General features: G+C 41.6%; 3 protein-coding genes and 3 long non-coding RNA genes across 17 annotated transcripts; 4 read left to right on the forward strand and 2 right to left on the reverse strand.

The window, feature by feature from the left end:
- Positions 1-104085: 104085 nt before the first annotated feature.
- On the reverse strand, positions 104086-174390 carry WNT7A (Wnt family member 7A). Of its 2 annotated transcripts, none has more exons than XM_068695100.1 (4): positions 174298-174390; positions 139185-139411; positions 127977-128248; positions 104086-108505 (listed from the first exon to the last, which is right to left on the reverse strand). In XM_068695100.1, the coding sequence occupies exons 2-4, from the start codon at positions 139279-139281 to the stop codon at positions 108026-108028; spliced, it is 849 nt and encodes a 282-aa protein (XP_068551201.1). In that variant the 5' UTR covers positions 139282-139411; positions 174298-174390; the 3' UTR covers positions 104086-108025. The 2 variants fall into 2 exon arrangements, with proteins under 2 accessions (XP_068551201.1, XP_068551200.1); XM_068695099.1 differs by lacking the exon at positions 174298-174390 and adding an exon at positions 140288-141991.
- On the forward strand, positions 146144-164359 carry LOC137862760 (uncharacterized). 3 transcript variants are annotated; one of them, XR_011100508.1, is made up of 6 exons: positions 146144-146317; positions 158423-158532; positions 160030-160221; positions 161406-161611; positions 162397-163369; positions 164220-164359. It is a non-coding gene; the product is annotated as an uncharacterized lncRNA (long non-coding RNA). The 3 variants fall into 3 exon arrangements; XR_011100507.1 differs by lacking the exon at positions 146144-146317 and adding an exon at positions 156068-157149 and having other exon boundaries at positions 157460-158532; XR_011100509.1 differs by lacking the exon at positions 146144-146317 and adding an exon at positions 156068-157149 and having other exon boundaries at positions 157460-158532; positions 162602-163369.
- Positions 174391-174453: 63 nt separating the features above from the next.
- Positions 174454-191485, forward strand: LOC137862759 (uncharacterized). 2 transcript variants are annotated; one of them, XR_011100505.1, is made up of 7 exons: positions 174454-175210; positions 176012-176063; positions 176984-177058; positions 187951-188065; positions 188192-188272; positions 189020-189445; positions 189995-191485. It is a non-coding gene; the product is annotated as an uncharacterized lncRNA (long non-coding RNA). The 2 variants fall into 2 exon arrangements; XR_011100506.1 differs by lacking the exons at positions 187951-188065; positions 188192-188272.
- Positions 191486-191561: 76 nt separating this feature from the next.
- LOC137862757 (uncharacterized) lies at positions 191562-229726 on the forward strand. 3 transcript variants are annotated; one of them, XR_011100504.1, is made up of 9 exons: positions 191562-192050; positions 192538-192665; positions 199485-199598; positions 201597-203040; positions 203342-203452; positions 206667-206754; positions 213808-213904; positions 215359-215536; positions 228082-229726. It is a non-coding gene; the product is annotated as an uncharacterized lncRNA (long non-coding RNA). The 3 variants fall into 3 exon arrangements; XR_011100502.1 differs by lacking the exons at positions 215359-215536; positions 228082-229726 and having other exon boundaries at positions 191565-192050; positions 212166-214348; XR_011100503.1 differs by lacking the exons at positions 215359-215536; positions 228082-229726 and having other exon boundaries at positions 191565-192050; positions 213808-214348.
- PTPDC1 (protein tyrosine phosphatase domain containing 1) lies at positions 192809-217083 on the reverse strand. Of its 6 annotated transcripts, none has more exons than XM_068695095.1 (10): positions 216975-217083; positions 203750-203842; positions 200838-201009; positions 199915-199995; positions 199571-199689; positions 198651-198788; positions 196834-198041; positions 195908-196093; positions 194376-194486; positions 192809-193704 (listed from the first exon to the last, which is right to left on the reverse strand). In XM_068695095.1, the coding sequence occupies exons 2-10, from the start codon at positions 203832-203834 to the stop codon at positions 193588-193590; spliced, it is 2217 nt and encodes a 738-aa protein (XP_068551196.1). In that variant the 5' UTR covers positions 203835-203842; positions 216975-217083; the 3' UTR covers positions 192809-193587. The 6 variants fall into 6 exon arrangements, with proteins under 6 accessions (XP_068551196.1, XP_068551198.1, XP_068551197.1 ...); XM_068695097.1 differs by lacking the exon at positions 216975-217083 and adding an exon at positions 216665-216951; XM_068695096.1 differs by lacking the exon at positions 216975-217083 and adding an exon at positions 216375-216951.
- Positions 229727-230684: 958 nt separating the features above from the next.
- On the forward strand, positions 230685-234571 carry BARX1 (BARX homeobox 1). The gene is made up of 4 exons (XM_068695101.1): positions 230685-231465; positions 233117-233405; positions 233522-233606; positions 233934-234571. Exons 1-4 carry the CDS (start codon positions 231261-231263, stop codon positions 234096-234098), a joined length of 744 nt encoding a protein of 247 aa, XP_068551202.1. The 5' UTR covers positions 230685-231260; the 3' UTR covers positions 234099-234571.
- The last annotated feature ends 44855 nt before the right edge of the window (positions 234572-279426 follow it).

Here is a 279426-nt window from a genome sequence, read left to right on the forward strand (position 1 = left end):
ATGATAATCACGGAATGCTCCAGCTGCTCTGGGTTCTTATGAAATCTTTTGTGGCTTGGGCAACATTGAGATCACTTGTATATAACTACAATCTTTCAAGTCCTACCTGACCCTGTGGTTGGAGTTAATGCAAGAGTCATTAAAAGTCACCATTGTTCAACTTTCTCTCTCCCACCACACTGCTGAGTATATTTCTGTCTCTCTGGAGGAATTAGCCTTGACTGTTATTGTTTTAAAATATTCTTTTGTTCATTTTTTTGCAACAATAATTATTAGGAACTCTTTTACTGTTTCAGTGCCTGTCATGCGTTGCTCCAGTAAATAACTTTAAAAAATCAAATATTGATTTATATGTTTGGCTTCTCTTTGTTCTATACAAGAGCAATGATTTCACTTAACTATTATGATGGATAAAACTTCAGAGATAATTAAATACATTAAATCCCTTAGGGAAGACTTACTTCAGGTCTGAAATATTCAGACTTAAAAGCATTTTGAAAGTGTTAAACACACTATGATTTCAATATTGTGACTTTGGAAAGGAGAAAAACACACACACACACACACACACACACACACACACCTAAAACTCAAAAGAATATATATTCAATACAAATAATTGTTAAAAGTATCTTCCTGTATTCTAACAAAAATAAATAAATACATCACTATAACAAGGCTATTTCTTCAACTAACTATATATTTTATATCACCCTTTAATATAACCACACTAGTGTATAAGACATCTGACCTGAGAGACTTTTTAAAATTATATACAACTGTGGCCAGGGGCTAAGACTCTTGTTCATTCATACCATTGGCGCTGACAGATCAACGCTGCTGTGCAAGGACGAGTAAAGGTTATCAGTGTGTCTTTTTTTCCCTTTGCTTGAAACTAGCTTTTCCCTTTTCTAATACTTAATAGTTAACATGGGCAAGAACAGAAGAAATATTTAGAACTGTCACTTTATTGGAACATACCAAGTTAGTACTTCTACATTTGTTATATATTAAGGATTATTCCTGTGGATGCAGTATATTAGTTACTTGAGTGGATATCTCGCTTCTTTTGCATTTTTTTCTGGACAGACTTGGGTCTTGCTTGTCATATTATGTCACTTGTCACCTGTTTGTCACCTGACCTCACCATGAGATATTGAACCAAGCAGTCCCTACTAGGAAACTGCAAGGAAATCATTGACTGAAATGACTTCCACTGTAAATTATATTCAAATCAAAATATGACTTTTCTAAGTTTCTTTTTATGTGAAAATACATTTCTTACAACTTTTGTTGTAAAGCTGAGGTTGACAAGAGACAAAGCATAAAATTGCCCCAAAAGCACAAGTTCTACATGCATATAAAATATCAACATTTTACATCAACATCTAAGTCATTCTTGAAAATTGTTATATAGCAGAACTGAAATAATGATGGTAGGAGTGTGTCCAGGCATGAGCAGAGCAGGACTTCCCTGAGTCAGGCATCAGTGCCATGCAGTAATTACGTGTCCTGAGGCCCCCTGTAGGATTAGAGTCCATCACACCAGAGGCATATCAAGCAGTGACTGACTTTTTGCTCAATCTCTCCTGTCTGTATTAATCACACAGCCATAGATGTCTAAGGTGTATATCTAGAAAGCCCAGTTCTGCCTTCAGGCTGGAAGAGTAACGACATAACAGCTTACTGTCATGTGTTTGTGAGGACAAACTTTGGACATGAGTTTTTCATGTCGGATACAATTTAAAAATTACTATACAATTTAAAAATTACTATATTTTTGTATCTGTACAGATATAAGGGACATCAAGGCTGAGGGGTGTTACACTGGTCCTTAATTTTTTTGTCTAAGATATAATTGTGAACAGAAAGAACAGACCGTAAAAATAATAATTAAAAAAAAAAAAAGTTATCCAAGATTTTTTTTTTAATGAAGAAAGAGATGTTCATGCTAACTATATTGATCCAGAAGGATCCCACATATTTTATCTTGCTTTTTGACAACAGATCTTGACAAGTATTGGTCTAGTACAACCATTAACCATTTTAAAGCAACGCTTCAAATCACTGTTTGCTTAGTTGTAGTTATGGTACAGCGTCATACAGTGCCAGCAGCCGAGGTAATCTTTACAGAGAGGATGTCAGCAACCCTAGCCAGCAGGGTAAGACATTATGATTCTGTAAAAAGATTATGTGAACTAGAACATTTATTAGCTCGAGAATGAATCCAGCTGATGACAATGTGGGAGACTTGGCATCTCTGTTTTGTCTGCTTCATGAACAAAATTCTGTATTTGTAAGTTTAATGAAAAAAAATAATATTAAAAAGGGTTAATTCTTAACTCATTTCTCTTTCACAGACAATAAATATTTTCTGTAAGTCATAAATAACACATTTTAATAAACTGAGACTTTGATTACTTCATGTGGTCCGACTTGCATTGTAATTTTGCAGACACTGTTTGACACAGTTCCAACATTCAGCTTCTGTTGCACGTATTAAAAGATCTACATATTTTAGACATGTACAGGTCTTCATGGTCTACTGGTGAAACAATGTTATTACTGAAAATATATTTGACCTTCTAGCAAAATAATTGACTTTTAACGGAAAGTGATTTTATTTAAGAAAAAAAAACTTCATTGTTTTCATGATTTACCTTTAATTTATGTTCCCATGCTATACAATCATTTTTCTCAAACTGCACTAATTTTATAGTTCAAACAAGGCTTCCATTTCACCCCTGAGCCAGGATCCCTGATTTTTCTTTCAACTGGGAGTGCACAAGCCAAATTTTTGGAATCGGTTCAAGGTCAAATTCAGTTCCTTTGAGTTTTGTCTTGAATTTGAACTTCAAGAAGGAATGAAAAAATGTGTAACTTTTTCATAGTGACAAATGCTAGCTAATATGTTGATGGTGGTGTGAAAAGAGCAAGAAGACTAATGCTGGTATTTGCTCCATTCCTGGAAAGGAAAAGATGGTAGCAGTTACTTTTAACTGTTCCTAGAGCCTAACAACTAATTCATATAGCATCTAGTTTGTCCTCCTTTAATTTGCTTTTCTTGATACTAGTCACTAGAACAAACATTTTGTACAGAACATTTTTAATGTTATCATGTGTGTCTCCCTCTCCCCAGAAAAAAAATTGAGGGATTAATGTATTTATGATGAGTTCAGCAGGTGTGTGTTGAATTACTTGAAATTTTGATTTAGTTTAGATCGGAAAAATGTGTCTTACAGGCTTGAAAAAGTAGTTATGATTTAATTAGGAGTACAAGAAATATGGACTATAAGCTGTTACATTTAAGTAAACTATTCTACAGGGTTAAAAATGTGCAGTATGGTTCAGAGTGACTTAAAAGTTTGGCAGGGGGTTGCAGTCTCTTTACACTCAGTCTGATCGGTGAGGGTCAGAAATGACTGTACTCTGACCCTTGCTCACCTAAATGAATCAGTGCTTTCCATCTACTTCCTTACCAAACATATTTGCATAGCATGAACCAGTATCAGAAGCCATATCAGTGAATCTTTTGCTAGTAATTCAGAACAGAGAGGCGTATTGTGATAGATTTTTCACAAATATAGGAGATTTCATAGGAGAAATATTAATGTATTCACTTACTTTAGGTTGACCTTTTATTATCCAGTGTAAATATACAAAAATTACAGAAGACAACTATTTACTAAACTTCACTATCTGCAGTAAGGTGGTTGGGCAGCCCTAAGCACTAGATGCGACCTTGTTGCATGCTTCAGCAGTAAGAGCAGAAAGCCTTCTTCCAGAAAGTCTGAATTCTCTGTTCACAACAAAATAGCTTTACCCCATAACTCTGATATTTCATTATCTTTAAAAACAAAGACATTTTTTAAAAATGGTGATATTAAAAAAGTCTGCTTTTCTGTCATTGTAGGTTCCGTGTGGCATTGGACAGCTTTCACTTGAGTGACCTGCTCTCCCTCCCTTAAAAAAAAAAAACTTGTATTGCTATATGAAGTGAGGAGCCCTACCCACTTCATTTTCTGCAACACATCTGTTAGAAGCTTCAGCCAAAGAGGCAAGTGTGGCTGTTCAGAACCCGTACGATACACAGTTGTGCCACTGTTTGGCATGCTGAAGTTCTGAAGTTCTGCAAGGGTCCTAGCTAAAAAAAAAAAAAAAAAAAAAAAAAAAAAAAAAAAACACCTCCAGTGCTGCTGAGACTGTAGCCATGCTTTCCTGTCTGTGGAATTCCTTTGTTCAGATCTGACAGTTCATCTTTAATCCTGATTATTTATGGTTTACCTGATTCTGGCTGAGCTGAGTTCAGGTCTGAGCAATTTTCCAAGGTCTTTGTACATGATAAACACTTCACTAAACTTGCTACCAATGCCTTTGATCAATGTTCTTGTATAAAACTAATTATTCCAATCAAAACAGCCTACTGATGTAGTTTTTAGCTCTCTTTTGAACTGTTGGACTCAAGGATAGCGTATATATTCTAACTGTGAATGATAATAGTATTTATTGTTCCTTATTTATTGCTTTTACTGAATGGTCTGTAGTAATTTGAGGTTTTTCTATTAACTTATCAGATGTATTATTCACTTGTGCAGTGTCAATGAAATAGCTCCTGCACAGCAATATAAAGAGATACCAAGACTGCTGAGGAATTTCCTATGGGAAAGGGACAGGCCACTTGTAAAGTCACATACAGAACAGCAGACAGAGTGCCAGAATCACTTGGATGAGGTTGCAGGAGTTGCAATAAAGTGGTCTCAGATAACTTCAGGAAAGAAGGGTGTTTGAAGGAAAGATGTGAATAGTTTGAAACTGGGGAGGTTGTCTCTAGGATAAGTAGAAGGATAGAAAAGGTAAAGACAAGGAGGAGGAGACAGGAAAAGAAAGGCTACAGGGAGAAGGTAACATTAGGGGAAATGTTAGATTAGAGGGAAGATGAGCAGAAAGGAAGGCAGAGAGCAGAGCCCTGAATGCGGTGGTGGAGGGGTTAGCATTTGGGCAGATATAAATTGGCAGAGGAACTGATGAGTTATACCATCAAATATTTGAAAAATGCATTTCATACGAAGACCAAAAGAAATCTAGGAGAGCATTCACAGGGAAGAGTCATACGGTCATAGAAACAGAAATGATTTTTAACTTCTTTCACAACATCTTGTGCAATAACTGGCCTAAGATGTCCTGAAATTCTAAGTTACAGCTGGCAATTCCCTTGAATCCACTATTTCATTGATGCAATGTGAGTGAGGACTGTAAGAAACTGGAGAGAGAACTTTTCCAGAAATAGGCCTGACAAGTGCCTTTTGTAGATCAGCCTTCCAGGGTAAGGTGAGTCAGGACAAGATGAGTCAGCTCAGTAGTCAGAATGAGCTATGAGCAAAGCTGCTTCTCAAGCAGTTGATCTGTATTTGAATCTGAGCTTGTAAAACCTTGAGCCACAAATCTTCTGAGGCTGGAAGAATAACCATGTACTTTTTCAGCCTGCTGAGTAGAAGGTGGTTTTATATCATGTTTGTTTATTTTTATGAACAGCTTGGTTATTTTATTTTATTTTATTTTACTAATTCCATTTTATTTTACTGATTGCACTGGAGCCAGAAATCCAAATATTGAAGATGTACTCCAACGTTTGAATAGATAATATTGCTATGTGATATTTTTACTCATTTGCTTCCACATTTTTATTTAGTAAAAAATAATAATTATAGAAATTATAAATACATTACATTTTGTTGTGTTAAAAATCTGTAAAGTCTGCCTTTATATAGCTTGTGTAAACCTAATTACAAGAAACTTCCAATTTTACAATAGAAAATAAGTAGTTAAGGTATTTGGGCCTATCATGCCACAGTTTGATTTCTTCTGTTGTCCAAACTGTAGCATTGTCTTTTGGTTGTTTATACAGGTTTCAGTGGTGCAAAATTTTCACTGCAAAATGTACACAAACCATGGCTGGACTGATGAAATTATTTAGTGTTTGCACATGACTATGTCCATGTCAACAAGAGGAGTCACATATGAGTCTCTCCCTCTTTTTTTTTTTTTTTTTTCCAATGCAATCAAAAGTTGTTTTAGATTTATACAAAATGTGTAATTAGATTTCTTATATTTGGAGATAACCTTCCACTTAGACCTATCAGTAAACAAAATGACCTGCTAGAGAGGGTTTTCATTGAATTGTTCTGCTGGCTGTTTTGTTTCTTTTCAGTAAATTCATAAGGCAAATCTGACTGGGAAAGCATGCAAAGGGCATCACTGGAAACTTCCCTATGGGATGGAAGCCAAATGTAGTGGAATGCAGTGGTTCATGGATTTGGCAGTAAAGACTGACAAGTGCACCCAGGCATGCAGTTTGTGTACACTCTTTGGAGAGTGCCAAATTGCCACACTCGGTACAATCCAACTGCAAATTTTATGAGATTGCAGCTGAGCCTTTAATATCTACTTCTTCACAGATTTATTTATTTATTTTATTTTTTTTCAAGAAGTATATAGAACCCTATTACAAAATACTACCAGACTTGTTTCCTCTTGCTATTGCAAAATGTTCATGAAAAAGGAAAATAAATAAATAAATAAATAGTGCTCTCATCTGTACTTCATCCAGATACAGGCACTTCATTACTGTTCAGATCTATGTTTTCATTACTTTTCCTGTGTACCCAATGAATTCATCTGATCTGTCATCATATATTTCACTGTGATGATTTCTCTACGAGCTTAGCTGCTTTACTTAGTATTCTGTGTAAATTGCCATCCTTTTCCTTCTCGAATTGCCTCTCCCTTCATGGACCATAGAAGATGGCTTTTAGGTATTTCATTTAAGTCAGGTGGGCTGAATATGGGCCTGACACCCACCCAGTAAACCTATGGGTGCTGTCTATTTCTCTTATTCTGGTAGCCCTTACACCAGAATAAAGTCTCCTTTTGAATTCAATAAAATCACGATTTATTAATCCATGTACAAATGAGAATAGGAACTGGTCTGCAAATGTTGAATTATTCACTGTATGTCTCCAGCAGGGCTTTATAAGATACCCAGTATCTTTGATCTATGACATCATTAGTTGTGAAAGCCAAGTGGAGACATTCTACAATTGAAATGTAAATTCCCAGATATGACCTGAAACATAAATTCCAGTAATATTCCTCCTCCAGGTGATCTCTTATTACATATAAAACCCAGTTTAACAAATGGTTACCACCCCCCACTGCTGTCAGCACTGTGAAATTTGAAAGCAACGATGCAAAAGTAATTGCTGGTGCATTGTGCTTAGTTATAGCAGCAGTGAATGATTTCCAGAAGTTGGTTATTCTTGGATGAATGATTTTCGTAGCTCTAGTACATCCAGAATTGCTGAAGTATAACTTAGTTTTGCTGCTATGATAAACAACTAACCAAAAGTTACACCTCAGTGATACATCAGTCTGTGGTGGTGAATCTCATTTCACACATTGCAGCAGATATGTTCTCTGATGTTTTTTGACATTGACGTTTTATTCCTGCATGGTGTACATATTCATCAGACCACATGGTCTGGAAGAGGGAAGGCCAAAATGAAATTTAATACCTTTAAATCTGATGCAAATTCTTCAAAGAGGTTTCCAAAAAAAGAATGTACATGTATTGCCAGGAGAAAATGGTTGCAGAAGTAATGCTCCTTTTTGATAGTAGAACATGCAAAAAGCAAACAACACCAAATTCATTCTTCATGGCAGCCAACTAACTTCAGTGGACTTTTCAGAAGACTGAAATTAGTCCTAAACATTAAAGCTAATGTAGCTACCAACGCATCTGTCTGTTAGCTGGTCAGCAGGGTTACTAACCCTAGAAAAATCTCACACTTAGTTTCTCACACTAAGATGACCAGGAAGTAGTGGTTCATCCAGAAAACTCAATCAACCTCTTTTAGATTTGACAAATTAGCTGAATCTTTTGTGTTCTAAGCCACCCTCAGAAATGAAGACCAATTCTCAATGTTCATCCCTAAATTCTGAAGTAAATGTGAGAATTATTAAAGAAGATTAACTGAGTAGAAGCCAAAATTTTTATTCCCAGAAGAATTTGGGAATGGATTTTCATAGAGGTTTGGTAACTAGAGACTGTGAATGGCACATGTGGCCTGCTCACCAGCAGGCAGCATTCCTTAGTGCTTTCTGAAGCTCCCATGGAAATAGGAGCTCTTGAAGGGCATGGATGCAGAAAGGTGCTGCCACTTAACAGATGATTCAGTAAGAGTGCAACCTTCACAGAAGGTGGATGAGGCAGGTGCACAGTGCCTGTTGAAGTCACCTGAGATACTAGGAAATACCTAGCATAGTCACTGAGGTGTCTTAATGGTTGTGTAAACCCACAGCACTCGGTTTTATGCTTGTTGGAAGTCAATGGGATTTGGCTCTCAGAATCTCAGCTTGTGGGTTGGTAGTTTGTTTTTTGGTTGGTTGGTTTCTGTGGCTTTTATTTTTTTTAAAGCATTTTACTGGATTTTTTAAAACATAGTCCAGGGCGCATTGTTATCCATTAAGTTAGGAACCTGCCAAGACCAGATTCTAATGTGATTACTTAGACAAAAGTATCATTGAAGTTCTGGAGTTTTGCCCAAATTAGGACTTCAGTGTCCAGCCCTTGGTCTTTTCTGTCATCAGCAGTCATAATGAGGTTATTTGTTAGTGTTCTCAGCTAAATAGGATCTAACAACAAATCATCCCACTTGCTTGACAGAACAAAATATGTTTTCATGTTAAATATGTTCTTCAAAATTACAAGCACTGTTTACACCCAGGAAATTGCTTCATTTGTAGCAATTTCCTTTTCTTTAATTCCATTTCCAATTCCCATTATGAAACTCCCAGGCATGTAGTATGGCCCAATAAATAGGTGGAGTAGGACCAGAAAGGAGGAAATACCTGCCCTTTTGTACATTTTACTCCCATTTAGCAGAGGAAAGTAAAAGAAACATATACAGAAATCCCGAATGTAGGCAGTTAATATAATTAGCAGTAAGATTAACATTTGATTAACACCGTTTTTTTGACTTATCCCTATCTCCTCTCACAACCAGATAGGAGGGGAATATTGCAGCTGATAAACTCATAGGCCTTCTAATGTGAAAATTCCAGTGCAAATTATGAAATGACGCCTCTCCCCTCAGCTACAAACAGGGAAATATCACTCTACTCAGGTTTCGGATGGAGAAGAAGCTGTGTGGCAGCAAACTTTTCTCTAAGGCGTGTGCCCAGCCAGTAACACAGCTGCGAGTGAATGCAAGCCAGCTGGATCCCACCCCATGTTTTATTCCATTTACATACTTCCTACTTTAGGATAGAAAATGTCCCCAGCAGTGGGAGGCAGTTCTGTGTGTAAGGCCAGCAGGGCCCTGTGGTTACCCAGACCTGTCTGTGGCAAGGCGCTGCCACAGCTGGCTCTGCCCCCTACCCCGGGACGCCAGGGCACCTCCAGGGTGCTTCCCTTCCGCTGCCACTGGGATGATGCTTTTGGCAACCTGCATGTTCCCAGACCCAGGGTAGGAGGTTGTCTGTTTAAAAACTAGGTAGGAGCATTGCCTTTGCTTTGTTTAGAGTATGATCACATGAGCACGAGTATTATTAGCACAAGTATCAACAGCAACTGAAAAGGTGGTAACAAAGAGCATTGCTGGGCAGGGAGGAGCAGCGTGTTTAACACAGAGACAGGCACTGGCATGGAAGTGCAAGAGCCAGAACAAACACAAGAAAAAAGAAGTTGATATATATTTTTCTTCCTTGATAACAGAACTGGTTTAGCAGATTAAGGAATCAGAATGCTAGGAATTACTCTCCTGAAGAGAGAAGTTCAATTGAGTTGCATGATAGCCCACCTCTCCATACTCTCTAGCCCTGTTTCTGCAGCTGTCCTTTAGTACTAAATTCCAGCTTCCCTCCTCTTTAGGAAAGACTCTTGTTTCTATTGAGAAATGTCTTCTGGTAAAATGTCGCTGGGAGTTTCATGTCCATATTTATAACAGGGTGTGTAGCTCTTTAGCTTCCTACAAATAGAGTGAGATATGATTGCAAATCCGAATGTGCTAAAGGAATGGGAACTTTTTTTTCACAGCCATATCATCTTCAATGTGTTTCCTTCTCAGCCTTCTTCATCTGCCCATCAGCTTCCCCACAGCCCCCATTGCAATCAAGAGGGTGTTTTCCCTTTGAGATCTCTTAGCAAATGTTATTACTATTATGTGAGCTCTGAGGTGAGTACTTACTCTTAAGCCCTGATGCAAACAGTACAGCTTTGTTCAGCCTCATAAATTTGGCTCAGTGCTTGCAATTAAGAGATAGCTAATGAAATTGGAAAAAAGGAAGAAAAAAAACATGGTTACCCTCAATGAGATTCTCACAGCAGAGCACTGAGTTCAGAAATGACATTCCAACTTAGTGTTTTCCATCAATTTTTCTGTAAATAGAACTGACTAAATCCAGCTCCTGCAAATAGAAAATTCAAGTGTTCGTTTATTCTTCCTGCTCTTGTAATTCACATAGTCAAATGTCAAATCCTAAGATTTTTGTAGGAGGTTGACTTTAAATGCCAGTTTCTGTAGCTAATTGTATACAAAGAACTGTAGTGACATTCTGGCTTCACTTGTTCTCCCTGGTGCTCTACAAGTCCTGCTTCTCCTGGCATTGTTGCTGGCAAAGAGATTGATGAGGCCAATTTCAAGCTACTACTTGCTAAGGTTTTCTTACTCTCTATTCTCCAATCTCTTTATGAGCTAAAGAACTTGGAAAGCATTAGCAAAATACTACCACAAAAGTACTAATCACCATTAATGTAGGGGGAAAATATATATGCTGAAGACTTATAGTCCATCTCCCATGCTTAAGAAGATATCCATCTGTCCTGTATGTGTTCTGGGTGGCACATTTTTCTTTTTTCTTTTTTTTTTTTTTTGGTAAAAAAAAATGCCCAAAGTACATATTTTGCATCATATTCAATGCTTTATATACTTATTTTGCTCTGTTTCCAAAAACAAACAAAACAAACACATAAGCATTTTCACTTTGAAGATTCCAAAGACTTCTGTTTGTGCTACAAAATTTACTAGAGTTTTAGTATTTGAAATGTTGACCTTGCATTGTTAAAGTCAGAGAGATGATGCTTATTAGGGTCAAATACCTAGGCTGTCCACCAGAATATTTATCTTTTAATACAAGGAACTAATGCAACCATGAGTATATCTGGCAAACTGGCATACATGACCAAATACTTCTATGCTCATGTACAGTTGTGTTGCCTGAGTATGACTTTCAGCACAAGTTTCTTGCAAAGCTGGATTTGTACCTTTGATTAAATAGCTAGAGACCTTTGCCATTCTTCTGCTGTACCCCAGTTCAGGAGTTGTCAATAAGAAACTTGCTGGGAAATGAGCCATCAGCAAGTGAAAAGAGTAAGGCAGCTCTTCAGTAGAATAAAAAAGATCATTCTGGGGCACTTACAAGGTGTTTATAAGCAAATTTGGAGAGGTTACCTAGTTTGTAAAATGTCCCTTGGCCATTGAAAATAAATTAATAATAAATACAGTTATTAATGGATTTTTCCAAAAACATATTACTGAATCACTAAGTAACATGTAATCAAGAGCCAAAAATATATTTCAAGTGCCATGATTAATTATCAGACATCCTAATCGTATTTTGTTAGAATCGAACTTGAAAACTTTCACAGCCAAACTCTATGTCTGCAGCTGTGGTAATCCTATCCAGGACTTCATTGGTGTCAGTCTTGTATTTCAGTAAAAACATTTATAGTCTTGGATACTAAGGCTTTGCATAAATGAGCTTGTCTAATTAATCTCATGATCGAACTGACTTTTAGAAACTGAGGTATGTCATTTATCTATTTTATATAGGTTACATGCTTAAAGTAATGAGACTTTCTTAAAGCATTTCAAACATACTACAGATGGTAATGTATGTTACCAGTATATCTTGGGAGCCAGAGCAAAGAGCTAAAACATTACGTGGTGTTCTGACTCAGGTGCAGTTCTGCATTGTATTGTGTAAGAATACTACATGACACAATACTGTTCAGGTGCAGTATCGTGTAAGGAAGGAGAGTGTCCAGTTACATTCTGTATTCTCTTATCATCAGCTCACCTTTGTCCCTTGTTGTATTTTATTCTGTGGTTTATGCCCTGCTATGGGTTATATGCAAGTGACAGTAAAATTATAGATTTGAAAGCATCTTTTTTTTTGTTTGAAAACACCATGCGTATTAATTCCTGCCTTTTCCAAAAATAATAGTCTCACTCAAATGCAAAGCATTCACTGTTAATATCAGATCTGGTACATTTACAGATGCCACAATTTTATCAGTCTAAATTCAGATTAATCTAAATTCAGATTCCAGACTGATCTAGAAAAACATAATAATGAAAAACAATTTTCAATATGCTCATGTAACACGTGGTCTTTTTTATCACGAAAATATAGTATGCAAGCAATCTTGTAGGGCTTTGAAGCCAATAGTGAGTAGTCTTGAGCTAAGCATCAGTTTTAAAACAAAATATTTTTTAATATTTATCATGAGAAACCTGAAGCTCTCATTTCAAGTGAAGGTTGACTGTAATGAAGCCACTGGAAATTATATAGGCAGAGAAAACTATTTCTCTGTGCATCACATTTTTTTGTTCTCCTTTCAATTGTTTTACTTATTTTTTGCAATTATGAGAAAACATTTCTGTCTGCCTCCTTAAATGAAAGCCAAGAGGATGTAAATAACACATCTGAAGAGGCCTGAGGCCATGGGGATTTGGTGGATTTTTGGCACAGGTGCTGCTGGGTGCAGGTGGAAATCAGTACTTCTTCACTGCCTCAGCTGTGTTTCAAAACGAGGGTTTTCAGGGTTGGGCAAGTATCTCCAGTGCTTGGGGCAGGCTCAACCCAGCAGCTGATGTCTTCCTGTGGTGAATAACCAGACTTCATTTTGGTGGTGGTGGAACAAACAATGTCCTACAGGTTGTTTTCTGTCTGAGCCCTGCCTTTCAGAGAAAGGGTTTGACTGTCAGATACTCTTTTGAGTTAGAAATAGTTGCCAAATCCTGCAGTCTAGTCCATCCTTATTTACCCATACCTGTGGTTAAAGTCAACTGTTAACTAAATCTGAACTCTTATACCTCAGCCTGTTGAGAGTGAAACTAAAGCGGAGGTATTGGATTATTCAGTATTATAGTTTTTGTTGTTGTTGTTTTTCTTCAGTTTTGCTATGTATCTGTAGTTTTGAAAAGCTCTCTGCTCTGGTTACATTGAAAGCTCAGATTATGCAACATACAACTCTCGTCCTTTAAAAGAAAAACCAATAATTGTGAGAGTCATGGTCAGCTAATGGTTATGGTTAAGTCATTTCACTCTGTGTGTGAAGGGAGAGAGGTCTCTGTGATGAGCCTTTTCTTATGCTTGTGGTCTTTTGCCATGTAATGATGCTTGGAAATAGCTCACATGAAGACTGAAGTGCTGTTCTTTGCTTCTTTGCTTTGTGGTTATGGAGACCTGCATAGCTTCTGAACTGATATAGTCAGAAAAGAGTTAATTTTCAATGAGATCTGGCTTTTTTGAGATTTTATCTGTTGTTTTGAAGGTCTCTTCCTGGATAATGATGCCTCTTTTTCCTGGTTTCTGTATATGTACTGTTCTTAGTGTCTGGGAGTTATAAATCCGTGTATGTCCTGTGTGTATTTGGGGATTTCTATTTAGTTGGCTTTGTTTCTTTGTTTTTCTCTTCTGTAAAGTGTAGTTCTTTGCCCATGCAAAGGTGACTGTTAGGATTAAGCAATTTCATAGCGTTAGAGGGTATTTCAGATCTTTTTTTCCTGCTCCTGTGCTTTTTCTTCTTAAGGACAGTTTGAGTTTCCTTCCCTGTACTGTGCCTTTTCTTGGCTCCCACCTTTCTTTAAGGTATTATTTACTATTGAGAGCAGGCAAGGCAGCAAATGAAATAGCTGTGCCTTGTTCCTTATTTAAAAAAAAAAAAAAAAAAAAAAAAAAAAACACTTTTGCCTGCTTGCTGTCTTTTTTGTGATCCAGCAGCCTCTTCTTTGATGTAATAAGATTTGTCCTCTTCTTTGAACCAACGGGTCTGCATGCAACTTTTTTACAATATTGATGTTAAACAACCAAGAAGCAATTAAGTTTGGTAGCCCTACCATGGTATATTATCTGTGCTTTGATGTGTCAGTGCTGCCCATGATAAATGTATGTTCTATTTTTTTCTAAATAACAAAGCTGATGTGTATTGGCACTCATGCTTAGTTTTTGTGCTTTGGTGTTAATAGCAGATTGTGAAGCCAGTGACTGCATCAGGTGTTGTTCTGCATCAGTTACTCCTGAAGAAGTTTATTAGCCTTTGCATACCACTTCAGTAGATGTTTAAGGTCGTACAGACTTCTTATAGTCATTCCTAAAACTTCCCAAGTAGGTATCTGTACTCTTTTTTAATCTGGTTCTTTTATACAATACGTGAACTTGTGAAAAACTTATTTTAAAGTGACTTTCAGTGGAAAACAACGCCAGATAAAAGTCATTTCTGTGAAGAGAGGTTAATTTTTAAGGATTCCTAACAGGCCTGAAAATAGATTTGAGTGCAATCCAGTGAAACCTGCACAAATCCTCTATTGACTCAGGATAGGCTTTAATTTGACTGCAGATTTCTATATAGTACCACAGAGAAGTATAATTTGCTCCAACTTTTCTCATGTTGTAATTTTTTACTAGTCAGACTAGTTGTTCTACCTGGTTAACTTCTGGCACATATTTCATGAGCAATGTAGAAGGTCCTTATTGCTGTTCTAAAAATACAATGTATTCAACGATCTTAATCCAAAAATGCAAGACACTACAGGTCTTTTTTCATTACTGGATTGTGGTAGGTATTGCTGAATCTAGTTCAAACAATTACTGTTCAATTTCATGGCTGCAGGCTATGTAATAACCTGGAAATATTGTTTTCACTCTGATCAGTCACGTGAGAAATATCTATTTACTGTTGCATACCCTTAAGCATCTTATTCATCCATATATACTTTCTGACAGTTGTATGCTTTCACCACTGTATTATGGAAGGAGTTAAGCCATGGCTCATTATTTTGTTAGGCGGCACCTTGTAATGTTCAGTTGAAGATGCACCCAAAGACAAACTCTGAGACTGATCAGCTAGGTCATAACATTTGACCTCGTATGTGGCAACTGGGGGAGTTGTGTTGGTTTATGTCATCTTCAAAATTTGATGGGATTTTCTGGTACTGTTTTCAAATAACTTCATAAGGAATAGGAGAAAGTGGTGAAAGGAAAAATTATTAGACCCAAAAATAGACTTTTATTTTTGGTCTAAATTTATATTCTGACTTCTTTTGTTTGTTTTTAAAGCCTCCACCTTATGGGCATGGAAAGTGCAGCATAAGCTTATCCACAGGTGAAAATCAGTGCCTTTTTTGGAGATGACAGCTGCATGCTAAAGTCTATAGTAGTGGGCTTTAAAAAGAACAGTTAGGCAAAGTGTGGTCGAGGAAGTATTAATATAAGTCAAAAAGCAAGAAAGGGAAGAAGTCTCCTAAAAGAATTTTTAAGGCTCCCATAGTTCTTTGCAGAACATATGAGAAATTCTTGATGAAATCTCTTTATCTTAGATTAGCTCTACTATTTCTAATTATATATAGATAGTACAAAATATGACATAAAGACAAAAAAAAAAGTCTGAGAGGGGATAGGCAGGCTGAAAGAGGAAAGAGTTCAGATTTTGTCTGTTAATCTCAAAGCCTAATCCTGCTGTGAAAATGCACCATTTTGTGCAAAGGAAACAATCCTAGTAGTGCCTGCTGCTAAGTTAGCTTTCCTGCTTTGAGAAAAGAAGGTCATAACTTGTGGCAATGAGAAGGATCTCTTTGTAGATCACAGGAAGTAGAGGATTATCTTCATTAAGGTCAAGAAGTAGACTGTCCTATTATGTTTTTACTTTGGAGGTGTGGATGTAGAATTCAAATAATGTTAATGAATCATGTAAGAAAAAATCATTTTAAGAGCTCAGGAAGATTAAAACTACATTAACACCTATTGAATACCTATGTTCAGTGACTGTATCGAGTGACACAGTGTCATTGTGGTGTTGAATGTTAAACTGTGAGGTTGAAGACCCAGTGCTGTTTCAAAATCTATCATGAACTAGTAGTAAGGTAACTACAGATAAATCTTTCCATGGGTCTGTGCTTTATAGATTTGCTTACCTGTAAATGGGGTAGTGATGCTTAATTCTCTTTTAAAACTGTTTTAAAATCTGTGATCGTGGATGTAGAGCAGTCTCCAAACTGTTACTTTTTTCTTTTTTTATGTCTTTATTAAATGTGCAACTTCTTGGAAGTGCTTTCTCTCTGGTGGTATTGTGTGTTGACCTACTGCTGCTTTGATTCAATTCAGGTAATCTGCAATCTTCTGACACTGAGCTAATGAGGGCTGACCTGTTCTTTAACCTTTGCTTGATGCCATTGATGACTGGTCATGACTTAATTGCCTGGTCACTGACTTAACTGCACAGTCACAAACTCAACTCTAAGCTGCATTCATCAGGAGAAATGGCACTTTTCCAAAAAAGAACTTCCACAAAATACCAGGAAATGTTGAATATTTCTGTGTGTGTATTATATATATATAAAATGTGTATATATATTTATTTCTATCTGAGAGCTTGTATGAAAGTTTAACACAGAGGAAACTTTATGTATGTACCAGCTGAACATACATGTATGTACTCAAATGAGCTACTATTCTTGCAGAGAGCGTGTAATAAAGGAAGAGAGCAGATAGACTCCAGAGTAGATCTTCATAACTAGTGGTTTTCTCTTTAAATATGAACTGTGAAAATTGGCTGTAGCACTCCCTATGATTATAGCTTTGCCTACTACAAATTTCACTAACACTTGGTTGGGAGAGAAATAGCAATTACGCAACATGCAGGTGCCCTGATAGCACTTAAAGGTGTGTTGATGAAGTAAACAGCCCTGCAGGATCAATTTTCCCATATTTCAAAGCAGAGTATGTATTCTCTAAATCTGCTGATGCTGAAAGATGCATCTCTTCACATGTCCATATCTCAGCGCCGAACAACTACAGAGAATACCAGCAAACGAGTGACCTTGTTATATTTCTTGGAGACTGTGCTGTAATGTGTCATGCAAAGGTAAACAAACACCACAGCTTGCTATAAAAATGCTCCATGCTCATCATTAGTGCAAGGATTTAGACTGATGATAAGACGAATATGAAGAATTCTCATTTGTGTTTTATCTGTGGATCTACATTGAAACTGCTATAAAAGAGAGATTACAGCATGGGAATAGGGGAAGGTAATTATATTCTCTATGCTGCTTCTACATCACTTTTTCAATAAATACAGAATGCAGAACCACTTCAGGTCCAGCTTGTGCAATTTGAATATTACTCTATGATGTGCTTATATGAAATTATTGCATAATGAAGTATCCCCTCCCTACGGAAGACTGATCTCTGAGTTACTGTATGTGACCCCAAAAGAGCAGAGAAGCTACCTTCTGTTGTTCTCCCTCTATCACCTGAGACATCCTGATTGTTCTCTGTAGTGCAGACTTTATTGTTTCACATCTAGCATCTCAGACAAGTTGCTATCTTATGCCAATCTAGATCTTTATGGATCTCTTTTGCTCTGTGGCTATGTCTGTAAGCATATCCACTTCCTGATTATACCATTATCTTCCTCCTCTTTGGTGTTGAAAACGGTTCAGTTTTGCAGACTGTAATCAGACGTAAGAAGTAACAAAGCTGAAGTTCTACTGTGAACAGCACCAACTGAATCCCTAAGGGATGCTTCAACACAAAGACCAATACTAGATTTTGATAGTTTTGAGTTATTGAAAGCAATTTATGATTTTACATCAAAATTGTTAAATATTTCAGCAAAGTGTTGTAATTCTTGTTCTGAAGTAACTTTTTTCTTTAATGAAATATTTAAACCACCCAAATAGAGATCTTTTATCTCAAGTGCACTTCAACTCATTTACCACCCATTCTTTCAACCAGAAAAATGAAAATAAAGTTATTGGTAAAATGAGCAGTAAAATGGGGGTGTCCTATGAACAATGTGTGCATGAAGATGGTGTTGTGCACTTAGTGAGTCCTTCTGATATACTGTGCTGGTTTCTGAATTTAAATTGAATTTAGAACACCTGAACATGGTTTCAAGACAACCAAGTACATCGGTAGACAGAAGAGGGCACTCCTCAGGAGGCCTTCTCTAAGAGACAGTGAACAAAAGGAGTTGTCAAGGCTGGGAGTCTGGCAAAGGGGTAGCTTTTACCAAAAGTGGACGGGAGAACTGGGGAAGTTATGGGGCAAGGCAAGCCTGGGCCTGCGCAAGTAAGACAAGGAGCCCTGTTCCAGTTCAGAGGTGTAGATGAAGGACTTCTCTCAACTGGAATAGCTTTGAGAAGATGATGTGGGTGCATTCAGAAAGAAATGGTTAACTGTATTTACTCAGAAAAATCACAAGCTTGCTTTTTTTTTTCTTCTTGTGTGTGTGGAGGTTGGAAAGCATTTCTTTTATTACTGACATTTGTTATGTGAAAAACTACTGAGCTTGTGGCTGAGCTCCACTTGAGTTTCCACTTATGGTTATTGAAGAACATAAGCAAACAACAATGCAAAACTGTTGACAATCCATTAAGGATAATTCATAAGGTGATTGTAATATGATGATTCTAGTTTGTAGCTTGCTTTTTCACTTTTTTTGTTTGCCTCTCAGGAGGAAATACAATAGTGTAGCTGTGTGACGTCTGGGTTAGCCGTAGCTCATGCCCAGCTAGCTCCAAGTACAAGTCATTCTTCACAGGCCCGTGACTTCTGCATCATCAGACCAACATACCTGAAAATGTGCCCTGCAACAATGGCGTTTGAGCTCCCAACTGGTTTCTGGGGGATGTGAGGAGAGGGCAATCTCATTTTATAGTGGGACCAGGAAACCCCAACAAGGTTGTTATTTTTAGGTCACCTGTATTGCAAATCTGGTGCAGAAAGTAATTGTTTGAAGTATTATAAATAAATAAATAAATGGTACTATTTAGGGAATTGATTGTGGGTTGGTTGGTTGTTTTGTTTGTATTTTGACCTCTTCCTCCCCCTCCAACCTCTGTATACAGTATTAGTAGTTATGAAAATTTGGAGTTGCTTTGTGTTTGGTACTGCTTTTCCTTAAAGGAGGATGCTCAGTCTACTCCCTTCTCAAGCCTGATCAAGCCTTTTATTTGATCCCATATAGCCCAGGTTTTTAGTTTATAGAATTAAGAATAAAGGATTCATATGCCATTTAAGATGCAGGTTCTGTCTCCTTCAGAAGTGTTTGGCATTTACACTTCTTATTTAAACATGTTAAAGCGCTTCCATTATTAAATTCTGCTTGAGGGAACCAATGAGGGAGAAGAAATTTGGCATAAATCCCAGTGCAATTTGGAGGTGAAGGACTGAGGATGCTCACTATCCTATTGAATGACAGTAATTAAAATTAATGAAAAATCACTGCATAACACCCACCACTTGACATATTTCCTCAGGTGTTTTTTGCAAAAATCTGAGAGACCCGTGGCTTGGGTCTTTGAAGTTCTCCCACCCCTCCTCCATTTCACCTTTACTTTCATATTTATAGATAGGTAATTGAACAAATATTCTGAGGAAAAAGTTTATTGCTTAAGACTCTTTCATCTTAAGTAACTTAAGTTTTATTCTGAGATGACTATAAAATTGCAGTTTTGCATGGATAGAAGAATCAGAATTTGAGGTGTAGACCTATTCTTCTCTAGTCTTGTAGAGACTCTGTGCTCCTGGGGATCAGTTGTGTGCACCCCAGGAGAGTTGGTCAAGGAGTGGATACAGCAGCCCTAATTGGGTTTTGGGTGTGGAGGAGAGGGGAAGAAAAAAAGATAATAGAAATATCTTCATACTTCTGGGGCAAGGGAGATGATGAAGAGAGAAACAATGGGACAAGAAACAGGCAGAGAAACAAAACAGGCAGAGAAACAAACATGTTTTTCAGCAGAAACAAAGTCATTTCTGGCTGTCTTAACTACAGCCATTCTGCAAAAGCCCACCAGAGCTGCAGGTGAAGAAAAGTCTCTGCAGACTCCTGTTCCTCACAAGCTTGACCTGGGGGCAATGGAGGTTTCCTAGGCAGAACAAAAACAGGCTCCTATTATCCTTCAAATAGAAGAATCTGTTGACATGATGATTATCTTAAGGTGGCATTATCTGTGGATGAATCCTTATGTAATTATTTCTTTATTTGTTTAACAAAATATTTCTTTAATGAAACAATTTCAGATGTTGACCAAGTTGCTCAGAGACAGCAACCAGAAGTGGAAAGTTCATCCCAGTGCACCCCAATCAAAGAGCTGATTTTGCTGGGGTTTTTTTGTGTGTTTTTTTTTTTTTTTTTTCTTGTGTGTGTGTTAGATGCATATATCTGGTTTCTTTTTGTTGTGCATACTTTTTTCCTTGTTTCATTGACCAAGAATGACTTACTCTGAGGACCTTTCTCTCATCTGTAGCAAAGATGAGTTTGGTGATACACCTGTGACATTTCTGTCAATTCTAATGGTTACAAACCCTTGGATAAGGTATCTGTGCTGGTTTAGGAGTTTGGCATGGAAGGAAATTTCAGCTAGGTTTATCAAAATGTAGATAAGAAGAATCTTCTTATTTCCACCTCACAGTACCATTTGTCTATGGGTATGGATTCCCTTCAGGATGAAGAAAACTTCCTGACTTTTTTTTCCAATACAAATACAAGAAAATTCTGATCTATTTGTACTTTTTCTATTCTTGCTGGGTAAAAATAAACATCCATTTATTAGGCGTTTACCTCAAAGTTTTCAGTGACTCAAAGAGACACTAAAACATTTTCTTGAATTAGCAAAGCACGTAATATACCAAATCTTGATACTTTGCACTCACAGTGTTCATTGAACAGTCCAAGTCTTTACCCTAAGGAAAGAGAAAGAGGTTTCTGTCCTTGATGGTACTTATTGTGAGTTATTCTTTGGGTTTTGTCATTTTGAAAATAAGCAATTGAGAAAACTCACTCAGCAAGCAGTAAAAACAGCAACAAATGTTTACCCTTTGGGATATGTACTCTGGAGAGAACTCCCCACCCAAAATGTGCAGACACTTCAAGGTCTATGTGTACAAGTTTAACTTGACTTGGAGTGCAGGCAGTCAGCCAATTAAGAATTTTTTTTTGATTTTTTTTTTTCCATCTAGCAGGTTAATAAGTTATCCATGAAACTACAGAAACATCAGAACTGGAGTTTAGTAAATCTGTTATTAAATCTCTAAAATAAACACTGAGAACTAGAGAAAAATTGCTATACAAAAGATTTGAGTAGTATTATGATTTCCCTCTTCCTTACCCTTTGAACATACATGTATTGCTTAATCTATTGTGAGACTGTAGTTTCTGTCCTGAAGAAGGATATGCATGTGGGTACCTTTGTGTTCTACTATCTATTTTCTTTCTAACAGCAGTGAGTTGCCTTTCTGCCTTTATTAGTCCTCAGTGTTTATTAATAACCAGAATTTGGGGCAAGACTTCTATGTTACTTTCATTACAATGAAACCTGGTTATAGTGAAGTTGATAGGAACTCTGTCACTGGGTTGATGAAGCCAGGCTTTTAGCTTTGCAATGCATGTTTTCTTCTAATATGCAATGGAAAAAGTGATTCAAGCATACTCCCTTCAGCTTTTTCCCTAGCAATATTTGAGTTCCAGGTCAGCTCCTTTGTACCTTTTCTGTGATGATTTTACGATCTGAATTAGAGCAGGTTGAATAAGAACGTTGTCCAGCAGTCACTCATGTTTTTGCAAATATACACGTGGACTTCGTGTAACTTATTGGGCCATGTTATCCTCACTTGAGAGTTTTTGGACAATGGTTAGTTGTTGATGTGGACATCGACTAATGAAATATTGTTTTTCTGGAAGACGATAGCAGAAAGTGTCAAATCTATGACAGCAGTATGAACACGCCCATAGTCTGTAAACACTTCTAGATAGGGACTCCTAGATTTCATGGAATTGAATAAACCATAGTCTAAGACACATGAATCTGCTTTTTTCAGGGCGTATGTATGACTGCCTGATAAACACTTCCAGGAAAAAGTGTAAACAACTTGCGTTCCCAGAGCTATTCAGTAGAAAGTTTGGTTTTTCTTTAGTTCTGGAATTAAATTTTAAGGCTGCCGTTCTTGCTTGTTAGATTTTGTTTCTTCCTGTCTTGTCTTTTAGCTTTTATGACCATTTATTTATAGGTTTGTTTCTTCCAGGCGGTTAAATTGATCTTTAATTTTATTTCATGACCACAGAGGAAAACAGCACAAGCTTGAGCAAGTTTGGAGGCAGTCAGGTATTGTGTGCACTTTCCTGAGGCTAAACAGACCTTTACTTTAGTGTCTTGGCTGTTGAAGTGTGCTTTTCTAAGGGAGAGGATGTTGAAGGAAATCTAGGGGATTTGTTCTTTTATTAGTTTAAATGAGAATAAAGACATGTTGGTCACTCAACTGTGTGTGTCCATTGCAGAGTCCATATGTGCTTGGTTACTGATCTCAGTTGAGTCAGCCTCAGAGTATACAAGTGGGTGTGGGAAGACCAGGAAAAAAAAATAATAATAACAAACACCTCTTGGTGGCAGAACAAGCTATCACTGTGTCAGGGCTCTGACCTCCAAGATTTGTTTTGGGATTGGAATATAGGTCCTGACATAAAATATATCTGTAACTAAGGCCTTGTTGTTACCTAAAATGTGGTTTTACTCTAAAGAGCAGTGGATTATAGTGATGGTGTTAGAGAGCATTGTGCAGTTTCAAGCTGTTGAAGAGGAAAATGAGGCTGACAAGCACCTGAACAATGATTGTTCCTAATGCAATGGGATTTGCCTTTACTTGCCAGGCAGCTGTTTCACAGATGCAGAGATGCAACATTATTTTGGTTTTGCTAGTGATCCCAATACTTTGGTGAATGGGATTTGCCACTTTGTTCCTATGCCTTGAGCAACTGTCAAGTTTTCAAAAGGAAATTGCTGTACTACAGTTTTAATTTCCACCTTTTAAATAGTTTTTCATCTTCATTTTCTTTGCTTTCATGGAATGGAGCACATCATTACTTTTAAAATACACGACAGTTTCTTCACAGACAAGAAGGGTAAGACACTCGGCAATGTGACAAGTCCCTCCATCAGGTTGCTTGATGATTTGAAAAGTTCCACACCAGATGGCTACATTATGTAGCTGAGTCCAGAGTCCTAGTACTTGACTTTGTAATTTAGTGTTCATAGAAGGTATGTATATTTTATATGTGAGAGGATACTCCTTTATACTGCATTACGGAGTTCAGTCTCTGTTGAAGGCTGATATTGCAGTGCTAGATTTTTTTTCTTCCCCTCCCCCCCCCCCCCCCTTTTTTTTTTAAATGCTAGAATATATAGGCACTTCTTGGGTGCTTCTATTGGAAGTTATTTTTCTGTGTGTTCAGTAAATTCTCCGCAACCACAGTGACTTTCAGGAATTGTGCTCTTTGTCAAATGTCAGTAGACTATGATTATAGCCTCCACTGCATGTTACCAGAGATAGGAAAAATAAAATATGCTTATTTCCCGTGCTGGAATGTCTTGTGGAGTTAATATTGTGTATGACTTGGGCTAGAATCATAGGGTCTCCTGTCGCTTGTCTATTCTGCTGTTCTTTCTGTGGAGTCTTCTGGGAAAAGTTTATCACTTCAGGACATCCTGAATCGTGGCATGTGACCCAAGTATGGAGCTGTTCACCAAAGCTTGCAACACTAATATAGGAAATGCATTAAAAAAAAAAAAATGCTAGAAGACCAATTTAAAACAACTGAAAATGGCAATATTTCCCTACACAGCAGATAGTGATCTTCTGCCCAAAGCAATAGTGTAGACAAGGAGCACTGACTCTTTTTTAAAAGGCAAAGAGAAATTCATGGACACTGAGAACAAGGCAGGGATGTCTCCTTAACAGCCTTAATACAAGAGTCTTACACAAAAGTTGTGGGTGTCAGGGATGTGCAAGGGGAATGGCCTGCTGCGTGAAGTGGCTGGGCTTGCACTAGTAACATGTGTGAATAATATCAAGTGAAACCTAGTATCAGTCAGACCCACCGGGCATTTCATGCCTTCTACTAGAGGTTCTGTACCTCAAGTCTGAATTTCTGTGGTCTTTGCCTGCCAGAGACTGAAACTGTGAGCAACAAGCACTGCGATATTACTTACGTGGAATCATTAAGGTGGGAAAAGACCTCCAAGATCATCTGTTCCAACCATCCCCCCACCAATATCACCCATTAAACCATGTCCCTAAATATCATGTCCCTACATGTTATAGATCAGCCAAGCAAATGGCTAAGCAGGACTTCTGTATAGGCCTGGACACCAGATGTTAACAAAAGACAAACAGGGAGTCAACTTTAGATTCTTATAAGCTATAATAGAACATCCCCTAATTCTCCAGCTTTGATAGAAATAAAACTCCACAGCTTTTCTAGCAGAGCACGTTGTTGCTGCTTTGTCATCTTCATGGATTGTGGTGTTTTTTGTTTGGTTGTTTTTTTGTTTGTTTGTTTGGTTGGTTGGTTTTATTTCAAATTTGAAAAGTTTTTGAGAATGACCATAATGGCATTAAGATCTCCACCATAGTATGTGACAAGCACCCCTTTTCTCTTGTCATGCCAGTGGGAAAAATATAAAGGGAGACTTCTACATATGAACTGATTCCAATGAAATGATTGAATGCAAAAATTTGGGATTTAATATCAGTTTTATTCAGCATTTTGTTTGTTTGTTTTGTTTTTGCGTGTTTCTTTTTTTCTCTCCAGGTTGAGTGCAATAATAAAGCATGGAATACGTTACATAAAATTTTACAGGATTTATATTGCTCAGGTTAGAGAAATAGACCTTACATAGTATTGACTTTTTCTTTGTTTCTTTCTTATCAAGTTTCAAGCATTTTTGAGGGTTTGGCAAGAGTCCCTAATCCCTGAAGCTCTAAATGATTTATCACCTCCCTGTACACGCATTGAAACAACCGTGTGCCAGCTGCATTGCGTGCTCTGCTGTGGCATTCCTGCTCCTCACTCCAAAAACATATGTGCACAGGCAGAGGCACACCAAGGGCTGTGCAGCCAGGTCACTTATCTCTGGGAAGTTTACTGTTCTAAAAACTGTGGGTTTAGATGCACATTTCCACATTCAGGAAACCTATTTGTACAGCAGGGATAGATGTCTCGCTTCAAAGTCATTCTAAGATTACTGCAAGTGTTTGTTAGCTGTATGCGGTGTCTGTGGGTGCTGTTGGGTACATACCCAGCATAACACTACTCTGCTGCCTCCGGATGAGATGGCTGCAGAGCATTTCCTTCCAGCCTCTCTGTCTGGACTTTCTGGTGGTTTATTTAACCAGTAGTAGCTCTTGGTCATTTCTGTATCATCACCAATTTAAAACAATGGGGAAAACACATAACAAAGCAATGTTTTTTTTTTTTTTATAATAAATCAAGTTTTTCAGGATTTTTTTTCTCTCATCTTTTCTGGACTGTCTTTTATCAGGCAGCTCTTCAATACAGGTTCTGCCCCAAGTCAAAGTCCTGGCTCAGTATTTCCTGGCCATGCCTAAACCTATTACATGTTCACAGAGTCTTTCTGCAAACAAATTAATTTCACCTTATGTAGAAATCCTAGAACCTTCATTTTTTTCTTCACTTTTTTCCTGCCTATCTCCAGAGGATGTTAAAACAAGTCTGTCTGAGGGCTTTTCAGGGCACGGTGTATAGAAGTGGCAGGTGCGCCTTTAGATGCAATAGGAGCAAAAGTGGTTTGAAAAAATAGGACAGGAAAAGTGAATTGTTGTGGTGGAAAAGTTATTTGTTTTACTTGTGCAAGGGGATTCAACTAAAACTGCCGTCATCCAGATGAAATCCTTGTCCCTTCCCCTACTCCTCTTTTTGGAGGATACTTCAGAAAATGTTATGTAAAAGGTGTTTTTCTGTTACCTCTCCATATTGAAATGGTGAGAAGTTTTCTTCCATGCCTCTTCTGCAGGCTTTACCAATGTATGTCAGCATGCTATTGCTTACCAGCTTTGGAAAAGTTTCTTGCTCTCAGAATCTAGTATATCAAATATTAAAAAGGGCTGCATCTTTGGCTTTTTAGTCTCACCTATTACATAGCTCATCTCCTCTTCTGCCCTCAAAAATACCTGTCTGTACAGTACAACAGCCTTCCCCCCTTCCTTTTTTATTTTCTTACTGCTGAATTCTGACCATACACCCAAGTCTGCTTAAGACAACTAGTATGGAATTGGTCCAAAAAAGAGACAGATATAACCAGCAAAAAATTTATTGGCACGAGGGGATCTGGTTTAAAAATAAAAATGAAGATTCCTCTAGCACTGGTAGTTAACTCCAGGGTTTTATCAGCTGTATTAATTTTCTACTCTGCTAGAACTGTGAAGAGATCAAAAGTTTAATGACCAGTGGGGCCTGAATTGTAATGCATTATCTTGCTTCTCTTAAAAATATTGCAAAACCAGAAAATGTTTTTAACGTTACATGATGTGCCATTAGTCAAAATGCAGCCCTTAATAAACTTGCACTCTGCAGGATTGAGTGGTGGTGGCAAAGGAAACATTACACTGCTTATGTCAATGCACCCCCAGACTAAAAGCTTGCAAGAAATCCTGGAGCTGATGACATTAGGATCTCTGCCAGATTCATTTTAGTTTCTGCTCCTAGGTTTCTTACATTCATGTACATAGTTTCATCTTTTGGATGTTATAAGCCTTCTTAGAATAAGGAAGAGAAAACAAAAAAACAAAAAAACAAAAAAAAGAATTTTATGTTAAGGGTTCCATGGCATGTTGTTGGTACATAGCTGGACTACCTGGTTGAAAACAGAGTTTAAATAGTTTGAATGGATGCATCTAAGTTGGTTTTGTACTGGGAGCATTTCTTTTGTGATGTCGTACATTCCTGGGTCCGTGATCAAGATGTTCTTTTCAAAGATAGTGAAAGAAAGACACCTACCTATACCTAACAGTTCAGACCAAGACTGGCACTTTCTGTGAGGGTGACACTGTCTATATTGCATCCTCTGGGACATCAGAAGCCTAACACTGCAGCATGGTGACCAAAATTGTTGGATCTCTTCCTTGCTCTGTCAATCATATGCTCTAAAGAGAACTTTAATGTCTCTGCATGTCAGTTAATTCTCCTCTGCCTTCCCTTAAGATGACTTCCTGTGACAGGGAAATGGAGCACATAAACTCTCATAGCTATCACTTCCAAAAGAGACTATAAGTTAGCTCTTTGGGACAGAGACTGGGCCTTAGGTTGTCTTGTGCAATGCTGCGTGAGTTTATGTACTTGATGAATTTTTAATAAGTAGAAGAGCAGTTTGTGGGAAGGATGTATACTACAGCTAATGCTGCACTTTGCCTATTTTTAGGAAAACACTTGCTCATTTACAGCTGTAGCAATCAGGGACAAATATTCTCCATCAATGCACAAATTTAAAAAATGTTAATGTGTTGGTCTTGATTCTGATGTCATCTGGGCAGGTGCTGTTCTGAAATAGCTCGATTGAAGTTAGAGTAAATCTGATCAAAGATGACATCAAAAGCAGTACAATCTATAAAGCCATTTTGTCTGCATGTAGAACAGATTGGTTTGCAGGAAAAGAAGAGAGCAGTATTGAATTACGTTAAATTGTTGTCAGTATGTTAGCAGTATAACCAAACCTCACTTCTGGGTTTTCTAAAGTGACGAGGGGAGGGAAATGGATTGCATTTCTAACAAGAAGTGTTGGGTTTGAAATTGTTGCTGGAGACTTTTTCTACAGCAAGGTCTGATATATTTCTGAGATTCTTGATGGGTAAAAAATCAGAATTTGGTTATGAGTGTGATTGCTGGTGATAGTCTTCACAGCTGACTCACACTGCAGCTGACACACTAAGGGATGCTGGTGCATTTTGAGTGCGGGGAGACAAAATTACTGATCTTAGGGGTAAGAGCACGGATTTTGCATTCTCAGGATATGCAAAATAACTATCCCTGGAGCAATGCATGATAAGAGTGAATATGACAACCTTTTCCTGTTGTATTTGCTTGCTCTGTACCTACACCCACTCTTGCATAATTACGCACTTTACATATTAGTCCTTCTCACTCTTTTGACCATCCGCATGAACTGAGTGGATCTCCAAGTCGAGGAGATTCTGCAGAACTGCGGATTTAGAGCACAGTGAGATCAGAACGCACAATACTACAACGCTTCAGGCAATGGTTATCCGTGTGCTTTTCACTACTAAAAATCAGTCTTTCCTGTTTTGTGTTAAGGATTGGTATTGGTTAAACAGTGAGGAGGAGAAAAGTCAGCAATGCAGAGCAGCGTTAGAACTGAGGCAAGGGAATGCTCACACTGCATGTTGCCATCTAGTGGAGCTGGTGAAGTTTCAGTGTGCCTGCTAATACGTTGCAGCCCCTTAAGGTTTGATTTAAAGGCTGATTTCAAGTATGCGGGATTTTTTGTTGTTGTTGTTGTTTTTCCCCATCTGTTCAGTGTAATGCCAACTGACTTCAGTTCTAAAGCAAAAACTGAAATAAAATAGAGACATCTTGGTTGTGCATTTGTTAACTTGTATTTTAATTTTCAGCACGCTCATTATATTATTTCTTTAAATATCACTTGTCTCTGAAGTAAGGATAAGTAGCTTTGGGGGGGGGGGGGGGAGCTCTGTGGGGAGATATTTTTGTCTCAAGCTTTCCAATATGTAAATGTACTCTCTCAAACATACTAAAATAGCACGAGTACATATGCTTTCAGTACAGACTTCAGTAGGAATCAGGAACATGTATAAGTATCTGCATTAGTATCCTTATTGCCTTTGAGTAAGAAAGCTTGAATGCTCTGGCTTTGACTTTTATTCCTTCACACAGGTAGAGATTAATTTCCCAGGCTGGAAGATGCTGGGGCTGAGAACTGTTTGGAAGCTGGGCTTAAAAATAAATAAATAAATAAATAAATAATAAAGAATCTGAGTGGAATTTCCACATCATTTCTATGCTTTATTGTCATCAAAAAAAAAAAAAAAAAAGATAAGAGATAAAATTGAGAATGATATATTGCTGTTATTTCATGTTTCTTCTGGTTAGTTTGTTCATATTTAAGAAAGCCTGTTTTGTAACAAAGGTGTGGTAATTCTTAGGATGAGTCTCTGCTCAAGGCAAGTATAGGAAATTCATTTAAACATTTTCAACTAGAAGACTTAGTATTTCAGATCCAATTTCCCTGGTCCTGTCTACAACATGAGAAAGAGAGGGGCAGGCAGTGACTGTTACTTTTTTCTTCCACTCTTGCAGAAAGAGAGCAACTATGGACAGAATGAAGATGTAGCTTTGGGCTGGGCTTTCATCCTGTAATGGGAATGGATACACTTTAGGGATTTTTATTTCATATAAATATAATAGGAATTATTATTTCATATATGCTATATGTTTTCTGTGTTCAGAGACTTATGACAACATCGAGATGACCATATACATTTGAGGACAGTCTTTGGACAAGCTTATGTGGCAAGGAACACTTTTAAATAAGATAGTGACAGTAATTCATCATAAAATAAGCCCTGTTCAAAAGTGTATTTTAAAATAAAATTTTTGAGCACAGCATGCTCAAAAGAGTTTGCTTATTGAAGATGAACTCTCTGTAGAACAAGGCAAATCCAGTAAGTACTGGATGTGCCTGAAGTTAACACAGAGTAAATATTAAAAAGAATTAAAATGTAAAGCCAAGGTGGGTGAAAAGGTGCTGTCATCTATAGCAATCACACATTTAAGGTCTGTTCCTTCTCCCTATGATGCTTGTAACAGAACATTCATTAACATTTCAAGGCTAGTTTTGAATTCTTTAAGTACTTCTGTTCTGATACTGCTCTTGAGACATCATGGGTTTTACATAAGCATTGCAACTTCCAGTCCACTTGGTGTTTGGAACAACTTGGTTGTACTGTGAGAAGGCCCCATGCCAGGTCCTTTGTTCCAAATGAATGATCTAAATCATTTAACGTTTCTAAAACATGCCTAGAAATCAATAGAGGAGATTAGAAAATTAAATCTATTCAAGTTCAATGTAGATCCGTAACAGCTGAAAAAGTGTTAAAGTGTGCTGAGTCAAACCTGGTGATGAAGGCTCAGAGCAAACCTTAGGAAAAACAGAGTAGGAGCCAGAGCCCGTGCCAGCATGAACCTGTTTTGTTCTGAGTTAGCTGAAGAATGCAGACTAACACCAGCTAACAGCTGAGGAGAAAGTCTTGGCTTTCCAGTATGAGAGAGCAGTGTTCAATTTATTAAGCTATAAACCCCACATCAACCAAATTTTCACCTCCTTGTGGGAAAATAAACAAAAATCTCTCTTGAACTTCTAGCTCTCGGGTAACTCTAGATTTAATCTTTTTACTCTCTATCCATTCCTGCAACATAAATTGCTTGTACAAGAAGAACAGAAAGAATAGTATTTAGAAGAAGAAGAAGAAAAAAAAAAAAAAAAAAAAAAAAAAACACAGAAAGCATGCTCTCCAAGCAGAAACTGGGAGGTATTACCAAAGAGAGAGAATTTGATGACCATATGAATTAACTTACTTTCCTGAACAACAGTGTCAAAAACAAGCCATTCCTATAAATGGAGACCATTGTAAATGGACTGCATGAACCAAGGTAAATCTGTTAGTAAAGACAGAGTTGAAGAAGTGAGGAGCTTCTCTCAATAGGTTGGAACTGCATCCTCAAAGGAAAAATCCAACTTGGTTTCCACATCTGAGCTCCAGTTTCTAAGGCTGAGCTGGAGATGACGTAGAGGTAGGAACAGGTAGAGGAGAGGAAGGGTAGGGTTTTTTTTTTTTTTGTTATTTTTAAACTTGTCAAGTCTTTCAACTTGGATATGACTTAATCAAAATCAATACTTATTATATTGCAGCTAAAGATCGTCAAACTATCACACTTCCTGTCCCCTAAAAGAATCTCTGAATGGGAGTTTGAACCGAGATGCGGACTTAAAATGAAGACAAGTGGATGCTCAGTTGGGGCTTTTATTGAGGAAGTTCTCAGGACCAATTCTGCAGAGCTCTTCTGCTCTAATGCTTTCAGCTTGAACCCTTGTCTTCTACATTCTAGTCGAACGTGCAGCAGTAGAGATGTCCTCAGAGCAGAAGGTATTCTGCCAAGAACCGCTATGCTCTTTGAGAGGAAAGAATTGGGGGTAGAGTGGGAGCCTATACTGGGTACTTCCTGACTGTTTTGTCTTATTAGTATTCTGAAAGTTTATCTTTTTATCTATTTTAGATCAAAGAGAAGATATGAAAACACTCTAGATTTTTTTCCACTGTTTTGTTATTTTATTCCTCTTTTTTTCCTCCTTCCCCTTCAGTTACTGTGTGGTCATCCTTGACGGGCTTTTAATGTTTTGCCAGATTCTCTGGGAGATGCAGAGACCATCCTTGTAATGGATGTATGATGTAATTATATTTCAGCATCCTCTAAATTGGTCCCTTCTACCACCACAATGCTCATATGTACACGCAGTTAAAAATTTTGCATTGTGCATACGTCCTTAACAAGGATGTGGCCGTAAGCTATCAGAGGGGGCCAAGGGAGACAGTAGCACAAAGCTTTTGATAGTCAGAGCTGACTGGTGAACGATGAATGTTTCTCACTGGTCTTGTTAAATAATTTCTCTAAGGTAGTAATTAAATCTTCTTGCTTTCCTCATTCTACTACAGTACTAAATGACCAGAAATAATAATCGGGGGGGGGGGGGCGGGGATAGAAAGCCCTTCAGGACTTCAAGAGTTGTCCTTTTAACCTGCACTTTCAACACCTAGCTTTAGTAAGGCTTTGGTGCAACAAAGGCTGATGACTGATCCTTCTGCTGTCGCACTGTGTGGTGCTGATCCCCGCCTACCCGTCAGCAAGCTACTGCTTATTTAAAAGCAAAAAAGCTTTACGAACTTGTTTGTTTTTGAAACTAGAAACATGTTCTTTCGACTCTCAGTTTACAAACTGCAGCTCAGCATTAGTCACGGAGCTAAAGGGGGGGTACGTGGAGTACTTGACACTACAAATTGCAAGAAAGAACTGAAAGCTTGATTTCTATTGGAAGTGTTACTGCATTTTCCTCATCTGAACTTGCAGAGGTTTTTATGCTGTGATTGGCTGGAAATCAGGAGTCAGGGTCATACACTTACCTTGGATTTCATGCTCTCTAGTAGCATTTTGTGTTGATGTATGTTCTTGAATCACGATGTTTGTATTCGCAGAGCTCAGTCAGTGTTCTGGGCTTAGACTGTCTCCTTTGTGTTTGCATCAATTTACAGTTCATAACTTGCCCTTGTTTAGAAATAGTCTTTAGAATGTACACATGCGCTGTTCACCCAGAAGCAAAAGTCCAAATAGGTTATTTTGAACTAACAAGGCATTTTATTTATTTATTTATTTATTGAGAATATATTATCTTCCCTGAGAAGTAGCATTACTGTAAGGAAGCAAAAAACAGCTTGTATGGGGCTTGATACTGCTTACAGTTACTGAGGAGCTGGATACAAGCTCATTTGAAAGCCGCTCTGGCTCTTATTGAATGTAAATGTTTGCCTGTAACAGGGTTAGTTAAAACTCCTAAAGTCCCCAGTTAACTTAATGGTGTAATCTGTGTGCCTAAATGAACTCATGAAGGCCTCTGGTAATTTCCCTTGGATGAAGACCATTGAAGACCCAGCTCTTCGTGGTGGCTTTTAGGAAATAGTCTAAATGTTTGATAATGATGATTTATTTATTTTGCCTAATACTTCATTCTGCAAGTGAATCTTTCAAGCAAAAACTGTAAAACAAAATGTGTGTTTTGGGATAGAGCAAAAGACAAGACTACTTAAGCTGAAGGAAATGCAGGTTTTTTAATGTCTTAAAAAAAAAAAAATCCTGCAGTAGCAATTATGGAATGAACCACGGGAACATGACTCCAGGCAGAGTGACAATAGATAAAGGAAGCCAGATGGCTTTTAGTTTGATCAGGCCCAAGCAGGATTGTGAGAAGTCTTTCTGCAAGAGCAGCAAGCCAGAGTGTGTGGTGCTGGGTCTCCTTTCAGTCCCGAGGCTGTGACCACACAAGTAAGTTGCAAACACCCACATTTTGAGCAGGGAAGAGCACTGTCACCTACAGACACCCCAGTTACCTGCACCATCAGTTACTCAAAATTGTGCTGCATGGATTTGTTTTCTTTTCAAAGCAGCTCCCTGTATTTTGATCATACAGAATTACAGGTGATTTAAAGCCTAGGTTGGCTTTAAATAAATAAATAGCCTAGCTATTTGGATATACTACAGCTCAAAGAAATACAGGACTTTAAAAATACTGATATGTCACTGCTGCATATTTCTATGCTACCCTTCACTTTTTTGTGATAGCTTAACAGAAAAAGACTCTTCCTGATGCGAATTTTTCAGTGATTAAAACAAAACAAAAAGTCCCAAGAATTGTCTCTTAATTAAAGGGACTATAAATCAAAGTATGGAAGTAACTTTCTGCATCTCAGCCTTCTGCATTAGTTCTTTGATCTTCACATGCAGATGTTCAGCCCAATGCTACAGCTGAGTCCAGCACCGGCCAACCCCTGAGCCGATGTCACCAGCTGCAGGTCGGCCCAGTACCCCATGCCCTCTGCCCCAAGCAGCATCAACCTCTTGCAGCAGCGAAGGCTGCCCCGTTGTGACCTGACAGTGGGCTTGAGCATGATCTGAGCTCACAGGATTGGGGTTCTTTGTGATTTCCGTGACTTCTTACTCCGCTTGAGCTGGGTTTATCTCATCAGGTGCAACACACTCTGATCTTAGGCCAGGGAGGCTGCTCTTATGCTGCAGTGGCATCCCTAGCCTGAAAAGGACTAAGGCATTTTAATCAAATAGTTCCTCCTGCCCCAAGTGCTTATTGTTGCCTATAAAAAAAAAAAAAATAGAAGCAGGGTAGTGCTGAACATATGTGTTATGTTCTGTACTGCAGCAAAGTAAATAAATGATGCTTATGGTGTAAGCAGGTAATAACATCTCCCAGGCAGAAATGTTCCTGTGTTAATCATGTTTGACTTCTCTAACTCACTTGTTTCTCCCAACCAAAAAGCAGGTTGATGAAATTGTGACAAATGGTTGCACACTTCATGAAATAAAAATTATATTCCATCTTTTTTCCGTAGTTGCCTGCGCCAAGAACACTTGGAATGAATTGTATGGCCATGTTTGTAGGCTTCCTCAGCCTGAACTTTTTAATGGAATTCCTCTTAAACTCATCTCTAATATGTGTCTTGTTCCTGCTCCTTTCCTTTGCACAGTATAATGGATTCTTTAAGCTTTGAAAGTGAGTTGTTGTGGCCTAAAGTAACAAATCAGTTTTGGAATGCATGCTGTCTGTTGTAAATGATTTGGGGGTAATAAATTTTCTGGTACAAAGCAATAGGCAGCGTTTTCATAATGTTGAACAGTTTAGACTTGTCTTGCAGGGAACAATGTCGCTAGAGCAGTGCGCTGGTTCCAACTATTTGTTATTACAAAAGACATTTTTTTTTTCCTTAAGGTAGAATCCTCATCAAATTTCATGCTTTGCTGTAACTTGTTTTATTTCATATGTTACACAAATAAAAATATGTGAGCACAGTTGTGTATCTGTTCCATCTTTTAATACAGTCTTTTTTTAGGCTGCTTAGGAAAGCTTGTACATGTTATCTTTTATACTAAAGGCCCATTGAAGTGAATCTGATTGCTTTCAGAACTTTTGATTTACTACATTTGAACCTTAAAATCTGAAAATTAAGACAACTGTGCAGAGCTCTGTTACCTTAAATTTAACTTGATTTTTTTGGGGGGAGTCTCTAGGTTCTCTCCTTGATACACATGCAGATAGCAGTTTCTAGAGCTTTCCCTCCTAAGGACAAATGGGACAAATTTTGGGTGCTCCAGAAAGCTCCCAAGTTAGAATTGGATTTTAGTAAAACCAGATGTGAAATAACTATCAGCAGAAACAAACTCTTCCACTTTTCCTTTCCAGTATCTGACTCATGGGTACTGGGTGTTACGCAAGCTATGCGAAGCCTAGTGTCTTTATCGGTCTATCGTTCTAATGATTGCAGTGCAAGGAAAAAAAAAAGACTTCCTCCATATCCAGCAGTGAGTAATTTTCCTTTACTGACTCTCCCTTCACACCTCCTTGCTTGCTGCAATGCTGTAGGGTACTAGACTAGAGAGATACTGTCAAAGTACCTTCTGATTGCAAACAAGACAAGGAGTTTCAAGGTCTTCTGTGTTAGGTGCTTGCATCGTGAGTCCCAGTGTTATTCTCACTTGCTTGGACTTTACTCATTTTACTCACTTACTTTGGACTTACTTTTGGACTTTATTTTACCTCCTGTATCAAAAACCTTAACGGGGTGATTCCAAAAGTGAAAACTGATAACTAAACCAAATCATTGGTTTAGTTAGCAAGCAATGGTCTGTATTTGTTTAACAATTGTTTAGCAGGTGTTTACAAAGCCACTACATTATTTTGGGAGAAAATACTATTATCAGCTGCTTTTTGCTCTAGGTTGAAACAAACTTCTAAGCTGAAAGGGAAACGAAAGGTTGCTGTGAAGAGGCTGGTATCAGTAAATACTCTCTGGATGATAGCTGCAGGAAGCAAAAGGAGGCAAGGAGCAATATCTGGCTGAGTGCAATGAGTCAACTCTTTCTTCCTGAGAGCACTGGGGAAAAAAACTGTGACTGTACCTTAGTCTAATATTACAGTATTGCTATCGAGACATTGAACATCCTGACTGCTCTTACTTCTGAGCAGGAAAAACTGATGATGTGTTGATATATTGGGATGGTGGAGTACTTGCTCCTCTAACAAGAAATACCAGCAGTGCTAAAAAGACAGTGTAGCAGCGTCTATAGATGCTAGAAATCCAGGTGCTTTCAAAGAGTCAAGCAACAAACTCCGGGCTATTCCTGCTGAGGAAAGTGATGTAGTATTCTGTTTCTTAACCCCTCCCCAGCTTTGGGACAGGCAGGAAGTTCTGGAGTTGCACCAAGACTTTGTCATTCAGTTTGCATGTACTTAGTATAAAAGAAACCATAGACCTGCTAGATGGAGCACATCACATAAAGAAATATGTGATTTATGCATTTAAATAAATGAATGTTTGTGTCAGCCAACAAATGTGGCTTCAAGGAAAATAACACCTAGGTATAAGTTCTGTATGACATAACAAGCTTTGTTAATCAGGTATAGAGTAGGAAATACCTGTTTGTTGTGGGTAAGGTGTTCCATGATTATAAGGGAACTGGGAGGAATTTGTGCATTTGAGATGCATCTGCTTAAATGTGACCTCTGGCTGTAAGCTAGGAAATAATCATTGAGTAAATGTGTTTCTAAGGAGATCTTACTAGGCTTGACCTATGCTACTTCATTTTTTTTTTTTGTTACTCTAGAAAGAAAAGAAACACTGAGAAATGTTTGACACGCAGGACAGCGTGTTGCTGAGAGCCAGCTGAACTGAGACAGTCTCTAACTGTGAAAGTAGCTTACAGTTTGTTGGCAGTTGCATTAAATTCCCCATAATAAAAAAAAAATAAAAATAAAGAAAATATGGCTATGGTGACATATTTTACTGTACATGAAGTTGAAATTTGTATGGGAAACTTACGGGCAAATGGAATAGCGAGAGCTCTGTCTGTTGTGGTTGCAGTTACGCAACTGATGTCTTCTATCTGGTGATAGCTGTGTGTACCAGTATTGTGTTTGGTTAGCCAGACAACAGTGATGGTGCAGACATGTTGAAGACTGACAGTAACAGCACTTCAGCTGGGAAAGCTTTCTGAATGGTCACTGCAATCTGTAGCACATGCAGTATCTGGGGCGGCCTTCCCATGAGTCAAGAGGGTCACTGAAAAGGTAGGCAGTAGGTCTTGGTTAGTCACAGGAGAGGTGGTATTTGTTTCTGTTTGAGAACAGGGCTGAGCTCACCAGCACAATGTGTTGGCTGCTCTCTGCAGTTGGTCTGAGGCCAGCTCTCAGGAGAGAGAGACCCAGCCAGAGTTTGCCATTTAAGGGTTGCCTAACCAGGCTCTTAGTTGAGGATGAAGAAGAAGAGCTGTCTTTGTAGGGCTGGGAAAGCCCAGGAATATCTTCATAAAAAGGGTGTAACAGTCCTCTCATTGTCTAGAGTACTTCCCTGTGTGTACTTTTCTGTGGTCTGGCATGAGGATACCAGAGTGACCGCTTACCTGAGTGATCTTTCCCTTTCTCTGTGATTACTTCTGTTTTTGGCATGTTATTCTTAGGAGTGAAAATAAGTGTCCATGAGGGCAGAAGCAGTCAGTCTGAACAGGAGGGGTCTGGCTGCTGTATGGTGCAGGTGAGATTGTATTGCACCAGACCAAGCTATGGGAGGTGGGAGGCAAAACCCACCCAGCTGTCTCTTCCTCACCTGCTGTCCTTTCTTCTTCCCTTTCTCTCCACATGTTTGGTCCCAAAAGGTGTTATTCCAGGCATGGGACCCTTGCTTCGTATTTCTAAGATGCAAGTATGCCGTGGTATGAAGGGAGAAGGGATGCTACCTAGCATTAACATTACAGGTGACTACGTTTGCAAGGGATCAGATTAGCTGTTGGAACTGTCTCTCCCTAGGCCCATATTTCTGTGTCCTTTAGTCATTTTCCTTTCTTAGAAACCAGGAGCTCTATGGCCACTCAGGAAATTAACTTACTTATTGATCTTTCTGAGAGCTTAGGGATGTAATTCTGTCTTTATTACATCAGATTTTAGAAGATATTTTTGAACAGTGGCAAAAGCAGAAAAGTTGCAGGGGGAAAAAAAAAAAAGCTCTCTTTTGGGAAAACAAACAAACAACAAAAAACAGCAGCAATTTCTTGCATCTCTGACCCAGGTCTGTGCAGATAATCGAATCAGTATGCATACATAAGAAGAAAGAAATAAATTTAGGAACTTGTATATTATAACAAAGCTGATAGTAGAATCAATTTACAAGTCTGAATTTTTCCATGTCTTACCTCACAAGAAGAAGTATAGGGTTTATTGTGCTGTTTTCATTTCTGCAGAATATTTTCAAAGCTACTAACGTTTATCATTCACCTTTGTAGCTTAAAACTTGAGTTGGAAGCTCATGAGGTATTCCATGAAATTGCTTGAGGTGTTCACTTAACCACCTGCACTAATTTTCATACAGCAACAGTCTTATCCTCCTTTCCCAAGAACAACAATGGGATGTGTGACTTCCACAAACAGCACCAGCAAAAATCGACACTGAATCTGCAATGATCAAATCTAAAACAATTAAGCTATATCAATTGGGTTACAACATGAGAAAAAATGAGTAGTGGTGATATGTTCTTTGCAATTTATGCTCTTAACTTTTTTTTTCCAAATTTCCAGTATCATGTAGTGAGAATTTCTAATGCTTAAAGCATTAGAAATGCTTAAACATTCAATAAATGTATATATATACAGTGTGTGTATATGTAGTGTGTACATATATATATATATATATATATATATATATACAGTATAAATGCTTAAAACATTCCTACATACTTCAGAAACATGATTTTGCTGAGACAAATTTCTTAGGATGCTATTAAAAGTAGTTATTTCTAAATTAAGCTAGATTTGATGGGTTAATAAATGAAAGAAGCAGTGACTGAGTGCTTGACTTGGATTTCCAACTGATTTCTAGGTAAACCTGGGTAATCAGTTAATCAGATTAAAAGATCAAGACAATCAAAACTGTATTTTCTTGAGGATTTTTTTTTTTCCAGAACTTACCCTTGGTTTCTTACAATACCTTCTCAATACAGGAAGTGAAATGAGGCCTGGCTCAAGAAGAGGTAATACCACAAAAATTTTCATCACGCACAGTTAAAACTCACTTTGGCACAACAGAAAACATTGATGAGGCTCACAAGAGATGAAAGTCCAAGATGCAGTGGTGGTGATGAGTTTTTTTCCTTGTTAAAGCATCGGCAGATATGTGTATTGCATTCCCAAAAGGCAAAGGATTCCAACCTTATTATAATGTAGCTTCAATTTGAAGCTGTCAGATCTCAAAAGTGAGAAAAAGCAGAAGACAGTCTGTCACTCTGACATTTCTGTTTCCACATTTTCCTTATCACTGAGTAAAGAATGTATTTTTTTCATTTACACCTACCTGTAACTTCATGTAGCAAAACCAACCTTTCATGCATTAAAAAGGAGTAGAGGTGTCACGCTAATGATATGTTCCTTTTTCTGTCTTTTGAAGGGCAATTTAAATTGTCTTCCTGAAGCATGGCTTGCATTAGTGATGCTCAAATGTATGCATATAAGTACTGTAAATGGACACAGTGTAGGAGTGAAGGTATTTCTTTCCTCAAGGTTTAGCAGTGATTTTTTTTGTCTTATTGAAATACAAATTACCATGTCTGTTTAAATTTGAAGTGTGGGGTGTTCTTATTAGCACCTCTAGCCTGAAGTCTTTTCATATTCAAATGACTTAAGTGTTACAAGGATTACACATTAGTTGCATTTTAAAAGAATGGGCTGAAGGGCTTGTTTCAGCTGTTCATTGTTCATTTGAGAATATAGTAAGTGTGTTTATTTTTTAAACCATATTTCATATTCTGATGTCTTGGTAGAGAAACAGAAAATGCAGGTAAAATTTAGGCCTTGTGTTAACTTAGATTATCCTATATTTTGATCTTTCCTTTATTTTCATATTGGCTAAATATTTAAAGAATAATTGAGCAGGAATGGCTGACTACTTCATTTAAGGATTTTTTTTTTTTTGCTTTTTATTGATATATCTGCTTGGCTTTAGAAAAAAGGCCATCTGTAAATAGATATTTGATGCCTGAGTGGCATCTTTATAGATTTTTGTAAGTGTATGTTCACATACTAAATAAGTTTTTGTCTTCTCAAAATACACACAGTGCAGCTTTAGAAGAGTGTTAAGAACTGCACTCCGCATGTGATTCTGGAGTCCATCAGCAGTGCTTGGACTAACTATATGATTAAATGCTTTCAAGAAAGCTTTCAAATGTGCAATAGCTCCATGCATTATTTTGATATGTAGTCTACAGTTCAGAAAATGTTGTGGCTACAGAAGCCACTAAAAATGTCAAATTACTTAAAATTTTTGGATGAAGTAAATATCATGACCCTATGATTTAAGGATCTTTGAATACCAGAGCCTTTTCAGTGGTTTTAGGATTTAGAGCATACAGAGAGCAACAGTGCAACTTGTTAGCTGCAGAAAACTTTTCATACTGACATGAAGATCAGCGTGCCTGTAACATGGGACCAGCTTTCATACTCTCATATAATTACCGAGCTATTTTGTGAATCGGCAAAGTAACTAAACTTCTTGTGAAGACTTTAGGTGGCCAAACAAAGTCCTGTCAACACCATGTTCCACTCCCATTCCATTGCTTAATCTTTCTGACATCACTGAAAAGGTTTCCCAGAGGCATGCTTTACAATGCAGAGAGCTTCCATTTGTATCTTTTTCCCACCTAAACTTATTTATCATTCACTCATCTTTAATCTTCATACTTTAAAAATATTTAGAGATGTTTTTGAGGAATCACTCTTCTTGCATTAGTTCTGAACTAGTTGTCCTCCCAGAACTTTTGAAAAAGCAGCTATCTTGCTAGTAGCATTCATTATAAAAGAGCCAAAGAGAATTAGGTAGATTAGAAATTTCTTCAAACGCAGTTATTTCCTTTTTGCATGCAAGGTGCTGGGCTTTATTTCCCCCCACAAACAGAGCAATTTTAGGGTGACTGAGGTAGGAGGTGGTGTTCTGTTGTTTTCCTGCAAATATTACTCAAAGTACTCTTGGGAATGAATTTGGCTTAGTGGATTGTTTCTTTGCCAATGCTTGAAGTAATTCACCAAATACCTTTCAAGAAACCATAAAACATAATTCTACCATAATGTCTCTGAGCCAAGATGGAAAATAGAGATATAAACCTTTGAAAATAAGCATGTTCTATTGCCATTTTCACATTGAATAGGCTCTTATTCGTTCTTTTCCTTTGGAAGGATGTTTATCATTCATGGTGACATCCCCACCGATGACTTTTTGCTGCTCCTGTCAGCCTTATCGGCTCATGCAGGTAGCTCCAATAGCTGATGTGTTTCTCAGCCCACAGCCCTGCGTGGTTAGTGCTGCTTGGGTCCTCTTGCATCAGGCCAGTGGGATAAGGAGCAGGAGAAGGCTGGGGAGGAAGGCCCTTTAGTGAAAGAAACCCAGATAAAAGGCAATTCCTACTGTCAGCCTTATGCTGCAGTCTCACTCTTGTTCCAAGGCTGTATTTGTGTCCATCGTAAGATGTGATGTACCCTACCACATGACAACAGGCACTGTCTGCACTACTCATCAGACCCAGCATCCCGCTTGTTGAACATGTGGGAGGGCTGCATCATTTGTCACCTGTATAGTAAAACATAGTTTTGTACAGTGGAGTTGCTTGTAACACAGAAAATCTGAGATAATAAAGATATAATAGTATTTTTCTAACAGCCAGGTGCTGTCTTGGGAAGACTAGGAGAAGAGATAAAAGAGCTGGTAGATAAACTCATGGATGGTGAGTCTGCTTTGGGTGGTTTAAACAGGACAATGTAGATAAGACTTTTGACATGGGTCATCTCCAAAATGTGAGTTGCCGTAAATGAGAATCTACTAGATAACAATCCTAAGCTAATTATTTTGTTCCCGGTACATCCCCTCCCTGAACTACTTAACATTTGCTCCTGGCAACTTTTGCAGCTGGAATATTGTGCTAAAGGACACATCTTTGCTTTGTCTACTGATGGCACTGGGTTAACTGAGAAAATAGATTTGTAGCAGAAATACGATGCTTTTCTAAGTCACTGGGGGAAAAAAAAAAAATCCAACAAATGTTATTTTGGGAACATTTATGGGGTTTAAGCACAGGAAAAAAAAAAAAAAACTGTCTTTATCACTTTGCCAAGTGCACGTGCTTTAACATCACAAAATTTGTGGTAGTTGGAGTTTTCACATGTATAAACATCTTGCTTCTTAAAGATGGGTGTTTGCCAGCTTGTACAGAATACTGGAAGAAAGGGGGAAAAAACTCTAACTGGCAATGGAGAGTGTGTGGCAACAGGAAAAACTCATCCTTAGCTGGCTTGCTGTCACAGTGCACTGCTTAGAGAGCAAGAGCGCTGGCTGCACTTGTCTGTGTCTTTGTATGAAGTAGCTGGTGTCAAAATGACTTCTTATGTGATATCACCTAGATCTCCTATTTAATGTGTTTTGAAAACCTTCCTTTTCTTCCTACCTTTTATGTTATGTGGTAGTCTTATCCAAAGATTCCCTGGTGATAAAGTTATTGTTAGCTGGGTGCTGCAGAAGCAGAAAATGAGACAGGGGGCATTGTGATTTGGGACCAGCGATTTCAAGTAATGTGTCTGGGCTTTGTTCTCTGTGAGATCTCTCAAAGAAGCTACAGGATTTACAGGACCGTCATGTCAAATCACAAAAAAAGATTTTCTTGGGGTGTGAGATCCTAGCCCATCTTCTGATTTTTTCCAGGAATGGAGAAGAGCAAGTTTTGGAGAGGGAAAGCAAGGGTAAATTAAAAGGAGAAAAAGTTACCTCCCAATATTGGTTTAAAAAACAAGCCTTGGGTTCAAACCTTGGGCAGAGGTTCAAGTCAGTTCTTTATCTAAATCAGCTCACCTAACCCTGGTTATCAACGTTCTCCTTGTAGGCACGAGTTAGTACATAGCCAATCTTCCTGGTTAAGACATACCAAGGAACTTGCCTCAGCTAGTTACAGTAGTTGAAAAAAATTATTTATTTAGACTTCACTGATGCTTTTCACTGAAGGTTTTTGTTTGGTTTTGTGTTGTTTGTTTGTTTTGTTTTGTTTTGTTTTTTTCCCCTCAAACATACATCTTACAGTTTTTGGGCTTTTTAAGTCTGTTTTGGACTCCTGAGGCTTTCCATTTTCTTAGCTTGCCAGCAGGACTCCCACAGCTTTTGTCTATTGCAATACATATTCTGCAAAAAAAGCATGTGCCTTGAGTGTTTCGGTGACCTTGCATTTTATTTGCAGACTGTGGTTAACTCTTATTTGTATAATTCATGCGAAGTACTAAAAAGGGTGCTGTAGATTTTTTTTTTTCTTACTACAGCACCCTGCCCTGAAAAAACAATAGAAGTAAAATGAAGCATTTATAGGAGGAAAAAAAAAAAAAAAAAAAAAAAGCCATCTGTCCAAACACTGCTTGATTTTTTTGTCCAAAGGCTATTTTACTGAATTTGGTGGTGAGTGTTTGTCTGTGCACCTGTGGTTGCACACAAGGACACTTTTTCTTCCTTAGATAAATATTTGTACGGGAGATACTTGCACTTAATACTGCTTATTTTCATTTTATTTTAGTGAAAATATTAATATTAAAACAGAGTAGGACAGAAATACAATGCAGCTCATCTACACATAGCAGGTCCATCTGCTTCAAGATTAACATGTTTCACTGATTAGTCACTTCAGAGCTTCCCTAACCTAGAGGAGCCTGTAGCTGTAGGCTACTGGCAGCCTTACTGTGGAACAGGGCTGGCCTCAGGGGACCTAGGAAATAGCAAGTGTTTTACCTCCTCCCTTTCTGGGGCAGTCAGGCATGCAGCAGCCCTTCCTCTAAACCCTTGTTCAGTACATTTGCTGCACGTGAACCACTCGTTGGGTTTGAATGAGATGGAGTTCTTAGAGGTGGAATATATTGCAGTGCAATGTTTTGATGTCACAGAACTCTGCAAATGTCACCTGCCAGGTCATCCAAAACTGGGGCTGAAGTGTCAGGCTTGCCACTTTGGCTTGTTGCTTGGGCACCTCGTGCTGCTAGGACAACACTAGGGTTTGCTCCTGGGCCTTGCTGTACTCCAGCAGTACTGCAGTGGGAAGGTATTGTGATTGAACACGCGTAGCCTTACCCAACCCTGAATAGGGGGCTGCCCCTTGCTGGTCATTCCTTCAGTCCTGTGGTGCTCTAGAAAATGGGAAATAAGTCCTTTATCCCTTTCTGTTGTGACTACGGGAATCTTACTGGATGTCTTCTAAGGATAAAGGACATCCTTAACAAATGAATTGCAGATGGAGTTTGTTCTGCTTTTTTATGAAGGGTGATTTAACAAAGTGAAATCTGGATAAAATTCAGTTCAGTGGTTTAAAAGTGAATTGCAGACCTAAAAGAAAAACTGTGCTGGAATAAACTTTAAATTCTTTGTTTGTTTGTTTTGTTGAACAATGCTGTGCTTCATTTGTAACTTATCTATGGCCTATCAGAAGAGAGGTGAATCTTCTTGCGCTGCTTTGCTTTATGAATATGGTGATTCTGCAGAATTATTATATGCTTTGCAAATAATTTAAGTCCTTTTTATAGTAGTGCAGTGTTCATTCTTGGAAATGAACAACAAATAGCACACCTAACAATATAATACCTATGCTGGGAATAAAGCAACCTCTGTAACACCATAAAGTATCAATGCTTAACGATTATTTCTTTTACGTTCCATGAATTTCTATTTTTTGGTGCTGCCCAAGACTATATCCATTTTTTTCCAGATTACCTAATTACCAAATTACCTGTTCCTGTATAGTAGTCTGCTTTTAAGCAATTCTTAATCTTTCCTTTTCTTATGCTGTCATCTCTGAGTGCTCTTTCTGCAATGATTAGAAACCTTCTTTACCCTTTAAGAATGGTATACGGTCACAAACAATATATTCAGATGAAAGGGAAATACTTGACCAGCATGTCTTAGCAGCTCTTTGATCTCCTTGTGGAAGGCTGGTGCATCTTCCAGCCACTCTTTTCAGAAGGTGAACAAGTGAAACATTGTTTTGTTGGGGGCAGAGAGGTCTGCATACTTCACATAGAAAGGAAAACACTGACCACCCTCTATAGGCTGCACTAGAAGGAAAATTTAGAAATTAAGGTGGGGTGGGGAGTGTAAGATAATCAAGCTGCTGTTAATTAATTGCCCAGCCAGTCCTGGGGGCTGGTGTTGGGGGTGTAAGAGAGGCATTTGTGTGTGTGCAATATATTTATTAGTTTCACAAAGAAAAACATTGTTTTTCTTGAACTAAACTGTCAGAGAACAGGACATTCAGGGTGCAATTTGAGAGATCTACCAACAGCAAAATGATGGAAGGGCTTCAGTTTGAGGTGGTAATCTTCTCACAAAGATAGCACATTTTTAAAATGAAGCTTCAGTTTTTAGGAAAATAACTGAAAAATATTGTTTGCATTTACAGCAGAAGCTCTTCATGTCCAGCCTGCCCAAAAGACAAATACCTATTAGTTCAGATTATTCTGAATTCATGCTTTGATAGTTTGTGTATTAAGTGATTCCAAAGTATTTTATGAACACTTGTTGTTGTTTTTTTGTTGTTGTTGTTTGTTTGTTTAAGGTGCTTGATAGGACAAGAAGGACGTGGGCATTGTTCCACTTGACAGTTGAGTCAGCACTAGGATCTGGGGGCTTGTCAAAGCCTTCAAATTATTGGACTTAGAATTTAAGCCTGAGTAGTGTGGTCAAGGTCATAGAGAAAGCTCATGATAAGTTGACAGTAGCCTATGAATCCTGATTCAAGGATTCTCATCTAAAATGCCAGTTTATGCTGCTTTGAGAGAGCCATGTAATTATCATACTTGAAATTGCAGCTGGTCAAATGCATGAACCAAGCAGACCTGTCAAAAACATTCTGCAGGCAATTTGCCAACACCCATTTCCATAGTCTCTGATAATATGGGAAAAAAATGTTTCCATGCCCTGTACAAACCAAGCTGCAAGCTTCTCAGTCTTGACTTTTGTTTGTTCTTGCCAAAGGATGGAGGCAAGCAGAGTTCTTGGATGTGTTTTGTTTTTCCCTAAACCCGCCATGCCTATATGACAGAGGCTGTCTAACTTCCATACATTTTGAGGTGCTGGTTATGCTGATAGTGAGCAAATAATAATTTTAGCATAATGAATACATGCTGATAGACAGATAAATCTTTTTCTTGGATTTTTGCATACTTAAGAATCTGGCCCCACTCCCATTCCATTGAGAGCAGATGAGATGCCTGTAAGATTAGTCCCATATTAACGACTACAGAACATTATGTCATATAGATGTATAACAAAAGATTGTGTCATAGAGATTCTTTAAAAAAAAAAAAAAATGGTTAACTTCCTAAGGCAGTGTTTAAAAACCTGTTGGTTCAGCAGATCTTGCACTAGCATAAACACTTTTTTTTCTGCTCTTTAAAACGTTTGCATTACTGAAATGCTGATTGATTTCTGCTATGCTATTGTCCAACATAAGACCTTCTGAAAATAGTGTGATATTGTTTTCCCTCTGCTTCTTTTGAAGTAGTTACAAAATGTAGAGATGAAACAAGATATTGTAAAATGCAATTTAGATAGATTCTCCCTGATCCGGGGTAATGAAAGGGATGCTGTTTATGGTCTCAAGAGAAATAGAAAAGTTTGGGCAGTATGCATGACACAGTTTGTAAGCTATATCCAGAGCATCAAATACCCAAAAGCCAGTCAAGAATGACTCAGCCTACTGATGGTTATTCCAGGTCAAAACACAACAGATACCTAAAGTGCTTTTGTATAAATGTGTATGTTAGCACTGTATGTGCACATAAGCACACGAAGGAAAAGATTGTTTTCTAGAACAGTTCAATGTATAGTTATATCTAAGATTACAACTCATGGTGGATGTCTTCAGAATATTGCTATCGTGTTACTCTCTCCATCAGTCATATCATTTTTGCAACTACTTTGAAAATAAAGATCTACCAATTAAAATGACAAATAGGGAGGTAAACAGGTCTTAAGGGAAGTTGTTGTACTTCTGATCAGTGAGAGCCACCACCATTAAGTTTGAGATCCACTGTGCTGCTCTAGAACCAGTTTCTGCTGCATTGGTTCTGACTGCAAACTCATCCAGCATGAAACTACAGCCAACAAGAGACCTGGAAGTATAAGGACCCTTCTCTTTTATTTAAAATATCGCATCCATGACCTAAGCATCAAGCAGTAAACATGAGAGACTTTTGAGAGACTTTTACTGCTTGCAAAACCTTTAGGCAACTATTAAAGGCACTCCAGAAGGTGTCTTGAAATATTAAGCCATTTAATTTTGGTAATTTACTCTCTCAAATCAAATTCTGTTTTACCTCATTTATTGTGGAAATAATCAGGGATTTCTTCCTTAGAATCATCCAAAAAGCTGCTAGCAACTGCCAGTTATCTCTTGCAAAGTTCACATTAGCAACAAATAATTGAATTTCATATCTTTAACCACATAATTGCAACAAAAAGGCCAAAAAAAAAAAAAAAAAAAAAACACCAAACAACAACCTACCTTAAGAGGTGGGGGAGGGCAAAGAAGGATGCATAATTGAAGAGACAATCCCTGTCTCGCACATGTAGTGACAAGCTTCACGTGACTTTTATTGCAATAATTACTGTATCCTGCTGATCAGGAATAATTATCATTACCATGGCAACTTCATACAGAAAGAGTGATTGGGGGTGGGACGGGGTAGAACAGTTCCTTCAGAGCAGTATTCAACATGCTCATTTGGTGTGGTTTTGTGTGTGTCTTGAAATATTAACATTCATCCTCCTGTTTTTATGGGGGATGCTGCAGCAGCATACAAACTCAACTGTTGTGTACGTACTTGCACTTTAAAGCTGGTCATCTGTTCATTTTGAGTTCAGACGCACAGAGTCCAAAGAGTCTAGATTGAAAGAATTGCATCCTCTTTGTGCATGTGCTGCCCTTCGTCTTGTTGAGGCAAACAAAATGAAATTCTCTGCATGTTGCTCATTAAGATGGGGAGACTTAGCTGAATTTTTGCTTGCTGTGCATCCATACTAGATCCTTTTTTAATGACATACATGTACATTTATTTCTGTATTTGGCCAGTGTTGTTCTCTTGAAACCTTCTGTCCTCATTCAGTGCATGTTGATTTTTCGTTTTTTTATAGCAGCATTTCACCTGTGCAGAGATAATAATGTTCCTAAAGCACTTTTCAGGCTATTTTCACTTTAAAAATAATAATATGAAGAATGTCAGGTGACCTGGACACTTGTGATCCGTTTTTCAAATATCAGTCTTTAATTTTATTCTTTATTATATGAAACATGTAACAGCCATTTAATTGTTTAAATGGACAATGAAAACAATTCATAAAGTGAAGATTATGCAGTATGAGTTCAAAAAGAGAACTTATGGCATTCCAGAACAACGATATATCTTCACTGAAGATTCCAGACTCCTGATTTCAAGAGTTAAGACAACACAGACCCAATGTTTTGGAAAAACTAGAAGAAGATTTAAGATACACGGCCAGTTTGCAACACAAGTCTTTCCAGTCCTGAGGGTATAGGCAGTTGGAATAGTTCACTGTGGGTACTGTCAAAATAACTAACTACTTGTAGGGAAGGACTGAGATGAAGACATTGTTTGGCATTCTGAAATTTTGAATTTCACTACCTTGTCTGCATGTGTACCTGGTGTCTGACGTTTTCGTAGTGACACCAGATTGCATCATGGAGTGATTTGTTGGTGGGAGCAAAGGAACTTTTTCTCTCCCACTCTGAGAGAGACTTTTCCATTTTTGTACTGAGATATACCTTTTCTCAGTACCAAATTAAATTGGGTCAATTATGATGCCGTGGATGTTAAGTGAAGGCTATGTCTCCACCTTGTAGGTGGGTGATGGATAGTATCATCTTGCTAATCTGCAGAAGTGGACCGGGTGTAGATAGCTCTTGTTAAGTTGGCTTGTCACTGATGCTATAGCTAAAGGAGTGACAGCGCCGTCCTTCAGAGCTTCTGAGTCCTGTCCCAAAGCACCTAGGTGTGTGGGTAGAGTGAACTTCTGGCACCACAGGAGTTGCTTTACTTTGTTTGCTTGTCTTTCTTTTTCTTTTGTGCCTTGTTTCTTCGCTCTCTCAATCCTTTAAAGAAAGATGTGGTGTGAGGTGCGTGTCTACCCTGAGAGATCAAGTGTATCCTGTTTCAGGACAGAATTTCATAGCCTGTCTCAGGAAAAAACAAAACAGAGTAATGTAACTCATGGCTTCACCAGCTGATAAGTGAAAGGAATGTTTTAGGATTTTTCTGAAGCAGAAAAGTAAATCTACGGTGAGAACAGGCTGGGTGTCAGCAGTCCTTATTATTATGCTGTCATGGATGTGACTCGAAGCTCCCACACCTCAGGTGCTTGGAAGGCAGAGTATTTTTACTCTGCCCACTGGAACATTCTGTTGGGTATTGACTTTTGGCTTCGTATCAAATTAAAGCATCAGTGTGCACATGGCCGAGCGCTCTCCTTCTGCTTCCTCTTGTTCCTTGGCAGTGCGTATAACTACTGGAGAAGAGGCTCAATATACAGCATTCTTATGCTGCTTGCATCCTTTTGATATCCATCTCTCTCTGCTTGTTTAAGAATATGTTCTCTTTTCCCACAAACAAAAGGGCCTGAATTAGTGAGCAAGCTGAGTGCTGGGCAGAGGATGCAAGGACTGCAAGGGATGTCCCCGTGAGCAGGAATGCAGTAAATTTCAGATAAAAGTGAAGGCACAGCTCCTGTATTCACCTTTTCTCATCTTTTTTTTTTTTTTTTTCTTCCTTTTTCCCCCATATGCTCTTTTCCTTCCCTTGGTCCTGTAGAAGCCACATTAGAATTATGGCAGTTCACAGCCCCAGGGAGTGAAGTTCACTGAACAGACAGCAGCAGCCCTTTGGCACCTCACACTCACGATCTTTTACTACTGCTCTTAGCAGCCCATCTCCCCTTGCTCTGCTTCAAAAGATTTGTTTGCAAATGTTGGGGTCTGACAGACACTCAGGATTCGAGCTTCTGTTTCTCTTTTTTTTTGGCACTCAGTTCCATGGCCAAGAAATGACTGGTGTGACTGATTCAAAATTATACTGCTCTCAATCCTTATTGAAATCTTTCATCTCCCTGTCACTTACTTCTCGTTATACTGCCTCTAGGTTTGTGTGTGGCCTCCAAAGCACTTTTAAAGTAGTAGTCCTAATCTGTAAATCGGATTTTTATTTATTTATATTTTTTGGAGTGGAACTGCCAAATGAGGCCCTTGGTGTGCTACAGCAGGCAGCAAGATGCAGTGTGCAGCTTGGTGTCCTCTGCAAGCCATCAGTGGCACGGCTGGGCTTGTAGCACCCTCCTGCTGCTCAGAAATACTGCTCGCAGCTTGGAGGTGCCCACGTAGGAGCACAGATGCCCTGACTGGGCAGCAGGGGCCTGAGCATCCTGGTGGCAGCATGGTGGCTGCTCTTTTTGGTTAGTTGATTGTGCCAAATCTAAAACTCAACTGCTCTTTTTGTCCTCAGTTTAAATAGTAAAACAGTTCTCAGACTGTGTTGTGGTAGAGGCCCTTTTAAATGAAAAGCGAGTTTGTCTCAGGCTTTGAAATCTGGCAAAATGCATTTCATCACATAAATCAAAATCAGTTGTTCTTCTAGAAGCTGTTTTCCTGTCAAAAGGTAAACATGGAACTACTAGGGAAGGCAAGATGAGCAGGAGGGTTGTTTTCTTCATGTTAAGGGTCTTAACAGTGTATGAAACGCTGTCCTGTAGAACTTGATATGCTCTGAACATGAAGCCCATAGAGCAAAAGTGCCTTTTTCAGCTTTAATAATACTGGGGTTCTTATGTATAAGGCTGTCTCTCTCCATACATAAAATTGCTTATGAGGACAAAGATAGGATCATTTATGTTCTCTACTAGATACAGGAACTTCTACTTTTTAACACATCAAGTTTGATGTGAAAGAACTTATGCTCACGATAGCTGAAAGGCTGCTCCAGTGATGTACTATCACGCCAGGCTGTAGCAGCTTCTATGGCAAGTAAGGTTACTTGGTTACATTTGGATGGCTTTGAGGTGAGTTTTATAACACAAACAGAAGTCGTAGGCTGCAGGCAGAGATAAACGGGTGGAGTGCAGGGCCTGGGGGGTATAAGAGGTCAGGATACATGATCAGAATGGGTCCTTCTGTTTCTAGCAGCTTCTAGTTTTAGCTACTGTGTCCTGACAAATCAGTAATAATTTTGCTTATAGTTTTTCTAAGTAATGCACTTACGGGCTGATAAGTTTTCAATTGAAGCAATCTTGGTTACTGCACTTTGTCTTGGTTTTCCACTTGTTATTCTAACTACTGGACACTACAATGACAGCAAGAAATGCTTGGAGAGTGTGACCGAATATCACATAATTAAGCAATTTGACATTGGAATGCAGAAAACAAAATGTAACAGTAAAAGACTGGTCTAGATTTCATCTGCTCAAAGTAATAATAAAGACATCAGCAGGGAAATCAGTCATGCACATATATTATTTGTGTGCACTTAAGTTGGACAGATAGGATAATGGATGTGGTATACACCAGATGTTACATTTCCTGAAAATAGATATGTTAAAGGAGCTCACAAGTGGTTGTCAATGCCCCTTTCATTACCCCATCAGTCTAAATTTATCCAGTTGAAATAAACATCTTAGTTAGTCTGAACTTGGGCTTCACCTTTAAATTTTCTGTGCAACTTTTGCATATACAAGATAACAGTTGTTAAACTTCTACATGCTACAGTATATAGTTTCTCAAACCCTCCTGAAACAGGTTAAAAAGATAACATCTTTCTTGATGCCACAGTTTAAAACAAGAACAAGCACCAAATAGGCACACCAGTGGTTAAAGCACAGCGAAGGACCACACTTTCGTAATAATTCTATCTTGTGCATTGAAACACGCAGAAATAATGTTCTAACTGCGTGCACAACTAGTTTGTAGGTGGAGTTGTCAGCGCCCAGAAATGGTTGTTACAAGTCACTTATGGAAATTCCTACCATGAATGTACACATAGCTGTAGCAGATCTCCATAGGGTGTTTTTTGTTGTTTTCTGTGGAGCTTGCACTGAGAACTTTCACGATATCTTTGATGTATTATAATAAATCTCCTGCTGTTTGTTTTTTGTTGTTGTTGTTTTGTTTGTTTCAGTTGTGAGTTTGGGGTTTGTTTTTTGGCTTTTGTTTTTTTTTTTTGGTCTTATTTTTTGTTGGTTTTGTCCTGTGTTTTGGTTTGGTTTGTTCTTTTTTTTAGGTACCTTTGTTTTGTAAATCCAGTGCAGGCTTTTCAGTGAAGCCGAAATGGGCTTTAGCACTGGCTGGCACGGTACATCATGTCATGTCCTGTTCAGGAGAATAGACCTTCCCATCCCAGGCAGCTGTGGCTGCGTCTGGTTGTGACGTCGTGTACAGTCATCACAGAACATAATGGGACATCAGTATGTTTGTTTCTCTGGCTGTTTATGTAGTACTAGTTCATACTCAGACAAATTTCCTTTTTGCTAGAAGGAAGCTTAAAAGGGAGGTGTCTTCAGAAAGGACCAAGTTGGAGAGTAATTCAATGTTCAGATAAGTCCCATTTTTAGGAAATATTTCTCTCTCAGAATCCCATTAATAATGAACTTGAGTGTTTTATCCTGTAGAATATCATTGTTCTGGCTGTTGAGATGCTTCTTTATGAAGCTATACAGCCCTTTACTGAAGCTTTGCACACACACACAAAAAAAAAATAAATAAATTGTTTTTAGAAAAAACAGAATCACGGAATTGTCTAGGTTGGAAGAGACCTCAAGATCATCGAGTCCAATATCTTAAAAAGAAAGCTAATGAATTCTACTGAAAGCACAGGTAATCTCAAAACTAAAAAGCATGTTGTAATGTAAGAGATAGTTACAGAGGTAGGAGTTTTTCACACACACAAAAAAAAAAAAAAAGGTAAACAAGGAATAACAAAGTGCACTTTCAGTATCACACAAAATGTCAGCTCAGCAACCCACTGTGTAAAGCACTAGAAGCACACACTAGCATTTACACAGTTATTTATGGAAAAAGATGCATCTTAAAGTAGGTAGTTGCTTCCGTATGTAACATTGTGTGGAAGTGAATTTTGAGAATTCACAATTGAACTTATTTCCTACAGTGACTATTGCCCTGCTGACAGTAGTGGTACCATATTAATTTCAGTGAACTCACAGTTCAACCTCTAATGTAAAAACCCTTCCACTCAACAGGAATTTGTGTTCCTGTTGACCATTGTTTTCAACACCAGGAATACTTTATTAAAAATGCTAGCAAAGAGGGGCAATGAGCTTCAGTTATTTGACCTTCTGAGCAATCGTCTTCTCATTTTAACATTTCATCTGATAAAGAATTGCCTGCTGTTGACATCAGATTGATAAAGGATGCAGTACTTTGACACTATTTCCATGTGTTTGATGTCTAAATGACATTCAGCTCTGGTCCAAGGAAAAAGATGCCTTGGGCCCTGAATAGTATTGATGCTGGTATTATCAGAGTCTGGGGATGCTGAGAAGTATATCGCTGGACTATGGAATAGGAAGTGAATAAAGGAGGACTCTGGAAAGGAGGTACATGTGAGCTGGATGGGGTCTTTGGAGTGTGTGGAATGCACTCATCAGCAGTTATTTTTGTGCCAATATGTTAGATAAGTGTTACTGTTTACATACCAATTTGCTCTGTTATTTAATAATTTCTGTAGTAACCAGGGCAATGGTTCCATCACGTGATATGCTCATTACCCCAACGATACAAATCTTCATAAAAGAACTTCATTTCATCAGGTTACGTAGATGCTTGGAGAATTTACAGCATTTCTTAGGCAGACGATAGGCCCTGTAAATGAACAAGAACAACTCAGGCTTGAGACTTGGTCAGAACCCCTGTGGGAGGTACTAAAAAGTCTTCCCACTGACTAGACTGGCTTTGGATCTGATTTTAAGGTCTGCTTAACAAAACCAAGCTCTTTATTCATTTATTTTTTGCTGCTTCCATTCATATGTATCTGTACAGAAGCACCTGGGCAAGATACAGCTCTGCATCATAAAGGCAGAACAGTAGAGATGAAGATTTTTCTTTGAAATCATTGTGAAGACCATGGTACAGGATGAGGGGAAAGAGAGAGTGACTTCTGAACTTTCATTTCTCATGGTATATTTTCTTGGAATAAAAGCCCTCCCATACCAGTAAAAGTGATCTCTGGTTACTCACCTTTGAAGCCTGTGAAAATCATGGTATCTACTCTGATTGTACAGAGGAATAGTGGCTTCCAGAGATACACCTTGAATCTCAGTTCAGGTTCCAGAGAGTGCTGGAGATTTTTAATTGTTTAATTTCTACAGTAAAATAAATAAATAAATAAGAATCTCACTGTTCAGGTTGTTTTAGAAGGGGGAATTAGAGCTAAAACATGACAGGAGAGCAGAACATTTGGCTTGAGGAGTATTAATAAAGATCAGCGTCTGCAGTTTGAATAAAACAGTCTGTGCAAGTTAGGGTGAGAAGCAGTGCAGTTGGAATAGTTTATATGTCAGGAGATTGAATTTGTCTTAATTCCATCTGTCAATAAATGGTGGACACAGAACTGTCAGGCTAGGCAGCAATGGCTTACCAAGAGAGACTGCTCTGCAGCACTGCTGGGTCTCTCACTCACGATTCTATAAGTTGTATGTGAAAGGGAAATGCAAAATATTGGGCTCAGTGCAAGAATCTGTTAGTGAAAACCTAAATCTTGATATTAAAGGGTTTTATTACATTATTCTGTGCTTGTATTTGGATTTTGTGCTCTAGCTTTTATGTGCTGTGTGACCTAGCTAAGAGTGTGTGCTGTGGCAGCTATAGCTATGTTTGCAGATTCTTGCTGAATAATTTGCTGACATACCATAGATAAAAATCTCCCAGACAGTTAAAACTTGATTTCAGTGTATCAAAGCAAATTAGCCAACTACTTATATTAAAGAGATAAGCTACTTAATAGGTCTAAAGTTTTGTGTTTGTTTTTTTTTTTTTTTTTTTTTCCACCTTTTTGGTAGGGGTGATAATTCTGGAAGTCAAAAGCTTTCATATAACCAGTGGAAGAACTTCATAACAATTGAAAGCAAAGACTTTGTGTAGCATTTACAGTGCACAGCATGACTGCGTGCTGAAACTGCTGCAGCGGACTGCCTCACATGCATGTGCAACCTACACTACTATGGGTCATTTTGATGGCAATATAGAAAACATGCTGTCCAAGGGAAAGGTAGGAAAGAGGAACATAAAAGCTAAAATCAAGAGGTTCAGGATGCTAAATTCTATGCAATCTGTGAAGAAATATGTCTTCAGAGCAAAAGAGAATGGGGAAGCAGCTCTATAATTACCCCAATCAGATAGTATGCCAACAAAAAAGGAACAATTAGTGATGTTTCCCAGTCAATAGATATTTCTCCTTAACTGAGTGATCTATTGCAGAGATATGTAATTAGGACTATGTAATGATAGGTTTGGTAACTCTATCCCTGTCAAAAAGGGAAGAAAATCCATCCTATTGATAATTGCAGGTTTCTCTGTGTCTCACTTCTTTCCATCCTCTTTTCTCCCCCACCAGATTCTTTAAACAAGTTTGGCTTTTGGTTCACCATATTTTAGTATGAGTCATTGCTTGCATTTATAGATGGTACTCAGTGAGTTAACCCTCCAAAACAGAGAAGGAGTTAACTGTATAATTCAGAAAAAAAAAATCCTACCTCATAAGATGCGAGTGAGTGGAAGCTGCAAAAAAAAAGAAAAAAAAAAAAAAACTTAGTTGTGTTTGGTGTCTTTTTTTTTTTTCTTGGGGGGGGGAGGGGGAAGTACAAGAATTACTTTTTGGGACCTAGATGGTACTGTAGGAAATAGAAACAGTGTGGTCTGATGGAAGAAATACTTCATCCTAGCTGTTTGCCTTGTTCTGTATGTCACTGTATGCTGAATGTCACTAGGAAATAGTACAAGGTTTGAGATTAAGTTCTCTTGCTGATATAAAGAAAACATCTTCTCTAATCTTTTGCTATCTTAGCAAATGCTTTGGTTAAATAAAGATGTAATACTGCCAATGAAATATTCCTTCTGCAAAAATATAAAAAGCTTTTCGAGCAGAAGGACTCTGGTCCCAGTTGATGCATAGCCAAAGACTACATGATTTGCATGTAAACTGATGACATGATGGCAGATATTTCATTGCTTAGAAAAAATCCTGACTGGCAGATGACATTGAACATACAAGAAGTGTCTTGAAGCCTGCTGTAAATAAATGTGCACAGGAAGAACTCTATACGTGATATTTTTTTAGAGTCTAGATGTTGTAAGAGCTGACAACTTAAGCAACTGAATGCCTGAATTCTTAAATGTTTGAATAAAAGTGGTGCAGATTTCTCTAGTTGTCAACTTCAGTGAAGTTGTGTGTTATACCTAGGACTCTGTCTACAATAGGATTTTAAAATTAAAGCACCAGAGTAAAAACACAGGAAGAGGATGGTGCTAATTCCTGGGTAAAGACCTTAACTGACTTTCCCAGGAATAATAACCATTTTGCTATGCCCTGGTGACAGGGATGAGCTGCATGGCTCCTTGAGGATCAGCAGGATGCTCTGTTGAAAAAATTAAGAAAACTGTCTTCTAACTGTAAATATACTTTTGAAAAAGAAGTTACAGAGCCTGGTAATAACTATTATTCTTTCAGATGAAATTGCTCCTGCTACAAGTTGTACTTGATAGACATCAGTTATACGTAGGCAGGTTTACTGCTTGCTTATGTTGGAGTTCTTGGCACCTCTTTTTATGCTGTCCATGGAAGACAGGCCTGAAATGTACCAGCTTCATACCTGAATTCACCCCACGCTGATAGTGTGCAACAGATGAAGCATGGTAACTGCAGCATGCTTTTTAGTGATGCTTCTGTAGGCACGTTATACGCAACCCACATCAAAACATGCACACAAACAACACCACAACAACAAAAACAATTTTTGGTGGCAATTTGTTTTAGTAGTTTGAAAAAAATAAAACGACAACTATTGCAATATCCTGACTTCATTCATTTTCTGCTTCATAGCTGAGACTCGCATACAGCCCAGGTTCCATGACCTGGAACATAGGAGGTGCTCCCAGCTGTGTACATGCTGCTCTGTATCATGTTAATGGTGATGGTGGTCTACTGCTCCAACATGGTCCACTCTGCTACTGGAGAAACAACGTCTGTTGACTTCTCTTGGTATTCATGGAAAAAGGTGTCAGAGGAAGCCATTGGTAATGCATGTGTATCAGTGCTACAAATCACCTGAGTTGTGCCGCATATTCTTCAGCACCATCTACTGGTGCTGTTTTTTGAATATTAATAAATATTTGAACACTTTTGTGAGAGCAACTTGTCTGCCTATATCTAAAACCTTAGGCTGCATCTGCAGTTTTCCTAAGCAAGATCAGGTTAGCAAAACTAAAACCTGTGCTTGTTACATTACAAGCTAGAAATGTGACTTGAAAGGAAAGAAGACCCTGCATTTGTATTGCTCTTGCCAGTGAATTTCTTCCTATTCCAGAAATAACATCTCATTTTCACTTTGAGGCAGACATGAGGCCAACTATAAATAAGTAAAATCCTCAAACAATGTCAGATTTCAAGCAAAAGTCAATTTTCACCTTTGCAGGTCCACAGGCAACTGGTAATGCAAGGGACCTCAGGAGGCCCTGTATGCTACTCTCTTCTTTCAGAATACAATTAATCTTCAGCGCTTTTCAGCCTGACTGTGAGGTCTCGAACAAAACAAGCAAAGAGTTTCATGTAAGTCCTACTGTGATTAGGAGCTGAAGCCAGCCGTTTGTTGTAACACGTACAAGCTCTGCCAGGCTGCTGGTTGGTAGGTTTGCCTGCTGGGTGTCATAGCTGCATTACACGTTACTGCTACTTCCATAAAAGTCCAGCTCTAGCACTGATTGCAACACATGCTGGGGATTCAGCAATCCTCATTGTATTTATTCACTGTCTCATTCATCTTGTATCTGTTTTGCAATCTTTTTACTAAAAAATAACAGTTGACATTACATTTCTGCACATAGAAAACAGTTGTGAGAGTTGCAGGTTGATATATCTAAAAGAGATTATTGGCCAGGACAGTTATGACTTGTTCCCCCCCCACCCCCCTTAACACATTCTGATAATGCTATATATTGAAAGCAAATAAATATTTTCACTTTTCTAATCTGCCATTGACTCGGGTTTATCTCAATATGTTCTTTTAACTACAAGTGTCATCTGTCAACACATCAAGGGCTTTTTTGTTTGTTTGTTTGTGCTTACATAACAAGCTAATAAGTGAGGGTTTTTTCTAATGCTAATATAGGAGAACTTGTTAAACAAGGTGCAGAATTACACTGGCATTAAAACAAATATCAACTCTTCAAAAATTTTAAGAACAAGACTTCCAGCTATGACCTAAGTCTTTCCTGAAAAGATTGATTACCAATTAAACAACTTTACAGTGGCTTCCAAAATAAATTATGTAAAGTTAACAATTTGTATTCAAGTTATACGAAGTGGCAGAGAAGCATAGGGGTTTCTATTCACATATTAGTTTGCATTTTGACTCTTAGTTTACCTCTGCATTAGCAATCAGACTATTGTAAGTTTGAAGCCAGTAGCTGCCAGCTGTTTTCAGGAGGGGCATTAGACCTCCTGTTACATGACCCAGGAGCTAGGATTTCCCTTGGCAGGGGCTGCATTCCCAGAGAAGTACCCGGTTGTGTTGGGCATCTTCAAAATGTGATTTCAGATATACATAGCAATGGAGATGCAACTGAACTCACTAATGTCCAGCAGCATGGTGATTTTAGCTGCCTGAAAGCAGTTTAGGACTTCCTAAATTTGTTCAAATAAGCAAGCATCATCTTTCAGAAAATTACCTACAGAATTCAATATAGATAATTAGAAGACAGATCATATAAACAGCATAATAGTGTACCTTTCATCCCATAATCTTTGTCCCTCCTGTGCTCATAGATAACTGACTAAATACAACCATAACTGGCTAAAATCTTTTCAGAGAAAACCAGGATCTTTGTTCCTAGGGCTATTTCTTCCTTTTTTTTCTCTTGTCACCAAAAAGAACTAAGCCAAGAATAATATTCTTATGAATTCCCAAACTTCTTGCTATGAATGTAATTCCTTCCATTACTACAAAAATAACAATCTATACTTGCTCTCCTACTGTCAGCAGTAAAGCTCACCTCTGAAGCACTGCAGCCTGCAGAGATAAAATTTTGCCATCTTGCTCCACAATCCATACTTTGTTTCTCCAAACAGGCATTGGCTTACTTGAAGAAGCTGTTTTTTCAAGTGTGTTCAGTGAAGATGTTGCATTTTCAAGTGTGTTTGCTTTGCTTTTATTTTTTTCCATGTAAATTATTTGTGACCTAAGAAAAACAACCAAACTAGTAGTCTTGTAGTAGCTTGCAGCTGCAGTTCCACCTAATGACATCTCGATCTTTCCTTTGCCATGCGTATCCATGTGTTTAAGTTCTATAAAAACTGTTCCGTTCTGTCCTCTGACTTTGAGATTCCAGTTGGTAGGTTAATTCCAGTGGTTCTTCTTGACGGGAGGGTCTTGCATTGATTGCATCTCCTAGCAGAGATTCGGCTTGACACTGAAATTCTGGGAGTAACATTTGGCAATGCATGCAGCATGAAAGGGAGTGGAAAGATCCAGCAGAATTCAAAGAAAGAATAAAGCGGTTGCAACTCCTTCAAGTTCAGATTGGTCTGTCAGCTTCTGCTTGCTGTTTACTGTATGTTCTCTCTTCTTTTCCTATTTTGCTTTGTTTTTGATATAAAATCTGCACTACATGCAGAAAATAATGCAGAGGTATTTATAGAGAAGATGCATTGATAAGAAGCTGATCAACAGTTGATGTCATCATTTCCTTCAGCTCTTACTTAAGCTTTACAAGTACACTACTCCAAATAAAACATGCTGTGGTGAAGTTCTCTCTGACGTACCATCATAATGTTCGGTTGACTGTAACACAATGTGGAAATCATGAGAAAATCTGCAGGACAACATATAATCTTGGAGTTCTGGGGAAATGCTTTTTAACACCCAGTTGAAGGAATGTTTGTCATCTGTTTTACATGTGAAGAAACCAGAAGAAACTGAGTTAATATAAATGTTGTTCTTTCAAGTGGAGCACATGCACTAAATCTTGCCCTAACATGACAAGGAACAGCATCTTCCAACTGAAGTGGACATTGCTACATGTAGCCCAGCTGAGTTCAGTGTGTGCTGTAAGGTATTCTTGTTCATTGAAAGTTTCTAGGGAGAAATAGAAAAATGCTAACTTTACAGATTGAGAACTAATACAAAGCAATGCTAAAAGCCTCCAGGGAGCATCTATCAAAGCCTGTAACCTTGCTGGCTTTTTACTGTTTAGTGTTTTCTGCTATTGCTTTATGTAGGGTCTTCCACTTCCAATTTTTTTTTTCTCTTTTTTTTTTTTTTCCCTTTACTGTCTACATCCCAAGACAACTTCTACAAGGACCCTGATCCTTTTGTGGTTAGAACTCATCTTTGCGCGTGTGTGTGTATCACCAGTGTGTAGAAACAGATAGATGGAACAGCTTGCAATGGGGTGAGCTGTAGAGAAAGCTACTGAGATGAAAGAAGGGTTACCAGACTGCACAGTTCGGACTTTTTTGTAGTGTTAACATGCCCTTAAGTTCAGTTGGCACATCTGTTAGTCTTCCAGTATTGTTCTAGTAAGTTCCTATGCACAACATTGAGGAACAAGTGATGCATGGTTTTGGTTTTTTGTTCATTTCAGGTTTTACTATATTATTATTATTATTTATTTTTTAGGATTTATATTTAACTGAGTATTGGATTTTTGTTGTTATTTTCTGTGAGCTTTCTGGAAAAGTCAATGCTGCTACTTCAGGTGGTGAATTGTAGGAAATGGAGAAATATATGAGACAGCTTTGGTCTTGGTCTGGTAGGGTTCACTTCCAGATGACCCCGCCACAGTCGGAGCCAGCCAAGTGGAAGTGGTCACATACAGAGGGCTGTTGCTGCACAGTGTGGCTGGAGTACCAGCGTTATCAGAGGCCTCTGCCGAGACTGGGCATGCTGGCAGCCCTTGAGCTTTAACGAGCACTGCCTGCCAACTGGGTTACCTGCCCAGAGTTGTAGAACACCACTTCACTTAAGTTGGAAAACCCTGTGTACAGACCGTGTCAGATTAAGGTCATGTCTGAGTACTTTATGGGACTTGAGATACTGTGAGACCTACATGAGAAATAGTGGCCTGTGATCTGTCTGCTTTGGGGGAAGGAGTATGCAGTACCACTGCCTTCGAGGCACTCCAGGCTACTGAAGTTTGTAGGTCATAACCTTTGCTGTGCAGTGGGCATTACCTATTTGTAACCCATACTAGGGTCAGGAAGTAAAATCTAATCATTTGGTAGGCACCAACTTTCTCACTGGAGTCAGAAGATGGGTTAGAGTGAGTTATGACTGTTTTCAGTAATAGAAATCTCCACCCCTTCCACAGAGGGAAAAAATAAGACAACTGCTCTTGCACTTGCCACCCCAATATTTCTTAAAGGAGAAAGCAATTACTGTGAAGTGAATGGAATCTTAGGCTCTCTTCCCCCCGCCTGTGTGCAACTATAACCAAAATAACTGCAAGTAAAATAATTAGCTGCTGGTGTACTGGAGGTTGTTGGGTGCCAACTCCAAAGTTCTGCCAGAGCCAATGCCAAACTTTTTGTTTATTTATTTTCTTTTTTTTTTTTTTTATAAAGAAATATTTGTGTGAATTTTAAACTGAGCCTCTGAAACAATTAAGTAGAGCTGAACAAGTTCATAAAACAAAGACTAATGACAAGTCCCCCACGCTGCTTGGCTGTGTGCCCCCATTGATTGACTCGTAGAATGTTACAGGTGTTAAGTTGGTATTTTTCATTAGTTGCGATGAAATATGAGAATCTCTTACCATACCCTCTGTTCAGTTCTGCCTTATTCTTGTAAGCAAAGCTACTCAGTCATTACAAGAAATCATTATTTATTTGTGAGTAGGAAAGAATCGAGGTTACTCCACAAATTCTAGTCCTCCCATAGTAGCTGAATTCCTTTCACCATTCACCTTTTCACTATATATTAAGTTTTCTTAACCATAGAGGAAAGGCTAAATGTGTAAATAATGCCCTTGTAGGCAAAGGGGAAATACCAGGTTTGTTTACAACAAAAGTTTTTCCTTAATTACTTTTCACTCTGTTTTTCTTCCATGTGTGAATCAACTGTAGATTGTATTCAAGTACCAGTTAAAAGATTCGGTTTTAGCAAAGCATGTTCTAGTGTCCACCTTAAATTTTATTTAGAATAACTTGAAACAATGCTGTGGATATAACCCTGAAGGCAACTACATGTGAAGTCATTTATCACCAAAAAAAATGTGAGGAATGCTGAAAATAAAGTTAACGTTCATAGTCATATTTTCATTTTTTAACCTGTAGTGCTAGAAGGCATTTTTCTTCATTCTCTAAGCATTTTCCTTCCTTTTCATTCTTTTTGTTTGATACCAAAACTCTTCTTGTATCAAAAAATAAAATAGATTTTATTTCTCAAAAAGTAAGAAGTGTGTAAATGTAAGAATAAAACCATCTATCTTCCCCTTTCCCCTCACCTGCCCCTAGCCAGAGGTTTTGTTGCTGCCTTGTGACACATCAAAAGTAAGCTTGTCCGCAAAAATTGTCAGAGCACAGCCTGCTCCTGTTACTTGTCACGGCATAAATGCAGATTGGGCTGTGTGTCTGCAGTTGCAGTAGTCCAACGCAGAGAGGTGATGGGACAGTAACATGCCTTTAGTCTACATACATGATAGCAGTTCTGCTTTGCAGCTGGCAGCTAGCTCAGCAGTCTGTAGGGTTTGTGCTATTCTTTCTATTAGCTCAAAAAATGGGAGAGCCCCTGCAGGGCAAAGAGGGTATTTTTTGTTGGTGGTAGGTTTTTTTGTTTTGTTTTATTTCAATTTTTTTGTTGTTGTTTGCTTTAATGTGATTCTGCTTACAAGAATTGCTGCTGTTAAGTGGCTAGTTGTTAATATTCACTTACTCTCTGAGTGTGTGCACATGTCTAGTTGTGCATCCTAGCTTATCAACAAGACTCTTCCTTTCCTTTTAATCTCCTAAATCCACTCCAAGATGGATGGAGGAGAAGTACATTCTAGTCTGCTTGGTGTATATATAGTTGCCAAGTATGTTCTGAACCGTGTATAAATAGCACGAGTGTAAGTAAAATCAGTGGTAGGAGGAGGCGTAATATCAAGCTGAGTGGAACATGAAGGACAAGGAGCATGGGGGGGGGGGGGGGGGGGGCGGGCACTGAAACCTTGTGAAACTGCAGTGACTTGATTTGGAATGAGTATGAGCAGTAACCACAGGCACCAAGCTGCTTTTTAGGAGCAGTGGCTCTTCCAGGTGGACATGCAGTGTTAAAGTGAAGCTTGCCGTGTGCTCTCCTTGCTGCGAGGCTGGCGCAGAAAAACACTGCAGCCTGGGGCTGTGTTGCAGTGGCTGAAGAATAGAAAATTGGTTGTGCAGCCATGAAGGCAGAATTACAAATCAGAAAGCCTCAGGACTGAGATTCCGTAGGAGCAGAGTTTAATTACAACAAGCTCTCTCAAGCATTACTACACAACTTGTAGTGATACGCACAATATTAATATATGCTAAGAGGCTGCTATACAAGTTGTTCTACCATTTGGCAATACAATTTTAGAAACCTTTTTTACTGACTGAGCTCTCTCTTCAGGAGCCAGCTGAGGAGAACTTCATGTGGCTCAGAGGGCTTGCTGAGCCACCTGTGATGGCATCTTGTCTGTGACTACGGCTTTTAATCTTTATGATAATAGAGCTTGTTAACAAGAGACACTGAAAAACTGTTCAGTTGTTTCAGGATTACTAGGTATGTCTGAAGAGTGCAAAGCAGTAGCTGAAAAACTGGTGGCTTATAGAAAGCTTGAACTGACTGTGTTCCAAGTCAAACACAATAAGCAGTAAACCCGATGGAATGTGAAAGAAAATTCATACCTTGGTGAACCATAAACAGAATCACTGATGATAAAATTTAATCAAAACGTAACATTGCCTTCGGGATTCAGATCCAGTGTCTTTTGATGATTAGCAGGATTATCAAATGTAGATGCACTGTTGAATACCATAATGTTGTAATGTTGCACTCTATGGAACATCAATGCCAGAAATAATTTAACACCTGCACATAAATCATTTTGCAATTATCTTTTGGGAATTATTTTATCTTAATCTTTTTATTTTGTTCCAAATAAAATTAGAGAGGAACACTGAAAGATGACACTAGGTGAAACAGAGGAAGGATAGGAGCACTGTCAGGTTATATAAACTAAGCTAAATGTCTGTTTTCCATTATTTAATTTTTAGATTGACATGCAGCTTTGGCTAAGGATTGTGAAACAGAATTGGTTTGTGTGTATGTGAATAGAGTTAATTAAATTAAACTTTTAGCAACAGCAATATTGAAAATCTATGTTCTGCACACTTTAGCATTAAGAAGAGGGATATTAAGGTTGGAAAACCTTGAGCCTGTTGATCCTCCTTTCCCTAAAGCAAAACAGCCATTTAATTTTGGGACTTAGAAAATTATCAGACAGAAGTTACAAAAAACTATTCTCTGATCAGGGAACAGAAAAGAGACAAACTTAATTCTTCATAACACTAAGAGGAGCTGGGAGTATAAACCCCCATGCAATAAGAGAAGGATCACCGCCCCGGGTAACCTTTCAAAGCGGTGCTGAGTGAGGCATTGATGTTAATGGAAACTGTGTGGCTAAATCCCCTACCCAGTGCTTTGAAAGCCTAACCCCCCAATTTAAGAAGCATATAATGATGGACCATGTTTATAGAACTATATAGGATAGAAATAAATTATTACATTTCAGTGAACTTTTTTTTTTGAGTAGCTTTGTTTCAGCAGCATTTTGAAAGCTAATTCTTCTAACCTTATCGCAAATAACTATCCATTTTCTACTCTGAATAATCATTTTGTAGTAAAATCTATAAGTGCTTAATAATCACATTAATGGTAAGAAAGTAAACTGCAAAATTGGCGGTATAGGTAGATTTCATTTTATATTATGCCACAAAAGCGACAAAATGCCTCACCTGGAAAGTGTCAATAAATAGCAGGCCAAACCTTGCCCAACATATTTTCATGCAGGCTTGTACCACAACATTAAATGCCAGCAACCAGCTTTTATATTGATTACAAATTCCCTGTAATGTTCTGCACCTATATTTCATAGCAAGTGCTTCTCTTTAGTGCAGGAGGGAGCGTACAGGCTGCACAAGTGTACCTGATCACCTTCCTGTTTGTGAGCAGGAGGTAAAACTTGAGTGAATTTAATTACACTTGGTGACTAGCATACTTCTAAAAGAAAAAAATTAGATTTCTCTAGTCTATCTACTATTATATATAGCCTATTTAATAATTTTCAAACTTTGCCATTCCAGGCAAAGTTAAATTAGCTGTGTAATTTAATTTTTAATAAAAATTAGCTGTGTAAATTGTGAAAACTGTGAGCTCTCACAATTAAATTAAATATAAAGGCTATTCTCAGAAGTCTGGAGAAATATTAAAGTCCTCTTTTCTTTTCTTTTCTTTTTTTTTTTTTGGTAGCTGTACGGCACTTATGGCAATTTCAGCACTACATAACGTCATTTCTTCTCGAGGGCCTGCCGGTGTCCTGTGCTGGATATGTGCTGAAGTATTCAGCATGTTTATGTTCATCAGCTCAGTTCTGTGCAGGTTTTAGCTGCTTTCCTTTGGAACAATTGCTTTCAACTTGTATTGAGATACAAAAGTTAATGCTTCTGTGTCTTCAGACTTAGAGAAGGGTTTTGATGTTTTAAAACTGACTTCTTCAGCTGGTCTACTGAATATCATTTTATCTCCCACAAATGTTGTTTTGCTTGCTCTTTTAAGTAGCTAGTCAATGTATTATGCGATGAAACACAAAAATTCAACAAAAAAAAAAATCAAAAGCAGGGGAGAATAAATAAATAAATAAAAAGTATCCCTTAAAAATAAAATAAATTAATAAATAAATAAAACCAACAATAATTAAATTACATGATAATAAAGTAAAAATTGCCAGAGCAGACTGAACAACAGATAATCAGCCTGTTAGTTGCTTCACAGTGATCCTCTCTACATCCCTTAGAGGAAGGGAAGACTGCAGATTAAGGACTCTAATGAGTGCTTCTCCTGAACACTGGACAACTTCAAGGGTTAGATCCCTTGGCTGTCATCCTCTTGAGGTTTTAACCTCTTTCTTTCTTTCTTTCTTTCTTTCTTTCTTTCTTTCTTTCTTTCTTTCTTTCTTTCTTTCTTTCTTTCTTTCTTTCTTTCTTTCTTTCTTTCTTTCTTTCTTTTTAATAGTTATGGGTGTTCTATGTCATCTTAGAAAATCATCAGGATAATTTGTAGAGAAGGTATTGATCTCAAGCCTCATGGAGCTTGAAGTATGTTTTCTTCTGCAAGTGCCGTCCTTAAGTTCTCTGACAAGGAAATACACAAGTATGGAAGATAGTGGTTTAAAACATGAGTTGTGCAACAGTCTACAGGTCGTTCCCAAGTTAAGGTAGTGCGTTGGCCTTTGGTCATTCTCAGAACTGCATGCATGTGGTCTGTGTTGTACTCTGGCTTTTCCAGCCTGCTGAACTATTACTCTTCAGTTACAGATTTTAAAATTAAGTGTGTAATGTCAGCCTAACACTTACTAACATAGCTTATGCAAATGTCTCATCAGTGGTGGAAAGATTATGCTGTATTCCATATAAACTAAGAGCAGAGAAAAGCCTTTTTAATTTGAAATGGACATTAAACTAAAGAACACTGCTGAATATGCCCTATACCAGAGTTCTTCACAGCATTGGTTACGGTATTACTTCACATTTTTCTATATCTCTTTAGGATTTTATTTCGTAGAATCATAGAATCATTAAGGTTGGAAAAGACCTTCAAAGATCATCTGGTCCAACCATATTTCTTTGTTACTGGATTTCTAGCATAGGTTCATTGTCAGGATTTTGTTTCCCTGCTATCACTTAACATTTTCAATAAACTTTAGAGGCACTGCAGCATGGAAAATTTGTGATTTAAGTTTGAAGGAGTCTGCCTGACCTCTGAAACATCTTTGAACAGTACTTGAGGGAGCCAGCAAAGGGAGTTAAGAATAGAACTGGAATTCCCTGAATTCCTCTCATTTGCCACTTCCTCAGGTTAGTCGTTTTCAATGTACATTTTCTGCAAGTGTTTGCTTGACTTCTGTTTTAAGTACACTAAGTAGGGCTCTGACAAGGAGTTCTGGCAATTTTGCGTTGCAGCATAAGGCTATGCCAACCCCACCATACCAGTGCCCAGTCCTCTACCCCTTCAGTTCACAATGACTTGGCTTGCTTGAATGGATGACATAGTAAACCTAGTTTTAAAATGCCAGAAGAAACTGTAACATTTGAGGCAGTAATACTTGTTCTGTTAATTATGGCATGTCAATAGGCAGTTTTGATGACTGGGTGGTAACAAATAACTAAGGGGTTCTCTGGCAGTTTGAATACAGAATTGTAGACTTGATTCAAGTTTCCTGTTGTTCAGACACTTCTCATGATGACTTGCAGCTAGAACCATGTGTGCTCCACCCTCTGGAAGGAAATTAAAAGGTGGCACAGTAGAGGGGGAAGAAAGAAAAAAAAAAAAGACACGCAGAACTCTTATTTCTTTACTGTAAAGTGAAAATTTAAGATTTAAAGCAAATTTTGAAAATTATCTAATTACTGGTCTGTAAAGTAGTCGCAGTGCACAGCTGAATTATGAAATCCTCTATAAGTGATGATGTAGTTCCATTTAGCCATTGAAGGTGGTATTTGCATTTTTATTAACTTGGGATTTTTTTTTTTTTGTAGGTTATTAGAACAAAGTAAATTATACAGAAAGCCCATTTAAAACTGTGACTACATTGCTTCTGCTTTTATGCAGTTTTTGAAAGAAGTTCTAGTTAAATAATGTCTAAATTAGTTGCCAGGGCTCCAGACAAATAAGTAATTTTCTTTGGTTTGGGCTAGTATGTGCCTGTATTATTGTTCAATTATTTTTCCTATTAATTAGCAGGCATACTCAAATTGAAATAATATTATAAAAAAATAAATTTGGGTTGTGTCTTGCGAGATTTCAGCAGCCATTTAGACTTAGTTATCAGTTTTAGAGCTTGGTTGATAGTGGTAGGATCTTCACGTACTCTGAGAGGTTTCAGATGCTTTGAAGTTTATTTGAAATGCTAAGTTGTCCCTTTAAAACTTTTAATGGAAATGGTATTCCTGTTGCTGGTGATCTACAGTGTCTTTGATTGAAATCAGCAGATAGAGACACTGGGACTGCCATTTAGGAGGTTTGCTATTCAAAGCTGGATATATCAGAGTGCTTCCAATTGCTGCAGTACTTTTGACACTAATATTAAAGATCAGAGTTGGGGGAAGTTTCTCAGCACTTAGATTTCATTGACTATGATATACAAAGCATTTGATAGAAGGAAACGAAGGCATAGGAGGATCTATTGGAACTGTTCTTGGAGAATACTTGCTGAACAGAAGCATTCAGGAAGAGAAGTCACCAGCCAAATCAAAAGCAGAACTCTGTATTTATGTGTGTGCATGTGTGTGTGTCCATGTGATGCCTTTCTATTCAGCCAGCTGTTTGTGGTCAATTTGCATACCTCAGGTATATAAAATGCAACAGTTTGTTCTTGCTCCACTTTCTGCAATGTGACAGAAGGCATCAGGGCTCCTCTTGAAATACCAGCCCTTCAGAGTGATGTGCTTGGGCACCTCTGGAGTGTGTTTATACTGATTTGGCAAGTATGTGAGGCAGCAGTGAGGCAGTGAAGAGCTCTACGAAGAGCTAACAAGTTGTACAGAGGGGAGATGGGGTGACCTTACCTCATAGTTCATCTGTGTACCACACTGAACACTGAGTTGTCTTTTCAGACTTCCTAGAAAACAGTATGACTTTTTTTTCAGAAACCTGCTGGGGGTCTACCAGGTCGCGGAGACTTGTTTTGTGGCCAGTACTCTGCCTCCTGAGACAAGCATCCAAAAACAAAGAAGCTATGGATACCACTATCCGCACTATGGCTTCTCATTTGCATTCTGTTTGAGGAAAGTGAGTACACTGAGAGCCACAGACAGATATAGACAGTAAATATAATTTATTAAATTCTCAAATCATTAAAATTAAAGACATTTTTAGTTTCCAACTTAAGGAAGTAAAGTAAATGTAAGGAAGTAAAGTAATGTAAGTAAAATGTGTGTAAAACATCTTTGTGTTTATTCTAGAGTGAAGTGTTGCCTCACTTGACTCCATAAAAATGCACTCCTTGAAACAGAAAGCTAAACTGAACTGGTTTCATTTATTGCATCTGTGACAGTGTATTGCATTTCTCTCTCTCTTCCTCTGTCTCTTTCTTTTTTCTTAGGAGAAAATAGAAGGAAAAGTCTTGATTACAGGTTAAATAGCGTGTATCCTCCAACTGTTGCACCAAATTGTTTCTTATGTGCTTAATGCACTTACTTTGAATCCAAAGCCTGAAGGTTTAACTTCGGATGCCTTGAAATGAAAGCACACTTCTATGATGAAGAAGGCATTTGCCTTCAGGTTGGGAAAAACTTAAGCTAACGTCATCTCGGTGTGATTAGAGCTCATGTGTACTACTGACCTAGGGGCATGCATCAACAGGCAAGAGTCAGCAAAGACAATAAATTCATTCTCTTGCTTTGGAGAATGTAGTTATAACAAGGTGAAAATCCCTCCAACAAGAGTATGTATGTGCATAGTAAAGGTCATAATTATTAAGAACCCAAAGGATAAAAAAAATGGGAGTGCCATTGAAGTACTTATAGTATTTAGAGTGTGTGCATTGATATAAAAATAAATTATTTTGAATAAACACAAAATTAAAGGTCAGTCCAAGGAGTAAGGCTCTTTTTAAGGATATTATATGGTGTTTATAGGCAGAGTTTGGACTTTGAGTAACTGGGATAAGTCTGGAGAACCTGGTTTTTTAAACTGCAAAACCTAGATCCTTGTGTCTATTCTTAAAGTACAGGGCATGCCTGTCAGTGCAGACTTCATCAGTTTTCCAAAGAAGGACCATCTTTTGTTTTGTGGTTGTGTGGTGGTTACACCTTGGCTGTCTACCTGGCCAGGCTAACTAGCAAAGTAACAACATTGTGCTATCTTCACAGTAGACCTGAATCATTATTTTCCTAGTTACGCTATCATACTGAAAACACATCTTTGTACAACCTGGATATACTTTCCTGATCTTTTCCCTTTTCCTCCTTCCCACACTTCTCAGTAGTTTTTTGCAGGCATCAGACAAGCTGGAGGGGGATGAGAAGGCATCTGCTCTCTGCTGGTGGGGTGAAGGCCATTTGTTGACCTCAAACATTGAGTGTACTAGCTACAACAACTAGCAAGGTCTCAGAAATACTGCCCTTCCTACAGAAACTTGCATTCATTTTCCTGTGTCATAGGTAGGCGTAAGTTGGCTGATTTCCTTTCTGTGTGCGTAAGATGCCTGTAGTTCTCCGTCAGGAATGATGCAGTGACACACATTTGTTTCCGCAGGGAAGTTTCAAAAGGGTTTTGCTAGCAGCCAAGTAACAGGGAAAATTTAAGGGTTCAGGGGGGCAAAGGAAGAGCCTGGTGCTCCAGTGAAGTTGAGGCTCCTGCATGCTCCCAATGCCCGCTCAAAAGCCAGTGCAGAGCTCGTGTAACCCATAGCAGTGTTGTCTTCTCTCAGCAGCCAGCGCAGGGCCTGGTGGGAGGTGTCAGCGGGTTCAGCGGGACCTTTTCTCTCTGTAACGCAGGCTTCTCCTGCTTTCGCAAATTTGGCAATTAACAGGCCTCACGTCTGCAAGGCCCCAGGCTGCCTCTCTTGGCAGCGCTCTCGCCCATCGGTTACTTGAAGGGAGCCCCACGTCTCCCAGCTTGTCTCCTGCAAGCTGCCTCCAACCAGGAACCGCGAGGTTCGTCCCTGGCCAAACAGCATTTAATCTCTTCAGGCTCTTTTGAGGGTGTGGTGTGATATGAACTCCTTAAGTCATTATACCAAATGCTTTTAGAGTATGTTTTAGGATTGAGAAGTGCTATTCAGAAAGAATGCAATTATCTTTGTTGCAACTAAGGAATGACTGCATGTTCCGTGTATAAGTACACTGACAGATCCGCATAATGCCTTCAACACATGTATGCCTTTATGCTCAGCGTTTGAACCTGGCCTTTTTACTTCAGGTGACTCTATAAATGAGAACATACATTTTCTAAATTCTAAAACCTCTAAAACACAATTTAAGTATCTCGTGTCACCAACTTTTCAAATAAGAGAAAACATCTTTTTGATCTGTTGTTTAGAAGCTCAGATGGCTTTCTTACCAGAAAAATAATGGAGATTTAAAAGTTCTTAAGAAATTAAGGCAGTGATATACATCCCTACCTTTCAATAAATTGGAATATGCCAGCCTCCAAGTACATTTGTGCAAAGCCAATAAAGATGATAGTCCAATGGGTTTTATTGTAAAATGAATACCTCCACAGTTTGTTCTTTGTGTATGGAAAACCAACAGCAGAGCTGTAAGAGTGGCAGCCTGTATAGTGAAGGAGTGATGGCTCAGCAGAGAAAATCACAAGATGCAACAAATGAGAGCAATGATATTGATCCTTTCTAATCTAGTCTTAAAATTTCCCAAACAAGTGACCGTTTGAGGCCTGAAACCCTTTTAAACTATTGTATAGGGTGCTGTAGCAATATTGCCTTAGTGAATTTCCACTTAAAATGTCTTCATACACTTCATTTCTTAGAGCATTGGTAAGATACTGTGCTGTGTTTTGGTCCCAGCTAGCTGTCCTTATTAGCATAACCTTATTAGCACTGCTGGCCATGAACTAACCGTGAGTCAGGTGAGAGGCCAGCCTGACAGCCCCTTCCTCGGCAGGCTCCCCTGCATGCATCAGCAGAAACAGAGGTGGGAACGACTGAGGCACTGAGGCACCTCTGTGGAGAAGCCACCTGAAGTCTGGTTGGTCCGGTGCCCCCCCAGGCCCTGAGCTTTGCTGCACAGCATCAGTCTGTGGGCACGGGGGTCTCCAGGGACCTCACCAAGCTGTTTTCAAAGGGGAACCAGGAATGCCAACTGGGTACCTACAGATACTTTCCCTGGGTTAAAGTTGAGATTATCCACACACACTTGCACTTGTGGATTGCCTGGTTAGTGTTTACAAAGACTTAAATGAGCTGAAGGAAAACGCAACAGTAGCTGTGCAGTCCCCCAGTCAGTGGTAGTCTTGGGTTTAATTTCCTTGGCCAGTAGATAAATATATGGCACTCTGGACACTTTTGCCATACAAGGTGTCTCATCTGTCTTTGTCTTGCTTAGCACGGCCATATGCTGCGCCCTGTTCCCTCGTGTGCTACACCAGAAAGTGTTGCTTTTTACATCTCTAGATCAGTGCTGTGTATGTAGTTAGCTGGGAGAGCATCTGCCAAGCTACAGAGCTCTTCAAATGTCAGCTGGCTTCTTATCTAGCTCGGCTTTGGACATGCTTGCTCCCAGGATATATTAGTTTTTAAAGTCAGATTTTTGCCATCTGTTTGAGGTTCTATCCTTTGGAATTCCTGAACATTTTCCAAAAATGTCAACCCCACCCCAGTCAGACCTATCTTATAGGCTCCTTGCTCCATAAGGGGTTGCTAAGCCCTGTCAGGAGTGGATTTTGTTTTTTCTGCATTTTGTATGAGACTACTCCTGTGATAGCCAGTTCCACAAGACAGTAGTTTCTTGGACCTTCTAACCGATGTAGCTAGGCTTGTTGTCACTGCACATATTTAATTCTGTAGATAGAGCAATCATTTTCTAGGAGGTGCAATAGCCTAAGATCATATTAAATGCCCGTCTTTGAAAGATGCCTAACCTCTTGCTAAAGGAGACCATCTCAAATGGTCTGGCATACTGGTGTAGAGCTCTTTCAGAAATTCCTCACGTCCATAACTTACCTAAGAGTCCCCAGCACACTCCCTATTATTTTTCCTTTAGTTTCACTGCTGCTTGGAGCTCCCTTGCCCTGGAGCTGTTGCTGCCCCTGTGTGATGCAGCAGTGTGCTGCAGCACAGGCTGCCCCTGCTGAAGGGCCACAGTTCCTGGAAGTGACTCTGGTGCAGGGCTCAGAAATAATGAATGTCTGTCTACAGACCGTAATGTCTACACAAAAATAAACCCCATAAATATGGACGCTTTCTATCACCCTTAACTAGTGCAAGTGCATTAGATCAAGCCTGAGATGCAAACCCCCTTGAAACAAAGTGACATCTTGTGTGTTTCTTCAGGGTTTTTATTTGAGTACAGGGAAGATTAATAGCATGCCTCTGTGTCTGTCTCTGAGGGTTAGGATCCGTCAATGAGCTGAAGGAATAAATGGTAGAGCTGTGGACAGAAAGTGCGTTTTGGTGGCCTATTCCTGCTTCTACTCAGATAGCCCCATGTGCTCGGACATGGGACTGTCGTTGATGATTCTGCCAACCTTTGACATTGTGTTTCTTGTCATGGAGAGAATTATGCTCTGCCCCCATCCTAGCCAAATACAAAAAATTGCCAGCAGGTGGCATGCAAAGGGTGCTATTTCTGATGGCTTTTTGCTTTGGTGGGGTTTTCCCTTAAAAGTAAAATAAAATAGAAATGGGAGCTCAAAAGATGGTAACGTGAAAATGTCCACTGCTGAAGCATTGATAAGAAGAACAGACCCTCCTTACTTCTCCCTCTGAAGAAGTGTTACAAAACACATTCCCATTTGAGGAACCCATTGCAGAGCACTGGAGCCAGCGTCTCTCTGCCTGGAGGAGCTGGAGATGCAGCGTGCTGTCAGGGTGCTGGCCCTTGCCTTTCGGTGCTGTGCTATTGACAGCAGCGCTCAACTTCTGCATGACGGCTGGCAAGAATGACAGAAAATACAAGGCACTTTGTTTTGCGGTGCCACTCTGAATTTTTCTGTGACAACAGGTCAACAGGCTGGCCTACTGCCATTGGGAAAACTAGGTTTGGATGAAAGAAATAGTATTTTTTGTTTGTAGCCTTATTACAAATGTCTGGGTTTAAGAAACTTCTGCTTCTCCCACATTAACGCTCTAGACAAATCTTGAACTACCTTTGTGGCAGGCCCTAACAAACGCTGTCACTTTGACCTAATCCACTTTTCTGCACAGCTGTGCTAAAGTCACCTTTAGTTTTATCACATTTTAATGCAAACAAGGCCGGAAGGGTGCTTGTTTGGATTGAAGAAGCTGTGACAATTCATCTGAATGGGAACTTCAGTAACTGGGAAGAAAAATGTGACAGGGAGCTTTATCACTGCATTGTACACAACAATCTGAAAATTATTGCTTCTTTAGGGGCCTATTCTCTCCTTGAGGCCTAGCACAGTCTATGCTAAGCAGCTAGACAGAACTGTGAATAGTTTGCCAGTCCTAAAGACAGATTTTAATTCTATTGTTTGTGGGTATCCCTGACTTTCCTAAGAGGATTCAAAGACTGCAGAACAAGGCAGCCAACATAAGACTTTGGCTGATCTTTAAAATTCAAATAGAAAATAACTCTTTCCTCAGCACTCCAAAACTGGTCAGACTCCAATGATGTTTGCTTTCAAAATTTGTTGAGTTTATTCAAAACTAAGTGAACTTGCAAAATGTGCTTTGATAAGTTGGTTTTAAAAAGTCTGCTTAAACACGAATTTCCTATAACAGTGTGAATAAAGTGGGCAGGAAAGATATTTATTTTTAAAATGTGGAAATTAGCATAGTAAGAGGAGCATTTTAGAAATTATATGTATGAACATTTACCAAATATGGGCAAATATTTATACAGGCACAAGTCATGTTTGTACAATTTTTTTTTATACTTCAGTTAAATTCCAGGGGAAACAGGACAAGTGTTTTATCTCAGACTTGGGTAAAGCTACTGCAAACTGCATATTCAGAGTATTTGCAGAACAAAATTGAATGAATCCTCCTTGAGACTACAGAGTAAAACCTTAGGTAGAGGGGGAAATAGAGGATTCGATCTCCTAGGAGACAGCAAACTGCAGCTCAGTGGGATCAGCACAGGGCTGCCTGCCTGCCTGACTCTGCTGTCTCATGGCTGTGAGTTGAATTGGCAAAGTGTGCAATGGGAAGAGCCTGCTGCCTCCTACAGCAGCAAAAAGCCTCTCCAGGAACCTGCACACCTGCCTGGCTGCTGGAAAATATCAAGTGAAACTCATTCAGGAGCTGGACATCTTCCGTTCAGGGTGAAATCTTACCCAGATACGAAAATAGCACTTTGGCACAAATATTAGCAATATACTTGTACTTACCTACTGCTAACCTCTTGCAGCTGGAACAAATTCAGGAAGAGTGCAGACAAATATATGCATAGTTGAAAAAAGCCTTCCTCTTAATTCAAACACAAACAGTTAAACACGGATCCAAGGACCAAGCCACCCATCGTCCCCTGACAACTTGGCACCTGCTGTGGCAAAGAGCACTGACGGATAAGATTTGTGCACAGCCTGCTCCCTCTTTCCCTTTGTTGATAAGACTGCAAACCATGGTGAATAATGACAGCATGAAAAATCAAAAGTCGTATGGGAAATTCTCCTGTCAAACAGAAAGGATGTCAGCTGCCCAAGTCACTTTTGGTGACCATACCTGCTTGAGAACAAATAGCTGTTAGATTCAGTCTCTTTAACCTGCGGTGTGTGCAGTGGCTGGAAAATATTTCATTGCGAAAAGTGTCTTTTATGTCTTCTTTCTTTTGAAGGGAATATATATTTTGAGCTTTTATAGTCCTAAATAATAACAGCAATTTAGAGCAGAGTAAATCCCTGGTTATTTTGGGAAGCCATGTGTTCTCTGGAACACACAAGACAGTGAGTTGGTACCAAAGACCTTGGAGGAAGCTCTCATTAGGAACAACAGTGAAACCCAAGAGCTGTTTTTCTGACAGAAACCTGTGCCTTTTATCACCTGGACCTGAGGAGGCAGCTGGATGTTGCCGGAGAGGCCGCTAAAGCAAGAGCAGCTGCAGAAGGCATGGGCAGCCCGGCTGGTGGTGGACAGCTCCTCGGCGGGCCTGCGGACAGATCCTGTCCCCTACCCAGCAGCGCCTCAGGAGGGGCCAAGATCACCACGCTGCCACCCAAGCTCTGGCCAGCACCTCAGCTGGAGCAAATCTGATTAGTTTTATCAGTATCTAGCCAGTTTCTTCACACAGCAGTATTGGGGCACAGCTTTGTGTTAGAAACGGGCTGCTTCTGCCTAGGTCCTTTGAATTTTACCAAAGGAATATGCACTCCTGCAGAGGTTGGCTCTTTTCTCCAGGGCGTTGTATGCACCTCAGCCCTACCCACTATCTACATTAAACTACAGAACCTTCCTCACTATATGGGAAATGCAATTATAATTATCTTTAATTGTTATGACTTCTCTGCCAAGACTTGTCCACAGTGTTGCAATTGCTGCACCATAAATACCTTTCAGTTCTTTTTTTTGCATCTTCTTACCCCTTTCCCCAATACTTGCTCATCACCTTTCTGAAACAGCACAACAGCACATCCTTAACTTTCCACATCTTAAAATAAAATAAAATAAAATAAAATAAAATAAAATAAAATAAAATAAAATAAAATAAAATAAAATAAAATAAAATAAAATAAAATCTTAAAGTATCCACTAATTATTGCAGGTTAGCCTGGGTATTTACAGAGTGGCAAAATGTGAAGGGGAGTTTAGGGGCAGGTAAGGCTATAGAATTGGGCAAGGTCTCATCCAAAAACAAAACAAAGACTAAAAAACCTACAATACTACAAGACACTTCTATTTCCTTATACAGGAATTTCCTTATACAGGAATTTCAAGTTGATCTCACCTTAACACTGCTATCCATTTATAATTGGGCACTTTCCAGGGAAGGAAAAAAAGTGATCTTTCCCTTCCTCCTTCCATACCCACCTGCCTCATACTGATAGTAATTATACGAGGTAAGTTAGTAAATTCTTAAGCTGAGGTCTGCTCCTGTGCTCAGTGCGACTCTAATGGATCTGGTTATACCCACATACTCTCACACTACTCTACGCTCAAACCACTGTCACAGACTCCAGTGCAAGATAATTAACCACAAAGTGAGTTATATGTCCCAAGCTGAAAACATAATGAAAATCAAGGTCAATTACCCTCTTGTAGGAGACTAGGAAAAATCTTCTGTATGGGCCTCCATATTAGCCTTCCAATTCTCTTCAAAACTGCAGTTTTTAATGTTTAGCAGGATTATACCCTTAAAAAGGAAGTTTTAAGTCTTTTGGTTTAAGAAGTAACAAATGGTATTTATACTGATTTTTACTCTGCTGTGGTCTGTTGTTGTTTTGTTTTTAACAGGTGGAGTCTGGAGACTCCAGAAAGAATAAAATTATTTTTCTAATTCATTATTGACATGTTACAGAAATTGGGACTTATTCCTGGGATTATAGAGATTTAGAGGTAATTTCTGGCAAACCTCAACAATTTATGGGTATCAGCTTTGAAGGATTAGATCTTTGGGCAGTGCCAGAGCTGCTCTTCCAGAAAGTCTTTCTTTGATTACTTGGAAGTAAAGCCTGCAGGTTTTGGCCAAAACCAGGAGGATAATAAAAGTCACATTTAATGACATTTGAGATCAGGGGTAGATCAGATAGAAGGAGCATCTGTACGTGTTGCATCAATGAGGAAATTCCATTTAATTAGGGATCATGATCTTTTTATTTGTGTTTTGTTAGGGGTGATGTTTTAGATTTCATAGAATGCATTTCATGGCATTGTCATTATGGAAAAAAAATAGCTTCTGTCTACACAATTGTGATCTAATATATATAAACATTATTTTTCAAATTGCTAGTCTTATCTATAGATCAGGTTATCACATTCATAAAGATAAGTGATAGGGTCTGAAACTCTCACTGGAATACCAGAAACAATTCTGCCGCTTGGGGTCAGGGAAAATTATTTTTTGTTTAGAGGCCAAAATACTCTTGCAGTCCTGTGCTCTGTGCAATTACAAACTGGTGTCCAGGAAACTCATCTTCCAAGGGTGGAAGAAGAATATCATTAGTTCTTGTCAGAAAGGACTGTGTTGGGCACTGCCGTTTTTAAAAAGAAAAATTCCAATGTGGAAAGATAGGTGACCTGGGGGATCACAGCAGCACTGGTTCTTGAAACACATCTGCAGTTTTACCATAAAACAATTCTTTCATCATCCTGCTGCTGGGACTGAGGCCAGCTGAGACCTGGTTAACTTTTGTGAAGCTCAGTGTGGGGCATTTGCAGTGTCTGTTTTGTGCTGGCTAGTGTATGAAATTCTGACAAAACGCACTTTTCTGAGAAATTGGCAATATTGCATTATACCCGTTGTGTCTGCATACTGTCACTTGCCGAAGATATTTTAGTTTGGATTGCAGAGCTTGCTACTTGTGCCTGTTGTTGCATTTTCAATGTTATTCCTTTCCAGCAGATGAAGAGCATTAGCAGTTTTTGGCTCATGGTTATACTTCTCTTACTCTTACAGTATTGCTCTACTCTGAGTTTCATCCCCTGCTTTTTTCACCCCTCACAGCCTGCTTCCCTAGTTCTGCTTTATTCCCAGCATCTCCTTCCTGCGCTTCTATGCTGTTAGGAGTAAGCGAGTTTGCTTTGCCAGTGGCTTCCTTTCCTCTGTCCAAGGTAGGCTCCCTTAACTTTCCTAGCTTCAGCCTAGACAGTCCCACCTCCCAGGAATCCAGTTCATGTCCCGCACTCGAAATCTGCACCATTGCTACCGTTAACTTTGCTCCATCAGGATCCGACATTACAGCCTTACTGTGCTGGCCTGTTTGTTAAACCCTTACCCTTCACTGTTTGAATTTCCTTACCTGTTTCATATTCTCCAGATCTCCAAAAGGTATCAAGGATTCTGTCTTTTCTCACCCACTTTCACACTGTTCATAGTTTAAACCTCCCCTGCTCCCATCTCATTTTCACAGCACTGTATACTTTTCTCTGTCATTGTAATGCAATTTACCTCTCACTTCACTTGCTTTGAAGTGCTTCTATTACATCCCAGTTTTCTCCAGTGCTTCAGACTCAAGTTAGCAATGTAAAAACTGAAGTGATCAACAAAAATAATCTTTTCACTCCAGCATCGTGTTGCTTCCCATCAGCAACCTGACTGTTTCTTGAGAAAGCCCCTCTGCACCTGTCTGCTGGAAAATGTTACATGTGCAAACAGCACAACTCTGTACAAGTTTATCTCCTTTCTTCTGCAGAGATGTCTATAATAAAAAGATGATTTGAAGATGGCTAGGCAGGTAGCTAGCTATTTTCAGTATTAATTGTGAATGTGGTATAAACATGTCTCCAACTCTTCAATTCAATCCTTCTATGTGCTTCCACCTGATTTTCAGATTTTAAGCTTTCCTGAGAGGAAACTATGGCCACATATATTTAGAAAAATGGGGCTGTTGGTTGTATACATAAAAGCCTAATTCTATGGAGCCTTATTGTGTGTAATGTTGTACAATATATGCAGGTGGAAATAGAAGTTTTGGTCTGCTTTCCCTTCAGCTTTAGTTCAGTTTGGTGCCACTGCATTTGTTTGTCAGCTGTAAGATCCTGTAGCAAATGAAACATTCCCTACTCATGCAGTAGTTTTCTCTCTGGAGAGTAAGGAAATAAACTTTGTTTTTCATTTTGCTGTGGGACTGTAGATGTTCTCTGCTCATCTCTTGTGTAACTGCACAGTTCAGGGAAGCAAGAGAGTATTTTGAGGAGAAATGAAACTGAATGTACATATTGCCTTTTTTCCGTATTTTGACTTTTACAGATGGAAGTATGAAGCTGTTGTAGTTAGGGTGATCCTGGATATTATTATTGATAAATACTGTCCTGGGACCAGCCCTGACACATTGCTAAATAGTAATCATGTGGGTTTTGGAAATGTCTCTGCAGAATTAAATCTTAAGGATTTGAGAAACCATACATCATCTCTTTACTGAACTGGCCTGGTATTCTTGTGGGAAACTTTCTATTAATGGACAGTGTTCTGTTGCTATTACGTAGCTCTGATGCTCTTATGTACTCACTCTCTTCTGCTCTGGATGCTTATGTTGAAAATAAGCAGTGTGCTTTTCCCATAGTTTGTAAATGTAGTTCTGTGTAGTACTCCTTACGAACACCTCATTGACTCATGGCCTAGAATCCAAAACCAAAAAATTTTTCCATTTGATAAATAATGTAATTTAAAAAAAAAAAAAAAAAAAAAGCAAGTTAGCGGGATAAATACAAATGTTCATGTGATTTTCCTTTTTAGTATGGTGAACCACCTTCCTGTTAGTTGGATGTAACTACACCATAGCTGAAGTGACCCATGATACAGCATGCTGCCATGTTCAGAGGTTTACTGAGCCTTTTAGTAGATATGCAACAGTTCAGTCTCAGAAGGCGTTCATCTGTTCTTCAATTATCTGTTGACTTTGTTTTTTTTTAAGTACAGTTGCCATACATATGCTTCCTTTAAACTTTTCTAAAGGAAAAACAAAATTTTCATGGATATCATGGAAGTTAATTTGAAATTTTAAGTGAATTCAGATGTTTTGATGTTGATGTCAAGGTTCATTAAATGTCTCCAAGTATTAAGAAACAGGAATGAAGTTGTTTTGCTCAAGAAATCATATCTTAAGAGGAGCCATATTGTATTTGTTGTGTCCATTGCAATAAGTGAATAGACCTGCATTTCAGACAAAATATTATTCTGAGCTATTTTTCAATATAAAATATAGAAAAAAAAAAAAGTATTCTGATAAGCATTGTACTAAAAGGGGCATGATAATCTGGATTTCTGGTGTCCTTCTTGGGCTGAATTACTATAGGTATACTGTCCATCCTATGATGCCAAGTGAATCTTGTTGTATGAACCTGTTGTTACTTGGGTTTGTCCCTTTTGTTTTTAGCTTTTGAAAGCTCAAAGTAAAGCAGTACCTGAGGGTGGGGGATCTTGTTTGGGGCTTGTTGGCTGGTTTCTTTATTTATGGATTTTCCAGGGATCTGTCTGTCTCTGTGCTGCACACTTGTGTGGTAGCTGCGTAGCATAACTGGAGATTAATATTCTGGAAACCACAACTTATGATAGCTGCGATCGCACAAGTATCAGCTGACAATACTGTGTCACATTTTATTTCAAAGAAGTAGCGGTAACAATGGCTTATAGTAATAACAGTAATGCTCCTTTCCCTGGGGGAAAGGCAGAGAATGCTATCTTGCCACATGATCTCATTTCTTTTAAGCTTTGCACTAACCGCTGACATATCGCATAAATGCCTCCTTTATTACCTGCCAGTGATTGTCTTCTGTATTGGGAATAGCCTCCGGAACCCACGTCCACATGCCAGCAAAGTGCTTCGCTTACTCCATGTGAATTTGTCTCTGTCTGGCGCTCCGTGAGGCCCCTTTATACACCTGAGCATCCTGACTACCTCTGGTAGCCTAAATTACATTGCCTATGAAAGGGCTTTGTTCAGGTGCCTCGGTGGAACTGGGACTGGGAGTTGGCACAAGCTGGGGCTATGTTTCTGTATTTGCCAAGTGAGTAATTTGCCATTTTAGTTAGGGGTTGGGTTTTTTAAGTGGTGTCCAGCTAGTAATGTAGTCTGGCCACACATCTCTGCAAGCATTCTGGTTCTTATCATTTCGGTTGCTTTTAAACAAAAGCAGCATTCAGTCATATCACTCCCCTTATCAGCTTGCTAGCAGATAAGATAGTTATTTTTCAAATTGCCTCTCTCTTCAGTTTTAAATAGACCTATATAGATACTTTTCAATCATTTTGGTCTGCAGATACTTTTTTCAAATAAATAGAAATATATGTTCCATTTTATGTGGCTATTTATCCAAACTCCATTTCCATTCAGACAAAGCACATTCTGTCTTTCATTACATCATGCTTTAACCTGTTCTGTTCAGCCTTGCTTAAATTAAATGCAGGGGAGAAAGTAGCCTGCCAGTCAGTGACCATTTTCCTTCAGTGGTGAATTTTAGTCTTCTGCATGCACATCTACTTGGGCTAGAATGTCACTGGTAGAACGGGCAGAGGGTACCATTTTCCTTCAGGTCGTTTTTCCTTTATTTCTCTGCGGTTTACTGTTTTGAAAGGGCTGGTAATTATTAGGTACTCTAAGCACAGCAAAGGACTAAGCTCTTCAATAATTTTGTGCTTTGCAGATAAGTATTTTTTCTGATGGTAATAAATATAGCAATGGTAATGGCATGTTGTTGTGCCTGTTAGCTGTTCCTGTTTGCTGTGCAGCTTGCTCCCCAGCATCAGCCCTCCAGACCTCTAAAGTCTTACAGGTCCTTCCCTCTGTTCCTGCTCTTCCAGCCAAGCCTGAATGCAGATTTGCTGGAGTCCATTAGCACAGCTTTCCACGTGACTGGGAGATAAGTTGGTTGTTCACCGCTGTCTTGGTTTTGATTGCCTTGGGGCTTCTGCTGACATTGCCTCTGGCTTGCATTCCACCTGTGTGGGACCTCCTGGATCCCCACTCGTGGTTCCCTCTAACGCCGCTCAGCCCCTGGGTCACAGAGCTGGCAGGTACCTGATTCACACACAGCTTCTCACAGCTTTGCCCACAGAGCAGTGCAAACATTTCCAAATGTCACTTTATTTTTTCTTGCCAAAAACGCTTTGTAACTAACAAATTGCATCTTTGCAAACCAATGTCAAAATATTCTTTTAGCAGGGCTGGGGATCTGCAGCCTTTGGGCTATAATTTTGTATGAGCTATTTGGGTTTCAGATGGCAAACCACACAGCCTTACCAGTGAGGTACCATTAACAATGAATTGCTTGAATGCTACTTTTAAATATTTGGGGACAAAACTTTCAAGGGCTTATTTTTCCCCTCAATATTACATCCGTTTTAACTCCCTCTGTATAGTCTCTTCCTGATGAAATTAGGACCAAAGATGCACTTGTATGCTATACTTTCAACTGCATAAATATCTACTTCACTTCTGTTGCCACTGCTCAAGCTGTCTAAACAACGGCTGTGAATGATGGTAACAACTAACATGGAATAGCCCTGGGAAAGTATAATAATGCAAACTTAGAATGGGGGCGAGGGAAATTGTCTTATTTTCTTTTCTTCAGAAACATGAACTTACTTCCCACATTTGTTTGCTTTAGTTTGCTGATTTGCCAGGTGCACGGATCCAGTAGGCCAGGGCGTACCCAAGACATTTGCCTGGATGGTTTTCTTTCCTTTTACATTGCTCTTCAGATCCTGTTGCATAAATTAACACGTCATTTTCCCACATTTGGCAATGTATGGTTAGTGGTTTAAAGTTGTTTCATTCTCTCTTGTGCTTATGTTTAATCAACAGTGTACAGCATTGGGTAGGAAGCTGGTCTCAAGCATGGAGAGTTTCATCAGAGTCACTGAGCTATCTCGTTCTGTTGTGTATGAAACAATCACTGCTTCCTACTGCCTGCTCATCACTGGGATGGTAGGGAGTTCTTACACCTGCAATGTGTACTCATTTGGTACTTTCAAAAATTTTTATATAAAACGTGTGTTTGCTGTTGGTAATCTCGGTTTTACACTCACCATCTAGTAGCTTTTTTTATTTTTTCTGATCTCTGTGAAGAGTAAATATCACAAAATATCCCCGCAATATAGGGATTGTTCTGCCTTCATTCCATGCAGAAGTAGAGGTGAGCATGTATCATTAAGAATGCTACCACTGAAAGGAGCATCAGCATAGCCAGCTGTAGTGAGGAAGTTTTGGTTCAATGATTAAAGAGAAGAGCTGAGAGTCAGGATTCTTGACTGACAGTTTTGTTTTTGGAGAAGAGACTGAAGCTGTCTGATTTAGCTAAAATTCTGCAAATTTGCACTTAAGGGGTGGCTGGTTCTTATGCAGCTGATTTTTATCATTTCAGTCGTTACTGTTACTTTGCATTTATAAATACGGTTGGCTGATGTAAGTATTGTCAGCATCAAAATTTTAAATGATTGCAAAGTGGTTGTCCCTTCGCTGAGGACTGCATTCCTTCCCTGAGCTTCACGAGTGCCTTTGGTTGGCTTGCAGTGGAGGATGAAGAGCTAGAAGATTAGAGTGTCTGTCCCTTGTGCTTTCAAAACGAATTTTCATTCAGTAGTGGCTAAAGCTGGTGGACAGATGGCTTCAAAAAGCCCTTTAACTAATACGTGTTGCCAGCCCTACATCCCCTCTTCTGTTAAACATTTCATTCATTATGCAGTTTCAAGAAACAGTGAGAGCCAACTCTTTCTGCCAGTGTCACCCCTGCACGTAACTCCCCCTTCTCTCCAAAGAGCTGTCAAGAGGCATTTTTCTTCGAAAGGGTGGCAATCTAAGTCTTGCTACAATCAGCTTCTGCAGAGGAAGGGCCTGCATTCAGCCAGAGCTCTAGCGTTTGCTGAGATGGAATTAAAAAGAGAAGAAATGAGAGGAGAGAAAATCTCAAAGGGTGTCAGAGGGCTCAAACAGCTTCGTTAGGTAGCATGTGTTGTATGGACTATGTTTTACAGATCCAGCTCAGTAAGCACAAAGAGAGAGCCTCAGATGCTGTGTGTAGGTTACCAACAAGGGAAAAGAGAAATGAAAATAACACTGCAGCTTTTCCATTCTACAGGAGCTTCTTAATGGCTTTGAGTAATTAGAGACTGCAGAGCAAAAGTGGCTATTTTTCATTCCAAGTCCCATTTTAATTCAGCTCAAAGTCACCTGTTGGTAGACGAGAAGAGGAGAAACAACCAACTGCTGGTTCTGCCTCTGTTAAGTGTCAGAATTGCTTCCCTTAAAAATGCAAGGAATGAGAGCTCCTCTGGGGACGGCGCTCTCAGCCTCAGCAAACAGCTCGGCTGCTGGGCGGCGGGCACGGCGGTGCCTGGGGCAGAGCACGCCGTGCTCCAGCACGCTGCCTCGCCGGGTGCTGAGCTCTGGGCCATCCAAGGCTGTTCCAGGTGCTCTGAATAGCTTGAGTGTGCTTGCACCTTGTTTCACTAGAATTTAAGGTATTCAAAAAAACTTCTATTGAGGATGTGCTAATTTTAGACAGTACCAAAAGGTTTTTCCGGTCCTTCAGCTCTCAGTAACCATGTATTCAAGACAAAAGGCTGGGATGTGGAAGGATGGTTTATGGCTCTGTTCTCCTAGCACGCAGCCCCATGAAGGCTCAGTTTCTTGGGGGAGAGCCACCACGTACACCAAGACTGTCTGCTCTTACCCATAGGGAGAGAAAAATTCTGGGTTTTACCCCAAAAAGGAGTGAAAAACATATTTCCTTTCATATGTTTCTTCTTTCCTGTATGCATACACATCTAATATTGGTGTGCTTTGGACTTCCTTGATAACATGATGGCCCTGCTACCTTTATTCTAAAGGGAATGGAAGCAGTGAGGGAGGGAAGGAAAAACAGAATCTGAATTCTGATATTCTCTGTGTGTATCTGTTTGTTGTTGATCTTCCTGTGAAGTATAAAACATTTTAGAGTTACTTCAGCCATTCAAAGTAAACGGGAATAGAGACAGGAAGAGGAAATGCATTTATTATTTCAAAACACATCTCAAGCTCCTTTAAATTCAAGGAATTTAAAGCATTCAAGTTTTCTGGCTGCCTCGTATGAGGAGAAAGGACAGGAATTTTTCCCCAATCATAATAAGATTTCCTTAAGTTGCAAGAATCTTTTTTAAGTGTTTACAAATACAAGTCAGTTAACTGCTCACTTGAAAAGCTCTAAATGGTCTGGTATTGCTACTGCACAGATTGTGAATACATGTGAAAAGTAGTTTAGCAGATTAATTGTGACTCCATTCATGACTTGCAATTACCTTCACTAAAATCTTGATACATGGGGCTTTGCAGGCAGAATGCATATGTTTTCAGTGGGACTTCTGTGTTTTACATGGTGTGAAGGCTTCTGCTCTTCTAGAAATCAGTCTTTGAGCACCAAATTCATGCTTCTGTACATTTCATGGAATTTAGAATTTAAATCTAAGGCTTCCTTTCACACATCACTCATTTTAGAGGAGGTAAAGTATATGCATTATTTACTGGCAAAATCAGTTTATCTGTCTTACACCAGTTAATAACTTGGGACATTCTGATTCTTCACTGTAATGTGCATTTGCTCCAGTTTTGTTACCAAATCCCTGTAACACAAAATGAAGGGAAGTGCTTTTAGTGACAACTCGACGGAAGTTTGCTTAAGTCAAAGTAAATACCTTTTTGATCCCTTTTTGATACCTTATTCTGTGCTTTACACATAAACAATCTTAATTTTTGGTTTGGTTATATAGGCAGTAGTTGTCTTCTTATCCCAGCTTCTTTCCACTAGAGGAGCAGCAAAGTTACAGATGCAGTTTCCAGATATGAAATCTGGTCAAATAAAACATTTCTGAAACATGCCTCCTTTTATGGGTGATGTACAAATGAGAGATAGCTCAGTGCTGTGGAAATTCTCACAAGCTGGCAGGGGTACATTTCATCTAAGAATTCTGAAAAAAAGCTTGCAGGCTCCAAGATAGCATGGAGTGTAAACTCTCCAAGCTAGCTGTGATAAAAAGATGCTGCCAAAAGTTACATAGTGAAAGACTGAATAAAATTCATCCACTTGTTAAAAAAAAAAAAAAAAAAAAAAAAAAAAAAACACCTTACAGGAGCAAGAAGATGAGCTGGTGGTGTTCTGGATCTGTAGCAGTTGTATGAGTTAGACCTGTTTAGCATAGCTGTCCACATAACCCCACTAGCTTTAATTGTCTTTTTGTTTCAATGAACATAGACCAAATATGACCAACCTCTTCTCTTGAACAACAGAATAAACCTTGATTAGTGTTTGTGTACTCAAGGAAATAAATATGTCAACTATCCAAACAACCTTTTCATCATGAAGAAGTGCAACCCTGTCCAGAAGTGTTCTGCACAAGCAAATTGTGAACACCACCACCACTAACAAAGCTGGAATACAGTAGCATGCTTTGAACAGCTCAGCCACCAAAAAGACTGCTGCTCCATCCTCTGAGTAGGGAAACTACATAATCTGGGGGGAGAATATGGGGGACAGAAATGCTGGGAGAGAAAGTTCAGAGGGAAACCAGAAAGGAGAACCTGAGAGTCTGTGAGGGACCCCAACATCCTGCATCATGATTTAGGACAATCTTTCCAACAAAAAGAAAAGTGAGAGAACCCTGAGATAACCCCACAACCCAAGACTGCACTCAGCATAGCTGGTGCAACTGCACTGACTTGCCAGACCCCCTTCCTGGACCTCATTGCCTCTCCCATGGAAAAGGGGAGTAGTGTAATTCATAAAATTGTGTACATCTGGGATTAGAGTGTTTTGGTATCCATTTAGTCTCCAAACTGTAATGCAGTCTTAAACCATGACAGGACTCAAGTGACAAGCCAGCAGAATGCTTCCATGGAGACTGTGGGTAGCACCTTGAAAATATCTCAGATGCTATTGTGATTTGACTGTTACTGATTGCTGATGTTAAAGATTTCATGGAAATGAATAATGACGTGTTGTGGGGAAAACTTGAAGATATTTAGGGAATTTTTAAAGGGTGAAAACCCATGAATTTCTACAAAGACTATCCTGTTTCATCATAATTTGTAAATTTTTTCATTTGTTTTTGTCTGATGGAACTCAAAATTTTCAGCAAAATGTGTAAAGTCAGAAAAGATCCATTCTTCCTGTTACCAACACTCTTCTGAATTGTAAGCTAGTGTGAGTCTAGGTGGAAGCTGCAAGATGGGGAACAAGCAGGAGGAGGTTTCTGTTATTGAAATGTGTATGGCCATTGAGATCAAAAGAGGTTTTGAATGGTTTCACAAGTGACAGAGTGAATAGGGAGTGATTTGGCAAAGGAGCCATCAGAAGGGTCAGTGCAAAGGACCCAGTCATTCCATGTTCCTGGACTAAATCAGAGCAAAGGAAAGACAATGAAATGCAAGAAAAGACCTAAGTGTTTAAATGATGGAAGATAATCTGTTCTGAGCCAAATCCTGCATTCCAAAACACCCAGCCTGAATCTGAATTATCTTTAGTTCACAACAGCATTAGTCAAGGACTTCATACATGTTCATATGCAGGATAATATCAAGGACAGCTTCAGAATTTTGGCTCAACTGGCTCAACTCAGTTTCAGGACAGATGAAAATTGTGAAATGGCTATGTGCTAACTTGGTCTACAAAAATTGGGTTGGGGAGTTCAAAGAGTTTCTTGTGCTGTTCTAATATTTTGGATGTTTTTCTCAAACTCACAAGCACAGAAGGAGTTAAATGAAAGTGCTTCAGCTCCTCTGTGGAACTATATCAAATATGTGGGTCTACATCACACCAGAGCACAGTCCAGATCACTGCAACTCTGGCACATCAGTATGAACGACCATAATTAAGAAGTCTAGTACGAATTTCTTGCCAGCAGGTACTGAGATATATTTAGGTAAACACAAAGGTGTTGCAAAACGAAATTGCTGAACTTGCTGTTGCTGCAGTCATGGTTCTTCACTGCTCAGACTTGACCTTACCCTTTATAGAGAATACTGACAATTTTCCAATGCAGGTGCATTTCACTGAGTAGGGGGGGGGAATTGTTTGTTTGTTTTCAGGGAGTGAAAAATTCTTTCTGCTAAAGAATTCTGTAACCTGAACAAGTAGTCTGATGGGAGTCAGCTGATCATGCTTACAAGGTATTTGTCTCCACTCTTCCTGCATGGATGTACAGATCTTCATGTTACTTGCTTCACAGCTATGTTTTCATTTATAAAGTGAAACACCCACCTTGTAAATCCTATTTGTAATGCTTTATAGCTCAGAGTATGAGACAATATGTTCTAAATCATGAAATAATAGGCCCACCACAAAAATGCAAACCTCAGTAGTATAATTATCCTGTAATGACATTTAACTGTGTGAATTCAGCTTCCCTGTATAATACATGCCTTAGTGACTGAGGTTGTAATTTTAGTTTTTAATACTGTGTGTTTTGTGAGGATCTTTTTTTTTTTTGGGGGGGGGGGGTGGGGGGGAGGAGGAGGTATTTACTGTTCTTGCATCATTAAATGTAGCAGAACGTCACTTGAGTGCATTCCTCAGTTGGTCAAACTTCTCTGAAACTTCGGTCTACCTAATTGAGCTGAAACATTCATATTTTAATAAGCAATTGTAAGAATGGACTACAGAGTTATTTCAAATAACCCACAGAAGGAATAAATGTGTTTTCTCTCCTACATTGGTATGAATACTACTCTTGAAGGAAGAAAATTATCTCATAACATACAAATCTACTAGGAGAAAGTCCTCAGTGTAATACATTAATGTAAATTATAATAGTTACTGGGGTATAATTTAAGGTACAATGCACTTGTTAACGTTCAGTCATTCAGTAATCCTACCTGTCTTTGACTTCTTTAGTTAATGTATTTAATCGCCAAAGCAATAGCTGAAAAAGGAGGGAATCAATTTAACTTAATTACCTCAAAGTATTATCCTACTAATACCTCAGGCAATCCAAGAAGGTACCTGCCATGCTAAGACTACTATGGAAAGGGAATGGGGCGAGCCTAGAAACAGCTCAGGATGTTTGGGCCTTCAAGAAGGTGGAGAAGGGAAGCAGCATGCAAGGGAGAAGGAGCTGTTGGGGTCTGCCAGGAATGATGAATGCCAAGGCAGGGGCCTGTGACTCAGGGATTGCTTCAGAGCAGTACACAGTGGCAATATTGCTTGCAGGTGCTCCAAATACAAAGGTCAGTGGTATTTCCTGCAGCACACAACTGAGCAGCCAGCAGTGTGCTCTCCCTCTCTTTGTTGTGGTCTGGAAGTTGAGTGACTCAGCAGCGAGCAGTTCAGAGGACCTTCTGATGTCCTGCCTGTCACCTTTAGCATCTGGAAGAAAAGGGGAAGCGAGCTGGGTAACTCAGCCACTGGGGAGGGTTCCTGTATTTGTTCCTGCATTCCTCTAACTGTCACAGCTCTGCACTTCCCTGCTGTCATGTAGCCTGAAGGTAGCCTTAACCCCTCCTAGGTCTTACTGCACCCAAGTACCCTGTTTACTGGCAGCATGATCTTACCTGGCATGTTTGAAAGCAGAATGCTTTCCTTAACTATATTGGTATAAAAAAAAAAATCTTTCCCAAGAGAATGACTTGTTTAAGATTGCTCATGTTGTGATGTGGGTGTGTTGCCATGTGGGTTTAAATATTGTAAATATTGTGTAAGTATTGTAAATATGTAGGTAAGGTGCTGGCTATTTTAGTAATAATAAGACGTATCATTTGCATGACCATAAATCTCAGTGGAGGGATGAAGAGGTATTTGGGTGCTCAGCCTTACTGTGAAATAGTGGAGTTGTAGTATTTCTTTGCTTGAGACATACAGGAACGATTACACATGTTGCAGAAATTATCTTAGTTGATTGTCTCATTTGAACACGTATGAAATGCTAATCTATGAAACGACCCAGTCCCCATTCATCACTTCAAACTGCATAAATCCGGCTCATAACCTTCAACAAGATGCAAGTCAGACAGAACAGAATTTCAGAAGTCGTGTCCCTGGAAAACCAAAGACAAATCTTGGTAACAAAACCAAGACAGATAAGAATAACCTTCTAATAATTGATGTTCTTGAGCAAACTAGCAAGGAATTAGATGAGTAAGCAGTTGTGTAGCTGAGTCAATAATGACTTTTTGTTTAAGTAACTATATCACCTTTTAGGAGGTCTAATATAGTTTTGGCATGTCATTGACTCATAGATACAGCATATTGAAAACAAAGAACAGATTTTACCAGTTATCTGTTTATCCAGAATCTTTACTGGATTGAATTTGCCTGGTTCGGTATGGTCAGGCAGTGAATGGTGAGATGGTACAAGGGAGAATGAAGAAATAAGGGGAGAGGAAGTGGTATAAGAAATACAACAGTAATGGAGAGGAGAATAGAAAGGAATGGATAAGAATCCCAGTTGTAAATGCAATCTGTTTGCATGGATTGCTGCTACCCATTAATTTTGTTCTCAGCTTTGTTCTCAGCTTTTCAAAGGGAGAAATTTATTCTTTGTGGCTTATTTGCTTATTAGATTCTTCTATGTGTATATATAAACAAAGTAAACAATCTAGAACTTGGTTATCTGAGGAGTGAGAAGCTGCCTGCACCTTCTTTTCTTTCAGCAGCAGTTCTATGCTATGTTAACTGAACGGTAAGAGAACAACCTTGTTTAAGGAAAAAAAAAAAAGAAAAAAAAAGTTTGGGACCCAGATGTTTCTCCATACTCTTCCATTTTGAGATATCTCTCATTCTGTAGTATGTGCTTAAACAAATTGCTGATGTCCTGAAACACTGTTGTAATCCAACAACTGTGCATACATTTGATGTAAGTGCTGCATTTATCCCTACTTACTGCAGGTCCTCCTGTGCTATATCTCAGAAGAATGCTAGCTTTCTGAGATCTAGTGCCATGGATTGGACTCTGATGTCAAATAGCTTTTCTGTAATGAAGATGATACCACTCTTAGCATACAAGCTAATAGCCATACAACATTCAGGACTAAATTTACTATGGGTGCACACCACCACCAGTGGTTAAAAAAAAAAATAAATCTATTTTCCACTGAAATTTCTGTGTAGATTTTAGATTGTTATAGGTGATACTAGCTATAGATATGATATAACCATATGACATCAACTTTAAGAGGTACTGAATATCTTGTTCTGGTATTGAATGTCTTCTGGAGAGCAGAAAAATCTGTATGGTTCTTTTAACTTCTGCTTTTGGTTGAAATCAATCCTCTCTCTCAGGTGACTAAAAGCCCAAGAAAAGAGCGTGTTGTGGTCAGAAATACACTTTGTGGACACTACTGGTTTTGCTCATCAGAGTTTCATTTTTAAGCATATATCCAAGAAAAGGTGACTGGAATGTCAATGACAACAAGAATTCTCAGGGATTTACCTCTTTATTAGGTTTCACATCTAGGGCTGAAGCAGGAGCAGTGTTGCCTGTGGTGTCTGACTTGCTCCATTAGTCACTACTCTTTTGCTGGGACAGAGCGGAGCTGGAGAAATTATTATTTGATTTTCTTGTGAAAACAAGGTTTTGCTGATTAAGGTCTGCTAGGATAATAGGAAATAGGCTTTGGGGGCATAGGACAGAAGAACACTGTGTCTGTAAGTGTGCTTGGGGTATATTTGGTTCTGCAACTTGTTAGCATCCACCAGTGGGGCCTGTCTCTCTTTCCAGCAACCTAAACTCTGCATCTTCATTTGTTTCTTATTTTATTTGATTAGATGAATATAAATAGGATCGCTCTTTTATTCAGTAAGAATGAAACTGATATTCCTCAGCAGAGGGATGTATATGGCTTTAGGAGTGGAAGAGCTACCAAAGGACCTCCCCAAGTCATTCCAGTAAGGTTAGGAGTTCTTGCTCCTTGTTGGCTCTCTCACTGCTTCTCGATTCTCAGGCTGTCTGTTTGATGTGCAGCTAAAATGCCAACCACCACCACCCTGTGGAAGGTCTCAGGGAGGCTTCCCCACCACCAGGCATTCATTCTTCCTATCCAACACAGAAGTAGCACATGCGTGGTGCTCTCCTGACACATCACTCGTTACAGCTCCTTGAGGCAGGTTCCTAATGGCATTACCACAGAGAGCTGCTGCATGCTCTGCTACCGCAGCAAGGAGCAGCTAGCACAGCCATGCTAACGATCAATAGCAATGAGCTTTCAAGGGTTTCTCAATGTCAGGCATGAACTTTGAAATGCATTTGTATGTGTGTGAAAAAGCTGAATTCTCGCTACACAATGCAACACTGCTTAACGCCTCCGAAATACAGCTCGTCATACTGATACAAAAGGAGCTGGGTTTCGGGGATTTTCTTTGTGACAGAGCTGTGTCTTTTGCTCTTTAAGACAAAAATTTTGACCCCAGTCCTATGCTGTTGGTGGTGGCCTTTTTTTTATGCAGCAGTGCCACTGGATGAGACCAAAATTTATTTGGTGATTCTGCCCACAAATCCTTTTGGAGAATTTGAAAGTGATAGCAGCAGTCATTGGTACAGCGGTATATCTATTGTGAAAGTGTTTTGCCAAAGTACCTGTTCATTGGGTATTTTGTCGGTGCTAATCTCTCCATCGCAGCTGGTATTTCAGAGCACTTGTAATGCACAGCCTGGCTAAAACACAAGCTCGGTGCAGAAAGCTGCTCACAAGAGTGAGCTTGTTGGCTAGAGTTCCCTGAGAGAAACTCCAAGGTGCCTTTGTAATGTAACCCTATTAATGATAGAAACTGAGTCAAAGGAAAGTATTGCAAGCCACCGAGGTTAACCAATATGCCACTTAAATATAACTGTAGTTTGTGTTATCTGTAACTGAAGAAGGTCATGGAATCTGTCGTTTGCAGTGGGAGTTTGCGGTGCCAACAAATTAGCATCAGAAGCTCTGGCTTGGCATACAGAGCAGGGCAACAACTGCAGCCTCCGAAAAATTCTCAGGAGAGCTGCGAATAGAGAGGAACAAGCTCCCTCGAGCTTGTGATCTTACTGTCAGTAGTTACAACAGCCCAGCTCTTGTTGCCAACCTCAATGTGCTGAGAAGCTGTCAGCTGAGCCGTAGGAAGCCAGTGGCAGAGATGGCACCGCCGAGCCGGCAGTGGGAAAGCAAACGTGGTACACACCTGGGTGGAGGAGCTCTGGGAGCCAGCAGGCATCTCAGTGCTGCTCTGCACTGTGAGGGCTTGGAGGAGGGCATCAGTGGGGCGAGCCCAGAAGTAGACGGGCTTCTGAGAGGGTAGCAAAAAAAGACAATTTGCTTTGAGAGTAATGAATTAAAGTGCTTTTGCCCTGTCTTAACAAGACTGGCTAAGAGGGAGCAAAAAGGGAGAAGGCAATGTCTCCCTCTTCTTCCCCTCCCCCTTGCAAAATCCTACATGCCCTTTTGGCAGAGATCCATCATTCACTTAATGTGTCCTGCTGAAATCAATTCGTGTGTCAGGATTTGGAGAGCTAGGCCAAAATTTGTTTGCTGATCCCATTCACGGATCACTCGAGGATTCATAAAGGTTAGCAAAAAAAAAAAAAAAATCCAATTCATTCAATTTAGTGTGTGATGTGATGCATTACAAAATGGCAGATTCCAATAGAAAGGAGGAAATGTCCATTTGTCCGAACCAACCAGCACGAAGTCCCCCAGCAGCTCCAAGCACATGCAGTTCCATGGGAGGGGATTTGCCTCCTTTGGCAACTGAAAAAAAAAAACCACCCTCTTTATAGGGAAAAGCTGTGCCCAGCTCAGCGGGGGCTTGGGGCTCAGCCCACAGCTCCAGAGGACCTGCACAGTGTTGGGGCTGGATTGGGAGTGTGAGAGGGAGCAAGGCACAGCAAGAGCAGTGCCCTCAGCCGCCAGGCCAGGCTGGCACCCTGAGACAAAGGCAGCTTCGTCTCCACGCTGTCTGTGGGTGAGTGAGTGCTTGTGTCTCTGGATTTCTCCTGGGCTGTGCATGAAGGACAACTCCCACTGCATGTCCCACCAGAGCAGGGGAGGGTTGGTCCTCCAGCTACGTGTCTTTGTGTCTTAGACAACAAATTATGGAATGACTTCTGGCTTAGGATTCTGTGGAGTCTGTCTGAAGTGACACATTCAACTAACTCAGCATAAAACTCACCTTCTGTGTCATGAAATTTGAGGGGGTATGTGGGGTGAAGAGAGAAACAAAAACTCTGTCCAAGTGCCCACAAGTGTCTGCTCATGAGAGGTGCTCTGGGTACAGGTATGAGCTGACTTGGCAGCAGCCAGCGTGCTGAGAGGCTTCGCTTTCTGCTGTTGCAACAGATACAAGTAGGACCTTGCTTCTTAAAATTATTTTTAATTAAAACACAATTAAATGCATTAAATAGAAAGCAGTTTTCTGTAATCTCATGTTTCAATAAAAAGGTTTGCTAGAAATGTCAGCCAGCAGAGTGCTCAGGAATGTGTATGCTCAACCACCACCCTTCTTGCTTTTGTAGGTTCGGGCAGCCGCAGCTTTGTACAGCGTGCTGGGCTGGGAGATTTGGGCTGTACTTGCTCTGGTGGAAGCTCTCACCAACCACACTAACCTACTTGCAGGCTGATGAGCTGTTTTATAGCCTCCCTGTATGTAGTTCGTCTGGTAAATAGTGTGGGGCATGATGTCACGCTTGCTTAAAGCAATTTGTTGAGTTGTAAATATCCCTGATCAATTCCTGTGACTGAATCCTGTGACCTTGGGTGTGATCCACGACAGTGCTGACTTTAATGTATTTTCTAGCCTTAGCAGAAGTACTTTTAGCTGCCCTTTCCCATTAACTTCCCATCTCACTAATAAAATACTAAGAGAATTATATTCACCACTTCTGCCAAATTTAACCGGAAACGATTCTGACTCAGGAGTATGAAATGCTGCACGCTGACAGGTTGGGTCTCCTGCTGGGACTGGCAGCCACCTCCTCAGTCCCATCTTAAAGCCAAACGTACCCTACAGTCCAAGATCACTTGGCCACAGTTCCAAACTTAAATTTAAGGGACTTTCTAGTTATACACAAGACAGCCCAGGGAATGAGCCCCTGTATGTGGCTTGGTTTTGTTGTGAGACTCCGGCTGTAAAGCTTCCTTCTTTGAGCCCTGAGTATGTTCCTGCCCTCCCCTGGACTTGCATGTAAGCACTTCTGAAAATGTTTGGTATTTGTTTCCATTTCATCGTCTCCTGAAGGAGGAAAAATACTTTACTGAGTGATTTTATAGATCTTTGGAGGGGATGATTGAGACGGGACAAAGCAACTACCTGACAGGAAGGATATTTGCACTTAGGATTTTCCTCCTAATATTTTAAATAATTCCAGTGATACAGGCCCACATCCTATTAAACAAATTGTTTTTACGTTGTAGATCCTGGGTCATACACCTGGGTAGAGCAACTGATTTGGCCATGTTTCTGTGACTCAAGGCTGCTGAGCCCTAACAGTATTGCAGTGTTGTGTTCTCGGACGTGGTATTTCAAGTAAGGGCAAGAGCTTGAAGAGCAGAATGTCATCTGCCAGAAAGTCTTTCTGTAGTGACATGAGAAATAACTACATGTCAGGTTTTACTTCTAGACATGTAATAGGGTGCAGGTACAGTCAGCATCAGATGCAGGCTTTTAGGAGTCTCGATCTCTGCAGTCCCCACGGAGATTTTACACTTCCAGTTCTCTGTTCTGGGATTTAACTGGCTTGCTCACTCCAGCAAAAATCCTCACTGCTTTGCAACATCATGCTGAAAAATCTGTGTTGTAACATTGTCTTACATCTTTCCCTGTACTGCTGATGTAGCTTCAGCATCTCTAAGTCTCCCAGCAGTTTAATTTCAACTGTCTTGGTACTGTAGCTTTCAGCAGATGCATCAGGCTCATTTTTGTGCTGTGAACCTGGAGGGCAGAAGTGCAGCTCTTAGTCTGTGCCGGGTGAGGTGGGTGGCGAGGAAGCACAAGGAATGGCCAACAAAGTTGTTGGAAAGTTTGTTCGCTAGAATCCGAACTTCAGACAAATAGTACATGCTGGCTGTAATATAAATTCAATCAATATTCAGTTAAAAAATAAATAGAAAGCTTTTTAGATTGGTGATGTAAGGGAATGTTGGTTCAAGGAAGTAATTACATATTATGTAGAAAAAGTCAATTTAAGTTCTCAATAATTTACTTAAGTGATTTACTTGACTGATGTGTTGTCTTGACCCAATAGGGCAGAGTAGCAGACACTAAGTTATGGCACAGTTCCAGCAAAAGCAGCCGTTGTTACTGTCCTACATAAATCATTAGCTACTGTCTCATTCCAGGTGTACACAGGTGCTATTTAAAAAAAAAAAAAAAAGTGATAAATTTTATGTTTGTAAACATAACTCTGTCAAAACTAATCCTGTTTCTGGCAGATGAAGATGTTATCCATACCTCTTGGTAAGGCAATATGCATTTTCAGGAAATAAAGCTCCTAGGGTGTAATTAGCTCCAAATGGCAGTCCGCGGGGTCGCAGGGATACGTGCTGTGTTCAGCTGGGTAGCTGTGAAGGAACCTGCCTTCACTGCCAGTCTGGCACATGGCCGTGGGGGACAGCTGACGAGGCGGCTGGGTGCGTGTGCCACCCGCCGAGCACAGTGGCGCCAGGTCGAGCTGGCGCATCCGCCTCCACCTCTCACTCCAGGCTGCCATCAGACACTGGTGGCTTTTTAAGGATGCTCTTTGGATTCTTCCCAGATTGCATACAGTACGTGTGGAAGACAGGGATTTCAATTTGTAGTCATGACAACGATGCTGGCGAATATTGCCTTCCTCTTTGCTTGCCGTACCTGTGATACACAGGGACCTTTTGTGCTGTGTTCTTTCTATAAGTTGAGAGAGAACTTTAGTCTTTGAAATGATTAAACCCTCAATGAGTCACTTTGGGTAGATGAGTTTGGGTAGCTGAAGCTGGTGTTGAACGTCAGCAGGCCTAAAAGAAGAGCCCTGAGTCCCATGCTCCTTCCAGATGGATGCAAGATCAGCTGAAACCTGAACTTAACCTGCTGTTCAGCTACATTAGGATGTCTGCCTGCATTCCTGTGCAAAGCTGGGGAAGTATTGGGAAAGTATGGTGAGACTGTGCTGAAAAGCTTTAAGTTACCCATTAATCCCCTGTTGTACCCCTGCTTTCCTTTCATGTACTTGGTTTCCTGGGCACTTGCAGCAGCAGTGCTAGGGCATGCCTCCTCCCAGCTCAGAGAAGCATGCTCAGACATGGGTATCAGGTGGGGCTTCCCCCAGCTCCCAGTTTCTGAACACAGTTTTCAACTGCCACTTCTGAAGCTCTGACTGTATTGCAAACTTAAAAAAAAAAAAAAAAAAAAAAAAAAAAAAAAAAAGCATTGAAAAGCATCGGAAAAAGCTAAAAATTTTCTTCAAAAAAATTTGAAGAAATTTCTTTTTACAAAAAAATCTTGGAATATAATTCAGCTAGTGCTAATTCAGCATCAGTGCTAATGTCTGTGTTCCCCCTTCAGTTTCTATGCAATGAAGGCTATCAGCTGTAGCACAAATACCTCTGGAAGAAACAGAAAGCTCAGGATTGAGAAGGAGAAACAGACATATGGTAGTTGGATAAGGGGTGGTAAGCAACAAAATACAGGTGCGTTCTTCCTTTAAAAATGTGATTTTGCATTCATAATATGAAAATGCCTTTTAAAACATAACCAAACTGGGGCCTATAACACCCAGTAAGTCACTACAGGGTGGTGGACTGTAGCTGCTTAGAATATAGCAAAAATGTCTACTGAGGGTTTTCCACATACATTCTTCCAGTAATCAGTAGCTTAAAAATTCTTGAGCTCGGTTATGTAACTAGATCATTAGATTAACGTTCGGGACCTATTTACTGTGACAGAAAAACAATACCCCTATGATCTACCATGAGCTGGTTTTAGATTTCTAACTCCAACAGAAAGTGTGGTTGATAAACTTGCAGTTAAAATAACGTGATATCCCTGAAATAATAGTAGTATTTTGTGCTCTACAGATGAGAATAGATGTTTAATTTAGTTCTCATGGAATTAATCTGAATTTCAGTCCTTTCAGATCTTCGTTCTCTTCGTACAGCCTATAAATACAACAGACATTGCTTATGTCATTAGTCTCCTAATGTTATAAACATTTAATGAAGTTAAATTTGAAGTACAACACATTGTAAAATCGATCTGATCTTGCTGGGGAGACAAAGGGAAGAAAATTGAGTCATTTGGAAAACAAATTAAGAATTATATTCACTTAACTTTGAGGTGGATGAAAAATTATGATCAAGACAGATAGACCCTTTCTATTTCTAAAGAAAGCCGGGACTGGAACCAGAAGAAGCCTCTCACTGTGTTAGCTGCCATACTACATATATTAACAGCACTGTCAGCGGCAGGCAGCCTGACATGAATCACTTGGGAGATGACAAGCAGTGCTTTCCTAGAAATCAGAGGAATTTCACTCTCAACATTGCAGCTCAGATTCATCTTTCACAAAGCAGCAACTTAGGAGCTGGAGATTGCAGTGCTTTTAGCGATACATCTTCACTACAGCATCCATTGGTAACTTCTCATGGGGACCTTCACCTGCTCCCGGTGTTGCTCCCATTTCCTCAGGCACGGCCTTCACTGCTTGGCTCTCAAGCATGCTGTTGTGTCCTTTGGCTGGAGGACAAAGCTATTCCTCCCAGAAATGCCAGCAAATGCTTTCCTGTAATTGGCTTTCTAAGGAATATGTTGGAGCGTAAGCTGCTCTCACCTCCTTCCGAAACAGGAGCTAGGGACTTTACTGGCAGCCCAGCCAGTTTCCTAGCAAGGTTTAGCAGCACCTAGCATCTCCTAAAATGCTAAGCGGGAAGAAAAGCAATAAATAAGAATAAATAAAACCCTATTAGCAAAGGATTACTGTGTAAAAATCCAAGATAATGAACAGGAAAAGTGAAGGGGTAACGGACACGTTAAAATGCTGTGGACAACAAGCTGCTCAGAGGAAAGTGTATTTGTTCTTTCTTTTTAAAACTCACTATTTATTTTCTCTTTTCTTCAGGCTTAATGTCTCACTAATGAATTCCAGGGGGATTTTTGAATCATGGTGATATCATGGGTTAAACTCCTCTCTACTTTTTGAATGTAAATTCTTCTTGACATTCTTACTTATTGCAGAGCATTGACTTCTTTCCTACAACAAAACCAAACGCTATTTGGTTTTGCATAGTTAACATTTCGCTAATGGGTAGCCAAGATTCTCTCAGCAGCTCAACAACATTTTCTAAAGCACGCTGGCGTTGTTGTAGCAACTGGTGGCTGATCTGTGAATAAAGCAGATGTCATTGTGGTAGGATAAAGAGAGAATAATCTATCACCCAGCCACTACCACTCCTGCCCAAACAAGTCATCAAAATGACAACTCTGATGTGTAGTCATCAGTTAAGGTCTGCGTATCACCTTAACTCATCTTCTTGCAATATAAACCATCATTATGTTATAAATGTTGGGAATTTCTCAGCCCTTCACTGTTGCCTTTCCCATGAAGAAGGCTCAGCGAGGATGTGCTGAGGCACTGATGGTTTGCCAGCTTCCTTTTAGGCTTTGATTGATTTTGCATTTTCATCCAAGCTGGTCTGGCCTAAATAAACACAATATACATTCTGGGAAGTTTTTCTCTTTACTGCTTCATTTGAATTCAGTTCATGTGGCTTGCAACTAAAGATGGGCAAGCATCAAAATATTCTGACTGGTACCCAAGCTGAGTACAAAAGGAGAGACAGAAACAGATAAATTACTGTTCTAACTTCTCAGAAAGGCTTTAATCCATTTATTTATTTTTTAGCTTCTATTCTCAGTCTCACAATTTGTACTTAGCAAGCACAACTCATTGACCCGAGTGAGTCACCTCACGTCCCCCTTCTTCGGTGACGGAAAACACCATGCAGTAGCACTTCCCTGTTAAATGTTTTCCATTGGAATATTTGTTAACTTTTTTTTTTTTGTTTTCAATGATGAAGCATCACAGAAACTATTCCCTGCTTTATGGAGCCCACAGCTGTTGCAGTGAGTTTCAGCTTGCCAGAAGCTATTTGTACTGCTCTCCACATCTTCTGGCTTAAAAAGCCTGCTCTCCACTAGCTGCTTTGCCACACATCTTTGTTAATCATTTGACTTAAGGAGACAAAACATAAGACCAGGTTTCTCTGATTTCCCTGGTGTATGACTCATACTTAATGTGAAGGCTATATTAATTACTGTGTGCTTAACATTTAATGAGGCTGAGAAGAGGAAGGAGTCTCCTCGCTTCAGCTATATACAACGTGCAGTGAGCCTACTACCTGCAGTGAATACTGTTCTAAAACACTAAAATCTGGGCATACATTTTATAAATGAAGGCAAATCAGACATTGCTCGAGTTCCCCAAAACAGCATGGCAAAAGCTGAGAAATCTGGGCCATGGTCCTAATTCTTTCACAGACTTCCTTTTTGCCCACCAGCCAACCCTCTTGTGCTTTGTGTCCTGACTTCCTGTCTGTTTATGAGGATAATAGCAGCTGACTGAGGCCAGGCTTAGGCTTAGTGCAGAATATTTGTACAACTTCACACCACAGCATTACTGAAGGCCAAAAGGAATTATCCTGATTATTTTTTTTAAGATATGCATAAACAACATTTGTGGTGATAAATTATACACCTTCAGTTGTGTGTGATGGCATTATGGTCAAACACTACTGCCTGTACTGCATCTTCTCCGTCCTTGTCTGTTGACTTCTAGTTAATAGCCTCTGTAGTTTAAAATAGTTCTGATCAAACTGAAATAATTTCTAATGCAGCTAGATATGGACAGTTGCGTAGCCCATAGTATGTATTTCTGTGGGCCCACTTATAAAAGAAAAATTTCTAGGAAATAAATTAAGCACAAGAAGTAGCTCACAAAAATTTCCCTTTGCTGACTCAAGGGAATAGATGTTTGGTTTTTGCTTGAGCCAAATGCAATTGCACGATGAGCTGTGTGACAACTAGGCAGCCTGAGCTTGTGCTAAAATCTACCCATTCAGCTAAGCCGGCTTTCCCTGGTAGACTCAGTAAAGAGCCTTCCATGCACTGATGTTTTCTGGGATTTTCCTTCCTATGTGCTTCTTCTGTTTTCCAAAGTTTTCCTGGGCTACACCCTATCTGTAATAGGCCATTGGTTTCTTTATCATTCAAGTTGATTTCATTTATTCTGTAGGTACTACAGGGCCAAAACTAAGCATCAGCTCTGGTGCAATTCCTGTGCAGTCCCATTTAAATTGATGGATTTGCCTGACAGAGAACAAAACTTAGCACTCCCTTCACAGGTTTTGCTACAATTCATTATAAAACTTTAGCCAATTACAGAACACTTGTTCTGGTCCACTCTTCAACTTTCTTTTAAATAACCGCCAGTGTAGGTTTATCAGTAATTCTTATACGGTGAATTAGGGGGACGTGGTATATTGGATGTGGAGTAATTCTAGATTTCTTTTCTTGGTATGAAAAATTAGAGGTGCATTGTGAGAGGATGAATGATTTTGGTGCTGAGCATACTGCTTCTCTATTGTATTGTAGCTCACGTGCAGACAGAAAATCATGATACACAAGCCACCAGTGACTGGGAGTGGATCAGAGAGATTATAAACACTATGGAGAGCTAAAACTCCAAGTATTGGGAGAGAATAAAGTAACAGGCACGTAAGTGCTGCAGGCAAGCATGCTAGTGAAAAGCAAAAACTGAAACACTGCAGTAACAGAAAGTTGTGTGTAACACAGTGTTCCCAAGGAAAAACTGCCGTGAGTTCTTAAAAACTACAAGTGGGCAGGGTTTTATATGCTGCTAGTTTGGGGCTTGTGACATGCTGCTAGTGAGTTGTTTGTATCAACAGCCACAAAACTAACTGTAGATCTGGTATGATATATACAACTTATTTTTTGGTACACGGAAAGGATACAAGCTAGCACTGGAAATACAAAAACTAAGGTTATTAGAACTAAGAGAATTTGGCTATGTGCTAATGATCACAGGTAACTGGTACAGTTTTGACACCATTCTCTTCACCTCATTTTTGTTTTTTTGTGCATGCAATCCTGGAAACATTTCCGCAAATTAAATACAATCTCATCTTGTCCCAGGGATCTGAAATCCAATTACAAGGCAGGAATACTCCCTAACAAGAGTTTGATACAGCAACTTCTTTGACAAAAATACAAGATCAAGGCCAGGAATTATGTGAACCTGAGAGAACCAGTAGTAAATATATTGGCTATGCTTAAAAGTGTGATTTCTCTGGAAGTTGATTCTGGCCACCCAGTTGCAAATTACAGTATATGCTATTAATGAATCTATGAATATGTAACAACAAAAGGGAAAAATCAGTTCTTCCCTAAAACTCCAAAGCACCAAAAGAAGCCTTTAAGGTTTTACAGCATCATCTTAGAACAAGGCGAGAGATTCACCAAGTTCTGGTATCCCTCTTCAAACACCTGGAGTCCTTGAAATCCAAGTACACATTTAAACTTAATCATATTATTGTTTGTTTCCAGAAGAATGATTAAAGAATAAGATGCCTGCCTTTGAGGAATTCTTGGTATGATTTTGACTAGAAGAACATAAATTAGGTTAGTCAGCTAGGTCACGTTTCATGGTGAGAGCTATTCAAGATAACCATGAATTGGTTAATAACTATGAATAACCGTTTTGGAATAAGATGAACTTCATTGTCTGCCGTACTGTGTGATAAAATTGCTGTACCTGGTTCAATCTGGGACATTAAAGCACTGACCCAGGTGGTACCCCAGCTGGTTGACAGCAGCAGTACATCACTTTTAGCCACCCCTGACTCTGCAGGTAAACCACTGAGTCTGCAGTTTAGTCCCACCAACAAGAGCTGGAGGGCTTGTTGTCCAGTTGGGCTTCTTGGGGTTACAAGCTGGGGGTAAGGGACTGTATTAGTAAATACTCTTATTGTGGATATTCACAGTGCATCGTTCCTGATACCTATAATAATGATAAATGTAAAAATGGTGTAAAAAAATACTTATGTGGAATCTTCATGTGAATATGTTCACCCTGATTGCCATCTCTGATGGTTCTGTATTCAACTAATTGCTGTTAAAGTGTGGTCAGTTGTGTAATCCACAAGGTAATTCATTAACTGCTTTGCATAATATGATGATTGTCCATTATTTTCCTTTTCTGAGTAACTATGTACCCTTACAATAACTTAACCAAATGAGTCACTTAAGAATACATTTGAAGGATGATTTTCATTTAATGATCACTTTTGAAAGACATATCTCCATTAGGTTTGTGCATACATGGCAAAGAAAACTTAATCATTGACTGTTTTGGGTAGATACTTCAAGTATTCAAGCTAATTGCATTCAAGTTAGTTCTCCTTTAAAAAAAGGCCAAAAGGTAAAATCCTTAAAACTTGCTTAGAAATCCCAGTGTGGAGCTGTATCATTTCCATGAATCAGGGTTTGAATAAGGAAGTGAGATTTCGTAAATAAGTTTCCCAACTTGTAGTTATGTTTGTTCTCTTACTCTTCCTACTCCTCTTACTCTTCCTGCTTCTTGAATGTATGTTTCATTTAAAAGCCTCTGCTAGGTTATTAATGTGACCGGCAATCCAGCACTTCCCTTGGTTAGCGGAGATGAAAAGATATATTTTCTTTTGAGAGCTGTATTGTTCTGCAGTTGTGTGCATTTCAGTCCCATTGTGTGGTTCTTCACCAAGTCAAAACAGAGCTCTTCTATCCCTGAGGACAAAGAACAAACTGTTGTTGGGGGGTGGAATATCTACAAAATCATAAATCTTTCTCCCTCTCCTGTTTATTCTTCATGCCATCCAAGCACGTTTAGGGAATAGCCAATTAACTCCAGACTCATGGCAGGTTCTTATGGGCCATATTCCTCTTATCTAAGAGGATGCAACCAAATTTCCAAATACTTTCTAGTTGAATGCAGCATCTGTTTTTCCTTGCTCTTTAATTTATAGGTAAATAATAGATAATTTATTGTTATCCTAAAGTGATATCTCAATTATCAATAAAATTGAAATTTTTTCTAAGTAATGCACAGATCACCAGCAGTATTGTAAAATATTAGGCAATTGTGTACCAAATTAATTTTACCACACATCCAGTTCTTTATTATATGAGTAAAACTGTTTAAAGATATTCGTCCTTCAAGAATTGGCCATTGCACATCATTGCATATTGAAATATATGGGAAGCAGAAATTGTACAGATGGGTTTCCTATAGTAAAACATGCTGTGAAAGTAATAATTTGTAAAATAACTATAATCAGTGAAGAAAACACACTTTTGATGATGATATTATATCCACTAATTTAAAAAAAAAAAATCCAAACTGAGGGGGAGGGATTCCAAAGTCAAACGTTAGAACTGAGCTTTTTAACCATAACACAGTGTTGTAATTAACATCCATACTGTATGTACTTCATTACATTTTATGTCCTGTCATTTCTCAATGCGTGGTATTTAGAAGAACTAAAAGCAGTGACTCAATTCCAAGAAAAAAATTGCTTTTATATTGCTTTATATTGACAAGTCATACCTTTGAATGTAAGTTATGTTAATAATTTTTTTTGATATCTCATGCTGGTGTCTGAATTACATAAAAATTATATGATGTGTTAAGTGGCAGGTCTGCAAAGAAACTGTATATTTAATCCTAATTATGCAGGATCAGGTACTGCTTGGGCTTGTGTTCTTACATGAACATATGCAAGAAGCGAGTCTGAAAAAATGCAGCACATTCAGGCAGCTTCCAAAAGGTCAGGCTATCAGGCTGAAACTTTGCAGCATCTCTTGTAGTACTTCTGGATGCCTTTTTCTCAGAAAGTTTGCTGACAGTTTTCTCTACTTTCGCAGCCTTAGGTAGGAGTTTTGCCTCAGAAAGACGATTGGACCTAAGATATATCTATATTGCCTACTGCTTCTAATGCTTGCTCTTATCTAGAGGAGTCAGTGAATGCACTGCGTGCTGGCTACTGGTTTGTTTTCTTTACCGATGCCTCTGTAAAGGCATGAGGTCCTGTCATGGGGAAATGGAAGAATCTGGTCTGTCCCTGTTAGAACATACAGTATCATCTGTAGCTCCGCGTCATCTTTCTCACCCAATGAAAGATGATGTTAAACTTGGATTATTTTTTTTTATCAGCCAAAAAAGAATCTAGCAGGAGGAACAGAATGAATCCAAAACCAGAAAAAACATTTGCCCCTCAAATATCCGGAGAAATTAGCAGTGATGAAAAAGGAAATACTGTAAAGGGAACACAAGAAGATTTAACTGGGCTCTGAAAAACAAATGAGCAGCCTACATTTGTCTACTGTTTTTGTTTTTGTTTTTTGATTGTGGGTTGTTGGTGGGTTTTGGGGGGATTTTTGAGCTCTGGCCTTTTAAGAATAATGTAAATGCCAAAAAGAGCTGGACAAAAAGTAAGCGTTGTATCCTATCTATGAGAATCAGACGTGTATCATGCTAGTTGTTACAGTCATAGTCTACAGTCTTCAGTGATTAAAATCAAATTTGACAGTAACACAATATAGAGGTTTAACTGACAGCACACACAGCACATTTGCTAGTCATAATGCCAGAGTTTAATGACTGATGCATGTGGGAAGCTAATTTGGATTTTTTTCCTGAATGGGATAAATGAGCATCCAGTTAATGCCAATCATGAATTCAAGCCATGTGACAAGATTGATGCTACATACCCTGTTCTTGTTTTGCATATTCTGCAAAATGAACTGCAGGAAAAGAGCCAGTTTGTACACACATCCGGAGAGAAAGTTCAATCTGCTTTCTGACACATCCACCAATTGCAGCTGAATGTATCCAGCTTGCTGCTGTTGTGTCCACAAACTAATTACCCTTTCTCTGTTAAATAGCCTAAGAATTACAAATTGTATGCCTGTTTTGAGAAAAAGTACAGGTTGAACAAGCAGACGAAGTATAAATAAAATATTTATATAAAAATAGTCTCTTACAAAATATACTCTCTTATCCTATGGTTGATTTTCCAAAAGATGGAAGTTTGTCTGGAGTTTCTTATTTTTAGACATATTTCAAACAAGATTTTATTAATGCTTCTTTCTTTAATTGAAGAAAAAAAATGGTAAAGATTTGCATCCCCTACCACTTGACTTTTGTTCCAGACAACTAGCAGCAAACAGGAAAAATAAAAAATAAAAACGAAAAAAAAACAGTGTGTTTGTGTATGTACATATATATAAAGATGTCAGCTTTTGCACTTAAACATCTAGTACTGTAGAACACATCCTGCAAGTCCAACTAGTAGAAATATCCTAGTTAAGAATAATATATACAACTCCAGTTTTTCCTTGCTGTTTCTACAAAATTATTCCACAAAGAAAGCAAGCTATCTACTTTAATTGCAGAATAGTTCAAAAAATGTTGGTAGAGTTCTTTTTAATTAAATAAATTAATATTAGTTTTATCTGAATAAATTGTTAAATATTGCTATTGTTATGCCCAAGTGTCCCAAATCCCTGTGCTAAATCTGCAGCACACACACACACAAAATGCAGATAAAGCAGTGTCTACAGAACATGTCAACAGTTCTACTCGCTGTAGCAAGTGGTATGAAGTGAAAAGATGGGCAAGACCGGCAGAAGCTTTTCAGAAGTGTAGAAGCCTAAATCTGTGTCATCTGCACACTCACATGGGCGCTTCACGATGGGGCACTGTCCGTCCCATCCTGTGCAAAGCCCATGGCTGAGGACTTTTCCCCTACCCCACCCTGCTCCTTATACACACAAGTTTTCGACCATCTTTTTTTTTTCCAAACTGAGTTCATTGTCATGCTCAGAGATTTTTCTCTGGTGTCTCTTCCCAAGGCAGTCAATGCTTCTTGCTTCAGAGGTGCAGATTAACTGAATGATCTCTTCTCTCTGTTTTGTGTGTCAGGGGGTTGGGGGGCGGGGAGGGGGGTGTTTTTTGTTTCTTGGCTGACTTTCTTAAGAGTCTGAAACGTGTATCCATATAAGCAATGAAACATGAGAAGAAAAGACAGGGATCCATTCATCAGCATTTCTTCTGGGAGAGCAGATCTTTGCTACGGTCTCGTGTAGGTACATTGAGCACATGTGCAAATGTACTCGCAGCCAGGGACACAGCCAGCCTGCCCAGCCACGTACTCATTTACAGGTATATACTTCTGTTCTTTCACTGCATGTGTTGCATTTAACATAGCAGCACCAATGAAATTTGCAGTTGCACTGCCACACTCTCGAGTACTGGTGCGTGTTGTAACCTCGCCCACAACACATCAGGTCGCAGCCATTGGACTGCTGGGCTGTCTTGTTGCACATCCTCCCCTGTGTTCCCACGCTGCCGGTGACGGGGTCTTCTTCACAATAATTGGGAGATTTTTCTATGTACACTAAATCTGTATCCATGGGTTTGCGATAAGAAAGTGGCTTCTTTATTTTGAGGAAGGTCGGACGTTTGTTGCGACTTGCCCTCACTGGTTCGACCTGAACTGCTTCGTTGTATTTGTCCTTAAGGATGTAGCCCAGCTCCCGGAACTTAGGCAGGGTTGTCCAGCATGTCTTAGTGGTACAGGATCCCGAGACCCCATGGCACTTGCACTCTAACTTCATGTTTTCTTCCAGAATCTGGATTTGGAAGAACAAAGAATGATGCATTAATAAAAACTAAACACTTAAAAAATAAAAAGAGGTTTATCTGATACATATTGAATAACAGCTACAGAGAGGGTTGCTCTCCAGCATTAGCTGTCACCAGGCACGGGCCAGGTTCCCACCAGAGCTATGGGCTTTGCTTGCCTGGTGATGCTGTTGTCCCAGGTAGCAAATGCTTACGGGTGTCAGCTAAGTTCTGCCTCCAAAGTTTGCACTTTGAGTTAAACAGGGAATGTGAGTGCCTAATTTCACAGACTGTAGACCAAGTGTAAATTGGGATCCTCATTAACCACAGCTTTTCTTCACCTTGCCTTGTACAGTGCTTCAGATTCATCTGTTTTCCAATTTTTGGCATGTGGCAGTGAAATGAGGAACTGGCAGAAAATCACACCTTTACTGTAGCAGCTTTACACAAAATGCCACATGCAGAATGCTTTGAAAGTTCAATAATAGATAATAGAACTTGATTTTTGTAAATAGGTATTCCAAAATAAATTGAATTTCTGTTCTTGGACCTGAAAATGGCGTAAGCTGGTGTAAGATGTGAACAAGCAGATAAACTCTATCCTCCTCTTGGTGTCATGTTAATCAGCAGCGTAGAGCAGACTATTATTTAGTTATGCAATCATCTGTTCTAAATGTTGCAAGTTAATGCTGCAGTTTGGAAATCTAAGTATTATTTCAGTACACCCCAGCCTTACATTCCTTGCCATGCATATACAGTATACCACAATCTTTCCATTTTTTCCTAAAGCATTTTGCTCTCCTCTCTCACATGGGTAATGGAGCATACAAAATACCTGGGCTACTCTGCCAAAAAATGGCTTTGTCTTAGAGCATAAGGAGTATGAGTAAAGAGGAGGAATTGCTTTCATGTTTTGTCATCAATTATGGTTAAAAAATTTCCACCTCCTTAGTACCACAAAAGCTTCTCAATCACATCATCTTGGCTCCACCCTGTCTCACGTTCTCTTCTTTGTAGGGTCCCCTTATATTTAAGGCTGAGTTGTCACTGCTTTCCTTTTGATGATAACGAGCTTCATATTCCCTTCAGCCTTCACATCCCTTGAAACTTCAGCCTCTCCTGCTCTTTCTTTACCAGCCCCAGTCCTTGCCAACTAATACTGGAGACCAACTTAGTCCCTGCTGTCTGACCCAAGCACTAGAGCTGACCTCACTTAGCAGCTACAGTGTTAATGCTAGAAAAATTGCTAATTGATAGAATAATTCCAGCAATTAATTTCTCACTGGTGTTGGCTTGAAAAGATAATAATAATTCTTCTGATTACATTCTGCCTAGCCTGGTAGATAGCAGCAGTGGGAAGCCCAGCTGGGGGATTATCTGGGTTCAGGGAGTGGCCACATCATTTTTCCCCTGAGAATCCTTAGCTGATCTGTGCAACCCCAAACCTGGGCAGCCTGGAAGGCTGGAGGGAGGTCAGCAATGTGGAAATTTGGATTAACCCTTTTCTGTAACGCCCCACTTTTGTTTTTGGACATTAGCAAAGCTTACCATGCAGACACCGGCTGCTGCTGAACAGGACAGCCTGCCCTGAAGGAGTTGGGTCCAGCTCAAAGGCTAGACACGTGCTGGGACTTCAGGTCTAAAATCTCAGCATAAGAGACTGAGTGGCTAGGAGTCAGAGTACCTCTGAGCTTATGTGGCCAGCAAATCGTATGCAGCACACTAACACTGGTGAACACAACTCCATCCTACTTGTGGAAGCCTTAAAACAGGCAATGTAGAGGCTGCATGTAGTAGCTTATTACTGTCACACCTTTTGGTCTTGAGGCTGTTCACATGTCATCTAGGCACAATAATTGCTATTGCCTAACTTTAGGGTAGTTCATACCTGTTTTTTTATTCACTGTTCCTTCTCTGCCATTTTTAAATGAAAAACTGGATTTCAAAAGCATTTAAATGACTTTGGTTTTATTTTAGTCCATTGCTGATGTGTCAGTACATGTGGTCTGAAGACGAGATTAAAACCCCTAGAAAGTATAGGTCCAAGGTTTTGACAGGTGTGAACTTAGCCTATATTACGTCACGTTTTGTGCTACTGTTTTAAAATTAAATTTTCAGGCAAACTATCCATCCAGTGACTTTCCAAAAACTGAAATGTGAGAAACTTTGATATTCAGATCTACATATTAACTTTCAGTTCTGCTCAAACTTTGGCTTACATTTTGCATTATCTTGTTATCTTGAGTTTCTCTCTCAGCCACTGCATACTTCTTTTATTGCTCACTCATTCATAAGGTAGTACTCTTAGAAGATAAATGAGGAGACAGAAAAGGAGTTATAGCACAGAAACCGGAAAAATAACATAAATTCTTTTAGCCTCATTTGTACTTTTTTAAAAGCTCTCTTTTTTTAATTTGAAACTAGCCAGGGATACATTTCTCAGCCTTAATTCAATCACTGCTCTCATTCAAGTGGCTGGCCTTATATCTGGTACGATGTTCAAACTTGCAACAAAATATTTCTAACATCAGGAACCGCCAGATTGACTTGAAACATTAATACAAAATACATCATGACTTAGTGTCATCTATCCAGGTAGGGCTTTTCTCTGAAGTGTAAATAGCCTAAATTGCCTTTTGGTTTATTTCATTAACATCCCGTTTACAGACAGCGATCTCTAAGACAAGGAATATTTTCCCCCAGAAAGAGCTGAGCAAGTGGCTAGAGCAGTTCAGCAATGGTGCGTGTCATGTACTTGCCTCCTGCTCTGGGTGACATGATGCCAACCCAGACAAGAATCTGGATTTCTGGCCTCGCTCAGCTAAGGCCAGGCACGAGCAGTTAGGGTAAAAACATCTGGCTTTGCCTGAAGATGAGACATTTGACCAATATTAGTTAAGTCCAAGTATTAGGGGTACTTTTTAGATGACCAGAAACATTTGAAAGTGTGGGCAGAGGATGGACAGATAGATGAGAAAGATTTTTCTTTAAATGCTGTGCTACATTTATTGTTCTCTTTCTCTCTCCCTCAATTTCTCTCTCTCTTTAGGATAGTGCTTTTTAAGATGTTCTGGCTAACTTTGTATTTTCTCTTGCCCTACTGGAGTTGCATTTCTATTGCACTGTGCTAAAATCACTCCAACACATCTGCCTAGTTTGGGCTCACACTTTTTACATTAGATTAAAACTTTATATATGTTATAGACTGATTTTCCTAAAATGTAAGAGCTTGAAGAGCACAAAATGTAAAATCTAGATCCGCCGTTTCTTACCAAAAGACCGTATCCTGCTCCATTAGCCATAGAGAGTAAATCTATATGCACCATTGAATGCTCTGAACCAGATTAGATGCTAACAAAGAGCTGGAATTCGTTTAACTTTGTCCACTTTTTCTTTGAGTTCCTACAGTAAACTGTCGGTACTTGTTTCTCTGTGTCTCCTTTGCCATTAGCCTCTGGGAAATAGTTTGTGTGAAGAGAACTTGCTCTGGCTCTCTCTATTGATGTTATCTTCAGATATAGTACCTTTGGGCAGTGCCATAAGGAACATAACATGTTTTTTCTTTGCCTTTAGTTTTGCAGAAAATGTGTAGGGTGCATCACGTGAGGGTGGCAAGCTGTAGCCCTGGAGAGCCCTTTGAGCAGCCTGCAAGCTGCACAGGCTCAGGTGCCAAATGCAGAGGTTGTTTGCATGGTCAAAAAGTCCTCTGCTAATGGTCAGGGAAAACACAACCATTGGCTAAAAGCTGTGAATTTTTCATTACAAAGAACAAGGCGGGACTTGGAGAGTGGTCACAACATTTCTGTGGGCTGGAGAGGCCATTGAGGAGAGGCAAGCCTGCACCATTCAACTTGTGGCAGAAGAGGATTTATGATTTCTATTACTTTCAAGAAGGCAATTGTAACTATTAGACAAAGCTCCTCAAACTTCAGGAAAAATGTTAGATGGCTGCTTGGTTTTCTTTTGCAAAAGGATTCACTTCGTAAAAATATTATTTTAAGCTAATGTAATAAAGACTAATTCTTTCTAATTAAAATAAATAGGAAATTACACTGCCACCTGTTTTATTCAAGTGTGACAGTAATCTCAAAATGATACTACCTTTTAAATAACTTGTGGGACTCTCTTATACCAGAACTCTGAAACTAAATAGGAAAATAGCAATAATACTTGGTGCCTTTTGACTTGAAAACAAAAATTAGCATGAGAGAGCATAAAAGAGGAAATGATGCCATTTAAAGACAAACCCCACGAAACCTTGTAATGTAAGAAACAGCATACTGAAAAAGTACCAAAATGCAAATCTGAAGTTAGGAAAGACATATCTAAACAGAAAAGGTTATTTCCCATCAGTGGATGTCTGCTAACAATATTAATAGAGCTGTTGTAAAAAGTGTTTTGTAGAAATATAACACATTTTGCATTGATATCCTATGGCAAACTAATTGTGGATGAGTCTGGAACTGCTTGTGTCCCATATTAAGCATGACTCAGTCCAGCTAATCTTTCATATTTCAGTTGAATGTATTATGAAGCCCTTATTAAGCACAGTTAAATGATGTTCCTTCTTCACATTTTTTCATTAGTAAAACTGTGCAAAAAGCAATATTTGAAGTCGAAGTCAGCATCAAACAAATTTGTTATGCTGAGCAGTGCGAGTCCTGACTATCTCAGAAATTCTACTGCCACTGGCAGGTTAAACCATTTTTACCATTACAAAAAAATCTGTGTTTCAAATAAAAAATGGCTGGGAAATCACCATAGCATATGACCTATACCAATCAAATCACAATTGTGTTTTCCTACAAACAGATGTCTGAAGAAGATCATGCAAGATATTGGTCTGAGGACTAATTGCAAAGATAGACAAGAGAATACTGATAAATGACAGAATGCTAGAAACATCCCAGGTTGCACAGAGTACAAACATTTACCTTCAGTAATAGATATCCAAAATTTAACTAATTGGAATTCTGATTCCAAGTCTCTAAAAAAATGTAGAGTTCATGAAATTTGTTTTCTCATTAGTTTAACTTTTGTGCCATATTTCTGACTTTTCTTTATGCTGCCACAAAGCAGGAGGTTTCTTACAATTCTTTATAAGTTTCATAATTATCATTATTATTTCTACCTTGGAATATTAGTTGTCCTTTATTTCAGCTTTATAAAGAACCTGACCATATGCAGCAACTATTTTCCAAGTGCAACTTCTATTTTCACAATATACCAAATGAGTAAAGAAAAAATAGTTGTTCAGTACAGTCACGCTGTTCATGTACTATCCTCAGCACATGTAAACTAATTTTCTTCTGTTTCCCTTGGTAAGTCACATTACTCAATTTAAAGGGCAGAAGACCAAATACACTTTGGGGACCAAAAAATAAGCAGCAGTAGAAGAACAAATCTTACAGGATGCTTTCAGAATTGTTAGTCTGAAGAACATTTGGACATGGGATAGGAAGGGGACCACAGTTTTTTAACAAAAAGATTTAATGAGACAGATTCTCATACTATATAATAATGCTCTTCTCAAGTTAAACCACAAGGCATAGCTCTTGCATTTTTTCAAACTGTAGGAACTTCTATGTGTAATAAAACAAGGTGTCATAGTCCTTCAGCTTTCTGCCACTGAGGGGTTCTAGGAGAAAACCTTATATCCCATTGTAGCTGCTCCCAGGATAAACTTCTGCCAAAACCATCTCAGCTTTGCAAATGTAACTAGGAAGGGGGATTTCATGTATGCAGCTCAGAGTATCTTGCTTGCTCATTCCTCAATATTTTTCTCAGACACTTCTGCAAACCTAATCATGGCCACCTGAAAGTCAAATAAGGTTCTTCAGTTTTTATTTATCTTCATCAATATACTGCTTGCAGAGGTAGCAGGCACGATGTGGCAACACCTGATGTTAATAGCTCAGCAAAATCTGATATGGACTTGAAAGGAATGATACACAAAGAAATCTACACTGCCACGTCAGACAGTCCCTCCTCAGAGCAGATCTCATGCCAGGTATTCTCTTCTCCCTCACCCCCTCCCTTTTGTGTCGTATCTGATAACAGCTACAAGCTCGTAGTCTGTGGGATTCCTTGCCTTTTTACATCTCTCATGAACAGATTCCTGTTTTCCCCAGAGAGAAAGTACCTGCACCCTTGTCTCTCTCTATGGTCATCAAAATGTAAAACGAAACCATTAATTCATGAGCTGGAACCGTGAGCTTCAGGTTGAGTTTCACATGCTCTTAAGGGATATGGTTTGTGACAAAGTTTTCTGTGTATCTGTGTAAGACAAAACTGTCTTCCCCACCTTTCCTTCTGTTAGCAGGAAATACTGTTATAAAAGTTTTTCTCAACTATGAATTACCAAACTAATGCTTAGATAAGATTTTATACCAGGAAATGGACTTAAAATATTATGTTCCTCCTGCACTATTGGAAAATAAGTTGTGAGATTGGGGGTTCATAGTGTGGGATTTTTTGTTTTCTGAGTTGCTAATGACAAACACTCTTTACTTGAAAGCTGGCTTGAGAGTTTACTGGGTGGTTACTGCTCTGGTGCCCTGGTGCATCTGTCTGCAAGACTGGTCTGACTTGCGTTTTTTTTCTGTAGATTTTTCTATTTAAAAGCAAGGCAAATATTTTAACAGAAAAAAAAAAAAAAAAAAAAAAAAAAAAAAAAAAATAATTTGAAAACATAACTGTCAATATGTTTGATAAAATACTTGCTTTTTTTAAAAAATAACTCTTGGGAGACCCATTATCATGTAGATTAGACTGGATCGATGTAGGGCCAAGTGAGTGTCATCATGTAGGAAGTTTAAAAATCAGTCAAAAAATAGATTAAAAATAGTTCTGAAAAAAATATATATTTTTTTTTTAATATGCTTTCACCTACAATTATTGGAATATAGTTGAATTGTCTTAGGGTCATTCAACAAGTTAATCTATATTTCCTATTTGCATAAGTGAAAGTATGACTTCCTAGTTCCAGACTGAAATAGGATTGTGAGATTAAGCGAAAACTTATCTAGGATCAGTATTTGCTGCTGTCCAAGCAAAACTGACACTGTGGATACAATAGATTATAGCTCGTGAAATATTGAATAGTCATGTCTAGTCTATCTGGGTACTTTGTAGAATGAAGCTAAAATAGACTGGAAAAGGGGATGATGGTGTTACAGAATTACAGATAGAGTTGTTGGTTGTGTTATCTAATTCACCTCCTTATCACTACATGAGTTGTCTATAGTACGTATCTTCCTCTCCAAAAAGATATTGGGCAGTATGTTCATGCCAAAAGTGAATAAAAATGATGATCGAGGTGTTTTGAAAATGAAGCAACAACATGATGTTCACTGACACTAAGATGATTTACAAAGAAAATGAGACAGCAGTTTTTCTGGATTTGGGCATGTTATCAACACAAAATTTACTCTTATATCATATCTACCTTCCTTACATTCTGGTCACAAATTAAGAATCACTCCAAAATACTGTTGCTTCTGAAACAAGGCCTCTCTGAAGCAGTGATCTGTGCAGTATTGTATCACGTATTATAAAGATGATGAATGTCCATTGTTAAGAACGCCATTTTCCCTAATTCTACTTCAGGCTAGGAGCTCAGTGTATGGATCAGAGACTAATGAGGTGAATGAAAGCTTGACAGTGATACCTGCAGGCCTGGACCTCTTCAAAGTCATTATAGTTCTCCTAGTATCCTATATCTTATGAGTCTGGCTTTAGTTTTGATTTTGGGATGGTGATCTTCATCCATATTCTGTTCTTCAATGAATCAAGCTGTCATTAAAATGCAGGATGAGGTGCTTTAAAAAAAATACATTGCGCATAGCGTTTATATTTTAGCATGCTAGTTCTGAAGTAATTTGGAGGTATTCCCAGGTAAGGTGAACTAAAACTTATTTGCACTTCACAGTTTGAGAACACAATGGGTTAAAGTCTTGAGGGTTATTCAAGTTCTGTTACAGCCTTGCTCTGCTAGGCAGGGATGTCAATGCTGTCTTTTGCTTTGGGCTGTCTCATGGAGCCTGAGTCATACTTCACTGCTGTGGTAAAAAGGTAGGGAAAACAGGAAATGACACAACTCAAATCCATCCTTGTCATAGTTAATGTACACAGTGAAGGATGGTACAGAGTTGACTCATTCCCACTAAACTTCACCTTCCATGTAATTCTCCAAACTGGTAGTGAAATGCTCAAATGAAGTGGTGCTGGCATTGTATAGTAAAGAATTGGGAGCAACCAGGTAGAGCATTTTGACAAATGCTTGAGCTGTCGAGAGAAAAGTTTCCAAAGTGTGATAGAAACCAAAAGAACAGCCTTACTTGTTCCAGACAACTCATCAGAAAACACCTCTTGTCCTAAACTAATAAAGCCAGGTGCTGGCAAGAGCACTAGTTGCAAAATAATATCACTTCATATCGCTTCCAAACATTTTAACCAATAGCCACACACAGTTAATTATAGGTTCATTTAGTTACATACCACACCATGAGAGTTAACCCTTAGGTACTCAGCAAATAATACTATGCAATATTTCTCGTGCTTCAAAACATAAATTTCAGTTCTCTAAGACAGCATTTTTAGTAAACGGTAGATGTTTTTACTTTCCTTCAAGCTTTTCAGGTGATTTCAAAGTACTTCTACAGTAATGTCTCAGTACCATCTTTATAAAAAAGTATTTCCTAGCTTAACTTCTTCAGGAACTCCTTCAGACTCCCCCAAAAAGAAGCACCAGTTACCTTCATGTTTGGTTCACAGGAAGACATCTCTGTGTCGAAATATTCACATGATAATAAAATATCATGTTTTTGGTTATGACAAGAATTGGGATATTCTTGTGGGAGTCATTTTTCCATAACGACAGCTTTCAAATTAAGTTATATACATAAGAGTTTTCCCCCTCCAGTTGCAGTTGGGACAATAGATCCGCGGTTCCATGTTTTCAAATAGCTTCCACTTATCAGAGATAAGATCCTACCAGCAGAGCCTATCTCTGTAGCCTAGCAGCTGCCAAGATTAGCATGCCCCAAGAACAGGCCAAGAATTTTAACACAGAGCTTCTGGCCTGTTGTCAATGAACATTTCCTCCAATACCAAAGAATGTGAAATTTCCTAATTTTACATATAAAGCCCAGTGCAGTCTAAGCAAACCTCCTTGGCTTTGTGTCTTGCCTACCTGGCATATTAGATTTTCTTCTTTTCATTCTAACAGGTAGTTTAGCAATAGCTGAAGCTTTCATTTTACAAGTGAGCAATCACGTATTAAAAGAAATTCACATTTAGGGTGTGTCATATTGATGGATGTAATTCCCCTCAGCCAGCTCACTCTCCAGGCATAGCTGTTGCTCTTTGTTAAGAAATCTGTCTGTTTACTATTTATAGATGAGTTAAGGAGAAATATCCAATTACATTAATAGTTCCTCTTAATAAGCCACTTATGTTATATTAATTGAGCCTTAATATCAAGACTGATGTTTTTACAAAGGGTTAATCAGTTGTAGGTCTTGTAGGTCTTTAGTTCAGAAGGTCATAGGATGCCTGTAACAACAGCTTGTAAGCACCAGCTTCACTCGTTCATAAACCCATCAATAACAAACCATGCATGTCTGTAGCACATTTAATGTGTTAATCAGATATTAATTTTGTTCCTCCCTCTAAGGGAACCTTAATATAAAGTATAACTCCATTAAATAGAATTCAAAAAATCTTAATGCTATGCTAGTCTTTAGTAGAGTTATTTGGATCTGTAATGTTGTGGAAAACATTTTAAGATTACACCTTCTAGCCTAAATTTGCTGCAACCACAGCAAGGCAAACTTCTTGGACCAATTTCAGAGAAAATGATGCTTAAGTGCTCACTTGGTGTCTGTCTCCCACTTGCTTCTCATGTCCCATTGGTAACAGCTGAACCTTTTTAGTAATTTCAACCAAATATGACAAAGGGTAGAAATTGTGAAGTAACTTCTGTGAAAACAAAAGATCACAGGGAGGAGACAGATCCTATAAATGTGGCAGTGTGAATGCTCATGTTGTTAGACCTCAGGCAATTCACAAAGAGTTTGCCATCAGCAATAACGCATGCTTTTGTAGGAGGGCATCCCCACTGTTGCATTGTTTATGTTTTTGTTTGCTTGTTTAATCTTTTCTTTTTTTAACTGAGGTCTTGATCCAAGCCTTTTGGACACATATTTTTGACTTCTTATTGAACTTCTTTATTTATATATTAACTGTTGTACCATCTCAATAGATAATATTTTCATGGCTGCGGGACTTATATACCCAAAGGTATAACAGAATGTTATGACTCAATTAAAAACTCATGTTTGAGTAGTCTTGTAAGAGCATACATAGTTGTACTCATAACTGTGTGTGGTCTTATATTTAGTATAAGATCTAGTATGCTTAAGGCAAGGCTAGTTTCCCTAGTAGGCCACCAGCTGACACTACAAAGAGAACCTACAACTGGAGCACTAGCAATAAATTTTGGCTTAGATGTTACTTCAAGTTTGCAAATACTGATGCTTTCCTTCTGTCTGTCCCAGGGGAGCAAATGCAGTCCATTAGGTGCAGCTCACTTTGAAGTACCAGAAGGCTCAGGGTCATTTCGATAACCGGTTCTAATGCAAATGAATACTAGTGCCTTTTGGCACTAATTGACCATGCAGAGCCAAGCATCCTCTCTGCAATTACCTGAAACCCTCATCCTTTAATAGATCCATGCTACACTCTTCCAGTACCAAAACAGGTTTTGTTTGTGTCCTTGGACTAAAAGGTTGTTCTTTATTTAATCGATTATTTAATTGTTTACTTCAAAATACCTGGAAGTTCTTTCCATTAAAGCAAAAGTCTGTTCCATTTGTACAGCAAACGCTAGCAATTATTGCTTTCGGTGATTGTTTCAGGGCTTTGTAACTTCAGAGTTTTCTGTCACCAAGTGTCTAATATAACATTTGGACCAAACCTTGGTTTAACTTCCATCTTTACCAAAACCTGTCCTATGCATTGTTCCAAGTGTCTTTACTTAGCCCAGCTATGTGAGTTTATGTTACTGACTCAGCACTGCAAGGCTCTTGGAAATGTTCCTGCAGATACTTTCAGCTCGTACTCTAGAGGTATGGGTTGTTAAGTACAGAAGACTCCAGCTTCTGTCCCCATTGACGCAGCAGGGTCACAGAAATGCAACCACATAAAGCTAGAGCTGTGTAGTGTGAATGGGGATGCTTTGTCAGAGATGCAATGAATGAGACTGCATTGTGCAAGTTCTCCAGCATAATTCAGTGTAAACTTTGTGTAGCAGAAACACTGTTTGCTTGTGTATGAAGATTGTTCTTAGTGAATAGCCTTGCTGGGCCTTTAGTGTCTTCCTAACTTGGCCAGTGACTGTTTTCTGTGGTTTTAAATGTCTAAAATATGCAGACAGAAGTGTCCAGCTTTATGCAAGTAAATCAGTCTTAGGTTTGGAAAATTAAATTTGAAGTGTGACAGATGTCATCTGGTGAATACAGGAGCAGCAGAACTGTGCTCATCAGCTATTTCTGAAAATTTGTCAACAACTTAATCCTACATCTAGTCATTAATTTTTTAAAAAAATGGGTTCTGATTGAATTTCTCAGTAAAACATTGAAAAATACAAGTTAAATAATACAGGGAAAAAAAGCCGTGTTCACGGGTCAGACTTCAGGCCAACAGATGCTGTGTTTTCTCTTTGTCGTGACTTTTATTACATGATCAGCGTAAATTTTACAATACTCAAACACAGCAAGTATTTGCTTTAAAGTTATTACTCTTTGACAACTGCATTTGTTTCAAATTAGTATGTTTGTTAAGAAATGAGGGCTTTGTTCTGCAATGTGATAGACTGAAGGCTTTACCAAAGGTCTCAACCAAAGGTGCTGCAAACAGTGCGAGTCTTTCAGGGAGACCCAAATAACTTATACAGCAACTGTTTTGTCTAGATGATGTTCCTTCCTGAGTTCTGAATGACAGGTGTATGCACAGTAGGAAATGTTGCTAACTGTCCAAAGTGAAAGACTGAATTACCTTAGAAAATGTCCAAAAATGTGGGCCCCGTTCAGTGGCTTTGCTGAGCAAATTAATCATTAGAGCAAACATCTAATTATTTCAGTTCTAAAAGGTGGATGACACTAAATTTGGAATTTGAGATCTTTGTTATTTATTAACAGACCCTGGCCCTCAGTCCCAGCTATCTTTGTCAGCAGCATGAAGGATTGTCAGCTCTGGTAATCATATACATGAAATGCGTGTTTTGCTTATAATGTCAGAATCCTCTAAAATTGCAACTGCAAGTAAGTGATAGCATTTATCATTCCCTAATCTTCAGCGTAAATCAGGAATTCAGTTTTCAACCACATAAGATATAAGAGGGAGTTAAAAGCCAAAATACAAGTAGGACCATGTATCACAATTTCTGATTAGCTGAAAGTGGAGGACAAGTGGAATGAAAATTCCTTCTTGCGGATTACAGTTCTTGTGCAGTCCAATTCCCTCTCATAATTTAGACTAACATTAATGTTCCCTTTATCTTTACTCTGGGTTGTTGAGAAGATGCAGAGCTTGTCTCTCAAGTTTGGTCTTGTTTTAAGACTATTATCTAAAAAACACAGGAAAGCCATAAAATAGAACTTTGATCCTTTCAAATACAAACAAAATACTGTAAGAGTGCACAGATGTGTATTTTTTTTTTCACACCCAGCAAAATTGCCCAGCAGCATCTTGTCGCGCCCTGCAAACACCCAGTAGGGATTCAATTTTTGTAATCATTCAACTCTGTCCTGTGCTCCCACCAACCTCAATGGGAGTTTTCCCATTCAGGGAGCTGGACTTCCTCCAAATTCAGTGTTTGGCCTTTCTGGAAATCCCACTCCCCCCAACAAAGGCATGGTGAAGAAGCTGCCAGGAAAGACTTTGCTGCAGCTAACTTGCCTTTTTGAATTGCACCAAACCCCTGCTGCGGTGCCAGGCCTTGGGGTTGGGGTGCTCACAGAGTAGGAAGGTCCTTTGAGCAAGAGGGCAGTGACACACAGGAGCAGCCATAGGGTGGGACGGGACTGGGCAACCTCAGATAATGTGCTCTGTAAGTGGACAGTGCTTCCCTTTGCCTGTACCTTACAACCATGCTAGTTTGCAATGTTTTGCAGGCTTTTTTACTAACTGCTTCCATTCATGGCCATATGTACAGGCCACGTGTGCAAACCTTCTCCTAAGCCTTCTCCTTCTGGTCTATCTGGGCAAAATGTTGTATTGCTTAATTAAGCTAGCTACTAGGACCTTCTAAACAGACACTTTTGAAGCACCTAACATCAGATTTTCTCGACGTTGTGTGACATTTTAGCAGTGGAGCAGCATTTTGTGGTTGCTGTTGTTAAGACTGCTATTGCTTTGTGAGTAGTAGTGCTGTGTGTTGCATTGGCTGAAGATTATTTTTGCTGGTGATTTTGGCATCATCTCTGTTACTGACTGTTCTCTTTATTTGTGCCATTGCTCTGCCCCATTATCCCCCATCAAGCTCCATGTTAAGGTGTCTAGCAGCCTCATCTATCAGAGGACTAAACACAGCTGTAGCTGAAGTGTGTCAGACGTACCACTGCCAGTAACAACAGTGGGCATCTACCCACTGACAGTCTGAGCTCCCCCTCTGCCTAAGGGAGCCTAATTCTGGACTTTTCTTCAGGCAAGAAACCTTGAAAAGTGCTCAAGCAGTTGTACGTTGCAGGTGCAGCACCGTGCTAAGTGTTGTGTTTGTTGCTGCTATGTACTCAACACACCTGTTGATGCTGGAGATCCACTGAGAGAGCAGTAAGGGGAGCTGTATGTAAATAACAAGCTCTTACATGGGCATCACAACCAGCCCTGGGTGTCTTTCATTCTCCAGGATCCAAACTTGTAACTAGACAAGGAAAGTTATTCCTGAAAAACGCTTTCCAACTTCTAGCCACTCTAAATCAGGAATGTACGACAGCTGCAATCATTTCAGTAGAGGCTAGTATCCAAATATAAGGAGGAAAATCATTCATCAGTTTTGCATTTAAAGAGCATCTCTCGCATTAAAAAGTAGAAGCTTCTGAATACAAAAATCAGTAACATTTCTATGGCTGTGCCAAAACAAAAAGCGAAAAAGAGTTGGAAAATAATAAGCGTGATTGCAAGGGCACTGTTAGGTTCTGGGCGTCAAGAAACGTGGCTGTGCTGCTGATGCTATAATATCACTTGATTGCTGGTGCCAGGAGTATCAGGGCAGCCTCACCCAGTTCTGTTCTGCTCAAAGCTGGTCTCCTAGACTCTCTGGAGTCTATGGTAATTTTCAGCAGCTCCAGACACAGTCGAGCTTTATTCTGATGTGTATGTGCCATTAGAGACAATCTTTCTGATGGAGTTGTGAGGCAGCTGAATACAGAAGTGCATGGTTTTGGTTACTATCAGCCTGTTGTGCTGCGTGCAGAAATCTCTTGGGGCCAAATTCAGCTGGTGTATGGATGTGGGTAGGAATCATTTGGCTCTACTGTGGGACTGTGTCCTCCTGGCATACTGACCGTGCCCTGCTAGCACTGACTAGCCAGGCATTAAGCATCCCTGGTTGTCTTCTGGGAACAGAGTTCCCACCTAGAGCTACCGGGCTGCCGAGGTGCCCCCAGGAGGGTGGAGCCAGCCCTGGGCACAGCCCAGAGCCCCAGGCTGCCCTCCCTCACTGCTGGACCCAGTCCTGGGCACCAGCAGGAGCAGGGCCATGTTTTCATGCACATCGAGGCTTAACTCAGGCAGAACTAATAAACCCCCAGAATTTCACTCCTATACTCAGGAAAATGATAAAATGCTTGGTAGCCTCTTTTATTAGCCTGTTTTCTAGTGTGCCAGTGCTTACAGTCTTTCAAATGTTTCATCTGCAAGAGCTTGTGTTCTGCTCTGCTTCTTGTCGTCAGGCTAATAGGTTAGTTAAAGGAAAACGTATCCTGAAGCAGAAATAGCTGTCTCCTCTAGAGGACAGTTAAATTCTTGCAGTGGCGTGGTGATCTCACACTATGCAAGCAGGGAAGTCCTGTGGCAGCAATCTCCTTCTGAGGTCAGGGATGCTAGCAAGAAAAAGGCTGAGCATCAGAAAAGTAGGCTTTACAGAATGGCTTGGTAAAACTCCTGAACTCCATGTTTTCCAAGTGCCCGTGTTTCACCTCAACATTATTGTAGCCTTCCCTAAAGGATAAAATACTAAACACTTCAGATTGTTATGACCATTGCTTGCTCCACTTTAGAAACACCTTCTGGTTTCTGGTAGTTTTGCTTGGTATTTGCAGCAGCCCTATTAGGCATGTTTGGCACTCCTACAAGCCCTCGAGCTGAACAGGAAAGCTGAAATGCTACAGATTCAGAGGGTGAAGATGCATTGCAAAGTTAGTGCACCTATGTATGCCTCCAAAGAGAGATGCTGAATAAAAATCCACCTTGATGTGCTCTTGAATTGCAAAAGCCTTCTAATGCAGCCTGTGCCCATGATTTATAACAATGACTCATAATATTGCATTATACTTAATATGATGTAACGCTGATGCAAGATGCCATTCGTGGAATTTCAATGTCACAGAGGAAAAGAGAGGAGAGAGCAATCTGGTCATGTACCTTGCCGTGCTGTCAAAATGAAAAGTATCCAGCCAAAATAGGTAGAGCCTTTCAGTACCTGCTTTGCTATTTTAACAGAATAACTGGAAGAATAACATTTTTATTTCCTGGAGCATAAATATCTCTCAGACATACGTTATTGTGTTACTTACAGTAATTTAATTAACTTTGTACTTGAGAAGACAAATTTGCTAACAGACAACTCAGTCTTGTAATTATAGCCCCTCACATGGAAGTTTGCAGGGCAAATCAGGATTATGCCTTTAAATTAATTCAAGCTTTATCTCTCTTTTCTGACCCAGCTATTATGAATTCTCCTCCTGTTCTCCCTGTACTGCTTGCTTCTTCCTGCAGTGAATCAGCATTTCAGGAAATACTAATTCAAAGAGGAAAGACACCCTAGACTCCATTTCTGGAGGTCAGAAATAGCAGCTCTCCAGTAGGTTTGACAAATGATGTGAGGCTTCTTGGGCTGCTTGCGGCCAGTTCTGTAGGGTGTATGCAACCCCTGCTTTGAACTCTGCCCCTTCCCCTCCCAATGGCTGGGGAAGTCCGAAATCATGCGCATGTGCTACAAAACAGAGCCCAGGTGGCTTGGGGAGAGCAGCTGGCCCTAGACGGGGAGAAATGGAGAGCTAGAGCCCCGTCTGGTTTATAACAGTAAGGAAAACTGTTACCTGCCTCACCCCAGCAGTGGAGGCACCACGGGTGCTCATTCTGCAGGAGCCTTTGGCACCTCTGGCCCTAGTCTGGCTGCGGGAGCTGCTGGGGGTGCTGACACTGCTCATGCTGAGCCAGGTGGGAGCCCAGCTCGCTGCCTCCTGAGCGTGTGCACCAGCACATTTTCAGCATTACTCCAGAAGGCTTTCAGGAAAGGGAAAAGCCACATGTTTGGTTTTTTGTTTGATTGGTTTGGTTTGGTTTGGTTTTTGTCGTTTGTTTGTTTGTTTGTTTGTTTTAATCCACCAATGGCCACTAAAATCCTCCAGGCTTGACATGGCTAATTTTCATTTAACTTCTCAGAGCTGGCAGATGCTCGTGCTGTTGCTCTGCCAGGGTCAGGTATTCAGTAGGTTCAGAGAGACAGTTGTTGACACCATGGACAGCAGAGGTAAAATAAGACTATTAAAGTGGAAAGTCTTGAATTGAGACCTCCAAAAAGTCTGGATCGCTTTTCCTGGTGTCTCTTTGCTGGTTTACACCATGAAGTCCTTCCCATGCCCAGTTTCCCTGGCAAGACCATCTCCTACTGCAGAGTAAAGTCTGTCATCTCTTGCTCACCAAGATGGGACAGATGAATTGACTGGTGTTTACTACATACCAACATGTGTTTGATTCACCAGGGTGCATCCTGAATTACCTGCATCTAGAGTCATTCTAAAAAGTACCTTTTCACAGGTCAGCCGTGAGCACCTGGGGGACTGGGGCACAGCACGGGGTGTTGTTTCACATTTCAAGACCAAAGAAGCAGAAGGGGCAGACTTTTGAACAAAGTAGCGGTGCCTACAGGTGAAGATAACAAATCAATGAGAACTGAACATCCAGTTTATTTTTGGAAGCCCGGTAGGTGCCAGTCTGTCTCCTAGGTGCATAAATATCATCAAAAACCTAGCCATGGGCAAGTAAAACTAGACAAGAATTTATAGCCCAGAGGAAAGCCACCAAGAATAGATTGTGCAGAGGCTGATAAGATCCATATTGCTCCAAAAGGGAGAGTACCACCTCAAAACAAGACAGTCTTTGTTGTGAAAGGGTTAGGTTGTGAGACCCAGCTTGCCAAATATCTGTAATGGCCTCCCTCTGCCAATTGTCTGTAAATAGTATGATCTTTCACATGAGAGCGAAGCCTGAAAGGAATCTCTCTAGCAAAAACATCATTTATTCATTCTCTGCAGGTTGGTGGAGTAACATGCCTCTTCTCAGTCATGTTACTCTTTCTTTGTTCAAACAAAGATCAGTAATTTTTCTCTGTAAGGGATGCAGGAAGAAGCGTAGAAATATCTCTAGATCAGAACAGTTCCTGAGCCTGCTGGAGAAATGGCAGATCGCCAGAGATAGCACAGCCACTGTTCTCCCAGATAACAATGCGCAGAGCTGAATCTTCCAGGCATATTCTTTTAGGACAGCAAATTGTGCACATCTAGGTGAGAAACACAAGGAGCTCACGTCCTCCGGGGAGGCTGCTGAATGCTCTGCCTTCCCACCAGCCACCTCCAGGGCCTCCTCCCTACTCCATACCTGGGAGATAATGGAGCCAAAGATACAATGAACTACTAAAATAAACTTCTTTTTTTTTGTCTATATCTTTGAGCGTCACATTTGAAATAATTTTCCAAGACAGAAGCTACTTCCATCTGTATTTGCAGTCCTCATAGGCTGGTGTGTCATTTCTTGGGAATGTTTTGCTGACGTCACCTACCAAATAAAAGCAGACCTTTCAGGAAAGTAGCTCTCCCACAAAGGTGAAACTCCTATGCTGTTATTCATTCCTGTGGATTTGTACTTGTCTAGCAGAGCAGACTGTGGGCCTTGATGTCCTACCAGGCTCTTCAGTATGCGCCTTTGTGCTACCAGAAGCCAAGTAATAAAGTCAGTGAGTCTGAGATAATTTGATTCACAAATATTAAAGGTCAGTCCCTGAGTTATGCTCAGAGTTCAGTGCTAATTCTGCTACGGTTTTGAAGTACCATGTTTGCACCAGAGAGCAAGACCTGGGCAGTTGGGATACTGGGCAGTCTAAAATCCATAATCTGACCTATAAAACTCCTACTGCGGCATGAAACAAAAAAAGAAAAGGTTAGTCTTTTTTTGGGTTGGAAATGGCTTTTCTCCAATACCATCTGCTTGGCTGCAGCACATGTACCTAAGTGGAGATGTCTCAGAGCCTACAGGTAATTACCACAACAAAAATAGTATCCACAAATTAATGGCTCTTCCTAACTTCCTTCTCCCGTTTGCTTCTAAGTCACACTAACATAATGCCGCAATGAGGATTAATGCACAGGGCTGCGAACAGTGGCAAAGGCAGAATGGAGAGCTAGGAGAGCAGGAGGAAGTGCGCTCACTGGGGAGATGCCATCAGCAAAGGGTGACTCCCATGCTCGCAGCTCAAGGCCGTGCTGGACGGGGATGCAGCCGTGGCCTAGCTGCTCTGGGTGGGGCAAGGCAGAGCCGCCAGCCCTGGCACTGCCACGAGGTGTGCAGCACAGGCCAGCCTGCATGCCTCAGAGCAGCACCCCGACCATCAGCAAGCCTCTGACCAGAAAGCCGGTACAGTTGGTTCCCAGAGCCACCAGGAAATGTGTGTGCTGGAGGCTGCTGAACCCGTCTTCCCCAGCAGTAGCTGCTCGCAGCTACCTGCTTCCAGGCATGGGAAGGGGCAGGAATGCTTCCGTGCGAAGCGATCAGCCCCGTGCCTAACACTGAGTCAGTCTGCAGTCGGCTTGCTAAAGTATTTTTCTCCTTGTAGAGGTAGTCCTCACACAAAGAACGAGGTTTAAACAGTTGGGTTGAAAATGATCCCTTTTCAAATGAGTGAGAAGTTCATGTCTGAACCTGACGGGAATCCCACTCACCCACACGGTAGCAGGCAAGTGTTTTGTCATCAGAACCATTTCACTTTCCAGATAAAATGTTTGTTTGCTTTTTCTTTTTACAATCGCAAAGAGTAACATTTAGACAAATATTTGATGGATAGATGGCCCAACAAGCGTGTATAACTTCCAAAGGTGCCTACTGCCTATGGTACCGTGCGGACGTCGGCGCTGGCGCAGGGCATGGGGTCCGGCCCGGTGCCAGGCCACAGGCGGCCGCGGCAGGGAGCGGGGCACTTACCTTCCGCCCGGCCTCGTTGTTGTGCAGGTTCATGAGCGTCCGCGCATTCTGCTTAATCTCCCGGGCATCCACAAAGACTTTGGCGAACCCTATCCCATATCTGATGTCAGCAGAGCAGCCTCCCCATTTCCATCCTTCCTCCTTGTGGTACTGTCCTTGTTTTTCTTTGTCACAACCGCAGTCGCTCAGGTTTCCCTGTGTGCAGGCAGCCGTGATCGCATGGGCTACTCCAGCAGCAATGATGGCATACGTGAACGCCGCTTCTCTGCTACCTGAAATTAAAACAGTGCTGTAAATGCATGGTGCGGCATGGTGACATGAGTCAGAAAAAGGCAGGCAAGTTCCTGCAGCGCAAACATCAGAAGGCTATTATTAGAAGTGCTGTAAATCTGCAAGCATAAGCAGGTCTCTACTCTTCTAAGTATTGATTTTTGTGGATGTTCACTGTCTGGAATGATAGCTCTCCATGAGGCAGTAGGAGATAAAATATTATTTAGACAACTTCATGTATATATTTCCAAATGGTATTAGAAGTAGTCAAACTAAACTATCCATAACAAAGGAGAGGTGGCAAATGCTTTAGGTCAAGGAGAATGAATGAACGAATGAACAAAAGAGAGAGAGAAAGAGAGAAAAAGAGAGAGAAAGAGAGAAGGAGAGAAAGAAGGAAGGAAGGAAGGAAGGAAGGAAGGAAGGAAGGAAGGAAGGAAGGAAGGAAGGAAGGAAGGAAGGAAGGAAGGAAGGAAGGAAGGAAGGAAGGAAGGAAGGAAGGAAGGAAGGAAGGAAAGAAAAAGAGAGAAAGAGAGAAAGAGAGAAAGAGAGAAAGAGAGAAAGAGAAAGAGAGAAAGAGAGAAAGAGAGAAAGAGAGAAAGAGAGAAAGAGAGAAAGAGAGAAAGAGAGAAAGAGAGAAAGAAAGAAAGAAAATAGGTGGAGCTGGGGGGTGAAATTGCTAAAACAACCAGTTTCCACCTTTTTCAAAATCAGCTCAGAAATATGACTTTGTTTAGAAATTTAATTTTACACTAATATTGTTTTTACAGGAAAATATTTTTCGAAATATTTTTCTGAAAATACTTTAGCTCAACTGAAGCATGTTTTTCAAGTCGTATATGACACTGTTTTCAACACTGACGTTTGCACAGACTCAAGGAAATAGCTTTTTTTTTATCTCAGAATTTTTCCAAGTATGGGAAAATAATAGACTTGACTTTTTGTAAGTATCATGCCGAAATCCAGGTGAAGTTACAGCCTCACCAGAGGGCCATGAGGAAGTGGTTAAGCCAGTATTATTCTGTGCAATACAGCTATAAAGGCAGGTATGCATTTGTTTGGGGGAGGAGGGATTCTCACTTTAAGTCTATGATTTAATTGATTTTCTTGAAGCTTTCGTGCATTCTGGTGTGTGGACTTCCCACGTGTGGAGCCTATGGGATCTGTGAGGCCTTTGGAAGCTGTTCTGCTCAGAGAGGGTCCATTCAAAACACACCAAGGTTTGCAAAGGTTGCTAATGGATATCTCACAGCCCATTGAAAATTGCCAGATGTCACAGGCTAAGAATCTGCCCCTACTCTTATTTCTCCAATGGCTATCAATACAGTCAGGATCAGCCTCTTATTAGGACAGGGCAAAGGGAAGATCAGCTTCCCTTCTCCAAACACCTGCCAGTTGAGTTCTGGCAGACTTCAACTGCTGGCAGTAGTGTGCTATCCGTGCACGAGCACATTTCTGCTGTTTATTGGAATTCACCAAAAATAATCACTCAGAAAAGAAATCTTACAACCACTTCATTATCGGCCACATACCTTTCATATATATGAAATTCTGAATTTCTGTACTTGTCATTAAGGTTCTTTTAATGAAAAATATTCACTTTCTTATGGCAAGGAAGTAAAATGGAAAAGAAATGACACTCAAAATCTGTTAAGAGGCAACTTTGTGCCCTTTTATTGGCAGAGGTAATATTCCCATTTACACCGCTATGCGCTGTGCTTATAATGGAACTTGTAGTCAAGAACTAGATGCTCTCAAAGGATTTCTTGATTTCCCTTGTCAAAAATCAGTCATAAAATGCTGAATTGTTGTGACTGTGGACTTTGTATATGAGGCTTTATAGAACTAGGGGGTTATATGAAAATCTGCATGTGGGATAGAAATCACTGGCTTTAAGTGTATTCAAGTAGTACTCTGCGTGCCCCTGTGCCAGCTGCATGGGGAGACCAGAGGCAGCCCAGAGTGAATCCACAGGGACCAGATAGGGCATTTTAGTCGTCCTTCTCCAACTTATCCTCAACTACATCCTCACTATTTTAAGTACAGCACTATGAAAAATGCCCTAATAAACAGGGGAGGGTGCAATAAGTAGTCCCAATTTCTCCATTCAGAGGGTTCCTCCCTGAAGAGTCAATGCTTTATGCCAGGTTTCTGTCTCATGAAGTAGCAAGAGTGGGACAGTACCAAAAAAAAAAAAAAAAAAAAAAAAAAAAAAAAAAAAGTTTTAAGTAGAAATTTGCATTTGGTTCAGTTTTTCTTTCAGATGGATGATTTCTAATCTAGCACAAGTTGTTTTCAAGATAGAGAGTAAAAAAACACCGGGAGACTATTTTAAGTCTCTACATTGTAAATACAAAGCTGCTGTTTTTTTATTAGAGGGAAGCAAAATGCAATATAGAGGATATAAAAACAGCACAGTCAGGAACAGAATCCATTGTCAAGCTTGATCTTAAAATATTTTCACAAGTTACTTTATAAATTGGTCTTGCTTGAGGAAAAAGTGCGGCAGCTTTTCCAAACTAGAAGTTAGTAGATTGCAAAGTAAACAAAGCAAGAGTCTGGAGGAGTCGAGCCAGGTGGGAAGCACCTTGGCACTTGTGCAGTATTGATAAAGTGGCACAGGCTTGTCACGTCTGCATTAAGCTATCTGCTTTCCATAAATGATTCACCTTTTTAAGCTTCTGTAGCTCACGCAAGTGTCAGCACGTAAGGTAGGGGTAGGCATAGTTCATTATGAACATCTTTTGTGGCGCCGTTTTAGATACCAAAACAGTATAAGATTTTTTAACAAAATGGGGAAAACATGAAAACATGTGTTTTCCTGCCACTTTTAGATTACAAATACGACTGCTGTTCTGATTTCAGCAGGCAGCTGAAGTACCTGAAGGATTAAAAATTATTTTAAAAAATAATTTAGAAAGTAAATAATAATTCCAAAATGCATATAACAACAGATCTGTTTGTCTTTGTGGAGGATCGGTACACACCATGATCCTAGATGCTGATTCAATGTAAGTGCTTTGTGGAGGCTTTTCCAGCCAGCACCATACAAGGGTGCACCTAAAACCACTTGTGATGGGTAAAACTGTCAGAAGGAAGCAGGATGGCTGCCTGGGATGTAAAGGAGCTGTGGAGGAAGGTGAGAGGTGGCTACACCTGTGTGAGAACTGTGATGTGTACTTCCCCTGGTATTTGATGGAGGTGCAACTCATTTACAGGTGCCCCTTCCATTGCACTGCTGGCTGCAGGGTGAACCCTGCTGATACTCCCCAAGTGCTGGGCAGTATCACACCTCTAGCGTCAGCCTTGCAGCAGCTGATGAAAAGACAGAGAAAGTAAAGAGGAACAAGGGGATCCCCAAACCCATCTGTGAGAGCTGTGCCTTCAGCTCCTAAACAACATGGCCTTTCCGTAGTCTGGACTGAGCAGAGGCTGAGCACAGCCCTGAGCTGAACTCCAAGCATTAGAGACATCGGAACAGGAGCTGGCAGGCTCTCAAAGCCTGCTCCCTTTATTTACAAGGCTGGGGATCCAACAGGGCTTTCCAGCCACGGCAGCGTGCCCAGGTATAAGCACTGGGCTAGCAGAAGTGATGTTCAAGCTCGGTGCAGATGCGTTGGGGCTGGCAGGGCAGTGGCACCCCTGCTCCCAAGCCACCAGTGCCACCTTCAGCACTTGGCTGGGCCGTAGGGTGTGGGCACTGACAACTGCCTGGCTCTGCTCCTCCATCCAGACCAGTCCAAACAAGTGCTTCAGTGCTGGACGAACACAAAGGCTTTTCTTGGCGGGTCAGACACAAATATCTCCCTGCTCTTTCTATTTTTTCTGGACTTACATAATGTATGCATTGTGTCCATGGGAAAAAAAAAAAAAAAATGCCCACTCCCCCATGGAGCAGTGCATTGCAGCTCTGTTTGCTTTGATGGTGGGTAGCTTGGCATCCCTGACTTCCTGCAGCTCTGCAACTCCATTCTTCCCATGCAAATTGCCCTTCACAGCACTGAGTCCTGTCTTTAGCCCCTGCACTGGGTAGCACAAGGCAATCCCAAGTGCTCTCACTGAGATCTGCACTGTCAGCCACCACCACGGGGTGTCAGAGGGCAAGGGTGAAGATTATCACAAGTGAGTGAAAACATAAATATTACCAGCACAGGTGGCTCCCCTGTCACTGAACATAACTATATGGAACTCATACATAGCTTGGAGCATTAATCCTGCAAGCAATCACGTGAACATCTTTGCTCTTGTGTTTAAGTGTTGGCAGGATTGGGCTTTGGCTGGTCAGCAAGCACCTGTGTACTGGCTGCAAGGAGGGCTCTGCATCCTGGTATTAATTCAGCCACCTTACATTTTTTACATTTAATCTGAAAATGTCAACAATTTATTAAAAACTTTGTTCGTGCTGATTACAAATGAGAACTTGGATTTAAGAAGAAGCAAAATAACTTGGTGGAGCATCAGAAACAGGGTGTAAGCCTGCAAGATACAGAGCAGATTTGATTTCAGGAAGGCAACAAGTGCTCAGCCATTTGGTACCTCTCAGGATCTAAGCATGTTGCTAAACAGCTTGGCCCCTCTCATAAATTGACTGAGCTGTGAAATGAAAAAGACAAATTTCTATTTATCTCACCTGAAAACCTGGGTTATATTTTCTGCTATTTAAAGCCAAAGGGTCAAAGAGGGAGTTATCTGCAGTGACATGAGCTGAAATATGATTGTGAAAATATAAAGATGGAAAATACAACGTACCTTGCCAATTATGTGCCACAGCTAGCATTACTTCACATCCCTCTGTAGAGGTCATAACTCATACCTAGTTAGAACGAAGAACAGAACTCTTCCTCTGCCTACTTTGGGGTGTGCCGTCTCCTTTCTTGGTAGACTATGTATGGTCTTGAAGTTGTTTTATAATTTGGAGTCTGTTTTTTTTTGGTTTGGTTGGTTAGTTGGTTTTTGTTTTGTTTTGTTTTGTAATTTTTCTTTAACCTAGCATGTGTGATTAATAAAAATGGTTGCTTAAAAAAGCATTGAAATATCCCCCTTCCATTTTTCTCCCCCCTCCTGTAGTGACTCAGAGCTTTGAGGGGTTCGTCCTGTCTTGAAACAAAAACGACTGTTCCCTATAAAACATGGAAGTACCTTCTCTGAAACAATTAGCACCCATACATTAAATTAGTAGAGTTGCTCTAAAAACATTTGAGACTTTGAGGGTCACTGTTGTCATCACCACAGGACATTCTTAAACAGAAAGCAGCCCATATATAGTGACTTTTTTTTTTAAATACCCTCTTTAAGCTTGTAAAGTTACTACTCAATGTATATACACTGCAAAAAAAATCACAGCAAGTATTCTGGAGCTCAAACGATTGTTTCCCTTTTTCAGATGGCTTTGATCCCTCCATGCCAGTGCGTTGCTTCGGAAAAGCCCACGTACTGACCCTGCAGTAGGAGAGAGCTCTTCTATCTCTCTAGTGAAATGTAATCTTTTTGTTTCTCTGAAACATGTACTCACAAGACACATCTGAAGGCAGGTATGAAAACCTTCTGATGGGAATTCCAACTACAGTGACCTTGGGGCAATGTTTTATCTTACTGTGACAGTCCCTGCTTAGAAAGATTGACTTTTTGGCATAGAGCAGCATGCTGGGGTTTGGATGTTCAGGCCATATTTCAGCCTAGCCTCTATTTTGCCTGCAAATAACTGTTCTTGTGCAAGATATTTACATTGAAAAGTGGTTGTAAGAGTTGGAAACTTAGCACAGAAATGCAAATCCTTGCCCTATTTGAGTAGATAACAAGACTCCTGTTAATTACAGCAGTATTTCTTTTCTGTATATCTCAGGGTTTTCTTAATGCTGATCAGAATTTATCGCTCTCTCTTTTAGATATTGGCCACGCTGCATAGTGCAGCACCACTTAGAGCATGTGCAATATGAAAACGACAAGCATATTCATGTTGGTTTGCCTGTGGTTATTTCCCTGGTCTGCTATTTTGTAATTCAGAGAGAATCAGACTGTTTAAAACCTGACAAAAGAGACTACACCAGTACTTAAAATCAAAAAGCTCTAGACAGTGATTGAACATGGAAACCCTTTTTGAACACACCTGTACTGGGATCTTTTCAAAAGTTTTTTGTCTTTATAACAATAACAAAATTAGATTTTACAGTGTTATGTATCTGTTAGCTAGGCCAGACCAGGCTACACAGGAGAACGAGCTAGAACTCGTTCTCTATGCACATGAGCAAAGGAGATGCTTCCCAGCTGGTAGCTACTGAGCAAGCCTGTTAGAGGCTGCCTTGTGGGATGGTTGTAATTTGTTTCAGTAAGTGAGAGTGGAAACGTCCCCTCTTCCTTCACGCTTATTTTAATATAGGGAAAGTAAGTCACTGTTGAATTTGGACCAGTGAGCAGTGCAGAGCTAAATTTGGAGCATATAAGGGAAAGTTAACAAGCTCTTCAGTTCTAAGGTGTACATCTGGATACATCTGCAGTGATCCCTGAGTCCAGGCAAGTGCACAGCACTGGGCTGTCTGCTGCACTCAGAATTTTTAAGGGCAGTTTGTTCACATGGATTCTTCTTCTGCTTTCAGCTTTACTGGCATGAGTAATGTCAGATGGGTGGAGGTATTAAGGGGGTTATACTGAAAAGCTGTTGATGTAAAAGAAACCAAGAAGTGATGGATTTTAGAAAGACCTGGATGAATACTTGGCTGAAACCAGTTTTGCTGTAATGTTCTTCAGGGACCACTACATGTCTTCATAGCCCTCAGATGATCGGCTGTATCATCATCAAATCGGCTGTATGCCCTTCATCCTTTCCCATGCAGGGTCCATGACAGCTTCTGCAAGGCTGCACTGCCTTTCTTCTCAGAGATCTGCACTGAAATGAGTTTCCACTTCACTGTATCTCTTTGTAGAGATGCAGTCAAATAGTTTGTATTATTTCTACTTGGAATTTTTTCCTATGAGTCTCATTGAATAGTGGCAGTGAAGCTCCATTGTGACAAAAAGACAGCTCTGTATTTTTGCCCTCTAGATGCCATGAAAAGTATGGGCATCCTGAAGTAATTATTTGAGATAATTATGCCCTGCTAGTACCTTGGCTTATCACTGCCACAGCCGGTGAAGTTCCTGCTGACCACCTGGCTGCACGCTGCAGGATGCGCTTTGCCATAGCACCTGCTCTTTCTGTGGTCCACCAGAGCCCAGATCTGATGGTCTGATTCTGTCAAAGGCTTCTCTGGTTGCTCAGATATTCAGGCTAGAAACACAAGGGGTGGGGGGGGTTCTTTGGCCTATCTTGCTTCAAAATCTGGGGTTTTGATTGCGGCTGGCTTTGGGAACAGAAGTGCTGACCACCGTAACAAATGTGTCTGGTTTTAAAAGTGTCCATAATTGCCATGTTGCGTCATCTCCATGGTTATTTTAAAAAATCTCTTTGTGACTTTACATTATTAATAAGGTTTCTACAGAATTGTCTAGAAAAAAAAAAATCCTTGTGTTAATCTTGTTTGCAGTTTTATAATTTCTGCTGTAACTGGACCAAGCCTAGAGTAAACTGACGTCATTTTTACTGTTACTTCTCTTCATGTTATTGGCACTACTGTCACCAGCTGTCACGATAAGATATCCACAGCATATTAGTAGGGAAGAATCTCTCTTTTGAAGGACAAACCAGATAAAATGACACAAGAACCAGTGTATATGCTGTGCACTAGTTGGAAGCAGGCTACAATGAGTTGGGACACTCAGTCTGTGATCACAAATCGGCTGTATGAAGCATGGATGAGTTTAAATGATTGCAAGTTCTACAACTACATTATCACTGGGAGACAGATTAAATGTAAATTTGTTAAAATACGTACCCACACGTGCTACCGAGAAGAAAAGGAAAATTTTGTTTGATGCTTTCCTTCTACAGACTTCAAAGTGTTTCCCCAAGGCTAGAAGCCCTATTGCCATGTTAAAAAAAAAAAAAAAAAGGGAAAAGAGAAAAAGAGAGGAGGAAAGGAGAGTGACAGGGTCCTTCAACCCTGTGTCAGCAAAGCCACTGGGAGAAATTAGGCCTTCTGAATCACCCCACAGTGTCAATGAGAGAATTTAAATAATTTGGGTGCATTTGCACAACATTCATAAACTAGATCACCCAGTAAAAAAGCAATGAAACCTGTTTTCAAAGAGACTTAGCTTGGTGTGCCATCAAAATCATGGGCTGGGAAATAGTTCCCAAGAATATGTGGTATCCAGGGTAACTTATTTGTATGGGCTAACACACGCAAATCCTATTAGCATAAGAGTTACTTAAGCACATCCTCCCAAATTGATATTAGAATTTGCCAGTTGCACGCGCTCAGCAGCGCAGCGGCAAGGCGAGCCGCATTACTGTCATTCTGAAGTCATCCCCTAATCATAGAGCAAGCACAGCAGTGCTGCTTGAGTCCGAGCACCGCCGCCTAACAGGAAAAGAGGAATGAGGTCATGTAGCCCCCGACTCCATCGCCCGTGGCCAGACAAAGGTGCCCTGCAAGCTTCCAAGGGATCACTGTAAGGATGCGACTGAGCAGGAAATATAAGCAGCCTCTGAAGACTATAAAAGTAGTAATGCACTGCTGTTTGAATAGTATATTGCAGTACACGCTGTGTCAGAGGACTGAGAAGCTAGATCTGTTGCTATTAATTAAAAAAAAATGGCGGGGGTACAGTATCTTTACCCTAATGATGACCCAGTTTGTTCTTCTGCAAACTAAACATCAAACACATCTGATAGGGTATACAGCTCTTCCTGCCACAACCTGTTTAGGGTAAGGGATATTGGCCTGATCTCCTGTTTCTGGACACCACATTTGTATTCTGGCTTTGTGGCATGCGGGTGTTACCTTTTTAACCAGATGCAAGTACTAGTCCCTGTTCTGTGAACGGTAACCCAGAGCACACCTCTACATAGAGATCATAGGGGAGGAGAGGGAAATCAAGGAAAGGTGCTTTTTCCTAACAGCCACAGAAAGACGAGCTGTGTCAGATATTCTAGGTCTCTGTACATGCCGATAGACAAGAAGCAGAGGAACAAGGAGACAACCTGAACCAAGCAGTTACACTGTAGTATTTCATGACAATTGAGGGCCTGAGTATTTTTATCCTTGAGACACCGTTGCATATCTTACATGCATGTAGGATATACTATTGCTGATCTCAGAACCTGTGTGATTTTTTGAAGGTTATTTTTAAATGTAAATGCCAAAGCTGTTTAAATTTGAAGTTTTTGGTTATTCTTTGAACAACTTTTATAATTTGGATGATATTCAACACTTGATTCTGCTCTGAAACCAGCGATGAATTTGCGCTATCCATCTTAGCATCGTAATGGGTAGATAGAACGTATTAAGAGTTATCACCTCAAAGACAGATCAAAGTCTACTTCCTTTAATATTGACTTTCTTTAAAAGGACCTAAATATAACCCACTAGCTAAATAATTCAATTTTGGGAGGGGTAGAGGAACTGAGTGCATGTTTATACAACAGACCACAATAACTCTGCACTTTTATGATTTGTTGGAGAAGAAATCCTTCTCACATTTTGTGCTTAAGGAAATGTTACTCTTAGGCTAAATGAGCCCAAACCTGTCACCCATCCAAATGGACTCTTCACTGACATAAGTGGCAAACACTTGCATGGATCGCTGACAGGAACAGCCCAGATCAAGGAATAGAAACAATGAGCTAATCTGAGTACAGGGTCCATTTTCAGATGTTTCACAATGTCGCACAGTGTGGTTTTCACGTACCCTACTTGACTTACTGTGCTTGATTATCAAAGGTGTTGAAAGACCTGTTACTCACACTGGACTTTAAAATTTGGTTGGTTTGTTCTCTTTCTGCTCCTTAAATACCTCAAGTTATTGTAAAATACACATATCAACATGCACACGTGATAAAATGATGTTCAGTTAATGCCAAGCATTCTTGGGCTTTCCCAAGCAGAGTGGCAACACCGTCTCTCTCCGTGAGAATGTGAGGAATGGGGTACTAGGGCCAGGTCCTGCCATTTGTCCACACACAAGTAAATGGCACCTGGAAGCCAGTCCAGTCCAGAGGGTTTCCCCATGAGCTGGAAGCCAGTCATAGCTGTTGTTTGGGGTTCTCATGAAACACCCATGTTTTTTATCACACTGAGCATTGTTTGACTGATTTTGTGGTTTTCCTATCTACCTTCCAGATGGGGAGGAGGCAGAGAGACCTGAAGGCTGGAAAGCACAGGTCCCAGCTTCACCTCCTGGACATGGAACAGCGTACTGTGAGTGATCAGCTTTCAACTACGGCTCTAAAAATTGTTATGCAGCTCTTTGGAAAACTCTTTTCCTTTCTCTTTAAGTGCTGTGGAATCAACAAACATTGAGTAAGCTCCACTACTGTGTGTTCCGCAGTCCAAGGGCATGAGAGTTTCAACCTCAGTTCCATTTCCTCAAATGTGTTCATCATTACTGATGCCAGCTTAGTTAAGAATTTCAATATACTTTGTACTGCAAAAAATGGAAGCTGGAAATGGAATCTTCTGACTGTTAGTTGGAACAATCTCTTTGTAAATGCCCTGACATCTCAACCTGCAGCGCACCCATTCTTCCTGGTGGGAGAGGGGTCACTACAACAGCTACTGCAGAGCAACTGTTCTGTGTGGTGGGTGACTGCTGGACCTCCATCCTAACAGGTACAACCATCGGGCAGTATCACTGGTATGTTTCTACACCCAGACGTGTAATTCAAACCCCGCTCAGCATTCAGTCTCTGAGCGCTGCCTTTAACCTTGTTCACATCTTTAAGTACGCAGACACAGGCGGCGTGCACAAACTGCCCCTTCCCAGCGCCCCGTGGCCCCCGTGCGCCCCTTTTCAGTGTCATGCAGGTGAGAGCTGGCAGTAGCTAGCAGAGAGGCAACGTACCCACTTTCAGCTCCTTCCCGAAGACGGTCCTCTCTCCCAGGGCTGAGCAGTTCCAGCGCCCGTTGCGAAACTGGAACTGGCACTCGTTGATGCCCATCTGGGACCCTTCCCCGATGACGATAATCGCGTCGGGCCTGCTCTGGCAGATCGCCCGCTGCCGGGGGGCAAGCCCCGGGATCTTGTTACAGATGATGCTGGCTCCCAGGGCCACCACCGAGGAAAATCCCCTGCAACGACAAGAGACCAAAGGTGGCCGGGGGGAGGCTCGGCACGGAGGCAGATGCGGCAGCACCCCGCTGGGACGGCTCCGGCAGGTGCCCCCGGCGAGCAGCCGCCTTTTCCCCCCTGCCTTTTCCCTCTCCCTGTCTCTCCCTCCGCAGCCCGAGCAGAGATAAGGAGCACGTGGGCTCCTGCCAAAACGGGACCCAACTTCCTCATTCGTCAATGAAAGCGCAGGCAACAGCGGTGCGTGCCCGGGCACGGGCAGCGGGCAGGGGGGGCTTCGCCTCCCGTCCAGCAGACGGAGCGAGGGCAAGAGTCCGAGCCCCCCGCCCCTGGCCGCGCCGCTTGCCCCGCAGCCGAGCGCACCTGGCCCGGCCCGGAGATGCTGCGGGACCTGAGGGGGACCCGAGGGGACCCGCTGTGTCCCCTCGGTGGCCCAGGGGCATTGGGGGGGGGGAGCTCGGAGGTCGCCAGCGGCAGGTGGCTGCGTGAGCCGGCCGGGACGAGAGCGGCCGCGGTACCCCGAGCCGGGCACGGAGAAGGGGCTACGGACAGCCCCGGGTGTCCCCCCCAATTGCCGGGTGTACCCCCAAAGCCCGGGTGTCCCCCTGCCCCCAGGTGTCCCCCCCGCCGGGGCCACGCATCGCCGGGGCCGCCTTGCCCCGCGGAGGCTGCGCCCCCAAGGGTCGGTGAGGCGCGGGGGCTCTACCTGTCTCTTAAAAAATAATCGTGATCACCAGCATCGGGTGGTTTTTTTTTTTTGAGACTTCCCGAGTTAAATAGTAACACGTCTGGGCAGGTTGGGCTGAGAGCGAGAGAGAGCGCAATTGTTATAAAAGGAGAAAAAAAAAAAAAAAAAAAGAGAAAAAAAAGTTACTTACCCGATCTTGATATACACAATCCCCAGGCTCAGGAAGATGTGGAAAATCCAGCGCCTTGTTTTCCTGTTCATATTCCCAGCTTGCCGTGGCTCAGCCCAACATGCGAAATGATGCCCGGGGTGCGCTCCGGGTGCCGCCGGGTCAAGGCAGCGCGGCCGAGCGGGGCAGCCCCCGCCGCAGCCCCCGCCGCCCGCCGCCGCCGCTGCGCGCTGGGGACCCCCCGGGGGCGCTCACCATGGCCCTGGGCCGGGGCTCTCCGCACCGCCCGTCCGCCGGCTCTGCCCCTCTCGCCTGCTCTTTTTCCCTCTAGCCGGATTTGTATGCCTGTCACACGTAGCGCTTTATTGCCGGCGATGTATGGGGCTGCGGGATCCTCCCGAGCGCCGGCGGCTCCGGGCGCTCCCCCCAGGTTCAATGTTAACTATCTCCCTCGCTCGCTCTCCTTTTTTTTTTTTTTTTTTTTTTTTTTTCCTCCCTTTCTCTCTTCTTCAGCTACTTGGGCGTGTTCTCCAAAGGAGGGAGTTGTCCAGCCGGGGGGGAAGAAAGGCGGGGGAGGTGGGAAGCAGGGTAACAAGAAATGGCAAACGGATCACCTGCCGGCGAGGAGGCTCACAGCGATCCCCCCCGGGCGGAGAGCTCGGCTCCTCCTGCGGGCACGGCCCGGGGGCAAGCGGCGGGGACCCCGCGGGGTGGCGGCGGGGGGCGCCCCCGGGGCTGCACCGACGGGGCGCCCGGCTGGCCCCGGGGTGCCGGGCGGCATGGGGCCGCCGTGCCGGGACCGGGACCGGCACCGGGACCGGCACCGGGGCCGGGACCAGCACCGCTGCTGCGCGCCGGCCGGCACCGGGAGGGGACCGAAGTTGAACGGCGCGGCTGTCGCCTGCTCCCGGGGCTGCGCAGCACCTGGGGCCGGTTTTATGCGTTCGCTCCGGCCCCGACGCTCCTCCCCTGGCTCTGCCTCCCCGCATGCAACGTGCCGCTTCTCTCCCGGGCTTTGCCCAGCCGAGAGCAGCCGGCGGAGCGGGGCGAGCCCCCGGCAACCGCAGCATCCCCGGCGGCGGCGGGGGCACGGAAAATCCCCCGCGCTGCCGGCGCTCCCCTGGAGCGCCTTCCCCACTTATTTTGCCACCGGTTCTGCCGCGGCCAGGAATGGGGCCGTGGAGCCCCGAGGGGCGGAGCGGGGAACGGGCCGGGACCAGGTGGCTGCGGGACGCGGCCGGCTCCGGCCCCACGGGAGGCACAAGGCGGGGGGGGCAGCGGGGGCGGTCGAGAGGAGTATCCCCGCTCCGCGTTGCGGGAATTTGCGCGGATACGATGACTATTTTATTATCCACTTGAAATATTTCAAACAGGGAGGTTACCTAAATGATAACAGGGGTGTGGTGCTGGAATTGTTCTGCTGATAGTGTTTTGCTGAAAACAAAACAAAAAGAAAACAATAAAACGTGCCCGGGATCCGCGCCGGAGAGCCGATCTGAAGCCCCCCGGGTCGAGCGGCGGCCCCGGTGCGCCCCAAACCGGGGGGATAAAGCGGGGGCGGCCGCCGGGATGCGCAGAGGGGCAGAGGGGTCCTGGCGACCCTGTCGCGGGTGAGAATAGGGGCAGGGAGGGGGAATCTCCCCTACCTCCCCGTCCTTGTCCCCCCGTGCCCCTCTCCCCTCGTCTCCCTGTGCCTCCCGGCACACCGGCTGCCCTCCCATCACCTTTACGCCCCGCAGCCCCCGCCCTGGGGAGGGGGCTGCCGGCCCGGGGCCGCCTGCGGAAAGCGGAACGCGGTGGGGCCGGGGCGGGGGGGCTGGAGTCAGAGCCCCCCTGGGGGCGGCGGAGGGCGCCCGGCCGCGGGCAGGTGGGGCCAGGAGCCCGGCGACACCCGCAGAGACTTTGTCGCGGCGACACCTGGCGGGCACGGCGCGGAGCGGCAGCCGCGGCCCCGGCACCTGCGGGCGGCCCCCGGGGCTCCGCGGCCTCCGGGGAGCGAGGGGCGGCCCCGGGCGCACAGGTTGCCGAGGGTTTCGGGCAGCCGCGGGGATGTCTGAATGGGAAATAAATCCCAGGCTTAGGGCACAGCCTCTTGGGGTGGGAGGGAACCCCCCCCGAAAAAGAGGTGAGAGGGAGGCAGGAAGGCGTTATTCCAAGTTGCATCTGTCTATCTATCATCTCCTCAGCTCAGCGAGGAACACGCTGTGTTGAGACCAAAAGTGAGCCCAGCCCTGAGATCGTGCTGGGACAGGCACCAGGCGCTGCGCACCGGCACAGGCATCGCGGCAGCTGTGCGTGTGGGGAAGCAGCCGAACAGGTGGGTCGTAGCCAGAGACTGTCAGGGAACGGCAGCAAATCCCCACCGAGATGTTCGTCGGGCTCTTTGAGGTGTCCAGGCCAGCAGTTCAGGCACAGAGGGATCGCACAGCATGAGGCAGCAAGGTAACACACGTTTGTTCTCAGTTCTGTAAGGGAACATTGATGTGCTCCATGCACTGTCCCCCTTGCACACCAAGCTGATGTTTTCCAGGTGGCCTTATCACTCCTGTCGGTCACAAAAGCGCATATTTCGCCCGTGCAGATGTGAGAATGAAGGTCTGCACTTTTTGCTCGGTACAATGATGCCCTCATCCACCACTCGGGCTCCTAAGAGTTAGGGTAAAGCAAAGCAAAATGCTGCAAGTGGGCCATGGAGCTGCTGCTGAAGAGGCATCAGTGGCAGATTGGAGGAGGGTGGAAGAGGAGGTGGATAGGCACAGGAGCTGCATTTTCTGCTGATTTTAGTGCAATTGGTCACATTGTTTCAATAGCCCTTGAGCAGAAATGGGCACAAACAGGCTCAGGAGTCCCATTCTGAATCAAAACCTGCTCTCCAAAGAACAAATCCACTCCCCAAGTTAGCCTGTGAACGCCAAAAATACCGGGATATCATTTTAAATGTGCCTCAGAATTTCAGCCCACGTTCCCTGATATAGTGATCTGTCACACCAAGCATTGCTTGTGAGCTCCCTAGGCTGCAGTTGTGCTTTTTCTGTATTTCTGGTGCTGCAGCTATGGTCGTTTTGTCTGACCCGACTTCAACAAGTTGGCTGTTTAACACAGGATAGGGTAGGTCAAGGCTAAGTAAATTGTTGTCTTAAGGTTCAATAAAAGCAGAAAACGGCAAAGCCTCCTCAAAAAAAAAAAAAAAAATGAAGATAAATAATTTACTGAACTAATCAATGACTTTCTCTTACTCTGTTCCTAAAAAAATTGTGACCTAGATATGTGTGAGCGTGTGTGTGCGTGTGCACATGCGCATGTGCAGCATACATAAAATAACATTCCAGTGCAGATTACAGGTAGGTAGTTTGTCTTGTTTGGCAAAGTTTCTAAAACATTTTGATTACCATTTAAAATGTTTGTAGACCTTAAATGGTCCTTGCAACCATGTGGTTTTTATGGTGGTCCACAGTAACTAATATTTACCTACCACCTGTTTTACAGTCCATACGTACCCAGCTTTCTTTTTTGTCCTTCTATTTACTACTTTTTAATTTCTGCACAAGAAAACCAGAGTGAGGCGTTACAATAGATTATTCTATTTCCCTTAACAGCATAGCAGAGTTACAGGATGTTTGGTAAATTGACACAACAATTAGAAATTCATGACAGAAAAGTAGGAATCAGGAAATTGCCTTCGGAAATTAAAATGAACTTGGAACCATGGTCTTCAAGGGGTTAAAAAGAAATCCCAGCACTCCCAACCTACAAGAAGCTGTCTGCAGGTGAAAATCCAGCTCTTAGCAGTATCCCACCAGCACTGTGTCTGGGACTGAACCCGGACAGTCGGAACCAGCCTGCTCCTTTTGTAACGTAAGGCAGCAATAACCAGCATTTCTGTTAGCGGTGAGGATCCCCCAGGTTTTATCATTTGGTGCTCTGACAAATGGGTAGAAGTCAGGGTTTTCCCTGCTTTTTTAAGCCAACGTAACCAGGGCTGTGTGGTGCTCTTGTAGGGATTTAGAAACGGACTTTCTTACAGTGCCCGATGTTCTCCTTTTGATAATGCAGTCCTTTTATCCAGCACTTAAAAGGACTCTGCGGTCTCAAAACCTAGACAGTTGTTGCAAGTCCACAAAGCCAAAGTAGCTGCCAACACCATCAGACGGTGGCGGACCCGTTCCAAATGCATTTGACTCTACAAGGGAGGGAGCTGAATGCATCTGGGAGGCTCAGACCCACCACCCCCGGGGATCCTCCTGGTGCAGCAGCCTCCGGAGCAGGTACGGGGCAGCCTGGGGGGCCAGGGGCAGCCTGGGGGGCCAGGGGCAGCTCTTGCAGAGACTCAGGGAGTTGAGAGCCAGGCGGGGGGCTCTGCAGGCCTGAAATCACCACGTCCTGAATGCACGCAGGGCAGAGACCAGGCAGCCCGGCTTACTGCCCAGCCAAGCAGGCGCCGTGCTGCACCCACCCAGAAGAGGGGAAACTGGGAGAGCATTTTGTCCCAGGCCATGCAGAAGTAGGGCTGGTGTGCAGCAGTTTCTGTCACACGTCCGCCCTGAGCGATGGGGCCTGCCTGCCTCTCATGAGATGCTTGCTGCTATGAGGAAACATACCCTGAAGGAGAGCAAATAGTTTTATTCTAGATATGATCTGTTCACTCTCACCTTTTACTACCCAATTCTTTATTTAGCAGCAGCAACTTTCTTCTGAACAAAGGCCAGGCCCAAGCTACACCCTTGAACCATCCATCACTTGTTGCCACAATGGTGTTTCTATTGTTAATTGTTTGTCAGGGTTGCTTTTTGGGGTTAGGCAGTGCAATGATTTAGTAGGCTAGCTAATCAGCTCTGAAAATATATTCTCAAAATAAATTATATTTTAGAAAGAACAAGAAGCTCCAAAAGCCTGTAGGTCTCGATGCAATCCTTCTGGACTTTTGGACTGCGCTCACAAGGCCAGAGCTGGACCCTGTGGTTTCCTCCAGCTGAATGGATTCACGGCTGCTCCTGCTCTCTGCACCAAGCAAGGTGAGTGAAGCTATGGGGGGAAGTTTGCACAGTGCCCGTCTGCTCGGTGTGTGGCTCTGGTCAAGGTTAGTAATGTCTCATTTTTCATAAACATAAAGAAACACAAGAAAAATATCCACGTAAAACAAAAAAGAAAGGTTGTCTGTCTTTTTTTTTTTCTTTAAGATGGCCTCTGATAACATGAATTCACAAGGGAGAATGTGGTTAAAAGCCCATTTTGTAACTAGATCCTAGATGCACATACCATCAATACTCCAACTCTGGCTCCCTTTTATCAGGCTAATCATAGCTGCACAGTTTTGTTGTCAAAACAGCTCTGTAAAAGTCAGGCTAGAGAGTCCTTTCAGTAGCAGAAATGTGAGCTTAATATATCAACGCTCCCTGTATTACAAATCTTCTAACTCCTAAAAGGGCGCTTGAAAATACAAAAATAAATATAAATAACATTCACAAAGGCATTTTATTTCCTGGGTCCTTCTTCACCTGCTCCCCAATATGTCGTATCACTGGCAACTTCTCCGTTTGCAGATGCATTTGCAGGCCTGCCAGACGAGCACTAAGCAGCCTGCTGCAGAGTTTTGCTCCGAGAGCAGCCAGTGACGTAGGAGCTGCGGCAGGTCAGGGCGCAGGAAGGGCGAGAGCTGCCCTCGCTGCCGGGCTGGGTTTCCAGGATGGGTCTCGGCTGGCCGGGAGCGCTCGTGGCAGCACAGGGGCGACACGTGCCCTGCGATCGGTCACCCCCCATGGGCTTGGTGATGCAAAACTGGGTCTGGTGAGCTCAGGGCAGGGCGCTCAAGGGGGTTTGCAGCCTGTGGGAGGGAAACCCCAATCCCCAGACCCATGGGCAGGGGGCTCCAGGTGGAGCCAGGCTGGTGGTGACCTCAGGGGTTAATGTGAGCCAGCAGTGGTTCGGGCAGGCAGGTGTACCTGGGAGCTAATTACCTGCGGCTTCCACAGACAGTAACTGACTGCTCAGAGCTTTAGAGGAGCTGGAGCTGGCAGGAGCTGGTTCATTAGAAACTGCTGGAAGTTTTTAGGGGTAAGGAAAACATTGATGTGTTTATGTTTCTGTGATTTAAGAGTCTACCAGCTTGGAAGATGCACTTTTTTACAGTGACAGTGTAGAGCTGTGTCTGTGTGCAGGCACTCATCGCTGTAGTCTGTGTGGTGTCTGCTGGTTTTTAGAGCTGGATGTGGCTGAAGGAGCTCTAAAACTAAGGTTTGGAAGCCCAGGTTTTCTCAGAGCTTAGGTTTGCTTGAACTCTTGAATCCAGCTATGCAGAAAAGAATACATTAAAGGCAAAGTAATACCTTGGTGAAGCTGCTCTAAGCTTGAACTGCTGACTTGCACCCAGCTATGTTTGGGGAGAAAGCTGTCTTCAGGTTTTGGGACTTAGTCAAGGATATTTCCTCAGGTAAAGACGTGATGCTCACCTTGTTGAGTGTTTAATAAAAAATAGTTTAAAAAAAAAAAAAAAGGTAGAACTCAAGGGCTGTTTATCCACTGTTATGAAACTTTCTCAAAGTTGTTCGTTTGTTTGTTTGTTTTCCCCCTGCACAGTCTCGAGGACTGGGTAACTGTTGCTGCACCTTGGGGGCTTTCCTCTGCCCCTCAGGTGTGTGTGCACACCTCAGGCCTGGTGGGGGCTGCTTCCCAAAGCAGATCGGTCTTCAGGCTGCATGCCGCCATGGGCTGTGGCTCCCTGGGACCATCCTGACAGCTTGGAGTTTGGACCCTGCAGTTGTTGCACATACCAGAGAAGGAGCTAATGATTAATGCACGTGAAGTAAGCTGCTCTCGAACAGTAATCTGAAATGGCAGGAGCAGGATTGGAGAAGCAGGCATGTCGTGTCAGTTGCTTTGAGCTAAGTACATGAATCCCCCTGGTCTGTGTGTCCTGTGGTCAAATGATGTGGAAGTGCCACTGGGTGCCAGTTGCACCACCACTTGGGCACCTCCAGTTCTACAACAGCGCGTTTTTCCTCTTTAGATCTCTTGTTCCCTGACAGGTATAAACACGGCTACTTGTGTAGAGGGATGATACTCATCCAGATGTTTTTGTTGTTATTTTTTTTCTTTCCTGCCTAGTTTCTCTAGGAGATTTTCCTGATTCTACCCTCATATCAAATGTAGTGGGGTGTCTGTTGCATTTGGAAAAAAAAAATAATACTCCCTGTTTGTCAGAATGTGCACTTAGGCAAATATCATTTTTGTCTTTTTTTTTAAGGAAAAAATTACATTTCCTTTATATATTTATTAATGGACACAGATGTGAAATGAACTGGCAGAGCAGATTATCTGTTGCCAAAGGAAAGTCTTAACCACCATGGATGTGATCCAGCAAATGTGACAGTCCTCCAGAGAGCTACAGATGATGCTAAGGAAGAGGAGAACTTGACAGCTTTGGAAATACCAGGTCTACAGAGAGGTGGAGTAGCAATAGCACACATTGAGGGATAAGAGATGTGTTGTAAAACTGGATGTCAAACACGCATCTTGGTTAGCCATAGCCAGCCAGTGCTGAATATGTGAGTCCTGCTGGTATATCTTCAGGTAACAAAACCTGCTGGATGCTAGTGATTTGCCACAGACTATGCTGAGCTCTGACAACTGTTCACAGTGCTGGGGCAATGAGCTGAGGGTGAGACGGAGCTGTACCTGATGCCAGTCACTGCAAAAAGTAAGGCAGGCTTTTTGTTGGACAGAGTGCCTGTGTGCACAGTGATGTGCAAAGCAGATAGCACGTGTGGCTGGGTGGAGAGCAGCAGCGTGGACAACAAGGGTGTTGTCTATTCCCTGAATGTGCGCAGGGCGGAGTCACAAAAATTGTGTATGGGAAGGGGTAACAAATAGCATGAGGAAATCATGTGGAGATCAGGGGAAGCAAACTCATGTTCATGGCAGGAAGGAGAGAAAGGGTGGAGAAAATGGAATGATGGAATGATGGAGAGGAAGGCACAGAAAGACACAGGTCTACTTTTTGTTCTGATGAAGGCTGACCTTGGATGCATCTGTAAATTTGACAATCAGCAGAAGAAATCTTGAAGCTATCACTGCTAGCAATGAGTCTAATATTACTAAAATTATAGCTTTAATTAAAATAATAGAACTGAATACCTGTCTCCTCCAGAAGGAAGTTCCCTTTCCCCCTCCTATTCAAAGGTTTGAAATGCTTTTTTACAAGGCTGATGTCAAGATGTCACTAGAAATGTGGGAGGGCATGGTGATATCATGGTGTGAGAGACAGTTATGGGCAAGGCACATAAACTTTATGAAATATATTGTAACTTTTCTCCCTTCCGTTTTAGCCATTGCCTAAACTGTAACCATAAAACTGTTCTTAAAATAGCACTGCAGGTTTAAAAAAAAAAAAAAAAAAAAAAAGGAAAAGTACTGAATTAGACTTATTTATTTATTTTCAGCCAACTTGTTCAAACAGCCTTTGTTAATAGGAGAGCTTCAGGGGGATTCTGTGGATCCTACGAAAGGGAATTGTATTGTGGCTACTGGGGCTCTTACTAATAATTTTCTATCCCCTTGCAAAGTCAGGAACTTCTTCCTATCTACCTATGCACAGAAATTTATGTCTGCAAGACAAAATAGGTTTGCATTCAACATTTACTCTAAATAGTGTAAACAAGATTTGCTGATCTGCCTAAAAGCATGTTCATGGAAGATGCTTGAATAGGCTGGGTCATGCTCTGGGAATGTTGCCTGCACAGACATTTCAAGCATTTCTGTGGAGCAGAGGCCTGCTAATGCCTTCACGATGGTCCACTCAGTCTTCCAGTTGTTCCCAAGCAGTAACTGTGCAGTAAATAAAGGTATAAAATATGTAGTTGTAAACTGTTGAGTGTCTAATGATAGCAAAGACAACTGATTGAGTCTTGACGTGTTTGATACGGTTGAGAAGCTGTAACATGGAGATGAATCAGTGCTAGGCCACAAGACTTAGGGACTGGTTGAAACTCTCTGACTGGGTTCTGGTACTTCTGCCTTCACTGGTTTCAGCCAAGCTTGCTGCCTTAAGCCAGGTGAACAGCCATGGCACAGGAAGCTAATGCTTCTTTGTGAGCTTAGAGGGTGGCATAGCAATGCTGCCTTGTCCTCCTGTGCTGCCACACAGATGTCGCTGTCTGAGACCAGAGCCAGAGGTGGGGCTGTCTCTCTAACAGCCAGGTGAGGACACTCATCTGCTTGAGTTAGTAGTTCTAGTGCCAATCTACCAAAATTGCTAAATTTTCTGATAATCTCCATGTGCTGATCTGATGCCTCCATATAGACACAGAGGATAACTGAATACTTGGTGTCTGCTCTCTGAGCTGGAAATGACCCCCAGACATATCCTTAACTCGTGGATCAGGTTAAAATAGCTTTCCACCTGTGTTCTCGTTGGTCTGGTTCAAGTGTGTGCTCTTGTCAGTGAGGGTGTTTGCTGTGCTCCTTGCCAAGTGAAGGCCTGGAAAGGGCAACAACTTTCACTGATGTGTTCCTGGGAAGCATTCAGGGAGATATGGCTGGGGTGTGTAAGTGCATGTAAACTCCATGGGCAGCTCAGCAGTATGCTGAGCTCTTGTGAAATGCCTTTCACATGGACCAGACAGTAAGGGCCATTTGACAGGTGTCAGCATTGTGCTTGAACTGAGCAGGGGCTGCAGACTGAAGTGACCTTAGGAAGGTTTATGTTTTTGATAAAGGATATGTGATAGGATGAGATTGCAACACTCCACAAGTCAGGGCTTCCTGATAGGTCCATACCTATCTATTCAATAGGATGGCATTCTGCAGTGTCATCTACAAATGCAGAACATGGATTTCATCCCAAAAAAACATTATCGAGTAGAAGATGAGTGTGGAAGATAAAGGAGTAAAAAAGGAACCATGTTGGTCAGTACGGCAGGCAGCTGCTGGCAAGTAGGACACTGCAGCATTAAGAAGTGTAGGAGAAGAGCAAAGTGCTTCTGCAAGTATTCATAGGGAGTCCTAAGCAGAAATTCAGCACCCAGAAAGAAGGATGCTTCCTTGGAAATAAGATGGTGAGGCATAAAGACCAATGCAGCAGACCATCCTTACAACAGCTTTTTATTTGAAAAGTAAAGACAAGTGACTTATGCTTGATGCGAAGTAGATTGATCGCATGACATGGATGGGAAAGGATGAGGCAATGTCAAAATGCCAGTGAGGAGACCAAGTCTGCTGCAGAATACTGGTGTGAGCAAAGCAAGAGTGAAACTGGCGGTCTAACCAAGGTATGACGTGGTGACAGTTCAGCCAGGTGGATAATTGTCACTTCTCAGTATTCTATGCAGGAAGTCTTCAAGAGAATTAAACCTCATGTGGAGTTGGAGGCTGTAATTTGTTGTGGGGTGTCATGTTGTCAGCAATGCAAGAAGGTGGGGATGGATGGAGGCATGGCTACGAGCCTCATTTCAGCCAGGAAGAACCTGAGTTACATGTAGGTCTAAATAAGAGATGACCTCTGAGATGGATACTTCTTACTGTAATTATTTCATAACTCTTATTTAAGAGGGGACAAGTCTGAAGCTGAGCAGTGAACCAGAAGTTATCTCTGTGGAGGCAGTCATTGACTTTGTGTATGGAGTTTTTTGTTTGTTTGTTTGATTGTTTGTTTGTTTGTTTTTCCCCCCATGTGAAAGAGATACCTTAAAGGAGGCTGTAGAGAGGTGGGGGTTGGTCTGTTCTCCCACGTGCCTGGTGACAGGACGAGGGGGAATGGGCTTAAGTTGTGCCAGCGGAGTTTTAGGTTAGATGTTAGGAAGAGCTTCTTTACCGAAAGGGTTGTTAGACATTGGAACAGGCTGCCCAGGGAGGTGGTGGAGTCACCATCCCTGGAGGTCTTTAAAAGACGTTTAGATGTAGAGCTTAGGGATATGGTTTAGTGGGGACTGTTAGTGTTAGGTCAGAGGTTGGACTCGATGATCTTGAGGTCTCTTCCAACCTAGAAATTCTGTGAGACCAGGATCTGTTCAAGCCTGGTGAGAAAGACCCCTTAGCAAGTGTCCAGAATCCAGAAGAATGCAGAACAAGACCTCAAGAGCTTGATCAACAGTAAATGAAGAGGGATAAAGATGAAGTGTGTGAGTAAGAAGATGTGACAGATGTTAGCCAGAGAAGTTTGGGTAAGACGTGAGGGGCAGGAGCTTCTGAAGGAACATCAGGATAGTATGAACAGCAGTAAGCTATGAGATGGAGTGGTGTCCAGAAGAGCGAGAAGAAAATCAAGGATTCTGGGGTGCATTTTAAGGAAAGGATGTGCTAAAGGATACTAGTGAGGAGGAAAATAAAGAATATCATGTTAAATGAAAATGGTTAAGGCTAATTAAAATAGAAAGGGTGAAAGAAAGTGACAGTGCCCTGTTTTAAGGGAGGACAGACCAGTGCTCTACCACAGAGACAAGGAAAATACGTCACTTAGAGAGAACAGGGGAGCAAGGAAAAGCAAGTGGTTGACAAGTCAGAATTTGCATCAGTGAGAGCTGCAGATGTACTTCTTCAGACTCAGGTGGATCTTACAGCTGCTTAGTTGGGAAGGGGACAATAAGGAGAGGCAGAAAGAATGAATTTGTTGTGTTAATAGCTTTGGGGGGAAAAAAGGAAGAAAATAAAAATTGAAATGAGTAGTCAGTAGGCCAAACTCTGGGTAGGTAGTCTAGACTGGAGTGGAATGAAGCTTGAAAGAAAAGCAGCAATTTCCAAATTGAGAAGAGGACAGGGAGGAGAAGTCTGCAAACAGAAGAGGAAAAAAACTAATTGAATGGTCTGGTTGAGCAGTGATCAGAGCGGGAATCTGCAAAGTGGAGAGGTGAGGAAGAGCAGTAGTAGGTGAAAAACAGCAGATTAACCATTTCAGAGTGACTGAAAGAATCAAGTGAGGTCTGCAGGCCAGTTTGGAGGCCCAAGCAGGCAGAATTGGCAGTATAGGAAACTGGTTGGGTCATTGAGTCAGAACCTGACACCACCAAGAGTGGATGCGGGCATTGGGGACAAGGAGAAAGCTTTGGCTTGAGAATGGAGGATGAGGAGAGGCTGGGCACAGAGTAGAAGAGGCAAATAAGGAAAGAGAAAGTGCTTGTAAGCAGTGGGGAGAGGAGGGACCCCCAAAAAAAACTTGTTCCTGATCCAGGGAGCTTGGAAAAAGGAAGATGCTCAGGAGAGGAAGGGAGCACAGGTGAGGTCCTGAGAGCTGCGGGTGGCTGGGGTGAGCCCAGAAATGGCCAGGAGGGGAAAGAAATTCAGTGGAGGCAAGGGGTGGATATAGCTGGGTGGGAAGGACAGGACACCAGGAGGACAGGGACTCGATCCAGGGTTGTCAAAGGAAGGGATGAGGGGCATGGTGGGAAGAGGATAGGCTTGGCACGGAAAATGGAAGAGCATAAGGAAGATAACGGGGCCAGATGCTGCTATGAACAAAGGGTGAGGTCAGAGCAATGGCCGAGTGGCAGACAGACACATGTACAAAAACAGAAAACAAGAGGCAGCTCCTGCCTGTGGCTTCTAGGTACAGTGTTTGGCTGCCTGCAGTCAAAAGTGATTGATTACAGTTAGATGTGTGCTATTTCAGCCCTCTGACTTCAGATGCTGTAATCTAGGCCCACGATGTGCTTATCCTCGGTGTGGATAACAATTCGAGCATAGGGATGATTTTGGGGGAGACATGTCAGAGAGCTTGTCCCCAAACTGCGTTTGTAATCCTGCCACTCCTCTCATCAATCATCAGGCTAATATAAAACTGGCAGCGTGCTTCCTGTTAGAGTGTTGTGAATTTTCAAAGGCAAAGTGCACTATTGTTTAATAGCCAATTATTCACTGGCATTGATAAACAGGCTCTGCTTGTGATTACTGCAGCAATTACTCACTCTCCTAATTTAGACATGAGGAAAAATTAATTCAAGCTTCCAGTTGATCATTTATATCTTTGGCTTCTGTAATAGACATCACAGAGCGCTGAAAACAACTCCACCATAAAGGAAACCGATCTGGTCAAATTGATAACATGTTTGACTCTGGTTCTGTCGCTGAGAGGCATGACCAAGTCCAAGCTGAAGGGCTGTGGCTAAAGAGGTTTTTTTTTAGGCTTTGGGGGATATAAAAATATGAAAACCTTTCTGTGAAACCTTAAATTAAAAACAGAGGGGAGGGATGTTCCAGTGGTCAGGAGGGAACTCCACGTACAGCTAAACAAGCAAATAAACCAGTAGGATGTTTAAGTAACTTGACCTCACCTTCCCTCTAGACCACCCTTCGAGTGCTGACAGACCTGTCTCCAAACAACAGGCATCCAAGACCTTCGGGGAAGGCTTGTGGGGAGAAATGAAGGGATGCTGGCTGCCTAGTTGAGAAGGAAGTACATAAAGCTGCTGATAGTTTTAGCGATGGTGAATTGCAAGCATAGTGTTTGCTCTTTCTCATAATCCAGGAGCAGCGAGATGGAAAGGCATCCATGTAAAGCTGGGACAAGGAAATGCCTTTATTTATTTTAGCATTATTACAGTTACTTCACAAATTGGCTTTCTGTTGCAAAGGGCACAAGAACTTTGTGGTAATGGCAAGTTCGAGCCCTCAACATCTGGGAGAGAGGGAGCAGTGCCAGGAAGCACCCTCTCCAGGCTCTGTGTCCCCCTCGGCAGAGCACTTTTGCTTTCCAGGGCTGTCTCAAGCTTGCTGCTGGCAGGCGGTCAGCTGGGCTGGGAGGAGAGCAGGAAGAGCAGTGCTTCGGCTCACCCCACTGTGAACTGGTCGGGTGTTCCTCGGCAGCACGGGCTGCCTGCGAGGAGAAGCCTCTCCTGGGCCCAGAGAGGAGTGTGCACAGACAGCAGCCTGGCATCCTTCATGGACTCCCTGCCTTTTTGTTTTCCAAATTTTGCTTTATTTACCCAAGTGCCCAGGTGGGGAGCACAGCACAGCCAAGGCAAGGCTTGGGCAGCTCCTGGTCCTGAAGCAGACAGAAGGGAGATAATGGTAGAAAAAAGCAAACAGCAGCAAAGCTTTGTCTCCCCTAGGGCTCTGACCAACACTGAGGTAGCCAGCAGTATTTAGCAAAGGTATCAGAGTGCCAAGGCAAGCCTGTTAACACAAATTTAACTATTCTTTCTAGTGGGAGAAAGAACAAGGCCTTTATGTTGTCCTCCTGTGGTGTGGTGAGTGCTTGACCAGCAGCAGACCGGTGTTGGGACTGGGCACTGGGCAGCGTTCCTGCCTGGCCCTGCTCCCACACCTCAGCCCTGCAGTGACCGTGTGTCTGGTGGGGTCGTGTCCTGCCTCCCTCTGTGCTGCTGCCTCTCTTTGGGATGCTTCTGAGCTCCTCAGAGCACTGCGGGTGCTGTTGGTGGGAGCTGCTTGCCACAAACGCTGTGCCCGCACGTCGCTGTAATGCTGGTACAGCCATGGGCAACGCACCCAATACATGGGTGAGTGCTGCAGCCCTGTGGTGGGGGGCTCTGGGGCTTGCCCTGGGTGCAGGGCAATGGCAAAGCTCTGATGGATGCACCACAGCTGGGCTGAGCAGGGGCAAGAAAATAAAACTATAGTTCGGAGCTCCTCTTATCTGAGACTGTCATGCACACTCAGGAACTGTGTAATCCAGTTGCCCTGCTTCGCCAAAAGCTAAGTACTTTCTAAAGTTTATTTCCTGCCTTTATAGCAACTGTCTGTCCCTTTATTTATTTGCACTGAAAGCTACTGGCATGCTAAAAATAATTTTGGGAGCAATTATTGTTGCAGATTGTATAACAATCGCAGGCTGAAGTTGGAGTGGTTGGGAAGTGAGGGATGCATCTTTGGCCAATCTCTTCTTACGAACTTCCATAATTCTTATTTTTATGGTCTGTGCTAAAGCATTTTCTGTTCCTCGCAGCTGAGAAGAGCTGACGGCTTGCATTGTTGTTACCTTGAAAGGGCAGTTATCACAGCTAATCCACCCTCCAAGGTTTTTCCTCAGGATAATTATTGTTTCAGTGATTCATCTTGCAGACCCTGCCCTTCCTTATTCGCGCAAAATATCCTACTGCCTGCAATATTTCTGGGTCAGGCTCGTGCCACACATGTGACTTCCTCTTGGGCATGCAGACAAGAAGCGATGGATTTAAAGGTCAGCTCCGCTGGGCTGGCCAGCCTCGGTGCGCTGTGTCGCCCACAGGACACCGCCGGGCAGCAGGGCAGGGCCGCCCCGGGCTGCTGCTGTGCTGGAAAACCTCCCTGCTCCTGTCTTTGGTGGAAAGCATTATCACCAGCACATCCTGGCATGTAATTTGCCTCATTTGTTATCGTCTAGCATTGGCTTAGTGCTTATGGTGCATTTCTGAGGTACTTGAAGAGGGCTGTGGTTTCTCGAGGAAACATAACTCATGGGGGGACAGGGGCGGGAGAATCCTGAAAGGTTTTGGCACAAATTGAATCAGTTCGTACTGAACGTGAACATAAACCTGTGCAGGCTTTGACATGAGTTCTGCATGGCCCAGAGGCTGCGAGGAAGGGAATATGCCCGACGGGCAGGATTACCACTCGCAGGGCCTGGGCTTGGCTGCCCCTGCTTGCTGGGGGAGCTGCTTTACATCCCACTTGGGCACAGACCACTTCGCTGGGTAGCGGGCAGGCATCGCTAACAGGAGCTGTCCGATCTCGGCTTCCTTCGCAGGGCACAGAAGCGGTGCCTGAGGGGATGGTGCCAGCAGGGCCAGGCGGTGGCAGGGAGGGATGGAGTCTGCACAGCCATCGCCCTCCTGTGCACCCCTGGCTGCTCTGAGCTGTGCCCCTGCCCACCTGCTTTCACCCACCCTCATCCTGTGAATCCTGAGGGGATTCCCTGCCACATGTGGCCTTGTTGTTTTAAGGCTCCATTTAATCCTGTCCTTGTAACTTTCCTTATTTCTTTTTTTTTTTCCTCCGCATTAAAACTCTTTGCTTTTCTTCTTTCATTTCTTTCTTTCTTTTTTTAATTAGGCAGTGCGTTCTAATATCCCTGTATCATTAGACTCTAGCAGTAAAACGCTTGTACCGTGCACCCTTCCTGCACAGGTGGAGCACGACAGCTGCCTCCAAACACGGGTGTGCAGCTTTTGGTATCAAGAAGTGACAAGCAGCACGCCCAGTGACGCCCACAGAGTGAAAACCTGTGCAAGCAGCAGTCAACCGATTGGTAACGTGCTCCCAGCGAGTCCAGCTAGCTGTCCTACCGCAACTGCCAGCCCATAAACCATGGGAGGTGTAACACTCCCCCCGTAACACTCCCCCCCTCCACGGTGTTGTGTGAGGTGCTGTGTCTAGTGCAGTGACTCCCTACTGCTGAGTTTGTGGGATCATGCAGAATAAATGGGATAGGGGTGGTTCCTCATAACTGTTACTATTTTCAATCCCAAATTCTTTTGTACGCGATGGCTGTCTTACTGCCCTTAATTCTATGGTATACCGTTACAAATGTAACCTCTTCATCTTTTTTTCCAGTGGGGGAAAAAAAAGTGAAATACTAGTGATTTTTATCCTCACATTTCCTTTAAGAAAAAAAAAAAGTTAACATAAACAGTGACCAAAATGATTTGTTTTGAAAATTCCCCCACAAGCCTATGCTTACAGTTTCTCTGAATGCTTCAGAGCAATGGTTCAAAGAATTGAGGCTTTCGTGGCAGAACAGGCTCAATCTGGTACTCTTTACCAATCTGGTAATCCTTACTTGACAGCAAAAGCTGTTAAATGCTTTGAATCAGTTTCAGTGTATCTAAACACCTTTTTTTGGCACAAACAGTCCTGGAGCAGCATTTCAGAGAGCAGTTCCTGGGCAGCAGTGCTTCTTTCAATGCCCAAACTATCAAAGCTGGGTTGTACAGCATTAAAAAGAAACCATTCACCCTGTACAGGTACATCTCGTATTGATCTGTTTAGCCTTTTAAAAAAATATTATTTATTTACGACTACACAATGCAAACAGCCAGTGTTATGGCCAGTGAAAAACTGCTGGGGAGGGGGCTGGGGGCAGTTCTGTGGCAGGTGGGACGGGGATGTTGCTGAGCCTCACTGGTGCATTGAGAGCAAAAGTTTCTGCTTTTGTCTGTGGTCTCAAGCAAATATATTGAATATTTTGGTTTGAATATGCAATAAATATACACAGCTAGTGATTTTCAAACTTACTGTGCTATTGATTCTATTTTCATTAACTCTTGCATGCAGGGCCATTGTCATGCTCGTTTCACACAAGAATGCCCACGTCACCGGATCTCTGCAGCATCTTAAATGTGATTTCATGGTTTTCAGCCAGGGAAGAAGAATCATCTTCAGCATACCCAACTTAAATATCAGATGGTGTCAGGCTGGCCACCAGCTGATTATACACACATGCTAATGAGGCACATGGCAGCAGAGAAAATAGCATTTTGCTTGGGTACTTGCCTCATGGCAGCAGTTTTCAAAATGCTCAGTTGGAATTAACTGATCTTTGATGACACTCACAAGGGCTAATATTACCAGAAGCTACAGATAAGTTTTATTTAGAGATGAAATGCAGCACTTTGAAAGATTTTGTGTGCAACTGTTGCAGGAGTTCAGAACACAAAACCATAATTCTTTTTTTAAAGCTTTGGCCATCAGCAGAAATGTGGAAACAAATCACCTCTGGAAAAATGGCATTTGTGTGTTGTGCTCTCAGGCTAAAAATAGAGTTGTGCCTGGATTATCCTTCCATCATGAAATAGCAAATGTAGCACTCCCTTACCAGCCCTAAAATAAATAAATAAATAAATAAAATTACATACAAGATGATGATGCAAAACCTTATCTTGTTGGCATATCTCATCAGGCCAGCAGTGAAGGTAGAGAAAGAGCATTATTTTTAGTCTTTAACCCATCTTCCCTGACCATGTACCAGATTTGAGGAAAATGTTAGCTACCTATAAATACTGCAAATATGCTTACTGAGCCTATAGTAAGATCTAAATCCCTGATCATCCTTAAGAGGGAAACTCTCTTATACATGGCAGTCATTAAATATTACTGAGTAGGATGCCATCTAAAGGGCACGTTATTTTTCCATGTGTACACTTTAAACACTCTTGAGCTTGCGGAGAATCAAATTTTTCAGTCCTATGGAATGACATTTTGTTTTTTAACTTTTTTTTTCTTTTTTTTTTACTGTAGGAAAAATATCTGTCATGGCTTATCTATCAGGCAATGAATGTGTTTGGGGTGGAAAGTTGAGGTCTGTTGCTTGTACTGATGGCACAGTTACAGCCTGGAATGTGCAAGAGGTGAGAAAATCCATAAACTTCATTTCTGAGGGAAAAGAAAAATATGTGAACTTAAGGCCCAAATCTGCCCTACCGTATTTATGCCCTCTGGTTCTTGTGTTGTTTTTTTGTTGTTGTTTTTTAGTTTTACAGACTCCTACTCCACTTTGTAAATGACTGTTGTGCTCTATCGGCTGAAAGCTAACCTGCTCAGTATTTCGCATGCTGAACCCTTTCCAACTCAGACATAGTAAACTCTGCTTGAAACACAGATGGCGGAGTTGTTGTATGGAAGTATGCAAAGGTACCCATCATTCAGGTTTTCTATGTTTTCATATAATTACAAATTATCTTGTGCAGAAATCTCCAGCTATTTGGGTTGCTGATCACTTTTTTTAAAAGCATAGTTTTAACCACTGCAGGAAAAAAAAAAAAAAGGCACATCAAGGACCTACACATATTTTATTGCTTCTTGATCTGTCTGAAAATAATGAAAGGAATAAAGAAATGTGGCAATTCTAAGACAATTCACTTCTGCTATTGAAGTCTCTTTGCAACTGAGAGGTCTAGTAGTCATCTACCCAATCCACACAATTTGTACTGAATCTAAGAGTAGCTTTTGATTATTTTCTGTTGCTGATTTTGATGGAGGGAACTTTGGATTGTAGAGGGACTATGCAATGATCAACCACATACTGCTGTTCATTACCAGATTTGCTGATTAGCACTTCAGACGTTTTTTATTTTTATTTTTGGAAGTTAGTTCCTGAGCACTGTTGTCTAGGCTAGTTGCCCTAAAACTTGTAAATATTACTCAAGAGCAGCTTATTTTTGATTACTGTCTCATATAAATGCAGTCTTAAAATGCCTGGGACATCCTTCTGTGAGTCGGCATTGAAACAAATTGGCAAAGGTAGAAAACTTTGTGTACAGCTGTGCAATATGCAGATCCAGAAATGGGTTATGGATTTCATGGGACCATGGAGCTACTCCAAAACACGAAGGTAAAGGAATGTAAGGAAGATTGGTGAAGGAATTCTGGTTTCTGTGTTTTAAGAGAAGTTGACTGGAAAACTGCATTGCCCTGACCTGAAGTACCACAATCTGCAGTCACTGAATGAGATCTGAAGGGCAAGCAATACAACGGATATTTTTACTTTAACAAGGTAATCTTTGGAAGGAACTACTTGGCTGTGTTTCAGAAATGCAGAAACACAATGGAGCATGCTGAGTCACGGTAATCCAGAGGGGATGTAGGTCCAACCAGAGAAAATGCAAATGAGAAAACAAGTAGTGTTTGTTTGGTGGTGGTTGTTTTTGGTTTTGGTTTTGTGTTGTTTTGTTTTTTGTTTTTTTTTTTGTTTTTTTTTTTTTAAAGAAAATCTTCATTGCACACCTGAGGAGTAATTTTTGAAGCGTTACTGGGAATTTCACATAGCCTAATTCACTTTGATGTGAACAAACAATACTGTAATAATTAACTCTGTTACTAACGGGCACCTTACTGTTTGTGACCAGGGTGAGCAGAGGCGGTCAGGCTCCTTGCAGGCAGTACCACATCCGAAAGCCATCACAGCCCCGGCACAGGCTCACAACAGCTACTTGCAGAGCCTGGCAGGGGCAATCTGGGCAACAGCTCGCTGCTTTTCCACATCGCCGCTTTCACGCTGCTCAACTACTCACTCAGTAAACAAGGAGCTTTTCCTATCTGTGAGTAATTAAAATATATATATACTAATGTTTATTAATCTCTTATTATCTAAATAACTTGATTTTGCATAATAATGAGCTAGCTGTTCACCTCCTTTCAATCACTAGTAAAAACATGCTTGGGCTCAATGTGAAATCCTGTGCAGAGATTAAGGGAAGGATTGCCATGCACTTGAGCTGAATCAAACATGCCTGTTCCTGTCAAAGGATACCTTTCCAGAGCCTGTTGCTGGCAATTCATTCACGTAAAGCATGCCCACAACAGAGCTTTACACACTTGATGGCAAATTGTTGTTGTGACAGTTAGCTGAAACTTTTTAATCACATCCTAATGCGATTCTTCAATCGATGCGTTTGCATCCTTCAGGTACTTGTATACTCTAGTTAATTTCACACGCTATTTATTTATTCATTCCTTATTCTCATGCCTAGTGCTCCAACTGTTTAAACTACCTTTTTTCCCCCATTGTGCTGATTAGTTTTGACCTACCTCTTTCACTTCTCTATATGAATTAGCTTGAGACTATTGTATCAGCACAGCATCTGAAAGTACAGAAGTGATGGCCTGGAGCAGAGAACAGTAGAAACACTGTTTTGATCACTGCCACCACCACTGGAACAGAAAGAGATTAGTCAGACGTGTTGACTTTCCTTATGTGCTCTGCAGTGGTAGAGTTAACTGCTGGCTCTCCTATGCTATTCACGGCAACTGCATTTAACTTGAAACACTAATGGAAAATGGAAGTACATTGCATTTGTTCAAAATGTGAAGAGCTGAGGAAAAACTGTTCTGTGCATTTGTTTCAGCAGCTATGCATCACCTCTTTCATTACCACATATATTTTACAGCAATTTAGGCAGTGTATGCCAGCTGATGAAGTAATAATCAGGATCATATTACATCAACCTCTAAAAAACAGCTTCACTTTTTTTTTTTTTTTTTTTTTTTAGGTCAAAAAAGTCAAGTGTCAGGGAAAAACTTTGTGCTCAGTTTGGTTTAAAGATACATTTTAGTTTTATACACTGGGTCCTAACAGCATCAAACATGGCTTAAACGGGTAGAATGTTAGTCAACAGTACCAGCTCTTTGACATTCCTACAAATTTTGTAGGAGTTGGGAAGTTCAGACTCTACCTTGCTTTCTTATCCCTCCTCTTTACCCTCCTCCCCTCTCCTCACTTTAGGCAGCTTCTGCAGGAGGAACCACTTGTGCACTGAAGAGTCCAGATGTGAATCAGGCTTCGTGTGACAGAATTTCAGGATGCCAGGATCGATTTACCACTGTCTCACCTAGCAGTCTGTGGGTAGCTGTTGGGACTACTGCGATGACAGATACATCTCTAAGGACACCTTATTAAAGGGAGCAGGACGTATACGGCCATGTATGAAGGTAAGGATAAATCACTGTATGCACAGAGTATTGAACCCCCTCACAGAACTGGGACTTGGAATTGCAGATTTGATCCTTCTCTCTGCTCTGGTTTATAATCAGCTATGTAATACATAATTTTATAGTAATCAGCTTAACAACATTTATACAAAAGTTCTTATGTCCAATCAGTTTTTTTTTCCAGTAACATTCTCCTATTTCAGTCACCAAAATACAGTCCTTAGCAGCACTATGACTTGCAGTAGCTTTGTTTTAAGGATGCTTTTATACAACAGCCTGAAATAGAATAGTTTAGTTTTCCAGTGCATATAAACCTTCTTCACATAGTGGTTTTAAGTGTTTGAAACAAACTAGTAGGAAACAAAAAAAAAATCAAATTCCAGTAACTCCATACATGCAATAAGAACAAATCTGATTTCTTGTGTTGCAACAAACCATGCACTGCTATCTGATGCTTCCAATAATTCCTATCACAGCTCATCTTCCCAGAATGATTTCATAAAATATACAACAGCATGTTAGATGAAATCTGCTTTCTTGACTAAATCCAGCTGTCTCATCTGCTGGACTCAAAGCTTAGCAGGGGTCTGAAAGCCAAGCCAGGCACCGATGCTTCTGGAGTTGAAAAACTTTGTTTAGGAAACTCAGGTGAATGTTCCCACTGAAGTTCAGTTGAACCTGACACTTGTCTGTTTTAATTGGTACATTTGAGACTTTCTTCCTCTTCCTTCTTTTTTTTCTTGCACGTATCACATATTCTATACCGACTGCTTTGTAAAACCAAGAGATGTTGCACCAGCTGTCTGTACCTGTTGAGGAGTCCAGTCTGCTGGTTACCAAAAGAGACAGCAAGAGCAGCCTTTTGGAAGAAGGATGGCATGGCATTTCAAATCACCACCGTATCGGATTTGGAAATCCAGCAGTGTAAATATAAATAACATGGAAATTCTGTGTGTGTGTTCCTAACATCTCTTCATATGCATTTGACAGCAAGAGGTTTTTCTTTGCATCTGCTCCCTCTGGTTGGAAGGACGCTGGACACAAAAGCACAAAGGGGAACTAATGGTTAAGAACGCAAAACCCTCTGCCAACCAGAGTCCAGCACAGAACACCTCTTGAGCTATGGTAAAACTATTGTATGTACCTATGGTGGAGCTCTATTATCTTCTGCATAGCATAAAGCATACAAATGACAAACAGCAATTCCTGTGACATTATTTTAATCAGGTGTCTGCCACAATCCTAGATCTGAGTAAGGCAGCACAGTGGAGACCATTTTTAATGCATAAAGCTAATAGGCTGTGAGCGTGGCACCAAGTGCTCAGAGTCCCATTTAGAAACATGAACGTTTGGCTAGTCCTGTTTTCTCTTACAGAAAAATCTCAGCAGGTCTCAGGTTTCATACTATCAGGAAGATTTGAAAGCACACGTTCCTGCATGGAAGGGCACAGAACAGAAATAATTCTCCTGGGATGTGGATCAGCACTGAAGCAGTATTCTATTTTCAGAGCTCTACTGGAATGTTTCCAAGACCACCATGACACAACTACTTCAGTATGGGTGGTAAACATGTCTCTACTGCAAACTTTTCTGCACTGTTTGCTGTGCATTCTTTAACCATGGTTGCTGTAGTGGAAGGATTCTCTCTGCTGCCACCTCATCCTTGGACCCCTCTCTGAATATACACATGGAAAAAAGCAAACAATGTGCTTTGCTGAACAGATGCCATTTACTAGGTGGAGCCTGCGGATAGTCAAGGTAAGAAATAATCTGATCGTTATATGAGTGCTAAACCACAGCATAATTACTTTCTGCTTTGAGCCTTGTCGCTTAATCACACTGCTTCCAATTACAAGGAAGTAAATGCCTGTACCTGTCATGGGTAAGGCAGTCACTAGTGGAAAGATGGAACTGGGTTAGCACCCTTAGATAAAAAACTAATTATCCAGTATTGATATTTTTTTAAATGAACTGAGCATTACTGCCTTCCTCCATGGAGACACGATCAAGGCTGCTTACAGTGTTGTGTAAGAGGGACTATATGGATATGACAGAACAGATACTGCAGTATCTCTCTCCAGCATCTGCTTATCACAATATATTGTGAAAGCACACAGACATTAATCCCAAAATTCAGGTACTTTTGCTTAAGTAGCACTTGGGACCCTGTGAACAGAGGTTCTGCTTTTAACACTTTATGATCAAAGCCATATTTTATTTTTAAAGTTGAGATTATTTTATTTCAGTCAAACTAATAAATTCAAAGCTACATCTACTTTCTGTTTTCCAAAGTATACTGTTAGAGACACAGCAGCACTGACAGCTAGTAATATCACATGGACAGAACTCTGGACATCAAGCCTCAAACATGCATACTACACTGAACTGAACAATTTTTTCTAGCTACTGCTTTTCATCTAGGACCCAAATTGTAGTTCTCTCACAACACAGGTCTTATAGATGAGGCAGGTACAATGGGAGCATCGCCACTGCAGTTGCTAACACTGATTCATTAAGTCTTACCAAAATACACCTTATAGTTACCTATAAAATGTTACGTGTGCTAAAGCTCTTAAGGCATTTTGTAATGCTAAAAGTAATTTTTCAGGGTATCTCCCCAAATCATATCCGTTGACACCTTACCAACTGTTATTTACACAAGAAACGAGGTGTTTAAGAGCAGTAGAGACCACCGTCCAGAAAGTCCAGACTTAGGAGCAGCAATTAAAACTTAAGCTCAGAAACCAGCTCCAGAGCAAGTAAGTTCCTGCATGTTCATCAGTATTGTTGTAAGGATGCTCCCCTTCCCCAGCAGTGACGTCCTGTATATACCAAACCTCTTTATGAAAAATCACAGTTAATGATGGCTTTTTATTTAACTTTAATCACAGTTAAAACTTTTTTTTTAACATAGTCTTGATTTTATTTTATTATGGGTACTATTTTCCTGTAAAATTCAGTTCTTTAATTTGGAGAAATTAAAGTCCGTTCACTGTAAGAGTTACTTAAATTGCTTTATTAAGTAAATCAAATGTGTACAAGTAAATTCATACCGAATGTTCAATACAAGCATACTTAACATATGATATCTAGGATCCCGTCTTATTGTCAGAAGTTTAAATACTGCCTGATGTGGGCCTAATATATCAATGCTGTAAGATGTCCAACACTTAACATAGCTTCCACATCCTACAGTACAGGGTGTCTAGATGAAACCCTACCAGAATCATCGCAGCACTACAGTGTAATTACATTTAAAAAAAGCTATCAACTACTTCTTAACGTACAATCCCATAATGGCAGTGCAATCATTCACTCACTGAAAATTTCTCTCTTGTAGGACTGGAAGTAATCCATGTCTAAGAGCATGTTTTATCAGGAGTGCCTGTACCTGCTTAGAAACCACCAGCTTTCAAGGGAGTGGTGAGCCAATCCTTGGAAACTTCAGTTTTTCAACTTAAAATCCACAAAGTCAGAGGAAAGTTGCCTGTTCGTAAGTACCCAGTACTAGTACTTCTACTCTCTGTTAAGAAGCGTGTAACACCTCTGTCCTAATTGTAAGGGAATTAGATCTTGCTCTTGGAGTTTTCTTCCAAACACGGCCTTTTCTTTGCAGGCTATCACAACCCTAATGCTGCTAAAATGGTATCCTGAAATGCAGCATTTCCCCATACGGAATTCCAGCTAGCAGTACTATGCTTGAGTTCGGTACCAACTATGCTGACACACCAGTTTCAGTAAACCTCAATATGCTTAGAGGTCACTTCTCTTCACATGCCAAAGCTGCAGAGGTTAGGATGGAGCCAAAATGGTCCTGGTGTTATAATAAAGCCCTAAGAAAGGCAGCAGGTTGTATAGTTACCTCCTTGTGAGCAAAATCCCTGCCCTAAAACTATGCAACCTACTACCTCTTCCTAGGAGCCCAATGCTTCCTTTTTGCAGTTCTTCTTACGTAGCAGCTCTTTGGGAAGCCACCTTAGCTTACCAGCTGCTTTTGGCCTCCTGCATTTTTAGGCCAGGGCATGTCCTGTAAGTCTGCACTGTTCACTAAGTGCACCAGTTCACCGCTCCTGGCTTAAATACTCTTGAACGGCTCCATTTTCTCTCTTACTATGCTAGATTTTCAGTCCCAAAAAGCATTTTCATGCTTTTTTCTTTTGTTGTTGCTGGAGCAAGATACTAGCTGCTCACTCTGCTGCAGAAGCAGCTAGACTTGAGTACACCTAAGACTTAAGGGGAAAAAAGAACACAGTAAGCTTTAAATCTCTTTTATAAAAACATAACTACCTCAGAGAAAATTTACAATTCTGGATCTTGGGCGCCCAAACTTCATAGCTTTACACTCCCAAACAGTTCAGGGGTGAGTTTTGGCCATTCAACACTTGAATCTTTGTATTGCATTGTTTAAGTCTCACTTGCTAGAAGAGCTAGAGAAAAATAAGCAGACATATTAATAAAAGCATAACTATAAGTTTTCCTTCCAACATCTACTAAACAAGTGAAGTAGTGGAATTTTAATGCATTACAGGAATTTGGGTCTCAAAACAGTTTAAGTCACAGTATACATGCCTGAGCCACCAGAACTTTTAGATTAAACACCAAACTGTTTTAGAATAATTTCTAGTCTGTGGGGTATTCCACTCCATAGCTAGTAACAGATACATTTTCAATATCCAGTCAGCACTGTGCCACTCACCTTTGAAGAAACGTCACAGCAGTCGAATACCATTTAGGGTTTGCACCATCCACACCAATTGTTAATCAGTGACAGAATTTACAGGATTAATTTCATACTTTATAACCCGGAACTTATCTAACAAAACTGTATTTACTCACTCGACGTGGAAATGAATGACTGCAAAGGACCGAAGTTTGTTTTACTCCTCAGGGAAGGCAATAGATTGTATAGTTATCTCCTGAACAGGGTAAAATAACTACCCTACAACTATACAATCTACTACCTCACTCTGACAGAGAAGCGTGTACTTAAGATCTTTGCTGAATTGGCTAACCATAGCCTCATTCTGAAGAGTATTGATATTTGATGCTTCATTTAGCAATGTTAAAGAACAACTTATCAGAACATCAATCATTTGTAGCTGATTACTCAACGTTAAATGAATCAATCTATTTTTATTTTTATTCTTTAGAGGAGAAAAATTAATATAGAATGACAATCTAGATTTTTCTAAGAATTACAGAAATCTAAATGCAATTACCTGTAGGTGCTGCAGAAATATTTTTCCTATAAAAAAAATTCCAAGTACAGAAGTTCAGTAGAATCTGACATTGAACTTTAAAAGTGAAGTGTTTCCAGTGTTGACTTTCTGCCGCTTTAGGAAAGACAGTAGATTGTATAGTTATCTCCCAGTTGTGGGTATGACCCTAAAACTATACAACCTACTACCTCATCCCACAGTGCAGGCATCTTCACAGGTGATGTCGAAAGATCGTTGCTTTAATAGAGACAAGTTAAGACAGCTGCAAACAGCATTTACAATGGAGGATACCGATTACAGAAAAAACATTCCTCTTTCTCCCCAGTCATGCAATGAAGTTATGTTAAATGTAAATTCCTTAATTTCAAAATTTTACCAACTGTTTGGTCTTAATATATTAAACTCTAGACACTTAGCAAGCTGTAGTAGTTACAGCAACTACAGTCATCAAACCTTTCTGTTACAGGAAAAGCACTGTCAGTGTTCCACAGATGTAACCTCTCATCTGAGGTTAGAAAGCAATGCCTATCAGAAACATCACACACAGACCTAAATTTCTTCTTCTTTAGAACTTGAAAGTAATAAAATCTAGGACTGTTAATAGCTCAAAGAAAATCACGTACTTTCTAAAATAGTGTTTTGTGGTTTTTCTGTTAGTCTGAAATGGCGTATGGTTCTGTGCACAGGGCTTCTTGTATTATAAACACAACTTATTAAGGCCCATACTCTGACACTTAATTGTTAAACTGCCTTACCAAAAGGCCACTTAAAATATACTCTTTTTTTCATCAGAAACCAATGCGTTTCTCTCACTGCCCCAACAGAACCTTAAAGCCATCTACATTACCATAGCTCAACATGACCTTGAAGTAAAAATCTTAAAATATTGAAATAAAAATACTTGCCAGACTGATGTGTGACTTACAATCCCCTTCTTAGCAAGGACATCTTGAGAACAGAGCTGAAGAGGAAAACTGATCGTTTTGTCAGTGTAATTTATAAGATTGCTGAAAGTGTTTACAGAAATGCACAGTTTTTCAAACATAAAATACGTGTCATACTAGTACTTCATCCCAATTCTAAGCTGAGGTTTTCAGACCAGTCATCAAACAAAGCCTTGATAGAACAAGAGCTCCTAATGCATGTTAATGTCCTTGCCAAAAAACACAACGCGTGATCCAATGCATTAATATACAAAGGGATGACGTTATTCCTTGAACGGAGAAAAAAAATAAAAGTACTTTCCAACCCCCTCAGTGCTTTACTCCAGAAACCTTTATACAAACACTGACGACAAAATTTGGTGAATCACTCCTAATATCTTGCTTGTAACTGGTTAGAAATCCCATTATTGGCTTTTGTTGACTTCCATGCCTATTGGAACGGGTACTTTACCATGCACAGATGGACACAAGCAGTTGGTCCCCATGTCCAAAACAAATAAATTAGAACAGTAGCAGTGGGACAAAGTCAAATGGCTACGAAGCACTGGCACATACCACATCCTTTTTGTGAGCTCAGGCAGAGGTCCTGCTGTCAAGCAAATATTCAATGGAGTTGCTGGCAGTCCTTTCATAGTTCCTTGTTCCTACACCTAAACCTTCAACTGACTTGCAAAATTCATGTAAAGAACCAGTTCCTAAATGGGAAACGCAGCCTGCTTGAGGCCTCAGTGCGCTGAGCCTAGCTACAGGGAGCATCGACTCGCCGTTCGTCACTCAGTGCTTCCATGAAGTCCAAGATTTTTAATTTCAGGTGGAACTTCAAGACGGAGCTGCTGATTTCCTACACCCAGCTAGAGCAAGGTATGCCAAAAATATAAAATGTATTAAATATGCATGACACTTGTAAGTTACCTTTTTTAAATGAACCCTGAAGGGCATGAAAATTACTTTCTTGTTTCACCACTTCTAGACAGAAGTTAGCTGAAAACCTAACCGACTTGAGAAGATGCATCCTTTTTGTTTTGTAGTTGTCTATTTCTACTGACAGTTCGACTTCCCAATCAAGTTCTGTTATAAGACATTTTAAACCATTTTCTACTGCCACCATGACATTTTCTTGTTATTTGCAGCTCCTCAATCCATAAGCATTTGTCTGCTTTCAGCTTCCTGAAACAAGAGCCATTCATCTATTACCGGTCTGGAAGGGCTATGTGTTCCTTAAGGTCATAAATGTCCTTGAAAAAATATTTTGAATGACATCCAGTTGTTAACCTGTTGTTACATACAGCACTCTGGCTTGAGATTGATTATAAAGTGCACACAGGGCACTAGAAAAACCTCATTCTGTAACAGATATGCCTTATGAAGGATCATCATGTATCCTGTCTTTTAACTACCTGAGAAAAGCACTTTTATTGACTTGACGTCACTCAGATAGGGTACCTACTATTTTTAATTTGGCTTAATGCTAGAAGGGTACAGAATTAAAAGAACCCAAGCTCTAGTCGAAATTGTCTATTGAAAGTGTATTCACACAAAGTCTAGCTCATTAGTGGTTTGCTTCATGTTGCTCCTGAAGTTTTGGGGTTTATAAGAAGTAAACACACAGGTTATTTCTAACAGTTTCTGAAAACCCTATCACCTAAGTTGCATTGTCCTTTCAAGGAAAGGGAGCTGCCAGGTTTCCCTGCAGGTCCGCTGTATGCCTCTTCCCTGACACGATACATCATGCTTTCCTGGCAGGCACACAAGCAGAGAACCTTGAGGTACGGCACGCTGGATAAATTATACTCCTGGCACAGCCTCTACTGACTTGGTATCATCTTAGCTTGAGGTGAATCTGTTCCTGCACACAGCCCTGCTGCTGAAGTCACCCTGCTGGTGACATCATGCCCGAGCATACAGGCAGGAGTTTCAGGGCTGGCTACCTGCACATTCTGTACTTCAGCAACGAACACTTAGACAATTAATTTTTTTAGCTTTTAAACATACATAATTAACTCTTTTTCCCTTGCAGCGCTGTGTCCAAAGGATATTTTTCCAGTCACTGCGTACTTTTATTTATACATCCCCGAAGCAGTGGAAGTGAAGAAAACACCACTACTTGTGCAAGTTTCCCACAGCACCCACAGGGACGACTGAGTCTGCTGCCAAACGAGTGCGCTGCCGCTGCCTCCGCCAGCCGAGGGCTGAGGCCCCAGCCTGTGCTCTGCTCTAACCACACGATGGAGCTCCAGCGTTTATGTTACAAGCATTAACACCGCTTCCTCGCCCCTTAACTTCATCGTCTGCACTGGAGCTACACTTCAGCTCGCACCAACTCTCGGTGAGTGCATTTCTGCCCCTTCTGCAGCCCCCCGATGGCCCTGCACATCAGGCTCCCCCGCTGGCTGCACCCACTTACAACTCACTTTTCCTGGGTCGGTTTCGCTGGTTTGGGGGCTGGGGATACAACAGTGTGAGTAACACAAACTTAACTAGGCTTCGAATTGCTTCCCTTCCACCGACCCTGTGCTGCCATCACATACTGTGTCCATACGTCATCGCTCTCTCCAAAAGAGTTTAAGTTCACGTAGTTACTGAAATTAAAGTTTTAATTAGTGTGAACTAAAATCAACCCTTCTGTATTCGCATTTTGATTGTTACCTTCCTTTTATTAATACAGTGCTCATCTTGCCATTTGCATCCAAGACAAGTGACAGTAGTAGAATCTAAATGGGCTCTAGCTTTCTGAAGCACACTTTTCAAGTTTTTGGTGTGTTTTTTTTTTTTTTTTTAACTACCCATACGTGCTTGAAACCTCTGAAAAGTTCCTAAACTGTATAGGAAAAAAACTCCTAACAAATTCTTTATCTTCTAACTTGATTTTGTCCAATTCACAGCACAGGAGAAATAACCTAAAGCAGAAAGCATGTTTATAAAACCAATACTTCTTACCCTAACTATCCTTTACTGACATCTATACGTGATATAAACAGATGCTTTGAGGCATATAATGAATGCTATAGTACCTCCTAAAATGAAAAGACCATTTTGCAACTGTAAATATGTAAGTGGCTTGTTATAATAGACTTTGATTCTAATGCTTAATTTCAACTTTAAAACTCAGAAGATAAAAATTAAATGTAGCAGAAAAGTCAAAGCTGTAAGTTTAAAATAAAATAAAACTATGTGAAGACTGAAACTGAACAGGTGAAGGGCGTTGTTTTTTTTGTTATGCCACGTAAATTCACCTACAGTGAAACAAGGCACTGACCAAGAAAGTAAACATTGTTTAATCAGAACGGAAGCCTTGCCAAGCGAAGCCCAGAGGCCTTCTCAGGAGTTCTCCAAAACTTACAATTTAGTTCCTTTACTTGGACACGGTAGTCAATTAAGCAGCAATACGATGGATTAAGTGTAACTAAACAATACCAGAATACTCGTTTGAACTGGCAAATTCTACAGAGGGGAGAAAGAACACGAGCAGTTCCAGTGCCCGCTATACTAAGATATAGGTGGGCTCAAACTCTAAGCATGAGCAGCAGCAAAGTCAATGCAGCTGGAAAGGGAGATGTATCCACTACAGTATTTCTTTGTATTTTTCATACAGCAGCATGAGATTAATGCCTCTGTCATCAATAACATCTTTGACATTCCTGATTGAGACACTAGACAAAGCTTTTCACAAAATCTATATTCCCCACTTATGTTTAATTGCTTTAATATAAAGCATCCTGGTTTTAAATAATTGTAACGTGAAATATTACTGGTTTGTTCCATTTTCAATTATGTTTAATTTTCATTTATTTTTCTGATCATACAGTTACAGAAATATAGATATCCAAAAACCACAGCTTGAAAGAAATCTGAAGTCCCTGCTAACCACTCATGCACGGAATGAAGCAGATCTGCAGAAAAGTAAAGTCTGTGACCATGATTAAGGAACAAAGAATGAACATAATGCAAATTGCAGCATCTTCTCAAATTTTTACATCTGTAATAAGCCATCTATATGTAAGTGATCACAATTCTTTAGTTCTGGACTTAGACTATACAAATGAATGGTTCATAGGCCTAGTTTAATTCTTTCTATGCTAGTCAAAAATAAGTACTGTTAACGTATTTCAGTGACTTACACAAATTGCCTCTTGCTGTATCCATATACAGCAACACTTCAAAAAATACTATTAGTAATCACATTGGAGAAGTAGCTTACTGTTTAATAAAGGCCAAGTAGAAAAGCAGATGTAATCTGTCCAAATCGGTGCATAATTAGTGCTCCAGCGCAGAAAAAAGGTTGACTACTTACTATGGCATCACCACGGCAGAGCACTATTTCACTTGACAAACCAGACTAAAGAAAAGCCTCTGGAGGCTTTCAAGCTTTTATAAATACTTTGTAAGTACGTATACATGCACATTTATCTACATAAAGATGCTGGAAGTAGAGATTATTGAAAAATAAGCCAGTGAATTTCTTTACAGTATGCAAACTGACCTCACCTTTTGCAGACACGTTAATTCTGGATCCTGTTGACTGAGAGTACGTTACATGACAGAAGAATCATTTTCACGTTTCACATTCTGCGTACAGTACTCCCTGCACAACAGTGGGAACGTTGGCTAAAGCCTCAATAACATTAGGTAACACTTCACAGTAAGAAAACAATTACCCTAAAACGTCTTATTTTTCACAAATCCTTTTGAAAGTATGTTTGTCAGCCAGTGTTTTGGCAATACAAATATGTAAGTGAGCATGCCTCGGTTTAGCCACAGCTGCTAACACCATGTAGGTCTCAAGGCATTTCTCAATGGAAGCCATCACTTAGCTCTTCCTGCTTCAAACACGAGTGTACGTTCATCAGTACACAGACGTGCATTTATTCACTTTATCTGTCTCTTAGCATTTACTAATGGTAAGTGAGCTCTGTTTTTGTTCCTGCAAGGCAGGTTAACTTATCAGAATGTAGGCAACTGAGGGGAGAAAAGTGGAAGAAATAGACCTAACTGATACTGCTTCAATTTACCCAAACAGTTAATATCAGTTTTCTCCCAAAGAAGAGCAATTAAGGAAAAACTCCCTTTTACCTATTGAGAGCATGTTACAGACAACTTGTTTGGCTTACAGTTTGCATGTTAATATAAATACACGAATTCAGCAAATAACGATGCTAATAATACACGTAATGTTTTCAAGAATGCTGTGTTATATTAATTGCTAATATAATTAGCTATGGCCTATTATAAGTCATGAGAGCCTTTTATTTAGGAATGAAACGTTTCCACTACTAAGCAACAGAGGAAGACACAGAACTCGTTTATCAAAAGGAAGGTAAAAACAAGGATTCTCCCTGGTGGTGTTAGTAGCAGTAGTAGGGAAACGAAGCAAGTAATTTGATTTGTCTTTGTCTCCTTTTGCCAAGTCTCTAATCTTATTACACAAAATAACTTCTTAGCATGACCTACAGAAATTGATGTTGCATTGCAAGGCACTTGGTGAGAAGCGCAGCAGAGAAGTTGCAACCAACAATTTAGAAAAATATAAACTGCCCCACAGCTGTTTAATAAGTCCACCTTAATGAAGATGGCTACTGTAGGGCAAAAAGAGAGAATTACTGAATTATTTCATAAAGCTGCCTGGGCTAGGAAGTTTGAGGAGGCCCCGTAGGTGAGCCCTGGGCTAAGTTCAGCCTATTCAACACTCGAGCAGCACGGGGCGGCTCTGTGCATGGGGACACTCGCAGCTACACAACTGCTCCAGCGACGTCCCCCTGGCAGCCGGGGCTGAGAACGAAAGGGAAGCAGGAAGGCGATGCTCTGTGCATTACACACCCCTCAGGGCCCCGGCACTGCTTACACGAGGCCGGCTTCACCTCCCGGCACTGCGCCGCGCCGTTCCCTCTGACCCCAGCTCACCGCAGGGACCCCGCTGCCGGGCGCTGCCCGCGCCGATCCCCGGGGGCCGCTCCGCGCCCCGGCCTCGGCCCCGCCTCACCCCGAGCCGCGGCTCCCAGCGGGCAGCGGCCCCGGGGCGGGCCCGGAGCCGGGAGGTGCCGGGAGGTGCCCGGAGCCCCCCCCGCAGCCCCCGCTCTGCGCCGCGGCCCCGTCCGGGCCCTGCCCCCCCCGGGCCTGCCCCCGCCGCCCCCCGCCCGCCCGCCCTTGCGAGCGGAAGTGACGTACCGCGCGCTGACGGCATCCGCGGCCTATGGGCGGCGGGCGCCCAGCCCGGGCGGCCACTCAGCAGCGGCGGGGGGCGGCACTTCCGGGCCTGCCACCGGGGCCTGCGGACGGGGGGCGCGGGGCGGGGGCGGCCCGGGCGCGGGGAGCGCCGGCGGGGACGGGCGGGCCCCCAGCCGCCCCCCCCCCCCCGCGGGGAGGCCCCGGGAGGCGCCGCGCCCCGCCCCTCACCGGCCCGCGCGGCTGGGCCGAGCCCTCCGCCGCCCGCAGCGCCCGGCAGGGCCCGGGCCCGGCTCCCCCCGCTGCCCGGCCCCTCCCGCCCGGCCCCGCGGCGCGATGCGGGCCCCGCGGCGCCGCCCGGTACCTGCGGCGGGGTGACCCGGAGCCGCGCCGGGACCCGGATGGAGTCGCGGCCGCTCCTGCCGCCGCTCGCCGCGGGGCACCACGGGAAGGCGCGACGCGCCCCGCTCCGCCCCCACCATTGGCTGCCGGGCCGCGAGCCCCGCCCCCGGGCGCCGCCGGCCGACGCGTCCATCACCCGCCTCCCCGCGCGCTCATTGGGCGGCGAGCCGCGAGGCACCGCCCCCGCCCCGAGGGCCGGCCTGCCATTGGGCGGCGGGACGCGGAGGCCCCGCCTCCCTCCGCCATTTATTTGAAGGGGGTCGGGGGCAGCCCTAAGATGGCGCCCCCCGGCGGCGCGGCGCGGGGCTGGGCCTCGGGGCCCTGCGGCCCGGGGAGGGGCCGGGCGGTGCCGCTGGGCCCTGGCAACACCCGGCCGGGCCGCGCCACCCCCTTCCCTTCCCTTCCCTTCCCTTCACCTCCCCGAGCCCGGCCGCGCCGCGCTGCCCTCAGGCTGTCCCGGTGAGCCGGGCGCTGCCCTCAGGCTGAGCGCTCCCCCCCGGCCTCGCCGCCGCCATCTTGGCGCGTGCAGGGGGAGGCGGCGGTGCCTGAGGCGCTGCCGGCAGCCCCCGGAGCTCAGCAACAGATTCTCGCCCTCACGGCCCTGACGGGCTTTGTTTTCATCACATTTTTATAGCCTCTCTGTGTTGAACATCAGAACGGATGTTTTACTTGGTGTGCTGATAACATTCCCTGATAAATGACGCCCCGTGCCCAGGACACACCCAGGCAGGCTCGGTGCAGTTAGTCACGCTGCCTCACCCTCCTGCCCCTTCGGCCTGCCCTGCCGCCACAAACAGCTCCCCACGGAAGGAGTTTGTGCTGTGCCTTGCTGAGAAGGGGGTGAGGCAGGTCTTTTGCACCTGCCACCCTCGTAGGTGATTCCTGTTTTCACATTACTTGTCTCTGCAGTTAGATAAGATAAACCTCTAGCTTGCTTTCAGCGCTATTTCAAAGTTCCTGTGTTTTTCTTTTTACTCCTCTGGTTTTTGGTTTTATCGTAAGGAAGCAATCTGACTTGGAAGTGTTATGTCAGTGTGTTGTTAATTAATCAAAGTATCTTTTTGAGGTATATTCCTGATGAGTTTCTTACTGTTGTGGGGTATGCAGGGCCTGTAGGGCATGTAGTAGTCTTTCAGAGGAGGAGAGGTGGTCCTTCAACCTCAGTGCCAGTTTTCTGGGCTAGTAAAAGTTCAAGGAGGAAAATGTGCTTAAAAACAGATAACACAGATATCTTCTGTCTCAGTTCTGACAAGATCAGTAAAACAGAGATACATTAAAGTGCATTCGCACAGAGAAGTCTTTTCAGCCTTTGTAAATACACTTTTCTATTCTGAGAAATTCTGTAAATAATGAAGCTTTTGTGAGTGCTTGACAATTCCGTAAAAGTTTAGAATTCATATGGTAAAGTCTCACGAGTGTGCTGTCCCATCTTACTTCACAAATATGAGAAGGGAGGATGGGGCCTTGTTTTCAGTGATCAGAGCAACAAAGAGATGAAATGGTCTGACCTCATAGCTTTCTGGATAACGCTGCTGTTTTGTGTCTGGAAAAAACAAAGTACTGATGCCTCAACAGATTAAAGGCAAACCCAAATGCAGCTTTCATCCTTGTTCGGGTAAAACTTTGACACATAAATTCTGCCAGATGCTAAATTACTTTTTCATTTTTACTTTTAGGAGAAATTTGACTCATTTTCTGATGAATACAGAAGCTGCAGTCCCCGTTAAGGTGAGAACCTTCTATCGGGTCTCTAACCGGGCACGAGGGTCTTTTTTGTAGCTCCTGCACTTCCACGGTAGGTCACAAGATGGGGTATGAACACCCAGAAAAGATGAGTGTCCGATTAAAACATTCCACAGTGAAATGCTATTGTACCATTGTATTATAACCAGGCACTGTAATAATTCTTGTTCTTGCAGAGACAAAAAAAAATACAAGAAGTAGTCATTATGAAGTTTTATTTTTCAGGAGTTATGTTCAGAAAGGTTCTAAGAGGCGTTGTGTAAACTCAAATACACACTTCTAGTAATTTACAGATTATACTGTCTGTAGTGAGGATTGCTGGACAGAACAGGATTTGCTGGCAGAGCAAAGTGCTACAATAAGGAAGTCGATTCCAGCTGTTAGATAAACAAGAAGGGATACAGAAGCATTTTTCAAAAATGAAACATTCTATAGATGACACATTTATTTTCAGAGCAGGAAATACTTACTGCCTGATGGTGTTCTTTCAGGCCTGCCGCTTTGCCAGATGCAAGCTGATTCATGGGTGGCCGTTGTTCGTTATACCCATAATTGGGAAGTGACATTGTTTTTGGCTTAGAAACCAGAACAATTCCACAGCGTATCCAATCAAACACCAGACAGTTGTTGAAGGGGCATTTTTTCTTCAGAAAGTGAATCATTTTATCACTTTTTGAGAAACTGATGTCTTGTATGTTAACAAGAAATGCCAGTCTATCTGTTTTACTGGAATGCACGTAGCTTTGGACTAGGGGGTGACTTTCAATTGTGGTAGTTATTTTGAAGTTGATTAAGGGACATTGAAACTATGTGTCCTGCAGTGTAATATTCTAGGAAGAATTTTTGATATTGCAAAGTAGTGCCAAAAAGGTCTGCTCACCTTACTCTCTGTTTCTTTACCACAGATAGTAATTGGAGAGTTTGAAGTCTTTTCCCCAGCCAAAAGTGGACCACAGCGTACAAAATACTGACAGCAAATGGTATGGACAAACACAGTTGGTATGAGTACAAAGGAATTCAGGTGTATAAACCACTTGTTATGACAAATTTGTTAAATAAAGTTCTTTGGAAAAGAGGTGATGTAGAAAGCCTAAGTTGTGGCCCTGGCTGGTAGAGGCAGTAGGCAGCTGGTGCCATGCCACTGGCTGCTGAGGATTTCCTCATATGGTAAGTGAGCTTTTGTTAAGCTACATGTCAAAGATCAGGAATGACAGTGACATTATTCTGAACGTTTGACTTGTAAAGCACTGCTTGATGGCAGCAGCAAGTGATTACGAACTGTAACCTTAGTCTTGTGAAGCTCAGTTTACCTTTTAAACACAGTATACATTACAGTTAAGCAGCACCTGAGGAGCACCTTGGGGAAGCACCTTGTCAGGGTCTAAGTGAGAAGCAAGAGATGAAAGCTTGATAAAATTTGTGGTTGGTCCCAGTTCTATTCATTCTGTGCCATGTAAGAAAAAATGCTGGTTCACATGCCTGTGCAAATTACATGAAATGCAAAGACAGTCAGAGCAGCAGAAGTGAAAAAGGCATCAGAAGACCTGGCGATGTTGAGGCTGGGGAAGCATCCGGGCCTAATGTAGAAGTGAATGGTCACACAGCACTGGATCTAGTGAAACCTGTTTTCGGTTTGTTTCTGGATTTTCCATTATCACATTGACATTATCTATTACATTAGATATGTACAAGGAACAACTGAAGCTTTTCTCGCAGTTCGACTCAGTCTCATCATTCACCCTCACTAGCAACATCTGTGCATACACAAGGAGGTTTGGTACTGGGTGTGGGCACGCAGGGCTGATCTGTGAGCCCTCAGGGTCAGGGCTGTGATCAGTACCAGCCCCAGGCCTGATTTGAAAGGACATTTTAGAAGGAAATCGTCCAGGTGTACAGCATAATGATCTCCAGAGCCCTGTGGATTTCTTTTCTGATAGTAGAAATAGCATTTGACATGTCCTGTTGTAGTGGGTTTACGTAGCAAGGTTTTGGTAGCAGGGGGCCATAGGGGTGGTTTCTGTGAGAAAGATCTAGAAGCTGCCAAGGAAAGAAACCAAAAGCACCTTTTTCCCCCATCCACCCTCTTCCACTTCCTCCCCCCGAGCGGCGCAGGGGAACAGGGGAATGGGGGTTATGGTCAGTCTACAGCACTTCTTCTCTGCCGCTCCTTCTTGGTCACTCTTGTCCCCTGTGCTGTGGGGTCCCACCCACGGGATGCAGTCCTTGATGAACTGATCTGACGTGGGCTTCCCACAGGCAGCAGCTCTTCCAGAGCTGCTCCTGATATGGGTCCGTACCACGGGGTCCATCCCTCAGGAGCAAACTGCTCCAACCTGGCTCCCCCATGGGCAGCAGCTCCTGCCAGGTCACCTGCTCCTGCGTGGGCTCCTCTCCACGGGCTACAGGTCCAGCCCGGAATCTGCTCTGGCAGGGGTCTTCCACAGGCGGCAGCCTCCGTCGGTGCAGGGCCACCTGCTCCACCGTGGTCTCCTCCACGGGCTGCAGCGTGGAACCCTGCTCCACCGTGGTACTCCATGGGCTGCAGGGGGACATCCTGCTTCACCATGGTCCTCACCACAGGCCGCAGGGGACTTCTGCTCCGGTGCCTGGAGCACCTCTCCCCCTCCTTCTACACTGACCTTGGTGCCATTCCTCACTCCCTTCACTCTCCCGGCTGCTCTGTGGTGTAGCGTTTTTTTTCCCTGTCTTAAATATGCTCTCACAGAGGCGCAAAACAACATCGCTTATTGGCTCAGCTCTGGAAAACAATGGGGCCCTTCCCAAACATGGGGCGGCTTCTAGATCCTTCTCACAGAAACCACCCCTATGGCCCCCTGCTACCAAAACCTTGCCACGTAAACCCACTACACCTGTGTTTGTTAGATTTCCAAAAAGTAGTTCTGATACTAGCAGAAGAGTCAAGGGAAAATCAATCTGATAACTTTTCATTTTTCCAAAGTTAAAATGTGTAGAAATTGGGCAGAAATTACCCTGAGAAGCAGAAATGCTTTTGTATAAATTAGCAAAGGAATGTAAAGAAGTGATTTAAGGAAAAAAAAGGGGTAGATAGGCCCCATACCTGCAGTTTAAGAAGTGAATTTAAATGAAGCTATCGTTAATTCTTCTTTGCTTCATCACTGGAAAAAATGATCATGAAGATAATCAAATACATGAAGTGTAGTAGCCTAGCGTTTATCATTTTAAAACAACTTCAAGTTCCTTTGTAATTGCCTTATAGAAGTAAATAACTGTAAATTACTTTGGAATTCCCGTATGGAAGTTACAGCTTACCTTAGTAGGTAGGTTTATAAGGAATTAACTGTGTTTGTTTGTGGTTTGAAGCTCAAATTTAGGGCTTGGGATGTGAATTACATTTTTAATAAACTCGAAACATTTGCAGCTGTCAGAGTCACAAGAAGGAGGTTTGATTCACAGGACGTGTTGGGCACAGTCTCCCGTCTGCCAGCTCTAAATCCACGTTCTTAGGCAGCCTGTGTTACTGTCAGGCTACTCTTTTACTGCCACCTTCCAACCAGTTTCTGATTAGTGGTGGAACAAGAAAGAATGCAGCAGAGCGCAGACTGACATTAGATACCTCTCATTCTGTTCACATTTCAAGGTGATTTTCAGTTGTTTGGTGGAATACATAGGCAGCACATATAAGTGGAAAATGAAAGCTAAATGTTAGGAGATAGTGTTTTAATTCATCCTTTCAGCAAATCTGTAAAAGCTAACTTTTCAGTGCTGGTGTTCGCTGCAGTGCTGCAGTGTGGATGGAGCTGCGTTTTCAAAATTATCTTGGTTGATCTCATTTGACTTCTCAAATAGTTGCAGTAGTTGTTTGCAGAAGGATTGATCAGGACTCTGACCTGAAAAAACAAAGGCAGGGTATTCCGATCTGCATGTCTCAGCTATGTCAGTGGTACTTTTTAACGTCTCCTGGCATGCACTGGAGAGGTAATCCTTGATGTTAATTCCTTTGATGAGCTCTTCAAAATACTGCTTCACTGAAATTTTGTATGTTGGTGGATCCTGATATGAAGCTTTTCCTTCTAGCATTTTCTCAATTCTTTCCTTGAGCTTTTTGTCCTCCTGCAGAAATTGTACAGAATTTACATGCTGTTCCAGGAGGGCTTCCATTTGATGATAAAGCTCTCCGGGAGCTTCAGCTTCTTTTGAGATTACTTGCAGTGTCTCCAGTTTGGTAGAATAGTCTTTGTGTAACTTGGAGTGCAGCTCAGCCATCCTGTACAATATGCCCTTCAGCAAACCAGTTCCAACCGTGTCAATCATTACCTTGGTGTCAGTAGCATCAGCTGTTAATTCACTAATCAGCTGTTCACTTTCCTGAGTGAAATAAATTGATGAAAAGTTCTGTTGCATCATAGTCATGTCTCTGAGCAGTCAAGTTTAGAATAGTCGAGTGCATTATTAACTTTCAAAATACAATACCCCTTGCGGGTTCTCTGCTCTAAAAGCTTAACAATTATGGCACCCATTAGTGCTCAAAGCCAAATGAAAATATAAATAATTGTAAATGCCTTTTGAAACGTTAGGATCCATGGCAACAGCATGGAGCTGTGACAGGGGAGGGTCAGGCTGGGTGTTAGGAAAAGGTTCTTCACCCAGAGGTGGTCAGGCACTGGCACAGGCTCCCCAGGGCAGTGGTCACAGCCCTGAGCCTGCCAGAGTTCAAGAAGCATTTGCACAGCGCTCTCAGACACAGGGTCTGATTTTTGGTGGTCCTGTGCAGAGCCAGGAGTTGGACACAATGATCCTTGTGGGTTGCTTCCAACTTGGGGTGATTCTGTATTTTTCACTCAAATAAGCTACTTGCTTTGAGGCTTAGGCACTATTCAAACTCAAGATACCTTTGGATGTAGTTCAAACAGTAAAGTGGCAGGTTTTTCTACCAGCCCAGCTCTGAAGTACCTCCTTGTGAGCCTACTTCCCCAGGAAGGACATCGGAGGCAAGGCATCCCAGAGGAATACCTGAGCTCCATACAGGTGTTACTTAAATGCAGGCATTTAGGATGGTACATGGCACGTACTGCATGTCCCTTGCAGAGAACAGCAGTTTAAATTTGCAACCCCACATTCAGTAATACATCCTAGTACACTAGTAAATACATCCTAGTAAAACATCCATGTTTCTCTATCCTTATAATGAACCCAACCAAATTCTGAAGATGTGGGAGTAGCTTTGGTAATCGTATCTCACGTTATAGCTAGGTGAAGGAGAGCGCAAGAGGCATTGTCTGGCCAGGGCCAAAATCTATCGTTAGATTAAAATACGTTCTTTGGGTTGGCTCTGCAGTGCTCAGGCAGGGGACTCAATGACCTTTGTAGGTCCCTTCCAACTGAACTATTCAATTCCATTCTAAAATCCAGAAACATGGCTCTAATCTACCCAGGGAGCATGTGATTTTGCTAGTGTCATGGCTAATGTCACTTGTACCTTCCTGGCGTCTTCAGATTTCTTGTGAACTAAGTGTAATTTTTGTATAAATTCTTTTTTTCTTCCCTGGTAAGCTTCTGATACTTTAGCAACGTTGTGGTCTTTGTGTTTTCCAAAGAGTTTACAGATGGCACATATTGGTTCGTCGTCAGTCAGACACATCTGAGAGGAAAAAAATACACGAGGAGAGTTAGTAGCTATAGAAAAGCAATACGAGTCAAGTAGCTTGGTGGTTCACCTGCTATTAGCTGCTGTTAGAACTGCCAGAACCGAGTATTGCTGGTGGTGCTGCAGTGTTTGTCTTGCAAACAAAGACTGCTGCTACGCTGCGTTTGTTCCACTGATATTTGCAGGACGGCACAGATGATACACATTTTGCCAAACTACATGCCACTTGCTTGCTGTCCAAAAAAAAATGCACTGCCTTCCGCTGTGTCATGAATTTTGCTACTAGCACACACAAGACGTGTTTTATAGGGAAAAGAAAACCATAGGTTAGTTCAGGAAGTGCTTTTTGTGCCTTATCTTGCATGATAAAGGCAGAGACCTGTGTGAAAAGCAGTGAGCAATGGCTTCACTGGTGGAGCAGCAGGGGATACTGGCATGGCAATGCAAGAATGAAGAGCAAGCAAGAGGCAGACATACTTTACATTATTTGTGGTATGTGAACGAGAGGCTTGAGTGACAGTGCTGCAGTGGCAGTAGAGTGACCGAACTATTTGACTTGAGGAATGAGAGCTTGGCCTCAATAGTCAAAAAACCTCCTGGAGGTTTGATTTCAGTGGGACTGCGCCTGTGCTAACCTCTAGCCATGCAACTGTGGCTTCTGCAGCTAACTTCATTAGTAGATAACGGGGAAATAGAGTATTGGGTATGAATTATGGAAGGGAATTCTGGCCCTTTTGAATCATTTTGGCATGTTGCTTAGAAAAGGCAAAGATGACACACCACTCGGTCATCCTCAATAGGAATAGATTCAGTTCTGCAGTTACTCAGTCTAGAAGGCTGAGCTTGATTTTGATGAAAGGTTACAGCTCTTTTGGAGTTTACGAAGCTGCTTGTGAGTGGCTGCAGAAAGCTTACAATTAGTGGGGTGGATAAAACTATTCTGGGTAAGGAAATCTTAACAATAGTCGGTATTCACTGATTTTTCTATATTGGAATAAATTGAGATAGATTAATATTATATATTTTGGCATTGTAAGGACTTTGGTATGTTTAAGGCCTTCATTAAGTATTGGTTGTCCACTAATACTTCCAGTAAATATATATTTTTTATTTAGCATGTACTTGATACATCCAGGATGGAAAGCGTGCAAATTCCTGAAAGTAAAAAGAGTAGAGAAAAATCCATACCAAGTTCACGTTTTCCCCATGTTCTTCACACATTTGGGACAACTGTTTTTTCTCCTGCACACAGTTTTTATCAAGTTCATCTTTAAATTTCTCCAGGATACTTTCAACTAGGCTATTTCTTAGCAGGCCGACGAGTCCTCTGCCTCTCAGATAAATTACCTTCAAATGAGAAAAATTATAAAATAGATTGAGGGACACGGGAATGGCTTGTTGCTTTGATGATTTGGTATAACATAGAAAGACGCATCGTATCTATTTATTTATTACATTCTGTAATGTTTATTATGTTCTGTACATGTGGTTTTGGACCATAGTGAACTAGTACAGAAGTACCTACGTGCCCATTTCATTCAAACATGTATATTTTAGCTTTGAGGCTCCCAAGTATCACCTGCCCACACTTTGCCTCTGAATATAGTTGATGCTATGGAAGGGACCAGTGACACGGGTGCCACACTGTTACGGAACAGGGGAGTGAGCTGCTCCTTTCCTTTCGCTGTGGTGTGGCACGGTGTTCCTCGCAAGAACTGTGGCCCTCCGGTGAAGAACTGGGGCGTACCTCCCACTTCAAACCACAACAAAAGTCTCCTAACTACAAGAGGTCCCAGCTGCCCCAGAGCTCACCCCTACTTACTTTGCGGCACAGGGGGCAGTGGAAATGGCCGTTGACGTGGTGGCAGTTCTGGTGAATTAGGATCTTCTCCAGGCATTGCATGCAGAAGTTGTGTGCGCAGGACAGGACCAGGACTGGAGGAGTGAACAGCTCCAGACACACGGGGCACAAGAGCGCCTCTCTTAAGGCTTCCATGATGGTGTTTCACCACATGAGGAGGACCTTTCCCGGCTGCTGCCGCAGCCCCTCTTTGCTGGCAGCCTGGTACTGGCATTCTAGAACCAGCCCCAGTCTCTGTAGTAACATCTCCATGGCAGCAGCAGCTCCCTTCTTTGACACGCTGACAGTTTAATTGGATCTTCTGCATCTCTGATCTCACCGAGCCCGTGCGCAAAGTCACTCTGTTTCACCAGGATGTGCTCCTTCCTGTAGGAACACCTCGGTCTGGATGTAAGCACTCTCTTGGGTGTTTAACACGCAGAGGTGTTGAAACGGGCCAGCGTCTGTTGCTCCGATTAAGAGTTTTGAATCTCAGTGCAAGACAAGTTCCTTGGGGTGGTCAATTATTTTATTGCCTGTGTGTTTTCATGTAGAATTGTGTCTTCTGTTCAGTCACTGCAATTCACATTTTCATTACCTTGTGCTGAAAGCTTCTTCAGAAAGTCAGCCTACACCTGGTTAGCAACATTTCTTTTTTATCACTAACCTCTTTAAAACGTGTTTTAGAGAATGGAATCCTGCATGACACTGAAAGCTAACATGGCATCTGGGTGAGGAACATTCCAGTAACTGGTTCCTGGGGATTTACTGGCAGATACTGAAATGCATTAATGGATTCAGTGCCCGGTGTTAAGTCTCCAACAGGCATAACCCCAGGCGTCAGTAGGAGCAGCATATTTATCAAGACACTAGTCTCACCGCTTTCAGATGGATGTAGAAATCACATAAGACATTTCTCATTTACTGTTAAGTATGTCGTATGTTGCACAGTATCTAGGAAATTAGAATTAATAGTTTAATGACTAAAAAAAATCAAGGTAAACGAAGAGGTATAGCCATAAACAGGTGGGTAGAGTGCCTGTGTGCACGCACACTGATCGGACATAGCTTCTTTGGGATGTTAATACCTGATTGTTACAGGAATTGTGTTTGATCTTTTGTCATCTCTAGCCCAACCCACAGTTATCTGTGGGCCTGATTGAAACTCTGGGGCAGAGCTGGCTTTGCTTACTTTGGACAGTTGTCCTACACAGGAGTGAAGATTTGGCATTGAAGTCTGTGACATACATACATTTATATGTAGCAAACCCATGTGAATTACATAGAAATTAGGACTGCAGCCACAAAACCTCAGTGCAGTAGTTAAGGAGAGTTATTTTCCCCCATCTTATTCAAACCTTTCCCAGAGAAACCAAGGGGAATGAAAGGTGAGGCACCATGCTAGGAATTGAAGACAAAATGCATGCTTGAATGTCCCGTCTGGTTGTAACCTCATCAGAGCTTTCCAGTCACTGGTGCATTTTGCAAATAATTTGTAATCCCTGTTTTCCCACAGCAGCCTGTTGCTACTCTCATCTCTAGGCCTTCTCCTTTTCCATAATCTTTGTGTCCCTGTATTGCGTGGTGCAGACGAGCAGAGGATGCTCTAGGGAGGTGTGCTCTGTAACGGAGACGGGCTGTGCAGGTATAAAAATAGGCATGTGAGGGGAAGTATCAATAGGAGCGTGTGGAAACCTTGTGTGGGAAGTACAGTGTTCTTTGCATCATCTACTGCAGTCAGCCAGTGTTACTGCCAACACTGAGCGGTTTTTTGCTTCATGTTATTATGTAGGACATTCTCTTTGAATTTTCTGTGCTCTAAATTAGTGTGGAATAAGTTTTTCTGTCAGTAGAGCCCTTTTCTTAGTGTGTAGTGGGGCTGCAATGCAACCAGGATTCAAGGAGATATATTCATTGTTTGGTGTTTGATGGGTTAGAGCTGAATCAGAGCCAGTTTTCTGTTTCAAACTATGGCATTTTTTCATTCATTGTCTTTACCATTTCAGTCTTTGGAAGCCATTCACTGCCTGCATGCAAACTATCATTGAAACTGGTACAATTCATTGCAATGTAAGGAAACTCACTTATGGAAGTCCAGGATACAACTTACTAATTCCTGGCTGACATTGGCTAACCCTTACGATAGCACAGAGGTCAGATTGCTTGGATAGATCAGGCAGGGCAGGTAACAGTCCCACGCTGCTGCTGGTTTATGGAGCTAACCTGATAGCCACAGCATTTCTGTCATGTCCTTCACTATGTAAGTACAGACCAAAATGTGGTGCTGAAACACACCTGGTGGCTGCATGCCAGGGCGAAGAGCTGGATGATGTTTCCTTCTCTGGTACGTAGAGGGAATCACAAATATGAGCAGAGTTTTGGACGTGACTAACATTTCCATGGAACCAGGACATTTTTCACTTGTCCAATAGGATGGAAATCAGATGTAATTAAAAAAGATAGCTATTGAGGTCATATCCTCCTTAATGGATGTATAAAAGGTAATTTTTTGGCAAACTAAGTAAAACTTTGGGGAAAAAAATTACATGCTATGACAGAATGTTCATTGGAGTACTTAAATGGAAACTGTGCCTTTCAAGACATACATACATAGGTATGGCTGTCACAGATGAGTAGTATTTTAACATCCACTCATTTTTAATAGCTTACCACCTACTAATTTCTGAGACATGAAACCCTTCTTGGCAATGGAATTTTTAACACCAATTATTTGCTGTCTGAGTGGATTTTTCCTTTTGAGACTTTGGAGTCAGGCTATTTAGACCCATCCCTTATGCTGCCCACGGTTGGGGTAACTTTTGAAAAAGAGGCCTTTACCTGCTGGCCTACACAGAAGCCCTTCCTGTAACCACACACTTCGCCTGCAACACAGAACACTTACTTTTTTGAGTAACTCAGTGTACGTTTAATCTTTAAAAGTATATAAGGATTGAGAATAGATCTACCTGAAGAGCTAGAAGAATCTTCTTGAGCTCAGGTAACTCTTTCTCAGAACTCAACCATAATTCCATGGTCACTTGTACCACTGATAAAGTTATTATCAGTGAGGCATCCTAAATCTATTTGGAAGTTTCTGTTGGCTGCGGAAGGGCAGCTTGCCTTACATTCAAATCTAATTAGTACAGTTGTGTCATTCTCTTAGAAAAAATATTAAATCTCTAGTGCAATATTATGGCTTGCAATAAATTCCACAATAAACAGTTATCAGCACTGTCAAAAGCCATATTGTGCTAATATGTGGGTATCCTCCTCTGCCTGACCACTGGGGTGGGTATAATCACAGTGTGTCTTCCAGTACACAAGCACAAGTTGAGCAAAGATGCTTTGAGACCCCAGGGCAGTACTCTGTGTGTTGGCTTTGTGGTATGTAGGGTATGTAGGGTTTTCCAAGTTCTGGCTGGCAGACAAAGTAGGTTGGTGTGGCTTTTTACGTTAAGTCTTCTACCAGTTGGTTAGTATGAGGGTGCAAAGACGTGAGATCTCTGATCTCCTCCTAAATGGTCTAATGTTGTCTTAAAAGGCAGTACTGGTGTTATTGAAGCAGGGGAGGAAAATGGACTAGTGGTAATTTTGCTGAGAAATATGGCCATATTAGTGCACACTAGGGTAGATCAATCAGGATGGACAGGATGGGATTGTGTCAATGATGCTCATATTCTTTTCTCTTTTTGTGTGTGTTTGTTTGGGGATTTGGGCTTGCCTGTTTTTTTGTTTGTTTGGTTGGTTGGTTTGTTTTGTTTTTGGTTGGTTGGTTTGATGGGTTTAGACGTAGAGCTTAGGGATATGGTTTAGTGGGGACTGTTAGCTGTGAGGTTGGACTCGATGATCTTGAGGTCTCTTCCAACCTAGAAATTCTGTGATTCTGTGTTTTTTTTTGTTGCTGATTGTTTTTAGATTGCGTGCCATTTTGAGTCAGTTTAAAGGGTGAATGAACCGTATCTACACATTTTCTTGAGCCTATCTGGAACTGAATAGATCCCTTGCAAAATGGGTATGGGTGGTAGATTTCTCGTTTTTGTGTGTCTGTATACAGATAATTTGACTCAATGTTTATTACTAAAAGTGTAACTGTAAAATAGCTGAGTAGGCGTATGAACCTATTTTTAAGGATTCTAAGGTGTTCTAAGGATTATTCCCAAGCTTTAGGCTGTATTGGAAACTGGGGTTTATAATTCAGCAGTGTACTGCAGCTGGCACGTGTCCATAACCGGCAGAGGGAGCATAGAAGCTGTGAGTTTAATTAAAGTAGGGGAGAAAAAAATAGGTTGTTTTATTGTGTCCCGTGAATAAGTCTATTTAGTCCACTGTTTGTAATACATGGGTCCCTATCCACTCCCCTCCAGGAGCCACTGGAAGAGGGTTGTTCTTTTCCTGCTGTCTCACAGGTTGCCAGCCCGGGTGCTGTAGGAGATGGAGCACCTCCAGGCTGCCTGCTGTCCCGTGGCTGTAGCTGCCCTGACAGCGTCACCTCTATCAGCTGAAACAAAAGCTTCACTGAAGGTAATGATGAGATTGAAGCCTTGTCAGGACCATGGTAGGTGAGACCTTGGACAGCAGAAGGTGAAGCAATAGGGACAGGTTTCTCCCTTATGAGATCCTATTTTTCTTCTTTTTTTGTCACCAAAGGTGAGGCTGGTGAGGAAATGCTGGTGGAGGGACAAGCTTCTTTGAACAAAGGCCTCCAGACACAAGTGAAACCCAGGAGTGGTCTGTTTCCTTACTGTCCTTGGTGGTAGGGCACATGAAATGTTTGTGTGCAGGTGCATGGCTTTGCTCCCTGACCCTGGAGGAGGGACGCTGCTGGCCACAGCCAGGTGATGCAGAGGATTCAGCAGCTGACTCAAGACCTCTCTGCAGTCATGAAGATTAACTGTTTAATCTAAAGCTCTCACTAATTCTGCTGTGACAGTTCAGAGGATATGCTGAGATCTTGTAATAAAGATCTAGGAGAAACAAAGTGGGAATCAAAACTTGTCCGAGGCAGCAGTGCAGAAATTCCACAAACCGAAATGCCTGCGACAGCGGGGTGGCCTCGCACCCCTCTTGGCACTGAGACTCCCCTGTACTCGGCCAGGCTCAGGATGCTAGCAGCTCCCCGGTGTTGTGTTGTGCTAGGAGGAAGCACTGACACTTGGCAGCATTTAGCACTTTCCCCCCTGCCACCAGACTGTCCCAGGTTCGCTGCAGGGTTTTAGCAGGAGGCACTTGCTGCAGTGTCTGTGTGGCGTTTCCAGCACAGGCTGTTCTGCCGGGCAGTGCGGAGCTGTCACAAAGGGTTGTGGTGATACGTTTGCTCATGCTTCTAAGTCATAGCTGCGCAGAAAAAGACCCGTGCAATACTGTGTCTCTCTTCTGCCTTCTTAGATGCAAAACTGCTGGCACGGTGAATTTCCTCACTGGTAGATGTAGAGGCTCAGAAAAACTCGGCCTGATTTTTGTTTTGCTGGTTCACAGGTAAAGCAGGAACCTGTTCCATGGAATTCCTTCCCAGCCTGTGTGCTACTTTTGGATCTTGATTTCAACCTCAGTTTTCAGCTTCAAATATCCAGCTAGTGTCTCACACGTCTCCTTCTGAATGTCAGGTTCTTTTTTAAAATACTTTCATATTTTAGTATCTCTTGTGTTGGTTGACAGAATCATAGAATATCCACAAGAATCATGGAGTCCAACTCCTGGTTCCGCACAGGACCACCCCAAAATCAGACCACGTGTCTGAGAGCATTGTCCAAGCATTTCTTGAACTCTGGCAGGCTCGGGGCCATGACTTGCCTGGGGAGCCCGTGCCAGTGCCCAGCCACCAGTGAAGAACCTTTTCCTAACACCCGATCTGAACCTCCCAGACACATCTCCATGCCATTAATGAGGAATGGCCCTTTACAGGTACTCACTCTAAAGAGTACGAAGCTTGAAGCAGGGAGCTTGCTTTGCTTTCTAAAATTCTGCAATTGTTTAAAAGGGAATATTGATCAGGCTGGAAACAAACCTCTCAGAATTGGTCTTGTAGGACTTCTGATCTCCATCGGATCTCCAGCCTCCTGTCTGGAGAGCAACTTTTCATTTGGCAAACATGGGAAACATCTCTTGCTAAGTTAATTTGTTGAAAGCATGTCCTATATTTTTTAATTATTATTATTATTAAGCTGCTACCCTATCATATGTCATAAATCAAAAGTAAATTGACTGCATGGTCCTCTGTAGAAAATAGATGTGCAAAGTAGACCAGGTAGTGCCACTGAAACCTCTTATGCCATGTCACTGAAACAAAGGGAATTCATTTAAACCTCTACTACTGATTTTAGTGAGAATGTGCCACGCATTGTGCTCATGTGGGAGCTGCTGTCATTGCCCATTGCTTTTCTTTGGCTCTGTGCAGTATGGCAGGAGAGGGAAAAGGAGGAACAGCAATAAATCTCAATTTGTTGTTTCTAGATGGCCTTTTACTGATTGTCCAGCAACCTGAAAGCACAAGAATGAAGCAAATACTGCATCCTGAAGTCACTGGCCATCAGAGACTTAAGATCCCTTTCCCTTCTCAAAATGTTTTATAAAGTAGCTAGGTATGTGTGAACTATCTACACCCGAAGCTACACAGGGTAATGCAGAAGAAATCTTTGTCAGCAGTCAGCTATGCACAGTTGACACGCTGACAGACCCAGGCCTGGAATAAATAGATTTTGATCCAAGAGCCACAGGAAAATCTCAGCTCTTTGTTCCTGCACTATTCTGTGTGGGTGGAGAGAGAAAAAATCAAGCATTTGCCTCAGAGCAGCACTCTGTTCTCAAGAGACACGTGGAGCCAAGTGAAAGAAGTGGCAAGAGGAATGTATCTGGTAGTTAAAGACTTGTCTTCATCCAGGAGTCAAAATGAACAAAAGGTCACGTTGTATTTTTCACAGGAGGAGACTCTCAATTGTTTTCACCAAGATGCAGAATAAACATTTACAATTAAAAATTGATAGAAATTAACATCCAAAGCGAGTGCTGTCTCTGTATAGAAAATTAATAGGTAGAAATGGTGGGTGTGTGTCTGTGTCTGTGTTCCACGTTGCCTTAGCATGTACCGCTTAGAACCAGCCTGTAGCTGAAAGAATACCAGCAGAGTAGTTCAGCTGCAAGGGACCTTCAGAGATCATCTAGTCCACTGCCTGACCACTGCAGGGCTAACCAAAACTTAAAGCATATTAACGAGGACCATGTGATGGCTTGCAGGGATTAATTGCTTTGAGAGGAACACTCCAGCCCTCGTTGACAGCTGGCATGGTGTTTTTCAGAGTATTTCCATTTTCCCTTTATATGGCTGGAGAAAAGAGCCAAAAAAACCTCACCAGACCAGGACTCGCCCAAAGCCAGTGGAGAAGGCAGTGCTGACAGCCAGCTCGCTGCCAGAGCAGGATGAGTTGTGCAGAACCAGGCCAGTCCTTCATTTTGACTGGATTTGTGGTAGTGGAGGGATCAGACACTCTCAGGCACTAAAGTTAATGCAACTTGTACTCCAGGCTGCTGTAAACCACTTGGACCGATTACATCTTCCTCTGCAGTGTGCTTTCAGGGGCATTTCACCAATTACAGCAACATGATGCTTGAGGGGACAGACTCATAGTTGTAGACTAGAGCTGACTTGTACATAAAAAACTCCTCCTTGCATCTCCCTCACTTCCACCCACCCCACCCCCAAAATGAAAATTTTCATCACCCTTTGATGACGTGGGAACTCCCCGTAGAACCAACCTAGGCCTGGTGTGGGGACAAAATCCCACCCAGGCTTTTCTGCCTCCGGCTGCTGAGGGTGTGTTTGCTCCTTGGGCAGCTGCTGCACTGTATGAATCCCTTGTAGCTTCAGTAAAATAAGACACACCAGACGTAGGTGGCTGCAGCTTTGCCTGGTGCACTGCGGTATGAGGTGGCAGAGCACAAGCAGACATTGTGGAAGGAGGCCTTTGGCATTGCTTGGGGTCAGAGGAAGCTGCTATTGCTGCAGTCCCCTCATGCCAGTTCACTGATGGACGGGGGAGTGAAAATATCACAAAAGAACAGAGGAGTCTGGAAATGCTACTCAGAGTCCTCCTGTCCCACGCTGGCACTAGCTCCTGGCCATTTTGCTGCAGTGGGATGAGGTCACGGATTGTCAGCATGACCAGGCAGTGACAAGCACAAAGAGAAATCTGCCCACACATAACCCACAGCTGGAAGGCTGTCACACAAATCTGTGAGTCAGGTTTACTGCATCAGGAAATGATGTGGAAAAAGCCTGTTTGCAATTTAAGCATTTACATCACCCAGGTGAGAAATTAATTAATAGGATGCTGCTATTTGTGAGTTTGCTATTTCATTTAGATGGGCTGTTCTTGTATTTTTCTCCATGGTGGCTTCAGTCAGATAGAGGGGTTGGTTTGGTGGTAATTACAACCACATTTGTCAGTGAACCAAAAAACCTACTAAGTGAAAAAGCACCCAGTTCTGCAATATCCATCTGCATGGACAGCCGGTAGGTAATTTTTCAAATGTGAACACTTGACATTAACTTCAGAAAGATTATTCTAGCTAGTTTTAATGATACACAGTCCTTCTTAATTATCCCCGTTTAAACAATTCTGAGCTGGTCTCTATGCTGTGAGCATGTGAGCTATTTGGAACTGTTCAACTCTGGATTTGCTACAGTTGAAATGTTGAAATAATTCATTGGGAATTTATGATACCTGCAAATGCATCTCAATTTTCCCAAGTCTAACTGCTATGATACACTGGCTAAAGCTGAACTACACACTGTGTTGCACAGGCTCTTTACAAAGCTGCTTTCGTGTATGTGATTCGTATGTGATATTTTAATTTCAAGTGTGCTTACTTCAAGATGATTCTACCAAAGCACTCGTTTGGCTCTGAATTTGGTGTATCACCATCTAACAGATCAAGTAGGTATAATTTAAATATATAAAACTGGTCTGTTTTTAACTCTAAATATTATTCATTTACAGGGCGAAATAAAAATATTTTGGAAATGGACAAATTCTTATTTAACCACTAAAACATATCAAACTGGATAAACTGTTAATCTCCAAAATGACATTCCAGTCTGAATCCTAAGGCTGTCATCAAAAACTCGGTATGATGATATCCCCATTGTTCTGTCCTATGAGATGAAAATACTGCAACAAAGTGTACCGTAGATAAGATTTTCATTGATTATTTTTGAGTGTTATTCTGTTACATTTCTGTATAAGTTTTTGCTGAATATAAGTACAGAGAGAATTTATATCTTTTTTAATGTTTGATGATTACATATTTTTTCCACTTAAAATAAGGTCTATAAAAGTTTAACTAGTAAGGTAAAACTTTGCTCGTATTCAAAGCATTTAAGATGACACAGCCTATCTTCCATTAAAAAAAAAATCTAACTTCAGACCTTTATAACTTCATACTCAATACGTTTAATGTATTTCTCTTCTGCAACACCTCTTAGAAATACATTGGTGGTGAAAATTATTTAAGGTATCTACAAGAAAAAAAATTATCTGCTGCTAACAGTAGACCCTAAGTTCTGTTCACTATTTTCTAAAAGCAAAAGTTTTGTAAGTTCAGCCAGTATTTATTTTTCTGCAAAATAATATCAAGTAACATTAATGTAAACATATTTAATGTTAATACATAAACTCAATCTATTAAACCTTCATGTACCATGGCACTGAATTTATGGCAACCTTGTAACTTGAAAACAGCATAGCTTGCCAATGACAGAGGAGTCTAAATCATTAAATAAATCTGAAGAAAAGAGAACAGTTCACAAAATAAAAGCATTGTACTTGAAACCAAAATGCTACAGTACGGTCACGCAGGAGCTGTTCCTTAGAACCATGTAGATGGAACAATTGTCACTAAAACTCCCTCTAAAAAAATAAAATGTTTTGTTAATAACTACTGTCACCTGAAGTTAAGTAAATCATACCAAATAGCACAAAATACAGTAGCTGGAAAATGCAAAATAATTTGGTAGACCCATCTAATTCTTCAGCATTGCCATGCAGAAATCAAGAGGGATTTTCTGTTCCTTCCTTAAGCTTTTTTCTTTTTTCTTCCAGTGTTTGTTTAAATACTTTTTTCAAGGTATTGTAAACATAGGGTCCATCTTCAGAATCTAAGCTTGTCTAATAAAAGGAAGAAAATTGAGTTCAGTTGTTAAATAGATGTCATATAGCAAAATGCAAAGTAGATGACCAACATTTTTTAAATCAGTTTTCAGATTTATCAAAGAAAATACGTGTTGTGTTATGGCATACTTAATACTGAGTATTTACAATTTTTTGCTGACTAAACATTAAAACAAGTTAACCAGAGGACAGGAGAAATGTCATGATTGTTTTAACAGGTGGCATGTCTGTAGATTTACAAAAGATTAGGAAGCAATTAACTTTCTTTTCAAATAATTTCACTTGCTGAACTGCAATGTAATTTTAGAAAATAATTTAATCTGATGATAAGAGTCCAAGTAGTAAAGGCTACTTCCAATGCCTACTTGATCTCACCCCGTAGAAATTATCTTTTCCCTAAAGTGAAGAAGTTCATGAATTGGACTTGAGCCAGAAATAGAAAAATGAGACTAAAGGACTGAGGCTGTAGTGACAGAATGTAATTTTGTTGAGAGCATTTCCTATCTTTTATGTAGGCTGGTTATTATAAAATATAAACTCTGAAATAGCATGAGTACACGAAGTGTGAAGGAATTACTGTAATTTTTAACACAGAGGACTGCTCTGTTGATTTACCCTACATGATTTACAACAAACAAATACGATGTCTTGGACAAATGGTTACTTGCCTTAGTGAAAGCTTTAATAGCACGAGCAAGTAAGGCCTCCTCCACATCAGCTGGTAGCATTTGCAAGTTCACCACACAGTGTAAAATACAAAGGATAGTCTGACACTGTTCCTGGTGGGTAAAAAGGAACAGCAGCTCGTTAGAAGAAATCTTTTCAAGAAAAACATTTAACTTTCCATTTTTGTTAATTGCTGTTCAAATATCAGACTGTGCCTTTCTGTATTGAAACCTTCAGGTGTAGGAGTTGGGGAGAGAATTTTTACAAGCCTTAAGAGTTTCTATGTAATTGTTTCAGTCATGATGGGAGAAACTCTTCTCTTGTGTGTATCAGACTATTCTGGAAATTTCAACAAGGTCAGGCATTCTTCTGGAGACCTGGCATTTCAAGGTTCCCAACACAAAAAGTGCAACACTCACATGAGGTAGCATAGAAAAAGTGAGATTAGATCTTTTCAGTCTCAAATGCTATGCACATTAGCTCTTTCCCCAGCTAATGTAGCATGATCTACATCTCCTTCTGCCCTTACCAAGTATCCTTCACCATGAAAAGAATCTTGCAGAGAGACGAGGATGTATATAAATGGAGCAAAGTATCCTTGGAACTGCTAATTCCCATCCCTTTGGATGGGATTATAGGTTTCTATTTTGATAGATTAAAAGTGTTCTTTATTTTGATACAAACAGAAACTTAAAACTCGATAGGGTGGAAGAATGCGTCAGGAAGAAACATGACATTTTGAGATGAAGAATTCTGAATGTCATGTCATTAAAGTGGTCACTGCAACAAAGTCTGCCCACCTACTGTTTAGAAGCTGTATTCTTGGGTATCCAGAGGTTATTAAAAGGGGCCCTATCTTTTTCACAAATATTTTGGAAGCAATTCCCAAAGAATTACGAAATGAGTTTGCATAATTAAGAGGTCAAGAATAGAAGTGGGTTTGTTTTGTTTTGTTTTATTTACCCTGCATCCAGCTCTTTGGGGTAAGCACAGTTAAGTGATTGTGGATCAGAAGTACCTGTTTCTCATTTCAGAGTTCAAATGGCCACAGTTCTGAATTATAAGTAAAGGATTTTGGCCTGCCTTCTGTATCCTTCAATTGGCAAATTCTTCCTATTCCTTGTCCAGTTCTTCCGAAACTGATGGAGTATGATGTTTGCACAGCAAATACGACAACTGTTAAGCACAGCTGACAGATTTGACATTAACAAAAGCCATACAAAAGGCAAAAGTTTCTTGTCTTTGCCCCTGGATCTCCAACTGGAGAATTTGCAGGCATGCAAATGCAGTTGGGCTTCTACCAAATAAGTTCCAGAGATAACTCAGACTTTTCTTATAATATTCATCGTGGTAGTATTGATTACAGCTCATACTATTGAATATAAAAATAATCCTCATTTTGATTTTTAAAGAGATTGGAGTTGCCTTTAGAGAGTACAGTTTCTGTGTCTAAAGGCAATAAATGAATGGTTCGGCATGTATCAACAAAATATACTTAACAGTAAAATAATGGATTGACATATATAATATCTACCTTTCTCAGCAAGTTAAGTGCATCTTGTGATTCTGTGCAATTTTTTGCCAACATGTCAATATCATCTTTGGATATAATAGGTTCTTTCAGTTGCTCAATCCAGGACCACATCAAGCTACAGAGGATGAAAGGATCTCTCTCAGTACAGATTTTATCCCAAGCTCCATCTCGAGAATTCAGTTCTTTCTTTAGGGGAAAAAAAAAAAAAGGAGGGGGGGGGAAGAGGGTGAAAATGAATCATCTATTTACTTTTACTGGCATTCTCTTTGATTGTAGCAGTACTTGGCTGCTTACATTCCAACACAAAAAGAAGACTTAACAGTTCCAAAAAATATATTTTTTTTCTTTTTCTAAAGCATCAACATTAATCAGCAGTAATACAAGTGATTCTTTAAAACAGAAGGATGACATAAGTAGTGCAGCTCCGAATCTCCCAGTTATCTCCTAGAACATGTAAAATAGCTTTGAATTCCTACTTTAAAACAAATGTTGGTAGGAGGATTTGGTTTTGAGAATAAGCAATTAAGTTTCTACGAAATACTTTTACACACAGAATCCTCCAATTAGGTCTGAGAAAGCACTGATTAAAAACAACGTAGCTCTAACTTAATATCTGTAGTACTTTTATGCTATCAGCAATGAAGTTAAGCTACAGATAATAGCATCAGTTTTCATTAGTTTGTAAAATGAATGAACGCAACCAGAAACAATGTTCTAACCTCCAGTTAGATAACAAAATTTGTAGGTTCACATTGTTTCCTACTGAAAGAGCTGGTGATAACTGACAAATACAATTATTTTCTTAACCAGAGCGTAAATCTGTGTCTCAGCTCTTTCAAAGCACGTGGTAGCATTTTTGCCATTCTAGGAATTAACCTAGGTGAAATATTGCAGAATATACAACACTGAGTCAAATTAAAAATTACCTGCCACATTTCTACCTTCTGCTTCACTTCATCCTCTTCCAGAAATTCATTTATATTTGCAAGTGCTTTTGCTGCCAAAACCCTTCGGCCTTCCAAACTTAATTCTGACTGCAGAACAATGTGTGGAATTGCCTCTGACAGATCTTTGCTACCTTGGCTTTCGCATCCAATGGAAAAGTTCACTTTAGAAGAAGAAGAAGAATCAGAGTCCTCGGAGACATAGACTTTTCTGCTGTACATATTAGTCATGCGTTCTTTCCTGTGACCGATTTCATTGGCAAAATTTTGCCTTGGTGTTCTAGTTTCCCTGGAAGTGTGGATAGATGATAGACCTGAAGAAAATGTTCTGCTGCGTTGTACTTCTTTGGTAGAGTTCCTTCTATGATGAACTGAAGATCCATCTTTTCGCCCATCCAAATTAAATTTAGTCTGACTCCAAATCGTACATGTATTACGCACTAATGCTTCTTTGTTTATATCCAGCTGTGGCTTTTGGTCATCTTTGGCAGAACACTCCTCACCACTGTTCTGCTTAAGTTTGTTGCACTGTAATATCTGAGCAGGTACTGTCCATGCAGTTTCTGCTTGTTCTAAGAGGAACTCGGTTCTCCTTAAATCTGACTCGCTATAGCTAAGACGCCTCTTCACATGAGTGAGAGGCTGAAGGCAGTCGATGTTCCTTCTTTTCCAAAGAGGATCACATTCGTGTGCCAGGGAGAAAAGAGAATCCTGGGTCTCAAAGGGGGCCGAGTGGGCGTGGGAGGAGTCCGACATGTCGCTGTCTTGCCTTGCCAGTTCTTTATCTAGCTGTGCAGACACCAGCTGAGAAACAGTCCTTTCAATTTCAGCTGAGAGATCTGGTACATCTAACAGTTCTGCTTCTATCACTTGTCTATTTTCTGCCAAGTCTAGCAACAGTTTGCAAACTAGATGAATGAGTTTTGGCACGTGTTTGAGATGCCTGCTCTCGTAACCATGGAGCAGGTGTCTTTGGCGGGTCAGGTACTGGGACAGTGTCACCGTGTGTGCCTTGGGCTCGCAGCATGCAAACACATTTCTCAGAGGAATCAAAAACTGAGTGAATTCTCTGATGCATAGTAACTGCCCTCTAGTCTGAATAGAATTAGGCCTTTTTGCTCTGACAAAAAGAATTGCTTGGTCAGCTGTCATTCTTGTTGCAAAAACTAAGTAGCAAGCTACTAGAACACCTGGGAAACATAAACACAAAAATTAGCTGAAGAACTATCAAACTGAAACAAACATTCAGAAGAACCATGGGGTAAAAATGAATGTAGGTACAGATAGAGGTTTTGTGCCCTTTATTACCTGATGCTGTTAGGCAAGTATAGTTGCTTTCCTTGGACCACAAGATACAGTAAACCCACTCTCACTACACTTGAAGTGAGAGCTAGTTTCTCACCACAGCATTTCTAGGAGTTGCGTCATAAGTGAACACGGGAGCGATGGTGGCTTCTACAGGAACAACTCAGGCAAACGAGTCTTGAAAGAGCCAGGAGTAATTGAAATTTTAGGTGAATTTTTCTCATCAAAAGATAGCTGTCCCATATGAATGTAACAGCTCATTATTATACAGATTCAAAAATCTTCAAACCTTACAGGTTTCTGTTTTTATATATTAAAACTGATCTCTTCCACTGCTGACTGACCATTTTCACCAATTTGTTTAGCATTTTTAACCACTTCATAGATATACATCTTTCAATGATATAGAATTTAAATCATTAACAAATTATAACAATAGGGGTTTGCATCTTCAGAAAAACAATTCTGTTGATCTTGCAGTAGAGCACACTTACCTGTCCGACCCAGTCCTGCATGACAGTGAACAGCTACCCTTCCTTCCTGCAACGCAAAAGCCATGACTTTTACCATATCAAGTATAGTAGTGAGAGATGCCACTCCATAATCCTTCCATCCAAAATTATAAAAATAAACTAAAATGAAAAGAGAGAGAGTTATTTGCTTTACTGAATGTGAAATTTTCAGTACTAAATGCAGGGGAGAGATGACTAATAAATGATAGTATTAAAGACGCATAAAGAATCTTAGGAGAATATGACTACATATTGTTTGCAAGAGATTATTTTCCTATTTCAGAGTACTTTTGCTGTTTCACTTTGATAAATACGTGACGCTAGCAAAGATTTGTCAAACTCAAATTCAGCTAGAATGTGAAAGATATAACAAAGCGGAGTGATTCATACAAAAATTACTGAGCTATACATAGGTAGAGCATAATCTTTTCTTTTTAGAAATAAAAGCACCGCTTCAGTCCAAAGCTGTTTCTTACACAGAAGCACTTTTCCTCATCTCAGCATTTGAAAATATAAAAAGACTGTCATTACAAATGTCCTTTAATCAAAAACCGTTCTATAGCCTAGGTAAGAAAACCTGAGTTATACCAGATCTTGAAACAACATTAATGTTTTATACGTTTGGGAACTCAGAAGAAAAAAAAAAAAAAAAAAAAAAAACACAGCTGTTGTCCTTTCTTTATTCTAAATACCTGAATGTAAACCCTCTAATATCACTCTACATATATACAGTATTGGATAATGTGTTATTCACTCTCAATTATATTTGCCAAGGTTTATGTTTACACCCTCTTTTGTACAACATTTCTTATATAGCTGCTTTTAATACATGAGAATTCAGGTAAAAATATCTGGTGCTGAAGTGAATAATTAATGAGGAATGGCAGCAGGATTGAACTTACTTCCAGCCTCCATGAAAGCTTCAGGAAGGTAAGTGAAACCACTTTCTTGTTCCAATGGATTCCCACAGCTCGCATGCTCCCCAGGACGCTGAAGGTTAATTATGGTTTTTATGCCACATCTTAAGGAAGGAATAGATGAGTCTAAGCATTATATGCAACCAAAATCTTATTATCCCTTATTTTCTGAAACACACATTTATTCTTAGGGGAGAAAAAATCTTTATACTGTTGCATCAGGAAAATGAGAGGATCTTTAGCAACTATCCAAGTCTGTGTTGAAAGAGAAAATGGATTGGGAATTACATGAGTAATACCTACAATAAATAATGAGTAAATTTTGTTACCTTTCGAACTGCTCAATAATGTTGTACTTTTCAATTAATTCTGTTGAGGGTCGAGCCATAGCCAGTATGTTATCTGTTATCCTAAGAAATTGAAAAAGTAGTAGTTTTTATTACTGGTACACTAATAAAGATGATAATGATATTATTAATAACTTCCCCGGTATGAATTTGCTATGATAAGATTACTATGTGATTTTTAAGAAGGACAGAAACACATTGTTGATTAAATAGAAATGATTTTTCAAAGAATTCTACTTTCATACAGCGTTAGTGGTAAATCCTATTAAACTAATACAGGTATTATATATCAAAAGACCATTACTTGAACTATTTAAATGCCAGTCCAATTAACACATTAAAAAATTCCTTTGAATAAAAATCTGGACTGATCCCTGTTTGTCCCTTTAAGGCTCGTATGCTTCTCAATAGCATTCACTGTTACTGTTAAAAATTTAAAAGATATTTTTCATATAAGTAATACTGTATATGGATATGCTTTTTTGAACACATACATTATTTCATCTCCAGTAACTGTTTTTACTTTGAAATTCTATTATGACCACATTTTAATTAATTTGCATTTTAAATCTTAGCCAGAAATGTCTGTAACCCAGAATATGTATATATATGTGTGTGTGTGCATATGTATATATATATAGTTCATGACAGATAGGTATTTATTCTTTGGGATCTGAACCAAACCTATTGGAAATACACAGAAGTCTTTCATCACTTTTACTGGGCTGTGTACAATGGCTATTATGGTTTACTGTTAATTTGTAATTTTGAACCATGCTATCATTATGTTTTATACTTAACTTGGCAGTGGTTGATTTGAAAAAAAAAATCTAAAGTATGATTCTCTCATTTAATAAATATACTGGATCCAGTTACATTTAGTGACAGTAAATGCTGCATACTACCAAGAAGAGTAGAGCCCTTTAATGGCTTGCTCCTGGTCACTCCATCGAGCTGGGTTCTCATACTTGCAGGCACGTCCACCGCACGCCATGGAGCACTGCATGTGACCAGGAATGACATGGCGAAGGCGCTCCCCGACTTTAGTGTATTTTGCTGTTGGACGCCGTGAACCTCCTGTAACACAAGCAAAAGCAGTTAGTAAGGTGGCTTACAAATTCATTTCCACCTTAAAAGCATCTGTTCAGCCTTACATCAACAAAGTTACAATGAGCATACAGATATGAAATATGTAAATTTACAACTCATTTTTAAACATGGACTTTAAGGATTCTAAGGGAAAAAAAAACATTGATTTAAAAAGCTTTTTAAAAGCAAAAAGTTGCTTTTTCTCATAGCAAATTTGGTTTTTCAGATGAAGTTATAGGTGTGTGATAACCTGTGCAGCAGAACAAATGTCACCGTCATCTTCCACCTAAAATCAAAAATAGTTAGTCGTGTACTTGGTATATGTATGAAGGTGTGCTTCTGTTTTATCCGTTCTCTGTAATTGAGCTGTTAGAGTGAAAAGCATGTATTAATACTCAAATACGAATCTATGAATGAAATATAAAATACAGAAAAAAAATATTTTTAACAGTATTTTATGCATATATATGTAATACAGTCAACAGAGCAAAAGCATATGAATTGGACAACAACAACAGCAACAAAACCAGAACTGCCAACAGTTTGAATGAAAACTACTTTACTCTTTTTTTCAGGAAAAGTTGCATCCAGCTCCTCGGGGCTCAGAGATGATATCGCCACCATAACGCGCTGAGTTGATGATGAGAGTACCTCCACCACCGAGCTCCGGCGCCTCTGGATTATGCGGAGAAGGGGATCGGAGGACGAATGCCTCCGGCCCTGGAAAAAGTTGCTAAAAATACTCGCAGCTGAACGCCTCCGGGGTGAGCCCTGCATGACTGCCTGGCCCCAGCGACAGTGGAGCAGGGTGCAGAGGACGCGCTGATCGAACAGCCCAGTTGTTCTGTGCCGAAGTTGCAGGGATGTGCAGCATCCTCCCGCCCGCTCCGGCAGCCAGAAGGCAGGGGCTGAGCTGTCACCATAGTAACTCGCAGCCAGCCCCGAGGCAGCGAGATGCTGTAGGGGCTGCTTCTGGTTGGGACAAGCTGTTCCACCGCCGATGAAAATAGTTGCATTTCAAGTAGATAATTTTGGAAATGGACGGGGAACAACCAAAACATTTTCCGTAAACAATGTGAGTATTTTAGTTGGTCATAAATAACACACATTCAGAACTTGCTAAGACACAAAATAGTATATTCAAAAGAACAATCAGAATGCAGTTGGGGGCTCTGCTTCCTGAGAAATCTGTAAGTACATTATACTCCCCCACCTCTTGGGTTAACATTCCACAACCACCTCTCTCCCTCCGCTTAGTTGCTCCAAAATGCATCATTAGCTCTGTAATGATTGGGATTAGTGTGTTCCTACTGAAATGGCTCAGTACATGATGAATTGTAGACTGTTCGCTCTGGACCATTCATATCTTCAACAAAACACAATTTGTTATTCAAAACAAAAGGCTTATTTTTTTTCAGGGCACAGCTCTTTTATTAACCAAAGCTGTTAGCCCTACAGACTGAGATAAAGCAGATTATGGGGAGGAGAAGATGAGTTGAGTGCTTTAGGCTTATGAAGGTAGATATTAGGTGGCAAATTGCCTCCCTCTCTGCTTCTAGCGTGGTAAGAACGAGTTGGCCAGAAGGACTGCTCAAAAACAGGACTGTTGTTTTCAAAAGCACAAAATTGTTATGCAACTATGCGGAGAACAAACTACAGAAATGTTTAAAAAAAATTAAAAAAAAAATAAAATAAAATAAAATAAACCTTCCCATTGTTTGTGCATTAGACTGGATGTTAAAGGAGAAAGCCTGGGGAAATAATGAAGAAAAGTCACCACAGCTTTGGTCACCTGACAAATAAATGCTGTTGCATTTTCCTAAGGATATATACTACCATCAGTCAGTGTTTGATTTTTTCTTTTATATTATGAAACCAGGAATTCTTAAAGAGGAATTGCGTATGAGAAAGCTCTCTTGATAAACATTCCTCAGGTAAACATGTACTGTTTTCTTCTAGGTACTGAACAGGAACAGAGTGACTGAATTTTGAATACTGCTCCCCAGCTCTTCAGACATGGTAAGGTTTTCTGTAGATACCAGGCATTAATTGTCGGTAGTGATGTGGTATGAGAAAAGGAAAACATTAAAGCTGACTGTTAGCTGTCGTCTCAAAGATCTGAGTATTCTAATAAAGCTGATATTAGGAGATGAGAAAATATTTGAATGTGTTTTTATATGGGGTGTTAGGTTGAAGAAGAAGGAAGGCGATGAAAGAGGCTACTTCAAGTGCTACCTATATCCAGCAAATGCCAAAAAAAATGCTTTCCAGTTAATTATATGGCTTTCTTATATTTAATTCTTATTCTTTCTCTTCTCAGAATCTTTTCTTCAGGATATATTAAATGATGGAGTCAGAAATGAGCAAGATAAAATGCTGCACACCATATCTTTCCATTGAATCTACCATGATTTGCAAGTACTCACTCAAAGTAAGACTTGAAATATTTTATTATAGAGTTCTTTTTGTTGAAGAGTTGTTTATACTTTCAGAGAGCAAGGCAGTTTCTGAACATGGAAATGACACAGGTTCTTTAATTAAGAGACTTGACAATATGGAAGTAACATAAAAGCTTAAAAACACATCACGGTGATAATGTTACGCAGTTTGTTTTTGTTAGAGACATTTTTAAGATTATAATCTGATAATGCATCTTTTCTCTATGGAAAAAAAATCATTATTTCTTTAAGCACTTTTTATGAATGGCATTATCAGAGGAAGTTATTACCTGAACTCATATTTGCAAGATGTACGCTGCTCTCTAGCAATGAAGAATATGGGAGTTCATTTTGTAGCAAAACTCCTGCAGCCATTGCAGTACCTGTTGAAACAGTAGTGTGTTCATTGTAAATCTACAATACACTAAAAAAAGGCAAAATAAAGCTGAGTTAAAGTTGAGTACCTGACATGTGGTTGTAAAGTTGCCCCAAGCTTAAGACTGGGGCAGTCAGACATGGACGGTACTTTGGTTTTGATGTGCAGTCATCTTAAAGTTCAACTGCTTCACTGTCTGCCCCAGCAATTTGAAGTCCAGTTAATTGTGTATTTCCAGCTCCAGAGTCTGGCTGACTGTGTGCTTCAAAGTGTGTGCTTTATATGGACAGGAGGCGCTCACCTAAATGCCTTTAATGTAGGCCTACATTAAATGTAATGCATACATTAAAGGCATCTAGGTGAGTGCCTCCATCTTGATTTTCTCAAATTTGTAAAGGTAACCATACAACTGTCAGTCTAACTGGAACCTTCCAAGGGGCAGTTCCAGCAAATCTAATGATCCCAGAATGGCAGCACTATTTCTAATTCATACCATTCATACTTTTAGCTGATGCTTGCCCAACAGACTATCCACAAGGTACGTGCTTTCTCTGCTCTCCTCCCCCCACTCTTTGTTTCTGGTATGATGTCAAGTTTGAAATCACATATATGAAGATTCTCTTCGAAAAACAAAAGTGAACCCAAGACTTCATCTAAGCCGAAAACATATTTTAATACAATTGCTGATACAAAGCAAGTAATTTTCTGAAGAGACTGTGTCTGACAAAGAGAACTAAAGGAAGGCTGTAAACACAAACACATCAGTCACTGTGATGTGTAAGTAAACCAACTACATGGATGCTGACTGAAAATTTTTACCCGTTAAAAGATCTCTTCCTCTTATCTCAATAGTAAAATAGTTGCAAATGTAATGTTAAAAATAAATAAAGATTATACCAAGTTAAGTAGGTCTCTGCTGTAACTATTGAAACTTTTCTATATAGATGAGCCTTCTATGCCATGTTTTGGAAAAACAGTATCAGAATTTAGCAGCATAAATAGCGTTTTAAAAGATTTACTAAAAATATTGAAAAAAAAAAACGAAAATAAAAAGTAATGTAGGGATTATGTGGTAAACAATCCAGTGCTGTGTTGAAATGAGGTATTAACTGCTTGCTGCTTACTGTTCACTCTTTATCTATAATACCGCATAATTATTTTAAGTATCTGAATAGGGGCACATCAAATTTCATTAACTCATATTACACTATCTGCCACATAGTTGAATAAATTGAAATTATTCTTCCAACCATGCTTATGGATTTTATTCCATATCAAAGTCACCTAGTACAGCTCTGTCCTTTTCGAGATGCTTGAAGGTGGGAACTGAATATACATGCCCATTAACAGCCTTTTAATACCACTGCATCAGTGGCCTCAAAAATACAAGAATTGTGTGTGTTTGTGAAAGCCAAGAGGCCTTTCAAAACTTAAGTGATGTTAAGGAATGCATTTCTAATGTACATCTGTATATTATTAAGAATATTCACTCAGATCATCCAGATGAATCTTACACTAGACTAAAGGGTATCCTGAACATTTTCTACTCAGCTACTTGACCATCTGGCTGCACTTTTACAAGTCAATGCCTTTAATAAATAAGCAGGAATACAGGCACAACTTGCATTCTATTTTGAGCTCTAATTACCTTAATTACCTTTTTCTTTTTTTTTCTTTTTTTCCCTCCCCAATGGACTTTGAAATCAGTAATAGATGGCTTTCACGATCAGAGGAAACTCAGCAGCTAAAGAAATATTTCTATTTCTCGGAAATTTCTCTCATAAATCGTAATAGCTTTGCCAGATAACATACAAGCATTTGAAAAAGTCCGATGCAATCATACGGGTGGCAGGATCACCACCAGTCACACTGTTCTGACAATGAACGGTAGCTGCCAGAGAAAACCCCGTCCAGTCAGGCTGTGCCCCACTAACCCAGGACACAGCTCAAGTCTCTCTGCATGATTCCCCCATGGGGAGGAATGTGGGTGAAACACCTGTATCCTGAAAAGGCCATCATCTTTCCCTAAAATGTTCCAGAATTAAAGCTTCAAGCTAAGTTGGAAATCTGGCATTTCTAACATTTGTAGTTGAATTTACAAAGTACCACATTTTTTTAACAAAGTTTTGGATATGCAGTATACAGCACTTCATGAAATTGCTGGAAATAGAATTTGATTTCTTGAGCTTTTATCGGAGGCAGTGTTTTCTTATGTATGCTAGGACTGAGTTCAGGCAACTCTTTCTGAATCTATAGTTCCACGAAATCATTGCTTTTTTAATATTTTTCCATAGTCTGTTATCTGTGTTGCAAGAAGTGAAACAGCTCACTGTGATTTGTTTGAAAATATAAGTGAATTTACTACAGTTATTTAATCACAAACTAATAGGTTGCTCAGCACAGACTACAGACTCGTGTAATATTTGTGCTGCACCTGTCTGAACAATATGCTTAACAATAAATGCAAATAATTTTCTTGAAATATGGAATAAAGAATATGAATGTTATTTAAATAGAGACCGAGTTTTCCAGACATACATCGCAGGCTGTGTCAGAATGAATACTGTATTATAGAAAGTCTCCATTCAAAAATGAAGACTTACATGCTGCAGCAGTATTACCTGCAACTTACTGGTAAAATAAGGCTACCCAGAACAATAAATGAAACGGAACATCATCTGTTAGTTACTGTATTTCACAGACATTTATGTATGCCTGTTAGTTTTCCTATTTGCTTGTACCCAGTGTTAGACAGAAGAAGTGAGATGAAATAGTAGAGATATTACTATTAATCAAAATTACTTTCCTCTTTTTTTTTTTTTTTCAACCAGATTTCAGCCCTTTACAGAAGAGGGAAGAGATGCAGACGACATACCTACAATATACAAAATACTAGCAAGATTGCTCAAAATGGCAGAGGTAAACAATGTGTTTTTTTGTTTGTTTTTCTTTTTTAACAAATTAGACCTCTCTCAAATATTTTTAGTAGACCAAATCTCTATTTCCTGTTCTGTACGACCAGGCAATTCCAATTCTCTGTTTTGTTGTATATTTTTCTGAAACAAACAAACAAAAAGTTAAATAAGATTGTGATAAGAGTTTACAGAGAAATGATGCACTCCCTTGAACAAAGGTAAAAAGTTTTATTTTGGGACACGCAGTACTATTTCCGTGTTGTTACTACAAAGGGGGGTATTACTGTCCTGCAAAGAAAAACAGCATTAAAAGCTAAAATAGTGGTTGGGTAAAAGAAACAACTCTCCCGTTTTTTCTCTGTACATTTTTTAGTTTTAAAAAGGTCCTTTTCAGCATTTTGTTCATCGTGTTAACACTTGACAGATGCTAGAGAAAAAACAAGTCTCAAATGTTATTCCAGGTCACGTTCCTTATTAGCTCCCTGAGGGAACTGGGTCACGTGCCTTGTGGCAATCATGACACCACCTTAATCAGATCCCCTCCGTTATCTGGGTGACATGCATTTCTATTGCCATGACAGCAAAGAGGCTGGCCTTTTAATCCTGCTATCACAATTTAAGAAATGGAACGGTGTCTTAGGTGATGTTCCATCTCTTTATATTTTATCATGGGAAGCAATGTCATTAAGCTTGCATAAACGCCACAGGTAATGCAACCAAAATGTAGTAAAAATAACATTGATGATGGCTGACTGAAGAAACCAGCAGAACCCCATTGCCCAGGAAAACAAGCGTACATTGAAATCAGATATCAAGCCCTAAGGGGATATTTCAACAGGTACCTCTGAGATGTGGATTTTATACTTGTTTTGGTGTCTCTTTACCTCATTTCTTTTCTCTGTTTTTGAGCAGCCCGATCCCTAACAGAAGGGATGGATCAGCTTTTGTTGTCTGTTGGTAGCACTGCTGATTCACCTGTTGCATTTGGTAACAAATGACAGCTGTCAAATATGCATCATCCACGCAGAGGTGAATTTCGGGCAGAGGAAATAGTATAGGCACACCGTGGTGCCTTTGGTGAGGTCAGTCTGTGCTCCCACGTGCGTTTTAGGGAGTGATGCAGCCTCTGCTCTACATCCACTTCCTCTGGAATGAAAGGGCTTCTCTTTGTGGAGATACAGGTTAAGCAGCAAAATGCCACACCGCAAGGAGGGCAAGGGAGAGATCAGGCATCTGCAACCAACTGGTGGGCAGGCTTGGCCAGGAGGCGCATACAGGAGGCATGCCTTCCTGGTTCACAAGAGCGTGCAAAAAGGAAGATTATTTCATAGAATTTCAGGACCTGGAAATCAGTGGTTTCCAGTCACTGGGCTGATTTTTTGCTCCAAAATGAAATGAAAGAAAGGAACAATGTCCAATGTCTAATGTTTTAGCAGCCAGAAAAGCCAAAAAGTGCAAAGACAAGGGCTGGTCCCAGCTGACCTTAGCAATTAATATGGTTATTTAATAAATGCAATTACTATCTTTAGAACATGTTTTCAAAACAGAAGAGCTTGTAGTTGAGACTGGAATGATTACAGTTGTGCCAGTTCAGCTGCCAGCACAAACAGGAATCATCTCCACATTTCTGTGGAGCTGTTTACTAATACTGGATTCCCATTTCTTCAGATTTATATGGATTTGGTAACTGGAATATGACAGCAAACCACATATTCCAAAAGATTAGTTTTTATGTTAACATTAGAAACCTTGGATAAGCTTTCAATTTTTTAATGTCAGTGAATAAGAAAAGCTATTTTAAACCTCAAATATATTCATGCAATAGAGGTAAATGCTGGTGCTTATGCTTGTCATATAAAATGCGGGGATTGTTTTTTACCGTTTTCTTGCCTTTTGAAATGAATTGTTCTCTCCCCTGTTGTATTCACATATAAGTAACTAACCAGTGGCCAATTTTTAAAGCAAGATAGTCAACTGCAGATGCAGGTAGTGGCCATATTAGCTTAGCACCTATGCCCACCATTAAAATTAAACATCATTAAAATTCACTCTGTGGCCTGATTCTGTAAGTACTTATCTTCTTCAGTAGCTCTGCTTTTGTGAGCAGTCCCATAGAAGTCAACAGGGTATTTGTCGAAATGGAAGATTGTATGGGATAAAGTTTCATTGCCAAAATGCAAAGTTCTGAAAACTGCACTAATTAATTTACGTAACTAAAGATAACTCAGGTAATTAAGCAAAAATATGATCATGTACTGAGGACTGTTTTATAGTTACTGAGGACTGTTTTATAGTGGTTAAGAGCTAATAAATTATAACTTGGTAATTAAATTCAGGTTTTACATCTGATAATATAGGCAGATCATTAACATTTTTGATAGAAAAATCTAAGTACACTGAGGGGTAGTTAGTGACTTCTACAGGAAGCACTGGTAAATGAAATCATACTGAAAAGTACAACACACTATCTACTTTGAACATTGCCAGAAATAATAAAACATTTATTTCTAAAGTTTTAGAAAAATAGTACTTTTTTCCTTAAACTTGATCATTATGATTAAGTTTCTTGTTCTAATACTTATTGCAGGGAAAAAAAAATCACTGATAAGCCATATCACAAATACTTTAGCTACAAGTAAAAGGCTTGAAGGCAGTTAGCACACGTATTTCAATAGGCACACACCTCACTTCCCTGGGCTTGCTTGAAATTTGAAAGGTTTACTACTTATGAGCAAACATGAGAAAATCATAAAAAGAAAATAAACACAGAGATATAGGACAAAGGGAAGATAAGGTAATAACTTGAATGCATGTTCAGCTATATGGAATGTATACAGCAGAACAATACTACAGCTGTTGTCAAACTGGTGATTTCACTGGGAATGCAACAAAAAATAATTTGTTATTTCTACGAGTTGGGTTGTTGCTTTTATTTTTCCTTTAGGAAAAAAAAAAATCATCATGTGTTTTAATTAAAGGTGAATGTCATTTAATCATTAAGCATGATATTTACAAAGGACTACAGCTCCTTTCATGTACAAAAGAGACAAAAGAATATAATCCGTTAGAAAATTATGTAGGTGTTGCTCTGGTGATTCAGTATTTGCTATTAATAGTTTTTTTTGGACATAAATAGCAAGAAACTGCAACCTAAGATGATGGACAGGTCTACCAATTGACTTGATTCATCTCATTAAGTCACGTCAGCTTTCTGTGATAGTGTTAACGCAGTAGTTAAGAGAAGTTATTTTAAACTACCTTGAACAGGTTGGCAACCAGCAATTACTATTGAGAATTATAAAGTAGATGGTGTAAAAATGAATAAATTAGCTGTTCTACAAAGAAAAATGAGTGACTCAGATATTACGGATCATGAATATCATGTTTACTAAGACTAGTAGATTTGTCAGACTACATACAGAAGAATGAAATATTGTCAGCACAGCTGAATGCTACTGAAAGCATTCATAAGTGGAAAAGTTTTAAAACTGCACTCTACGACTTAAAAGGAAATATTTTTATACTGCAGATAGTCAAAACCAGCAAATTTACGTGACCTTTAATATAGAATTTCAGCAATTTCAGTTGAACATCTTACCTGTTACCCTGCAAAAAGAGTGAGTTAGTGTTGATCCCTTCATTGCTGCTGTACCAATTTCAAGAAATATATTGTAGGGAATTCGCCTTTGCAGAAGAGATGCTGAATGGTGTTGCCACAGTATTTCCTGGAGTTAATTGGATTCGTGATGGTAATCTGGGAGGAGCCAGTAACTATCTTTTCTTAACTTAAGACTGTATGAGGAATGCCTTACAGGCGATGCAGATAATCGTCCCATAAACTGCTTTCTGTGTCTGCCTTGATTTTAAAGGGATTGAGGCAAACAGGCCACACCAACCTGTTTTAATAACTGAACCCTCCGTATCGTTCTGCTTCATCCATTCCATTCACCTCATTTTCCTGTTATCAACCACAAGTAAATATGTGTGTCTACATGTGCCAGACCACTAAGCACACAGTTACAACAATCCTTTGGGGAATGTACCTTAACTGCAGTTAAACTGATACAGTAATTTTATAACAACATGGAAAGAAACTGTCTTTTGTTTGTACCTGTGGTTGCACCCTGAACAAAACTTACTATTTTTCAAATACTATCATTAAAGTATGTAAATTGAGTGTAAATTAACTGTATTAAAATGAACACCTCAAAAGCAGAAGAAAAATAAGTTCTGAATGGAGAGGATGTGATCTACTAAACAAACAAACACAAGGACTTTGTTGATTTAACTAAGGTGAGCTAAAATAAAGTAAGAAAACAAGATAAATAAAATAGGATATGATATTCTATTTTACTACAACAATTTCAACTACTAAATATTATCTGACAAAGAAACACTTTTGTCTATTTCCACAGCTTACCTACACATTTTATTAAAAAAAAAAAAGGCTAGTGTTAATTAAGTGCTTACTCACTATTTGTCATTAAAAATACCTCCCAATTACTTAGAGAAAAAGAAAGTACTAGTGCAAGCTTCTGTGAATGGGGTGTGTGTATTATTTAAACAAGCAGGGACAGCAAGCTGCAGGAGACAACTCGAGACTAATGCCAACGTACTTGTGCTCTGAACTGACCCTGCTTCACTTTGGCCAGCAGAGACAGGGCATATAACAGGACTATATTGTTTCATTAATTTTCAAAAATAATTTTGTAGCAAAATCTCACCGTTATTGTTGTAATAATTGCAGCAAAAATCAGAATGAAAAAGAATCCGACTACTTTTGTATAGAAAAATTAATGTACTGAGAATAGAGAGAAATGAATTTAAAAGTCCTTAAGATTACACATCTAGTTTCTTACTAATGCTGCAGGGACAAAAAAAATCATGGGCATTAAATAAACTGCAGACTACAATTTTATTAAAGAGAAAATATCATATATGTACACATATAAGGGCGTTTGTGAAAAAAAAAATCTTAACTAACAATGGGGCTTCAGAAGATTTGTATGCAGTTTTGGAAACCACTGGGGTACTGTCCTTCCTAACTGAAACCAGGACAGGTACTTTAGAAAATACGGTTGACGATTATTCTCTGATCACTTATCTTCAGTTAGATTTTTGAGTTTACATTTACTGTTTGCTACGTGTCACTGTGAATATATTTATTTTACAAAACCAATGTTTTGTAAACACTAGAAATATTTACGTATGTTTGAATGTAAATGTGACTGTAAAATGAGACAAAAGCCACATAAAAGCATCTTCCTGGGGAAAACAGGCTTTTTTCAAGGCCCAAGTATGTCATTAAGAAATTCTACTGGCAGTTTTATTTTTTAATTACAAAGCTTCGTGAGGAATTTTACCTCACGAAGAAACCAGGTAGTGCTACGTTCAATCTGTTTTATTTTTCAACAGATTCACCTCCCAAAATGAATGCTAATTGAACCTAAGATGATCTCAGTGCCACCTGCGTGATATTCTTTTAGTTTTTCCAAGTGTTTATATTCCTTTTTGTCGCTGAAAATGCATGATACGTGCACACAATGGAAATGCTTTTTTAAAAAACAAACCTGTAACTATTTGTAATTGACTATTTTAAAATTATTTAATAACAGCCTGTAACTATTTTAACTAAGACATATTATGTAGCCACACATTCCTGCTTCTGTAACCTATAATGTGAGTGTGTATTGCTAAAAACTTGAAGTTCACTAGTTTGAACTTTAAGGTTAGAAACTTGGGAGCTGTATCTGAAATACTGCAAAACTGAGTTTCGCCACTCCAACGACAACCAATACACAGAATGTTTTCTTCCACTACAAAATAAGTTTTCAAAATTCTACAATTTTACTCATTCACTTCTTTAATGGCTGGTAGCGGTTTCAGTCCCACGGGTGCAGCACCCGCAGCCTCCCTGGCGTGCAGGTGGAACAGGAGAGCTCCAAGCCTCCCAACGCTGTCCTTACAGACAAGAAGCAGCCAGCAGCCCCATGGCCTCCAGCAGTTAAATGTCCAGCTGTAAGCACGTGGAATTGCACATTCACTTTGGTATCTTGTGGACCCAGGCAGAAACCAAAGCACGTCACTGCTTTAGAGGCCTGGCAAGTTCCTGGGATATAGAGAGTTTTGGAAGGAAGCTGTGTTACAATCATGGAAAATTTAGGTCAAAAAGACTTGAAGGTCATCCAGCCTGCTCAAGGCAGGGCTGACTTCCAGATCAGATCGAGAAATGCCAGTTTCCCTCTCTGAAGAGCCCTGCCCAAGTAACACTCCAACAGCAGCATCGCTTCTTGGTTTCATCACCCATTGTCTGTCCTCATTATAGAAGTGGCTCTAGAAATCCTGATCTAAGAATTGGGAGTAAGAGGACACATTTTTCAAGTGTTAGCACACAAAAATGCGTTCAACAAGTGGAGCATCTGGTAAAATATTTTGTAGGAGTAAACGGAGGAAGGTAGCAGATTTTTTAGTTGACTAAAGAACAAAGAGCAGTTCAGAATAATTAAGGAGCACTAATTAACTGAAATTTTTAATAAAAGTGTAGTCTTTTTTTTTTTTTTTTTGGAAAGTTACTAAATGCTCACATTTGAGAGGCTGTCTCTGACATAACTTGGTGATTATTTTCCTACGGCTAACACCACCGCACTGTTTACCTACGCGATTCTGGAAAAGGGCTCAGTCTTGGATGCTTTCAGTTCTTGGTGCACCAGCCTGCCACTTGGCTGTGTCCGTCTGTAGGTGTTAGAGATTCGCTTGGCTGTCCTTCTATCTGTTCCTGTGTTTGTACTCCTCGGTACTAGCGGCAGTTTATTCAGCTGAAGATTTTTTTTCCAGTGATCTGCAAAGTTTAGCTAGTTCCAGGAATTGGTGCCAAACATGTTTGTTCAAACAGACTTGTCATCGTATTTTTGTCAAGACAAGGCTTTGTGCTAGCTGAGGATGACTTTTTGGGGGAGTTAACCATTAGGCTGAAATAATTTGCCATTTCCAAAGAAAGAATACAAAGAGTAGGTGGGAAGCTAGTGACTAAACTAATAATCTTTCTCTCTCTCTCTAGGCTTGGCATTTTCCTACTTAAATTGAAGAATCCCAAATCCTCTGGAAAATTCTGTTGAACTATGATTGCTCTTTAAAGATATTAATGAGCTTTTTAGGTAAGTAGAACGGGGTTGCCAGGCTTCTGGCAGTTTATTTCTCGGGCTGTCTCATGGCTACTTTGTAGTGGACTTGGTGAATCCACCTGTCCTATGACTCTAGGTATGAATTTATCAGATTAGGCAGGTAGAAAAGTGTCTCACAGTGATCTGGATGCAATTGGGATGTTTGATCATTGTTTAGACTGCAGTGTTTTCATTGCTACATAGAATAAGAACATTAAATTATGCTAAAGCTTTAATAAAACTTAATTGTTTTTAATTTTACTTTAGCAGAAATTACATATTTAGATTCCTAGCTGGTTTGGTACATTTTCTGTTTCATCTTCTGCTTTTTCCTCTTCTTGTAGTTTGGGTAATAAAAATCAATTAATGAAGCATTATTTCTGACTTGCATTAAAACACTGTACGGAATGCCTTAGCTTTGTGCAGGGACTGCTTTAGTTTGGTGTAACTTAAAAACTGTATGAAATTTTATTAAAGATTTTTTAGAAGCTTTGCTTTTAGACTTTTTTTTTTCTGTTCCTTAAGCACCATGCAGTATCACACAGCAAATCAATCACAAAAGCAGGATCAAAACCTATCATTTGTAGACCTCAAGTACACCGGCAGTGTTAGAGTTGCGAGACAAATACATGTTTAGATCCTTAATGAGATCCCAGAGCAACAGCCCACCTATGATCCCCACCCTCTTTCATCACCTGTACTTCCTACATTCATTCTTTTCCTGTTCTGTTACTGTCAGTTAAAATTGTCAATAATAAGATAAAATGGAAATCTGGTGAAGTGTTAGGAAGGAGCAACATGATAATACGAAGATTTCAATTCAAAAGACGGTTCTAAAACTGAAGAATTGCATCAAGCATTACTTAAAGGTCCTTCAGTGGACTGGCAATGTAATAGGTGACAACAAGCCCAGGGAAATAACCTAGAACCTCTTTTTAGCCTCAGGCTTTGAAATCAAAGAAAAATTGCGACTTTAACTAGAGATTTAAAAAGGAAAGGAGAGGTGTCATAGGGCTAGAGCAACCCAGTTTAGCTCTCCTTTGTGAGACAGCCTGTTTTCTGGCTCTATCACACAGTGGCACCCAGGTGGCTGCAGAGCCCACATCCAATAACTTTGGGTTAGGAGCTCTGTCTTTGAAATAGCCAGCAAATGTCAGGTAGTTAGAAAAAAGAGAAATTAAGAAAATAATTCCTTCTTTCGTACATTTTGTAACTTCTGAAGAGCTACCAACTTGTGCAGACCCTTGCAAAAGCACAGCTTAATGTATGTGTGGTTTCTAGGAAACGCTGGTCCTACTGTGAGCATGCAGAGCAGTTGTGGAGGATATGAACGATAAAGCGCAGGTGTTCAGAAATGGCAGATTCAGTAAAGAGGAAATGTTAAGAAAATGAAGTAGATCTAAGGTAGCCACTCCTTTTAGGCACTTTATCATGTGCTTTTTCCTAAGGAACAGAATGGTCAAGCTCTGTAGCACAGGGGACTGTTTGGGCGAAGAACCAAAGGAAGTTAATAAAGTGGCAAGAGTTGCAGGTGGGAGACACAGCCACCCGCAAGTGATGTGTTACCTCCTTCTCGCTCCTGTGATAGGATTAAGGCTAGGAAACACTCCAGTGCAGAGAAAACAGGTATGTTTTTAATGTACTTTTCTAATTTACAACACTAATAGACTACCCAAAATCAGGAGCAAAAATGCTTAGAAATTCTTACGCTTTCTTGAAAACCACAGAATGCAAAGCTAGAAGTTACTTGGGTATTGCTGTGTATGTGCTTAAGCAATTCTGCAGTCTGAAGCTTGTTTCGCAAAGCAGTGAACATAGCGAGACCCCTGCCTGGGTAGTTGTATCAGAGGAAGAGCGGGGAATTGCAGTGGCTCAGGCAGCACCCTGCCCCGGAGGGAGGGAAGGGTCTCTCCATAACCTGTCAGGCACCGGGTCAGCAACAGCATGTGGTGGTGACCAGCGAGGGCTGACTTCGCATTGCAATGCACTGGTTTGAAGGAGTTACAGGAATTACCTACACTGTGCAGCCACTGAGTCCTTTGAGGCTGGCAGTCAGCACAAGCCCTCCAGCCCTGCACAGCCCTGCAGCGTGGCACAAAACACCCACCTGGGGCTCTTCTGGGTTGCCTTGCAAAGCAAGGGGAAACGTGCCTTGCCTTGTTGGACTGAGCGTCTTTAAACAAGCCTGTCTGATTCTGAGTGATACACTAGCATGAAGCAAAATCGAAGTAAGCCAGCAAGCTGTAGTCTGCATTCAGAAACTGGGAGCGTTTTGCCACCTGTAAAACCACCTTGTGCTTTACCTCAGCACTTGCAGTCCATTTAATTTTTTCATCGTGTTTGCAGAGCCCCCTTCCCAGCCACGGAAATTCCACCCAACTCACATTTCACAATTTGTGGCTCCTCTCATGTGTAACTTTACCACTATTATAACACCATGTATCAGCGGTAGCGTTTGATTTACCATGCTGAAGGGCAATGTTTCCTCAGGCCCGTGGCAGAGGCGCTCAGCAGAGGGGTTTTTGCTGCCACTGCAGCGCTCAGCAGGGAGCGGATCAGGCTGATGGCAGCTCCCCGGGGCCCCGAGCTCGGGCTGCCACACGTGTGGCTCTGTGCAAGCTTTACGTAAAGTCCTGATGAGAACGAGCCAGAAAAACGCTTTCCAGCCACACGGAGCTGCAAGTACTGGTGTCTGTGTTGCGCGCAGTCTTTGGGCATTAATTACTTGGCAGACGCGGTGCTTCGTTTCACTACCTGAGGCGCAGGCCTCCCCGAAACACGGCTCTTTCTAAGGAGGGCGAGGCCAGGCAGGCACACAAAGGGGCAGCATTTAAGCCTGGGCCGCTAACACTCGCGGTCCCCTCTTCTCTTCGGTGCTGCTCGAGGAGTGCGGCTTCAGCCTCCGGCCCAAAGCAGCGGCTGAAAACCACAACCCCCGGCAGCGGCGCTGCGAAGCTCCCCGGGGGGCCGAGCTGCTGCCAGCGGCCGCCGCCCAGCCTGAAAGCGGGGCCGCGGCCCAGGCCGAGGGCTCCCCGCGGGGCCGGGAGGGGGGCGCGGGACCCACCTGGGACCCGCCGGGCTCCCGCCGCGTCCCGCCGCTGCCGCTCCGCCGCCGCCCGGCCCGGGGGAGGCGGTGCCGGGCCCCGCGCATGCGGGCTGGGCCGCTGGGGGGGCGCGGGGCCTGAGGGGGGGCGGCACGGCCCGGCCCGGCCCGGCCTCGCGTGTGGGTGACCGGCCCCGGGGAGCCGGGCTCGCTGCGCCCAAGGCTGTGTAAATCCGGAGCGGCTTCAGCGCGGCTCGGTCCGCGCAGCGCTCACCTTCCCCGTGGCCTACAGCACCCGCAGGCGCCCAACAAGCAGCGCAGCCCCTGCCCCTGCCTCCCTGCAAACACCCAGTGCGCTTCCCCTGCTGCTGCTGGCGCTTACAGGCCTCGGTGTGTGAATTCTCTGTGACTTGGCCTGTGCGATGTGTCCCTCGCCACCAGCTGTAATTCGCAGTGTGCTGAGCGCGGCTGCGAGCGTGCCGTGTGATAGCTGTGCCCTAAAGTTGAGTTTATCGTTACATAATTACGTGAATAAACACACTTCCTGCATGCTTCAGAAAGAATTTATAAAGTTCGTACTATTCCTAAAATCAAGCGTGAAGTTTTCTTTGTTTTGTTGTAAAGATACAGCCACAGGGGCATACCACGCTTTTTGAAAACAGCCACTGGCTTTGCTCCTCTGTCTGAAATGAGGAAAGAAGAGCAGTTTTTCTCCACATCACGCCCTTGATCCCGCTCATCATGCAGCTGCACAAACACTTGTGCCAGCACAACGGTGTGTGGACAGGACAAGCCTGCCTCTGTCTCTGTGCTTCCCAGCAGGCTGCACAGGGCAGGGCCCCTCTCAGCACTGATCCATGAGGAAGGAGCGCTCAGAAATGTCTGGTTTCAAAAAACAGGGGTGTTCCAGCCTAGTGAGCCTAAGAGAGCAGAGAACTCACCAAGAACGAGTGGGGAGCTCACAGACACAGACAGGAGAACGTTATTGTGGTTAGTTAGAGCAATTCCATAGAATATAAGGAGTGAAGAAAGGAAAAGGGCCATTTTTGTTTTCCCAGGAAGAGGCATGCATTCAGGTTTGGTGATACTTCTAGGTACATACTGATGCTCTAATAGTCTAGGGCCGAGTTCAAATCTGACACAAATGGAGTAACTCCCGCGAAGCCGAACCTATCTACCCCAGATCTGCGCTCTGCTGTTCAGATTTTACAAACCTTACCTGGCTGGAACTTATTTTAGATCAGCACATGCCACCTTGTGGCAAATTAACATCGTGCATCTGTTGTGTGTGTTTTTTTTTTTTCCTTTTTTTTTTTTTTTTTTTTTTTTTTCTCTTCCCCTCAGCTCTGCAACAGTTTCTTTCTTTATTAAGGTACTGCTTCTTTTTATATTCCTTGTATTTGGGGGCTCAGATTGCTGTGGTGCCAAGCTGGGTTTCATCGCAGAAGTTCTTCTGCTTCATCTCAGTAGTTCCTGCATATGTTGGAAACTCAGTTTGGTGATATTTTGTACCTTGATCACATGTTCTGCCAACATAATGTGTGCTTTTCAGCAGGGCCTTCTGAGCACGTTCCAATTCAGAGCCATAGCAGCAAGCTGTAGTTGGTTAATCTGGAGAGTAAAGCATCACAAAGAATACTGGGCGCCTGCCTTTAAACTTTTACTGTGATTTCTGCACCCAAATCATTCCTGCTCCTTACCTCTCTGGCACAAGCACTGGAGTTAAACACATTATTCCTCTTTTTTTTTTTCTTAGGTCCCACTCGCTCACTGGGTATATCACTGTTCTTTTCCAGCGTAAACACAGCCTTTACAAAGAGGGTTTAGGTTTTCGCTACAGGCCTCTCATTTGCAGTGTTTATGCAGGCGTATCACAGATTATACAATGTCTGTCTTGTTTGCAGTGAGCATCAGTGTTATGGGAAGAGAACAAAAGACTGCCAGAGATAATCAGCAGATGTAATGAAACAATGCCAGTAGCAAGAAAAAATAGCTGGAAAGGCCGCTTTGAGGTTAGAGCCGTCCGCAGTGGAATGTGGTAATGCTGTTGTTAGTTTGGAGAGTGGATCTTAAGTAGGAGCAAGTTTGCAGATCCATTGCAGCCAGTGTATCTCCTAGATACCATGCGAATGTTTTGCTGGAACTCATTCACCTTTTTGGCTTGCAACTTTTTCCTGGAGCAGACAATGATGACTATTGCCACAGGTTTTCCACGACGTTTTGCCTGGGCAGAGTGTTGGTGACACCTCCCACTCATCCCTCCCATCCTCTGACGTGCAGCACCCTGAGGGTGGAACTCCTCGGGCCAGGGTGGGTTTTGTTTCAGAGCAGGACAAGTGCAGCAGACACATTTCTTCCCGTCTCACCCATTTCTTGTCCTTTCACTCGGTTTCATCTGGATTTGGTTCCTATTCCTTTTAAAAAGGTGCAACTGTTTCTCTGTCATGTTACCGGTCTTCCTATTCTGTAGGGGTTGGTTTATTATTCTCACTGTTTTGTTTTTTGGTTTGTTTGTTTTTTCTTTTAATTGAGTGTTTGTATGGGATGTTATTGAGTTTCCATCTATGTATCTTTCCAGATTTTTTGTATATACTTTACATTTGTTAGCTTCAAGACCTTAAAAATGCACTTTGGCCTTTACGGTTGTGTTAGCCTGGGAAAGAAAGTTGGGAAAAGAAAGAAGGGTAGGGAGTAGGAACTACATCTTAATAAACCATCTGGAATGGCCAAGGAGCAGAGTCAAGCAGTGAGTCAGTGTGCATCTTTTAGTTGCCAAAACAGAGCAACCTGTCACAAGATTTGTGCGGTAAGACAAAAAATGCAAATCAGGAAGACTGAGCTGCAGAGGTGAAACCTTGTGTTTTATGATCTTTAAGGCATTAAACAAAACCCAGAGACCTCAGGATTAGACTTTGACAAAGAGGACTGGAGATATTTGTAGGAATATAGCTCACTAGCACTCCTGGAGCTGTGCATCCAGAGGGGAGGGGACAGCTCTCAGGTAGATATGGAAGTATTGCTTGAGAGCTGTATTGCAGATTGTCTTGGACAAAGGGTTGTTCCAGGTGCATCTGCCTGGGAATTTGTGTGATACATTTAGCTAGCACCTTCAGTAACTCCAGTCCAAGTCTCTGAATAAACCCATCCCTGTAAGAGGGACTCGAATGCTCCTGGAGGCAGCAGTGAGCCAGATTCTCCATCTCTCTTATGCTGTTCTCTCTGTGGGAACAGGAGTGAAAACATGATATGAAGTAGTAAGTGCCGTAAGTGCCATCATTGTGTCTTAAAGCTTTTGTACATTCAGCTGCAGTGTTATCCAGAAGGCTGTTCCATAGATAACAGTCAAAAGTACAGCCCATAATTCTACCTTTCTTGACATGACAGTGGGACAACACAGGTGTTTTACCAGCTCTGCGCCACTCAGAAAAATCAACCAAACCAAACCACCTGAGGCATCAGATTGCTTCAAGCTCACAGCATCTGCAGTGTGCTGCCAGTGGTGTTGTGGGCCACAGTAGAGCAAGGGTTTAGAGCACGTGGTGTATGATGACCACATAACCAGGCATGCCTGAGTGCAGGGCATTCAGAAAGGTGAATTTGAAATACGTCTGTCTTCACCACTTGCTGGGAAAATAAGTTATGTCAGTGCAGTTATCAGAAAGCAGTATATATGGCAGAAGTGGACTACTCAGTGAGATTTTAAAACACGTTTGCTTTGGCTGTGTTTTTGTCACCCCTTCCGTGAATGTCTGTGCCAGTAAAAACAGCTTTGGAAGCCACGTGTCCAGAGTTTAAATCGACAAGCGCAGGCGTTCATGCTTGAAGGGCACAGACACTTCTTAGGGGATGTAAACAGCACAGAGAGATGTACCTGCTCTATCACAGCTAACCATTTCGCAAGCAGCTCTTCTAATTCCGCGGATTTGAGTTACTTTGTTTTTAATAAAAACAGAGTGCTTAGCATTGTAGTTAGACTTGAGGAAACCACATTTGATTCAGGAATATTATGCGGGTAATAAAAAGAGGCTTAAAAAAATCAGCCGTTTTCTGGAGATTATTTGCTCAGCTCTACTATTAATATTGTTTTGTTTGCCAGACTATGATCAAAAACATTTGGCAGGCGAGACTCAGTCAGGAAAGTAAGCCAGTGAAGTTGAGCTGTCATCTGAGCACATACAGAAAAACTGTTCTCTTGGCATAGAAAACAGACTGTTTACAGAAATAATAAACATGCCCTCTAAAATTATGTTCCTTCTCTCTAAAATCATGGAAGGTCACAAGACTTTGACCCTACAGAAGGAGCATAACACTTTATGAGACTTCTGTCAAAGCACATGATAAAAAATAAATACACTGTAATAAAGAAGTGTCAGTCTGATGGCTCAAATGTGCCTTCCCAACGTATTCTGTCTCCCTTCCTTAAGATGTGGTATGCGTGCTGCCACGCAAAGGAAGCCCATCTGGAGGGGATATCAAATCAATCCATTTGCCTGATGTATCAGTTGATGTAATTAACTTTTGTTTTATCTCCCGAGTAAACCTTGTAAACAATAAAATGTGTCAAAGTAAAATACAATCTATTGAAAAGTGTAATTTGTAAATGTCCCTGTGGTGATTCAGCTGCTGGATAGAGCCCCAGATGCTGAATATCCATGAGGAGTAAAGGACTGATCTGGCCAAGACTTGGATTTTTTCTGAGCCCTGACGATAGATGGGTGAGATACAGGCAAGGGAGCAGGCAGTGGCTGGCTACTTCAGCAGCTGCTTACAGCTGGAGCAGGACTGCCTTCACAGCTTCTGCCAACGTGCCCAGAGGGCAGGAGTCTCACCTTATGTTCACCTTCAGGATTTCCAGGTTTACTCTTTATTTGGGTTCCTTCTTCCTCCCCCGTAAAGCTGTTTGTTTAAGTTCTGCTGCGTAAACTCCAGGCACGGGAGTGAGAAATATCACTCACTGTCGAGAGCTCAAGCAAAGCAGCACAGCTTTCCTCGGTCGTTTGAACGCCCACGGTGGGAGCCCTCACTCAGGTGCTTCTGGGGCTTGCTGCAGGGCGGGGGCAGACAGAAAGGTTGTGCTTATGCCAGCCATGGACTGAAACGGTTTGGGGTGTTTCCATGGGAAATTTTGTCTGGGGTAGTCTAGCATCAGGTAACCTCTTGGCGTGTAAAACTGTGATGAGACAGCTATAAGACCTTTTGACTGCATAAAAAGAAGCAGGGTGAGCATTAAGGCTGGGCTTGCCCTGAGCCCTGGGCTGTTATAAGTTTTCTGGTGTCTAATTGAGATTTTTATTTTTATTAAAAATCTGTTAAGATGCTTCAGCTCTGTTTTTGAGGCTCACACAGATCTGTAGTCAGCGCTGCTGGGCTACCTGTGGCCTTTATGAACTCAGGCACCCATGTCACTCTGGCACACAGCCACGAGCCCTTCCTCCGGCATCCCAGTAGTTCAGAGCAAGCAGAAGTGTTTCCCTACTGCCGTCCTCCATTCCTGTTTTCCTCCTCTCATGTACAGCACAAACCCAGTCAGGTGATCCCGCTTTGGAATTCTACCAGTACAGATAATACATGTGAAGAGCATAAAAGATATTTAAACTTATAAAGCTTGAGCTACCAGCTTGCTGAGAATGAGTGTGCAAGTATTTGGCCTTGAGCTTTCCACTCAGCCCCAAACCCACAAAAGAGTTTTACGTTAATCCAGAAAAAGAAAAAAATGCTCCATTTGGTGGTAGTTTAGATTCTGTTCAGTTATAACTTACAACCCCAAAACATAAGAAGTTTACAGTTCATAAATTATACAGCACACAGCACATGCTGTTGTAATCTGCACATAATCCATATGAAGAATTAACACCGATGTCTAAACAAAATACAAAGTCACTATAGGCAATCTTAAACCTCAGCTGTACAGTTTTTCTGAACTATTTTGGCTATAGACATGATTTTTCACCCCTCTACCCTCATATGGTATTAATTCAATTGTTTTATATGTTATACATGCGTAAGAGCTAGAAGGGATTTCCTTAAACAACAAACATTGAGGATAAAAAGGTTGGTGTTTATAAAAACGTCAAACTCAAAGGCTCTTCCATAACTTGTTAGAGGATTGCTATCATTTAAGACTCAAAGCCCAGTCATTCAAGAAGTCCTCCAGAGAGGAAAGGTAATCCTGAGTTTCCACTCGTGAGTTACTGGTCTGATCCCTCAGAAGAGCATGAGCAGTAAGCATGCGGAAAGGAGAAATTTGGTTAGAAAGATCAGAAAATGGCTATGGGATGGCTCAGTTCTGCAGGCCGTAGCATTTGGTCACTCTGTTGTTTGTTTTTTGCTTAGAAGCTCAGTATGAAACCAGCAGATAAATGGCTCCGAGTACGCGCAGTTGGCATTGGTGCAACTGCCTGATGCTGCAAGGTGTTGAAAGGTGAACTTCTCCATTGCAGCTGAGCTGTTGCTCTTCCAGAGACAGGCTGGCAGGGCAACAAGCGAGGAATGAATAAAAGACCAAGGATTGTCACGCCTCTGTGCCATTTGCCTGCAGGTCAAAGTCTGTGCTGGAAGACAACGCTCACCCAGAGGGCAGGACGGGAGAGCTTCCAAAGTTGCTGGGTCCAATCCCAGTCCCAGCAGTGACTGATCAGCTTCCTGCCCTGTGATCAAATAAAGCATCAGCAAAGAGTATAGCTGGAGTGTATGGCGTGGGTTTGGGAAAAAGAACAATTACGCAGGAGCTGCATAAGAACAAAAGACTTAGGAAACCACTATCTCAGTTAAAAATGTGAGCTCCCTGGGATTGCCTCTTGTACAGAGATCTCAAAGAGCCTTCGGAGGCAGAAGTAGGGGTTAGGAGGACCAAAATTACTGCTGTGGTTGGGAGGTGGGATGAGAGAGACAGAGTAATCGGAGAGGGAATGCTGCGGTAATAGTGTTTGGAGCTTCAGCGAGAACTAGCTGGTGAGTGGAGCGGCAGATTTGTGTAAGGGAGAAGGAGCAGAAATGGGTGTGCGGAGACTCCCCTGTGTACTTCTGGCACCCTGTTTCTGGCACAGCTGAAATATCAGCTCTCAGAGCCAGGGCGCACCGAGGTCTGTGAAGTTGAACGTGACTGTCAGTGCTGGGGGAGGCTGCTCGGCACCCATCGGCTGCTTTGCCGAGGCTGCTGCTGGTCTGCTGGTGCTGAGCTCTCAGCTGTTTGAGGAGGCATCACTACTGCTGCTTGCACACAGCAACTTCTCCAAAGCAATGACTCTCATTTATTAGTCATGGTGAAAATCTTGTTTTTTCATGTTGCTATTCACTAAAATACAAAAAGCAAAAGTGGAACTTTCCCTTTTTGCAGGAAAATCTTGTGATATTAACAGCTTAGAAAGCATTTTGCTGAAACTTCATTTGTGATTTGAAGGGAATAAGCTGCATTCTACAGCTTTTTTTTTTTTTTTTTTTTTTTTTTGAGTAAGCTAAGGCCCCAATTATCTTATGAAAACTAGTGGAAAGATTTCTGTTACCAGTGTTGTACCGCTGAATCTGTTTTCAATGTTGGAGTGCTTACACTTTTTTCCTGTTTACTTTGGTGCTCAGTGTTGTATAAATACAGTACCAAGGAGATGCTGCCTTGCTTCTCAGAGCTTCGTCCTTCCTCTTGTGCACCTGGAGGGGATGTTTCTGCATCTCTGCTCCCTCCAGGAGCACCGGCAGGCTCGGGCAGGGACACTGCTGCCCTTCGGTCCTGCAGCAGCAGGCTCTGTGCTGGTCTGCCTGGCCCTGTGAGACCTGAGGAGGACAAGAAAGCAGTGAGATCCTCTAAATTTGAGGTTGGAGTCCCTTGTTTGAGTAATGTGCTCATAGCCTAACACTAATATTTTATTTCAGAGCGAAAAGCCCCTTTCCAGGTGAGAGCCTCACTCGTCCTCAGTGTTGAAGGCTTAGTACACGTGCTTGGGAGTCTTTAGGTTGATCCGGCTCTGGCTAAGCGGTCACCCAGCTGTAGGAACAGCCAGAGGACACAAAATGCTCCGTCCCCGCCTGCCACCGACCTGCTGGCTGCCGCGGGGCCCGGCTGAGCGCTTCTGCTGCCTGCCAGCCCCGGGGCGGTGCTGCCGGTCCGCTCTTCTGCGGGGCTCCCCGACAGGCCAAAACGCGATGGCCGGGGGCGAGGCGGTTCCTAATCGCTCTTTTCCTCGCTGTCCCGCCGCTTCCTTCGGGGGATGTTGCCAAGGCCCGGCCAGGCCCGGCAGAGGGCACCCGCGGCACAGCAGCGGCGCGGGGCCGGGGCCGGGGCCGGGGCCGGGGCCGGGCGCACGGGGAGCCCGGCGCGGGGTTGGCCTGAGCAGGACCCGTAGGGTCGGGCAGGGGGTCGGGGGCTGTGTCGCTTCCCCCGGCGGTGTAGGAACGTCATTCGTTCGCAAAAGTAGTTTTAGAAAGCCCTACAACCCCCGTCAGTCAGCTCTCAGAAGGCAGGGGAAGTCTGTTTGGGCACAGGGGAGCGTGCAGGATCGCTGCAGCCTTCCAGTTGGTGGTGACGCCTGTGTGTGGGGCCCGGGTTTACGCTGAGGCCTGTTGTGCACAGAGTAATTAACTTTTCTCATGCAGATAGTTGTGTTTGTGTGAAAGACAAAGCAATTCATCTCCCAGAATCTCACACCTTCAAGGGAAAAGGGAATTTTCTGTGTACTGATTGGCCTTTATTAACATGTCTCCTTTTAAAGTATTTTGCTGAAGTCTGACCTTCCTAGTCCCCTATTTCATTCTAAATTAGGTGGATCCATTAATAGGAGCAAGAAAAACATGGTTATTCCCCTAGCAGCAGGACGCAGGAGGAGGAAGGTAGCCCTGCAGAAACATTTGTACTTTCCCTCTTTTACCCCCACCGAAGTGAACCCACGGGACAGCCTTCCCGTGGCTGTATCGCCTCTTAGTTGGCCCCCAGGCAGTGGTTTCTGTGTCCCAAGGCAGCTGTGCGAGCCCAGGAGGGTCGCTGCAGGGGACAGGGTCTCAGCTGGGGGCAGAGCTGCCTGAGCCCCCGCTGAAGCTACCAGATAAAGTTGGGCTTGATTTTACTTGCAGTCCTCCGTGAGCCGGATCAGCTTTAGAGTGGGATGCACAAAGCAAAGCCCTGAAAGGTTTTTGGCAGATCTCTCCTGCAGGTGCACAGAGGAAGCACAGGGACTTTACTCAGGCTGGCCTTAGAGCTTAGCAGGTGCTTTTGGCAGGACACTCGTGCTGCTGGAACCATGACCCCTCCGTGAGCCCCACCTGTCTGTGACAACCCGGTGCCATCAGCTGCCTGCCGCCTCATGAAAATCACATTCCCTTAAACCAGGTCCTGCCGTGGTTGAACCAGAGGCATGATGGCCAGTGTCCTGGGGCTTTTGGTGTGTTTAAATTCAGCCTGCCAGTGTGAGGCACCCATAGCTCCCTATGGACAAGGCTCCCCTGAGTGGCTGCCCAGGCTCCCCCGCTCAGGTACCCTGCAGAGCTGACTCCCAGCCATTCTCCCATGGCTCCCAACTCATGACCAAGCCTCCTGCAGCCAAAGTTACATTTTTAAGAACCCGTTGAGTCTCAGCCAAGCTATAGAGATTAAAACGGATAAAGGCTCTTAGGAATGTAAACAGCATAGAGAAATCCTAATCCACGCGGCACAATGTTATTCAAAAAGAAAAAAAAAAATATTCTAGACAGAGGTGGTAAATCGTCCTCGCTTCCCGAGCATGCCAAGCCTGGGACCCCACGTGCAGCCTTCTCCCGGCAGAGCTCCAGGCCTCGTCCCAGAGGAGGAGCCCACGGGAGGCTCGGTGCCGGTGCTGCTGCCCTGGCAGGTGGTGTGTGCGCAGCAGTCCGTGCTGCACTGGGCAGCGTCTGAAAATAGGAGATGTTTGGGAGGTGTCAGGCACCTGGCTGCTGGCTTTAAGATTGTTTTCCTGAGGTGTTTTTGGTCGGGGTAATTTTGAGTAAGTCTCACTGAGCCCGCTCTGCGGCACCTTCCGTGCCAGAGGGTTGCACCTCTGCGGGAGTGAGGGGAGATCCCAGCCCTCGTCCGGCACGGGGGTGCTTCGGTGCCTCTGTGCCTGGACTTTGAAACGAGATCCACGTACAAATCTAAAGCTTGTCTGAGAAATAAGCTGGCAGAAAGGAACCCTTCGTTGCTTAATTGTTTTATACTGTTTGGCTCTTAAAGAAAGCTATATTATGTAATTGGCTCTCTTAACAGGGTTTTTAACTAGCTGTGGTGGTGCTCGTGAGAGGCCGGGAAGTCAGCTTTAATATGATTTTAATATGTATAAAACATCTTGTTATTTTAAAAATAAAATGTTTCAATTAGCCATTATTGTGTTAAATGACTTAAACATCTCCCTGCTGATCTATAAACCCAAGCCATCCAGATCTGACGTAGCACTTGAGAACAAGAAACCCAAACTGACTGCGGGCTAGCCGTAAACCTGAAGAATGTAGGGATTTTATTCTGTTTCTTCACTTTGCTTTTAAAAACTGAAGGCCCCAGCTCCACACAGATGTAGTCATTAACTTAATTTTATGAACTATAAACAGTCCTAGTCCAGTCAGTCAACTGTGTACGCAGTGAATAACCTAAGCACACGTTTAAGTGTTTACAGCACAGGGGCTAATGTGATATCATTAAGGGCATCTCTAATTTTGCAACAGATGCGGGGATTGCTTGAATTTAAACTAAAACGCGGGTGATAAGGACAAGTCATTGTTTTCTGTCTGAAGGTAGTTTAGCGCCCAGAAATGGGTAGTTCAGCTGTAGCTGCTGTTTCAGGTTGAAGGTATTAACTGAACTACCTACTTTTAAGTACCTACTTTTGACTTACCCTTTTATGTATATCCTGCCATTTGCAAACCACACTTGTTGCTTGCAGGGTAGTCCCAACACAGATAACAGCAGCTTCGTGTGCTCAGTTCCACATCCACGAGTGGTTACAGCAGTGCTGTGTGGTCAGCGTTGGTGTGATTCAAAGCCCAGCTTGGCTTTTCCGAAGCCCTGGACTGTGGGGTTTATGTCAATGGCAGCCTGGGGGCCTGTGCTCGCCGTCACTGAAGGACTGGGCTGTCACTCCCCGTGCTGAACCTGTGCATCAAAACCCTGTTTTGTACGTGTATGTGTTCACAGGTTTGTGTGTGACAGAGAAGGGCTGCATGCAGCGTCACATCACCATCGACACAGTGTCTATAAAAGCCACAGAGGTGCTCTCTCTCCGAAGGAAGGCCACGGCCCCAGAAGGGTATTGCAGGAGACTCCCCCATGCCACCAATGGGCTACTCCACTGATGGTTTTCTTCGGTGGTTGGGTTTTTTGGTTTTGGTTGGGTTTTGTTGTTGTTTTGTTTTGACAGCAGCTCCAGGTGGAAGGAGGGTTATAAATGCACTGTCAACGAGCGAAAGTGAATTGCAGCTGTCTGGTAGCTGGGACAGTATTTTGGGGGGCTGGTGAATGAGCCCCTGATCCTACAGACCTTTGTAAGCCTTCCATAGAGGACAGTTTGTAGAGGAGACACTATTACAGGAAATATGTCCGGCCTGAAATCTGTCACCGTTTGCGTTTAGCTCCTGGTTTGCATTTCCAAGCATTGCTTCCCTTGCCTGGGGACTAGGCAAAATGAAAGCTGAAAGAGAAAAACAACAGCAACTAAAACCAAACCAAAACCAAACCAAACCCTCCTTTACAAGTCCTATTTATCTGAGAAAAGAGGAAGGCTCAGCATCCTTCCCGGTGCTCCCTTACTCACCGCTCGTGCCCTCCGTCGCTGTGTGCCCGCAGGGGAGCCCCGGCACCGACCTCCGGCTGTCTCCGAGCAGGATTTGAGGCTCCGGAGCTGCCGGGCTGCCTGCTCGGCCCGGGTGGCTGCAGCAAACCGCCCGGGGAGGGATGCGTGTGGCAGTGCTCGGTCCTTCAACCCGCAGCCCGGGGCACCCGTCGGGGCATCGCCGTCGGGGTGACGGCGCCGTGCCGGGAGCTGGCTGCGGGCTGCAAGGGGCAGGGAGCGCGCATTTGGTCCTTTTGCTCCTTGCTGTGGCTCAGGGGAGAAGGACGCCCCGAGAAGTCGCGTGGAAAAGGCGGCGGAAAAAATCTTTCCCCGTCCAAACGGGCAGCAGTCGGCGAGGGGAAAGCCCCCGGCCGGGGGAAGGGTTTGGGGGCGCTGAGCGGGCTCCTCTCCTCCTTCAGGGCGCGGCTTTCGCTGCCTCGAGCCGCGGCCGACGCGCAGCCAGCTGCCGGGATGCCCCAAGTGCAGAAGAGAGCAAAGGGAGGCTCCAAACGCTCCGCGTTTACAGAAAATAAAGATCGGGAGAGCTCCTGAACAGGGCAGAGGTATTGATAGGTTCTGAAACTAATGACGTACGTGCGAAAAAAAATGCTAAAAAGTGGGTAACTGTCGAAATAATTTGTATTTCTAACAGTTCGATAGACTCTTTGCTTGGTGCGAGCAAAATAAACACTTCTTTTTTTCCTTTTAAGGAAAAAAGATGATTCCCTTCTAGCTGATGGAAAACGAAGTGCACAGAATTTGGGGCCTGCAGAAACGTCCCTTTCGTCCCCAAACCCCGCCGAGCGCCGAGGTGATGCTGCTCGGGGCAGCGCGGCTCCGTGTGAGCGGCGGGGCCGGGCGCAGGGTGCAAAACCCCGTGTGTAAGAGCACAGGGAGTTAGGCGATTTCGGTCCTTTCAAGAATCACTGATAAAAAATACAAATAAAGCACCGCCCGATGTCCTCGTAGCAGTAGGATCTGCTCCGCAGCGGATTTCTGCCGCTCGGGAGCGACGTCCCGCAGGCTGCGCCCCGGGCTGCGGATGCTCCCCTGGGCAAAGCAGGGGGCTGCGGGGCTGGCGCTGAGCTGCGGGGCGCTGAGGGAAGGGCAGCGAGGTGCGGCACGGGGAGGGGTGCTCGGCGGTGTGTGCTGTGTGTGTGCCGCTCCCGGAGGGGAGGCTGGGTCAGGCTGCTGTGGATGTGTCCGCTCGCTTGAACGGGCCCCAAATTCTCCCCCAGTTTACGCATGAATTATTCTTCTCGTTATTCACCAGCGGCCTCTTTTGCCTCGGCCGTTAGAAATCGGTACCTTGGCGTGAGGGTAGCTCCTGCTCTAAATAAAGACGGACAAAAAATACAGACAGACGGACGAGTGGCCGCGGAGGGAACCGGGCGGGTCCCGTCCCGGTGCGCTGGGCTCCGCCGAGCTCGGAGGGGTCGGTGCCGGTCGGTCCCGTCCCGTCCCTGCCCGCAGGGGACACGGCAGCGGCAGCCGGGGCCCTAAGGAGGGCAGGGACAGCGGCTTTCGGCGTTTGCGAGGACCGAGGGGCACGGCTGTGAGCTGAAGGGACACGGGGCAAGCAGCAAATCCAAGCGGAGCCGCCTGGTACAAGTGGCAGCGAGGCTATGGAACAGGTTACCTCGGGAAGCCCTAAAAGCACCGAGCAGAAACGAATTCAAGAAGCACCTGGCTTTGGGCGCATGCAATGAAAGGCGGAGGAAGGACGTGGCGGGGACATTTTGGCCGCGGCCCCAGGACCGCGGGGAAACCCTCCCAACCTCTCCCCTTGCTCGCCGAGCGACCCCGCGGGGCCAGCCCGGGGGGCCCGGCAGCCCCGAGCCCCCCGAGCGCGCTGCGGGCGTCGGGGCCGGCCCCGGGTCGCCTCGGGCTCCGCGGCTGGGGAGAGGGGGGGGGGAAGAGGCGGCGGCTCCTCCTCCGCTCAGCCCCGGGGGGAGCCGGCCCGGGGGGGCGGGCAGGTGGCGGGGCGGCGCCCGGGGGCTGCCCCGGGGCCGGGGGCCGGGGGTCGGGGGGTCGGGGCCGCGCTGGAAGGGCCCGGCGCTTGTTTGGGTGTCTGCTGGCCCGCGGCGGGCAGGCAGAAACGTGGGTAATTTGCTTTCTATGGCAGGGGATCAAATGCTCTGCCCTAACCTCTCGCTTCCAGGTACTCGCCCGCCCCGGCCCCTTCCTTCCTCCGCGGCCCCTCCCGCGCCCTCCCCCGCCGCGCCGCCAGCCCCGCCGGGCCGGGCGCTATATAGGCGGCTGCCCCGCGGCCCGGGGCGGAGAAACGCTGCCCGGTGCCGCGCCCCGGTGCAGGCAGCGCTCGCGGCCCGGTGCCGAGCCGTTCGAGCTGGGGGGGCCGAGCCGAGCCCTGCCCGGGGGTAGGGGTAGGGGCAGGGACAGGGCGGGGGGCGGCGGCGGGGCGATGGGCAGAGCCCCCCCTGCCCGGCTCCCAGCGGCGCCGGCCGGGGGGCTGCGCTAGGACGGCCCGGCGGAGCCTCGGCCCCGCGGCCGGGGCTCGCCCCCCCCCTCCCCGGGGGCGGCGAGGATGCAGCACCCGCTGGAGCTGGGGGCCGCGCACTACTTCCCGGCCGAAGCCTTCCCCGACCACCGCTCGCACCGCTACCGCAGCTTCATGATCGAGGAGATCCTCACCGACCCCCCGGACGCCAAGGGCGCGGCGCCGGCCGGGGAGCTCCTCAAATTCGGGGTGCAGGCGCTGCTCTCGGCCCGGCCCTACCACAACCACCTAGGTACGTGCTGCCGCGGGGCCGGGCCGCCTCCGGGATCCGGGCTCCGAGCTCCGGGCACCGCGGCCCGAGGGGTCCCGGGGCCGGGGAGGGAGCAGGCTCCGGGCTGCGGCTCGCCGGGACCGCGCTGCATCGGGGCGCCGCTGGGCTCCCGGGGCTGGCGGGCAGAGCGCGGCTTCGAGCCGCTCCTCGGAAGCAAAGCCCGTTAATTTGGGCAGCGAGCAGCCGCCGGGCTCCCTGCACACCGGGCAGGCTCGGGGCCGGCGCCGCGGTGTAGCGCTTGGGGCCTAAAGCGGAGCTTTGCGCGGCTGCCACTGACGGGCCCGGGCAGAGGGCGGCTGCCCCGAGGATTTGGGGATTTTGGGGGTTCGGGTGAGGTGCAAGTGCCGGGGCCCTGCGCGGCGGGCACAGCCGGGGGGCTGCGGAGAGCCCCGCGGACACGGCGTCAGCTGGAAGCCCGATGGATGGACGGACAGACAGACAGGGCGATGGATGGAAAGCGCGATCTGTCCCCTCTGTTACAGTATCTAGGACAAATGCAGAACGTTAATGACATATCTCTCCTTTTTTTTTTTTCATTTTTTCTGTTTTCTTTTTCTCTTTTTATTTTTTTTTGGTCGTTGGTTTTTGTAAACTCGAGTTTTTCGGTGCGCTGCCAGAAGCTTTCGTTTCCAAAGCCGTCCCACCGCAGAAAGGCCGCTCTTTCACCCGTACAAACGAATGGAACGGGACCGTCCCGAATTCTTTTTTTTTTTTTTTTCCTTTTAAAAGAGAAAAGCGTCGAGCCCCACAGCCAGGGAGCAACATAGATTAGGACACGCGGAAATCTGCGTTGCTTTAAGTACCGGTTTCAAGCACCGGTCCGGCTAAAACGCAGTTCGCAGGCTGCCGGGCGGCGAGACGCGGCTTCGAGCAGCAGCGGGGTTTCTGCTGCGGCCGAGGAGGAGGAACCCGCAGTGAAGTTCCTTACAGCCCACCCGTGGGGATTGCTGCCGAGTTTTTAGGGCCGGGGAGAGCCGCGGCGGCCCTGGCCCGGGGTCCGCGGGGGGCGACTCCGCACCCGGCGCGCCCGGGACCCGCTGGGGGCTGCGGGACCGGGCCGGGGCCCCCGGGCCCTGCAGGGCTCTCCCGGGGCCGAGAGGGGCCTGAGCCGCTCTGTGCCGGCCCTGGGGTGGGCTCGCAGCTCGGTGCCATCGAGGGAGCTCCCGGCCCTGCTCCCGAGCGCGTTTTCGCAGCCAAGCCAGGGGCTGTGGGTCCCGGAGGAAGATGCGATTGTTTGCGGGTTAAAATCGCGCTGCGGGGCCCGGGGGAAGATGCGATTCAGTTGTTCGGGGACTGAAATCGCGCTGAGGGGCTCCGGGCAGGGAAACCCTCGGGGGGCTGCCCGCCCGGCCCCGGCCGCACGTCGGGGGCGAAGCCGAGCCGGCGGCTGCGGCAGCTGCTCGGGGGCATCGGCGGGGAGCGCTTGGGAATCGTTTGGGAAGCGTTTTAAAGCGTTTCCACCTGTACGCCGGGAATCACCCGGGAATCACCGGCTGCCGGCCGGAGGGCAAAGTGTGACCCCGCGTCCTCGGGGGGACGGGCGGGCCCGGGGGGGCTGCGTGCGGGCTCCCCGCGGGGTCTGCCCGGCTCTCACGGCCCCTCTCTCCCGCAGCCGTGCTGAAGGCGGAGCCGGCGGCCGTGTTCAAGTTCCCGCTGGCTCCTTTGGGCTGCTCGGGGCTGAGCTCGGCGCTGCTGGCCGCCGGCTCGGGGCTGCAGGGCGGCTCCGCCTCGCCCCATCTCCCGCTGGAGCTGCACCTCCGCGGCAAGCTGGAGCCGGGCCCCCCCGAGCCGGGCGGCAAGGCCAAGAAGGGGCGCCGCAGCCGCACCGTCTTCACCGAGCTGCAGCTCATGGGGCTTGAGAAGCGCTTCGAGAAGCAGAAATACCTCTCCACGCCCGACAGGTAGGGCAGGCCGGGCCCTCCGGAGCGGGGCAGGGCGCGGGGGGAGTTTTTGCTGGGGAGGGAGAGGAGCCGCGGGCCGGCCGGGCTGGCTCTCACCGCCTGTCTCTCTCCCGCAGAATAGACCTGGCCGAATCGCTGGGGCTCAGCCAGCTCCAGGTGAAAACCTGGTACCAGAACAGGCGCATGAAATGGAAGAAAATAGTAAGTGCCCGCCTCTGACCCTTCTGCGCGCCCCGCCGCGGTACGGGGGCAGCTCTGCCGCCTCGGCCTTCTGCATGCCCAGGGCAAAAATGCATGTGGCGGGGGGAAAAATAAGTTTTATTCTCATATTTAAACTGATATATTTGTGTGCCCGCGGTCTCTGAGGCCAGCATCACCCGGCCCGGGCCCTCCTGGTTTTGCTGCCGCCCCCGTCGGGCTGCTCGGCTCGGCTCGGCGCGGGGCCGCGGGAGGCTTCTCCCGAGCGGGGCCGCCCGAGAACCGCTTTTACTCGGCTGTCCCCCCCTGTGCTCCCTCCCCGCCTCGCAGGTGCTGCAGGGGGGCGGCCTGGAGTCCCCCACCAAACCCAAGGGCCGCCCCAAGAAGAACTCCATCCCCAGCAGCGAGCAGCTCTCGGAGCAGGAACGAGCCCGGGACGCCGAGAAGCCGCCCGAGAGCCTGGGCTCGCCGGCTGAGGTCAGCCAGGAGGAGTGACCGGCACGGCCCGGCCCCACCGCCGCCGGCCCCGAGCCGCTCCGCCCGGCCGGGAGCGCGGCCACCGAGCGCCGCCGCCGCCGCCCCGGGCCGGGGTCCCCGGGAGGAGCCACCGGCCCCGCACCTCCCCGCTCCGCCGGCAGCGACCCAGGGGGAAGAGGGCTGGAAGGGGGGAACCAAGCGGTTCGTGGACTGCTGTCGCCTTGGGTTTCCGACGAATCCAGCGTTTGGCCCGGCCGCGTCCCTGGCCCCAGCCCCGCCGCTCCTCTCCGCGCCCGCGGGGCGCTGCGCCCCGGCCCCCGCTGTGCGACGGCCCCGAGGGGCCAGGAGGAGGACACTGGACCCCACCTTCACGTCCGCTCGCTGTCTGAAACCCTGTGGTGCCCCTAGTTACTCGAAAACTGCATTTTACGATCAGTTTTATTAATGCGAAGATATTTACTTTATTTCAATAAAGTATTTTATGAACTATTGCTCTGAGTAGCGTCATGCTTTTCCTATTTTTTTCCTATTTTTGCTATTTTTTTTTTTTTTCTTTCCCTCGGCAGCAGTTAATCTGTCCGAGATTCAGACGCGAGGCCCGAGGCCGCCTGTCCCGGTCGGGGGCAGCACCCCCGGGTTTGCTGGAGCGCAGCGGGGCAGGAGCGAGGCGATGCTTTCGCACTGTACATGCAGGGAACGAAGCGCTGCTGGTTGGAGCGGCTTTGGGGCTCGGCACGCCGGGTACGGGACCCTCTCGGCTCCCCAGCCCCGGCTCCTTGCCCGCCTCTGCCTCGGGTCACGGCCCCTTTCCCGAGGCTCTTTGCTAATTGCGGCGACGTAGCAAGAAACGGTGGCTTTTTTTTTTTTTTTTTTCCTTTTCGGTCTTCGCTGTACTTTTTCCATTGAGGTATCAAATTATAGAGCATCTACAGAGACGTGCAATTATCATCATAATGAAAAAAAAAAAAAAGAAAAAAGAAAAATAAAAGAAAAAAAAGGCCCACCAAAACCCAGAAGCCTCGCAGGAAGCGGCGAGAGGCGGCGGGGAGGGAAGAGGGAGCAGGACGGGGGCAGCGGAGCCCGGCTGCGGAGCTGAGCCCCAGCGGCGGGGTGCTAATTGGCCGGGCCTCCCAATTAATTAAAGGCGGTGATTAATGCAAGGCTGCTGTAGGGAGGTCCTGCAGCGGGTGCAGGGTACCGCTGCCTCTCGTCCCGTCGGGGGCTGGGCTGAGCCCTTCCCCGGCTGTGCCCCGGGGCCGCTTCCACGGCGGTGGCCGGGTCCCCAGTGCCGTGCCGTGCCCTGCCGGTCCCAGCGGGTCCGTGCCGGGTAACCGAGCCCTCACCGAGCTCCAACTTTCGGTAATGCCGCCGTTTCTCGTTAAACAGCACGAAGGTGGGGCAGGAGCGGTGCTGACGGCATCGACGTGCCGTAAAAAGCCCTAAACAGCCCTAAAAAAATAAAAGCAGCCCCGGGTCCCTCTCGGCCGGTTCTCCGCTGAGGCCCGGCCCGGTGGGGGCTGCGGGCGGCTCCTGCTCGCGGAGCCGTGCCCGGGGTTAAATAAACCCGGGATGAGCGATGGAGTGTTTGTAAGCACGGGACGCGGCCCGTGCCGAGCAAACAGGAAGCCAGCTCATATTCTTATGCTAAAATGACTTCTGGATTTAAACAAACAAATAGCTCGAGCTGTTTTATTTAACCTGGGGATGGGGATTAGGGCTGGGCAGGGCGAGCACGGCGGTTTCGAGGAGGGCTGCCCGCCGAGGGGCCGCCCGGCGCGGAGCTTGGGCTTTGTCCCCCGCGGCTTTCGGCTCCCGGCTGTTGGCTCCGGCCGCCCCACAGCGCTTGGAAGGAGCAGCCGCTCTTAATTAGGAGGTAGATTCGCGGGTGCGTTTACCTAAATTACCGGGCTGACGAGCGGTGTTGAGCAGAGCTTCGGAAGCGGCTGGGGTCAGTTCATTGCTGTTACAGCCGCGATGCAACCTCCGGACCGTAATAACCTCCCTACCGTAGTCCCCAAGCAAACCCACGGACAGCGAGATTTTCTTTCCCCAGCTGAGGAAGTGGCGCACAAGTGATTGTTTTTCACAGACCACGAATGAGAAAACGTATTTTACTCTTCCCTTGCAGACAAGGCGGAGGGAAGGCAGGAGCGGATCCCTGGCGGGGCCGCGGCCCTTCCCGGGGCTCCCGGGGCTGGGCTCGCCTCGGCCGCCGCCGCCCGGCTCCGGTGCCCTCCGGTGCCCGCCGGCTCCGGGGGTCTCCCCTCGGGGGTCTCGCAGCGGCTCCTCCGCGGAAGCCGGGGGATGCCTCTCTCTCCCTTTCCGGTGGACCACGACACGAAAAGCCTCGGCGGAGCCGGTAGCAGATGCCCGGGAGCCGCCTCCTGCGAGGAACGGAGGCGCCCGGAGCCCCCCAGCCTCAGCCCCCCGGGCAGGGCACGGCCGGGCGGCCTCGGGATGCGCTCACCGTGTTTGTAAGCAAAGGGCGAGGAGGATTTTGGATACGTAAACACGGTGTGAATGAAAACCTTGTATCTCCAGCGCTGTGCTGTGACCTCGACATTAACGGGCTCCATGTTTGGAGCCGCTTGCCGATAAACGTTTTTTTTTTTTTTTTAGTAGTAACGACTTTAATTACAAACTTTCCTTTTGGAAGGAGCTGCTCACACCACGGGTTATGTGTGTGCTGACTGACTGCCCCCAGGGCAGCTGCACCGATGCGAAAAAAAAAAAAAATCCTCTTAATCACACGACAAGTCAGAAGAAAACGAAAATGTGCTTGATTTGTTTTTTCCTTGTAAAATACTTATTTAGTTCGGCGTGGGTTCTTGCTCTCTTGATGAGTTCCCCCGTTGTTTCGGTCAAGGCCCGGCCTGGCGGGTGCCGCCCCCCCTCGCACAGAGCCCGGGGACAGCGCTGCGCCATGGCCATTGGGGCTCGGGGCTCGCCCCGGTGACGCCGGCCGGAGGCTGAGCGGCCGGGAAGAGAGCACAGCGAGCCTCGGCAGCACGCTGCTTTGGTGCTAACATATCGATTTTCAGCTCGGTGCAATCGTTTTTCATTTTTTTTTTTTTTCCTTTTCGATTGCCTCCTGCAGCACGGATGCAGCACGGGTACCCGCGTTCGCGGCGCTTCAACAGCAGAGCCGTGTGTGCGGGGACCTGCAGCGCTGCCCGACGGCAGCCCTGGAGAAATTGGGGACGAATTTGTCCGGAGCTGGGGCCACCTGGAGCCGGGGGGGACGACGATCTCCCCCCGTCGAAGCACCTCGCAGCGCTGCCCCTGCCCTGCGCCGTGTGCCCGTGGCCGGCCAAGGGCAGGCGGGGCTCGCCCCCCTGATGTTCCTTCTCCTCCCCGTGTCAAAAAAACTCTTTTTTTGTAGCACATTTATTCTGGCATAAACGCATCCGCGCTTGGGAGCTCTGCCGTTCGCATTACAGCAGCAGAGGTAACGCGCGGCTCTTCTCTGTGTAAGCAGAGCAGAAGGGGGTGGGTTGAAGGCTGGGAAAGCCCCATCGAAAGTGGGCTCTTCCCGTGTTTCAGTGCTCATCCCGTCCCAGTCAATGGGCTACCGGTGTGATGGTTTCCTTAACAAAAGGCCGTTTGGGTGCGTTTCCAACTCAAACATCCTAAACTCGCTTTTCCCGAAGCATCTCGGGGAAACTCCAGGCAGGTCCTGCTCTTGCAGCAAAGCCCGCCCAAAAACAGCCCCGCGGAGCCGCGGCGCTTTGAGATTCCTGACGTTACTCCGGTTTTACACCGAGGCAAAAGTTTACTGACGTTGCTCCGGTTTTACCCCGGGTACCGCTTTTGAAGAAGATGCTGCGCCCCGGGCTTCGTCGAGGCGGGTGTGAGGGCAGCGTTTGGGAGAAAAATCTAACGAAGACATCAGCTCGAGCTAGGTCAAGCTGCAAATCGTTAACCGGCAGGCGAGGTGTGGCTGTTAGAGGTCTGACTCGGTCCAAGTGGTTGGCCCGAGGTCGTGGCAGTGCTTGCTGCCGTGATGATGATGATGATGATGGTGATGCGTGAAGGCGAGCAGCGAGGCCCGCAGCAGCAGCGTGTGGATGGAGGGAGGCAGCGCCGGGGCTCGGCGAGCATCGTGCCAGGGCCCTGGGGCTGCCAGCTCCGCTTGGCCGGGCCTTCCCCTCACACCCATCGGGAACGTGCAGAGCTCGGGCTCCGGCTGTGTTCGGGACGGATCCTTCGGTGGAGTTAGCGATGGCCGTTGTGTCAGCAGCCAGGGGCTTCGTGGCGTAATGAACAAATCCGCGCGAGTAAGCCCTCAGCCACGCAACCCCGTGCTGATGGAAAAAAGACCAAGTCGCAGCCCTGGATGGTTTCAGCAGTTTACAAACACAGTCCATTAAAACGTGATTATGTACAAAATGGGTTCTCTCCATGCAAGATCCTCGTATCCATTGTTTATGTTGCACCTATAGTAACAAACCACAGAATAAGCTTGTAGCATCTCTAAAACAGATTTCTTTTTCTTTCTTTCCTCTCTCTCTCTCCCTTTTTTTTTTTTTTTTTTTTAGGCTGGGAATGTGGAAACTTTTCTGGATTGAAATGGCATGTAAGTTCAAACAATATAAGAAGACTGATTTGTGTCTAAAGCTCGAGCATTAGCTAGAATTAAAACATTTAATTTTTTTCAACACTTTTTTTTTTTCTTTCCAGATAATTAATTCAAAGAGTGTGAGGCGGTGTAAATTCAGCCTCTGAGCATGTACTGAAGTTGGTGAATTATATTTAAGTAGAGGGTACTGCTCAAGGAGGAAACCCTGAGCTAGTGTTGTAAAGAGTGCCTGCTGAGTTCGAGTACAGATAGCCTCAAAACAGTACATCCTTTTCATTCATACTCAAAAATTACTCAAGCATGACTTGCAGTGAAAAAAAGTATGCAAAAAGACATTAATTTATGACGAGTGTTCCCAGCCTGTTTCATAACTGATAGCCTGATAACCTTCTTGTGCAGAGTCCCTCAACCTCAGAGACAGTCCACGAGGATGAAGAAAATCAAGAGGGAACAGAGCTGTGAAGAGAACAGGCAGATGTGCGGTGGTTATTCATACGCTGAGAACTGCGTGTGTGACAAGAACTTTGATGCTTTTCCAAAAACACGATATTGCAATAATTAGGAGAGTCACCCAAACCCTTCTCCAGGCATTCTTACGTGAATTACAGAACTGCTCTCCAACTCCTAAACTTGCACTTTATGTAGTATGAATGTTGTATCATTTATACGTGCATAAATTTACGTATGGAAGTTTATGTAACCAAAATGCTGTTCTAACTGGCTAACAAGGAAATTACCCCCAAAATACAATTTTTTCACCGCAGTAAGTCCTGTGAGTGCAAAGCTGGCTGTTCAGTTGGAACTAACAGGCTTTTCCTTCTCTCCTGCTCCACTGACTGCTAGGTCTTGGAGCGATTCCACCTGATCAGATGCTGATATAGACATATTTTGTGAGGTATTTACTGAAGATTAACCATAAGCATTTAAGAATTTATTAACATAAACCCCAAGTAATTTTGAATGCTGCATTTGTGTATTTTGTTGAAATACGGAGGTGAATAGCACCTTGTCTGGATTAAAATAACTTTTATTAGATGTCTAAAAATAATAATTTGCATATATTGTACTTTTCTCCTTTCTGTCAACATGAGGGTTGGGTTACTGACCAGTCCCATTTCTCAAGCAGGTGTTCTCCAGGGGCTGTTCAGCCCATGCAAAGTGTTGGATTTTCTACCAGTCCCTGAAGGTGTTCAGATGCTTCTGCTGCTGTTCAGCCCCCTCTGTCTCTGTCTCTTTGAGGCAAATTACTGCCAGAGCTGAGGTTTAAAGGCCACTGTAAGGTGTTTGTTTGTTTGTTTACTTCTATGGTATGCTGTGAATTTTCTCTGTTGATGGGTGTGGAAGTATTTCAGATTTTGTGCTATTAAATGTATAAGTCACAGAGCACTGCTTGTTTCCTGGTTGGATGAATTAGTCGCTGGATAAATGTACGGACCATGTATTTTAGAACTGAACATACCATGCTAAGCTCCGTGGTTATTTGAAATTAAAATTAATTATTCGCTAGTATTTGTACTATTAAAGTACAAGTGCTCAAATATTTGCAGAAAGCAAATGTGAAGCAGCTGTAAATATGTCTGAATTTGCATCTGAATTTTAATGAATATTTGCCAGTTTTTTTTGGTTAGTCTGTAATGTGTGTGTGTATGGGACAGAAAGCTTGTAAATTCCAGCGCTTTACACTTACCAGTGTGCAAACTGCAGCTAAGCCCGCTGGATTTAACTTTTATATCCTCAGTTTAAATGGAAAAATACAGACCAGTTTGAAAAAAAAAAAAACAAAAAACAAAAAACAAAAACCCTTAAAAAATACATAGAACATCAGAAACTTTAGATAAACACATAAATTAGTGGTCTGTAGCCTTCACTGGCTTGTGGGTAAAAACTAAGTAGTATGGAGTTAACTCTTTCATATCCAGTAAGAACACCCCAAAGACTGAATGAGGAATGTGCTGCCCAGGATCCCCAGTCCAGGGAGGAGTTCTGTACATCCAGATGGTTCCCTTTGGTTGCAAAGAACTCATTCCCTGCATGCAAGTTAGGGAATTTGTAACAGTTTTCATTAAACTTTGTCATAGCCAAATATTGTATTTCCAGCACTGCCTGGGAGAATCTTGACCTGGATGGGAAAGGAGGAGCATAGCAAGCTTAACAGGCAGCGTGGGACCTCCTTGCAGAAGTGATCAGATCGTGCTGGGTTTGTAGTGCTGCTACAAACCCAGGGGACTAGGGGTGGGCACACCATTGTGTCATGGTGACAGTGACGAATTTCAAAGAGAAAAGTAACCGTTTAATCAACCTGTTTTCTCTCTTTGCCAAAGGAATGAGAAGTGTTCAGAGTGGACAGAGAGCTGTGCTCGGAAGCTGTGTAAGAAAGCTGGTCGTACTGAGAGAGATGAGGAGCAGGAGTCAGGAAGGAGTATCTGGTTTCAAGACAAACTCTTGGGACTGCTGGATGATGCACTCCAGAGACAGTGTGTGGCATTGGTCGGTCACCTTTCAGCATCCTTGATACAGATAATTTCTGTTTTGTTTTGCTGTAGCCTTAACCCTAATGGAACAGGAAATGTCCGGATAACAAAAGTTGTACGTGTTTCCATAAGGGTCTTACATCTGTTTTCTTAAAGCTTAAAATCCAAACAAAAAAAAGTTGCTCTTATATTGCTGCTCTGGATTGCCAGAACTACTTTTTGTTTTCACTTTCTGTTTTTGCTATTTTTTACACTGCAAATGTAGCCCATGGAATCCAGAAGCTGATGGACCCGCTGAACAGGCATTGTACAAGCAGCCTTGTATGCTGCCACTGAGCTTTTGGGTGTCCAGAAATTCTGGACATATGGCCAGAAAAGCTGTAGATGAAGTGTAAGAGTGATGGTTTGCTGCCAAGAGCAGTAGCATTGGCAAGTATGTTTGTGGCATTCACGCGGTCAGAAAGTCATACCAACTGTCTCCTCCCCAGACTCACAAATTCCTCTTCTCAAAAAGGGTCATGTTTTCTGTTTTCCAGGCCTCTAAACACATAAAAGACATTTGCTTGTTTTCTTGCGTCACATGATTCTGCAAGTGGTGTTTCATATGTGTATATATATATACATGCAGTTTTTAACTCACCATGCTTTCCTTTTACCCGTTGCTCTTTATTCCTCCAGCAGATCCCTTTTGGTTATGTTGTATGGTGGATTATTTTGTTGTTGTTGTTTGTTTGTTTTTTTGAAAGAAAAATGAATTATTATTTCAGCAGATTATTTTATTATTATTATTTTTCAGAATGAAAAGCAGAGTGTCATAAAGATAATGAGATCTTTATGGTTTGCTGTGAACTTCTTGTAACCTATTGGATTTTGTTTAACAGATATGCAGAGGAAGTGCTACACATGGAAACGCTGCTCAGAAACATCTGTGAGGAGCTGGGGGGGAAGCCTCTGTAGCAGAAGTATTGTCTGACTTCTCATTATTAAAGCAGCCCCAGTGTCATTTAGGGTACGTTCATACCATGGCAGTACTTAGGAGTTCCAGACACAGACCAGCACCCACTCTTTTGGGTGTTGCAGGGTCAGGAGTGTACTGCCATCCTGTTCTGTTCTCTGTTTTTGTGTTGCAATCATTATTTTTTACAAAGGGATTTATAAAAGCAACTGACATCCTGACAGAACTAAGAAAGTTCTAAAATACGATGGTTTCTGTAAAGTAACCATATTGGGATGTGATTTCTTTGTTGGTTCTGGGATAAAAAAAAATAAAAATTTTGGAAGATAAGGTATTTCTTTGCAACTAATGTTTTGTTATTTGTCTCCTATTAGAGGGGACAAACTCCAGAGATGATGGTATCCCTACATAAATTTTGAATAGTTATGTTTGGACTGGTTAAGAAAATACTACCTTTATAGTTAGAGAGCCCATAATTGGTGGTACCCAAAATTGGGCCAAAGGCTTTGGCACATATTTGTGTTTTCTGTCCTTTAAAAATATATATATCTGTTTTCTTAGGCTAGGATATATACAGTCTGCAAGAATTCTCTTCTTTGACCTTACATTTACATATCTCGCATTTTCCAGGTGCATTTTCCCTGATGATATTTTTATTAGTGTATTCGTGGTAAATGTGTCCTTGAGTGTCCCACAAATTCTGTCCAACATACATTCTGTTATTACATTCAATGCAGATGAAAGTTTCAAGGCAAAGTATAATTTCCAATGCTGAAAATTTTATAAATGGAGCTGCTGTACCTGGGAGATGCAAGATCCATATACATGTATGCACTGCTTTTACGAAGACACTTGGGTAGTGGATAGAGGGTAAGAAATAATGATTGCTCTAGAATGGCATGAATGTAGGTTCCGTCTTGTTTGTTCCTGCACTGCCCAAATTCTTCATCTGCATGACTGAATCTTAGTTGTTATATTCAGATCCCTCTAGTTCCTGTTAGACTGCACCTGTAAGAGCTGACATTCAATGGTTTTAAAAATTAGAAGATGAGTAATGAGATAACTTCAATTATTTCATTCATTTATTTATACTGCAGTTTATGCTATTCTCTCATTCACTTCTGTCTTTAATTATATCCGCATGTGTGAAGCAACCAAATTTTGGTGCCCTCACACTCATGATTTCTCTGTCAAGACAATATTTACCCATAGAGAAGGGTGACAACGAGCTGAATTTCCTAAGGACCTGAAGACTGATGTATTGGTTCAGTTTTGTGTCCTACATTTGATAGCAGTCAGTCGTATGCCTAGAGAAAGGCATAAAAAGAGGTAAGCAAATAGTAACTCTACAGGCATTTGTTGCTCAAGGTTTTTCTGAGGTGAAAGTGGATACTCATATTATCCTATAGTAGACATTTGTTGTATTTATTTGTCATTTTCACCTGAATAGGCCTTGGTATAGGGCAGATTGTCTTGCAACACATCTTTATTTATTGTTTTATACGTGCAATATTCGAAGAACTACTTCCTGTTGCTTGCTTTTTTAACTTGCCACTTGATAATTTTACTTGGTACATTTTGTTCATGTTCTGACAAAGTTAACAACCTCGTTTCTTTTTCTCCATGCAAGTCTTTGTTCTGTGGAACTCTGTCATAATTTTCCCCAGCCTCCTTCTGCCTTCCCTGCATCTCAGTCATACCAGTGAGTTTGTAGTGAGTCTTGTCACTATCCTTGGTCTATGATGTGGTGGTCTTAATTTCTAGCTAAAGAGTATCACTGATTACGCAGGAATGTACAGTGCTTCTTAAAGTAACAAAAATTGCTAGCATGGAACATTCAGGCTTGTGTGTCTCCACATGTATTATCAAGAGTTTTTTCAGAGTTCTGGCTGTAAATTCATGTCAGTCTGTGGTATCTTAAATCCCCTATATCAGTGTCCTTGGAGTGAAACCCAGTCCTTGTCAGAGTAATCCCTGCTCATGTAATCATGTTGCCCTCTGTTGGTTAGCTTTGATTCAGAATGTTCTCAGGCTTGCTAATTACCAGAGGTCTTCTTACTTAAATTCCTGTGGAAGAGGCCTAAATGTTTTACTCTGCAAGGCTCTGGTTTGTGTGCCAGCTGCGTGGTGTATCTACACTTTACAGAGGAAAGGGTGGAAGCCTCTTCGTAAGTTGTTGTTGCAACCATGTTCATTTACGAGGCTGTTTTTGATTTCACTTAATGAATGTACATTTTAAGAGCTGGAATTCATTGATGTCAAGGTCAGTTATTGAAAAGTTTGTGTTGACTTTTTAAGGAATTCGACTGAAAACAACTAGAATGAGAATTTTTTTCCTGTGTGTCTAATGTTTCTGTCCCAGTAGATTCCCAACAAATTCACAAAGATGTTTGGTAAAGTCAGATGGCACAAAAAAGCCAAAAGGGAGGCAAGAAGGCAAAAAGAAAGTTTATTACATAGGCAAATATAAAAACTCTCCCTTTAGCTGCTGGAAAATGGTTTTATTTTAAACCTAGCTAATAGATGAATTAAAAGGCTGGTGAGGAGGAAAGATGGGAAATTTTGGCAAAGGAGACTATTTTTCTTGTTGACTGATTAATCTGTAACTGCTCTGAGTGAAAATGGACTTCTGGGATGAAGCAATATCCTGTGCTCTTTGCATATATTCTGGCTACAACTAGGTAATGTGTTTGGGTGGATTTTCTTTTAAGATGTAGCTGAGGATCAAAGTTTAGGAAGTAAGGCTGGCAGAGCTGGGGATAGGTTTCTGCTATTGAGGGGTAAACTGGAACGCTGGTCAGCATGTCGCAGCAACTTGTATACAAATTCTTTCACATCTTTGCACCTAAATAGAGTATGAACGTGATTGATGCTCATTTCCTTTCTTTTATAAAGTGTTTGAGATCTGTGGTTGGAAAAACAAGCACATAGGTGTAAACTATTGCTATTGATAGAAACAAGTTTAAGATGGCACAGCTGAAAGTATTTCCTGTACTTTTTCTGGGATGTACTGTGGATTAGACTCTAAGTGTAAAAGCAAGAGATGTGTTCCAGTTGACACCAATACTTTAAATATTATAATGACTTATTTAGAGATATTACTTGATGGCTTTTACTAGGAAAGTATATGCAGCTAATACAGCTGAATATTTGAAAATAGTAAAATAACTAACTAAATAAAAGTAAAAAAAAAAAAGTTAAAATTCACACACATATATATATTTATATACAAATAAGAAAATCCTGAAAAAGTATTAGCAAAATCTTAACCAAAATTTTAAGCTTACGAAATGAAGATGACGTGGTCTCTTGCCACATATATTTATGAAACAACCCACAAGGATTGCTTTCATTTTTTGTAATCAGGTAGTTTATTATCACCCTTGAAGTTCATTTCAGTTTTGTCATGGGTTTAATGATGCTAAAATTTTACCTGCCGGATCCTAACACAAAAATCATAGCCCTTTTCCAAAATAAATGTTGTTTCTTTTCAAAGTAGCAGGACAAACAAAATACTTTGGAACGAGAAGTGAAAAAATAACATATATGGACAGTTTTAATTTTCTTGCTTGTGCATTATATATGCTTTTCCTATTAGTTTACCCAGACTTTCCATGTATACTCACGCACACACACAAAATGTTTTTAAAACAGCCATATAACAACAGCGGGGACCCTGAAAACTATTTTAATTCTTAAATTCTTTTAAGCAGTATTTATTGGAAGTTAAAATCAAGGTAGAAGCAGTGTAATTCTCCCAGCAGTCTAAGAGGTAAACTAAGAATGTTTTATTTAGCAACATGTGCGTATTTATTTTTACTTGGTATGAACATGTTTCAGCGTGTTTATGTGTGGTGTGAGAATTTTTCAGAGTCATATCTATGGATCTCTGCATATTTATACATTACCCAAGATGTCTTATTCTCTTGGTAAAACTTTACTTGACAGATACGAAGCTGTTTGGAGACTATTTCTGTAATAGATGAGGCATCGAGCCTGTTCAAACAAGCATACCTCCTGTCCTTGGTAAGCCACACTACCTCAGCAGATATTTGGAAAAGTCAAAGGCTAGCTTCCTTCATATTAGAAAGAGGAAAGACATCTGGTTTTCTATTGCTTTTCAGATGTTTCTTTGTTTTTATTAATGCCTAATACATGAGTGGCCAAAAATTGAAGTTTACTGGATTAATACAGATGCTAAACCAAAAATAGTTCCTGTTTTGCATCTGAAGATTTCGATTTGGGGTCACTTATGGGTGGAAGTACAGCTACTTTTTAATCATGTACAATAGAACTACTCAGTGGCTTATGGTGTGGGCTAATGTGGACACGATATATACTAAAATTGCAGGGAGAATTTTTGACAGTACAAACTAACCTGGAGGTTGAAATGTACGACAGGGCCAAGTAATCCTAATATAGAAGGTGTTAGAAGTGTGGGCTTGTTCAGCAGTCCATCTGTAATCTGTATGCGAAAGCCTTACCTGAAGGGAGCTTGCTCCCGTGTATCTCTGATCACAGACTGGCTTTATCTTTACAGAGTTTGTACAGTAAAACCTGGCTTTGTGACATAGAATGGTTTGGGTTGGAAGGGACCTTAAAGATCATCTAATTCAAGCCCCCCTGCCACAGGCAGGGACACCTACCACTCCACCAGGCATATTACTTCTGAAAAAGTAACTTCATTTTGGGGACATCCAATATCAGTGCTGGTATATGTGCACAGTGGCAAAACTGTTATATCAAAATAATTTAGAGTAAAAATAAATTACTACATATCCTCAGTGCAGCTGTTTTCCTTTTGAATCTTGTGGCCAATCTGCCGACACGATGTAAGCTGCAGTGGGGCAGTGGCGGAAGCTCTACGTGGGTGCCATTTTGTCACACCAGGCCTGGTGCAGGCCTGTAGGTTGCCCAGTACATCTGGAGGGACTGGGGAAGAGCTTCATCTTCTTCGTCCCCCCCCCAGCAGTATAGGGGCAAGGGAGGTTCTTCTGATAGCCTGCAGACCCCAGTGTTAAAGGGAGCTTTTATGGTATTGAGTACTGACAACCTTCATTTGTTAGCAGTTTCTGGCCTTGTCTAGAGAAATAATACTGCTGCTTTAAAGCTGTTAAGCCTAACCAGAACCATGGACATGACTTTTTTTGGAGGGTAAAAGAAGTGGAAGGAAGGAGAGAAGACAGCGGTGTGCTCTGTCTCTCTCTCTTTTTTTTTTTTTTTTTTGTTTTGTTTTTTCTTTTTTTTTTTTTCTTTTTTTTTTTCATGGCCTTCTTAAATTTCTAATCTGCTGTAAACCTCACTTTCAGATTGAAATTTTGCAGGGCAAGGACACCCCAGAGTGGTGCTGGATATTAACATATTTAAAAAAAAAAAAAAAAAAAAAGATGGAGAAAATAGCTCTTGACCAGTTTAGAGTGAGATTCTGGTTTGTGTTGGATCCTTGTCCTGTAAGCTTGGAGTACTCAGATCCACCTGAAGGATCAAAAGTGTCCTCAAGCCCTTAAATAGATGACTCGGAAATAGTTGAAATGTGTTTCATTTTATGGTAAGTTTAATGTTTCTAATCTCAGTGCAATTTGCAATTACAATAAATATCACAAAAAAATTAATGTGGCCACTTCAAATACAAAGGAACGACAGAGTGTAATCTGAGAAAATTTTATCAACATGCAATTTCCTTAGCAAAAACATCAATGTATCATTTCAGCATGCTGAGAAATATTTATCTTTTGGGACAGCAAAATCATTTGCAGAACGTTTTAACTGCTAAATAAATATTTTACTGGCAACTTCTGAGGCATCATAAATGCAGTCAATATAAACAAAGCAATGTGGAAACCAGCTCCAGTCTCAGTTGAAATAACTGTTGGCTAGTTCATGGCAACACAGGACTCTGGGATGCATTTGGCTGAGTCTCGGCATTTGGAAATAACTGTTTTTTTTAACTTTATTTTTTTTTTTCCCTGCTATATAAGCAAGTTTGCTTAGTTTATTTAGGAGTTCTGGCAATGGAAGTAACATCAGGCTTTTAGTACTAGTGATGCAACTAGTTAGCATTTAACTGAAACCTGTCTTTTCACAGTTAAATCACATTTTTTTTAATTGAATCCAGTGCTTATGAAAAATACTGCATCTGCAGCCTCGGAGGCTGTCTACTTGGCTGCAGAACAAGAACATCATGGCCACGCTAGCTTGAACTTCCTCATGGGCCCCTGCCAATGTGCTTCACCTCTGACCTATAACTATGTTGTTTAACTGTCTATTTTATTCATAGTCTCTTCTCTGACTATCCAATGGAGATGACACTATTAAGGATGGTTTCAGAAAGTTGCATCTGTCCACTGGAAATAGAAAGTTGTTTCGTAAATGCAGTTGAAGAATTGAAAATTGAAAGCTCTTTACCAGGACTTTCACTGCAGTCTTTATCCTCAAGGATTACCATTCGCATTTCCTAATGTCAAGTCTGAGAGAAAGCTTTCATTTGTTGGATATTGCTATTACTTTGCACTTGCCATCTTAAAGTGATAATTGCTACCTGACTAAGCTGAATCATAATTGCCTTTTTGTCAATATAGGTGCTCACTTTGATTTGTGTTATTTATGACTAATATTCAAAGGAATCATGCTCTTATTGAATATTTATTGGAAAGTGTTTCAATATTTGAAGGACTACACATTTGTAAATGTCTGTAGCATGTCCATCTTCTGTTTAATTTCTTAAAGGATTTCTGTTGATAGAAATTAATTTCCATGCCTTAGTGTTTTCTTGTCTGTTTTAATGGAATTTAATGGACATCTCTGTTAAGCAAGTAACTTCTTGGTTGGTAATAACTGGGCGTCCTTCTTCTGAGCTTGGGAAGAAGGTATTTGTCAAACCTCTTTATTTATTAATTTAACTCCTTAGATTTGTGTTTCTGATTTTCTTTTTATCTATGGCAGCTCCCATAAAATAAATTTTAAAAGTAAGTTGTCTTTTTAATTAATTTACTAAAATATTTTAGGAAATGTGAATAAATAAATGTTTATTAGCTAGTTTGATATATCCTCAAATTGTCTGGACACAAGAAATGTATTACTGTGATTCAACTTGTGATAATGCTTCAAGAGTTTTGTTATCTTAACAATTCTTAGCACATTCATCCCCTACTTCTGGGGCCATCTTTTAGTATAAGAAGTAGGAAAAAAAAAAAAAAAAAAAAAAAAAGAACAGGATTTTCAAGGACAAGCTAGTCATTTCACAGTGAAGTTTGGCCTTTGTGCCATGTCAATAGCAGTGTTCTTTAAATTTTAAAATATTGTTGAAAACTGGAGGAGATGGTGTTAGAATTTGTTGAAGAGCTGCTTCCAGAGGGCCAGCATAGTTCTTGCAAGGGGTCTTAGTGATTGGCTGAAATTGTTGCCTAATGCTGTTGTTGCTTAGCAAAGCAAAATGAATGTTCCCTGCATAGATGTCCTAATTCACACATTGAATAAAATGCAGTGTGAGGTGTGAGCCTAGCTGGAAACTTATCAACTTTCTCAGGAAAAGATAAAAAATAAAATAAATAAAAAAAAAAAACAGGCAGAAGCTACATTATTGGCTGTGGCTGGGAATTAAAGCACATTGGCTGAGAGGTGTCAAGAAATTCGTACTGGTGCTGCCTGAATTTCATGAGTAATTAGAGGGCTTTAGTCATCATAACTCCCAGCACCTTTTCAGGAAAGTCATGCAAAAGGGAATATTTAAAGAAAACTTCATCTATACAGTTTAAAGAAGGTAAAGGTATTTTCTTAGCTGTGGAGGCACATATGCTCAGAACTGTGCTTTCCATAGGTTCCATCCAAGACAATGTGTATGATAACATTATGGTGTAAATACGTTTCCTCTGTGGTCTCTCATGTTCTGACAGACTTGAGTGGCATTTGGTGTACGAATTACTCCTCCACCCAAGGATATGAAACTTCCCTAGATTATCCATCTCTGTCTATTCTGCATTTCTGCATTGCATTTCAGAGTTCACAGTTTAATTTTTTTTTTTTTAAATACACTTTAGTCTTTTCTCCTAATGGGTGAAATCTATATGTTTGAATGCCAGGAAGTAGAAATCAGCCAGATGACATTTCACATGTTCAGCAGACTAGGTGCAGGGGTTGTACCTGTTTCGACTCTGGCTCCATTTTATGTCTGTGTATGCACGTGTGTACGGTATAACACTGGATAACACATTTGTCTACTGTCTGAGCAAATACTTAGTTTTGAAAGCTGTGAGTTGGATTACCTCTGCCTCGTGTGTGGGACATAATCTCATACACAAGGCATTAAATGTCTGCCATTGGCTCTTGTGATTTAGATCTTTTAGTAGTATGTTTAAAGAATAAACATCTCCCACTTTTTTAGTAGCACACTTACTTAACAGCGTGAGAAGGTTCCCCCAGTGTTTGAAGCATGATTAAAAACATCAGAAGAATGCTGCATCATACAGGGAAAGATGAATGTACGTTTATTTCACTTATAATGTGTCTTTCAGATGTGACTGGGAAATACATTCTTGTGTTCAAAATTGGGTATAAAAACAGAGGCAAAAGTTTATTTGGTCCAAAAATCCATTTAAATAGCCTATGTTGCTAGGGTTTCTTGGTAGTAACTGCAATTTAATCCTTGCTTAAAAGGATTTTTTTGATTAATTGAGCACACAGGAAGAAACCGACAATACTGTTCCCTCACAAAAGAAACAGCTATTTTTAGGCATTTGCTTAAATTTTAGGTTGCTTTGTTCCTGTTAAATCTCAGCCTTTACTTTGGCAAAAATCCTGTTTTAAAAGCATGCTCTAAAGTTCTGGGACTTCAGCAGGACTAAGAATTATGCACGTGCTTCAGGGTTTGGCCAAATAAATTCTAAGTATGTGTTTCACAGACTTGAGGCTATCAGTGGTTTGTAGGAGATGGTCAAGATTCTTGCCTTTACAGGATTTAGGATGAGATTTAGAACTAGCTCTGCTTTAATAATGAAGGGTTGAGTAACATTTGTTGGGTAATATTAGGCTTAATGGGTAATACTAGATATTATCCAATTAATATTAGGCTTAATGAAAATTACTGTATAGGAGATTCTAATAATTGTATCTAATTGAATGCTCTTATTGTTTCAAATAATTTGAGAGTTAATGCTGATTGTGGGTACTTGGAAAAATACTTTTATTTTCTTTAAGAAGTGTTATTTTCATGTCTTAACAGCTTAAGTTTCAACTGTTCTTTTCATTTCATACACTTATTATTCAGCAGGACTAGGAAATAGGTACAGAAAATGAGATATTCATGCGCACACAGGTTAGCTGGTATATTATTATTACCTAGGCTTCTGAATGCAGCTTCTGGGAATTAGACTGACAGAACTTCACATATTTTTCCCATGAAACATGCTATTTGCAAAGCTAGAGAGAATGGTGAATAATTTGCATCATTTAAAAATGATGGGTCTGTCTGCTACCAAAATCCAGAGAGCTTAAATAGGATTTAAGGGACATAAATATTGTGTCAATCTTCTGATACTGCCAGGTAATATATATTTTTTTTTTTCTTCTGTCTTTCATAATGTATAAGTTAATACTTATTGACTGCAGCTCCCTGCAAATAGTGATATTCATGTTGGTTTTTGCACAATAGGGTCCTTAGTTTTTATGTAGCAGGGGAAGAGCAGTGTCTGCATCTGTTACGGAAGTGTGATTAGCTGATTATCTCTAAACATAGTTGAGTTACCTTTAGTTTCAAGGTTAATCAGCAGTGTAGACTGAAGTGTAATGTGGAATTGTGGGAGGAAGTTTTAAACAAGGTCTTGTCTAGCTACTAGAGTTGGCTAATTTCAGAAGTACGGGAGTAAATAATAAATGGTGCAGAACTCTGCTTCTGTGGGTAGGTTGTGTATAGCCAAGGAGTCTCCCTGCTTTATATATAGATGAGTTAATAAGCTTGTTAGAGATGATTGTGCAAATAGGACTTTGGTTTTTTTTAAAGATTTACTGAAGAAATGTTGGCCTAATTCTGAACTGTTTTCATTTTCAGGATGAAATTTTCTGAAATGAAGCAAGAGAAAAGTGGAGCTGAAGATGAAAGCCATGCAGCTGCATGGACTGAGAAGGAATGATAGGTCACCGACCATGAGAGTGGGTTGGATTAGGAGGGCTATGCAGTCAGGACTTTGGGCATCTTAAAAGCGGAACTAAAGCTTCCACCATTTTAACATTCTTTTTACCCTTTAAATCACAGAAACATAGCATGGTACTTTATCTACCCTCCTCCTCCCTGCCCTTGATTGCTGGTAGTAATGGGAGAAGAGAAAGGTTTGTTTCATGTACTTCTTGGGATACTATTTAGTCAGCTTTAGCTACTCCTGAGGACCTATCAGACTGAGGAGATGGAAGAGAGCCTCTCAGAAATGTCCAGGTTACTTTTGTCTCATCTATTCTTCTTCTTCTCTTGGCAATGGCAACTCTAATCCCCTTGTATTACAGGCTTTAGAGTAGATTTGTGTGCTTGTGTGCCTGCGTGTCCCATGTCAGAATTTCATACTGGCCTTCGACACCCTCTGGCTACCACCCATAAAGGAAGATAATGTTCATTTCAACTGTTATCCTTCCTTCCTGTTATGGGCACAGACAATGGCTTTTAGATCTTCTAAATCATCTTTTCAGAATAATCCAAATTAAACTTTCACATAAAGACCAACAGTGGGACATAAGTTGAATTTCTTCTCTTTTTTATTTGTGTTACTAATTTCTTGTAAGGCTGGAAATTTTTTTGAAGAGTAGGTGGGGGAGAAAATAAGAAGGTGGCCCAGAGAGCCAGCTCTTTGATTTCCCAGCAGGTGAGCTGCTGACTGCTTGTGTAGTACACACAGCTATGTCAGGGGCCTGCTTATAGCAAGATCTTTATTGTTTTCTAACTGTAACAAAAAGGAGGTAGGATTTGTTTGTATTCTTAGTTTCAAGCTCTCTGCTTATGCAGAAGAAAAGAGTCTTTGTCATCTTAATAAAATTTTACACTACTGTTAAGATTTTAAGAGCAACCGCTGAGAAAACAGAATTAAGGAAGCAAAGGGAAAGTATGGGGCACTTGTCTTTGAGGGTATTATTTAGGTTGTAGACAGCCCTGGTTTTTGGCCTTGACAACAAGCAATTTGACAAAAGTTTGAGTTCCTTCCAAAATCCCTGTTGGCAGCAAAGAAAATTTGCTGATTTCTGATTTTTCAACCTGTTTTCTATGGAAACAAGACCTACAGAACACAATGTTTATCAATCTTTCTACTGCCTGCCAGTTCCAGTACCTTTTGAGAAGCTATTAGCCACTGTCAGCAAAATTTGATAGTGGCATGGAGGTCTCCAAAATACCGGGGTCTTTTACGTTGCATGAGGATGGGTAGTGGACAGAAAAGACAATAGTGGATGGAGGCTTCTTTCCTGGTAAGGGCACTGATGTGTGCTTGAGGGCTGTCTGTTTTGTCGGCTTTCTGGTTGAGCAGTGGCCCTGTATTTATTGGTTGATTGGTCAATGTGTGCCTTACTCAGATCTGGCTGTGTGACATGCTCCCTCTTACCTCCTTACAGTTAGAAGGTGGGAGGGAGGTTAGGCTGCTGTGGGAGGATTTGGGGGACTTGCTGGGAGCCACCGGTTCTATTGAAACTGGGGCAGATTAGAGTTGCAGAAGAATTTAGAACATAAACTCACAGGAAACCAGGCTTCATTATATTGTTGATTGGTGGTTGAGGTTTTTTTTTTTTTTAATTATTATTTTGTGTGTGTGCGTGGCAATGGAAGAATTAAAAGGAAGAGAATTTGTTTTCCCTTCTGTTTCTTTCAACCCCAGATATCTCTCCATTTCCAGTCAGATATCAAGTTCATGGCACCATCTCTATGTATCTGTGATTGTATTTCTGAACTGCGTGACTTGGTACATGTTACCCGGTTATATTTCCTTTCGGTTATAAAACCATCAATCTTGTTTCCAAATCAGGAGCCAAGCCTCTAAGAATTGTGAAACTGCTTGAAAAGAATCGCAGAGTTTAATGAAATGATAATTGCTCTGCTTGTGATTTTTATTTGGGCTGTGTTTTTAAAGCGTCTTTGTACTCTTACTGTTCACTTTGCAGTTCTGAGGGTTAGAAACTTCAGTCTCAGGTTCACTGTATAAATAACTTAAATTAAAACCAAAACCAACCAACCAACAAACAAACAGACAAAAAAAAAAAAAAACAAAACAAACAAAAAAAAAAAAAAACAAAAAAAACACACACACACAAACCCTACAACTAATTACCATGGCACTTAAAGATAACAGGCAATATTGTCTCAGTTCTTGGAGATGAGCTTCTTAGCTCATCTGTGGTGATGTGATGATATTAAAAATTATAACATGAATAAATGTGATTAATCAAATTCGTGAAACTTTCTATGGTTGTATAGGATGAAAGGAAGAAAACAACTTGATTTCGGTTTTAAAATATGTCCATTATTACTTCAGTGCCATGTGTAGCTCTTGACTTTCAGGGCCCTGCCAGTTTCAGGTAAAGCCTATGGTTTTACCTAAAAAGCTGATCTTGCAGGGTGATTACAATGAATAGCACTGTGAGGGGGAGTATTGGAGAACTTTTTTTGTGCTGAAGTTCATAAATCCTCTGTTTCTCAAATCTGCTTCTCAAGATAGTAATACGTAACTTGTGGGAATGTTTTTTTTTTTTTTTTTTTCTCCTCTGATAAACATGTAAAATGCTCTGGGATTTTTAGGTAGGAAGTGCTTTAACGTGTTACTTGCAGGTGGTGTCAAAAGTGATGGTTCCCTGATTGCTTCTGAAATTTGTATCGTAAATTGCCCAGTAAGTTCCACTTAAATACTTGGTAGAAATGTAACATATTTCCCACCTGTTGAGGTTTGTAGAATCGGGTAGCATTAGTACCTGGTATATTTGGCTGCACAAATACTACAGTTTTTAATTAAAGAAATACCATGACCTGCACCTGCATCATGCTACTAAAAAATACTGGAGTAGTAGGGAGTCAACAAATGAGTCAGTTTGTGCAAGTATTAATTTAAAGCGCCCTGTGTGTCTTGACAGGTTGGTTAACTCGTAATGTTTTCTGGCTGATATATTCCAAACCTTGCACTTTAAACATTGTATTTATCAACCCTTTATTAAATATACAAAACAAGATCGCTCTCGCCAAAGTCTGTCACAACCCATTTTGTTGTCACAGTGAGTTTTGGTATACGCTGAGGAATGAGAGTCCAAGCCGCAAAGTCAGCTTGTTTTAGCCTCAATGGCTTTTTAAAAAGCCTGCAGCTTAAAATAATACATTATTAAGGTATTCAGACTTGTCAAAATTAATAATTAATATCACATTTATGTTCCCCACACATACACAGACTCTTTCATTCACTTCAGTTGCTACGCTGAGGCAGAGTTATTTGTGTTACAGCCAAGTGGCTGTGAATTGTGACCTTCTCACAGGGCAGAAGTGCATCTGGGGGTTTGCACTGGCAGCTCCGGGCTTCTCTCTTCTGGTTCCCTAGCATACATATGGATGTTGCTGTACAGAGGGTTATCTAGCATTAGTTTTCAGTTGCTGCTCTGTAAGTTATCTGAGTCTGTACATGGTCTGATGGTCTAATATTAATAATATTAATGAAACTTTCAACAATTTAAGAAATGATGTTTAAAGATCCTGGGGAACTTGTTTCTTGTGATAAGGGAGTAATTTCACAGGCAATTGTGGGTGTTATTCAGGCTTGTTGTTAAGAAAAGGACTATTCTAATCATACACCATATCAGGTGAAGTATTGAAATTTGTTTTCTGTTAGAAGTACAGATTGCAGAGACTGTGTCCTACCGGCAGAACTGCTGCAGTTCTGCAGTCAGTGCTCAGGGAGAACAGAGCATGTTGGCAGAAACCTTAGAAATAATAAAGACAAAAAATTCAGAGTAAGTTTTACCAAAAAAAGCAGAAGAATTCACTTAAATTCTACTTCTGAGATACCTGTAGGTAGCTCTTTAAAAATGACCAACCAACCACCACCACCAAAACAAACAAAAACATCCAAGACAAACAATCAAAAAACAACAAACAAAACCAGCAAGATATAAACAGGAGGAGCTAAGTTTTGTATCAGGATGGTATTTCACACCAAACTCGTAGGATTAACAGTCAATGAAATATATGCAACATTCTTTTTTTCATTTTCAGAATCCTGCTTTTCCAGTTTATCCCATTGTTCAAAATTGTAGATGCATTTAAGTAGTTTTCATATAAATAAAAAGTATTTCTTTTGCAGTGTTCTTATCACTTGAGATACCATTAAGAAGATTCCCAAAAAAGGGGAAAAAAAAAAAAAGAAAAAAAAAGTGTCTGACTTTTTGGTTGGTTGGTTTTTGTCTGTTTTTGTTCTGGGAATGTAAAAACATCTTGGGAAACATGCAGAGAGATGCAAGGCAATAGTTGCTATAAATTTTTACAGGAAAACTATACATAAAAAATGCTGAGTTACCTTAGCTACCCCTGATTTCAGCTGAAGTTCTGAGTGCAGAAGACTTGTGAAATCAGAGACCCAGGTTCTCATGAGACCTCTTCTTAATTGGTGTGAACGAGAGAGTCAGACTTCTTCCCTTCCGTGGTCAATGAGATCATTGTTTGGATTCTTAAGCTGCCTCAAGCGAGGGATGGTGCATGGGCTGCCATATGGACCTGTGTCATCAAGAGCACCTGAATTAAGGAAAGATTGCCTTACGATTTATTAAGTTTCTGTTATTGGAGCATTACCCTCAGACACCGAGAACGAAGAGTCCCCATGCACCCTTAGGCTTAGTTGTAATACTTTGCACCTTGTTTAGAGGTTTAGGTCTGAGCAGTGAAAGGAAAAAAAAAAAGAGAGAAATCTGTGTGAAAATTGCACCAGATGAGGCTCCTTTCCCTTAATGGAAGGACTTTGTCAGAAAATAGGATCATTTCTTGTCCTTCTGCATGGAACCAATTTGTTGTTATTGACTACCAGGAGAAGTAATAACATGTCCCTTACCTCTTTCAGGTGGGATCTGAATTTATGGATCAGCACAGTGTCATGTCTCCAGCTTCCTCCCTGCATATCTTGTTTTTCCACAAGATGCCGACAAATCTTGTCAATCTGCAGGAAGATGCACATTCATCTAGGCAGCTTTCAATCGTCAGCGGCAATCTAAATTGCCCCAGTGGCACTTTTGAGGTAATTGAGGATGCTCTTATCAAGTGAATTGACTTGATAGTGCCTGTAATTACTTATTTGATATTCCTCCTATTTTATCTCACTTAAAGAATCCTCTTCCAGTATAGAACCAGTATCTGGATCCTTGTAAAAACTGATTACCACTTTACCAATATTAAGGTGCTTTTCAGATAATAAATAAATAAATAAATATTAATAATAATAAAGACAAGTTTCCATACTGGAATAAAAGATTTCTAAATCATCTCATTATTTTTATTAACTTACAGAAACAAGCCTGTTTTTATTTATTTATTTATTTATTTATTTATTTAGCAGGTTTATTTTGCAGGCATTATCAGTAATATAATAGGAAAATATCACCTCAGTTTTAAAAAGATGTCACTTTGTGCTAATGCAAGATGAAATATATAGAATTATAGAATATATATTTACATGTATTTTAATTATATATAACATTTATATATGATTATATATTATATATTTTATATAATAATTATAATATATAATTATAGAATCTATAATATAAAGAAATATATATAATTTTATTTTTATCCATGCAGGACAAAAATCTATCTTGCTTCACTTTAGAATAAGTAAATATGACAGTCATTACTGTGAACTGCTTGCTTTAAATTAATGTGGAGTTATTTTCCCATGTTTTTAAATGTCTTACATATTCTTACTATAGTTTTAATTACTATATGAAGACACAAATGTTAAAACAGTGTTGCTTTGGTTTTCCAGTTTCAGTTGTATTTTGACAAGAATTTGGTTTTATATATTTGTATATTTGCATAATTTTATATTTATGTATATTTTTATATTTATGTTTAAATATATTAATTATATTTAAAGAGTAGGTACACTAATACTGAGAATAATACTATTATTCCCATAGGCATCAAACATAGTAAGCTTTCTGAACAAAATATGGATGTGAATTCAATTTACCCCCAGTAATCGCTCTTTGGAGCTTAGAGGGAAATATGCAAAGGACAAAAAAAAAACTGAGAGAAATCACTTCTAATACTACTGACTACTTAATACACAGTATGGTATTTTCTGGAGGATAGTATGGGAACTTTTATGTCCCCAGGCATATCTGGTCATCACCTGTTACTAATGACCATATGTTGGGTCGTGTTCCAAGTATTTAACAGGCCACAAGAAATATTAATGCCTCAGGGAACTGTTTAAAAGATTAGTGTGTGAGAACTGACCTTTTACAGTAATACAGTTCCTGAAATGATGAAAATTACAAGGCCAGATTGGGCATCATTTTGCCTGGAGGGCAAGTTCATTGACTACTACAGAAATCCATGAAAACCTGGGTTACTGCTGGAACATAACAGAAAGGCAGAGGCAGTTTGTGATTCTCCAGTGCCCATGCTCCACCACAGCAGTTAGGTAGGAAGCAGAAGCACCAGCTCTCCAGGTGCTTGGATGCATTCTGCCAAGAAAAGGGAAGAGGAGAACATTTGTTTGTAATAATGAATTATATTTCATACATTTGGGACAAGTATGCTTTGCTTCCATGTTAGCACAGCAGCTGATTTTTTTCTGAGATGTACAGGAGAGTGCATATGCATACTGCAAGTTAAATTAAACCCCCAAATTGTATATGTGATGGTGATGAAGCAATTTGAAGCTAGTCTCCTGAACGTGACATGAGCAGTATTCTGTGTGTAAACATGATGCTGTGGTTTTGGAATTAATTCTCTATTCTCTAGTGTTCGTCCTGAAAGCACTGGAAGTAGGTGGCTTGCAGGCTCTCTGCATAAATCATTCTTAGCTCCAAGGCTGTACAACTGAGTTTGTAAGCCTTACTGTCTTTCCAAGAATTGATCTATTCTGCTGAAGCAGTGCCAGTCATAGTGGAGATGATTTACTGCTTTTGTTTTTTCTGCTCTTTAAATACTGCCTGTGCTGAATAATCATTGAAGTGTCTGGTAAATGTGAAATAAATTCCCCAGTCCTCCTTCCCAAATATTTAGGAATGAAGTTCTCTGAGTCATTTCTTGTTAACAATACGATTTCGGAAATGTTTCCCTTCAAAGAACAAATTGCTTCAATGATTTTTCACTTCTATTTCAAACTGTGTTGAAAGAGCCTTGTTTTGAGATAATTTAAAAGTAAGATCACTTCTAAACATGCAAAACTGCAAAAATATAAACCTTAAGTAAAATGCAAAACCAATATGAGTAGAACAGTTCTCTTACTCTTTCCTTTGTGCCATCCTTTAAACTTTGTGTGAGCAAAAATGGCATTTGATTTGGCAGTGAGCAGGTAAATTAAATTAGGTGGCAGAGCAAACAAACCTAGGCATGTATGTATTGTAATTATTAGACCTGGAGGAAGTGAGAAGCCATATGGCAGTTAGATGAGGGTCTCAGCAACTGGAAGAGTGAAAGGGACTTTACATGGACAAAATCTGAGAGTAGATGCAAAGAGTAAATATACAGTTACATTTAGGCTTAATTCTTACATGGTATGAGGCTATACTGCTTATAACCTCAGCTGAATCATGGACTGCTTTAAGAAAAAAAATAAAACTCAATTGTGTCTGAATCATAGCCTTTCATTTCTTCCAATGCTAAAATCTTTCTTCCAGCGCTGGCCTTTTCACATGCCAGCCACAATGAACCCAACACCTGCTATAAACATACATATAAACTAAAATGCAATTATAGCTTAATGAAGTGTGAAGATAAATATAACAAATAGATAAATGGAAGATAGAGAAGAAATGGATAGACACCCTGCTCCAGCAGCCAACGGGCCAGAGTGGTCCATCCTCTCAACTGGGCCAGCTGCTGCATCTGCCCCAAAGAGGTGGTATAAACAGCAGTCACTGCAATAAGGGTTCCTGAAATATCTGTATGATATTCTACACAGAAATTTGTAATAGGTAGGCAGATAATATTTCTTTACAAATATATATATATTTGTAAAATATCAGTGTTTTAAAAATCAGTTGACATGTGCTTAGCTAACAACCATAAAGCAGTGCTCAGTGTAGCTTAGTGTGCAACAATGCTCTCTGCTCACTTCTTGTGCTCGTGCTGAGATATATTTTTTGCTGTGGGGTATTGCTTCATTGAAACATGGAAAGCATCTGAAATGCAAATAATCCTTTTGCTTTGTTCGAAGGAGCCAATGTTATGTTAGAATTTAAATTATTTAGTGGGTATACCAGTGTGTCCCATTGAAGCAAAACCAGTGCACTGGCAAAATTGTGCAGCTCTGAATTTATCTAGATTGAGCTGAGCAGAGAGAAATCTGAATGCATCAAAATGTTTTCTACAAAAGTTCAGTAACACCCAGAACTACTTAGTAGAGCTCTTGAATGCTTTGGCATTTATAGTCAGGAGTTGATTGTTTTCAACAGTTATGTAGATTTATTCTAGGTCCATCTCGACTTTAGCTTGGTATGTGGATTTTTCTGAGGTGTTACACACAGGAAAGAGTGAAAAAACTCTTAAAGAAAAAGGGGAGGATCTGCGTGCAGGACGTCTTGGTGTGTTTGCAGAACTATCTACTGAACTAATAAACTCTTTGGATGAAGTATTTGTTCATCTTTTGGATGTGAGCTTCACTGCGCAGTAATAAATGTGTTTTTGTCTGTAAGCAGACTCTTGAAATAGTCTTGAAAACACACAAAGCCCTACTAGGAAGCATGTCTGAACTTACAAGTCTTAGGCTCGGTTTTACTTCTCTACTAGCTGAAACATATACAGTGAGGATGCATGTGTGCCACTATCCTTTTCATCACGTGCTACTGTCCTACTTGGGATATGCTTTGTTGTTTAACCTGTGACTGTTGTGCTGTATTTTAACTGATGATTAGTAGCTTTGTTTCTTCTGTGTTTTCAGAGGTAGGGTAGTAGTTCAGCTGACCTGTACTATGCAGGAGGGATTGTGACCCAGTAAGAAATAATCACCAGTGATAGGACCCGTGGGAATGGTGTCAAGCTGAGGCAGGGGAGATTTAGGCTGGACATCAGGAAGAAGTTCTTCACTGAGAGGGTGGTTGCACACTGAAACAGGCTCCCCAGGGACGTAGTCACTGCACCAAGCCTGTCTGAATTTAAGCAGTGTTTGGACTGTGCGCTTAGTCACATGGTCTAAAATTTTGGGTAGATCTGTGTGGTGCCAGGAGTTGGAGTCGATGATCCTTATGGGTCCCTTTCAACTCGGGATATTCTGTGGTTCTATGATTCTAAATAGAAAGCAGAGATCTGAAACCAAACAACCACAGAGGGTGGCTAGAGTTCTGGAGGTCCTTGCTCTTGGTTAATATTTGTATTTATCCTCAGAGGGGTCAGCAGTGAGGTATAATCTGTTAGTATTGTGTGTCTCTCTCTGTATAGAACCACAGACATCTGCACAACTAAGCGCCATGTAAATCTTAAAACCGTCCACTATATGAAGTTACTCAGAAGTGTGAGCTCCCCATCCAGCCCCTTCTGTGACGTACAGTGGTCTAGCACTATGTGCTTGCAATTCATGATCTAGCCTTGTGAAAAAAGACTTTGCAGAAAGGATAATTCACAGATGCTATCAACTTGGTTGTAAACTTCCTTGTGTTAATGGTGTTTTGAAAGTCTGGAACTGCAAATACATGGTCAGGTGGAGCACTGCTGTTATTGCACCATGGCACTAGGTACCAGAGGACCAAGAGCTGTGATTGTAATGGCAAACATCTCTGTCTCAGTTATACAGCGACTTGAGTGAGTTTCAGATAAGCTTCTGATTTCTGGAAACATTTCCCAACCAAATCAGTACTCCAAAGCCTTGGAAGTCTGCCCAGGACTGTAAGATCATACTACTGTGAAAAGATCTGGTTTCACTACAGTGGCATTTCTTTCTCAGTATGGCTATGTGCAGCAACTGATGTGAACATGCACTGGAAACCTAGTCTGAGTCTAATGAAATGTCCAAACTCTTCGTCAATTCAGGCTACAGGTTTGCTGGAACACTAATTAGTTTTTGGATTTCAGATTGTGGAGCAAAAAAGATTTGATGGTTCCTGGGTTGTCATGTTTCTGTCCCCTGACTGGACAAATTAGCAGGTCTGACTACAATTCATTTTGCATTTTTGAGTTTCCTCAGGGCCCGGACTTGTATGGGTGCCAACATGAATGAGGGATTCTGAAACATTTCTAGACATCGTTTCTGTGCAACATTGGCAGGGCTAATAAAAAGAACAAACATTATGTATAAAATGAGTTAAACAAACAAACAAAAACCAACCAACCAACCAAACCAAACCAAAACAAAACAAACAAAAAAAAAAACAGAAAACATTGAAGTGAGTAGATCCAGTAATAGGTTTTTCTTCTAGCACCCTGTTTTCTTATGCAGATAGTCCTCATTGGGGATTTTAGCAGCTGTTGCCATCTTTATTGCTAATCCTAATGCCCAATGTTTCTCCCAATTTGTCTTTAAAAGTTCTTCAGATAAAATATGCAGCTTGTCACACGAGTACATTGGTAATTCTATTATAGAATTACTATATGTATGCTCAATATACATGTATATTATATATTATTCTTATATATATATATACACACTGTACATTGCTATTTATAATCATGTCAGTAGCAGAAAAGCTATTTGATAACTGTGACAGCAAAAATATGCAATATCTGGAAGAAAAAATAGAATGGGAAAGACACTTCCTAATTTAACGTCTACTTTTGATTGCTCTATAGCCCAAAAGATTAGTGTTGCATGTCAAAATGGCTGTAAGTGTTCCAGGTGGACTCTTGCATAGCCGATGATAAAACAGAAACTTGGAAGACTGTGTTTTAAAATATGTGTTCACTCCCCAAATTCATTTGAACTGCTTTTACTACTCAAAAGAGATTTTTTTTTTTTTTAAGTTGTATAATTTGTCAGTTTTGCAAATTGATTTAAATCAAATATTTTTGGAAGCTTTTTGTTCTGTGCATGTGACATGAAAGCTACGTCTGGTTAGAAGCAATCTACTGCATTAATCCGGATATCTCTGTCACTTGATAACATGCCAGAAGGCCACAATGATGAGATAACAAAAATTGGGGATTAAGATTTTTTTTAAATGTGTTAAGACGCAGTGTAGTTTTGGTTATTTAATACAGTGGGAAATGAGACTAGTAGGAGATTATTTTTGAATATGAATACTTCTTCTACAGAGGTGTTAATAGCTATATTTGATTTACACCAAATGCTCTGGCATGTACTGAACCTTGATCTGTAAGGACTAATATTTTCATTTGTTTCGAATGCATAAATTGAAATAAGGCAGTAATGGTGTGCCATTATTGTCATCACTTTGAGCATTTAAATTATTTGGATTAAGCTTTTAAGTCAGTAGGAGTTTGACAAATTTTGTTCTCTCTTAAAATGGTAACGGTCTCAGTGTTAAGCACATGCATGTCCATTTGCAGAATCAGAATTTTAAACAACAGATAATGTTTTAGACTAGTTTCAACCTTTAGGTGCCACTTTTATTTTGTTCCTCTTGGTGTTTGTTTGAAAATTTTGAAAAATTTAAAGTCAAATTTACTTTCCTAGCTCTGTGGTTCTCTTGCAAAAAAAGAGCTGTGTGATATCTTACAGATAGAGGTATCCTTCTTTTAGGAAGGAGTTAATAAAGGTGGAGTTGGAAAAATCCTAAAGGAAGATCAAATTTAAATGTAAACATCTTCACTGCTTTTTAAAGAGAATTGAGGGAAAAGGGATATAGAAAATTACAGGCTTTGCTAAAATTGTGTCTCAGAGTAATGTTTTCTTTCCAAAGGCTTGCATAATATGTCGGTATATTTTAAAAAGACATATCCCAAAACCAGAAAATAATCAAGTCTTTATTAAACAAAAAAAAAAATTACTTCTCTATCAAATAATGGAAGTGTGGTAGGAAAATAAATTGGCCTTAACTGGATTGCTAGGCTGCACATTAGTAGAAATAATAAATGGTAAGAAAGGTGTGATTCCTGTTGCTCTGTCAAAACATGTTCCCAAAGAAAGAACCATTTCATAAAAAGGAAAAAAGAAATCTGAAATGCAACTAATCCTGGAGTGGTATAAAGTGATGCAACACAATTCTTTTCCTAATTTAGTTCCTAATCCTCACTTTGTGTCAGTATTGGAAATAAAAGGACTGAAAATCAGAACTCTGTATGAAAAAAAAAGAAAATCAGTGAAGTAAGCCTCCATATGAAATAATAGCTTCATTTCCACATAAATTTAAAAGTTAACTCATATTTTTGAGTTATAACAAAATACACCTCTATCTTTCATTAGTGTAGTTGTGAGCTGAGAAGTGCCAGCACACTTGCAAAACAAATTTACTGACAAAAGTATGCTTTAATACAAAGAGCTGGCACTGGGATGAGCATGTTGCAGCTACTGTGCTGAATATTTCAGTGATAATCATCATTAACCCACAAAGGTCTGTTTCCTCTTCAGGCTGCTGTAACCCAGTACCTTCTAGACAGTCAAGATTGCAAAGCATCGCTGCCTTTAACAAAAAAAACCTTTAGACACAGCAGTGCTCTGCCTGGTAGACACTGTAAATCTTACAGGCTGCTTGGCGATAGGAAACTGGGAAACAAGGTGCTGGGTGAGTGAGGCACAAGAAGGAAAGCAAATAAGGAGCAGAACTTAAAGGATGCTTGGGCTTTCTGCTGCCCAGGTTTTGCACAGATCTTCTGCCATTATCAGCTGCCAGGAGCTGAATCTGGGATTTGTGCCATAAAAGTTTAGTCTATAGTTGGGACAGAGTTGCTGTCCGAGTTGATAACTGTAGTTGGCTTGTGCTGTCTGTGGTATCATGCAAGGATATAATGCACCAAGTGGTGGATTGTGTATGTGAACTGATCAGCAAGCTTACTGTGCTTTTGAGTCTGCCAGTGGAGAAATGTTATGTCCTTTGGCAAACTGCGACAGAGGACTTGAGGCATCAGAGACTGGCCTCAAAATGTGTGGTGAATTTAGGGTGCCTGTCACTACTGTTTCTTGTGCATGTTTTATCTCAGAAAAAAGGAAGGTGATGTAGTTAGTTATTAACGTTCCAGTTTGCATTGTTTCTAGTCAGTAACACAAACACACTGAAATTCCTGAGAAGTCCATGGAGTAATAGATATGTAGAAATTTGATATAAAATTGTTATTGTGTACCACTCAGAATAACAGAGCTGAAATCTTGATGCCAGTAGGGAGAGCTAATGCCCTGACTTTAGTAGGGGTATGTATCCCCCTGCCCCTCACTCCCCAGTAAAATTTGTTTTAAAATTCCATACTCTCAAAAGAAAACGGTTAAATATGATTGGATGGAGGAAGTCGAGAAGATCATTCCCAGTCCTTCAACTTCTCCGGAAAACTCCCCAATAGTTTGTGCTATGGAAATATGTTTTCCTTTCTCTCACCTTATAACAAACACTATTAAGGTGGCTGCATTGCAAATCCTCTCCAAATACTTTGGTCGAGAATCAGTGCTAACTTTCATGAATGCTAGCATGAGCCCAGAGCAATAAAAATACAGGCATTTATAGAGATTTTTGGCTGCTCCTCCAATCTGGAGACTCCGGGACACAAGCATTTGGGGTGCAATATAAGAAGTGTGCCTTTTAAAAACAGATTGTATTTCCTGAATGTTGGAATACTCTCATTGGAAAATGCAGCTTTAATTTGGCCTGCTTTAGGATTTAAAGTTTAGACAGTATGAGCTTACTTTGAAAATCTGTAGATGTGTGTTAGAAAATACAAAAATTGTGGTTGTGGTTGTGGCTGAGCATAAACCAGAATGATAGGCACTTTAGCTGGTGTAAATTTATGGCTGGAACAATTTACACTGAGAATAAACAATTTAATGGATAGCTGGAAGGATTAAAGGATGTTCAATCCATCAGATTAAACATGTCATTCTTGCTGGTGAATGGTGCCATTATCTGACGGGAGACTTGGAAGCTAACATTCTTTCAGAAGACACATTTTTACTCGTTTACATCTATTGACAGAGACTTCCCTAATGCCTTCAGTGATACCTCGGCCCTGCTGAAATCAGTGGTAGAACTTCCCTAGACTTCAATGAGTCAAAGATTTCAGCCTTTATCTTTTACTTGTATTAAATATTCAGAAATCACTAATGAGCACAGCTGTCTGCAACTAGTTTCTCTTTGACTCCAAATGATGAGCTTTGAAATATGACTCTGAAGTTTGATGGCCAATAGTTGGCGCACTGTTATGCTTTGGAGGTTTACATTATCATTTTTGCTAAGTGTTACTAAAAGAAATAGTAAGATAACTAGTGCTGACACACAGTCAATTTTACCATAAATCAGTGAGGTTACACACTTTTCCTATTACACTTAGATATCCAGATAAGAAAAAGCCATGATAGTTTGAAAGGCAGATGTAAAGCAAATTTTCCATGGGTTGTATCTGGTGAGGTGACCCATAGTTTCCAGTTCTCTGCTTCCCGTTCAAAAACAAAAAGGCAGCTTGTGTTACCCTTTCTCATTAGCTGATCCAATGCAAGAAGATATTTTTCCCTAGATATGGACTGAGTTTTGTTGTTATTTACTTAGTGAACTTCTACAAGTTCAGAAAAAGCATCATGTTTACAATAGACTTTAACATGGGGCAGTGTCATGGTGAAACTATTCTGGAATAAATGAGATATAAAGCTTGAAAGTGAAGGAAAAAAAAGCAGAAACTGAGTTTGTGAATGTGCAAAATAGACTTCAATAGCTATAACATAAGCTTGTACTGTACAGCAGTTACAGTTATGAAACTTATCTGTTCATAGTCAGATGTCTCCCTAACCCGTTCCCAAGCTTTTTAATGAAGCCTGAACTTCACTACAGCATTAAGCTGGAGGCTAGAGATTATTTTATTAAAGGCAGTGGTTAAAGTCCTACCTGATTCTTGGCCTGACTTAAAAACTAAATTCTGCATCTGTCAAAGATACATAGAATCTCTTTTATTGGCTCTAGAAAACAAAACAAAAAACCTCAAACCAACAGCAACCAAACCAACCAGGCTGAACAAAGGCATGGAAGTTTCATGTTTGCAACTTGTAATAAAATCACTGTGACTTAATGAATTAAGTTTCAGATGATCTGTGGTAATCATCAGTCTTCATGTTCTTGGCCCATAGCAAAACTTGATGCTATTCAGATAACTAACTCTAATTCTGGTTTTGTGTTCAGTTGCCTTACCTTTCCTGCAGGCCAAGAGTGCGTGTGTGTATAGACAAACACCACGAGTTGGCTGATGGGCAGGAACTTACGAAGATGTAATTTAGTTTTGATTTTGAGTAACTTTTAAGAGTAACTGAATGTATTTTCTGCTCCAGCTCTATATGCCATGGTATTACTACTCAGCGATTACCTGGGAGAGCTCTCTCAGTTGTTGGCAATTGGACCATGCAGAAGGTGAAGATACTCTTTCCAGGTTACCTGGCTGAGCAGATTCTGTGGCGGTTCTCTCTCTAACCTCTGCCATCCTTAAGTGTTTTTTGTTTGTTTGTTTGTTTGTTGTTTGTTTGTTTTGTTTTGTTTCATTTTGTTTTTTGTTTGTTTGTTTTACATTTTCATTCCTTTCACATTTCCTTGTGGAAACATTTGAACTGTCTGGAACAGCAGACTTGCTTATTTCCAGTTGGAGGCTGCTGCCATGAAGAAAAGCATTAAGAGAGCATGAAAACGCTGCACTCTTTACTCAGAATTTCTTGCATTCCAAGCAAGGACCACAAAAGCCTCTGGTAGTTGCTTCACAGCCTGTCTTCCACTGGAAGATGTTGAAACTTTCAGATGTTTAGAGATTTTTTTCTTATTTTTATTTTTTTTGTGGTAATCTCCTTAGTACATAAGAGTTCTAATTCTCCTTGTTTCTCCATATAGCCATCATGAGAATTTTGCTTCAGACAGAAATGTAATTAAATAGTTTAAATAAAAAAAAAAGAGTAGATTTGTTAGTAGCTGTGTTCATAAAATGCAAGAATTGTTACTGCTTTATCACTCATGACTGACTGAAACTCTCTGGTAGCAGCCCTAGTAGTCTCTTTTTTTGTTTGTTTTTGTTATCTTGAAGGAAAATCAGCTTCCTGAGAGAGTGGTCTCCAGAAAAAGTCTGACAGAGACTTAGTTTTAATAGGAAGTCTCATGGTAAAATTGAAGCATTTTTCCATACCACTGGATTTTTTTCTCAAAAGTTTACAGTATTACACGTTTATAAAATGAAGCATTTTCCTATTTGTGTTGTGTTTTGCTTTCTCAGGAGACAGTATGGGAGAATGACTGAAATACTTGCAGTGGGTTTTATCCGTTTCATGGTGCTTGTGAGAGTTTAATTTTGCTGTATTTCTTTTAAGGTAACATGATATAAATTGGAAGAAAGATGTGATCATTGGAAATCCTTTTAGTATGTAATATACATTTGGAGTTTTCATAAATCTTTGTCCTGGTTTTGCCTGGAATAGAATCCATTTTCTTCATAGTAGCTAGCATGGTACTATTTGGGGGATTTAGGATGAGAAAAATGATGATAACACACTGATTTTTGGTTGTTGCTGAGTAATGCTTACGCTGATTTACGGGCTTTTAGTTTCTCATACCACCTGCCAGTGAAAAGGCTGGGGGTGCACAAGGAGCTGGAAGGGGATGGCTCCAGGACAGTTGGCCCAGACGGGCCAAAAGCCTATTCCATGCCATGTGGCATCGTGCTGAGCAGTGAAACTGTGGGGAGTTGGCAAGGAGGCGGATCTGCCATTGCTTAGGGATGGGATGGGCATCCTTCGGCTGCTGGTGAGCAATTGAGTTGTGCATCACTTGCTTTGTTTATTCTTTGTTGTTGCTATTTTTTTTTTCTTTTCTCTTTCCTTTCTTTCTTTCTTATTAAACTGTCCTTATCTCAACCCACAAGCTCTTGCACTTTTCAATTCTGTCCTTCAGGGGTGGGACATGGAAATGAGTTGAATGGCTGTGTGGTCTTTAGCTGGCTGCTAGGTTAAACCACAACTGTCTTTATACCAAAAGTTTGCTTGTTTTTTATAAGCATGTGCCATTGGTCTGTGTCTCTTGTTGAAACACATAACAAACCTGACAAGGAGCAGTACTATGCATGTGCTAAATGCTTGTGGAAATCACCTGAAAATTAGAGCTAAGTAAAGACAAGAAAACAGCTAGCAAAAATAAGTGGATAGTATTAGAGAAATTCCTTATGTTTCTCTTGTTCCCGCTCTGTCTCTTTCTGTGATACAGGCCTCTTGGCTCCAAAGAAGGCAGCTCCTCTGTCTAGAGGTAACTTTTGAATTCCCAGTGAACTATGATTGATTTTTCCTCCTTCCTGAAAATGTTATGGAATGAAAAGGTTGAAATAAAAACAAAGAAACAAAAATCTCAAATCCAGAAGAGACAGAGAACCACCTCTTTCTGAAAAACATCTATAAGAAAAGGCACGACTAAAGCATCCGGAGAGACTGTGGGCGCTAAAGCTCTTGGTTTTATCTGTTCTTCTGCTCTTGTGCAGGTAGCTTGCAGCTCTTGATTTCTCAGCCAAGAACATGGAGAACTTCAATTTCTCCTTGAGAAACAGAATATACCTGTAATAAAACAAATTTGAGAGGGGAAAGGATACAAATTCTAATTTATATGGCAAAGAAGGAAAGGATAAACTTTGGCGGATTAGAAAAATCCTTGAGTTAGGTGAAAAGGGAACATTTGGAACAGCCTTCTTATATGAAATACAGAGAGGAAGGTGGATAATAATGTGTGAAGAAGGAAAGGGAACACAAAAATTTGCTGTAGAGAAGTGTGGGAGTAGAGAGACACGAGGTGCATGAGGCAAGCTGGAGCTAGTTAATACAAAGTTGTAGAAACAAGGAGGGGTGTCTGAAGCTGGAAATTTTATAATGGAAAGTCTAGCAGTCACCACTAGAATAAATTATGGACATTAGTGCAGTGTGTGTGATGTTTCATGGAAGTGGTATGCTTGGGTAGAGAGGGTTCCCTTAATTTTTTTTTTCTTTTTAAAAGTTTATATGTTGTGCTGCAGTTGGTTTTGCTTTATTACTTTAAAATTCATATAAGGGCAATTCTGGAATAGCAATTTTATCTTTCATGGGTGTCATACTGTTGAGTAGCTTAAATATAAAATGTAACACTGGGGACAAAAGCTCATTTTGAACCTACAGGTGCAGAAACGTATGGAAAGATCTATTTATTACAAAAGGTTGCTTGTGCATTAGGACAAATCTAAGCTATGTTTTATGGTTCTATTTATGCATTGTGACTATTAAAGTTTTAAGTATACTGACAGCCTAATAAAAGGCATAAGTGATGTGTGTGATAGTATTTTTCAGTAGGAGGAATGCAGTTAATTTTGATTTCTTGCAAACAGCCAACCTTTTGGACCAAGGTTGTGGGCTCCATTGAAGTTGTCATGAATCCAAATTCATAATTTAGTTTAATCTGTCAGAAATAGGGTTTCATCCATGCATGTGGGGCACTTCATTGTCTGCTTTGCTATTTCTGTCTTCATCTCTATAGCAAAGGTATGAAAATCCAGTAGATACCGGCATGTTATTCACTCTGCCCATTAAATCTTAAGTTGAATGCAAGAAGAATTTTTGTGTTCTGTTTACTCTTTTTGGACTTGGATCTCTGCAGTAGTATAATAACAGTCAATTAAATGATGCTTGGTGCAGTCATCAAATTTCATATTGTGGCTATTGGATCATCTTCCCTGGTTTTCATCTGTTTTGTACTTCATAGATGGGCTTGAGCGAGGGCTACTTCCAACACAAATTGTAGTCACTAGAAATAGTCACTCCTTTGGAATCTGCACATTTTTATTTCCATATGAGATGCAATTTAATCATTAAGGGAATTTTTTTAGCGCCAGCGTAACATACCTTTATAGGAGGAAGTTGACCCCAATTTTGTAAGCGGGTGTTTGTGAAGTCAAAGGTGGACTCTTAAACAGACTTAGAAGCTGGGCCAGCAGCAGAATGCCCGATCTGGCACACACAGGAGAAATTATCCACGATTAAAGAGTTTCTGATTAATATGGCTTATGTGCCAAAACTGCACATGCAGCGTATGATCTCAATTAGAGTGAAACCTAATTCTTCAAGGCTAAGCTCCAGATTCATTCTGTAATTTCTTCTTTGTTTAACTTGGACATTTTTTGACAACAGGATCTAAAAGAAAGTTGGGGGGAGGGGGCAGAAAACCCTTTACCATTATGAATTGCAGTTCTGTAGAAAATATCTTTCTCATGGTACTGCTCTGAATACCTTGACTATTTAATTTTTAGAAGGGTTGTTGTGCATTCCTCTAAGGCACTGCCATTTAGTGTTGCTAATGGAGCTGTAACAGTTTTTGGGAAAGAATGAATACTCGTGTGCAGGTTTTCTGCTTAAAAAGTAACTCTTGCCAAAGAAAACTGCTTGAAGGTGGAAAGGAATAAGTATATAATCACGCCACTGTCATTACCTCTGATATTAAGAAAGTAGGAAATGTCAAAGGCCTGTAAGAAAAATAAGTCCAGGTTTAATGAGTCTGCTGGAGAGGAATTATCAACATTAATCATTTAGCTAGTGGACTAACATAGCTGGCATCAATAGAATAACTTTTTCCATCCTGTTTTAATACACAGCAGTTGCTCTAGCTTGTTTCTGAGACTATTTTTTTTTTTTTTTTAACCACTAATCCCAAAACATCCTGGAAACACAAACTCTAATGAACTAGTATCATCGCATGTTAAGTGCTCTTCCAAACCAATATTAGTACTACTTAGAGAGAATTCAGCAGTTAGGCTCCTCGTGTGTGGGAAAAGAGGGGTTCCAGACCCAAGGGAGTCTGTGCATGGGGAATTGGGAGAGCTGCATGGCGGAACAGGGTCCGCAGCCCTGGGCTGCTGCGTGTACCCGTGGTGCAGGATGCTGCTGAATCTGTGCTTGCACGGGGCTTTCCTCACGCGTGGGGCCGAATACAGAACCGATGTCATTACTTAGCGTGAAGTCACCCTCGGGTCTTTTTCAAATAAAATGCAAAGCTTTCCTCTAGCGATCTTGAGAGAAAGGTCTTTTTTCAAGGGAAAGGGACTGTAGCATGGTAGCACTGGCCAAATCCCAATTCCACTTAAAAACCAAATCAAGTTTTGCTCAAAGCATCCCACCCTCCCCTGGTAATTCCGCCTGCCCCCTTTCCGCTGCCCGGGCTGGGTTCGGCCGCGCTGGTCCCCGCAGCCCCCCGGGGGCCGAGGCGCGCTCCCACAAGGCGGTGTCTCGGGAGCGCGCCCTGCGCCGTGCCCACCGCGGGGCGCCGGAGAGCGGCGGCCGCGAGCCTCCGAGGCGCGCCAGGGCTTCGTCCCAAAGCCCGGGGCAACCCGCATCGCCAAGCCGTGTAAACGGGTCCTTCCCTGTTCAGCAGGAGGTGTTTGTACTGTAACAAGGCAAATTCTGAAATCCGGTCTCGAAGAGGTTGTAGACAAGCTGATTTGGGGTCAGTGGTCTTGATGTTTAAGCTATCAGTTGCTGTATAAAGAAGTCTCACGTTACATCATTTTATATCTCCACTCTTCCTGTTTGTTTGTTTGTTTTAATAACAATGAAAAAGCTAAACATTTTGCTAGCAGATGTGGACTATCCCTCCCCAAAAGAGAATTTTAAAAAATTCATAGGTTCCTCTATTTCTGAGGTCCAAAGGGCCCATTCCTATAGCGTGTCAGCTGGCTCCAATCTTCAATTTATTGGTGGATTTTTAGATTTAAAGAAATCTAAAATTTGTGGAATTACAGAAAGATACTGTCACGAAGTCCCTTCTAATGACAGGGAAATCAACCCTGTCATTGCACGCAGAATGTGGCTTGAGAACAGCGTGTGTGCTTTCCCAGCACTGTAGATGGAGGGAAAGGGGAAGTGTAAAAGTACTGACCCCTAGTCCTGACACCACTGGTGTACAGCCAGGCAGCAGATGCACTGCACTACTTTGAATAACCAGGAGGAACCTGTTGCCACTTCTGAAAGAATTTTACATCGTGATGTGACTCCTTTCTTATTCTGATGTGTGGTGGCTTCAGCGGACAGCTTTCTGTTGACATCAGAGAGCAAGTATTTACACATTCTCCTTCTCCTGTAGTATTGTGAGATCAGATGCACTCACATTCCGTGGTAACAGAATAACCCCTGTGGCTTCTGCGTGGCTTTGGCAGATATTTTCTGTGAAATGGAATCCATATGCTGGGGTGACCCTTAATGAAACCCTTTCTCTAATTGCTGTATTAAGCTCACTATTTCCTTGTCATTGTTTACACTTTTAAATCTATAATATATTCCAAATTAAGTATGTTTGAATGATAGCATTCTGATTTAATTATAGACATTATCATTGATTAGGCCAGACAATCTAAACAATGCATAAGCTTTGGTGGAATAACTTCATGAATAAAACCAGGCAACTAAGAGATTCTTATTCTAATAAAGATAAATACAAGTACTCCATTAAGTAAATTAGAACTTCTGCCTCTGTAATTTTGCAAAATAGTAGCAGTGTTTTCTAGGTCATCTCCAGCTAAATCATTTTCTGGCTACACATTTTTTTCTTAAAATACTCAATTCCTTATGTAATTTAATTTTTAGTATCCCTTCTTTATTCTTTGCTTCCAATTATTCAGCATGCTCAGAATAGTTAGCATTACTGATTTCATAATACCAAGGTTTGCTTGTTTTTGTTTTGAAATGAAGTAAAACGAAGCTTTGGTCTGTACTCAATTTCATAAGGCTAGCACAGTCAAGAAAGAAACAGTTAGCAAATTAAGTTGGGGGGAATGCAGACGGAGAGCCATAGCCAAGAGAGCAAACTCCTGAGAACATGCACAGTTTTGCAGTGTTGATGATGTCAGGATCAGAACAAGAGAGTCTTTAGAAAGAGAGGAGGAAAGGTGATCCAGGCATGGAGGATGATTATACAGGGCACAGAATTGTGAGAGTGGACAGAAGACAAAAGATCCAGGTATGTGACTTCTGCAGGGAATATGAATGGAGAAGTTGGACAAGTGTGCATGAGGAACTGGACCAGAAGAAATTTCAAAGGCAAAATGGAAGAACTGAAAGATTGGAAAAGCAAGGACAGGAACCAGCAGCCTGTAGTTATAGTTGGAAGTATTTAAAGTTAAGTGGTGTTTGGCTGAGGAGGTAAGAATCTGAGCAAAGGGAAATGAGGAAACTGCAGTGCTGTGGGGGCAGCATGACAATAGGAATTTGATAATGATGACAGAAAAAAAATGGATAGGTTTTGGATGTTCTGAAGAAAAGCTGACTGCCATGACAGACTGAATAAAGAAATGCAGAAAAGGAGCTGAAAATGGAACCTGTCCTGGGGAGCAGTAAGAAGATAAGAGTGTGAAAAATTACCAGTTCAGTCATCCCCTTGCTGGTGGTGAACTGGAAGTGGAAGAAAAGTAAGATGTGAGAGAGGGCATGTTTTCTTTTGAGAACAATAGTGATGATGGAGAGATTGTTGGATGAAAGTTTAAAAAATGCTGTCATATGAGTGTAATGGAAATGTGGAATGAAGTGGTGTTGGTATGTTGCTACAAAGGAGACACAAAGTGGGAGATAAAGTGGATCAGAAAATTGTAAAGTACGGTTTTCCAAGGAAGAAAGGGAGAAAAGTGAGGAACAGAAAGATGCTGATGGCCAAGCACTATGTGTAATCTGGAACATGAGGAAGAGAGCTTTGACTTGACCACATGCACGGCTGTGTGGCTTTCAGTGGGAAGGGGTTGGAACTGGGTTGTGCAGGAACAGAAAGGAGATATTGCCAGTTAGAAGGATGTATCACTGCTAACCTTAAGGTTAACAGAGAACAGAGGAAGTTGGAGAAGCAGTGGGCCAAGAGAAGGGTTTATTCAGGTCCTTTCTCTGTGTGTTTTAACCATATCCTAGTCTCCAGACTTGGCAACCGAGGAACTTCCCTGTCGTTTTGAACCTCACCTATTGTCTGGGGAATGGGGATGCAGAACTGAACAGTGAGAGTAGCTGGGATTCTCACTGTGGAGCTCAAGTTCATTGCCAGCACCCTTCTAAAGTAGCCTCGTACCAAATATATCACCCTGTTTTATAAGCCTGATATTGCTGTACTCTCACTTACTGTATAACTCTACAGCAATTACAGCACAGTTTAATTTACAAATCATTATGGTGTTTAGCCATTACCAGTACAAAGTAGTTACTTTCTTTGTGCAATTGAAGCCTAATAGTGATGCCATCTGAAACTTTCAGGCATCAGGTAACACTTTATTTTATAGGGAAAAAATAACCATTTATTTAAATTGTAAAGTCTGTGTATTTACAGAGTGGCTGTTCTTACTCTTCAGGTTTCACAGCAATTACATTGGAAGGTATGAAAATTTGGGGTCTTATTTCTGAAAAAATAAGTTATCAGCAATTGCTTCCTATGCTTGCATAATTGGTTCAATAATTGTACTCAACAAAATGAAGCAAATTATCCTTTAATGCTTTTTAATAATTCTCATAGTTTGTTAATCCAGAAAGAGCACAGGAACTCTAAATACTGTGTAGTTCAGATACTAAGGCTAGAATGTGGAGCACATTCTTGTGCAGTTAACATGAAATGTGTTCACAAGTCAGTGACACAAAGTGGATTACAGTTCATTGTAAGTTAAAAAAAAATTGCAGTTAAAAAAAACTGTGGTCATAAACTTACAAGAAGTAGTTAATCAGAGTAAATCTGAAGACCTTTTAGTGTGGATAAAATCAATATACCTTTAGCAGGTCATTTAAATACTGATCTATTGAACCAGTTGCGTATGTGCAGAGTGTTGCATGTGTTTTTCCAGTCATCCTGCTGAAGTTAAGGATTCTAGTGCAGTGGAATCTCATACGCTATAGTGTTTTTGCAAGTTATATTGGCATCTCTTTTTAACTTCTTCCTTAAAATCCTTAAAACCCAAAGACAAAGATATGGACGAAGAGGAAAGTGGGTTTGTTTCCGTGTGTGGCATTGAAATGTCAGTCTGCTAAACAACTTGCTAAGAGCACTGGAATTGAGAATGAACTGTTATGACACAAAGGCAATGTGGGGATAGTAATACTTTCCCATGACTAGAAGGTTTCAGATAGGATTGTGAAATGATTTCTGTCTCGAAAATTACTTCCTATTTTATGTAAGGTATAGTTTTATAATTAATACTGTCTACATGCATAACATAACATTTTTTACTACATAAGCTAGTTTGTAGATTCTTACCTAAGTAATTAAAAAAAAAAAAAGTTGAAACCTATTATTGAAACCCAGACTATTCAGATAAGAATGGACTTCCTGAAAAGAAAGTTTCAGAATAGCCATAATTTTTTTCTATTAGGAATAGTTTGTTCTTTTGAATTAAGCATAAATTTCCTATTAATCTGTAAAAGTGTGCATCAGGAGCTGTGAACTCCTTTATTTCTCCATGAGATTTCTCCCTTTTGCTCAGCACATGCACTGAGTGCAGTCTGTGTGCAGCCTTGGGCTTCAGAGACTAACAAAATTTAAATCAGCTTTATACAAATAGTTTTGGTCAGAGAAGCTCAGTTTTGCTGAATTAAGGCCACAGACTGTAAAAAGGTGTTTAATTACAGTATGTCATTAATTAGCCCCAATATTCCTGTCAGAAACACTCCCTTTTTAAGCATCTTGTACTCCTGATTTCTGTAGTTAGCAGAAAATGTAACTCTTGTTCTTTGTGCTTGGTGAATTTGAATGATGACTGTGATACTGCAATGATATCACTATGAATTCATTGGTTTTATATCATCTGTATGCTGGTTCATCAGCAATAATCCAACTTGTATGTTATTGCTGACAAGCTCCCTCCTCGGTAGCACACTCTGGGTGAAAAACAAATCCAGAAAAGGAGCTGCTCAAAAGCTGGCTATGATCTGCATGTTTCCAGCTAGGCAGACTGCTTTTGGCCACAGAATTCAGATGAATTAAAACTAGAGTGTGTGCAAAACTGAAGACCTTGTTGCTGTTTGCTCTGTCCTTTCATTGTTCTTTCTCATTACCTGAACCTGCTGTTCATCTGGCAGTGCCATGCACTTCAAATGTTCATCTTTTTCTGTGGTTTCTTCTTTCCCCCCATCAACTACTTTTTTTAATATTGTTTGAAGGTTGCTTCTGCCTTTGTCATGTGTTCTTTCCCATATTATTATATTACATTATGTTACTGTTTTTGTTTTTTTCACCTTACCTGTCTCCTCATGCAATTCAGTCTCTTACTTCAGGTCCTCTTGTTTTCTAATTACAAGTGCTTCAGTTGCTTCTGCAGGAGCAAGGACTGTTGGATTAAAGATACGCTTCTGGAGTGTGCATGTATGATAAAAAAGATGATATCACCAGAGAGCAATTAAGTTTATATGTCAGTGTTTGTTGGCATTACATAGCAATAACAAATACATTGCAAAAACAGATATGTTATTTTTTATATCAGCTTGCAAGACATGATCTGGGAATTTAGGTGTTCAGGCACGTTTAACAGTCTCTTTTTTTTTTTAATTGACTTTTTTTTTTTTTTTAATATATTGTTAGAAAGTAAGTATTTAATCAACAATCCTAAAAATAAACAAAACTGTAGAGGTTTGTCTTCCCTCTGGATATGGGCCTATCTGAATTCCCTAGTTTGTATTTTTCCTGTCCAGTTGGATATCCTTTAAGGACAGGACTAATCTGGAAAGGTGCACATGTAGCATGGCAGGTCAGAACAAAGAATAGTGGGTAAAGTTGGTGTGAAAGTCATGCGTGAGGTGCAGTGAGCCTGTCCAGGTGCTCCCGTGCATTGGTCAGGTAGCAGCACGGTGATCAAGCATCTTTTGTCAAATATTATTTTCTGATTGGAATTGTGAATATATGCCTTCTGCTAGAGGTAGGATGCTTTGGTAAAAAAAAAAAAAATAATAATAATAATTCTGTGCCTCCTGCAATTTGAAGTTTTGTGTTGCTGTTCATGGTAGCAAGGTATCACCCATTGCCCAGACTACGTCCTGGATTGTAAAGTCACTTTATTCAATAGGAATCACATCTAGCCTATTTTTGTGGATAGAGTTAAGTGCTCTGTTATGTTTTGTAAATATAAATGCAAATGAGTACTGCCTGTTAACTGTGGAGATACAATAGCCCTAGATCTTATATTGTAGTTCTCTTCACCAGCAGATGGAGACCCAGATCGTGAGACCTGGTTTTGCAGACATAGTGGTTAACATGTAATAATTGGTTGCCAGTGGACTTCAGTGAAATTTCCATGTTCAAGTATCTTTGAGGTTTGGTTCCAAATCTATGGATATCTGGAAGCCCCTAATCCCCTCCTAGATCTTGGCTGAAATATTTGAAAACAGAAACATGGAAAAGGTGGGTGGGCATTACTCTCTGATAGTAAGAACCAAACAACCTGAACATTTCCGTATTTCTGTAAAAAATTTTAATAAAATACAGCATTTTATTACCCTAGGATGCCATGGATCTTGTAGAAGGAAAAATATAGGAAATGTCTTCCTTTAGGATTTGATTTTTACCATCCCAGATGTTTGAGCTTTCTTAAAGCAGCTAAAGTAGTTTTCTGTAGGAATGGTTGTTGTCTGCAAGACATCTCTGCCAAAGGCTAGGCTGTCTGCAGGGCTTGAGTATTTATATATATTGTTTGCAAAGATGAAGGCTAGGATGGTGTTGGTTGCTTCACAGATGCCTTGTGGAAGTGCTCTCCTCTTTCTCTCCATGAAGTGTCTGTTGACTGGGCAGTGGGAACTACAAAAAATTGTGTTGCTTCTTTTCTTGTTGTAAAAGTTTTCTCTGATCAGTAATATAGTCCATGGAGATGGTGATTTATTGGTTCTCTTTCCAAGATATATGGCCTTCCTGCCTGCTTAATTTTTACTTTTCTTACTTTGCTAAGTCTTCAGTGTTCTCTAGATATTCATTCTTATTAGAGAATCTTGGAGCTGGGACTGAGTTTGGGTAGGATTCTTGTTTAAAACAAAACATTATTACTGTTTTGTGTCTTAATTTTGCCTCTCCTAAATGTATGACTTTTGGGAAAATCATATATTTATTTATTTATTTTTAAAT

Source organism: Anas acuta, chromosome 11, assembly GCF_963932015.1.
Source record: "Anas acuta chromosome 11, bAnaAcu1.1, whole genome shotgun sequence".
In the NCBI taxonomy this organism is placed as follows: Eukaryota; Metazoa; Chordata; class Aves; order Anseriformes; family Anatidae; genus Anas; species Anas acuta.

What these genes read in the sequence shown, in the direction of transcription:
- BARX1 (XM_068695101.1), top strand. Translation starts at nt 231,261, where the DNA reads ATGCAGCACCCGCTGGAGCTGGGGGCCGCGCACTACTTCCCGGCCGAA. An exon ending in GCCCTACCACAACCACCTAG is followed by an intron (nt 231,466 to 233,116) that starts GTACGTGCTGCC and finishes TCTCTCCCGCAG; the next exon opens with CCGTGCTGAAGGCGGAGCCG. An exon ending in TACCTCTCCACGCCCGACAG is followed by an intron (nt 233,406 to 233,521) that starts GTAGGGCAGGCC and finishes TCTCTCCCGCAG; the next exon opens with AATAGACCTGGCCGAATCGC.
- WNT7A (XM_068695099.1), bottom strand. Translation starts at nt 140,358, where the DNA reads ATGAACAGGAAAACAAGGCGCTGGATTTTCCACATCTTCCTGAGCCTG. An exon ending in ATTGTGTATATCAAGATCGG is followed by an intron (nt 139,412 to 140,287) that starts GTAAGTAACTTT and finishes TTGTCGTTGCAG; the next exon opens with GGGATTTTCCTCGGTGGTGG. An exon ending in CGGGAAGGAGCTGAAAGTGG is followed by an intron (nt 128,249 to 139,184) that starts GTACGTTGCCTC and finishes TTTTAATTTCAG; the next exon opens with GTAGCAGAGAAGCGGCGTTC.
- PTPDC1 (XM_068695092.1), bottom strand. Translation starts at nt 201,798, where the DNA reads ATGCAGGGCTCACCCCGGAGGCGTTCAGCTGCGAGTATTTTTAGCAAC. An exon ending in AAAGGGCTCTACTCTTCTTG is followed by an intron (nt 199,996 to 200,837) that starts GTAGTATGCAGC and finishes TCAATTTCTTAG; the next exon opens with GATAACAGATAACATACTGG. An exon ending in AGCTTTCATGGAGGCTGGAA is followed by an intron (nt 198,789 to 199,570) that starts GTAAGTTCAATC and finishes TTTTCATTTTAG; the next exon opens with TTTATTTTTATAATTTTGGA.